General features: G+C 37.8%; 32 protein-coding genes, 1 long non-coding RNA gene, 1 other non-coding gene and 2 pseudogenes across 43 annotated transcripts in view; 10 read left to right on the plus strand and 26 right to left on the minus strand.

Annotated features, from left to right (window-relative positions):
- Positions 1 to 4,252: 4,252 nt before the first annotated feature.
- On the minus strand, positions 4,253 to 4,957 carry LOC141837935 (CASP-like protein 4D1). The gene is made up of 3 exons (XM_074725302.1): positions 4,791 to 4,957; positions 4,552 to 4,684; positions 4,253 to 4,486 (listed from the first exon to the last, which is right to left on the minus strand). The coding sequence occupies exons 1-3, from the start codon at positions 4,955 to 4,957 to the stop codon at positions 4,253 to 4,255; spliced, it is 534 nt and encodes a 177-aa protein (XP_074581403.1).
- Positions 4,958 to 7,033: 2,076 nt separating this feature from the next.
- Positions 7,034 to 8,299, plus strand: LOC141840475 (deoxymugineic acid synthase 1-D-like). The gene is made up of 4 exons (XM_074728469.1): positions 7,034 to 7,350; positions 7,483 to 7,735; positions 7,812 to 7,991; positions 8,075 to 8,299. The coding sequence occupies exons 1-4, from the start codon at positions 7,034 to 7,036 to the stop codon at positions 8,297 to 8,299; spliced, it is 975 nt and encodes a 324-aa protein (XP_074584570.1).
- Positions 8,300 to 9,087: 788 nt separating this feature from the next.
- On the minus strand, positions 9,088 to 10,323 carry LOC141837368 (zinc finger protein GIS2-like). Its single transcript, XM_074724782.1, has one exon. It carries the CDS (start codon positions 9,900 to 9,902, stop codon positions 9,114 to 9,116), a length of 789 nt encoding a protein of 262 aa, XP_074580883.1. The 5' UTR covers positions 9,903 to 10,323; the 3' UTR covers positions 9,088 to 9,113.
- A 7,206-nt stretch (positions 10,324 to 17,529) lies between these two features.
- LOC141838012 (serine/threonine-protein kinase RIPK-like) lies at positions 17,530 to 20,235 on the plus strand. 2 transcript variants are annotated; one of them, XM_074725385.1, is made up of 5 exons: positions 17,530 to 18,023; positions 18,105 to 18,240; positions 18,908 to 19,044; positions 19,223 to 19,346; positions 19,420 to 20,235. In XM_074725385.1, exons 1-5 carry the CDS (start codon positions 17,652 to 17,654, stop codon positions 19,974 to 19,976), a joined length of 1,326 nt encoding a protein of 441 aa, XP_074581486.1. In that variant the 5' UTR covers positions 17,530 to 17,651; the 3' UTR covers positions 19,977 to 20,235. The 2 variants fall into 2 exon arrangements, with proteins under 2 accessions (XP_074581486.1, XP_074581487.1); XM_074725386.1 differs by having other exon boundaries at positions 19,232 to 19,346.
- A 208-nt stretch (positions 20,236 to 20,443) lies between these two features.
- Positions 20,444 to 22,752, minus strand: LOC141837379 (putative flavin-containing monooxygenase 1). The gene is made up of 5 exons (XM_074724792.1): positions 22,306 to 22,752; positions 21,994 to 22,234; positions 21,380 to 21,558; positions 20,930 to 21,279; positions 20,444 to 20,825 (listed from the first exon to the last, which is right to left on the minus strand). The coding sequence occupies exons 1-5, from the start codon at positions 22,750 to 22,752 to the stop codon at positions 20,444 to 20,446; spliced, it is 1,599 nt and encodes a 532-aa protein (XP_074580893.1).
- Positions 22,753 to 28,271: 5,519 nt separating this feature from the next.
- On the plus strand, positions 28,272 to 32,540 carry LOC141836873 (putative glucomannan 4-beta-mannosyltransferase 4). The gene is given in 10 exon segments (XM_074724341.1): positions 28,272 to 28,455; positions 28,458 to 28,726; positions 28,820 to 28,918; positions 30,022 to 30,274; positions 30,825 to 30,935; positions 31,332 to 31,468; positions 31,559 to 31,672; positions 31,760 to 31,959; positions 32,054 to 32,248; positions 32,341 to 32,540. Coding segments are annotated over 10 exon segments (1,725 nt in total). The 3' UTR covers positions 32,504 to 32,540.
- A 333-nt stretch (positions 32,541 to 32,873) lies between these two features.
- On the minus strand, positions 32,874 to 39,737 carry LOC141836876 (uncharacterized). Of its 3 annotated transcripts, none has more exons than XM_074724345.1 (10): positions 39,579 to 39,737; positions 37,691 to 37,747; positions 37,550 to 37,617; positions 35,130 to 35,331; positions 34,952 to 35,052; positions 34,621 to 34,696; positions 34,473 to 34,532; positions 34,357 to 34,407; positions 33,780 to 33,858; positions 32,874 to 33,100 (listed from the first exon to the last, which is right to left on the minus strand). In XM_074724345.1, exons 1-10 carry the CDS (start codon positions 39,657 to 39,659, stop codon positions 33,021 to 33,023), a joined length of 855 nt encoding a protein of 284 aa, XP_074580446.1. In that variant the 5' UTR covers positions 39,660 to 39,737; the 3' UTR covers positions 32,874 to 33,020. The 3 variants fall into 3 exon arrangements, with proteins under 3 accessions (XP_074580446.1, XP_074580445.1, XP_074580447.1); XM_074724344.1 differs by having other exon boundaries at positions 34,952 to 35,058; XM_074724346.1 differs by lacking the exon at positions 39,579 to 39,737 and adding an exon at positions 38,481 to 38,708 and having other exon boundaries at positions 34,952 to 35,058.
- A 1,261-nt stretch (positions 39,738 to 40,998) lies between these two features.
- Positions 40,999 to 42,904, plus strand: LOC141836875 (pirin-like protein). The gene is given in 8 exon segments (XM_074724343.1): positions 40,999 to 41,200; positions 41,203 to 41,452; positions 41,547 to 41,596; positions 41,677 to 41,715; positions 41,803 to 41,831; positions 41,918 to 41,980; positions 42,070 to 42,173; positions 42,307 to 42,904. Coding segments are annotated over 8 exon segments (1,224 nt in total). The 3' UTR covers positions 42,794 to 42,904.
- Positions 42,879 to 44,982, minus strand: LOC141836874 (3-ketoacyl-CoA synthase 10-like). Its single transcript, XM_074724342.1, has 2 exons — positions 43,726 to 44,982; positions 42,879 to 43,616 (listed from the first exon to the last, which is right to left on the minus strand). Exons 1-2 carry the CDS (start codon positions 44,784 to 44,786, stop codon positions 43,064 to 43,066), a joined length of 1,614 nt encoding a protein of 537 aa, XP_074580443.1. The 5' UTR covers positions 44,787 to 44,982; the 3' UTR covers positions 42,879 to 43,063.
- A 480-nt stretch (positions 44,983 to 45,462) lies between these two features.
- On the minus strand, positions 45,463 to 50,989 carry LOC141836872 (beta-galactosidase 15-like). Its single transcript, XM_074724339.1, has 20 exons — positions 50,910 to 50,989; positions 50,638 to 50,832; positions 50,441 to 50,536; positions 50,240 to 50,352; positions 50,097 to 50,163; positions 49,923 to 50,015; positions 49,456 to 49,599; positions 49,053 to 49,141; positions 48,874 to 48,979; positions 48,694 to 48,781; positions 48,219 to 48,337; positions 47,980 to 48,141; positions 47,661 to 47,839; positions 47,402 to 47,505; positions 47,059 to 47,168; positions 46,792 to 46,905; positions 46,593 to 46,700; positions 46,255 to 46,463; positions 45,744 to 46,020; positions 45,463 to 45,666 (listed from the first exon to the last, which is right to left on the minus strand). Exons 2-20 carry the CDS (start codon positions 50,818 to 50,820, stop codon positions 45,559 to 45,561), a joined length of 2,469 nt encoding a protein of 822 aa, XP_074580440.1. The 5' UTR covers positions 50,821 to 50,832; positions 50,910 to 50,989; the 3' UTR covers positions 45,463 to 45,558.
- Positions 50,990 to 51,547: 558 nt separating this feature from the next.
- LOC141838303 (oligouridylate-binding protein 1B-like) lies at positions 51,548 to 57,094 on the minus strand. 2 transcript variants are annotated; one of them, XM_074725746.1, is made up of 12 exons: positions 56,741 to 57,094; positions 55,982 to 56,043; positions 55,408 to 55,510; positions 54,332 to 54,408; positions 54,190 to 54,251; positions 54,000 to 54,087; positions 53,791 to 53,866; positions 53,679 to 53,709; positions 53,311 to 53,430; positions 52,417 to 52,499; positions 52,120 to 52,293; positions 51,548 to 51,960 (listed from the first exon to the last, which is right to left on the minus strand). In XM_074725746.1, exons 1-12 carry the CDS (start codon positions 56,888 to 56,890, stop codon positions 51,679 to 51,681), a joined length of 1,308 nt encoding a protein of 435 aa, XP_074581847.1. In that variant the 5' UTR covers positions 56,891 to 57,094; the 3' UTR covers positions 51,548 to 51,678. The 2 variants fall into 2 exon arrangements, with proteins under 2 accessions (XP_074581847.1, XP_074581845.1); XM_074725744.1 differs by having other exon boundaries at positions 52,417 to 52,502; positions 56,741 to 57,093.
- A 2,094-nt stretch (positions 57,095 to 59,188) lies between these two features.
- Positions 59,189 to 72,340, minus strand: LOC141839721 (AT-rich interactive domain-containing protein 4). Of its 2 annotated transcripts, none has more exons than XM_074727539.1 (17): positions 72,267 to 72,340; positions 71,680 to 72,172; positions 71,288 to 71,507; positions 71,011 to 71,199; positions 69,626 to 69,679; positions 69,379 to 69,467; positions 68,993 to 69,269; positions 68,864 to 68,917; positions 67,568 to 67,599; positions 65,336 to 65,471; positions 65,086 to 65,259; positions 60,845 to 61,465; positions 60,627 to 60,764; positions 60,418 to 60,516; positions 60,041 to 60,141; positions 59,874 to 59,964; positions 59,189 to 59,690 (listed from the first exon to the last, which is right to left on the minus strand). In XM_074727539.1, exons 3-17 carry the CDS (start codon positions 71,423 to 71,425, stop codon positions 59,565 to 59,567), a joined length of 2,319 nt encoding a protein of 772 aa, XP_074583640.1. In that variant the 5' UTR covers positions 71,426 to 71,507; positions 71,680 to 72,172; positions 72,267 to 72,340; the 3' UTR covers positions 59,189 to 59,564. The 2 variants fall into 2 exon arrangements, with proteins under 2 accessions (XP_074583640.1, XP_074583641.1); XM_074727540.1 differs by having other exon boundaries at positions 71,288 to 71,607.
- A 706-nt stretch (positions 72,341 to 73,046) lies between these two features.
- LOC141840748 (uncharacterized) lies at positions 73,047 to 80,545 on the minus strand. Its single transcript, XM_074728811.1, has 11 exons — positions 80,435 to 80,545; positions 79,093 to 79,401; positions 78,862 to 78,939; positions 78,202 to 78,776; positions 76,253 to 76,858; positions 75,983 to 76,137; positions 75,259 to 75,464; positions 75,039 to 75,172; positions 74,611 to 74,951; positions 74,436 to 74,539; positions 73,047 to 73,404 (listed from the first exon to the last, which is right to left on the minus strand). Exons 2-11 carry the CDS (start codon positions 79,382 to 79,384, stop codon positions 73,334 to 73,336), a joined length of 2,562 nt encoding a protein of 853 aa, XP_074584912.1. The 5' UTR covers positions 79,385 to 79,401; positions 80,435 to 80,545; the 3' UTR covers positions 73,047 to 73,333.
- Positions 80,546 to 81,701: 1,156 nt separating this feature from the next.
- LOC141841108 (stem-specific protein TSJT1-like) lies at positions 81,702 to 84,871 on the plus strand. The gene is made up of 4 exons (XM_074729228.1): positions 81,702 to 81,921; positions 82,747 to 82,987; positions 84,185 to 84,305; positions 84,398 to 84,871. The coding sequence occupies exons 1-4, from the start codon at positions 81,728 to 81,730 to the stop codon at positions 84,583 to 84,585; spliced, it is 744 nt and encodes a 247-aa protein (XP_074585329.1). The 5' UTR covers positions 81,702 to 81,727; the 3' UTR covers positions 84,586 to 84,871.
- Positions 84,872 to 85,407: 536 nt separating this feature from the next.
- On the plus strand, positions 85,408 to 88,728 carry LOC141841107 (wax ester synthase/diacylglycerol acyltransferase 11-like). The gene is made up of 7 exons (XM_074729227.1): positions 85,408 to 85,714; positions 86,309 to 86,899; positions 86,972 to 87,038; positions 87,722 to 87,822; positions 87,894 to 88,106; positions 88,190 to 88,327; positions 88,429 to 88,728. Exons 1-7 carry the CDS (start codon positions 85,460 to 85,462, stop codon positions 88,576 to 88,578), a joined length of 1,515 nt encoding a protein of 504 aa, XP_074585328.1. The 5' UTR covers positions 85,408 to 85,459; the 3' UTR covers positions 88,579 to 88,728.
- Positions 88,729 to 88,974: 246 nt separating this feature from the next.
- Positions 88,975 to 103,340, minus strand: LOC141841104 (kinesin-like protein KIN-14P). The gene is made up of 21 exons (XM_074729226.1): positions 103,232 to 103,340; positions 102,809 to 102,975; positions 102,578 to 102,703; positions 102,022 to 102,267; positions 101,872 to 101,943; positions 101,697 to 101,765; positions 101,385 to 101,471; positions 101,232 to 101,312; positions 100,928 to 101,008; positions 100,069 to 100,203; positions 99,907 to 99,988; positions 99,725 to 99,820; positions 99,476 to 99,655; positions 99,291 to 99,397; positions 99,015 to 99,190; positions 98,685 to 98,846; positions 98,335 to 98,588; positions 98,095 to 98,258; positions 97,865 to 98,002; positions 89,486 to 89,814; positions 88,975 to 89,280 (listed from the first exon to the last, which is right to left on the minus strand). The coding sequence occupies exons 1-21, from the start codon at positions 103,338 to 103,340 to the stop codon at positions 89,127 to 89,129; spliced, it is 3,015 nt and encodes a 1,004-aa protein (XP_074585327.1). The 3' UTR covers positions 88,975 to 89,126.
- On the minus strand, positions 89,851 to 92,592 carry LOC141839516 (kinesin-like protein KIN-14P). Its single transcript, XM_074727265.1, has 6 exons — positions 92,587 to 92,592; positions 91,058 to 91,074; positions 90,810 to 90,944; positions 90,458 to 90,711; positions 90,217 to 90,380; positions 89,851 to 90,123 (listed from the first exon to the last, which is right to left on the minus strand). Exons 1-6 carry the CDS (start codon positions 92,590 to 92,592, stop codon positions 89,851 to 89,853), a joined length of 849 nt encoding a protein of 282 aa, XP_074583366.1.
- LOC141841105 (wax ester synthase/diacylglycerol acyltransferase 11-like) lies at positions 92,770 to 96,841 on the plus strand (annotated as a pseudogene).
- A 1,939-nt stretch (positions 103,341 to 105,279) lies between the features above and the next one.
- On the minus strand, positions 105,280 to 106,101 carry LOC141836971 (uncharacterized). The gene has a single exon (XM_074724461.1). It carries the CDS (start codon positions 105,985 to 105,987, stop codon positions 105,376 to 105,378), a length of 612 nt encoding a protein of 203 aa, XP_074580562.1. The 5' UTR covers positions 105,988 to 106,101; the 3' UTR covers positions 105,280 to 105,375.
- A 521-nt stretch (positions 106,102 to 106,622) lies between these two features.
- TRNAP-CGG (transfer RNA proline (anticodon CGG)) lies at positions 106,623 to 106,694 on the minus strand. Its single transcript has one exon. It is a non-coding gene; the product is annotated as a tRNA-Pro (tRNA).
- A 1,196-nt stretch (positions 106,695 to 107,890) lies between these two features.
- On the minus strand, positions 107,891 to 109,595 carry LOC141838786 (pectin acetylesterase 3-like). Its single transcript, XM_074726363.1, has 10 exons — positions 109,523 to 109,595; positions 109,352 to 109,425; positions 109,194 to 109,280; positions 108,996 to 109,120; positions 108,836 to 108,896; positions 108,693 to 108,746; positions 108,554 to 108,631; positions 108,348 to 108,453; positions 108,112 to 108,257; positions 107,891 to 107,992 (listed from the first exon to the last, which is right to left on the minus strand). The coding sequence occupies exons 1-10, from the start codon at positions 109,578 to 109,580 to the stop codon at positions 107,891 to 107,893; spliced, it is 891 nt and encodes a 296-aa protein (XP_074582464.1). The 5' UTR covers positions 109,581 to 109,595.
- Positions 109,596 to 111,334: 1,739 nt separating this feature from the next.
- LOC141842200 (uncharacterized protein At5g01610-like) lies at positions 111,335 to 112,038 on the plus strand. Its single transcript, XM_074730425.1, has one exon. The coding sequence runs from the start codon at positions 111,566 to 111,568 to the stop codon at positions 111,974 to 111,976; it is 411 nt and encodes a 136-aa protein (XP_074586526.1). The 5' UTR covers positions 111,335 to 111,565; the 3' UTR covers positions 111,977 to 112,038.
- A 65-nt stretch (positions 112,039 to 112,103) lies between these two features.
- Positions 112,104 to 115,724, minus strand: LOC141841251 (putative serine/threonine-protein kinase PBL7). Its single transcript, XM_074729399.1, has 6 exons — positions 115,139 to 115,724; positions 114,804 to 115,064; positions 114,546 to 114,715; positions 113,245 to 113,324; positions 112,998 to 113,145; positions 112,104 to 112,542 (listed from the first exon to the last, which is right to left on the minus strand). Exons 1-6 carry the CDS (start codon positions 115,704 to 115,706, stop codon positions 112,198 to 112,200), a joined length of 1,572 nt encoding a protein of 523 aa, XP_074585500.1. The 5' UTR covers positions 115,707 to 115,724; the 3' UTR covers positions 112,104 to 112,197.
- Positions 115,725 to 116,319: 595 nt separating this feature from the next.
- LOC141838401 (lipid phosphate phosphatase 2-like) lies at positions 116,320 to 118,166 on the minus strand. Of its 2 annotated transcripts, none has more exons than XM_074725858.1 (7): positions 117,686 to 118,166; positions 117,507 to 117,594; positions 117,327 to 117,436; positions 117,152 to 117,245; positions 116,892 to 117,080; positions 116,755 to 116,814; positions 116,320 to 116,669 (listed from the first exon to the last, which is right to left on the minus strand). In XM_074725858.1, the coding sequence occupies exons 1-7, from the start codon at positions 117,899 to 117,901 to the stop codon at positions 116,440 to 116,442; spliced, it is 987 nt and encodes a 328-aa protein (XP_074581959.1). In that variant the 5' UTR covers positions 117,902 to 118,166; the 3' UTR covers positions 116,320 to 116,439. The 2 variants fall into 2 exon arrangements, with proteins under 2 accessions (XP_074581959.1, XP_074581958.1); XM_074725857.1 differs by having other exon boundaries at positions 117,701 to 117,942.
- Positions 118,167 to 118,467: 301 nt separating this feature from the next.
- On the minus strand, positions 118,468 to 124,000 carry LOC141840158 (histone-lysine N-methyltransferase ASHR1). The gene is made up of 14 exons (XM_074728064.1): positions 123,901 to 124,000; positions 123,544 to 123,689; positions 122,596 to 122,730; positions 121,734 to 121,788; positions 121,510 to 121,628; positions 121,099 to 121,187; positions 120,921 to 121,002; positions 120,703 to 120,801; positions 120,455 to 120,545; positions 120,230 to 120,349; positions 119,973 to 120,079; positions 119,765 to 119,834; positions 119,313 to 119,376; positions 118,468 to 119,094 (listed from the first exon to the last, which is right to left on the minus strand). The coding sequence occupies exons 1-14, from the start codon at positions 123,998 to 124,000 to the stop codon at positions 118,935 to 118,937; spliced, it is 1,437 nt and encodes a 478-aa protein (XP_074584165.1). The 3' UTR covers positions 118,468 to 118,934.
- A 1,953-nt stretch (positions 124,001 to 125,953) lies between these two features.
- LOC141842187 (uncharacterized) lies at positions 125,954 to 127,146 on the minus strand (annotated as a pseudogene).
- Positions 127,147 to 127,684: 538 nt separating this feature from the next.
- Positions 127,685 to 140,984, minus strand: LOC141838277 (4-alpha-glucanotransferase DPE1, chloroplastic/amyloplastic). 2 transcript variants are annotated; one of them, XM_074725710.1, is made up of 16 exons: positions 140,594 to 140,984; positions 140,067 to 140,129; positions 138,377 to 138,465; positions 138,242 to 138,302; positions 137,156 to 137,234; positions 136,927 to 137,063; positions 136,675 to 136,833; positions 136,507 to 136,583; positions 129,293 to 129,432; positions 129,144 to 129,175; positions 128,993 to 129,067; positions 128,785 to 128,857; positions 128,601 to 128,689; positions 128,394 to 128,438; positions 128,148 to 128,300; positions 127,685 to 128,010 (listed from the first exon to the last, which is right to left on the minus strand). In XM_074725710.1, exons 1-16 carry the CDS (start codon positions 140,972 to 140,974, stop codon positions 127,906 to 127,908), a joined length of 1,758 nt encoding a protein of 585 aa, XP_074581811.1. In that variant the 5' UTR covers positions 140,975 to 140,984; the 3' UTR covers positions 127,685 to 127,905. The 2 variants fall into 2 exon arrangements, with proteins under 2 accessions (XP_074581811.1, XP_074581810.1); XM_074725709.1 differs by having other exon boundaries at positions 129,293 to 129,470; positions 136,491 to 136,583.
- A 987-nt stretch (positions 140,985 to 141,971) lies between these two features.
- On the plus strand, positions 141,972 to 142,768 carry LOC141837380 (protein DOG1-like 3). Its single transcript, XM_074724794.1, is given in 4 exon segments — positions 141,972 to 142,137; positions 142,140 to 142,163; positions 142,166 to 142,422; positions 142,424 to 142,768. Coding segments are annotated over 4 exon segments (741 nt in total). The 5' UTR covers positions 141,972 to 142,022.
- Positions 142,769 to 142,836: 68 nt separating this feature from the next.
- LOC141838507 (cytochrome P450 CYP72A616-like) lies at positions 142,837 to 144,945 on the minus strand. The gene is made up of 5 exons (XM_074726012.1): positions 144,623 to 144,945; positions 144,282 to 144,505; positions 143,945 to 144,189; positions 143,483 to 143,867; positions 142,837 to 143,396 (listed from the first exon to the last, which is right to left on the minus strand). The coding sequence occupies exons 1-5, from the start codon at positions 144,921 to 144,923 to the stop codon at positions 142,971 to 142,973; spliced, it is 1,581 nt and encodes a 526-aa protein (XP_074582113.1). The 5' UTR covers positions 144,924 to 144,945; the 3' UTR covers positions 142,837 to 142,970.
- Positions 144,946 to 147,243: 2,298 nt separating this feature from the next.
- Positions 147,244 to 151,908, minus strand: LOC141840877 (uncharacterized). Of its 2 annotated transcripts, XM_074728966.1 has the most exons (9): positions 151,826 to 151,908; positions 151,539 to 151,754; positions 150,358 to 150,418; positions 150,020 to 150,056; positions 149,725 to 149,802; positions 149,579 to 149,651; positions 148,975 to 149,014; positions 148,121 to 148,199; positions 147,244 to 147,489 (listed from the first exon to the last, which is right to left on the minus strand). In XM_074728966.1, the coding sequence occupies exons 1-8, from the start codon at positions 151,865 to 151,867 to the stop codon at positions 148,150 to 148,152; spliced, it is 597 nt and encodes a 198-aa protein (XP_074585067.1). In that variant the 5' UTR covers positions 151,868 to 151,908; the 3' UTR covers positions 147,244 to 147,489; positions 148,121 to 148,149. The 2 variants fall into 2 exon arrangements, with proteins under 2 accessions (XP_074585067.1, XP_074585066.1); XM_074728965.1 differs by lacking the exons at positions 147,244 to 147,489; positions 148,121 to 148,199 and having other exon boundaries at positions 148,740 to 149,014.
- Positions 151,909 to 153,478: 1,570 nt separating this feature from the next.
- LOC141841751 (transcription factor MUTE) lies at positions 153,479 to 154,286 on the minus strand. Its single transcript, XM_074729949.1, has 3 exons — positions 154,191 to 154,286; positions 153,681 to 154,103; positions 153,479 to 153,559 (listed from the first exon to the last, which is right to left on the minus strand). Exons 1-3 carry the CDS (start codon positions 154,284 to 154,286, stop codon positions 153,479 to 153,481), a joined length of 600 nt encoding a protein of 199 aa, XP_074586050.1.
- A 22,649-nt stretch (positions 154,287 to 176,935) lies between these two features.
- LOC141838004 (uncharacterized) lies at positions 176,936 to 178,124 on the minus strand. Its single transcript, XR_012602610.1, has 3 exons — positions 177,953 to 178,124; positions 177,686 to 177,757; positions 176,936 to 176,987 (listed from the first exon to the last, which is right to left on the minus strand). It is a non-coding gene; the product is annotated as an uncharacterized LOC141838004 (long non-coding RNA).
- A 2,893-nt stretch (positions 178,125 to 181,017) lies between these two features.
- LOC141839173 (uncharacterized) lies at positions 181,018 to 185,856 on the minus strand. Its single transcript, XM_074726865.1, has 7 exons — positions 184,918 to 185,856; positions 183,570 to 183,711; positions 183,437 to 183,490; positions 183,256 to 183,347; positions 182,110 to 182,345; positions 181,723 to 181,896; positions 181,018 to 181,641 (listed from the first exon to the last, which is right to left on the minus strand). The coding sequence occupies exons 1-7, from the start codon at positions 185,820 to 185,822 to the stop codon at positions 181,544 to 181,546; spliced, it is 1,701 nt and encodes a 566-aa protein (XP_074582966.1). The 5' UTR covers positions 185,823 to 185,856; the 3' UTR covers positions 181,018 to 181,543.
- A 4,288-nt stretch (positions 185,857 to 190,144) lies between these two features.
- On the plus strand, positions 190,145 to 191,750 carry LOC141837381 (uncharacterized). The gene is made up of 4 exons (XM_074724795.1): positions 190,145 to 191,353; positions 191,463 to 191,501; positions 191,573 to 191,641; positions 191,688 to 191,750. The coding sequence occupies exons 1-4, from the start codon at positions 190,145 to 190,147 to the stop codon at positions 191,748 to 191,750; spliced, it is 1,380 nt and encodes a 459-aa protein (XP_074580896.1).
- Positions 191,751 to 197,146: 5,396 nt separating this feature from the next.
- On the minus strand, positions 197,147 to 198,996 carry LOC141841742 (WRKY transcription factor 6-like). Of its 2 annotated transcripts, none has more exons than XM_074729936.1 (6): positions 198,740 to 198,996; positions 198,587 to 198,655; positions 198,347 to 198,508; positions 198,027 to 198,239; positions 197,833 to 197,934; positions 197,147 to 197,746 (listed from the first exon to the last, which is right to left on the minus strand). In XM_074729936.1, the coding sequence occupies exons 1-6, from the start codon at positions 198,992 to 198,994 to the stop codon at positions 197,228 to 197,230; spliced, it is 1,320 nt and encodes a 439-aa protein (XP_074586037.1). In that variant the 5' UTR covers positions 198,995 to 198,996; the 3' UTR covers positions 197,147 to 197,227. The 2 variants fall into 2 exon arrangements, with proteins under 2 accessions (XP_074586037.1, XP_074586036.1); XM_074729935.1 differs by having other exon boundaries at positions 197,821 to 197,934.
- Positions 198,997 to 206,664: 7,668 nt separating this feature from the next.
- Positions 206,665 to 209,833, minus strand: part of LOC141837382 (protein MEI2-like 2) — a 14,283-nt gene continuing 11,114 nt past the window's right edge. Inside the window, exons 3-9 of the mRNA XM_074724796.1 lie at positions 209,433 to 209,524; positions 209,281 to 209,338; positions 208,304 to 209,230; positions 208,139 to 208,223; positions 207,988 to 208,056; positions 207,655 to 207,834; positions 206,665 to 207,234 (exon numbers count right to left, since the gene is read on the minus strand). Of these exons, the coding sequence (XP_074580897.1) occupies positions 207,103 to 207,234; positions 207,655 to 207,834; positions 207,988 to 208,056; positions 208,139 to 208,223; positions 208,304 to 209,230; positions 209,281 to 209,338; positions 209,433 to 209,524 (1,543 nt within the window). The 3' untranslated portion in view covers positions 206,665 to 207,102. The remainder of the gene's footprint in view (positions 207,235 to 207,654; positions 207,835 to 207,987; positions 208,057 to 208,138; positions 208,224 to 208,303; positions 209,231 to 209,280; positions 209,339 to 209,432; positions 209,525 to 209,833) is intronic.

Genomic DNA, 209,833 nt, shown 5'->3' on the forward strand with positions numbered 1-209,833 from the left:
AACTCGAACCCTATGATGTGTTCGGAACGGGGTGCATATCTTCCACGGCCATGCAGTATGCCATTGTTGTGCGTTTTTCTTCTTCAATTGGAGTCTCCGTCAGTTACGTCTTCTGAGATCACGATGATAACTACCCATAGTGGGGATCATCCCTTGCATGGATTGCCTCCAAGTCTCTGCTTATGCTGGGCTGGCCCATCCCCACCAGGACGGGCCACTTTGGAGAGTGATCATCATATATTTATTAAAAAATAAATACGAATTATAAACACCTTATTAATTTTTGTCAAAAATAAAATAAAATTTAATAAAAATTTATTTTAGAATAATATTTGAACAAAAATTAAGAAAATGTATTTAAGACAAATTATATATACATTTTTTGAATTATAAAATAAACTTTAGTTCGTATGATTTTTGTCAAAAATTAAAAATAATTTAAAATTGAAATTTGATGTGTAAGCCATCATATGACTCCAACATAATAGAGCTTCAAAATTATCTAAACTAAACATGATAAAATGGAGTAAAGTATACGAAACCAAGGGCGGAGCCAAATGGTTTGCTACCCAAGCTTTAGCTCGGGGGCCCGACGAATTTATTAGTTAAATTTATGGTAGAAAAATTTAAAAATATAAGGGAGAAAAGAAGATAGCCCGAGGAGCTTGGGATTAGCCTGGAGGCTATCCATTTCCTGACTCTGCCATTGTACGAAACAATAGAGAATAATCTTTGATCGTCCTTGTCTTTTACTTGATACAGGGAGAGAAGTCCAAGAAAATAAGTCAAGGGACATATAAGGGCACCATTGTAATTCATGTGTCCTTCATGTAGTAACCGTTTGTGTCCCTTATGTAGGTAATTGTCGTGTTCTTTCATATTGGTAATCATGATATTCTTTCATATTGATAACTAATGTGTCCTTTTGTATGTCAAGATTAGGAAGTTAGAGGTCGTTAGATTGGGAAATTGACGGTCAGACCAATAACAACTTAGTAGGTCGGTAGATCGAGGATCAGATTGGCTCGGTAGATCATATATTGATGATATCCAAGCTGATCAAGTCTTATGTTAACCAAATCTTGGATATTGACTAAGTCATGAACATGCCGTGTGACGCCTATGCCCTATTGTTGTCTCCATATCAATAGAAAAATTCAAAAACCTTAAAATTATCATGTATATATCCAACGTACAATATCCGTTGGAGTATATATATGTTTTTGCATTAATACTGTACTTCAAACATCTAAATTTGATGCTATTCTGTATTAATCACGTATGAAAAAATATATTAATTAAATTATATTGCAACTCAAAAAAATTTAAAGAATCATATATACAGAATTTTACTAAGGTTCTTAACGCACTCAAATGCTTAATTTACTAAAAGTTGTAAGTTGTTAAATTTTATAATTATTAAAAAATGTTTATTTTTTAAAAAATATGTTAGATTTTTATTTTAAAGATTATTATTTTATAAAAAAAATAAGTCATAACAGAATTTAGATCACAATTAATAGATAAATTTATATATTTTTCGCTTAGTAAGAATAAATAATTTAATAATTTTCTTTTAAGTGAAATTTCTCAATTACGATGATTTGATTTTTTTTTTCAATATTTAATCATTTTTAATGTAATAGTTTATTGTGTTCCCTCTTTTTAATATCTGATCAATTTTTAATAACGTAATTAGTTGTTAGTGTTTTAAATGCTATTTTATTTTAATATTATTGTTTTAAATAGGTAAGAATTAATATTTGTTTAATAATATTTAATTGAAGGTGATAATTGATATGGGTGAAATAAAAAAGGAATGAAATAGTCATCCACAAAATAATATTTACTTAGTAATATTTTTATGAAAAAAATAATTTCCCGAAGATAAGTATTTAAAAAAAAACTAAGTCAAAGAAAAATTATATTAAATAGTAAAATTCTGTTCCATTTGCTCCTCTTGATCGTCGACCATGGAGGCCGATCTAATTCCAGGGCTGACGGACTGCATCGCTCTCGAGTGCCTCCTCCGCCTCCCCTTCCACACCATCCCCGCCGCTCGGGCCGTCTGCAGGCGGTGGAAGCACGAGCTCTCCTCGCCGTCCTTCTACCGCATCCGCAGAGCCACCGGGCTCGCCCACCGCGTCGTCACGTTGCTCCTCCGGGGCAAGATTTCGTCCACCGTCGGCAAGTTGCACCTAGCCCTGTACGAGCCCGCCACGGGCGTCTGCATGATGCGGCAGCTGGACGCCGACCGCCCCAACGACAAGAAGGGCTGCAGCAATGCCGCGGTCATCGGGCGAGAGCTGGTGGTGATAGGCGGATGGGACGTGTTGGAAAACCGCCGTACCAACGAGGTCAACATCTACGATCTACTCTCCGGCGCCTGGCGCCTAGGCGCGCCAGATCCGGCCCCGGAGCAGTCTTTCTACAGAAGCGGCTTGAAGGGAGGGATGCTGTTCCTCCTCGGCGGGAGGGACGACGCTGAAGGCAAAAAGATACGATCGGGGCTCATCTACGACGTGGCTTCCGACAGGTGGATTGAGATGCCGGATCTGAACACTTGCATCGACAGTAACAGTAGATTCTGCGATAAGTTTTGGCAAAACAGGAAGGAATACAACGATGCGATTCGATGCTTCTCGGAGTTTTTGCTATTAGACGGCTTGGGCGACCTGAGCCTCCGCACGAACGAGGAAGAGAAAGAGATGACGATATGCGTTCCTGGAGAGAAATCAGGGAGGAAAGTGATGGTGGAGGAGGTTGTGTTGAATGAGAACGCCTTAGGGATGATGCGGCGGCGGTTAGGACTGCGGCCAAATCAGGTCGGCGAATATCTTCAATCCTATTGTTTCGACTGGTTGTGATACTTAACTTATTAAATTTTACATTTAATTTGGGTTTTTATGGGATTTTCATGCATAGTGTTTAAAACAATATTCTTTTAATGAATAAATAAGCTAAGCTAGTTATTAATTATCACGTGAGCACTCTTCTTCTAATTTTTTTTATTAAAAGAGCATTAAACCCCGGCCCTCTCCATCAGCTCCTTTCAAATTAAAACGATATAACTGTTTTCCAATAAATTATTTTCTAAATTAATCGGTCAGCTATATAAACAAGTTAAGTGTATTATAATTAATAGTACTTATAAATCATTATTGTTATAAATGTTATAGTAATTGTAATTTAGTAGTTGGTACCATAATTATAACAATTTTAGTTTCATAACTATTATAATTTAAATATTGTTGAACAAGATAAGACCGTGTTATTATATGAATATTAGATGAATATGTTAAGTTAATATATGAATATGGTTTACGTACAGCAGTTTATAGCAGTTAAGATTTGAAAATTAATTCATCTCATAATTACTATTAAATTTGCTTTTCCCAGAATTTCATATGTTGTGTTCATATAATATATAATACATATGTAGTAAAATAATTAATTTGAAAGCCAAAATTCTAAACAATTTCTTTAATTAATATTTCTAAACTGAACTAGCAAGGAATTAAGCCAGGCATGCACACTATCAAGAAAAAGGGAGTTGACTAAGAATTAATTAATGAACAGATACGCGGTGGATCCTTCCGATTTTATACGTGCAAACAAATACTCGATCGATCGGAGATCGAGCATAAATATTGAATTGAATTAGCTTTAATTCCTCGCCCTCTAATTACATCCATGGCGAACGGCAAGAAGCAGACGCCCATCATATTGCGCCCTTTCGTGAGTAAAAGACGAATGGCGCATCGAACGTCCCCTTCCTCCTCATGAGCCCCTCCTGAACAACAACGAGGTATAGTCCTTCCATTCATATATAGTTCGATCTCACTGTTGGCATATATAGTTTTAATTAATGTCACAATTGATCGATTTAACAGGAACGAAAAGACAGCCAACTGCTAGAGAGAAGATCAAATCTGAACTTGAACTTTCTTAGAGAGCCAACTATCAGACCAAGGGGAAAACCTGAACGTGAACGTCCATTTGTTGGGTTATCGGTGATGGCGACGACGATAGTCTTGATGCTACTTTCGGGACCAACAACTGCTATTGCTTGCTTAGTGATTTGCTTGTATTTGATGACATGGAGGACTAATTAACTGGAAATTATTGTATATTAATTGTGTCGATCGACAAACATACATGATACATGAAATGAATAATTAATTAATTGATGCATATCTGCGTCTTTTTTATTTGAATATTCCACTGTAAAATTTAAAGTCACGTTAAGTTTTTACTTCCTGGCCAAGACGAGAGCTGAGAGGAGAACTATGACGGCCATGCAGACGGTGGCCACGAGCAGGAAGCCCGTGGAAAGATGCGCCAAGTTCAAGGCCTTGTCGATGTTCTTCGCGAATTCCAGGTCCTGCACGCCTGCCGCTCGAAACTCTTTGTCCGCGCGCCTCTTGAGATCCACCGTCAGCCCGAATCCTGCGCCGACGGCCGTGGCGACCAGCAGGCCCGCCACCTACAAGTCGCCCGCTCTGTACGTCACGCTAGAAAATGGAGCGATCGAGAAACAATGAAACATACCACGTCGGTGAAGATGTACCAAGGCAGAATCGTCTTCGTGACCAGACTGTTCCCTTTGATGATGCTCAGAGCTGCGAGAGGAATCTGCATGAGCGAGTACGCGATTCCAAGCATAGCCACAGAGAAGAGGTATCTGCAACGAGGATAATTATATTAATTAGTCGATTAAGAGTCAATGATCCTGGAGAAGTCGATCGATGCATGGTAGATGAAGCTGACATTATCAGCGAATTAACCACCTGTAGGAGATCACGTCCTTGAAGGTTGCTTTTGTTAATTCGCCAGTCTGTGGATCAGGAAACTCGACGGTGTCTGTGGCGATGATGCTGAGGGAAGCCAAGCAGAAGAGGAAAACGAAGACCCTCAAACCCAGGGCAGAGATGCGCAAAGGCTTGCTCGAGGCCATTTTTCTTTCTGTTTTTGTTCTTCAATTCTGGTTGGATTATGTCTGTCTCGTGGCCGTTGTAAATTAAGCTTTTTATACTGCAGTGCATGCCTCGGAATGATCACAATGTGGTGGTGTCTATGGCACTGCATTGGTGTTGATGTTGGCTGCTAGTGTTTGCTTTGGATTTAAGGCAGCTTGATCGAGAGCCTGCAGGTTTGGCATTTGCTATGGTTTTTACTTTGTTTTTTTGGGGGTTAAGTCAGGTATCGAGGTATCCAGTATACTGATTCCAAAAATAGAGTCAAATTTAAAATAAATTAATTTTTAAAAATGTTTTTAAATTTAATTTGATTTATTTTTGATGAGCTTGTGTTTGGTTCAACTTTGATTTGAGTTTGTGTTTGGTTCAACTGTGATTTGAGCTTAATTCGATGTTATTAAGTTTATAATTCAAATTTATTTAATTATTTGAAACTTAATTTTATATTTTAAACTTATTTAATTGATTATTGAGTTTAATAATACAAATTTATTTGTGCATTTTGAAACTTTCTTTCTTTTATTAAGCATGTTGATAAGAGTTTTATTAATAAACATAATTCATAAATATTATTTACGAATATTGTTTGCGAACATTAACGAGCTGAATACATATATGTTCAAGTTTGTTTGTTTAGTTTGACAAAGTATTCAAATTTATTGATTAAATTGATCTTGTGTGTATTGAACGAACATAAATAATCTTTTATCAAACTGAACACCAAACTTATTCACAAATATTCGATTCATTTGTAGGCTTAAAAGTGAGTGGCCTTCTCCTTTTCGTCCATCGGATAGCCTATCCTTGCTCTGGTTGATTTTCGAACCATGATACTTTGTGAATCCATTAAATGCCTTGTGTTACGCGGTGCCGGAGGGGCGGCATTGCTTTTAAGGTACTTGAAGAGACACTTATTATCTCAATTTTGAGTAATTTAGAAAAGTTAATTACTTAGATTGACTAAGCCTATCTAAAACTCTAAATTTACTCCATAAATGAATCAATAATAGTTTTTAATTATTAACTAAAATTAAATGTTGTGCTAGCCTGCTAAGAGACTATTAGTGATGAAATTAAGGATAAAATTAATTCTTTCTAGTCTAATTCATTTATTATTAGACTAAATAATTATATGAAATCAAATTATAATTTAGTTCGCTCAATTATTTTTAAAAAATATGCATAAAGATGAAAATAAGATATGATAATATGGAAGACTTTTCCCCTCATATTTGCTACTCATATCTTCCCAAAAATAAAAGGAAAATATTTTTGTATTTAAAGACTAATATATATGTCCATTTGAATTGCTTTGAAAAAAAAAGTTTTCATCAAGAAACTTTAAAATAACTTAATTACTTCCCAAAATGAACAAAGGGAGTAAAATCTTGAACTCTTATCTTTAATCTATTTCATTTTTTCTCTTTTTTTATTCATTCTCATTATTTAATTCATTTTAAGTTCAAAAAAATTAAAAAAAGCCTAAATGTCAATTCGATTCTAAATCTTTTATCCATATATAGAAAACTTGAATAATATGGAAGGTCCTTAATTACAATTTCATCCTTGCAAATATTAATTAACATATATACTTGCCAAATATATATATTATAATATTATATTATAAAGTTGCCAAATTAATACATTCACTACTTAACAAAATTAATGGTACACACATTAAAAAGCAAGCTCCTTTAAAAAATGATTAAAAACATTTATTTATTTGTTTATGCATGAATTTAAGTTTTCATCATTAATTTTAACTTTCTCCTTTTCTAAATAAATAAAATAAAATAAAATTTTTAACTATTTTTTCCCTTTTTATTTCTTAGTTATATAGCAAACTCAAATAATTGCTATTTTTCATTTAATGCTTTCAAATGTTACAAAACACACTTGCCAAATGTAATTTTTTTTTCTTTAGTTGCCAAATTAATGGAGTCATTACTTAACAAATTGTTGAGGAAAAATATATATATATATATATATATATATATATATATATCATTCCTTCTCCTCCCTGCACAACTATCTCTCACATTGAAACACTGAACATGGCTAATAGAACAGTGCCTCTGAAGTCCATTGGAAGCAAGCCAATGCCGGTGATTGGCATCGGCACGGCAGCGTACCCATGGGGCTCCCACCCTGAAGCAACAAGATCCTCCGTCCTACGAGCTATCGAGCTCGGTTATCGTCACTTCGATACTGCCTCCCTCTACCAGTCTGAGGAGCCACTAGGTCAGGCCATTGCTGAGGCCCTTCACAGCGGACTCATCAAGTCCCGCGACGAGCTCTTCATCACCTCCAAGCTTTGGTTCACTGATGCCCACAAAGACTTAGTCCTTCCCGCCTTGCAGAAGAGTCTACAGTAAGACTTGTTTTTTAATAAGAAAGAACAATCGTTCAATATACGGTTTAATTCGGTGGCTTGATTTGTTTAAAGTTAGATTGTACTTATACAGTTATTACAGTCTACTTAGATTGAAACTTTGTGTTGCAGGAAGCTTCAGTTGGAGTACCTCGATCTCTATCTCGTACACGTTCCCATTGGTGTAAAGAAAAAACAGGAGACGAACGATAACATGGCCCAAGAAACAGTGGAATTGTGCCCTATTGACATTAGCTCAGTGTGGATGGCCATGGAGGAGTGTCATGAACTGGGCTTAACAAAGTCAATAGGCGTTAGTAACTTCTCCTGCAAGAAGTTGGAAACGTTACTGTCTATCGCTAAGGTTCCTCCTGCTGTTAATCAGGTGGATATATAATTATATTACATAACTCCAGACATCATTAATTACTTATATGTTTATGTTTACGATCACTTCTCAGGTGGAGGTGAACCCTGTTTGGCAGCAGAAGAAATTGAGGGAATTTTGCGTGGGCAAGGGGATTCAAGTGTGCGCTTATTCTCCGTTGGGAGGAAAAGGAGCTCTCTGGGGCGAAGACTGGGTAATGGAGAGCCATGTCCTGAAGGAGATTGCAGTGGAGAGAGGAAAGACTATTGCTCAGGTACATACATCACAGTAGCTAGCTGGCTCTCAATGCTTTCTCTTCCCTCTACTCTCTGTTATTGGTGTGTTGCTCGTGCACAGATTTGCCTGAGATGGGTGATCGAGCAGGGAGATTGTGTGGTAGTGAAGAGCTACAATGAGAAAAGGATGCTGGAGAACTTGGACATTTTCGACTGGGAGTTGAGTGAGGAAGACAAGCAAAAGATTAGCCAGATCCCGCAGCGCAAAATTATTACAGGCATGAGGCTTATATCAGACGATGGGCCTTACAAATCCCTGGAAGACTTCTGGGATGGAGAGATCTGATGACTAGAGGAACATGCTGCCATGCATTTCCATGACTCGTGTAGCTTTTCAACGATATCTCATTCGCAAGCAGTTTCTATTGCAAACTACAATAGTTTGCGACCATCACAACTTTAACAGTGGCAGCAAAGTAGCAACAGACATGAGCAAAATATATAATGACTCATTTGAAATCATTAAAGCTATTTAAGAGCCCCAAACTTAAATCTTTTCCAATCAGATGCATCATGCATGATCAACTCTTGTTTTGATAGTGCAAGCTATAGAAGGATGGAAGTATGATCAATAGAATCTAGAGAAAGCTCATGGCACCTCATTGTACACTTGTGAATTAAGTGAATTGATTCAGCTTAAAGAAGTATGTTACTGAGGATCAAAATCGTTTGGTTCTTGGCATGGAGAGTATTTTGTTAGGGGAATCTATATGCAAGATGAATCCATTAATGAACTAGTACCTATGCAGAGAGACAAGTGTACCAAGAATGCAGGACCTTTAACAGCAAGTGTGTACAAAAATGAAAAATTTTATAGTTAAATGTTACTGTTTGCAGTGGATTAATGTATTTAGGAGACCTTGGTCTCTGGATTGACCCATAGATATAAAGATATAGTTCGATCAACAACCAAATGATAGAGAAACTATTCTCTTTCGTAAAAGATGAATGGGGAGCACTGCTGTTTAGGATAACAAGATCTTGAATTTAAAATATAAAATAAATTTTTAGAAAACAAATACACGTAATGAAGATCATAGACGAGAAGAAGATTGTATGATCATTCGTCAGGCCACAACAATATTTATGGTAATTGATCATCAGAGGTGCAAATCCAGACTTACCTTCTCCTTCACACTCGGCATCGTTTGCTGCACAAATTGGTGTGCCGAAGGAGAAGAATTAGCACTAGGAAAAGCACTGTCGTCGTCGCTGCCTCCGCCAACTCCTGTGATTAATTGCTGGTGATCTCCTCTTAGAGTCGGTAAAGTTATCTCCCTGGAGTCGCAATGAATCACCCCTACGGCGGCCGGAACTCTCCATAGGCCCTGCAATTGTTCGCCGCTGGGCTGCGCCACCGACTCGGACACCCTGCGACGGCTGGAGATGCTACTGGCGACCGTATGCCACGAGGGAGTGTAATGCGGCTGAGCGGCGACGGAGGAATCTAGGGCGAAGCGGCGGGTCGGGGAGTTGAAGAAGGCGCCGTAGAGATGCTGGCTGTGGCCGGCGCCGTAGAGAGCTGCGGCCTGGTTCTGGTAGGCGGCAGCCAGAACGGCGGAATGGAGAGTCACGCGCTTTGCGTGCTGGCGCTCCCGCTTGTGGGCATTCTGGTGGCCGCCGAGCGCTTGCGACGTCGGGAATTGGCGGCAGCAGTAGTGGCACTCGAACTTCCTGGCGGCTGTTCCGCCACTACTGCCGCTACTCCCACCTCCACCTTTGCTCGTGGCCGCCTCTGCAGTTGCATCCTTGCTGCCTTCTTCAGGGGAGGGCTGGCGAGGGACTTGGATGCCGAAGAGGCGGATGCCGGAGGAGGCGAGCTTGGGCCCCGGCCGGATGAAAGGTAGTTCCGAAAAGGAGTCCACACCACGCGACTCCTTCTCGCTCATCCTTCCTCACCTTTATTCCTTAGAGCTAGCTAGCTAATTATATTCGAATTATAGGAGCTAGCCAGTAATGAATTGCCGAAATCAGGAGGAATAAGAAAGATTCAGAACTCAAGCAAGTTCCTTTCTTGTCCTTCTCTTCTCGCCTCACTCAGTCTTCTTGTTCCCTAGTCCAGGTTTCTCTCTCTCTCTCATCTGAGTTCGTTGAGGAAGGGAAGAGAGGACACCAGCCATCACCTCCCTTTCCTGAATACTTCAGAAACGAGAATTAAGACAGGGTACGGAAACAATGGCCATCACCTCCTAGCTTGCTTCTTGTTTGATGCACGGAGAGATGATCAGCTAAACATCATCAGGTATAGCCATGGCGAGAAGGATTGAGGACAGTTGGAGCAGACCCCAGGACTGACAGATGCACCAGAAGTTGTTCCTGTTTATTGATGGTGAGTGAAGGAGTGGGTTGTGGCTTGTCAATTTAACAACCAAGTGCCACTCCATATAGATAAATCATCGTTTCTTCTGGTCTTTTTATTTATTTTTTCTTTTTTCTCTTATCTTTGCTGAAATATAGGTGCCACATACGTTTGGCTTTCCATGCATGTGGAAGCAGCAGATGGGTACGTGACCAGCTGCAGTCAGTCATGGTGGGTCTCTTTCTCCCTCTGTGCGTGTCATACTCAATTAGGGTACTGGGGAACTCTTTATAGCTGTTGCTTCTTTGTTTCTTGCGTCTCGATTGCTGGTGCTTGAAGAGAAAGGAGCGGAAAGTGGTCCTAAACGCTACTCTGTACTATTAGCTGGTCAATTACTGTGGATAATTTTCATGCATGGGATTCTTCTTTTAGCTCTTTTAACATCGATCTTTTACTCGTAGACCGCAAGGACAACCACACCTCTCTGTCACATCATACTTTGCCCTCCATAAACACTTGATCAATCACTTCATACGACTTCAACGCTCAACAGTTTGATCCATCGTGACTAATGTTTCAACTTAACAAAAGGAGTTCCATGTCATTTTCAATCAGTTGTCCTTCAATTCAAGGACCCTACATTTCTTCCATCAATCGCAAAGTTACATTGGAAAATAACTTCTCATACAGTGTTTCACCAGGTGACTGGCTAGTAATGAAGAATTTAATTAGGTGCCTTTATGGTTGTGCAATTTGATTAGTCCTTCAAATCATAGTCTCTTAACACTGAAGAGCCTTCCAAAAACATCCACACAAGTAATATAATAATATAAGCCAGCCTCAAACTGTTCAAATTTCCAGCTCTTGTGTGTTGTTCGTTTGTCATAGTGGTCAACATCCATGGAATCTAACTGCACATAGCTGAGCCTCTCGTAGGGTTTTTATAGCAACACTGTACAACCTCTCACCTAATTTATCTTACGAATTTAAATTATAATGTGGGTCTAGTTCTTCTTCTCATCTAGTGCTTAACATACTTTATATTCATATATATACCATTGTGATGATTTATTTATTTTGTCTCATTTTTAATACGTCAAGATATTCTTTCTTCATTTTCATTTGCTTATTTTCATGTGAGGAAAGTATAGATAGTTTGAGAGCCATGACTGACACAGACAAACTTCACAATTATCCTCTTTCATGATATCTTTAATTATCCTCCTCCGAGTCAGCCACTACATGCCTTGAGGTTGTGGAAATAATGGACACAAGCCATAAATTAACCTTAGCTCGCTGCAATATTCAGTTTCTTCAAGGGACCAGTCACTAAAAGAAAAAGTATTTAGATCGATCGATGTCTCTCGAAGGCCCCCCACAACAGTCAAGTTCATGCAAAAGCCTTAGCTTACTTAATTCCCCTCAAATCCATCTGATCATGCATGCATATACTACAAACGTATGCAAGGACTGATGACTACTGAGTTGGGGACCAGGGCATGCATGCATGTTGGTGCACCTGCAGCTTGTCGTGGTCTTTGGTCAGTCAGCTCCATGCTCCTCAGTGAATTTTGGTTGCTTTTGTTGACATGATGAAGAGCTAGCCTTAGCCTGCTCTTGCAGATAAGACACGCACTTCGATCACCATTGCCTTCTTATTTCGGAGGACAAGCTTAGCCATGCATGTGCTTGCTTTGTCTCCCTATGCAAACTTTATATATATATCCTTTTCTTCTCTTCATCTATATAGCTAGCTAGATTCAATAATATCTTTATATATATAATTAATTCTTTTACAGAAATTTCAAGACATGCAATGAGGCCTCTCGATCGGCCGGGTCTACTCTCTGAAGACTCCAGTGGTCTTCTGGAGGCATAAAGTGACAGAGGTGTCGGATGAAGGATTTAATATAATGTTAGGACCAGATCCATGGCTGGCCCAGGACCAGCAGGATGGATACAAGTTTACATAGATGAGGAAATAGCCAAAGTAGGAGAAAAGATGCATGCTAAGGGCCATGCATTTGTCTGTGGGGGTGGCTCTTCATTTTCACATGTGCCATGAGTGCCCATGAGCCTTGTTGTGGGAGCTCGTCAGAGCCTTGAGAACGATGGACTCAATTTTGTGGACTGACGAACAGAAGCTCCCATGCATCATCTTTGATATATAAAGGCTTTAAATTGTTCTTTTGGTTGAAAGATCTAGTACTCGCTCGTGCATGCCTTGAGGAATTACAAACCCTATACGATATCGATCGTTCGAGTCAAATATGTTTTACTCTTTACTGGTCGTCGTCTAAATTATGGAGCTGGGATTATTGAGGAATGTGAAGACAAGCCGTGTGTCTGCTGCTGGTCGGAGGCCATGTTTCTTCCATCCGTGGCCCATCCTTATCCCACAGCGAGCAACATGCATCATGGCAAATATTCCCATGATCTCAGTCCATCCTGCTGTCTTGATCTCCGGCTTCCGTGCGTGCATGTATCTCCAAATATTTATTCTAATTTCATTATCAAATGTTTTAGCTAGCTATAACGTGCTTGTGAAAATGAGCATTAGTAGTGCAGCATGATTGGCGATGTGGACGGACTACCTGCCGGAGCAACTGAGCACCACCATCCACTCTTGAGCAACACTAGCTATTGACTTGGACCAATCAATATAATCAAGCTCTCTGGCCGGCCGGCCCATGCATGAGTGAGATCAGCAATCCCTTAGCTTGTGGATTGACAGGCCAGTTAAGAATTGAGCCATTTGAATCAGCATATTATATTCAGCCATCAACGTTCATGTTCGAGTGAGAGAGAGAGAGAGTAGGGTTTCAAGAACTATATATACTCTTTTTTAGATCTTATATATGACGCAGAATTAGTTGTTCCAAAGCCATTTTAATTGCAAATAATCCTTAATCTTAAACGTTGCTACTAGTCTTACACTCATCATGACATAGAATTAGTTGTTCCAACTTGCCATGTAACTTTATAATCATAGATTTAAATCGCAAAATAACCTATGTGTACTTGTTATTTCCGTCACTAACTTTGTTTTCTCTTTTTTATCTTATTTAAAAGTTTATGAGTACTGTGTAGAATTTTTAATCTAACAATTGTCTAGTCTTAACTTATATATATATATTCTTTACAATTCTTAGTCTCGAGTGGCTTGGCTTATGATCGAGCTCAACTATATATGATTTATTAAAAATATATATGGTTTAAATTAGGTGGTGTGTTTTATGGTTTGTTATATGCATGCGTCAAATTTGTAGGTACTTTGATTGTGCACACCACGATCATAGAGATCATGTGCTCGATAAATGAAGGCTTAGATTGATGAGTGGAGCTGAAATCAAGTTGTGAACGTGACAATCATAAAGAACATGTATATGGTTTGGATTTAATTGGTGCACATGAACTAAGACAAAAAGTTTAGAGCACTGTAGCTTAAAGATGGGCTTGTGGTTGCCATAGGAATATAGGAGGTGGTGAAATTTTTGTTCAATATTGATGCAGCCCGAGTAAATCTGATTAGGTTGTCATTCTATCTGAACCGAGTGCACGACCTCAACCGTCCTGACCACTTGATCATCAGCTTGGCCACTCAGTCTTGATCTTTCAGCCTTAGCAAACCCGAATACCCTAGTCGACTCTAGTTCGGGTTCCACCCCCCTCGGCCACCATTTGGCCATGCTCCCAACTGGCTTGGCCTTACTCGGCCTCGGCCAATCCGATCTCTTCAGTCACTTGGCCTTACTCAGCCTCGGCTAGTCCGACCTCTTCAGTCACTTGGTCTCACTCGGCCTCGGCCAGTCTAATCTCGATCGCTCTTAACCATCTGACCTCCTTGGTCTTTGCATGCCTGGTCGCTCGGCCTCTCTCGGTCGTCTTCTGCACTAAAAGACAACCAATTAAGCATGCAAGTTCTGCCAAAGGATTAGGACGGTTACTGGGTTATCAGGCCTTATCTCCTATATCCTCTTGTGCCTATACCCAGGGCTAAACAACAAGAAAAAAATCGGCACGGCCGAGCCATAGGACGATTATGAGGTTCACAGACTTGGTTCCCTATATGCTATATTATCTGTTCACTTGTCAACAATATACAAAATCTGTCTCTTTAGATACAACAACAGTCTGCCCCCTGTGTCAGCATGAATATTTTCTTGGGTGAGTATATAAGCTCCCTAGCAAGCTAGTATCAAAAGCTCTCTGAACTCTCGCAGTACTATAGATACTTATTATTCCTCTTCTTCATCCATTAGCTGACTTAAGCGTCGGAGTAGCCTGTCGGGAATTCTTGGCACCCAGCTAATCCATTCGTTCAACTTTTTTTTCTCAAGTCCTTGAACCAGTAGGGTATACGACGATTGAGGTGGTATAATCTTAACTGATGACTTAACTATTCACGACATCCAGCCGGAACAGCGACGTTAAACTAACGATCAAACAAAATTAGTGGTACAGATGCTTCTGGGACAAAGGAAGAAGGTACCCCGTATACTAATTGCCAAGTGGCATAACAATTCTACAGTGTGTGTGTGTGCGTATCGAAAAGTAGTCATACACGCGACGTTGAATAAAGATGATGATGATCCCAGTGCTGAGTGTGTGTTACATTCGAAGTCAAAATAAAAAAGATGACTGAGATTCATAGACACTCCCTAAAGACAAATATCGATCCTTTCTCGATTATTCCTGATCTGACTCCTCGTCTATTCCCCCACAATGCTATAGAGCCAGGCATTTCCAGTACTGCCAACGAAGGCCAAGCCAACTTAATTTGACCTCAGCAAAAGCATTTTCTGCATGTACATGCATATATCGCACAAACTAATTAAATCGAATGATTGCCAAAACTCATCGATTTGACCGCACGCATTCGACAAATTAACCTTGTACGCGAACTACTTGTTTGGTTTCGTGTTACACTTGACAACACTCCTAAAAAAAATGATAAATCCCAGTCAGTCTCATGGATTCAATCCCTAGGGGTGATCGGTTCGATCCCACAGAAATTTTCCACCGACTACCAGGATAAATCGGAAAGCGCATACGGCGGTCAATCCAGATACCCAGTATCCTTTGATTGCGTTCTCCATTTGAAAGAAAATTCTTGCAAATACGCCATAGTTGGGGATCGAACCGCGAGTCCCTGGGTCATAACCCGGATGTCCTACCGTTGCACCATTGCCCCGAGGACTTTACTACAAAAATTGTAGTGGGTAAACTTTTTATAGTGACTGGCCCCACCGTCGAAACGACCCCATATCAGAAAACCCCCTAAGGAATTTTTTGGAAGCACGGTACCACTAGGTTGATAAGAGCATACTACAGAAACAGCACCTTAGCCGAGCTAAGACTTGAATCGCACAACACCTCAGTCAACAAATATATATTGCTAGGAGGATTCGGCTAGGAGGATTCGAACTCGAAACTTCAAGTAACAGATATCTCCATGCTTACCATTTGGGATAAGAGACTTCAACTTGACAACACTTCTGAGTCTCTAGACCATGTTGATATATTTTTTATTTTCCCTTTTATTATTAATTTCTGAAATTGTTATATATAGTTTCTTGATGAGTATCTATCTATCTGCCCGTGAAAGATGTTGAGTGCAAGATTATCATCATCAGTTTCACGAGCCACAACTAATTTCTTTTATAAACTTCGATAAGGATGTGTCATATTTGGCTTAGTTGAATTCTAAATGGATACGCCACCTGAAAACCAAGTTTGCTTAGGTCCTCGATCGAGCCCGTTCATTCATCGAGATCCAAACTCGAAAATGAGCAAAAAAACAAAACAAAAACAAAAAAAACAATGCAATAAACATGTTACTTTTAGAACATATCGATGCAGTAAAATGTACAGTGAAAGTTGGTGAGCACAGCGTGGAAAGAAGGTTCCAATGGTGGTAAGCTGTCAATCTTTTCAAGGTCGGTCGGTCGAGGGCACGAAGGAGGTGGGTCGCCATTAAGCCCCTTGGATTGCGGCCATGCTACGGCTCATCGACCATTGTATATATGTCGATTGTCACATTTTTAATTGGGAAAGTTATATATTATCGAACGAATTGATTTGATCGAAGAAGAGGAACTGGAATCGCACCCATTGGCGATGGCAGTAGCGACAGGCAATAACTGCGAGCCCATGTGATGGTTCTAGTGGCTCACAAATAGCCACACCGGAAGCATTGCCTTAGCCCCTTAGTGATGTTGATGTGTTACACATCATCTTAAGCTAGATCGTGACCGAATCTTAATGTGTTACACGTGAGGTTGAATATTCAATTAAAATCGAATCAATCAAATTAATTAGTTTATAAAAATTAATCGTCTGTACCACTTGACTACTAAATTATTATACAATTTATTAGTCTAGTAGTTCACTCTTATCCTAATGTATCAGTGGATTAATCCTAATAAATCATGATTACATGGGTTTAATTTTTAATTTTTTTTTTAAAAAAAGATTAATGACTAATCCTAATATATTAGTCCATCGCTAAGTTAAACCCGATTCAATTTAATGAATTTACATTTTAAAATCGAAACCGAATAGAATAAATTAAAAAATATATAATTTTAAAAATTAAAATTTTAAATTAATTGAACTGAATTAAATTGATTCGGTTGAATATTTTGATTTAATAACGATTTTGCTGACTCCTTTGTACATCGATGGCTGCCAAGGGAAGTAAAAAGGAGGAAGAAGCAAAAAAAGAATGATCGCGATGAGAAAGGAAAACTTCAACTCATCTAAAAAGAATAACAAGGGCGAGATCAAAAGATGTGGGTGTGGAAATGAAGGGACTGAATTGACTTTTCTTATTATTATTATTATTGAAATAAAATGTGTGAGCAAGTACACTTCTTTTTTGATTAAAGAACAAGATAGAGAGGAGAACTAGGCAGATTTTAAAAATCAAGAAAACCGCATTGTGATTCAGAGATTTCACTAAAATAATGCCAAAAAAAGGAAAAAACTTCAATGAAGTTAAAAGTTGTTCGTAGGCTGAACCACCTCGTTCCTCCAAACGTATCGAAAAGAAAAGAACAGAGTTCCTGCCCTGGTTTGGTAGACAGGCCTTGAAAACCAAGCTCCTTTTGCCAAAGTCAAGGGTCAGCTCGGACATTTTGCTCGTCCATGGGAGACTTGCTGGCTGCCTGGCCTTTAAATTTGGTGGAGTAGTTGGTATGCCATCATCCTCCTCCTTCTCCTTCCGCTTCTCTGAGCTTGGGACTCAAAGGTGGAGACGAGGTTCCACAATTCCAAGCTGCTCCAGTTGGCTAGCCACCTCCGTTCTCCTCCTTTGTGCGTTGATTGATGTAGCAGGATGTCGACGGTCCCATGGTGGTCGGCTCTGCTCCCGGGGTGCTGCAGCAGCGAACACAAGCGCCGGGCCTCGAAAGCGACGAAGCCAATCGAGAAGCAGCCGTCTTTCTCCGACATCAGCACCTCGACCGGCATGCTGTCCCCGGAGGACCTCTCCGTCTCGCTCGCGGGCTCAAACCTCCACGTCTTCACGCTGGCCGATCTGAAGCTGGCCACCAAGAGCTTCTCGATGAGTAACTTCCTCGGAGAAGGCGGCTTCGGGCCGGTGTTCAAAGGTTTCATCGACGACAAGGTCAAGCCCGGGCTCAAGGCTCAGGCGGTGGCCGTGAAACTCCTCGACTTGGACGGAGGGCAGGGCCACAAGGAGTGGCTGGTGACGACTCCTCTCCCTCCCTAAAACACGATCATTAACCTCCGATGCACGCACTGTTTGATCAGTTCATGAAATTCACAGGCAGAAGTGCTGGTTCTTGGACGTTTCAGGCATCCTCACCTTGTCAAATTGATCGGTTACTGCTGTGAAGATGAACAGCGATTGCTGGTGTATGAATTCATGCCCAGGGGAAGCCTGGAGAATCACCTTTTTAAAAGTAAGAGATTTTACTTGTTTGTATCTGATTATTTTTTTGTTCTTGTCGCATATCAGGCTAACTGTTCGATTAGGGAGTAAACAGGATGGTTCTGATTAAATTATTTTAGCCTTCAAATTCTGATTTTGATGTGGCTTGGTGGACCTTAATCTGCACAATTCAATTCGTTTCCATGACAGAAGAGTATGATCTTCTGATGCATGTCCAAATACAGAGTTCCTGTTAATTTCCTCCTTTTCTTGATAAAAAGAAAATCTAAAAGATATGCAGAGTACATAACCAATTATGGTCACTACTCTTGTGTTGTCAGAATGCAATAAGATCTCTTGTTTCATCTTAGATTGTTTTCTGTTCTTACACGTTGACTTTTCTTTTCTCTCTGTGTTATATACATTTGTCCATCTTTTTTCCTATGTCTTAGGTAAGTCAGCAGCATACCCATACCCAGAAGATGTAAGATTTTTCTAGTATTTCAAACAAGCACTTAGTCGAATCTCAATTTTCATCCATTCATTTGAGATAATCATATTCCAATGAGTTGACTGATTCAACTCAAAACCTTATTGGATACGGCATGACTCCACCATTGACTTGAAATTTTGACAGAAATCAAATGAATCATAAGTTAAAAGATGAAATAGTTTTGAGGTCATGCATCTGTGTGCAGGGTATTTTGCGTGCTTGCCATGGTTAACGAGGTTAAAGATTTCCATCGGAGCAGCCAAGGGATTAGCTTTCCTCCATGACACAGATAAGCCAGTGATTTACAGAGACTTCAAGGCTTCAAACATCTTACTAGATTCTGTAAGTCGTCTTTGAAACTATTGACTTTTCCCCAAAGTTTCAGAAAACAAATGTTTCATTTCAATAGAACAGATTGATAAAATACTTTGCTCGAAAAATGGGAGGATGAACGTGATATGCTTAATGCTCTGCTTATCTGTTAAAAAAATATGTTGAAAAGTTCGTTCCATGATTGGAGGATTACAAGGCAAAGCTGTCGGACTTCGGGCTGGCCAAGGATGGCCCTGAGGGAGATGAAACGCACATCACCACGCGAGTCATGGGGACGCACGGCTACGCCGCGCCGGAGTACATCATGACCGGTAACTCGCAGCTTTTGGGCTCTCTCGTGCCTTCGTCGCCATCAGAATCTGAAACATTTTGTGGATTCGTCAGGACACCTGACGGCGAAGAGCGACGTGTACAGCTTTGGCGTGGTGATGCTGGAGCTGCTCACCGGCCGGCGGTGCGTCGACAAGGCGCGGCCGTTTCGGGAGCAGAACCTAGCGGAGTGGGCCAGGCCGTGCTTGAAGGACCCCCGGAAGCTGGGCCGCATCATGGACCCCAGCCTCGACGGCCAGTACTCCACCGCCGGCGCGCAGAAGGCGGCCGCCCTGGTGCACCAGTGCTTGAGCCAGAGCCCCAAGCGCCGCCCGCACATGTCGGCCGTCGTCGAGACCCTGGAGCCGCTCCTGGAGCTGGAGGACCTGCCGGTGGCCCCCTTCGTGTACGTCGCGCCGGCGGACGACGACGACGGAGGCGACGAGCTAACAGAGAGCGTGAGGGACAACGGGCGCCGGCGTGGACGCCGGCAGAAGCTGAGGTCGCCGAGTGAAGGGAAACTCTCCGACGCAGCGCTCTGCAGAGAGGTAGGCAATCGACTGCGGAGGAACCTGGCATCGCAACAGAAGCCAATGGAACCGTGTGGCATGCAATTGCAATTACTCGGTTAATCGCCATGAATGAAGTAGCAATCTCTCCATTGAGGACACTCAAATTGAGTGCTCCATAAACGACCTGATTTCGACTGCGTCCAAGAAACATTAATACTTTTATTAAATGTACATGTTTAATTTTATCATTTTGTGTGAGATATAAGTTGAGCATCCATTATTTGTTGATGAACAACTCCTTGGACATGAACAAACTGTTGTTCTAGGGACAAGATCATTGTATTTTGAGATACAATTGTTGTTCAATTGCAAGCAAGCACCGTAGTAATTAAGATAATCTTACTCTGTAATTTATTATAACAACGTGCATAGTTTAGTTTAAATTGAAGTCTTGGAACAAAGATTACAACAAATAAATGGTTATTACATATCTTAAACAATATCCTTCAACTCAAGAAATAATGAACGCTAGTAATTTCATAATTAGTATAAACCTTATTTATATTCTTATTTCTTCGTCTTCAATCTTATTCATTCTTGTAGGAGTCGTCTTCTATTCTTTCTTCCTCCTCCTTCTCTATGTAGTCCTGGTTGCCGTATGCGGCGAAGGTCTCGGCGAACCAATTTGTCTTCCTCCAGGAGGGCCGGCCCATGTCTTGGCACATCCCGTCGCTGTGCGCGATGCTGAAGGTGGAGATGCAGTGCCGGCGGTAGAACCGCGTGGTCCTCTTCATCACCTCCACCTCCTCCCGCGTCCGACGGAACATCTCCTCCACAGTCGGCAGCTCGAACTCCTCCCGCACAAGGCTCCCCAGCCACCTGCACCGCAGCTCCGACGTGTGCAGGTTCGACACGCTCTCGATGTACCCCACGAAGGCCATGTGCGGGATCAGCGGATGGATCGTTCCCCTGTTTCCACACACAGTTATTATAAATATCAGATTTTTTTCCCTCGATTCTCAAAAGGCGTTTAATTTGCTTTCGCATCGTTTTACCGGAGACTAAAAATTTACCGGTAAAGCGGCATGACGCCGGAGGAGTCGACGATCAGTCCACGGTAAGGCTCGGGGAGCACGGAGCTCAGCTTCTTCTTGCCGTCGTAGCCGGTGGCCAGTAGCACAACATCCGCCTCCAACTTGGTGTCGTCATCCAAGACGACGCCGCCTTCCCAGAAACACCACTGGTTTGACTTCTCGAACAGGATCCGTCCCTGATCCGCCTCCGCGAAGAAGTTCTCCGGCAAGATCGCCATCTGACACGAGGCATAATCCTCCACGAAAGGATGCTCTGGTCTCAGCCCGTACTTATCCAGGGGAAGTTTCCATGCAAGGTAAGACTCAATAAACTTGGACACTCCCGTCCTCTGTTACAACACACAATTCGGAATTTTATTAAGATTAACTAACCCAGTATTGTATTTAAGACTAATCGATTTATTAATTAACTGATTAATATATAATTACCAGTGGGGATAGCAGGCGGCAGGCAAGAGATCTCAGGAGTCCTTGATTTGGCCTTTCATGGAGGAACTGGGAGAACCTTGTGGAGAAGAAGAGGAAGAAGGGCAAACCCCAAATGGAGTAGGACGGCACAGTCCAATGGAGGGTCCTTATCACCATCGTGCATGGCTGACCATCTTCCCCTGCAAACAACAACGTAACAAAAAGAATAAGACTTACCCATCAAGTCAACCTTTGACCTACCAAATCTAATTTTAAATTTCGAGAATAATAATAAACAACAAAGTTAAACTGATGCAGAGTCAAGCAGTAACATGACTGGAGTACGTAGCATCCATGGCTGCCTTCAGTTTTGTTTTAAAGTATAGTTTAGGGGATTAGTTTGGCTTTGAAGGTTGACTTGTTACAACTGGACATCTAGCTACTTTTCTGTCCTAGTCAGTTGACTCTGTAGATGGATGTGTGCAGGTTTCAATGATTAGACATCATAAAATACCTCGATTCTGATACTTGAAAAGCTTAAAAAATTCAGGAGAGAGAGAGAGAGAGAGAGTTCTTCAGCGTTGTTTCATGTTCAGTTACCAAATTTGGTTGATTGTGGCATGAAGTGTCTGTACCTTGGTTTGCTTCTGCGCATTCCACGGCCATGTCGATGGCGGATTTCTTGTAGCCGACGATCACCACCTTCTTCCCCTTCATCAGTTCTGTTGTGGCTTCCTCGTCGAGCTTGCAGTAATCCATGGTGTGCAGGACCTTGCCTTTGAAGACCTCCGGGCCCTTCCCGTGGGGAAACCTCGGCATGTTTGCCACATCGCCGTACTTGCCGATGCACATCACCACGAACTCGAACTCCAACCACTGCAAGCAAACATCGATCAGTCGATCCGGCGATGATGATCAAAATGGTTCAGAATTGCAAGATATCGCACCTGAACAGGGCCGGAGTCTCCGGTGACGACTCCGACCTCCCACACAGGCCGGTCAGCGATGGCCCGTCCTTTCTCCCCCCATAGCTCGGTGAACCGCTCGGCCTCGGAGCCTCCGGCGAAGCGGACCTCCACCACCTTGGTCCGCAACCTGATGAGGCTCCACAGGCCGAAGCGGGTGGCGTAGCCGTGGAGGTAGTCCAGAATCTCGGTGTGCGTGGGGAAGCTGGGGTCGCTCCGGTCCTCCCACTGGAAGTCGGTGAACTCGTAGTCCGGCCGCGGCGTCTGAAGCCTGGTCGACCGGAAGCAGCAGTGCTTCCACACGCCTCCGATGGAGTCGGTGGCTTCGAAAACCACCGGCTCCAGATGCCGGAGCTCCTTGGCGGCGGCCAGCCCACTGATGCCGCCACCAATGATGGCCACTCTCGGCTTCCCGTCGCTCTTCACCATTGATTACTTCACAAAGATCGAAGAAGCTGCGATGAGAATTAATATTTATGAGATGATGAAGATGGAACGCTCATGAAGAGCCCCTGCCCGATATATATAGAAAAGGGAGGCACCATTATATTGTACGTTCTTAACTTGCAATTGCACCATAATTTTGTTGTTGTTGTGTATGTGTTTGAACTTAATTTTCAAATGGCTGAAATCAAAGTTCTTGCATTTCCATATGAACAACCTTCAACTGACTCACATGCATGTCGTAGTTTACTAAAGCTCGAACCACTAAATATCAAATTAATTGCAGGACTTGACCTGAAAAACTATAATGCAGTAGTTCTGATCGGTTTGTTGAAACGTGTGATAAATGTTAATTGCACCGTAGCTTCTACTGCTGCGTTCAGCTCGATCGTCGTGCATGTATAGACGTGTTGACTCTCTCGTTTTGAATAATGCCTTCAAGTCCTTAATTAAATTATGCACAAATTTAGGTGAGGTCTGAACTGATGGCTTATTTAGTCCTTACTCCTTTCTTTTATATATATATTTTCCTATCCATTTCTTGAGAATTTCCTGTGGAAACGTTAATAAAAAGAGAATTTCTCGTGGCATGCCGGCCATTTTATTTGTTTAAGAGGAACTTTCCAAGAATATGACTGACTGATAGAATTATATATATTAATTATTCCTTGATTCAAAGTAAGAGCAGCAAAATTCAGAAATGGGACGGGTCTTCCCATTTCATGCATGCGCAATTAACGTTTTGACTTGCTGTCTGTCTTAGATCTCTCCAAAACCTTAAACTTCTTAATTCTCTGCTCCGGTCAATCGTACGTTCTGTTCTGCAAGATAATTCCTCGTTGGGCACAAGGCATGAGAATGCACAAGACCGATGGATCGATCGAGTTGGTAATTAATAAAAGTACCTTGTTCTTTCGTTGCCATTGAATTGAATTAATGTGGTCGGCCCTCGGGACATAACTGAGTTGGTTACGATGCATCAGAGTTGCAAAATAGAGTAAGGGTTCGAATCCTAGCGAAGTCAGGCAATACCCTCTTGCGTAGTGACCAACAGTTTCTCGATTTACCTCCTCACAAATGGTCATGGGGCTGACCGTGTGAAGCCGCTAAGGTGTTTTTACAGAAAAGAATTAATGTGGTCGAGGTTAATTGGGCAATTCGTCGGCATTCATACGTATATACATGCATTCAAAAGCTTAATTTCCTCTCTTTGACCGCCAGTGCAGTCCGTCGTCATTGAATGCGACCGTAGAATAGAATTAAGAACTTGAAGGAATCAAGTGATTATGGTTTCTGTAACTAAAGAAATTAAAATTAATAATTAATTAAGAAGAACTTCAAGGAAGTGAGTCAATTTCAAATCTTTTAATCATATATGTCCTTGATGCTTCAAGGTGCATGCATGCCTTTTCAAGCTTAATTAATTATTCATTAATTTGCCATCCTTTGCTAAATTACCCAATTAAGAATGCGACCGTCTCATATCAAACCACTAATTAATTAAGCCATTGAGCCAAACCAAAACAACAATTAGTCATACCAAATTTAATCATCACAATTTAACCTTATTGAGTCAAATTAAACCTCCACATCCAAATCATGCATTAATTAAATCCTTATAAATTTAATGCAGACAAATTAAATCAACAGCATTATCATACATCAAAACAAATAACATAGTCCAACTCAATCACTCTGAAGAACTATTACACCAATAATATAGACTCAATCACTTTGAAGAACTATTACACCGACACTATATATAACCCAAGCTAATTAATAATTCAATTAAAATTGCTCACTGGAAAGCTTATCTTCATCAACCCCAACTTTAAAGATTTGGATGATCTCAAATGATATATATGGAGGTAAAGTAAGGATTTATGTGGCGGGTCCTTAACTCGGTTAACAAAGAGTTCAGGTGGTATGATCACGACGACTTGATCAATATAGACGATCCACATGGTGTGCCAACTCCAACTGGCCAAGCTAAACCTGCTGAACTGAGCACTCTGACAGTTGAGGTGGAGATGCGGTAGAGAAAAGAAAAGCCTTCTGTCTTATTTGAACGGATAAGAAAAGACACAACAAGTGATTCACAAATGGATTTGTAAATCCTTCAGTCTATTATTTAATAATAAATAAACAGTGGAAAGGAGGAGTAATCCATCTTTCTTCACGAAATAAATAGTAGAAAATTTTTCTTAAAATTTTTTAATTTTTTCAATTCGCTGTTCTAAGTAAATAGAGCTTAGAGGTACCTTACATGTATAAAAGACTAGGTATGTGCTCCTCAAAGGGGGCTCTCTTTGTCACGTTTCGGGAGACTTCCATCCCTATATAGAAGTTAGCATCCTTGCACGGACAATATTCATCTCTGCATCAAAATTCATAAATACCCCAACAAAAGTACACAAGCTCTACGAACATAAATATGCAATACTTTATTCAATGATGTAAACAATATTGGACCTCAAAATCCGACTACCAAACCATGACATGACTGACAATTGACCTCGTGCAGATAATAAAATGAACAATACCGAAACAACCAAAATGTATAAGTAGCCAACTATGCAAATGAATTATTAAACTTAATGGACTATGTAGAAACTGTGTCAATAACTATCGTTGAGTATCTCTGTACAATCGTCCAACTTTATTGACCAAACTTCGAAAATTACCTCAAGTTTGCGAATATGGAGGTCAAAGGAAAATAGAAAGTGAGCACAAAGTGAGATACAAAAGACGTACATGAAAAATATTATTAAAGAGGGTAACACCATCAATTATCATTTATCTTTTCGATATCATTCGTCTTTTATTTTCTTTTTAATTAATATCCTCAATTATTATTATTATCTTATTTTATTCGACCACTCAATTGATTTCTTGAGTGGATAAACGACCGGGCATAGTTGAACTAGTTATGATGAGGCAGCTGAAGTGAGCAAGAGTCGAATCTCGGTGAAGTCGAGGCAATACACTCCTTCGTCGTGACCAATTGCAGCTTTTCGATTTACCTCCTCATAGATAGTCGTGGGGCCGATTGTGTGGGGTCGTTGGGGTGACAGATTTCACCTTTTGCTGAAATTGAGTGGGTAAACGACATACAATCTACTCATCTAGAATGTATTGTTTAGAAAAAAGGAGAACGACCACTTAATACAAACACATCATATGTATAAATAAAAAATATCAAAGTGAGCGACCTACAATCCACTTGAAAAAATGCAACGTATACCTGAGTGAACTACTTGCAACCCATAACGAAATTGTATTGTAAGTATATATCTATACATGCATAGCTCGGATGTGAATGTATATGCAAGGAGTGAACATGACCCGCAATCGACCCAATACGGAATACATTATGTGAATGCATATATACAAATACATATATAGAGTGAACAACCCGTAGTCCACCCGAAAAATACCTCACATAACAAAAATAGGATGAACAACCTGCAATCTATCCTGTGATCGAGAAAATTTTATCTCAATATGGTCGAAATTTATGCATGCGCAGAACTACTCGAAGGATCCTTTCAAGTTACAGAGCAAAGCACTCTATATGTATAGAAAATTACTTCATTCTTTATTAACTTGGTTGAAAAGCTATATATCTTCTTACGAGCATTAAGCCAAAGCTCTCTTGTATGATTATATGGCTTGCTTCAGTTATAAGAATTTCATGAATAAAATTCATTTATGATATTCATCTACTTTTTATTTTCTCATAATAATTTAAGTTATTTTTTTTGTAATTTTTATGATAAAACTTTTGGACAAACAACAATAAATCGTATATGAAAAAGACAAACAAATATGAATAATGAAATCAAACCATAAGGACATATATAAAAACATACAACATATTATTATATTATCTTCTAACGGAATGAAATTTTTGATATTTATTATCAAGAGAAAAAAAACTTAAGTTAATTTATAATAGGAAGTCACATGTGAAATAACATCTTAGATTAAACAAGAATAAAAGAATGATATTTTCATAGGTTGGAATCCGAATAACATCAACAACCGTTTATAGGCTACAGGTAATTGATTTGCATCCTATAATATGAAAGAAAGTAGCAACGCGAAGAGCTAAGGAAATTTAGATTGTTGGTTGAGTTCCGAATCCACAGAGCTATCAAGACAAAATGATTCAATTAAATCGTTTATTCATATACAATAGGAGATCAAAAGAGATCAAGTAAGAAAACTCCACCTCAATAAAATATCTATTCGTGCTTGATGCTGTGAAATGTTGGCAGCGCTGCGACGACGTATGACGGTGATGATGACGATGACAGGGAGCAAGGATGACGATGGCGACGATGATGACTATGATAGGGAGCAAGGACGGCGATGGCGGCGTGAGGAGTCTGAGGGTGGGAAAAAAATTATTTTTTTTGGGAGATTAGAGTTTAGTGTTAGAGAGGTTTTAAAGAAAGGGAAAAAAAAAGAAAACAGTCATGTTCAAGCCCTTTATTTGCTTTTTTTTATATAAAGGTCTAATAAGTTTTAAAATTTATAACTAGGTCTTTTTTTAATTAAGATATAACACTCTTACTCAACCTCTCATCTTACTTTATTTTTTTTTTAAAAAAAAATCAAAATACCATGATGACTTAGGCATCAGAGTAGTTTTGTCGGGTAACTCCCAACGAGTCTTTTGCTATTCATTATTCTCTGCAAATTCGACTTTGCAATGAGAAGACCAGTGAGGAAAAAGCATCGATATCATCACTCTTTCTTACAGGAAGGATTTCTATCGCCGTATCATTGCGGTAAGATTTTTGCACCTCATCAAATTTGACCTCAGATCGGATCATCAAATATCACTTATAATAATAAAAAATACAAGTGCAACACCCCTTAACTTTTTCAGCAAAAAGTAAAATTCGTCACTCTAACGGTCTTATACGGTCGGTCCTATGACCATACGTGAAGAGGTAAATCGGAAAACTGCAATTGACCATGACTGGATAGGACAATGTCTCGGCTTCGCTAAGATTCGACCCTTGTCTATTTCAATAAGTCTGTCCTATCATAACCAACTCAATTATGTCATGAAAGCACAATATCCCTTGCAACGTCAAAACATTCAGTAAAATATCTCAACTAGTATTGCAAAATATTTTCGAGATGAAAAATTCAAAATGTGATGGACTAATTGAGCCCGAGTACCGGCTGGATTATATAAAAAAAATACAAGTTTTTTTTTAAAAACATTTTTCTCATGGCGCAAATAAGGAAAGAATTATTTGGTCTCTCAATGGACAGACGGTACAGACAGACACACAGGCAACAGCAAAGACCCTCCAATCCAATGCCGGATCGTGACCCAGTCCTACCGTGGCCGGCCCCGCATAAGAGACAGCAGACAGCGTCTGGCAAGCAAGCTCAAACGTTGAAGCACAGCTCTACAGAAGCTCCATAAACAAGCACATCTCGATTGATGCTCGAAGGCTGATCGCCGGAGCTGATCTAGATTCATGGAGTCCATGACGATGCTGGTAATGGTCGCTCTTCTGGCCCTCCCCGCCCCCTCCGCCGCCCTCCCCATCCCCCATCTCCACTTCATCTCGGCCATTGACAAAGCACTCAAGTTGGCTCCGTCCATTCGCTCATCCGTCTCCGCGCTCGTTGCATCCTCGTTTGATTCCGTGGGCAGCTTGTGGCGGAGGAGATCTGGGCCGTTTGGGTCGAGTTGCGGGCGAAGGTGATCGCCCCGGTCCTGCGAGCCGCAGTGGCTCTGTGCTTGGTCATGTCGGTGATGCTCATGATGGAGGCAGTGTTCATGAGCGCCGTCAGCCTCTGGGTAAATCTGCTCCGCCGCACGCCAGAGAAACGCTACCGGTGGGAGCCCATTGCCAAAAATGATGAGGAGATGAGCTGCGCAGCTTTCCCCATCGTGCTAGTCCAAATACCCATGTACAATGAGAAAGAGGTAGTAGGGTTTGTCCGAAACTTGCTTGGTAATATCCAGATTCTATCAAATTCAGCTCCTATTTTTTTCTGATCTCTAGAACTGATGTTGAAGGTGTACAAGATGTCAATCGGAGCAGCTTGTGCCCTAACGTGGCCACCAGATAGGATCATAATCCAAGTTCTTGATGACTCCACGGACCCTGAGATTAAGGTAAATAATCCTTTCTAGATCATGATTTAGTTTTATTCGTAAGGTTAGATGAAACTTTATCAAGTTTAGATGAAGAAATCTACCAATCATGCAAAATTTTTGCGATCGGCATCAGAATATACCAAAGATGGGCAAGCCCCAAATCTTTAGACAAGAAGAGTAAGGGATTGTGGGTGATACTTTATGTTTTGTTTCAGAATAGCTTTGGTATTGTCTGGCGAAGCAAGCCACACCAGGACTATGATTAGGATTTCGATCAATTCAAGTAGTGATCTTGGATTGTTTCTCAGCCTTACCAAACATTATATCATGAATCTTAGACACTTTGTTTGTGGGTCCCTAATTTTAGTTTGTCTGGTAGTAAATGGTTTGAGCATATTCCATTGAACAAAGGATGCTACATTGATTTTGCTTGGAGTTGTTTTACTGGAATTTGAAATTTATAAAGTTAAGCTATCTGAACAATTTTCTTTCTGTATAAGCCTTTGAATTTTTAAAGATTTTTGACAACTTTTCATGAGAAAGGCACATCAGATCTAGCTATTTAAAATGAATGGTATATTTTCTTTTCAGACGGAATATAACTATTCTTTTCTTCTGAGAGTTAGCCAAAAGCTTTCTTGCAGGGTTTCTTTAATGCAACAATCCTTTAAAAAAAAATAGCTGCCAGAACTTTTAACGACGCAACTATTATTCTTTAAGTAAGCTGAGTGCTTAATAGCTTCATGAGTTGTTGAAATGTCCATTTTACTTGATGCTTCTTCACTGTATGACATCCATGCCTAATTATTGAAAAACATGAGACACGTCATATAATACCTAATGTTTTTGGATAGTTTTAGGGTTCACGTTAGTTTGACTATTCGGATCCCCTTAAGCAGGTTTGACTATACATATATATGAAAGAGCTAAAACATCTGTACTGTGTATCATTACGTTTTTATCCAATAAAAAAAAAGCAATTTCTATTCCTAAGTGAACAACTTGTTTTGTCTAATTTTTGTGGTAGTCATGAAGAAGTAAAATCTCAATTGACTATAAAATGGAATTACGGAATCAACAAAAAGTAGTGTCTGTCTTATCCTTTGTTGATTTTGCTGTAGAACTTGGTGGAGCTAGAATGCAGGGCTTGGGCAAACAAAGGAGTCAACGTAGCCTATGAGGTTAGAAAAAACAGGAAAGGATATAAAGCTGGAGCCTTGAAAAAAGGCATGGAACATGCATATGTGGAGCAATGTGATTTTGTTGCCATCTTTGACGCTGATTTCCAACCGGCATCAGACTTTCTCATCAAAACAATTCCATTTCTAGTGTACAATGAAAAAATTGCTCTGGTTCAGGCACGCTGGGAATTTGGTAAGTTATTCCCAGCTATATATCTAGGTCTTTTCAGTTAATCTAGCTTTAAAGAGAATTTTTTTTATCTTAAACTTCCTTTTCTCAGGAGACAAATGTAATTTGATCATCAATCATCAAACTGGAACCCTTTTCATTTTATATTTTTGATTTAGAGCAGTCAAAACGAAGTTTATAAGACCTTTAAATTGGCGATCTATATATTCTATCTGCTTAACTACTCTTGCTGTTTTTCTGTGATAATCTTATTTCAAGGTAGGCTTTTCATTGCACTAGAACTCCTGTTAGCCATCTGGTAGCTCAAATCTCTTATGTATCAATTTCCGTGGCACCATTGCAGCAAGTATCCTATATTAACTAAACGCTAGACAATCTCTTAAAAGTGAAGAAGATTGCTCAAAGATATGAACTTCGCAGACATCACTATTGAAATTGTACTGGTCCTCAGATAATTTAGCATAAAGTGGTGCATGCCTTTTTTCATCCTGATTTTTGTAATTGTCGAATTGACAGGAGGTTGCTGACACAGCATTTGCCGGGCATTTTGCAGTGAACTATAACAAGTGCCTGATGACCAGGATACAGAAGATATCACTTGATTACCACTTCAAAGTGGAGCAAGAGTCAGGATCATCTTCGTATGCCTTCTTCGGGTTTAATGGTAAGGGAAAAAACATTAGTTCTACAACTGAGAAACACTGAGGAGCAATATTTGTTGATTATGAGTTGCTTAAAATGTAATTCAGTTACATACATAAAGATTACTAGTTTACTACTACAGTCTGATGCTATCAAATGCATGAAATACGTTTAACTGTTATAAGAGTCACAAAACAATATATTTTAGTGCAAATTACATTTTCCTCTAGAAAAAAAATGAATTTGTGAACGTGATTCTATATCCTTTTACAGCTACATAGTTACATATTATTTTCAATATCATTATGTTTCTAGATGAAATGCATTAAAAGCACAGAGTAAAGTCAAAAAATATATACCAAACAATATATTTAGGGTAGCTACTATTTGTCCTTCATCACAGTTTGAACATTTACAGGGACAGCTGGCGTTTGGCGAATATCTGCCATCAATGAAGCTGGGGGTTGGAACGAGCGAACAACGGTAGAGGACATGGACTTGGCTGTTCGAGCAAGCCTCAGAGGTTGGCAATTTTTGTATGTCGGCAACATCAAGGTAAATCAAGTTTGCTCTAAACCTAGGATAGTACCATTTACATAATGGCACCTACTAAAACTTCATGTTTTTTATTTTGTACAAGCGCAGGTCAGAAGTGAGCTTCCAAGTACATTTAAGGCCTACTGCAATCAGCAGCACCGTTGGACTTGTGGTGCTGCCAACTTATTTAGAAAAATGGCATGGGAAATCTTAATTGCAATGGTATGAAAGAGCTTTATACCAAAAATCCTTTGATAGCATAGTTAGACTGATTTCAGTTTGGTGTATTTACCTCTCCTACTGGAACAGGAGGTATCCATTTGGAAGAAAATTCACTTGATCTACAGCTTCTTCTTTGTTAGAAGGGTTGTGGCCCCAATCGTCACCTTTGCTTTCTATTGCATCGTGATTCCAACAACAGTCTTAGTTCCAGAAGTGAGCATCCCCATTTGGGGGGTGTTCTACATTCCTACAATAATTACCTTTCTCAACGCCATCAGAAATCCCAGGTATTAGATGCACCAAGCTTAAATACCTCAGGGTGGTACCCGGGTTTTTTTTTGTTTCTTTATTCTCAACATCTGGAAAATGTTTTGGTGGCAGCTCGCTCCACATAATGCCATTCTGGATTTTGTTTGAGAATGTAATGTCCATGCACCGAATGAAAGCAGCCATAATTGGTCTTCTTGAGACAGCCAATTTCAACGAGTGGGTTGTTACCGAGAAGTTAGGTGAAACACTCACTGAAAAACTTGAAATCAGTTTCTCAGAGCCAACCAGATCATCTCTCAGAGACAAGTAAAGCACAGCCCGAGTTTATTATTTCTTTTTTCTTTTTTGATTTTTTTAGCCAATGCTAATGATGTCTCTTATTATGTTTTGGAACTCAGGGTGAGTTTCTCGCAGCTTGGGTTTGCAGTCTACCTCCTGTTTTGTGCAACCTACAATGTTGCATTTGGAGAAAACTATTACTATGTATATATCTACCTTCAAGCTTTTGCATTCATTATTATAGGGTTCGGCTATGTTGGGACATTCACCTCCAACTTCTAGCAAGCTAGATTATTGCCCATTCATTTGTATTTGTTAAATGGATCCAAACTAATTCTTTTACTTTTGCAAAATTATGGCATCTACTTGTGTGTCACTTGCTCAAGAACAGTGGCAGGATTGATCTCCTTCAAGTGATAGTGATGATACTCTTGATTGTTGAACTGCTAGGTGGGAGGTTCAGACAAAGGACAATCCATGTGAGTTTCTTTCTTAGGTTGATGGCTACCAAGTACAGTAAAAGAAACCACTTCATTCACATGTCCTAATCCAGAAGATCTAAGAGCAAAGGGCAATGCACACACACAACTAATGAATCCACAAAGTAGTTGAATTATTAGTTATTGTTTCAAGTAGAGTGAGAGAAAACTCGTTGTCTACAACAGAAGTATCTGTCGTACCAACTGACACACACTGCTTTTTAATCATGCTTACTTGTCTTCTCATAAAACAGAAACAGGGAATGAGATGAGCATAGTTAACATCAGAAGTCTGAATTTCAAACATGATTTCTTGATTATCAGATGGACACAAGTTCCTCCATTTTCTTGCGCATTTTGTACTGCAACATGGTGGGAGCACAATCCACAGGTGTTTCGCCTGATAATAAAGAATATGCAGAGTGAGGTATTAGCAGAGTTTCCTTGTGGAAATGCATAATATATCTATTCATTCATGCTCCTTGCTGATGTGCAGCGTTTAAATCAACTTTAAACGTTGGATAATATCATCTACCTTCAAATTTATTTGAAAACAAATAAATGTTATTGGTGCGGAGCATTCAATTCGCACATTATTACACAGCATAACTATTGTCCCTGGTCTGCAAGCTTGAATGAGTTCAATGTGCCGAAACCAAGATAGAGCCAAGAACTACCAAGTAGCTGTGAGAATAGTACTAGGAAACTGGGTCACAAAGAACAGGGATGTTTGGTTTCATTTTGACTTGAGAAATGGAAGCCCCATCTACACCCTTGGGTTTTTTTTTTTCTTTTTCTTTTTGAAGCTATGCTATTCTACAAACATAACTGGCACAGTGGGAGAGGAGAATGTATTGAATGTGACTGGCATTTGGGGACGGATTAATTGGTCAAAACTCACTAGCACCAAAATCTCGTCAGGAAAAAAAAAGAGAGAAGACCAGTATATGCAATGATCTTATTAATAATAAGAAAAGAATGGTTTAAGTATGCTAAGCATTTGCAAGCCATTATAAAAGGAAAACTGAAACTGTATAACTAACCGTTACTATACAAGTAATCATGAAACTAACAATCACCTTGTGCATTTTTGGATTCTGTGCTTGCTCCATGATCCATGAGGATGAAAGCTATTTCAGTCTGGTTAAAAACTGCAGCCTACAATGAAGAAAATATTCCAGCATACATACCTATCTCTTACATTTTTAATCACACACACACGGAGAGAGAGAGAGAGAGAGAGAGAAAAGGATAGCTTTTCTTGACAAATATTACTTGTTTAAGCAAGTTGAATTGACACCTATGGAAGATTACATTAACAAATAAAACAAGATTTTTGTCATCAAGAATGATAGCTAACAACTAATGTATACTGCCATGGCTCTAGGCAAGCCAGCAAGAGAGATTTTCTTTTTATACAGTTGAATATTAGTTGATACATTCTTCAAAGAAGCATAATTTAAAAAACCATGTATCCAGCCAGAACTTTTGAATCATAGTTTACAAATATCAAGCTACAGAAGAATATGCATCAAATTTTAAATTTTAACAAAGATGAGAGTAAGTTTCAAAAGCATAAATGGTAGACAGCGCTAAACTGGTTACCTAAAAAATCAAAATTCAGAAATTTTAAATATGTCGAAGGGAATGACTTACAAGATGTAGCAACGTTAAGCCTTGCTTGTCACAATAATTTGGATCCACACTCTGCTCCAGAAAGGAAAAGTTAGCTGTGGCTAAAGCATTAACATTCTCACAGTCATCTTATATACCTTACTAAGAAGTTCTTTGACAGCGGTAGCATCACTATTCTTAATTGCTTCTCTTAACCCCTGGAATGAAGAAACAACCCCCCATAATCCAGTGATATGAGATCCACGAGCAAGAAACAGGCATTCAGGTTCCATGATAGAGTTTTACCTCTCCACTGACTTCATAATTTGCACAAGCCTTATCTACTGTAAGGTTGCTTGCTTGACTATGGTTAAAAATCGGGCTGCAATATATTCATGCATGTCATAATCTAAAACAGAAGCTTCACGTGTCTAAAATCAAATAAGTTACCCAAAGATAAAAGGTGACTACTGTAAGGAAAATAATCAAACTTAGACAAAGCAAAAATTTATTAGTAGAACTAGACAAAGAAAGCTATCAGGATGAGAAAAACACAATTCTGAATTAAATTTCAAGCTACATTATGCTTCGTGTCTCAAAACTAACAAAGTCTAAGTGGAACTAACAGATAGGCAACCTTGGATTCCTGGAAGAAGTAGAAGCATGCTTCATTGAAATGGATTCTGTAGATTTCTGGCTGCTAGCCTTCTTTGGTTTGGTATTTGAGATAGTAGTATTCTGCATCTATGCATGTGCATGAGCATCTAAAAATCATAGGCAAAAACCTAGCTTAAGCAAAGTCTATCAGCATATACCTGTATAGGAACTGGTTCTGGTGTTGGAGCTACACATATGCACAAAGGCATCCCACACTTGCACTCCAGAACACCTGCTGCAGATTCTTCCGATGTTGTTTTAGCCAATAAAACAGCATTCTCATTAAGTGTTAATCTTGAAAATGAGTTCTCTGCACCATTGGAGGTATTCGGAGAAGCCTGTTTATTATCTTTCTGAAACCTAAAACAAAGAACTCGAATGCATCATTTTAAGGAAATTTACAAGGTTAGTAGGTGAAAGGTAAATTTAATTTACAAGAACTCAAGAACTCATTTGAATGTGATGAAAAATACTAAGAATTGAACGCTTGAAAGTCTTCTTTCTAGATCTTAAGGTGAAAAACAATTGAACGCTTGAAAGTCTTCTTTCTAGAGCTTATTAGTGTTTCTTATGTTAAGGGTATACACATTTGCCACACAAGAACACAGTCAGAACTGAGTCAAGTTTCAAAGATTCACCAACATGAAAAACAAGTCTTTGCCCATAGCTTATAAAATACTCCTATTACCAAGAACAAATTAACAAATCATCCTTCAAATAAGTGAAAGCATCATTGAAACACATTATACAAGTTCCCATTGAAGAGATAAAAGCTAAAAGAACACCAAGTAGCTCTATGGTTATTATCAATACCAAAACAAGAGTTTGCCTATTCAAAAGATGTCGACTAAGCTAATTCTTGGAACACAAAGGTAGCTAGCTTCCAAGATCAAGGTTTGAAATTTCAGAAGGTTTCAGTCGAATAATCAAAACTTAACATTGCAATCATGGACCCAAACTAAAACTAGATTTCATCTGACTCCAACAATTCACACATGCATGAAGGAAACATCGGAAGAGCAATGACAACAATGGTTGAGCAGGATAGGAGTATTCTCTTCTTCCACATTCCACGGCATCAACCAATAGGAAGATCATCCAACAACACTCATTGATGCTCGATCACATACATAATGTGTTTGTTATCTGAGATCTCCCGTTGCCATTGCTTGTCCCCCTTTACAAAGCCAAAATCCAAAATGTTTCAAACTTTAAGTGACTTAAACATAAATATGTAGTGACCTAACTGTAAATTTATATTCTCCATAGTTCTAATTTACATTTCATATCATTATTCATTAACAATCAATTATTTATAACATCACATATTAGAAGAGTACATCATTTAATAATAAATACATATCATATTATTGTATAATAATCAATTATATTTAATTGCTTCCATATATCTAAATGTTTAGCAAACTAAGGTTAAAATTCTCATTGTTATTCAGAAAATTATTCCATTGATTTCTATAGTTTGGATTTTTTTTCCTCCCTGATTCCAATCACACCTATTGTACCGATTCAATATAATAAATTTATCCTACAGTTAATAGATAAGATTTTGGGAGATCTTATATTGATACCAGTACTGTTACTGATAATCATACACAAAAGGGCCACCTCCATTATTTTGGCTAAGCAAGAGTTTAAGACTTGTATTTAAGAGTCTAGATGTTTGAATAGAGAATATAATAAAAGATACTAGTTCAGAAGTTGTTGTCAAGTTAGGCACTTCATCTTCTATATCATGGTTTAAGCTTCGCACCAATAAATTGAACTGGTAATTAGCATAATATTCCTCAGGTAACCAATTTCAGCATCACTTGTTAACCAAGCAAATAGGTAACTTCAGTATAACACCAAGGAAAAAATTCCTTTTTGCTAATGAAGATTTATCCACATCCATAACTAATATGTCATGCATACACATTTCACCTTCATGTGAAAATGATCTGTTTGACTGGATATCCAACAAAATCTTAGCAAACAATCATCTCATCACCATCTTGATTATGAACTCTTAGAATTGGAAAATTGAGATATTTATTTTTAAAGGATATGTGCCAAATCATTATAGTGAAAATGCATGTCAAAGTATATTAGATGAACTTGCATAATGCAAAGGTATTTCATGGATAATGGAAGGAATTCAGGGAAAAAAGAAGAAGACAGCAATCTTTAAGATGGGAACCGAGATAAAGGGAAGTTTTAAATATGGATAAGCTCAATCTGAGACAGCAAAAAAAAAAAAAAAAAACAGCAACCATTGGCACATTAACTATAAGATATAAGCTGAGAACCATGAGAACCGCATAAATCTACGAAATATTCATAACCTTGAATGACATGATAGTAGAAGTCATCACATTTTTGTACAGGATCTGGAACAATTAAACATGCTGAGAAAGTGAGCATGCTCAGGAAAGTGCATATGATGTACACAGAACAACAAACAAATAAGTGAGGGTGCAAAGTAGATGATTACAGTCATATCTCATTAACAGATTAAATTAAACATGATAAATAATTTATGCTAAATGAGAATAATAAAAAGAAAAAGTTGAAGCTTTACCTAGAAGAGTTATTGAAACAGTCAGAGCACACTCTGACATCAGAAGATAAGCCAAATTGTGGTAAGGTCTGAGAATTTGATTAGCATCTTAGCAACTTGATCTTATGTATGATTACAAAGAAAGCAGATAATAGAAAGTACCATGTAGTTTGAAGAATGCTCATGACATAATGTCCTGCCGCAACATCGACAATGATGCTGCCCATAAAAAGAATCAAATGAGTTGCAGTTTAATCTTTGAGACTAACATAACACAGTCAAACTGTATGTAAGAAAATCCAGAGTATGAACAAAGTGTTATAAAGAAACATATTCAATATAACTATAAATCATATGCAAAATACTTATTCTGGGTTAGAGATTCACAAAAGTGTAAAGTGCTTCTAGAATGATTACCATGTGATATAGTGCCATGTAAAGCTCCTACTCTCTTTGAGATCAACAGTAATTTATTACTTTATAGCAACAAGAAGTATCCATATTTGACTGTACCTTTTAGCAAGAAAATCCCAGATTTCCTTTATGATTTCAAACTTATTGAACTGCATGCTTATGGAAGAGCTGTGTTAACAACCCAGGTCATTGTTTTCGTTGTTGATTATCATTCTTCAATCACATATTCCCATATCACTCTTCCTATAAAAAAATCATCAGATAGGGCACTTGGTTGTAGTTTATACCATCAAGTTTGATGACTACCAGCAGAACCTTGTCTGCCATTTCAAATGAGTTGAGAACCAAATTGAGTTCCTATGATCCCAAAGGTTGAGATAAAGGAGTCAACTAGAAGGTAAATGACTCGCAGGTGTATCCAACCTCATACACTAGGGAAGTTAGTCATTGGTGGATCTCAGCAATGATACTGGTTGAGATGTAATGCGAGTGTTAGGCAGCAATGGAGGTCAGCGGAGATCTTAGGTGATATATTTACCTGATTTTGGGCATTTGGTGATAGGCATCTTCAAAGATCAGAGAAAATCATGAGCATAAATGGCTTCTCGGGCTATAATGACAACGGATAGAACCTTGGGTGGTGGATTCTCTTGGTTCAGCTGTTATGTGAGTGGGGATGGGGAAGGATCTCAGGTGGAGGATCCCCTACTTGAGCATCAGGCAAAGATGAATCCTCAGAATAACTCAAGGAAGATGCCAGGTGAGAGAATTCAGGAATAGGAAGAGGTATGAGCGACAATTCCTAGAGGTGGCCCTGATACCATGTCAAATAATGGCAGGTTTAAATTACTTGTTATTACTTAAAGCCATTAATAGTCAACTTGGAATAAAAGGAATATTTCTATAATGAAATAGAAACAATACAGACAAGAACATGAATGATTAACAGTAAGGAAAGATTAAAAATGAAATAAAAATATGAAATAGAATAAGAATCAAGTAATATGGTTCAGCTGAAATGGAAGGGAAAACTTGGATGGTGAATCTTTCCAGCTAACAGTATTTTTTTTTTCAATACAGACTACCTTGTTTTACTCTTTGATCATAAGCACGTAGTCAGAACACAATGGGATAGCTACATGATAGAAACTTGGCGCTATTGTCGTCCATTGATCGATAAAAAGTGATTAAAAACTAATAGTTAAATTAAAAAATAAAAGCTATACTCTGTGAACGTCGCATAAGCAACAAGAAGGATACGAGAACAACTCATTCAGAAGAGAATAATAAAACAACATTAACGCAATCAGGAAAGTTTCCTCCTTAATAAAAGGGAAACTGGATCGCGATGGTTTCGTGAGTCATTATTAAGTTCAAAGACACAGACAAATTCAAGCCTATCAGAAACACAATGACCTCCAAAATTCAAAAGATTCCGAACCGAAAAATCAATGTGTCAGTAACATTCACCGGATTCATAGTACCCACCGTACGAGCTAAACTCCACCACTTAGATCAATTGCTATATTTTGGCATTAGGTAAATAGACAAGTGATCGAAAAACCATATATCAGGTGAAATTTTTCTCCCGATCGTGGGTATGACGAAAGGAGGAGGAGAAGGAAGAAGAAGGTACCCGGCGGCGGAAGGTGTTGAAACTGCAGTTGCAGACGTCGCAGCGGGATGCTTCCTGGAACGGAGGCGGCGTCTCCGCCATGGATCTGACCTTCGCCTCGATCTTGATGCCCTCTCCCCCGATCCTACCAAAGCATAATATGCGCAGGAGATTGGTAAAATATCGACGACGGAGGAGGCAGAAACAGGAAATTATTTTTACTAAATTATGTGCAAAATTATTTTCAAAAAGGACCCCAGACTCTCTAAATTATCAACTACGCAGCAAAAAATATAAAATGCCCAACGACACACCTAAGTTTATCATAAATATTAACTCAATCATCACTCATAAATTTTTGAGATTTTTTTTTTTTTGGTTCCGGGACATAATTGAGTTGGTTACGTAACAGTAAAATAAATAAGGACCGAATATTACATAGCCAATGGTGGGCTAACTAGACTCAGTCCAAGCAACTCAATAATGTTAATACATTAACCTAAAATTTAAAAAATTCAAAAGTCTAGTTCAATTATTAATTACTCCAATGTAATTATTTTGATTATGCCAATATGTTCTCGATTTATCTCACAAATCACGATCGTGTGAAGCCACTGCGGTGGTGGATTCCATCTTTTGCTGAAGAGATTCTTTCTTTCCACCGTAATTTTATCATAAATATTTATTTTCATATCGTATGAGACTGTTAGGATAACGAATTATCTTTTTAATAATTCTTTCTTTTCGAATAACAAATTATTTACAACTAATTATTTTATTGTTCTCACTATTTGTTACTATTATATACTTACATAAATTTTGAATTTATACTTTTGATAATTGATTATTAGGCAAAAATTTAAAAAATACCCCTAATTACTAGAATAGTTCAAAAGACATTTAAAAAAAAATAAATAAAAAAGAGCTCCATCATATTTTTTTAATCCTTATTTCAATGTTGTTGGTATAGTAGTTATGTAAAAAAAAATTAATTTAATTTAATTTTAAAATTTTATATATAAGAGCATTTTTATATAAAAAAAAATCTTTACCAATTTATTAAAATTACACAAATTTTCATTAAAATTGTTTTAATATGATGAAATTCATCCTAAACAATTTATTACAACAATATAATAGCTAATTAATTTTACAAGAAATTCGATTATATTAAAATAATTTTAATTAAATTTGAATAATTTTGATCAAATTGATTAAAAAAATTTAATATAAAAATATTCTATAGAAATTTTTTTATTTGATAAAATTGAATTTATTTATTTTTAAACACTGTTACCAACTACTCCATAAGACCATAACTATTATAACAACGTTGAAATAAAAATATATTCGATATAAAAAAATAAAATGAAGTGTGAAGTGTCTCCCTTAATTATTTATATTAATGAAAAATATATATTAAAATTATCCAATACGATTCATGTCATTCCGAGGTGGCATGAACAGAGGGCTTCCGTCATTCTTCCGTAAGGCTGACGTAATACAAACACGATGCATCATCCTTCACGTATCTGCCGTGTTCAATCTGGTGGAATCTGGAAGGAGAACGAATAAGGCTGCTTGCCGCCGTCAACGCCCGTTCTATAAAATGAATGGTTTACCTGCCAAATGCGTGCGCATTAGATCATGATAAGCTCCTCCTGCGCTGCTATAAATTTCAATCCCCGCTCCAGATCTGCCTCAATCAAGCCATTCGTCGTCGTCCTCATCGTCTTGTGCCTTCTGCCTCCTTGTCTTTTGGTATTCCACGATCTCAATTCCATGGCAGATCACGGCGCCCCAAGCTTCGAGAAGCCCAGGCTGGTGGTGAAGAAGGTCCTCGCCAAGTCGCAAGAAGACGGCGACGGTGCTACCGTCCGGAGAAGCATTGGAAGGTCAGCGATTGATCCCTCATCCGCCTACTTGTCTGCTTCTGCGATTTATGTGTTGTTTTTTTTTTTTTTTTTTTGAAATTTGGTGGATCTCCAGGCCGGAATTGAGGAACTTGGATCCCTTTTTGATGCTGGACGAGTTCACAGGTTTGAAATTTGTGAATGATTCTTTCGATTTTGCCCAGTTTTAGTTCCTTTGCTGGTTCTCAGAGATTCCTCTTTCGCAGTTTCTGCTCCTGCTGGATTCCCGGATCATCCCCACAGAGGTTCGTGAAACTCTGCTCTTGTTCATTGCCAATGAGTTCTCTCCAATCGATACATCTAAATTCTTCTCCTCAATTTCGTTTTGTCAGGTTTTGAGACAGTGACGTACATGCTGAAGGTAGCAATTCACACAAGATTTCCCCCAAATTTGTATATCGTTGATTGCGTCGGTGATTCTGATTTCCTATGGCTTGCATCGTGCAGGGAGCTTTCACTCACCAAGATTTCGCTGGTCACAAAGGCACAATCAGGGCAGGAGATCTGCAGGTGATTACTGAAACAGATTCAAGAATTTAGGGTTTACAGAGTTATTAGGTCATGAGTTCCAACTAATGCTCGTCTTCTCCGAACTCTAGTGGATGACTGCAGGAAGAGGGATCGTGCACTCAGAGATGCCGGCTGCCGACGGCGAAAACCAAGGATTGCAGTTATGGATCAATCTCTCTTCCAAAGACAAAATGTACGTTTCCCACTTTCCCCGAACGGAACCGATCAAAATTGAGCAATAAAAAAAAATGACCTCTTGTTATCTTTCCGATAAAGAATCATAGATCTCAAGGGAATAACTAGGGTTTACCATTCCTGCTACCTAGGATGGAGCCGAGATACCAAGAATTGCAAAGCCAAGAAATAAGCAGGGTGGAGAAGGACGGCGTCGACGTCCACATCATCGCCGGCGAATCCTTCGGTGTACGCTCGCCGGTATACACCCAAACGCCGACGATGTTTCTCGATTTCACTTTGCAGCCCGGCGCGGAAGTCCACCAGCGCATCCCCGAGTCGTGGAACGCCTTCGTCTACATCATCGAGGGCGAGGGCCTCTTCGGCGATCCGCGCGCAGCCCCTGCGGCGAGCCACCACGTGCTGGTGCTCGGCGACGGCGACGGCCTGAGCGTGTGGAACCGATCGGAGCGGCCGCTAAGGTTTGTTCTGATCGGAGGGCAGCCGCTGAAGGAGCCCGTGGTGCAGCACGGCCCGTTCGTGATGAACACGCAGGCAGAGATCCAGCAGGCCTTCCGCGATTACCAGTACGGAAGGAATGGCTTCGAGAGGGCTCGCCAGTGGAAATCTCAGCAATAGATCAAAAGCATCGTTTACCTCTCATCGTTCAATCTGTTCATGTTCTTGCTTTGTAATACGTTTGCTTCCATTCACTTCATATCAATAAAAATAGAAATACAAATCTTAATAGATTTTAATTAATACAACTTTGCCATACAAATGATACAATTCATATATGGTTATTATCTTTCTTTCTATTTTTGTCTCTGTTCTTGCTGGTTTAGAGACGATCGTATATTACTAGAGCATGTCGTATCGTAGTTGGAACTCGACGGCGGAGGTGAATGATTAAGCGCGGAGGACGGCGGGGTAGCGGTGGAGGCAGTCGAGCCAGGGACTGCGGGTGGGGCGGCGGACGCGGCGCAGGGCCTTCCAGACGGCGCTGTTGCACTTGAAGCCGGAGCCGAAGGCGATCTGCCAGACGCGGTCGCCGGCGCGGACGCGGCCCTGGGCCTCCAGGTACGCCAGCTGGTACCAGATGCTGCTGCTGGAGGTGTTGCCGAAACGGTGGAGGGCGGCGCGGGAGGCCTCCATGTGGCGGTCCTCCAGCTCCAGGTTTTTCTGCAGCGCGTCCAGCACCGCCTTGCTCGCCGCGTGCAGGCAGAAGTGCTCGAAAGCCAGCTTGTAGTCGGGGATGTAGGGCTTCGCGAGGGCGGCGGACTTGGGTGACAGGTGGCGGTATATCAGGGCGGCGAAGAAGAGGAGCTGCTCGGAGAAGGGGAGCGAGAGGGGGCCGAGGGTGGTGATGTTGGCCTTCAGCGCCTGTCCGCCCACCTCCATCAGATCACGGCTAATGGCTAAACCCTTCATTCCTTGCTCGTCCTCCTCCTGATACACACTCCTGCAATCGATTAGGAGATGAATTCAGGAATATGCTGAAGTTCAATTAACAATTTGCAGTTCTTGGACGAATTGTGAGATAAATAATGAACAAGAGTATATAGATTGACCTGAAACTGCGATCGTCGGCGCCCTTGTGCGTCCTGACAATGTGCTCGAGCCTGTAGTGGGCTCGGCGGAAATCGCGGCGGCGGTTGGAGAGCAGCACGGCTGAGCAGCCCATTCGGAAGAAGCAGTTGGGGATGAGCATGGAGCGCCGGCGGCCGGGGTACCAAGTGAAGGAGATCGCCTCGGTGCTGACCACCACGGCGTAGGTGCTGGAGCTGGCATGCAGCATGTCGCGGGCGAGGTCGAGCGCGATCACCCCGGCGCTGCACCCCATCCCTCCCAGGTTGTAGCTCTGGATGCTGCCCCGCATCTTGTAGCGGTTCACGATCATGGCCGACAGGGACGGCGTGGGGTTGAACAGGCTGCAGTTCACCACCAGCACGCCCACCTCCTTGGGGCTCACCCCGCACTTGTCGAACAGCTCGTCCAGCGCCGCGAACATCGCCGTGGACGCCTCCGCGCGGCCCTCCTTCATGGTGGCGCAGCTCGTATCCTTGGGGGAAAACACGCACTTGGGCACGTAGCTCTCGTCGCCGATGCCGGAGTTCTTCAGGATCCGGGACTGGAAAGAAAGGCTGTCCTCGTCGAACTTCCCCGACTTCCGCGCCAGCTCGATGAATTCCGCCTTCGACACCTTGAGGTCGTCGGAAGGACGGTAGCAGGCGAAGTCGATGAGGTAGACGGGCCGGGGCTTGGACAAGACGTAGACGGCGGCGGTGAAGGCCAGCACCGCCACGAACGTGAGAACGCTGGCGAGGTCGTAGCCGGTCTCCGCCCACAGCCTCCGCCACAGCTCCGCGGTGGTCAAGCTCACGAACTCGGCGCCGAAGACGACGACGAAGAGCGGGAGGGTGGCCAGGTACAGGGCGTGACTGACAAGGTAGTGGTAGCCCAGCTTCACGTACTTAATGTTCACCGATTGCAGGAAGTCCGGCAAGCGACGCCGCACCCTGACGGAGAACGTCGGCGAGCCCGCGTCGGGCCCCAACGCCTCCACTCCTCGGTTCACGATCTCCGTGGAGAGCAACGCCGGCTCCCCTGTTCCTCTGTTGCTGATCTCCATTATCGTTCTCTTCTAGCTAAGCAATCAGCTTAATTAACAAATTCTCTGTACGATCGAGCTGAGAGCTTCATCTATCTATAGCTGTGTGGCTGAGTGGCGAGGGGACTTGGATATCGATTCAAAAGGAGATTGAGGTGGGTGAAGAACAGTTAATGTGCATGCCAACCCAAAGAGATTGTAGTTGGAAGTTGGAACCACCTTCAATTCTCCAACCATGGAGTTCAATGGGGGAAACCCCATTGATTGCATTAATTAATGAGTTTGATGCATGCTATCGATTGCCCATACATCTGGAGGATTTCTGATCAAATATCAAGGATTTAAACAGTTCGCCAATTCTGTGAAAACTCCCTTTAATTGGATATAAATGTGTTTTTAATGTGATTTGGATACTCCTCCTGCAGAATGCCGAGGGCATTGGGCAGTTCAGCTACCACCTTCTCCATCGACTACCAATAAAGTGCTTTAATTCATATACAGTAAACAAAGTCAACGCGACGGGCCATGAAGGTCGATGATGGTTTCAGAGTTTGGTCAACTGGATTCCTCTGTTTGATAGGAAGTTTTCATGTATATGTTCCAATTGTTTGAATCTGTCATATGATATTTGATTTTTTGACCAGGATGAATAAGATATTTCATTAACAAATTCTGGAGTACATTCAAAGAACAAAGAACAAAGAACAAAGAACATAGATGGTTGTTGTGTGTATCAGGACATTATTTTTGTTGAAAGAAAGGCTGAAGGCTCAGCTAACACAGCATGATCTGATCAACAAACTGCCTGAACTGCCAAACTCTTCCTTGGTTCGCTGCATCCACTCGAACTGAATACGCTTTCGGCCACGTTGATCGAGCATTGAGATTGCCCAATGCATGCCTGAAATAAGAAAAACAAGATAAGCCAAACTACTTGTTAAATTTGATGTGCATTCTTTGTTTTTGAACTTAGTTTACCTTCTTAACCACATCTAATGCACCAGGAGCATCGCAAGAGCCTTTTGTAAATGAACCGCATGATCCTTGAGGGTTTCCGAAGCTCGCGAATTGGATTTCACTGAAGCTTCCTTCTCCTTGGCAAGATAGTTCAAGAGTGCTTCCCTCGAGAACATTAGCACAAACAGTTCCAACAGCCACTGTCTGAAGATTTACTTGAGAAACATCTCCACCAACTTCTTCAAACAAGACCAGCGTATTCGGCCCTTGGGTAGTGTAGGATCTTGGAACATGGTACCTGTTGCAAGACCAGATCAGAGGTTAGTTTTCAGTAACTATGAGAAAGGAAAGTTTATTTCATTACATAATTTGAGCCATTTCTGCTCACACTTTCTTAAAATGACAGAATTGTTCTTGTGTTATTCGATTTTGGTCAATGGCATTGCAATACTAACAGTATCAGACAATAAGTGTATGAGAAACTTTGTGGTCATCATAAAGCACTTCATGATTTAGGGTATGAGAAGCTTACCATCTCTGAGAAGGCTTTCCGCAACCAGTTCTACAATTGTCTGAATTATATTGTTGTCGATGATCGCAAGGTCCACATCCATTATTGCCAGCAATGAAACTTAGCCAGTAACGGCCAATGCTCTTGCCATTCACCCATGCTTCCCCTTTCGACATTCCTTCCAAATCCAACACCAGACCACCATCGCCCGTTGGAACCTCAAATGTAGTCTAAAATGTTTTTTTTTGGTTAAGACAACAAATTGCAATTAGTTATATGTGTTCAATCAAGCTAAAAATATTTGGTAATTTGAATGATAGAAAATTTTCAATGACTCATTGAGTCTCAAACTTCATTACCTTATACCAAGTCATCGGCTGATTGGTTGGAAGTGTATCAGATTTCCACTTAGCACTGTGGTGTGATGACGGCGAGTAAATTTGACTCCTTTCTCCATTTAGTCCCACCTTAAACAAATTGTGCCATCATAAGATCTTCACTAAGATCTGATAACCAAAACATTTTACAGAAATATCTGAACTAAGTACTTAAAGTTACCTTGTATGACCAGGTGTTATTCGATAAGTCTAGGGAATTGTTTCCATTTCCAATGATTTTGACTGGACCACCATCAATTCCTGCCCTTTGCATGTCGTAAAATGCTCCATAGTTCTGAACATTTCCACAGGAATGATATTGTCAGTCAAGATGTTCTAATCTGAAACCCCTTCAAATCTTTATACCTTACACTCAAATTACCAATTATCAAGTCAAGTCTTAGTGTGGCATATAAAGTTTGATAAAAGATTTAAATTGATTACAAACCGCAAGGCCATCAGTAGCACTGAGCAATGTTATGAAATTAACTCCAACTTGGAATTTAGCTGCCTGCTCAAAGACAAACTTGTAATTTCCTTTTGTAGCGAATTGTGATCCTGTTTCGACAAGGTTTGTTAGATAATTTGCAATATATCAAACTCTAAATTGTACATAGTCGAACATAAGTACATAACAAGTCCAAGAACATATGAGAAGACAAAGTCTATAGGAAACTAGTTATATTGGTAGCCTTATTTTTCTTTCACTTCCTTTGTATTTGAACTATTGGAACCAAAACCTAGTTTGTTTTATACAAGTGATAAGGCACTGATAGGGAATGAAAAATTACCTATAAGGTGCTTGTTAACATAAGCATGAAGAATGTGGCCTTTGGTTTGAACTCGCAGGTTCATTGTGTCATTCCACAGGGGATCGGATTGATTGAGAGTTACACTGTAATAACATTAGACGTTGAGGCCTATATTAGATCATTGATCAAAACCATGGTTCGAAAGTACTCGACCTTGTAGCATAACGATAAAATCACAAACAAAATAGACTTAACTAGTAATTACTGTTTTGCAATTCATGAGATTATGCAATAGTACCTAGTCATGTACCACAAGTAGTCGCTCGTATCACCAGTTGTCATTATCTGCTCCAAGAGCGAGTTATTAGAGAATGAGCCCTTCCCTTTAAGGGTGTCTTTGATCTTCTCGGGATGCCACTGCCAACTAAAATTGGAGCTTGCAGGCTTGTTAATCATCAAAGTGGTTTGTGTTGTTACCTGCAAGCATAAGATAATTTGGAAACTTATGGTCGACTTCTCATATTCAAATAATCAAATTTATTTAATTCTACGAAATGATTCTCATGATTATAATGGTTTACTTGTTTCATCCTTCTAAAAGATGTAGAACATTATACCTTGGCAGTGTTGTAAGCTTCCTGTACACAATCAGGGAGGACACTGATGGACCTACCAGGCACGAAATATTCATTGCCATTGTATGTCACATTCACATCATTTGTCCCATTAACATTCACCAAGAAGCAGCCAGAAGTATCTTCTGCTGAGTATTTCATCACCTGAAAAGGCAACAATACATTGTGACTTTCGTATCGTGCACATTGATAGCTAGAAGAAAGGTATCAGTATGACAAACCGCTACTCCATTTCCTATATTTGTAGTATTCAGGTCACCATATGTGAGAGCCTTCTCCATCAGTCTGATGGCACTATGCAGTTTCTTCAAGTGCCCCCATTTGGGTTGCTTTATGTTACCTTCATTTATGAGGAAAAAGTCTTAGTATTTCCTTTGATTAATCTTTGGTGAAACCCCCATGAAAGGATCTTTAAAGCATAAATGTGTTTCATATGAATAGGTTTGTCTTTTTGAAACTTTTAAGGGTGCTTGTTTTGGTGACAAAAAAAAACATCTAAATTTTCCGATATGAATAATTTGAATTTGCAAATATCATATCAAAACTTTTTAAGGGCGCTTGTTTTTAAGACAAATGATTTCTTTAGTAGTTATATCATAAGACATTAGATATGGTAGCTTTTGGTTCAATCTACATTTAAATTCTATAACTGGATACTGAACTATTTTTTCTATCAAGAGTAGGTTCTTGTAGTACCGTATTCATCCAAAGGAGCATCATAATCATATGATGTTACTAGGAAAGGACCTCCTGAAGTTCGACCAAAGTTTGTTCCTCCATGATACTGAAACAAGGAAATAGAATGATTAGAGTAGCACAAGGTATGAGCTACTAGACATCCAAAAAGGTAATCATTTTTAAGATTATTTTCTTCACCATATAATAATTTTGATAAGTGCCTCCAGAAGCAAAGAAGTAAGCCACTGCATAAGCTACATCCTCAGCAGGTCTATGTGGTTGAGCGTCTCCCCAAGCTTGGAACCTAGATATCCAGATAAAAATCGTTGTGGCGTTTGTTAAGTAAATGAAGTAATTAGGTGGAGAATCATACTCACCATCCTGTCCAATTTTCTGTCCACATCTTGGGACTACCTTCGCGATTTGGCACGAACTTGTGACAGTAGAATCCATTGCAAGTATTTATCTGCCAAGAAGAAGAAAAAGATCCCAAAGGAGCTTGGTAAAAATATGTTTAATTTGTTGTGTTGTCTCAATCTTGCTAATTTGGTTGCAACATATTAACATTTATTTTCTATTTCATGTTTATTCAAATCGAAAGGTGATGCATCTAACATATAGTTGGATATGACCACAAGAATGCAAGTTTAGATAACTTCAAGTGATGGTATTTTATGAACTGTTTATGTAATTTGTGATCTTGATTGAATTCGATCTACAAGAACTTGTTAAAAGTAACATGGCCATTAAAATAAATTGATTTAGGTTAGTCGACTTTACCGTAGGAGGTGGAGCATCTGCTTGTTGGCACATGATCCATGGGACACCTACATTGAGTGATACTGCCATATTCACACACCATTGGAGGTATTGTTTACCTGCATCTCCATACTTGTCAATGAAGTTCCCGTACTCGTTCTCAATCTGACAAATAGGAATTTTGATGTGTATTCTATCAATTTAGTTGCAGAGGAAAGCCAAAGGAAACAGATGAACAGAAACTAAACAATGCTCTACTGTTAGTACATGGAATATGATTCCTCAGGACTGACAATTTCTGCACCTTCTACCTTTATGATCTTAAAAACTAAACAATGTGCAACTTTGTGCTACTGCTCGACTTCCGAAACAGGAGGGAGAGGATGCACATATTCATTCTCCTAATTTTGCTTTTATCAACTCGGGTTTTTCTCAATCTCAACTAGTATTTCAGCATTTTCTAGCTTGTTACTGATGATATTAATTACCTGAGTAAGAATGATGGGTCCTCCTTGAGATGCTAATAGATTTTCCTTCTTGACCATGTCGACTATCAGAGTCGTAAACTTTTGCATTTCAGCCTGCAATTATGAAGTTGAAATGCAAACTTTGCTGGTTATGAGTGTTGAATGGATAAGTTGATCAAAAAGCTACGAACGTACCTTGTAGATGTCATTATTAGTTCTTAGTTCAATTCCTGGAATCTGATGTAGCCACACGGGAAAAGCTCTGAAAAAGAAACAGGGAGCAAAGAAATGAATTCCAGAATGGTGAGATACAAAGTGAAAAGATGAATGGTCGTTACCCATAATTCCACTCGGCACAGACATATGGCCCTATCCTGAGAACAACGTAGAGTCCTGCAGCTTGGACAATCTTGATGAACTTGATGAAGTCGAGATCGCCATCGAAATTATACTGCTCAGGAGTTTCATCGAGGGAGGGATTAATGATCAGTCTCGTCAGATTGCGATATTGCAGCGAAAGTAATTGAGAATTAGCAGACCTGTCCTTTGCGTGGCTCATGGACGTCCCAAAAGATGTAGGTGTCGATGGCATCGAGTCCACCTTCTTTGGCTTTCTTCACCAGGTCAGGCCACATCTGGATCATCACCAAAAACAGAGAAAAATCATGACCAACAATGACGACGCAGTCACTGTTCTGCAGGTGTGGAAGAGAGAGAGAGAGAGGGAATGGCCTACTTGAGCAGTGCTGCGCGGATAGTGGATCGAGCCAGAGACGAGAAGCTTCCTTTGGCCGTCGATGATGATTGCTCTTCCATCGTAGGTGACGTTGGCGGCCGCCGCCGATGAGCAGAGGCAGAAGAAGAGCAGAGAAACGAGGAAGCAGAAGGGTACGGAAGAATGTGAGGAGATCTCCATCATCAGAGATGTTGCCTGAATCAAACAACGGACGGAGGGCGGATTTAAAGAAGGCGATGGCCGAGGTGGGGAAGCAGAAATGCGCGGGTTACCGGTCATCGAATTTGCATGACGGGAACCAGTCGCGCGCGTCTCGTCTCGGCAATGCCGCCCGAATCTAACGGAACGCCCGACGAATCGGAACTACGCCGACAAAAATAGCAACAGATTTCCTATAATAGTAAGATCTATTTACTGCATGCATGCTGCATATTCTCCGATAATCTTTACGGCCATTTTTCCATTGCAAACGAATCATCGATCCAACTACAAAATCGCAGGATGAAAAATTACAAAAATATCCATCCATTTTTCCTGAGCTTCTCTCAGGTAAACAACGTGAATGATTGCCCAGCGGACATAACTGAGTTGGTAATCAGTTCAGTGACGATGATTTACTAACTCCTTCATACCAATTTTCAACTATAAACTAATGAAAATAATAATAATAATAATCTGAATGTTCCAGTTTATAATTTAGAATAAAAATATTTTGTGTTATTTCTATGACAATAACCTATTTTATAAATCAGTTTACGATCTAAAAGGTGCGAGCTGACATCACTTTGATCTAAAAGGTACGCGTGTCGAACGTGTTTTTCAAATAGAAAAATACAAGAATAAAATAGCATAAAGTTCCTTGAGAAGTATTAGCAAACCCTAAATAGTTATCAATTACATAAATACAATATTTAAAGGTAGAAGAGCAGCACAACCCAATTAAAACATAGCTGAAAATTAAGTATAAACAAGAGAAGAACAAAACATAAAAGTTGGATGAAGAATTGTTGAGAGTCTGAAACTCTGAATGTGATTGATAGCTTAGAAAAACATGAGCTGCTGAGTTGCATTCACATTTTGGTAGCCACCATCATAAATAGCTTGACTAGCACCGGCACCCATTCCCATGGCAGCTTGCTTGAGAGCATGCTGAGCTTGGGCATGCATCATTGCCTGCTGGCTGGCACCGATCTTGCCCAATGCCAATGAGCGCTCGTAACCTAAGAGATCAGTCGCAGAGATTCCAGGGAATGTCACAGCAGCTGGGGGTGGAAGTGGCGTGGAGGCTGTCCCGGGAGGAGTGGGCTTGCTACCCCAAGAACACTACAACATAGACAAAGAAATTTGATAAGAATAGTCGTCTCTATCTAAAATGATGCAACAAAATATAAACAAGAATGGCCTCCAATGGGCACTGCCATATGTAAGTAATTTTTGACAGACATATCAACAATTACACTGGTCAAAGCCAGTAGTATCAACCTTGATTGGCTTCCCACCAAGCATTCGACCATTTCCTGTTTGGATAGCCATTGCAGCCTCAGAATGGTTACTGTATCTCACAAAACCAAACCCCTTGTCACGTTGTACGCGAACTTCTTCAATCACTCCAGCGCCAAGAGAATGGAACAGGTGATGGAGATCTAGTTGACTAACCTGCCGGTGTTACAACTCAAAAAAGTTTAATTCCGTAAGCATAGCATGGTGTAAATCTGCTAAACAAGACAGAAGATGCTTCATTGATAGAATGCCATAAAACAAAAGCAAAGAGACACTTGCCTCATAAGAAAGATTACCAACATAGACAGTGGTGTACTGTGGATTATTCTCTGGACCATCCTCATTTGTATTATCATGGACTTCTTCTACAAAATAAGAGAATTTTAGCAGTAATAGATGAAAGGGTTAAATATTAAATTTATCACGCATCTTGCATGGATTTTGAAATCTATCACAATGTGAAAAAAAAAAAAAGTTTTCGTAACGATCACAACGTTTACAACAAATCTATCATTCTTAAGGAACAGGTGCATAGAATGTGTTCCTTTCTTTTTCAACTAATCACAACTTTTAAGTTTGCTTTTAATTGGCAGGTGATGTAGATTGTGCGAGTGATCTGGAAGTTGGCCACATCAGCATCAGGCCTACAGCTTAAACCGCTGCCTGGGTGAGAATCCAACGGATGATAGATTTAACACTAAGATCAAAGTGTTGTCATAAATTTGAAATGATCAAAATCATTAGATTTGAAAATCCAAAAAAAGTACATGATAGATCTAACTAAAAAAATGTTAAGCCAGCTAAAATGCTAATGAGCTTTAATCAACTTCAATCAAAAGTAATGACCAATATAACAAATCGCTCACATTCTCAACCCCACTTTCTACTTATTCTCTTTCAATATGACAAGGGAAATATTAAACTATTTGAGGAGCTTATGCATTAAACTCTATGTTACAAACAAATGAATAGCAAACTATGCTGAAGGTTTTAGAAAACTTATACACAAAATTAATTTACTAGATGAGTAATCAAGAATTAAAACAATATAGAGTGCTATTCCATATATTGCACAAGTAAAATTAGAACATCTTTAATGCACAAGTTAAACTATTCCATATACAAAACAAAAATATTTCTCACTACCGCATAACAGTTCAAGGTGCTACTCACCTGCAGATCCTGTAGTTAATTCCACCACACTCTTTGAATCGGAACTTGTTTTATCTTCGCCAGTATTAGCTCCCTTGGTAGCCCAGTTACAACGAATTTGACGGCTGCCAAGCCACTTGCCTGCATAATGTCGGATTAGAATTATTTTTGTCAACTTCAGAACTTTAAAATTACAACTTAAGAAGGCAGAAAAGCATCACAAGTTAGATTATATCACTTTTTTCTTATTTTGATTTTTTTAAAAGACACATTAACAAGATTTTCACATTAATTTCAGTGTATGCAATAAAAACATTGCGCTAGCAGCCTGAGCAAGTTGATTGGTAGTCCATTAAAACAGATAATAAAAATAGGCATAAGTAACTCACCAGTTAAATCATTTATGGCACTTTGAGCATCCTGACAATTTTAGTTGAAGAAAAAGAGGAAGAGTCAGCAAATTATGTAACTCCAAAATAATATATCAATTGATACACTTACCTGTTGATTCCGGAAAGAAACAAAACCAAAACCCCTTGACCGCCCAGTTTTTTGGTCCCACATGACTCTTGCATCTCTACAACAAAAAAACAATTCAATGTAATATAAAAGAAGTAAAAACAACTTTTGTAAACATTCGGGAAATGTATAGTAAGTCATAAAAGAACACAGAATAACAACAAAAATAGGCACCCTTTGTGAATACTTACGAGCAGCTTGGATACACGGAAAAGCATGCATACAAAGTAGCATCTGTAACCTCAGGGCTAAGATCACCAACGAAGATATTGTAGTGCCCTAAACATTGTCAAAATGTAAAATACTCACCAAACAATTTGATATGTGCGAATCTGAATTGCAACACAAATTTAATAAATGAAATAAACAAAAATACTCAACCAGATGTATCCTCCCTTTGCCCACTAGCATATGCCCAATTAACCTTGATAGATTGACCAAATCTGCAAATATAAATGATGCAACTATGAAAACACTGGATAAATACATATACAAGATATCAAAATTGTCTTATCAAACATACAGTTGTCTTCCATTCAGCATTACAATTGCAAGTGCAGCTGATCGGCGATCAAAGTAATCAACAAAACCAAATGACGACTGCAAAGACCAAAAAAGGGGGGAAAAGACAATGAACATATCCAAGTCAAGAATCAATCCAAAGAAACAAGGAATTAAACGTCAGCAACTAGTACCATAATACAATACATAATATAGGGACCACCACTTACTACCAAACATATCATTGTGCCTATTACTGATGGTTGATGCAGATTAAAATTAAACAACATACTTAAAGTTTACCAAAAAATCTTCTAAAAACATTTCTTAATACTTAATTGTATAACATGATGTTTAGAAAATAACTTGGTTCATTCCCCAAGTGTCATATAGGTTAGACCTAGGAATGTGATAGGAATCATCATCAGACATATTAAACTCAATGCCCCTATTTCTGATTGTCAACTTGATCAAAATGCATTTCTTGAATTGTTGGCCTGCCGCCTGCAAGAAAAGTTATGAGTGTAACATGGCTAACAACCAACAAGCATGATTTGCCAAAATGATTTGTGGAATCACTAAGAAAAATTGGCGAAGTACTCAAGTGAACCTAAAACAAATAGAAAAGTATGTTATGACCCATGGAAATAAGACATCCCCAGGAACACTAAAACATATAAGAAGTATGTTATAACCAAAGGAAATCAGGCATCCCCAAGGAAATACCTTTGCTTAAAGATTGCTATGTCTTAGTTTTTTCCCCCTGAATTCCTTCCATTATAAGAACACTAAAACATGGGTGAAATGAGACATCCCCATTCTATTCTATTCCGATCTATACCACGACCCAAGGAAATCAAATATCTAAGAAAAATTGAAAAAGAAGCCTTAAACATGGATCAGTTTTTATATACTTGGACCAGTTAAAGTTAATGTATAATTGGATATCACTATAAATATGCAAGTGCCTCGTTTAAACATGAAACAAGGTGCTGGCTATCTGTAAAAATGAATAGGAATACCAAATTTCCCAACAAAATATAGACAAAATACAATTCTCAAGGAAGAATACATGATGAAATAGAAGGAATAACAAACCTTTTCTTTTCTAATGAGCTTACATCCTTCAACTAGACCAGCACTTTGAAAAACCTCTTGAAGAAGAGCTTCTGTAACTTGAAGATGAACATTACCTACATACCTGTATTATTCATAAAGAAATGAGAGATAAGGAAGAAGAATCAGGTACAGAATCATAAAGAAAAGCCAATATCTTTCTTGTCAACCAACATCCTTAGAATCACAGTTGTCAAGATTCAGGGACTCCATAATTTAACTAAAAAAAGGCATTAAAATAATTATATATTTACAAGGTAAACAAAAATTATTAAGTTCCTTTAACAACTTCATGAAACAAACTCAATGGCAAACCAATCTCAACGTCAACAAGAATACAAGATCAATGTACAGAGAAGGCCAATGCCAAGAGAATTATGTAAATTAGCAAACTGCATAACAACTTGTAGAGACAAAAATAAATAAATAAATAATGAAGAACCAAAAGAGGATACCCCGCTCATGCCCAACCTAGAATATAGGTGTATTATACAAAAAGGTTGCATATGCACTAAAATTATAGAAAAAAGAAAAAAAAAATCCTAACAAGACTCACACACTGCGACATGTGCTTGGATCAAATCCAGGAGGAAGATTTCCACTTAGGATTGGCTCTATCTGCAAAATAGAAAAGTAAATACACAGAAAAAAGGACAAAAATAACACCCCCAAAAATAAAGTGGGAAACAGCCTAAAACTTACAAGCACTAGTCACGTCAAGGATTTGCACAAACCATTACACTCTATAAGCCGATTTTTTTATAAAAAAATGTACATAAGCATATAAAAGAAGAATTCAAGTATAGAAGCTGGTGGACGGTGAAAGAGTAACTAGTATTATTTTCCAACAGATTAGCATCCTGTTGCTAGTGCTGCTATTTTGGCATTGGAACAACATTCCGAATATATAGAGAAAACATATGTTTAAGAAATTACAAGATAAAAATCCCTTAAATTTATGATGACAAATTATCTCGAAGAAATCTAAATGTCAAAGGAAAGCAGAAAATACCAAGCATAGAGGTAGGACGGTACTCAAGAAATCCTAAAGAACAAAAACAAAATGATATATATAACATACGAGCATGCAACAAAGACCCCGTTGAATTGAACTGAAGGAATCCCTAGCTGAAAAAAAATTAACAAAAACCCTAACAGTCAACCCTAGAGAAAACTCGGCAAGTAACAACCACCAGAAAATAGCGAACATACCCAAAAAAGACAGTTCATATAGCAAAGAAGAAATTTTGAAAGTAAAATAATAATAAAGATCGATCGGAGAAAACGATCTGAAGGCAAGAAATGGAATGGAAACCTGAGGGGCAGCCAAGAGACCGGGATGGGGATAGAGCGATTGCTGCTGCTGCTGCTGTGCTGCTGCTGCTGCTGGTGCTTGCTGCTGCTGCAGAAGGAGGGCCTGCTGCATCAGAGCCTGCTGCTGTTTGAGCCTCTGCTGCTGCTGCATCGTTCCTCGCCCTAGCGATGTTCTAAGGCACCCGCCTGACTCGAGACCGAGTGAATCCAGGCAGAGAAGAGGGAGAGCGTGATCAGCAGAGACACAAAAGGAGACGAAGGAGAGAGGCGATGCGAGGTTCGATCGGGAAAGGGAGACGCGATAGGTGAAAAGAACAGGCTGCCTTGGTACCCTATCTGCAAATTTAACCCATCACGTGGTTTGCTGATCATCTGTTTTGTATTTTGGTACATTGAATTTTAAAATTAAAATTACATCTAAAATGTTTGCATATATCGAAAACTTACGCGCGTGAATGAGAGCGGCCATTATTAATTAGATAATTAGGTCTTCGAGGGTATACTTTTACCCGATAATCATAAAATAGATAATTATAACTGATAAAACTTTTCTTTAGGCTTTTTTTTTATTAACTAACAAAAAATTTACATAATATACTTGAAGGTGTAAAAATTTAATTAAATTCTAATAAATTAAATGGTCGGATTTAAAATTTTAATTTAATTATTTTAAAATTTTATTTTTTAAAAAAAATAATTAATTTAGTTTAATTTTGATTTTAAAATTTCTTATTTAATTAAATCAAATTAATTAAAATAAAAAATAATCAATATCCAATAAATTAATAAATCTTTCCATAATATTTAAAAATTTTAATTATTTGATTAATTTAATTTTGATCGAATTAATCGATATTTTATTGGTTCAATTTATTTGATTTTTATTTAAAAATTCAGTCAATTCAATTAGATTGAAAATTCAATTTATTTGAATTTTACAACCCTATTCAATAGGTGACAATTAAATAGATATTCCTACTATTAAAATCCTTTAAAAAATAATAAAAATTAAATAGACATCCTTAAAATGATATTCCATTGTATTTCAATTATTTTTATTTTTGACAGTATTATAATTATAATATAATATTAATCGATTAGAAATAAAATATCTATATTATATTAATTATAATTAATAATTAATATTAATTAAAAATTATGAATTATAATTATTATAATATATTATTATTAATGTTATTAAAAGTAAAATATTCCTATTGTAATAAGTTATAAATCATAATTAATATAATAACGTCAAATAAGAATACTTTTAAGAATAGAAATAAATTTAGATTATTTTGATGATTAATAAAAACATTTCTAATAAAAAATATTTAAAAAAAAAGGATATTCTCCTATTTAAAATAAAAATAGCAAAAGTAAAAAATGCACTTTTTTTTTACTGAATTGTCAATCATGCATCCTAATTCTATATTGATTTTTTATTGAAAAAACGTTCCACCTTTTTATAAAATAATACAATTATTCTTTGATATTTTTCATCTCTGATCTAAATCCTAAATTGATCGGGCATATTATAGTACCTATGAAGTTGTAGTTACTACACAGTTATAATAGCTATGAAATTATAACTACTATACAATTGTACAGCTACGATTTTATAATTACTACATATGAGATATCATATAATTGTAACGACTATAGAACCGTACATGTTACAATATAAAAAAAAATTTGAGCAAAAGTTAAAAAGACACCCCTTTTAATTAAAATTGTTCGGAGCTTCTAAAAAAATTTCAATGATATTTTTTAACTTGAAACCTGATCGTTATCAATTCTATCCCATAATTGATTGTAGATCTTTGAATAAATTTTGATTTGATATATTATGAATCTTATAGTTCAATCTGAATTAAAAGTTATAATTTCTCAAAGTATAAATTTAACATTTACATTGTGATAGTTACAAAATCATAATTGTTATAATTACATGACAAGGGTTGTAACAATCGTATGATACAATATGAATGTTAAATTTTAAATTTTAAAAAGTCATAACTTTTAACTCAAATTAAATTATAAAATACATAATATATCAAATCAAAATATAATTGATTATCAAAATCTATAATTGATTATGAGATAGAACTCATAACAATCAATCATTTAAAAAAATATCATTTAAAATTTTAATTATATATATTTTTATATTGTAACAAGAAACTGACCAATCTAGAATTTTAGACAGGAGATGATCAGTACTGAAAAACATTTGTATCATTTTAATTTAAAAAATCAATACTTTGACAATCCGTAAAAAAAATTTGCCCTTTTAATTTTTGCCCAATAAAAAATTGACTAATTTAATGGATATTTGAGGTCAACTTTAATTTAAATTGAACGACTATAGTAAGTTAGTGCTGCTCTTGCGCAGCACCACCATTGGCAATTGAAACAGTCAAATATCTAGCCTAATAAACAACAGATCTGGAATAGCACAGGAATGTTGAATTATGACAGTGAGTATCCATAATCTCCCTTTAAAATTTAAAACATTAACCATATCTATCTGGTGCATCGATCTTTATCTGAAATAGCAGCTAAATTATTATATAATAAAGAGAAAATCGACAATAGGGATGCAGTTGATAGCTGGGGGGAAGAAGCAAAGAAAGACAAAATTATGTAGATTTTTTAAAATAAACCAAAAAAATAATAATAACTATAGTGTTTGTCCCTCTGCATTCGTCCTAGATGTCTGACCTAAGCCTAGTAAACAACACAAGGAATTAGCACTCTGTGAGGAAGTGTAAGCCCTTGCAAAGCTCCTCTTTGTGCAAAATGCCAAGAGGGAAGAAATGATTTCATGTATGCTCGGAGAGGACAGCAGTGCTGGAGCCTCCATTCACAAGCTTCTGCGATTTCTTCTTAGTGTTTGTCAGACTGCAGTTGGGGCAAATGTACTCCAAGCCATCTGTCTTTGCATAATCCTGTCAAGAAATGTGCAAATTAGACTTGTATTACTGTTCTGTTGGTGACAAATTTTGAGCAGAGGTTTAGAAATGATTGCAATTGATCACAAGAAAAAAAGGGCTTCTAATATTGATGCATAATATCAATGTTAGCCACTAATAGTTGGACTAGTTATGCAAGGATCAAAGCGCAAGAAGAACCTTAAAAGTAGCAAGACCCAGTCGTCTGTCGCAGCCGAAATGTGCCCACTCCCCACATAAGCCACAATTAACCCAGTCACCAGGAGTGCTACTGTAGAAGAATTAGAATACAAATGTCAGTTTTGGAGCATACCATGGAGTTGAGAAAGGAAGCAAGAAAAGCTTACCTGTGACACAACAAGCAACACTCTCCGTCCACATCATCATGTGCTAGCTCATATTCCAAGAGATATGATTCATAATGTCTTTTTAATGTATTTCCGGCGCCCTGGATCATATGAAGCATTTAAACTCAGTTCTTAGTGATTTTTTATTCATGGCATACAGGCCAACCAGTTACATAGGAAATACACACATAAACACAACCAATCTTGATGCAGGAATACGGAACGAGCTATATTTAGGAAATAAAAATTTTCCCTAATAGATAAAGATACTGGAATCTCATGTTAAGATATTTTTTCAGACAAGAACTGTGTTAAAAACACGAGTTCTAATGCATAGAAACAATGACTGGGAAATCATATGAAAAATAAGAACTCACTGTCATTTTATTAGAAATTGTATAGTTTCGCATCTTTGAGAAAACCTGTCCTTTCCAGTTTATGCCATTCCCGACATAAAAGCCTCCCCTTGAAACTACCTACATGGAAACCCATATATGCAGCAAAATTTGAATTCCAGATCAAAAAACATATAATTAGCATCAAAATATTCTACACTTCTTCCAAAAGATATAAAAATATACATAACCTCTTTATACAAGTTGAACAGATCTAGACGTTTTGCATTGAGTACAACATCAGGAAACTCAGAAAGTCCTCCTTGTGGAACAAGTCGACTATGCCCTCTGTGGATTAGAAATTGCATGACATCTTCAAGGAATTCCTCCTAGTTACATGCCCATGGAAACAAGGTTAGTCAAAAAGAAAACTACCTTATTCAAGACCACAGAAGGTGCAGAAGCTCACTTCAGAACAATCTTGAATTGGTGATCTACTACATCCATGTTTCTTCAACGGTAAAGGATTTAGAGGTATATTTTGTTGCTTACGAAAAGAATTTGATACAGATTTTCTGTGCATCAAAGGAGTGCGAATAGTATTATGCTTTGTGGAAGGTACATTTTGCAGGTTAACTTTTGCCTGGCTTCCATCGTTCATATCCTTGTCAACTCCTGAAAAAGGCAACATTTGATGTTGGCGCGAGCGTGGAATGGGCTTCATTGTAGCGATCTTAAATCTTTTATAAGTGCTAGGAATCCCTTCACATGAGCCAACTTTTTTCAAGGCATCGCCATCATGTTTCAGAAAGACTGACCCATCAGTTTCTACAATACGGTTACAAGCATCTGAACCATCCAGTTCAGTTTCTGAAGGTCTGGACCTTTGTTTCCTTGCAGGAGATGAAAGAGCGGGCAGAGGAAGAAAGCCTTCAAAGATGTGGCACTCTCTTCTTTGTTGCCGCCAAAAGAAGAGAAGGCGATCAGCATCTTCTTTTTCAAATGATGCAACTGCAACACCTTGTATACTTGCAATGCCAAGAGTTACCAAGCTACGGTGGGATACATCCGAAGCCAGCTGCTTCAAAACCTGTGTTACATCTTTTTCAGATCTGAATCGTTCGTATATCAAATTATTGCTTCCAGCAAAGATGACAATTAGAAGACGGTAATGTCATTAATAACTATACGATAAACATAAGTTTCCAGCAGAATAGAGATTAGCAGCCAAAGTTACCAAGAGCAGACCTGGTTGCCACTTGCCAGACCCTGCATGCCTTTAGTAGATAAAATAAAGCATATCTAGGTGAAAAAAGGCGCTGCAGTGCATGGCTTTCTTAAAAGGTCAAAGGCACCCAGTGTTCTTGTTTTACCTTGCTATGTATGTCGTTTATCCTTTTGTGTGCATGTTTTTGGTTGACAATTTATATATGTTCATTTCCTTATATATCAATCACAAGACTAGAAAGGATAAAAAGTAGAAGCTATAACATCAAATAATTTGTTTCCATCAGGTAAAATGCTCAAGATAGTTTAGGATTCAAGAGCTGTATGCATAATAGTGTTGATGTTTTTCAGTTAAGATATCTAATATGATATTTTTACCTGGATGTCTATAATAGGATTAGGAGCTGATAATTGGACAAAAGCCCAAGGGCAGACCCAGGCCCATTGCCATTTGGTTTGGACTTGGACAATAATAAAAAGCTTAATTAATAGGTCTGGACAGCATTTAAGATCCACACAATTATTTTGGATGAGCTTGGATATATTAATCAAAATCATGCTAATCCAACTAGATCTCACATTTTAATTAATTATAATTATATATAATTTTAATTTATAACTAAGTTTATTTGAATTAGCATTTTTGTAGATTGACTATGAAACAGAAACTTATCTTATATAGCCAATTGAAAGTATTATCTATACTATGCATTGTTGGAATAAAGACATACTCTTTTCTTCATCCTCTTTTTTCTTTTATAGCCAACTTATTACACCATTAATGTCTTGAAATTTAGGATATTTAGTGGTTGATAAATTCAATGAACAGGTGTGGAGAAATTATGTGATATTAGGATCAGGCTTGGACAAACATTTAGATTTGATTTTGGGCTTGGCTTGGGCCTGGATGAGAAGGGGAAAGTGTAAGTCAATTGTGCCTGGCCCAGGCAAGGCTCAGTCGTCCAATAAGCACCTCTAGTTATAATATAAGACTTTGAATATATAGGTAGTAAAAACTTAGATCGATTTGCTTTCTACTAATGAAGTGTTAATGATGTTTGGAGTTGGTATGTGGTTGCGTCACTACTAGTGCATATGCAATATGTAGTGTATGTGCAGATATATATGCGGTCTTCATAAAAAAAAATATTTAAATTTGATTGTATCATTAATTTATAGTTTAACCAGTTGTTAAGAAATTACTTGATATAAGAAATTCATTTAATGGAAGTTTAAGTCTCCCACTAAAATAATTTAATCAATGAAAAAGGAAATATATCAGTTTTGCATTTGTGATCCTCCAAAAAATATTTTAATTTAATCATATTAACAGAACTATAGTCTAAATAGGTGCACAGAATTTAAATTTAATCAAGCAATAAACATGGTATGTATCTCCCACCTAATTCCAAAAATGTTTCCATGATCTGTCAGTGCACCAAAAACTACAAAACACCATGTGGTGATCTATTCTATGTATCATATAAGTGAACCTATCAAATCAACTTATGCCATTTGCCAAAAATAATTTTCTTTTTTATGCAAATCAATCAATTATTGCGATTAAATGACATAATTTAACATAATTATGGGCATTCAGTAAAGTGTAAAAGTTTAGCCTTGGAGCCAACAGGAAGAAATGAACTAATGATAATGTTGCATGCAATTTAATTCAGTGCAAATTTAGCAGTTATGTTTTCATAGAACTCATCTTTCAAAATTGGAGTGGTACAACATCTATTTATATAATTCTGCACATCACTGATTTAGCAATAATTAAGGTCTGCAAAATTGTTGTTTAAGCCAATACTTCACAAGTTTAACACATAAAAAAATAGTTTTCAGAGGTTTTTTCGTGATCATAACTAATCCTTTGAAAAGGAACAAAACATCATGCTTACCACATAAGCACGGGCAGTGACATATGTCACACCCCAGGCTACTTCTTTAAACATCGATTGTTTTATCAACAATGATTTATTGATTTCTCATAACCCATATCATTCCTCCCCACTTTTCCATTTGAAACAAATTGTACTTGGTTTTGTTTCCTTGAATTAGAAGTATTTGAAATTTCTTAGTCGAAAGCACTATTTTGGCCTCTGCATAAGCCATTTATGTATCCGTATAAGCTTATTTAGGAACATAATAGCATGGAATTATAGCCACATGAGAATTATGCAGGTTAAACCAGTCCCTAGTTAAATTCAAGCTAATAATGTGGCTTGATTAAACAAATTTCTGTAAATAGACAAACATGAAGCATATTCTTCATATTGTTCAAGGCCACTTACAAATTTTCTTTTAGGTTAGCTAACATGCATTTTTATATATATAGTATGTGTAAAAATTTAAATGGAATTAATAACTTTTAGGATGACTAATTAATTGCTAAACGACATGTGCAAATTTCATTATGTTGATTATGCCGATTGTTTAGGTTGTTTAATTCGATATACTATATCGTACCTGAAAACTCATTTCTTTTGACATAAGATGTTTATTACTATCAATATAACTAATGTTAGTTTTTTATTAAAAAAAAATTATGAACCACATATGCATTCTGCATGTTGTATGTGTTGTCCATGCACATACGTTTTAAACCTTGGTTGAAAGAATTAATTACTACAATAGCTCTAGAATTAATTACACATCAAGCAAAGGAATTTTATACCTTCTGCTTTCTTCATTATTCATTTGATGATTAAATAGAACATAAGCTAGAGATTAACTTCTCCACCTGCAATTAATTCCTCAAAATAATATGTTTATTTGCATTTAGTAATTTAGTAGAGAATACATGGCCATATATGACTTTTTCCAGGCATGTGCCTAAGACTCGCACCAAGATCCACAACCTCTTAGTGTCCGGTTGCATCTATCACCTTTAAACACTGCTTAGAGCTAACAACAAACTCACAATTGCATGTTTAGAAGGTTGTAATGTAATGTATTGGATATTTTAAATTTTGCACTATCTGAACAAACTTTAGGGATACTGCATCTATTTTCAATTGCCAGAAAAGTCTGTATATCTTTGAACAAATTAGTTGAATAGTCAAGAAAGGTAAGGGGAAAAAAAGGAAAAGCAATACTTAAGCATGACCATAGATATAGTAGTTTGATTAAAGGTTGCATAATAAGAACAAATTTTTGAAAATAGGTTATCATTTATCTACTACCTTAGTATGAAACACATTCAAAGAAGGAAACTAAACTGATGCCTTAGTTGCCGAATAATTTCCTAAATTGCAATCTATTTTTAATGTGTCATATCCAGGCATAATCTACAAGGAATTTAGGGGTAATATCTGATGATACTATGTCATCCCTTTTATGCTGAAGCACATGTAGTGTGAAGCTAGAAGCATGATAATTATATAAATAATTCCTTCTTCCTCAACTACTTCAAAAGAGATTTTTTAAAAAGTAAAAGTAATAACTTCTCTTGCACTTGTCCTACATCAGAGAGTAATTAACCTGAGCAGCCCACGATGGAATTTTCATCCAAACTTCAAAAACAGAAGCTCCACAAGCAACAGACATAGAAGTCATAGGCTCTGTTGGATACAACTTGCTTTTGTGAAAATCTGGAAGAGAATGAGCTAGCTGATTCTTCTCAATAAGTTCACTTTTAATGTGGCTTTCCAGTAGCTGCAGATAAGTAGAAAACAACTTAAGGACGGTAATTTAACCAAATCACAAAATGTACAGCGATCTAAGGTTTTACCTGATCATCAAAACATGTTTGTGCACTGCCTGACACAAGGAGTGAAATGTGTGCTGAACTACTAGTAACAAGATCGCATCGCATGGTAACAACACCACGAGAGAGTGAGCCAGCTTGCAGAGGAGGAGGTGCAGCACTGTCAGAAACATTAGGACAATCCACCAGTCAGTAGCAATGACAATCATCTTATATATGAAGCATAATTACCAAAAACTTAAACAATGGGGAAAAATCACAAAGCAAGCTCCGTTTTGCACCAGGAACATAACCATTTCTATGCAGAAGAATTTATCTCACATGGGTCGGATGTAAGATCTAAATCTGTAATGATAAGCTAAAAAACAGAGATAGGTTTAAAAGATCAACCACTCAAACAGTCAAAGATCACTGAATGTCTGGTTCATGAAGAGTTTTTTGTTTTTATTTTTTTCAGATTCCATTTTACAGAAAATAAGAATTCAATAATTGAAAAAAAAAGTGAAAAAGGAAAATAAGAATTCCATTAGGATAATTGTCCTTTATCATAGACCGACACAATATCTCCTATCCACAAATTCACATGGTAACAGAGCACACTTTTAGGGCTAGGCTTTTTAGAGTGTTCCCTTTGGGGGGTTGGCCTCCCCCTCTTCTGACAAGTCATGTCCTCTGTGACCTCTGCCTATGTTTCTAGGCCTCATCTCCTGCCACGCACAAGAGGCAATTGTCAATGACACAGGCAACATACCTATGGCATGGCCTCCTAATTCGGCACAAGCTCCTAGCTTCTTCCAATTCCTCATTTCCATCATGCTTCTTATCTTCCTCTCCAACAACTTTTCATCTTATTCTTGTATCATCTTCTCTTTTGTCCAAATCTATAACTGCATATCTCCTCCTATTGTTTTCTCGTCATGCTACAAAAATCAACTCTGTTTCTATTGGTGTATTGAATATGCGCCACTTAGACCATGAAGACCTTAACAATGTGCTCTTCCACTTTCTATTGAAGAAAATATCTTGTTCAGCTTGCAGTATCTTTCAGAGGATCAAGCTATGTAATTCATCTTTCCTTCAAGACGTTCACATCTCTTTCTTCAATCGATTATGTGTTGTTATATACACCACCTCAAAGATAAACCCACAAGAAATTAACTTTTGAAACCTCTCTTCATCCTAGTTTCATTTTGTCTTCTCTTGTTATCCTCTCTTATTATTATGTTCACTAGCCTGAGGCTACAAGGATCATCCTTTGTGTGCTTCACCAATAAACTTTTTGGATGCTCATGCTTAGAGATACTGACGATAATATTGGGGATGGTTTTATGCATTTTGTTTTCATATGATACGGATTATTTCTTTTATGCATTTTACTTTTGCATTTTTTTTTCATCTATAAGTATGAGCCCAGTTATGTCGGCCAACATGAGTCTAGTTAGGCTTATCATTCTGTGTCAAACATTGTGTCCACATATGTTTGAGATATTTAATAAAATTTACATTATTTATTCCTTGTTACAGTCTTGTATATTCTTTTGTGGTATTATAGGTTATGATACAGTGGTGGATATTGCCATGAGAAAGGAGGTTATCCCTTGTATAGGGACAACTCTACAGGCAGTGTCACTTCTCACGAAGATGGCTCTCCTCTTCAAGATGAAGACACCAGTAAAGGGCTTCTCTCACGCAGTCCAGCAGCTTCTCTCATGCAAAATCCAGAAGCTCCAACAAGAATGGCTGAGGAGAAGTCCTTGTAGGCTTGTAATGAACTCGTTAATTCTGGCCTGAGTCAAAGCCCCATTCCTCCATACCAATTTTTCTCCTCCTTGCAGTGAGAATCATTTGGTTGAAATGAGAACAAGAAATCGTTTGAGAAAAATTGTTGATTCATCCAGATTTTTCTCAAACTGTTAATTCTTTAGTGAGATTATTGTGAGTTTGGATCTTATCTTCATTTTTCTAGTAGCTCTTGAAGGGATGACAAGCATATCACTGGAAATTTGATATGCTCTAGCAGATCCAACTCGGACAATCCATATCCAGATCAACCGAGTTTGACAATCATGGATCCTGCAAACCATTCTAATTCACATGCATGACTCTTCAAACTTGAAGTGAATCGCTTGGATTAGTAAAGTTTTTAACAAACAATTGCAAATGGAGAAACCTTAATGCTCATTAAGGTCAGGATTCAGTACCAGCAAAATGCATATAAATTAAATCCAGAGAATTGGAGCAAAGTACAACAAATACCTGATTCGGTTGTGAAGTTTACTCCCGCGAATCTAAGTCAAAAATTAAAAGGAAGTCAGATAAAGTTGTAGTAGTGAACTTATGATTCTAAAATATGATACAAGGCTAGTAGGAATAACACTCAGAACCATTCCAAACTCAATTGTAGTGTTTCAGAAACTACTTTCATGTCTACAAGACAATTCCACTTAAGATCTAGAATTCACATCCATCTGTTCTCTGTACTAACTCAACTCAAAGGAAGGCATCTTGAATATTAAGAATATTTTATTTTAAGGACAGTTATGAATGTAGCTCCAAATATTTGTCGTCAACTATGTTAACTTGAATAAAATGAAACGAAATATTTTTGAAAATGCTAAAATCTTGAAGAACTAGAAAACTTTTCCTCCAAATAGAGTGGAAAATAGATCCTAAAGCCTACTTGTTCTGTAAATGGTCCGGTAAATCACCCTATATATTTTATTGTTGTCATCTCCACTCATCCACAAGCACATGTGTGCTCAATGCTTACTGCCAGAAGCAAAAATAAGCTACTTTTGAGCATTCTGATTACCTACACCTCAAGCTCATAAAGAATCAAACTGACTTGAGTGCTGAACTCCTGAAATGGATACTATAATTCAAGGACCTTATAACTTGGTGATAGCTGATACTATTGTGGTAGATTTCATGTGCCTTCTATGCACGAATTCTTGCACAGAGTTAAAAACACAAGGCAGTTTGACATATAGTTCTTTGGTTGGCTCTCATATCAAACGAAGGAAATAAATATAGAATAAGCTATTATACAAGAGGCTCTGCACCAAACTTCTTCATTATACATGATATGAATTTGGATGCCACATGTGTAGGTCAGATGCAGAAACTACTTCCAACCTTCTTTCTCAATGGCATTTTCCACATTTGACTAGCCCAGACCCTCCCTAATGGTCATCTACTGGATTTTTTTAGTCCTTGTAGGAACCTTTGTTTACTTTTCCATTAACATATAAAACATATGAAATGGATATCAGAGCATTATTGCTTGAATGGATTCACGACATTTAGAAAGAATGAGCAGAAATGTACTTGAGAACTCAACTGAAAAAAAATGGATATCAGGCTATTCATGTTGGCAGCAATGGTATAATATAGTGGGTGATTGTTTAGCTAACAGTCAACTACAATATATAACCATACTCTTACACAAATTCATATAAGCAATACATAGTTATGCTCTCCACCTTCAAAAAATATGAACATATAAATGAGGAAGGCAGAAATAACAGGCAAGCATTAATTCATGACGCTTACTTCAATGTTGAAGAGGGCGTTAAGTCCATCTTCAAAAGCATTCAATAGACATTCCTGAAAAATAGTGTGCTCATGTAAATAGTTGAACAAGCAGCAAGCACTACTTCAAAAGATAAGTTACCAGCTCACCGATGTGCAAGGTGCTCCACAAATTAGAAACCTCACATCCATATCATCATCATAAATTTTTGTCACAGGAAGGGCATCCAGAGATATCTCTTTTCCATCCTCTGGAACACTTTCAGGAATTATAGCATTTATTTTAGGAGCATCACCCAGTAAATGTGGTTCAAATTTATTGTTACAATGTTGATCATTAGCATGCAAAACAAAATTGTTGCTTTCACAATAGAGGCGAAAAGATGCATGGGCAAGTTGAAAAGCATCCCACGCATGGCAACATGAACTGCATAAGAAACACCCAAGCATAAGACTTCAATAAGTTTAGCTCCTTACAGTCAAAAGGACTTTAATCACTCAAAGTGAAATAGAAAGCTGGAAGCACAGAATAGTACCTCTGCACTACTGACAGTAGTGACTGGTGAAAATGAGAAGCTGCATAAGACGAGAACTCATTCTTCCAGTACATCACGTATGGAATCCCCTGACAAACAAGATTGCATGATCAATAATTTATCTGCATGAAGATGCCATGACATCCAATCTTGATGAGTGAAAGTAAAATAACATAAAAACATAAGTTACAGCTTTGCAAATTTCTTAAAATAGGCATGCAATTGTAGAGCTAAGGAATTCCTCCACCTTAGAGTGTAGTGTTTGTGCTATCTTTTCCCCATTAGGAACCTCCAGATAAACCTGTATCCATAATTGCAAATAGAAAACATGAAACATGGAGGATAAATTTAATATATAAAATTAATGACAAGTACATGTGGTGTAAAATAACTATGGTCTCTATTGCAAGGAAAAAGGACTGGAATAAGCAGATCTTATCTTCAACAAAATGAGCATCATGAAGAATAATATAATATATGCTCAGATAATGGATCTCCAAAAACCCAATTTGGTTTCTTTATCTGCATATGATAATCATATATTATGCACCCATAAGACTGTGCAACCTAAACAAAATCAGTGTACATGCGCAGGGTAGAGGCAAAAGAATGGATGCTCAAAGGAATGCCAGATGATGAATAGGATGCATCAGAATATAAGGGGTACTAATCATGATTTAAAGTATCAAGCTGTGCCAGCCAGCACAGTGAAAATTTCTTGTCCTGCTAGAGGACCAAGACACACCTACAATTAGCAATGCCACAAAATCAACAGTCTGTACAATAACACCAAAGTTTAGCAATGAAGATGAAGGATGTCCAGTGATAGAAATTGTACATGATTTCATATTTAATAACATTCACATAACCTTAGAGATTTCTATTTACAGGTAATCAACCTCATCAAGGAGCAGGAGCATACTACATAGGAGACAACAAAACCAATGCTCTCCCAATATGATCCAAGAACTAATGAGAAAATAACTAGTATAATCCCTATGAATTGCACTTATTTTGTTTATGCATCAAGTGCACAAGTATTTAGAAATTTGTAAGAGATGTATAAAAAAAAATTTCAAGTTCAGGTTTGCTAATAGTCGATGATTTAGATCTAGGTATGTATCGCCATATCCAGGCATGTCCCATTCTATGTCCCATTCATAGGCATTGTCAGGATATGGCCCATCCTGATACACCATATGTAATGAGATGCAACCCTATATGCTCCCCAATGTTGCATAATGTTTGATGTGGGATTGAATATGCAACAGATGAAGATCCACTGGCAAAGAGCAGCAGTGACAACGACACAAGGCAGACTGTAGGTTCGCTCCTCCTTTCTGCATTTGACTAGACAGTTATACACAAACAAAGGAAAGGAGGCAGCAAATGAAAGAGAAAATAGAAATGAAGCATAGGAAGAAGGATCAAAAGAAAAAAGATGCAAGAAGTGGAAGACGTAGGAGCACTGGGAGAACTAAACAAGGGATAAAGGGAGGTCTAAGTTAGCAACCTTAAAGGTTAACACTGAAGTCCAGGCAGGAACCTAACAAATGGCTCCTTAAACCCTTGAATTAAATTAAACGTGTAGATAAGATGAGCATAAGTTCTGATGCTATAAGAACTACTTACTATTGTGGGTGGAGGAGCGATGAGAGAAGCGAACATCTCAGGCTCTGAAACATCAAGGTCTTCCCAAACAAGATTCCCAATTTCTTCCTCATTTTCAAGTTGCTGCCCCTGGAAGAACAGGATATTTGGCTCCAATGATTTCTGAGCATCACGAAAACTATCTGGTGTCGGATTAAAAAGTGTATGGACCTGCATTATAGGAGTAAATCACTAACAAAATAATAATAAAAAAAAGGCACTAAAACAAGCTTTCATGAAACTTAACAATAGTACAAACCTCAATTCGCCCTGACGAAAGAAGTTCAGGAAACGGGTAAAGACGCTTACACTTCACCTCCTGCCTGTCGGCGAACTTCCCGCATAAAACCGCAATGAGCCTACAAGATTGCTTCGAGGATCCTCGAGATTGATACATCCTTCCTATGTATGATGAAAGGATTCACGATTCAAGCAAGCTCGTCTTCCTCTCACTACAAACCTCCTTACGCCCAATCCAACTGATGGCAACAAGGAGAAAACACGAATACTAAGCAGTGAAAATTGCAAGTGAAAACCCTAAATCCTTTGTGAATCCACTGGGTACTCCTCTGTATTCTTCTAACAAAAGTAAAAAAAGCGAGACCTTCAATACAAGCCCCAAAATTGAGCAAATCCTTATCAAAATCCTACCTTTGCTAGTTGCAATCTCCGCAAGTCGTCCTCCAACAGAATCTAGATCATAGACTCATCCCAAAGGATTGGCGACTTCAAAAAATTCGGGAAGGGAAAGGAGATCAGCCACGCCCAAATGAAGAGTAAAGTCGAGAAAAATTAAAGATATTGAAACCCTCGCCCCGAATCGGAACCCTAATAAACTCCCTATGTCGGAGTCAAACAAAATCCATGTTTGTTTCGACTTTAGGGGAAAAAAAATAAAGGACCAAAATGGATCGTTGAAAAAAAAAGGTAAATAATGAATTAGAAACAGGTACCGGAGCGAACAAAAAAGGGTAATAAAAGACTCAGAATTAAACAGAATAAATTGTTAAAGAGAAGGTGGGAGTTTCGATGGCTGGATTGCAATCAAGGTCTGGATCTTTCTTTTTCCTTCTCTTCTTTTTTTGGCTTTTCCCAATCCGATTCATGACTGCTGATATTGCAGTATTATTGCGGCTCCCTCCGACTGCACGGAACAAAACAAAACAAAAAAAAATAGAAACTTTTAATTCAATTCAAATTATAATAATGAAGGACTTGGACATCGGAATCCAGCGTACGATGATCAATTTGACGTGGGCTTCGACTTGGATCGCTGGAGTGGATGATGCTCTGGGGAATGTTCTTGGTCTCATTGATGGAGGCTGCGAAGCACGTGTTGCCCCACGGTTTTGGTCTCCTTGATGGAATGCTGCGGAGCACGTGCTCTGGCCTTGGTTTCCATCTTTTTTTTAAAAATAATTTAGATGTCTAAATTTTATCTCGTTAATTTTTATCTGTTAAATAAATTTAAAATATAATTTATATATATTTAAAAATTAATTTTCAAAATATTTATTCTATTTAAAATTTAAATTCTAATTTAACGAGAGATTGAGGAAAGATCCTCCTTTTTTTTTTTTCCCTCTCCTATTCCCCTCCTATTTAATTTGATTCCATTAGTTATTGACATCTTCCACAAGTGATTCTCTTCCTGCAAATTCAAAATAATAATACAAAAATAATAATAATTTTGCAAATTCAAAATCATGTGTGAATTTATATTTTCTAAAAAATAATATTAAATAAAAATTTTTATTTGATGTGAATTTGTTTGAAATTGAAAAAACGGTGTTTTTTTTTCACAGAGCATCACATGAATAATAATGCTGAATGTTTATTACTGTAATACGGAACTCTTTATCCCAATGCATCATAGCACATGGTTATAGAGGGCAGATAGGATCATCAAAAGAGCAGATCATTCTCAAGAAAATTTCAAGTGTGTTAGACAATCATTTACGTGGATTTCAACCAAATAACCTCATTCGCACAGTTAATAACAAAATGAATGGTGCTATAAAAAAAATCCTGAGGTTTCATTTTACAACCTGAATCAAGAAGCAGGTGTTTTTTTTTTGAAGGAGTTTACAACCTGCATGAAACAGAGAGAGAACCTTGACCATTGATCCCAAGAAATGGACTGAAGGCGTCCAATATCATAAATATGCCTTCTGTTTCAGCAGTCAACCCAAAAGTGACGCTTTTGATTAGCCATCAGCCATCTCGTAGTGTACCATGGGGACAAATTGATCCAACACAATGTAAAAATGATGCCACCCATTTCGTGTTTGAAGGTTCAAATGTATTATAAGATGCCAGTTGAAATGCTGGAAGTTGCATGGATCTTTATAGAATGCTCTGGCACAAATGTCAAACCTGCGATATTGGAAAACCACCCACAAAATTTTAATAGCAATATTCAAAATGGATGCTTTTTAGTTAAAAAGCTAACAATAACTGAAAACGATTTCTTTTATACATCTACAAAATTGTTGATGGTGTCAAATTAGCAACGGACATGGGCGCCTGCGGCCCGGACTATCCGAATTGACTCAAGCAAGGCTTGCGCATCGGGTTAAGCACAAATTAGGCTCGGTCTAAGCTAGGCAGTGTCAACATGGGTAGCATGTCGGGCAAGTCTAGCACAGCTACGATTCCAAGCCAAGGTATACAGGCTCAACCTAGTCCAAATTTAGTTTCTTGTGCCTGACATGTTGAGAAGGTCAGCTCAGTCTGATGTATTTTTACATTTAAATACCCAAAATGTACCTCCTTTCTAATCAAAGAAAAAAAATATATACCAGGATATTTTAGTCATTTAATTATTAAAATAAATTTAGAAGAAAAAAAACTAAAGTTCTCCTAAAATTACAAGGATAATTACCAATGTTATTATAATTAAATACTTATTTAATAAGTAATTAGATTGCAACAGCTTGTTGTTCTATCTATATTATTACAATCCCAGTGAAACTCACGATCACTAATTCCACTATTTTTAAGATGGATGTTGATGAATCAACTCTAAAATACTATTACTACAAGGGTCTTCCAATTGAATCATGAAATTGAAAACCAGTTAACCTTTCAAGTATTTATCCTATATCCAGGTTTTAACAACAGAATTACAGAAACATTATCTACGTATTTGTTGAATCAAAATCTTTGCCTGCCTTTCACCATTTTTCCATAAGATATTAAGGAAATATCAGCAAAATGTATTTATTCCTTAACTTGCTGATTTACCCAATTTTAAAGGTATCATCAGAAATTTTCTCATTGTGTCAATTTAGTACTGCTTGCATCCCTGCATGGGAGTCACAAAATATTTTCCTAGAACTTTTACACATGCATCAAAATGATGGAAGTTGTTAGTGAAAGTTAACATGCATTAAGAAGAGTCATACCTTTCTCCTTAACAGCTATCTGCAATGTATCAAGTGATATTATCCCGTCAGTTAAAGGGAGAAGCTCAAGTTTGACTGTAGCACTTGATAGTGCAGGAATACATCTGACATATACAACAAAAAGATTAGTTTCATTTTATGATTTGAATGGAAGCGTGTTTGTTCAAGATTTTACCCAAGTGGAACAGCACTCTGTAACCATAGATGAGTGAAGCCTGAGTTGTTTGAAATGACATCAGAAATTATAGATGTTCGCTCTGGAGAATCTGCTACCTTTCCACCTTCAAATGTATTTGTTTGTGATGTGCTTGAATTATACACTGAACTCAAACTCTGAAGCCCACTTCCACTTTTATCCCCACCCAATTTTCTATCATGAGAAGCAGCATATGACTCCTTTAGGGTTTTTGGTGTAGAAGTTAATGATATAACTGAAGGAGAAATAGCCGATTCTGGAGCAAGAACAGTAAAAGTAAGATCTTTATGTGTTAAATTTGAAGCTTTCAATGTTAACACCTGAAAAAAGTGACAGTTGAATTGTTAAATCACTTGAGAGTGTTGCTAAAATAAAGGACTAAATCATCCATAAAGAGATTTTACTACCTTAACAGGAAGTTGAGGTGCTCCAAAACTTTGGGTACCAGTTCTCTTATGGGTCTCTGAGGCCACTGAAATCATAAGATCTCTTGAAATTCGTGGCTGCCAATTTGTTACCTGTTTGAAGAACAACTTTGACTCTGTAGCAAAAAAGATAATATTGAAGTCAGAAAACTAACCAAAAAATTTTAACAAAGCAAATATGTCATCAAGTGTCCCATAGTACCAGTAAAATTACAACGACAAGATACCAAAATGGCAAACTGATTTGCAGTAGAAGAAACCATCATCCCATCACTAGTACTTGAATTTTTATTTTTTTTTGATCCAGCTGAACCTTTTCTTGAATATGGAATCATCTCCACGTCCTCCTTTTGATCTCTACATGGTATAGTTGCCAATTTGAGAATAAATGAGTGTTGCTCACCTCTCCTGTACGAGGCATCAATTCAAATCAAGCTGTCTCTTGGGGCATCATCATTATAACAAATCATTGATTAATCTGATATTGACTAGAAATGGAAAAAGGAACATCCATGTGCATTTTAGTAAATAAATTATGTAGTAGCTAAGCCAAAAACATTGATTTTTTAAGAGACTTCCATTTTTTTCTCTTGTATTGAATGGATAATAACTTGTATGATTGCAAATCATCATCTAGTAAAATTTGTCCCACATAATCGACTGATAACCTTTGAATATTCATACCATTATAACTTATTTCTTCTCAATTTATCATCTATTAGAACTACACCAAATTTCTCTCATTTCATCATATTGACTTGTATATTTGTGAATAAGGATAAAATAAGGATAGCTACTCTAGTTAACCAAAACTGACCGAAACAATAGCAAGGCATAGGAGACAAGTTTCCAGCTGCATATCAACCATGTTGTACAACAAACACAAGATGGTAAGCAAACAACAAAGTAGGATCAACCAAAGAAACCTGATCGAAAGGTTTGGTAAGTTGTGAGCATTTCCTGTCTCAATACTAGCAATAGGTACAGATATCAGTGAACCTCCTTTTGATGCCTCCTCAGAGACAATACTTATTGCATCCAGGAAGATAATTAAATCTGGTATATGAGCTGGAGAAACATTCTGCAAAAGGAAACATAACCATTAATACTGAATGAATAAAATACCAAGTGATAAAAATTATATGCAAATTAAAGAATGGACAAAAGAAACTATATATTGAGAATGACACTAGTACCTTTATTTGGACACAAAGGAGATCCTCTGTATTGCAATCTGCGGCAAATGAATGTATTTCAACTGGTTGAATAATTTCAAGTTTCCTTCGCCATCTCCTGCCAGGTAAATAAATGCCTTCCAAGCCACAATGTGCAGAAAAACGTTCTGGCTCCAGTGGAACACCTCGAAATGATGAAAGACCCACATTTCCTAAATCCTGACTCTTTATTAGCTTCTCAGTAGAAATGTGGCTAAAATCTTCAAGGTCAATAGAAGGATTTGGATTGGAAAGTGAACCGACAGAAGGAGATCCAGAGAGTTGGGGAAGTGAAGGCATTGAATAGCTTCTGAAGTGACCGAGAGAAAAAATTTGTGACCCACTGGCAGGATTCGTTGGCTTTTTTGATATACTTGAGCTTGAAGGAGGTGATGGTGAATGAGGAGGCAGTGTGGAATCCAGAGGTAGCAACCAATTAAGAAGTTCCCGACAAGGATCATCATGTCTTGCAACCAAGGAATTGCTATGATCCTCAATAGACGTATCAGATCTATATTTTTCAAATTGAATAACCTCAAGGACAGGATCTTTTAAATTCTTAATTCCAACATTTACTTCTAAATAAACCTGCATTCATCAAGCATACACCACACTGCATGATAAATCAGTGTCTACTGGCATACTTGGCAATTAATCGTGAAACAAAGATATTAAGGAAAAAGTAGAAGCAAACTGTAAGAATCTTTGATAGTTGAACATCAACAAAAAGCAAACTTTGAATAAAGAAGTAGAGTTTTTTTATCCATGGGGATTGTAGCCATCCTATATGCTGATAAAAGTACAGTAACATTCAACATTATAGGTCACTGTATATTTAGCACAGAAAAAAATCAGGCAAAAATCATAGGAGAACTCCTATTTTTCTGAGTCATCTGGGGGCACCATTTTTGCTTGAATATCAAAAGATATATTCAAACAAATCAACTTCAAATTGAACTAAATATATTATTAATTATGGATCACTGCAAGAAGTCAAAAAGAAAGTCTGAATCAATCTGGATGTCGAACTATAAAATAAAAATAAAAATAAAAATCAAAGCATTTTGAATAAAAAGTTTGCAGAAATTCAGAACAATTTCAAGTCAATTTAAATTTTGTATAAAAGTTGTTGGACATTGCAGAAATCAAAAATTAAATTTAATTCAAACTGGAGGCAAATTTTAAATATGCACATTTTGAAATATTAACTCCAAATTGCAACAAGAATTATTTCTGAATTATAGTAGTGCCCAACAGCTGTTATACAAAATTTGGTTTGATGTGAGTAAACTACAAACGTAAACTACAAACGATTTTTAAAAAACTGTAAGGTTAGCATTCACAACTTCACAACATAGTTAAGGGATCCTCACCGTGCACAGGCAGCTATTTGAAAGCTTCAAGAAGTGGCCAACAAATAATATGATACCAAGAGTACAAAGAAACACCATTTAAAATTTTTAAAAGTCCATCCAATAAGACAATATAAGATCCATTGAATTATATATAATTTTGTTGACCTTTATAGCATCCCAATCATTGGTGACTTAAAATGGTTCCAAGTGTATATAAAGTTGTTAGATAACATATTTAGAATTTGTTTTCACTGAATGTAAAACCAATGCTATTTGATGCAATTCCATGTTAATATTCTTAAATATCTAGTCCTTTAGCATTACTTGTCAACTTTTGGAACAAAATAAGCTAGTCCCTATCCAGTACTGCTAGGCAATGTCAGATAATTTTCATGTTTGATACCTCTATAGTCAAGACCAAAAATTACAATCCTTCTGGTCGAGCAGAACAAAAGGACAATCTGGAAATTAAAGAATTGTAAATAAGATGAGTTATAGGCAAACATTGTCGAGAATAATGGAACATTTCATGCTTGGATCTTATAACAAAGTTTATTGGATGTATTGTGAACTTACTACTATGTCGCCATTGGATAGAGAGTAGCATTGGGCAGTATCTCTAGCCACTCCTCCAGATGTGTTGCCATCGAACCTACCCTTATCAACAACCACACTGAAAAAATTTGACTTTGGAATGCCTTTTAATCCTCCATCAGGATAGCTTCTCTCCCCTACTAGCTCAGGAATCATTGAAGAAGAGGTATTCTTTCTAGACCATAGTTGTTCATCTGCCTCAGCAATTCTTACCAAGAAATTTGAATTTCTAAAACTTTCAAGTATATCCTCAGTTTGTTGTTTGTGGTACTCCATGCGCAGATTCTCAGCCGCTGAGATATCATCTTTAGGACTAGAGATACCTGAACTATGATCATTATTTTCTGCATTTTGATCAAAAGTTTCTCCAGCAGTGTTACTTACCACCCCATTCAAACTGTTTGAGCTAGATAATTTTTCATTAGTTTCAACAGGTTTCACTTTGTTTGGGCTGGATTTGCCATTTTTAGCCATTACAGCAGCAACTCTAAATGGAGTGATGATTTCTGGCTCCCTTTTATGTGCAGACAGGCAAACAAGTATATGAATATGTTCCCCTGCAAATTAAAGAGCAGTGTAAATCATAGGCAAGGTGCATCTTTATTATTAAAAGGAAACAAACTGCCTAGGAACAATAAGCACCTGGAAAAACAAAAGAACGGTCTAAGGACCGCAGCTGTTGTATATCTGCCGCCTCATGCCAGTTATCCAGAAGCTCCTCTGCAGGTATAGAGGGTAAAAGTAATGAAAATTGATAAAACAATATGATAGCTTTTAATCCAGACATGATATAGCATGTCATGAACAATTGTGTCGAAGATAACCTATATTGAACTTAGAACAAAGAAAACATAGAAAATTTGAAAACTTTACTGTATGGAATTGTAATCCACCCATTATCTTTTGAAACGTCAGTGTAGTCTCCCATAGGAACTTGATTTTTGAAAATTGAACCTTCCATTGAGCTACCCACAAAACCAGATCCAAAATTGTCTGAATTGATGTCATCCCCTACAGAATGACCTGGATATGGTTCTTCTGCTATAAGTCCCTCCAAAGTGGTGGTTCGCTTAACAATAGGTTGCATAACCTTGTTTTGTTCTGGCTCCACAACCTTGGATACCTCTGGAATAATTGGTTGGGCAGTTCGTATAAGAAAATTCATCGTTATGTCCAAAGCACCTGGAAGGTAAGATAGGGTAGATATGACAACATAGTAACATTTACAATTTGTAACCAATTCTCTATAAGGATTCAGTCATTTCCAAAATAAAATATATAATAGTTTCAACATTTGCATAATATATTTATTGGAGTGGTCCTGAATGAAAGTGTAAATGCATAAAAAAAATTAAAAACAAGAAACTATACAAAAAATGTCCTCTGTGAAATTGAAATAGTGAATGTTGCACTCCAGAAAATTATGCTCAGAATACAAACAAACAGAGAAACATTGGTAAAGATAACATCAGTTCCTTGTCCAATTCTAATATTCCATATGAAGAGACTATTTGACTTCAGGAGAAATTTAAACGTTCTACTAAGCCCTAAATTATGTATTAGTCAATACAAAGATACGTGGCTTCTTATAAAGTCATCAGTAAAGTGAATGTTGGGTAGTTCTATCAGCAAGAATCCAAGAGATATACAAGACTGCCTTTTTTAATCACCACCCAATAATTGGATTATTTATCCTGATATTATGAAATAAAATAGTTTCATACTTTCATTTCATTAGTAAGGTTACAATGAACTCATGTTGCATGAACGAGATTAGAAGATTAAGTACAGTGATATCAAGAATAAAGAATGGTGTTTTACTTATCAAACGATTACATGTGATCAAAATGCTCACAAGCAGGAACTCTAATTCCGTTTACCAGTTTTCAGTCAATCAACAACATGAAAGCCATCGACTAACGCAACAAGAATCAACATCGAACCACCAGTTATAACTAATCAATTTAACCACAAAGATTATTCAGCGAGAATCTACTCAGCAAGCAGTTGAACCATATCAAACTTTTGTCTATCTGAAACCACATAGTAACTGAGACTACTAGAAAACGAAAAACAAGCACCGAGATCAAGAAAGGAACACAAAAAAATGTACAAATGAGTCAATTCCTGACTACCGCCCGGAATTCCTACAGATCCATCTAGAGTTCCCATCGAATTGGGAACGAAGATGAGGAATAGAATATGCAATCCGAACCTGGTGCTCTTGGCGAGCGAGGATCTGGGACGAGAACTCCGCGACGGCGAGATCCGAGTGAGGTACGAGAGGGCGGAAGTCGAGGGACGAGGGATCTGTTTTGGGTGCGTAGGTCCGGACGCGAAGACTAAGAAGTAGGCCGATCGAAGACCAGAACTTACTAGCTTTTTTAGAGCATCATTTTATCAACCTTACAACTCGTTTCCCTGTAGGGTCCACTTATTGTCCACTCATAGAGCAGGTTAATAAATTGGTAAGTAAGGCCATTTTTTATTCAACGTAAACTATTTTTCAGAGGTTTTAATTGGAAGCTAATTCTACTTGATTACGTTGATAGTTCATTACTAAGCTCATTGAGCATTTGAGTAATGTAATTTATATTATAAAAATAAACATTCATTAAACATATGGAAGGCTCCATAAATTTAAATTTAAATTTTTCTAAGAACACTTTGTAATTGTCATTTCGATAATTCGGAAAACACGAACTTCCTCCTCATATGGCTGGTCGATATATTTATCATCCGAATAAATTGAGAAATATAAATTATATATCGTTCTATCATTAATATTTTAAGATTTACTTCTTATAAAAATAAAATTAATTCACAATACAGTGTAATTAAAAATTAATTTATAAATATTTAATTAATTATGAAAGTTTTTTATCATTACATTCTAATCTTGGAGGCACATGGATAAGGATTGAATCTTGATGAAATTGAGATAATACTTTAATTCGTTGTGATTAATTGCAGTTTCTGATTTACCTTTCGTAAAAACTCGTGAGATTATATGGGGATCGTTGGGATGACGGATTTCATCTTTTTTTCGGGGACACGGATAAATGAATGCTAGCTGCCAAGGACTTCCAGGCTAAGTAAACAAGGGGGAGCTTTGCCCTGTTTACTTCAACCTATTCATCTGAGTAAACAGATCAAGAAAGCACTGCTCCCCTGTCTCTTTCAATATTTTCATATGGATTTTTTTTCTTTACACGTATTTTGTTATAATCAACTTAGCTATATTAACCTTGGTGAAAGAGTATCGATTAGGCTGGAGGCCCTATTATAAAAACTGTGGGTGACTTCTAAACCTCCATGTCTCATGGTAAACTAACTAGCTCGTCGCCACGTCAGGTCGAAAGAATGGATAAGGACGGAGGACTTTTTAGACAAAAATTAAAGTCAATGCTTGTCGGTGGGCTGCGGTCTATTTAGGGAGCTTTGCCTTGTAGTTCCAACCTTTCTTCTGTGTCACACTGCAACGAAATCAAGAACGGAGGCGGTGAGGATGTTGGCGGTGTTCGATCCGACAGTTGCGAAGAGCCCCGAGGGCCTTAGAGCCCCCTCGGCGGAGGGCGGCGAGGGCGGTAGCCGCCTGGTGAGCTACTTTGCGGAGGCGCAGGCGGGCGCGGTGGTCGTTAGCCTTGGTTCCGGTGGCGCCATGGGTTACTCGAAAGAGAATCAGAGCCCTTTGCTTCCGAGGTGAGAGGGATCAAGATTGAAATCCGATCTCCGTTCCTTTACTAAATGTACCCCCTCTTGTTTCCTTTTCGGTGTCATTCACGAAAAATGATTGAGAAAGTGATAGCGAGTCAGTCGAACCCTTAGGCAGCCTTGTTTGATCCACGACGCAGATATCTCAGATTGTGTTCATCTTTTGATTTATTTGACTTGTGGTTGCTTGGATATGTAAACTTTGAAGATACTTGAACCTGTTATATACGAAAAAAATCAAAGATGATCACCTAGTAGGTTCTTGCTTTGAATAGTTTATAATTTATCAAGTACTCTTTCATAGATTTCATCCTATTAAAAGGGAAAATAAGTTATAAACCATATGGAACTGATGCTCAATTCAAACAGATCTAGACTATTCAGATAGTTTACATTGATTTGTTCAACAGAAAAAATTGATCATTTGATTTGATTCTTTCTTGTCAAGTTGATCAGTTCTGAATTTTAATATTCCCATTTATGCATTTTTCTTGAATTATTCTCCTTGAATTGTTTCTGTTAACAGGAACAACCTCTTTTTGTGATCTTGGACTTTATTTGTTGGGCCTAGAAATAATCAAAGTATAGTTCTTTATGAACCTCAATCAATCTCATTATTCCTTTAGTAATTGGAATGAAACACTGGACTTTTACATCTCCCTATTGGCTCTTGCTTCTGAATAAATAATCTATTTAATGCACCTCAAGAAACAAGATCTTTTATCCTTCTTCAAATCGTCTTATTCATATTAATGGCTTTCTGTTTTGTGTTTTCACCAACAACATAAGCTGATCATTCTCACTTCACTGCAGATTATTTGGTGTTGTGGATAATGTGTTTTGCTTGTTCCAAGGCCATATTGAGAATATAACTTCACTGAAGCAACAGTATGGATTGGGTAAGACTGCCAATGAGGTGATCATTTTAATTGAAGCGTATAAGACCCTAAGGGATAGAGGACCATTCCCTGCTAGCCAAGTTGTTAGAGATATCATTGGGAAATTTTCTTTTATTCTCTATGATAGCTCATCAAACTCCACCTTCTTTGCAGCTGTAAGTATTCTTTTCTTAGCTTGCTTTCCTACTTATTACTTTCATCGTTTCTTTTATATTTCAAGTCATAGTGCTATTTCATAACCAATGTGAAACCTAAAGTTTGAAATATTGTAGTATAGAGGCCATGTGAGTTATGAGACCATGCTTGCATCTAATTTCTCTCGCACTCAAACTGGGTAGGCACAGCTATTCTAGCGTGCTCTGACCATGTGATCTGTATTATTACCTTGATTCAATTTCAATTAATCAACTTCCCCCACAATATGGGTGACCTTTATCTGAACTAGTTAAGTACCACAGTGCTGGCTAAGAAATCTGTGCAGTTTGTCCATTTGTTTCCAGCATCTATGTAATCTGTATAGAACAGATGTAATGTGAAATTTTCATTTTCAATTATACCTTTGAACATTTTATTGAAATATTAAATGTTGATGCTTTATTAAGTGTAGATATCGGTCTATTATGTACCCAATGGAAGTAGTAGTACTTTTCTTCCCTTTTGAATTAGCATAATTGTTATTGGAACAAATTTAAATTTATGAGTTCCTTATGTAAATATCCACCATTGAGTAGTAATATTTTCCACTATCAATGTTATAGCAAGACTAATGATCCTCAAAAGTGGAATATTGATAATCTCAATTTTGATGGTGATAATGAAATCATGCATGTTTAGTGTTTTTGTAATATGTTCTCACTTGCGAGATAAAAAACCATAAATTCTGCCATATTTTCCAGAGGTTATGCTTTATTTAGTAAGGGTAATTTATTCCAACCTTAATATGATAGTCTTTAGTTATGTCTTGTGAGAAAACAATGATAGTCTCGTGTCACGATGATATTGTTTGACATGATTACTGAAAAGGATAACTCTTGTGTAACCATATCCGTCACCCAAAATATATGTTGAACTCTAAATCATAAGTTACTCTTTTATGTTCCTTCAATTCTCAATTCTATGCCTCATTTAGTTTTCTTTCAAGGTTGTTTTACAAGTAAAAAGTGTATAAGATTGTTTTATAAATTGAAATTGAATTTAAATAATTTAGAAAATCAGGATCCAATTGGAAGCAACATTGGAATAAAATGGGCATTGTTTAGAAAGTTTAGCTATCATTAGGAAGTAAGTGAGCATGTGCTTCTTTTCTATTTATCAGAAACATTCTTTTGTTAAATTCTTTCCTCTTCAATTAGGATGCTGATGGTGGTGTACCCTTCTTCTGGGGTGCTGATCCTGAAGGCCATCTCGTACTCTCTGATGATTCTGACATTGTCAAAAAGGGGTGTGGGAAATCATTTGCTCCTTTTCCTAAAGGTATAAAATGGCCAACTTTAGATGCTCTCTGTGCTTTTATGGACGAGTGCCTTCATTATTTATTTCTTTGTTTTTAACAACCGATTTTGCAGGCTGCTTCTTTACTACTTCCAAGGGATTACAGAGTTTTGAGCATCCTCTTAATGAACTCAAAGCGATGCCAAGGGTTGACAGTCAAGGCCAGGTCTGCAGTGCTACCTTTAAGGTTGATGACCAAGCCAAAAAGGAAACCGGGATGCCTCGAGTAGGTAGCGCCGCAAACTGGTCGTCCCATTACTAATCATTCGGATACTACTCGTCGCGTATGCATTTGTACTAAATTTGCAGCATGATTTGAAGCATCTGATTTCCCAAGATTTGATTTGTAGCATGATTTGAAGCATCTGATTTCCCTAGATTTGTAAGTCGCAAGTTTCCCAGGATGCCGAGTGTTATTTGAACCTTTACTGCACTTTTGAGGACTTGAATTGTCTGTGGCATTGCCAGTGTTTCGATGCTACTCCAATCTTTTGTCTACTATTACTGTTCTCCCATGATTGAAGGGAAATAAAAATTTTAAACAACAAGGCTTCCAAAGTCGTGTTATATTTTATGATGAAACAGATTCACCACGTCTCGATCTGCCATGTTTTTTAGAAACTCGTCTATCAAGCGATCGGAACGCACTTTCGGATTGTTTATAATGTCGAAAATAATTAACTTCAGATTAATATTAACAGAATACTATTAGTCAAAGTGTCTGACTATTTGTTTTTTTCTTTGTTACAATAATTTAATTTAAAAAATTGTTGACGAAAAGTCAAACTTTGACGGAATCTGAAAATCCTGCCAAATCTTACAAGTTCAACGAAACGAGTGAGCCGCCGGTCAAAGTAATAAAGATTTTGCGCACTCAGTGTATTACCTGAAAAATTAATGGGGACACCACACCACCATCGTTCAAATCAGCGGGATTCGTCTGTACATAAAAGTTCGGTATGATGTTTGGCAAGCCGTCGTGGATTTGAATATACAATAGCAGAAAACATCAAAGGGTGTTATCGTCCTTTGAAATGGTTGAAAAATGAAGTAAACGTAAACCAAAGAAGCCAGCAATAAACCAGGAAGAGTCTCTCCTCGATCTCTTGCACATCGATCGCCAACTGATATTGGAGATGGAGGGAGAGTGGAAGGCAGAGACGAGGCGACTGTCGATAAGGACGAGGGAGAGGAAGAGATTCGAAGGAGCGGGCGAGGAGATAGAGGAAGAGGAGGAGCCTATGAGTCCAGCTGCTCGGCTGTTCGGCCAAGACGGCTTCAACTGCTTCGTCGTGATGGTGATGGGCGTGGGGAAGCCCCTCGACGTCGGAGTCATCAAGTCCGGCCTCCAGAACACCCTCGCTCGCCACCCGCGATTCTGCAGCATCCCGGTGACCACATCATCATCCACCCTCTCTATTTTCTTCTCTTCTTACCATTTATTTTATTATTATTATTATTATTATTATATATATATATATTAATTGAAATTATTACCTCCTCGCACAGACCACATGGTTTATTTCCACCGCCCTCACAATCACAATCTATATTGTGGTTTCACATGGCCGCGCGTCCACTGGCCATTGATGACAGTTTCTTTCTTTCATTAACAATAGATACGAAAGATTCTTCTCTCACAATAAATTAACTAGCTGAAACGTGAGGGCAGTGAATACATTTCTAGCCACAGCAACTGTCTTTGTGCATGGCTTTCTTTTGCTTGTTCATAGGGACAGCGATCGAAACGTCGTCTCCATTGCTGTCCGTTAACGTCTCATCCTTCCCCTGATTTTTTTTTGTATGAATATTCGGAAATCTCGTGATGGGAAAATTAAACTGCTGGTTCAATTTATCTCTGAAATTTACAATTTTAATTTTAAATAAATTAATATTTTAAAATTTCATAAAAACACTGGATTACTAAAAAAAGAAAAAAAAAGAAAAAATGGTCATTAACTTGGGGGTTTATTTCGAAGCTGCAGGTGTTCGAGGAAAGCAGCAGTAAGAAGCCGCGGTGGGTGGCCGCCGAGGTGTCGGTGGAGGACCACATCGTGGTCCCAAACCTCGACCCTGGCGGCATCTCCAGGTCGCCTGACCAGACGGTGGAGGACTACGTGGCTTCCCTCACCTCCGCCCCGATGGACGCCTCCCGCCCCTTGTGGGAGCTCCACATCCTCAACTTCCCCGTCTCCAATGCCGCCGCCGTCGCCGTCCTCCGCCTCCACCACTCCCTCGGCGACGGCATCTCCCTCATGTCCCTCCTCCTCGCCTGCACTCGCAAGGCCTCTGACCCCGCTTCCCTCCCCGATCTCCCCCGACGGCCCGCCCGCCCTCCTCCGGCCGGGTCTCGCACCGTCGGCATTCTCGCGATCTTCCTCTTGCTGCGGGCCTTCCTCATCCTCGCGTGGAACACTCTCGTCGATGTCCTGTTCTTCGTTGCGACGGCACTTTTCTTCAGGGACACCCCCACGCCGCTCGTCGGATCTGAAGGGGTGGAGAATCGTCCGAAGCGAATCGTGCATCGGACAGTCAGCCTCCGTGACATAAAGGCCATCAAGAACGCCATGCATTGCGTACGCCTTCTTGTGCTCCTCCTCGATCTGCACTTCTATAGATTTCTAACATTCCATACATGCTGATTGCAGACCGTCAATGATGTATTAGTGGGCGTCACATCTGCAGGCTTGTCTCGTTACCTCAACAGGAGATACTGTGAGTAATCAACTAGACATCAAGAATGTTGGACTCCTTCATAAAACCAATCTCATTTATACTTTTTTGGAAGTAGATATAATAAACTCCTTGGTATCTAGTTTTCTTTGGAAGCAAGCCTGATTTAGTTTTCTTGAAAGTATTAATTGTTTACCATTTAATTCTCTTCATGAGAGTATGCCAAACATGTGGTGAAGTAGCAGTAGAAGAGCTCTGTACAGTCTTAAGCACGCACTCAAAGCATGGTACAATCATATAGATTATTATTTTCATAGCCATGGTTTTTCCCATTATCCTTAGGAACTCGCTTCATATGTTGTTGGTATTGGAGTCTCTAGTTCCCAGTTTGATGGGCTTAATGATCTTGGTTTAGGAGGAGGTTGTAGGAAATAAAGAAAATTTACACCTTGATAAACTAAACCTCATTTAGACTTTCTTTGAAAGTACATATGGACTCTACTTCTAGTTCCTTGCAAGTAGTATGATTTGTTGATATCCTGTTTTTTTGGAAGTAAGTCATTTAATGTTTTGCATTTAATTCAGTTCAGGAGTGATTGTCTATAAATAGGAATATAACTTCACCATTGTCAAGCATTAGAAAGATATCTTGATCCTCCAAGAGTCTGCTATTAACTTTCAAAATCTTAAAAGGAATAATTTCACATGCAATTTTTATATATCAGGTCAAACTGCTCATGAGGATGGTAAGAAGGTTCAATTCCCATCAAAAATTCGACTCCGATCAACCCTCCTCGTGAACATTAGACCGGCACCTGGGATTCACGTAAGCATCTCTCTTCTCTATAGTTGTTTGTCTTAGATGAGTTTTTCTTTACATATATTTGAATTGGGCAGGCTCTGTCAGAGCTAATGGAAGGCAGGGATGGTGGCACAAAGTGGGGGAACTTGCTTGGTTACCTCATCATGCCCATTCCAATTGTAAACTATGTCGATCCCTTGGATTATGTCCGGCAAGGGAAAGTGATTGCAGATAGGAAGAAGAATTCCTTGGAAGCTATCTTCACCTATAAAAGTGCAGATCTCATTGTCAAATTGTTTGGAATTAAGGTTTGTGGCTTATCGTGCTTAATAATCAGTTACTCTGCTTCATTGTTCTTTGGAATTTCAGCTTGTGAAATTACATGCGACAGGCTGCCGCATTCCTGTGCCACAGAGTGCTCAAAAACACAACATTTTCCTTGTCTAATATGAATGGGCCAGTTGAAGAAATAGCATTCTTCGATCATCCGCTCGTCTTCTTAGCTCCTACTGTCTATGGGCATCCACAGGTAAGTGCTGCCTCCTTTGAATATCCATAACACATTGTAGTGAGATCGATTATTTACCATTTACCAGAAGGTTGAATGGTTTGTCTGGTTTGATTTAACAGGCCCTCACACTGCACTTCCAAAGTTACATGAACGCAATGGAAATAGTTGTGGCGGTTGATGATACAAAGATAGAGAACCCACACCAGCTCTTGGATGATCTTGTTGAGTCTCTCCAACTCATCAAGGCAGAAATCAAGCATGCAGAGTGAGAATGCAAATCCTGTGGAGCTCCTCCATGTGTCAATGTATTTCAGTTTCTTACACTATATACTACTGAATGAATCTATAGAACAATATCACATATCATCTTTATTCTATAGATATAGATAATAAAAAGAGCATCTTCTTGATCCTTCAAACTCTTGAGACTGGAATGTTTTTAATGTTATCCTGTGGCTTCAACTTGTCAGGTTGAAAGTTTTTGAGCACAGAACCAATAAACAGAAAAATAAGGGGATGAACAAAACCCAGATTTGAAATTGCAAATGTTTGAAGTAATTTGTTTCCGGTACAGAAATTTAGCAAATTTTTTTGATGTGTTTTTTTTTCCCTTTCTCCTCCGGCACCTTCCCTTTTCGTGCACAAAGAGCACTCTTGGAGCAAGATGGAACCGTACAGGCACAAACAGTTGTTTTGTTGCTGCTACTCACAACTATTGAGAGACGAAACTAGCGAAGAGCTATCAATCCCATCCCTCCTTGATGCATTCTTAAGGGGAAAAGCAACAAAATCTCTCGCCATTAATATGAGAGAATGTCTACTTTGAGGCCGCCATCCTACCATTAACATTTTGCTTTCGTTTTCCGTCAGATGCTTGTTGCTTGGTGACCGACTGGCTTTTCACTGTTTGGCTAGATGGTGCAGCTGATGTCTTCCTTGATGGAGATGGCATGTGGGAGCGAGTAGGCGTCCTGAATTTAACACAACCAAAAAACATAACTGAAAAGGTTAGAATCAGTGTTTACTGTTCTTCAATTACCAAAAAAAAATCCCATGGTTTTAGATTCTTGGCATGATCTTTCCTTTGCTGTATGTGATCATTGCTTTTGGAAACAGAAAATGGGCCTCCCAGAGACAGAGATGTTGTATCCAGTAAATTCACAAGGTCGAATTTACCTCAACTCGGGGATTTTAGTTGAACCCGATTGAGGCCTCTTGATTCTTGATCCCCCGTCGTTGACTGCAGCACTGGATTTTGCATTGCTGGACTGCAATATCGCTTCTTGCTCTGAGGAATCACTGGTTGCGAAATCTAAATCATCGTAATCATCAGTCGTGAAAGAATTAGGCCGGCTTGTGCGCCGATCTCTGAAGACTCTCACGTCGGGAATATCTCCCTGGTCAAGGGAGTCGGGAAGATGTACGCTATCTCCAACCCAGTCCGTCAGTGGATCCTCATCGTTGACCGCATCAATGTCTTCCCTCTCCATCGATGCTGAACAGCTCTGCACAAGAAAGGTTACCAAACAATGCACGGAAATCTAATAGATGTCTACAGTGATAACCTTTTGTATAATGGATTGAAGTATTACTGCAGAGAGACCAAGAAAGTCAAACTCTATGCTACTACATTTTACATTAGGATAACTGAAAAAACAAAGAAGAAGAATACCCACCACAATGTTCCCGAAATCCTCCATTGTCTGCCCAGGAGACGTCGGACTAGATTTCATTCTGTAACTGTCAGGACTGGACGTTGTACTTCCGAGTGTCTCTTCCTCTTTCTTAGCTAATGCCGCTCTGAGACTAGCTACCTAAATTGGTGAGAGAAAGAAGGGCGTTGAATGAGACTCATCCAGACCATTAGAGCAAAGTATCCAAACTTCTTAAGTAATATATAGGAAAACCTGTTGCCTGAGTTCTTTCAGTTCCCCAGTATCCTTGTTCATCTTTGCCGCACCAAGCTCAATTGTTGCAACTCGCTCTGCGAACTTGAGAGTGCTTAGAGTCTCACTTAGCGCATCAACCTCAGGGCTTATGTGTACAAACATCAATGTCTTAGCTTGCCCCCCTGACAAAATGAAACAAATATATTGAATTGCGCACTGATCCTCATGCTAAAAACGCAATACAATACTTTGTTCTTACCAAGAGAGTCCTGTAGGAGTTGTGTAAGTTTGCTGTTCCTGTAAGGAACATGTGAATTCTTTTGAGCTAGGGCAGAAATTACATCCCCTAGAGCTGCTAAAGATTTATTTATGTGTTGTGCTTCTTTGAGCCTGTCTCCTTTAACCTCTGATTTATTGACCCTTTCACTGCCTGCTAAATCAACAAGATGCAGGCATCCTCTAAGAACAGTCCCAGATGCCAACTCTTTTCCATGAACATGAATTGTTAGGCAACTGCAAACTAGGATTTATCAGTTAAATGCAACAAGTGTAAAACAATTTTTGGAAGAAAAAAAAAATCTAAAATCAACCTTTCACAAAAGCAACCAAACCTGTGAGAGCGACTGCTACGCTCATTCATGGAAGTTGAACAAGCAGCACGATTCTTCTGACCAAGGTTCATTAGCTCAACTACCTCTTCTGTTGATTGAGGAAGTGATAGCGAGTCAGTCGAACCCTTAGGCAGCCTTGTTTGATCCACGACGCATATAATCTCAGATTGTGTTCATCTTTTGATTTATTTAACTTGTGGTTGTTGATATTCAACTATTTGTATCCTACCCTTTTTGGATATGTAAACTTTGAAGATACTTGAACCTGTTATATACGAAAAAAAATCAAAGATGATTACCTATTAGGTTCTTGCTTTGAATAGTTATATAATTTATCAAGTACTCTTTCATAGATTTCATCATATTAAAAGGGAACATAAGTTATAAACCATATGGAACTGATGCTCAATTCAAACAGATCTAGACTATTCAGATAGTTTACATTGATTTGTTCAACAGAAAAAATTGATCATTTGATTTGATTCTTTCTTGTCAAGTTGATCAGTTCTGAATTTTAATATTCCCATTTATGCATTTTTCTTGAATTATTCTCCTTGAATTGTTTCTGTTAACAGGAACAACCTCTTTTTGTGATCTTGGACTTTATTTGTTGCGCCTAGAAATAATCAAAGTATGATTCTTTATGAACCTCAATCAATCTCATTATTCCTTTAGTAATTGGAATGAAACACTGGACTTTTACATCTCCCTATTGGCTCTTGCTTCTGAATAAATAATCTATTTAATGCACCTCAAGAAACAGATTCTTTTATCCTTCTTCAAATCGTCTTATTCATATTAATGGCTTTCTGTTTTGTGTTTTCACCAACAACATAAGCTGATCATTCTCACTTCACTGCAGATTATTTGGTGTTGTGGATAATGTGTTTTGCTTGTTCCAAGGCCATATTGAGAATATAACTTCACTGAAGCAACAATATGGATTGGGTAAGACTGCCAATGAGGTGATCATTGTAATTGAAGCGTATAAGACCCTAAGGGACAGAGGACCATTCCCTGCTAGCCAAGTTGTTAGAGATATCATTGGGAAATTTTCTTTTATTCTCTATGATAGCTCTTCAAACTCCACCTTCTTTGCAGCTGTAAGTATTCTTTTAGTAGCTTGCTCTCCTGCTTAATACTTTCATCGTTTCTTTTGTATTTCAAGTCATAGTGCTATTTCATAACAATATGAAACCTAAAGTTTGAAATATTGTAGTATAGAGGCCATGTGAGTTATGAGGCCATGCTTGCATCTAATTTCTCTCGCACTCAAACTGGGCAGGCACAGCTATTCTAGCATGCTCTGACAATGTGATCTGTATTATTACTTGGATTCAATTTCAATTAATCAACTTCCCCCACAAGATGGGCGACCTTTATCTGAACTAGTTAAGTACCACAGTGCTGGCTAAGAAATCTGTGCAGTTTGTCCATTTGTTTCCAGCATCTATGTAATCTGTATAGAACAGATGTAATGTGAAGTTTTCATTTTCAATTATACCTTTGAACATTTTATTGAAATATTAAATGTTGATGCTCTATTAAGTGTAGATATCGGTGTATTATGCACCCAAAGGAAGTAGTAGTACGTTTCTTCCCTTTTGAATTAGCATAATTGTTATTGGAACAAACTTTGACGGAATCTGAAATCCTGCATCTCAAATCAGCTATCTGAAATTTTACAAGTTCAACGAAACGAGTGAGCCGCCGGTCAAAGTAATAAAGATTTTGCGCACTCAGTGTTTCACCTGAAAAATTAATGGGGACAGCACACCGCCATCGTTCAAATCAGTGGGATTCGTTTGGAAATCAAAGTTCGGTATGATGTTTGGTAAGCCGGCGTGGATTTGAATAGACAATAGCTGAAAACATCAAAGGGTGTTATCTTCTGCATAAAGGTGGAATCCGGTGTTATCGTACGTCCTTTGAAATGGTTGGCAAATGAAGTGAACGTAAACCGAAGAAGCTAAGCCAGCAATAAACCAGGAGGAGTCTCTCCTCGATCTCTTGCACATCGATTGCCAACTGATCTTGGAGATGGAGGGAGAGCGGAAGGCAGAGACGAGGCGACTGTCGATAAAGACGAGGGAGAGGAAGAGATTCGAAGGAGCGGGCAAGGAGATAGAGGAAGAGGAGGAGCCTATGAGTCCAGCTTGCTCGGCTGTTCGGCCAAGACGGCTTCAACTGCTTCGTCGTGATGGTGATGGGCGTGGGGAAGCCCCTCGACGTCGGAGTCATCAAGTCCGGCCTCCAGAACACCCTCGCTCGCCACCCGCGATTCTGCAGCATCCCGGTGACCACATCATCATCCACCCTCTCTATTTTCTTCTCTTCTTACCATTTATTATTATTATTATTATTATTATTATTATTATTATATTATTATTATATTATTATATATACATTAATTGAAATTATTACCTCCTCACACAGACCACAGGGTTTATTTCCACCACCCTCACAATCACAATTTTTCCGGTTGAAATCCGTTTTTGAATGCACAACTCCTCAGCACCACACTCGAGCGAACTTGGGTTAGGAGGAAGACGCGGAGCTTCGGGAACCTGCGAGCATAAGGAACGTCAGTAGGAAGGTTAGAGGTTGTCCCGGTGCGACCACTCCGATGCTTAAGTTAGCTGGTGGAGGATAAAAGAAAATGAGAGAAACAAATGAGGGTTTTTGAGATTGCATACCTTCCCCTAGTATAGAACTAACTTTTATATGAATCGAATACGGTATGTCATGTCACAGATGTGACTAAAGTTCCATCACCGTTATGAATGTGTCAGAAGGTATGGTATAGTCAGCGCATATGTCCCATCGCTGACTTGTATTAAAGGGGGTCATGTCACCACGCACGTTTGTCAGAGTATTGTCATGATGAGTTACATAGGTGGCAGGAGGACATTCACAATCCGCATCATAGGGGAGTGGTCTTTGGGGAAAGAAAGAGAAAAGCCTGTCTTGGGCCAGGGTAGAATGGCAAAGCCAGCGTGCCTTACGTCCGAATAGATCGACTCAGATCGGGGTCGAGGTGCCAGGGATCCGGCTCGATCAGGGCTCCGTGACCTTCTGAGCCCGACTCGAGGATCCCGATCCGGTTACGGCTCCGTTGAAGAAGTACTGTCATTGAGTCCTGCAAGACTCGCCTCGGGGCTGGGGTGCTGGGGTGCTGGGGATCCGGTTCGATCCGGGCTCTGCGACGCTCCGAGTCCGACTCACTTGAGAAATCTTGTGATGGGAAAATTAAACTGCTGGTTCAATTTATCTCTGAAATTTACAATTTTGATTCATTATTATTTGCCTTCACTTCACAAAAATATAGTATATTAGTAAAAGTACTCAGAGAAAATAATAAGAGGATCAAATTAAGATTTCAATTTTAAATAAATTAATATTTCAAAATTTCATAAATTATATTTTAAATTTACTCAATATGTGAATTAAAAAAATTTAAAAAGAAAAAAAAATATGGTCATTAACTTGGGGTTTATTTGGAAGCTGCAGGTGTTCGAGGAAAGCAGCAGTAAGAAGCCGCGGTGGGTGGCCGCCGAGGTGTCGGTGGAGGACCACATCGTGGTTCCAAACCTCGACCCTGGCGGCATCTCCAGGTCGCCTGACCAGACGGTGGAGGACTACGTGTCTTCCCTCACCTCCACCCCGATGGACGCCTCCCGCCCCTTGTGGGAGCTCCACATCCTCAACTTCCCCGTCTCCAATGCCGCCGCCGTCGCCGTCCTCCGCCTCCACCACTCCCTCGGCGACGGTATCTCCCTCATGTCCCTCCTCCTCGCCTGCACTCGCAAGGCCTCCGACCCCGCTTCCCTCCCCGATCTCCCCCGACGGCCCGCCCGCCCTCCTCCGGCCGGGTCTCGCACCGTCGGCATTCTCGCGATCTTCCTCTTGCTGCGGGCCTTCCTCATCCTCGCGTGGAACACTCTCGTCGATGTCCTGTTCTTCATTGCGACGGCACTTTTCTTCAGGGACACCCCCACACCGCTCGTCGGATCTGAAGGGGTGGAGAATCGTCCGAAGCGAATCGTGCATCGGACAGTCAGCCTCCGTGACATAAAGGCCATCAAGAACGCCATGCATTGCGTACGCCTTCTTGTGCTCCTCCTCGATCTGCACTTCAATAGATTTCTAACATTCCATACATGCTGATTGCAGACCGTCAATGATGTATTAGTGGGCGTCACATCTGCAGGCTTGTCTCGTTACCTCAACAGGAGATACTGTGAGTAATCAACTAGACATCAAGAATCAATCTCATTTATACTTTTTTGGAAGTAGATATGATAAACTCCTTGGTATCTAGTTTTCTTTGGAAGCAAGCCTGATTTAGTTTTCTTGAAAGTATTAATTGTTTACCATTTAATTCTCTTCATGAGAGTATGACAAACATGTGAAGTAGCAGTAGAAAAGCTCTGTACAGTCTTAAGCACGCACCCAAAGCATGGTACAATCATATAGATTCTTATTTTCATAGCCATGGTTTTTCCTATTATCCTTAGGAACTAATGATCTTGGTTTAGGTTTAGGAGGAGGTTGTAGGAAATAAAGAAAATTTACACCTTGATAAACTAAACCTCATTTAGACTTTCTTTGAAAGTACATATGGACTTTTACTTCTAGTTCCTTGCAAGTAGTATGATTTGTTGATATCCTGTTTTTTTGGAAGTAAGTCATTTAATGTTTTACATTTAATTCAGTTCAGGAGTGATTGTCTATAAATAGAAATATAACTTCACCATCGTCAAGCATTAGAAAGATATCTTGATCCTCCAAGAGTCTGCTATTAACTTTCAAAATCTTAAAAGGAATAATTTTCCATGCAATTTTTATATATCAGGTCAAACTGCTCATGAGGATGGTAAGAAGGTTCAATTCCCATCAAAAATTCGACTCCGATCAACCCTCCTCGTGAACATTAGACCGGCACCTGGGATTCACGTAAGCATCTCTCTTCTCTATAGTTGTTCGTCTTAGATGAGTTTTTCTTTACATATATTTGAATTGGACAGGCTCTGGCAGAGCTAATGGAAGGCAGGGATGGTGGCACAAAGTGGGGGAACTTGCTTGGTTACCTCATCATGCCCATTCCAATTGCAAACTATGTCGATCCCTTGGATTATGTCCGGCAAGGGAAAGTGATTGCAGATAGGAAGAAGAATTCCTTGGAAGCTATCTTCACCTATAAAAGTGTAGATCTCATTGTCAAATTGTTTGGAATTAAGGTTTGTGGCTTATCGTGCTTAATAATCAGTCACTCTGCTTCATTGTTCTTTGGAATTTCAGCTTGTGAAATTACATGCGACAGGCTGCCGCATTCCTGTGCCACAGAGTGCTCAAAAACACAACATTTTCCTTGTCTAATATGAATGGGCCAGTTGAAGAGATAAAATTCTTCGATCATCCACTCGTCTTCTTAGCTCCTACTGTCTATGGGAATCCACAGGTCAGTGCTTCCTCTGAATATCCATAACACATTGTAGTGTGATCGATTATTTACCATTTACCAGAAGGTTGAATGGTTTGTCTGGTTTGATTTAACAGGCCCTCACATTGCACTTCCAAAGTTACATGAACGCAATGGAAATAGTTGTGACGGTTGATGATACAATTATAGAGAACCCACACCAGCTCTTGGATGATCTTGTTGAGTCTCTCCAACTCATCAAGGCAGAAATCAAGCATGCAGAGTGAGAATGCAAATCCTGTGGAGCTCCTCCATGTGTCAATGTATTTCAGTTTCTTACACTATATACTACTGAATGAATAAATGTCTATAGAACAATATCACATATCATCTTTATTCTATAGATATAGATAATAAAAAGAGCATCTTCTTGATCCTTCAAACTCTTGAGACTGGAATGTTTTTAATGTTATCCTGTGGCTTCAACTTGTCAGGTTGAAAGTTTTTGAGCACAGAACCAATAAACAGAAAAATAAGGGGATGAACAAAACCCAGATTTGAAATTGCAAATGTTTGAAGTAATTTGTTTCCGGTACAGAAATTTAGCAAATTTTTTTATGTGTTTTTTTTTCCCTTTCTCCTCCGGCACCTTCCCTTTTCGTGCACAAAGAGCACTCTTGGAGCAAGATGGAACCGTACAGGCACAAACAGTTGTTTTGTTGCTGCTACTCACAACTATTGAGAGACGAAACTAGCCAAGAGCTATCAATCCCATCCCTCCTTGATGCATTCTTAAGGGGAAAAGCAACAAAATCTCTCGCCATTAATATGAGAGAATGTCTACTTTGAGGCCGCCATCCTACCATTAACATTTTGCTTTCGTTTTCCGTCAGATGCTTGTTGCTTGGTGACCGACTGGCTTTTCACTGTTTGGCTAGATGGTGCAGTTGATGTCTTCCTTGATGGAGATGGCATGTGGGAGCGAGTAGGCGTCCTGAATTTAACACAACCAAAAAACATAACTGAAAAGGTTAGAATCACTGTTTACTGTTCTTCAATTACCAAAAAAAAAAAAAAAAAAATCCCATGGTTTTAGATTCTTGGCATGATCTTTCCTTTGATGTATGTGATCATTTATCCAGAATTTACCTCAACTCGGGGATTTTAGTTGAACCCGATTGAAGCCGCTTGGTTCTTGATCCCCCGTCGTTGACTGCAGCACTGGATTTTGCATTGCTAGACTGCAATATCGCTTCTTGCTCTGAGGAATCACTGGTTGCGAAATCTAAATCATCGTAATCATCAGTTGTGAAAGAATTAGGCCGGCTTGTGCGCCGATCTCTGAAGACTCTCACGTCGGGAATATCTCCCTGGTCAAGGGAGTCGGGAAGATGTACGCTATCTCCAACCCAGTCCGTCAGTGGATCCTCATCGTTGACCGCATCAATGTCTTCCCTCTCCATCGATGCTGAACAGCTCTGCACAAGAAAGGTTACCAAACAATGCACGGAAATCTAATAGATGTCTACAGTGATAACCTTTTGTTAATGGAGTGAAGTCTTAGAAAGTCAAACTCTATGCTACTACATTTTACATTAGGATAACTGAAAAAACAAACAAGAAGAATACCCACCACAATGTTCCCGAAATCCTCCATTGTCTGCCCAGGAGACGTCGGACTAGATTTCATTCTGTAACTGTCAGGACTGGACGTTGTACTTCCGAGTGTCTCTTCCTCTTTCTTAGCTAATGCCGCTCTGAGACTAGCTACCTAAATTGGTGAGAGAAAGAAGGGCGTTGAATGAGACTCATCCAGACCATTAGAGCAAAGTATCCAAACTTCTTAAGTAATATAAGGAAAACCTGTTGCCTGAGTTCTTTCAGTTCCCCAGTATCCTTGTTCATCTTTGCCGCACCAAGCTCAATTGTTGCAACTCGCTCTGCGAACTTGAGAGTGCTTAAAGTCTCACTTAGCGCATCAACCTCAGGGCTTATGTGTACAAACATCAATGTCTTAGCTTGCCCCCCTGACAAAATGAAACAAATATATCGAATTGCGCAATGATCCTCATGCTAAAACGGAATACAATACTTTGTTCTTACCAAGAGAGTCCTGTAGGAGTTGTGTAAGTTTGCTGTTCCTATAAGGAACATGTGAATTCTTTTGAGCAAGGGCAGAAATTACATCCCCTAGAGCTGCTAAAGATTTATTTATGTGTTGTGCTTCTTTGAGCCTGTCTCCTTTAACCTCTGATTTATTGACCCTTTCACTGCCTGCTAAATCAACAAGATGCAGGCATCCTCTAAGAACAGTCCCAGATGCCAACTCTTTTCCATGAACATGAATTGTTAGGCAACTGCAAACTAGGATTTATCAGTTAAATGCAACAAGTGTAAAACAATTTTTGGAAGGAAAAAAATCTAAAATCAACCTTTCACAAAAGCAACCAAACCTGTGAGAGCGACTGCTACGCTCATTCATGGAAGTTGAACAAGCAGCACGATTCTTCTGACCAAGGTTCATTAGCTCAACTACCTCTTCTGTTGATGAGACAGGAACCAAGTTTGCATCAGGCACTGCCATCCCGTTCTGAGAATTATTACGAATGTCCAATGTTTTAAAAGTTAAGGTACTCAAAATGTTAAACAAGATGCATGTAATATTGAGATAACAATTAATTTGTCCAATAAATTAATTCCAATTTCAGGTACACAGAAACAATATATACATATTAATAGGATATATTTCTTATCAATAAACGGAATCACAATTAGAAGGATATTTTTTGATAGGGCCATCATTAAGGAGATCTCTGACTTGCTCATTGTAGATCTCGATCATCTGAACCGCAATTTCATAGCAAATTGAATCCTTCCTCTGTCTTGAGATCTGAAACAAGTCATTTAGTGCCCTATAGTTTACTCCATAGCCCTCTTCTGTGAGTTCTTTGGGTCCACTCTACATGGAATTCAAGGGGTTATTAAATAATCAATATTTGTGATTGTAAATGAACATTCGTATCAAGACATCAACAAAATTTAGATGTCAATGTCGTTACCATGGTATAAGTTTTTCCAGATCCTGTTTGACCATATGCAAAGATGCAGACATTAAAACCATCAAGAACTGATCGAATCAAAGGTTTTGTGTCTGAAAAAACCTCCTCTGCATTGATTAAGGAAGTTAATTTTATTTCTACAGGTCAGAACATTCTAAAAGTATCTAAGATGAAGCTTTAACAACCTTGAGTAACAGATGGGCTAAAGGTTTTGTTGAAGCTAAACGATTTATGACCTTCTTTTCCATACTTGGCTGGGGTGCTAATTGTAATGTTTCCATCATCAATATGATCAACAGTGGTCAAATTATTACTAGATTTTCCAGGTAAGAAAGGCCTCACTCGGCAGTACACCCTAATGTTTCCTATTAGAGGGCATATGGAATTAGTAAAAGAAAAAAAACAATTAACTTAGAATATAATAATAGGATTACCTTTAAGATCCTGCACATGATTGTACAACTTCCTGTTTTCTTCAAGAACCTTCTGATATCCAGAAGCTGCATGAGTTATAATTTGCATATGCTTTCCTAAAATGACATGAACAAGGGTTTTTTGAGCACATCTAATAGTTGCTGGTATATGACTAGACCAACTTTCCTTTTTATTACCGTACCTAGTTTGCTAACTTCTTCAGAGTACTGTGTCTTAATCAACTCTACACTCTCTCTGGTTGATAGGAGACAATTTTTCAGTTCCTACAGAGGATATGAAAAAATAGTCTGGAGAATACAATATCTCATCCATTTTTCTTTTAAAAAAACAAAGGAAAGCATACATGAATTTCTCTTTTTTGCTTCTCAACAAGTAAACCCTGCTTTAGAAGCTTTTCTTTTGTTTTTTCTTGATCCCTCAAGCTCATGGTAAAATCTTCACCTCTTAAACATGTGTTAGTACTCTCTGATTCTAGCATCTAAACATAGTAAAGATCAAAACATTATTATCACGAAAACCTATTGGACAACAATAAATCATACATAATGATGCTATAAAAATATAACCCAAGTTGCATGTCTTTCGGTGGAACCACATTAAATTGAAAATTATTATTTAGATTCACAAATAGGTTGACTTATTTCTTATGATGCTTTAATAAAAATATAATTAAGATTGGCTTATTTCTTATTTTGCAATTTGATTATATTCCTAGTTTGTTTAAAGGAGGCTTAATTTTTTATATCTATCCTCTTTCAAGTAATTAATTCCTCTTGCTTAATCTTTGCATGAGATCTTTTCTTTTCTATATGAGATAGTTTTCCCTTGCACTGTGCCAATTTCATTCCAATTATTTTGTGTGACTTTGGGGTCATTTTGGGTGTTGAATCAATTTGGTATCAAAGCAACTTCAGGTTACATCAAAAACCTTTTAGTGAAGTCTTCCACTGGAAAGGAAATTCTTTCAACGCGGAGTTTTGAGTAATGAAGTTGTGTAATTATTAGCTAGTTTTATATGATATGATTGCCCCAAGTTTTTTGATTTCTTTCACTGGCTATTTGAGAGGATGTTTTGCTCATGACATCAACTGAGGGAAGTTACCTCCATTGTTGTATAGGGACCAACTAGGACTTGTCAATTTGTCAGTCTTGAGGATCTAACAATGAACAATTCAATATCTATCATTGTCGAAAGGATGCACCTTGTTCTCAGAGCAAGTGTTCTGAATCTGTGACGAATTGCTTGCTTCATAGAGGGAACCACTTTTATCAATCACTTTCACCTACGAAGATTTTCAAATATCAATTTATCATTGCTTCAAGGAACAAATTCTAACAAAATAAAACATGGTACCTTATTCTCAGAGGCAATGGATTGAATCTCTGTCGAATTGCTTGCTTCATAGAGGGAACCAATTTTATCAATCACTTTCACCTACGAAAATTTTCAAATATCAATTTATCATTGCTTCAAGGAACAAATTCTAACAAAATAAAACATGGTACCTTATTCTCAGAGGCAATGGATTGAATCTCTGTCGAATTGCTTGCTTCATAGAGGGAACCCATTTCATCAATCACTTTCATCTATGAAGTTTTGCAGTGTCTATTTATCATTGCTTCAAAGGAACATATAGTACACAATATTAAATATAGTACCTTATTCTCACAGCAAGTGGATTGAAACTCTTTGGAATTGCTTGCTCCATAGAACAAACTGGTTTCAATTGTCTCGTTTTTATCCATCTATCAAGTTTTGTGATATCAATTTATGTCATCTAAGAGGATCTACAGTAATATTGTACTCTAGTGGGGTAGCATAAGAAGGAAGAATTCAAGCTAGGTGCAGATGGGTAATATTATTGATTAATAGTTTCAAGTGCAGAGGACTAAGTTACCATGTAAAAGAAAGGAAGTGGTCATGTTTAGATAATGAAGCAGCATATAAAACACCAAGATAAGATGACCTACCATCTCCTGTTTCCTGGAGAGACGATGCTCAAATTCTTGTATTACTTTGGTTAGCATTGATTCAACTACCTGCAAAGGGCCATTAACAAATTTAACTACTATGTGTTTTGTGCTGATGATTGACAAAGCAAATTGACAAAGTTTTCTCCTAAACTCATAAGCAGCTTTGATATACCAAAGGGACTTCTTCAGCCTTTTTGTCTGATAAAAGGGTGCGCACAAGCATGCTCAGAGAAGGTGATATCATCTGTTAATCGTACAAGTCATTTTAGCCAACACAGGATTACTGGATCTGTCCATGTATCCTAACATTCAGCTTACCAACCATTTCAGAGGATTCTATTGAAAAATCAATGCTCAAGTTCTGCTCCAATGACCCACCATCCTGAATTGTTTGACTTCGAGTGATGGAATTCATGAAAGGTTCTGAGTTTCTCCTCGCAAAGTGTTTTCCAGTGCTTGAAGGTTTCATAATCCCACCAGATTTGGAGGAACCGTTCCTCCATACTTGTTTCTCATCAAAGGATTTAAGAGCAAGGATAGAATTAACAACCCTGGAGCCTTTACCACCCTGTACCGAAAATCTACAAAATTTCAATACCCAAGGACAGACCCAATTCGAGATAATTTTCTTGGAGATAAAGCAGTTTTTTTTTAATTAATAACCAGAAACAAGTGATAAATTTTGTAAAGCGTGTGCTACTAAATACAACTAAGTTCATGAGCATTTGAAAAATGGAGAATATAGTCGATGCATTTGTTAAAGAAAAATAAGCTATTTTGCATCTAAAAACTGTCGAATAGCAGATTTCCTAGAGTAGCTCTAATACAATTACAATGGAGCAAAAACGCGGAAAGTTTAGCAAGACAAACTGGCATGCCTGCTCTAGATCAGATGCCTCAAATGTGGGGAGACCCAATTCTTCTAGGGCATCAAGGAAGTTCCTCAAATTCTCGAAGTACTGAAATGCTGATAGAGCAGCAGCACCATCAGGAGCTTCAATCACCTTAAATGAAAAGGAATAGTTAGATTCCCAATATTAGCAGACACAACATGATCTCAGTTCTGCTAGAAAAAAAAGTCCTGCCAGAATCATTCAACAAGTGCTAACCTTGGGCACTGCTCCAGGCTTAACCTTGTTGAGTGCGTTGCAGAGAGCAATTCCATTCCTCAGTGCTAGCCGGAATTCCTCCTCAGTAGGCTCTTCCGGCAAGTCCCTCGCACCAACAACTCCAACCATTCTCCTAAGCCATGCAGCTGCCTCATACCTTCTCATCGCTGCCATGGCAAGTATAACCAGATAAATTTTATGCACGATGGCATCGATCCAACATTTTATTTGACGAAATAGAAATCAAATCCTGTATTTTGAGAATATTCTATGTATACGGATGTACTGATTCATGAAGATTAATTGCCCTTGTGCATTGTGTCAGCCGACAGAACTTCAAATCAGGCGATTTCAAACAACAGAACTGCAAGGGATATGATGCAGATCGATATAAAAGTAGGTCACCAAGTAAAATCAGATCACCTGCTTGCTCCTCCTTCCTCGAGGCCAAGTCAATGTCGCACCTCCTCGCCCCGTGCTGCTTCAGCACATCCTCCACCACCGGCACCGAAATGGACCCTTCCGACGCCATTTCCCGATGCGAATGGCAAGATGGAACGCTTCCAATTCCCAATCGCAAATTCACCGACCTTGAGCCGATTTCAGATAGGAAATCATCCAACCGAGGGGGGAAACAGCAGAAATTAAAGATCAGGTTGGATTTCGAGGTAGGGGAAAAAGGGGGAAGAGATGATGCAACTGCACATCGCCCGCCTCAAGGTGGTAAGGGGGGGAGGGGGCGAGGAAGGAGAAGGGAAGAGAGGGGGAGGGGGAAAAAGGAAGAGATGGAGAGAGCTTTGCGCGCCGTCTCTCCTTCACCCTCTCTCTCTCTCTCTCTCTATCGCTCGCTCTTTTGCGTTTTCGTTCCAGGCCGCAGGTTTGAAATAGCCCAACGGACTTGGGACTCGCAGTATTTATAGTTCGAGACGGCGGGTACGTACTGCCTCGATTAATATCCTTTTTCCTCATATTATGAGTCGTTGAGATGGCGACGCGTGTAATCAAACGTGCTGACGTGGCGTAATTTGATTGCTCCGAATGCTATAAATTCAATAGTTGTACGGGTTGTGCTGAGTAAGACATGACATGGCCTCGTACTAACCTAAGCTTGTAAGTCTAAAATCATTTTTTTAATAATAAAAAGAAAAAAGAAAAAAAAAACTTGAGGCTTAAGAGTCGAATGCGTGCTAACATTAGAGCTCGAGGTCAAACTCGAGCTCGATCGAGCAAAGGTCGGAGGCATTAGATGCTAAGACTAGAGCTCAAGGTCGGGCTCGAGCTCGAGCAGAGGTCGGAGGCATAAGATGTCGAAACCATATATAACTCAAGGTTGGGCTCAAGCTTGAACAGAGGTCGAAGGCACGAGATGTCAAGACCGAGCTCAAGGTTGAGTTTGAGTATCAAAGTTTTGTTATATTTATCGTACTTGGTGTTGGATTTGGGTTAGAACTTAAAGTCATAAACCTAAGGTATTAAAATTCATTTTCAATTTGTATCAAAATTAAGATTGTTATATTTGATCCTACCATCTTCTCTATGTTTTTCTAAATCTCTCCTTCCTTATATATAAGGCCATGTAAGATCATTTAGAGGCTCCACCATGTCAACCTTATGAAAAGAAACACATAACCTATTGAACACAAACCAAATTATTCTTTTACTTTTTATTATTTTATTTACGGTTATCTTATGCTATATTTTTAAAATATATATGTGCTTTTTTAATTTTTATTTTTAAAATGTTTATGCTAGGCATAACACACACATTGTGTTTAGTCTAACACACGGGTAGAACACCAGTTGCCCAACTTTGATTTGTGATTCAAGACTATAATGACTTCAAAGGTTCATTATTAGATGCCAAAGCTCTCCTTTCTCGGAGTGTGACTATATTTATGTTGCCCTCGGGGTATAATTGAGTTGGTTATGACGCAGCAGACTTGCAGAAGAGGGCAAGAGTTTGAATCATGACAAAGTTGGGTAATACCCTCCTGCGTCGTGACCAACTGAAATTTCTCGATTTACCTCCTCACAGATATATGGTCTGGGGCTGTTAAAGTGATGAATTCCACCTTTTTTGCAGAAGAGACTATATTTATGTTAAGAACTTGAGAAACAAATCAACTTGAATCGAGCACAGGTCATTTTTGCACTTTTTTTTTTTACAAATTTGGCAAATAACTTCAATGTATTAAATAATTCCGGATTCCACCTTTTTTTGCAGAAGAAGAGACTATATTTATGTTAAGAACTTGGGAAACAAATCAACTTGAATCGAGCACAGGTAATTTTTGCTATTTTTTTGCAGATTTGGCAAATAACTCCAATGTATTAAAGAATTCATACGTTAATAATAAAATAAAATAAATAAAAGTTTTTTTTTATTAATGAATGCATACGTACGTTCTCTTTACCTACCACAAATAAAACAAATTAAAGAATGCATATATACTTTAATGAATGTTCTTCTTTGATTTCAAGTTGAGGATCAGAGATTTGAACACATGCAACAATATTTAATTTGTGCTCTCGTTCTTTGATTCAGCACACGCATAGAACGATCATGATCAGATAGTCTTCTCTTCCGGGGCCTCTTCGCCATCATTCGCGGAATTCTGACGCTGAAGATTCATCTGTTGGTAGAACCTCGCGATGAACTCCTCAGCCCACTCGTCGACCACTTTCGGCGCCCCATCGTCGGCGCCGCAGCCGCTGCTGCCTCCCTCCTTCTCCGCCGGATCGCCAAGCGCCTGCAGATCCTCCGCAGACGCGTAGCGGCTGATACAATCTTCGTGCGAGGGGGAAGCGGCGGGCGACGGGGTGCACACGTCGTGGAACGCCTCGTGCCCGGCGGGCGGCGGCGGAGGCAGCAAACTCTGGCTGCGGCGATCAGCCTGGAGACACAGAGGGCGAACCGTCCCGACGAAGCCGAGGCCCTTCAGCACGCCGTCGCCGCCGTTGCTGGGTGTCAGGATGGCAATCTCCTTGCCGATGCGGGGCTTGCTTTTGGAGAAGAAACGACGGATGGCGATGAAGGTGGCGCGGATGATGCTAAACTTCTTCTTCGCCTTCTTCTTGTTCTTCTTCTTCTCTTCAGATTTCGCCGGAGAGATGGTGGTGGCGGAGGCAGCAGCGACCACCATAACATTATCGTCGCCATTAATATCCTTCTTCTCCATATCGATCGATTTATAAATATATAAATAAATATAAATATAAATATAACTAGGTGAAGGGCGAGGAGATCCTCGCCCTCTGTATGAGAGCGTACGCAACCTCGCAAAGGCTTGTTTGTCCTTTCAGCTCTGTGGTTCTGAAGGAGAAAGAGAGGTTTTATACACAGGCGAAGACTTCGCTAATGGCTAGAAAAAGATGGATGCGTCTGTGGTGGGAATGAAAAGCAAAGCTACAGGGAACGTACCTGTCTATTTTTTGCCATTAAAGGAGCTCGATATATCGATCGATCGATTGATCGAGTAATTAAAACTGAACAGGAAACAGAGGCAGGTAAGATTTTGGTGGCTTGAAATAATTGGTGGCGATCTTGTGGGTTAATGTTCGTTCGAAAGTGAGTTATTGAATAGGAGGAGTGATCTTTTTTTCTTTAAACTTTTAAATTTAAATCTTAATCTTCGTTCGCAAAGGAGGAATAATTAATCTCATAATGATTTTTTTTTCTCTTTTTTTTTGGAATTATGGATTGTGTTTCGTTTCTTACTATTTGAAAAAGGAAAAAAAAAACTAATAGGATAATTTCGTTGCCTTTCGGATAAAACTTTCGGAAAGGACCAAAAATTTGATATAATTAAAAATCGGGGTGTTGCGAGAATCGAACTCGCGACCTCTCGCACCCGAAGCGAGAATCATACCACTAGACCAAACACCCACATATGATTCCAATCTCAGGTAGTTTTTCTAAATTAATATTTTCTTGTTAACGAGACCACAGAAAATTATCACCACGACACCCTTCGTAGTTCAAATCTATTGTCCATTATTTTAAGTTGATTCCTAACACAAATTTGACAAAGTTTCTTGCAATTCCACAAGGGTAATCTATTGTTGAAGTAGTGTTGATCCAATAGTCTAGGTTAAGTCAATCAGTTCAAATATGAGTTGATGGTTTGAATTGATAAAGCTCGATATGACAATGTAGATCTTGTCCAATTTGTATTTTTAACATCCCTTTTGATTATCAAACCACCCCTTTAAATAATAAATGTATCATTTTATTGATATACTTTTTTGGACAAGTTTATTCCTGCGAATAAGAAAGTTAAGATTGAGACAAAGACGATGCCATATTGTCCCGTCCAAATAATAAGAATTTGAGATCGAGGTGAAATCGATAGGGCTGGTTTGGTACGGTATACCGAATTTTGTATACGATACCGTATACCGTACCGAAAATTTCGGCATAAAAAAATCTATACCGTTACCATACCGAAAATTCGGTATACCGAAATTTCGGTATTTTCGGTATACCGAAATACCGAAATACCGAATTTTCAGTATATTACACCGAAAATATTGAAAATTTTGGTATACTGATAATTTCGGTACGGTATTATACCGAAAATATTGCTATACCGAAATACCGAACAATAATAATTGCGTACCGTTACCGATACCGAAAATTTCGGTACGGTATAATACCGTACCGAATTTTTCGGTATACCGAAATTTTCGATATGGACGGTAAATATCGGTATGGTATGTGCGGTATACCGAAAATTCGGTATTTTTTCCCACCCCTAGAAATCGATATCATATTGTCCCACCCAAGTAAGTTTATCCCTACAAATAAAAATGTTAAGAGAGTTAAAGACGAGATCATATTGTCCTGCTCAAGTGTTTATAATTTGAAATAGAAATACTTCAGATAGTTTTAAGCTCTACTAAACTTTCAAAGATCTAAAACTCTTAAAAGCTGAGAAGGAGAGCTTGAGAGCTTAAGAGAGAAGCCTTGGTTACTCAAATAATCTCAGAAATTACTTTCTCATTTATTTAAAAAATTGATTTATCCTTAATATATAAACCAATTTCCCAACACAATCTTGTGCCTTTGCCTTTGATCTCCAGTTAAAACATATTATGGCAAGTGTTATCACAAGGGTATGGGCAATCTATGGCCTTCACTTGCGATCTTTCAAAGTACCAGTCGCCAACTGATTTTGCAATTCCCTATGAGCAAAGCAAAGCAAGCAGAGGAATTTCAGTTCTCACAATCACCAATTGTTTGATCTATCTTTTTTTACTTTCTGAAATTCAAGCAAATACAAATTAAACACATATATACTCACCTTAGTTCCGATAGCAGGTGAATTGTCTCCAAACCATCTATCTTGTCTTTCTGATTGACAGTGGTCGAAACATGAATTTATGAACAATCCACTCTGACTTGATGCAGAGAATCCTTGCAGGGCATTAACCATTTCATTCCTGAATCCTATACATACATCACTTTGTTTGTTATTTATTATGTGTGGGAATTTCACATTCAATATTAATTCATCTAACTTAATACGTATATATATACCTTGCAAGAACTGGATTTGGCTTGAATTGCACTTGGAATGGTTGAACTTGCAGTCTTTCCAGTAACCTTCAGGATCTGCATTTTTGGGGGCTAAGCTTTCTTGAATCTGAGTAACAGACAATCAACACTCAGTCCAGGTTTGATATATCAAATGGATTTAAAATTAAAATAATAATAATAATAAAAGATGGTGCATATTCATTCACCTGCCACACATCGTATGCTGCATTCAGAATGAAAGTTGGAGTCTTGATGCCATCCACAATGTTTTGTGGAAAGAAACACTGCAAGAAATGAAAAACTTAACACACACACACTAAATAAGCTGTGAGAAAACAAGCGTACCAAAGAGGCTTCCATTCTCGATGTACAGGAAGCAGGCAAGTTGTTGGCCACCCCCTAATTTGCGTAGACAGAACATATAAATAGGTTAATCATGCAAGATCTTCCCTCAGAATTAAGCTTAATAATTCTTACTAATTTACTACCTGAATAGACACCACTCCTTGGAAGATAGATCTTAGCGAACGACCACCAGATACATCGACACTGATGAATTATATTCCCAAGTAGAAGATATATATATAGTTAGTAAGTTATGCATGAGTTTTTGGTTTCTCTAGCTAGTGCATGATTTTGTTGGCTTACGCGTCAAGGAAGAACCCAGCATCAGAAAGGCACTTGACCACCGTGCCAGATGGAAAAAGTGCTTGGAACTGATCGCAATGTAATAGAGACGATAAGCCTCCAGCTGAACAGCCACTAAGAAGTGCCTATTGGTCGTCGTAATTTAATTATAAGTTAGTATAAATATAAAAGAAACAAATTTAAGAGGATCGGAGGAACCTTCTCAGCAGAACGCATTCCTTTGGACATGAGCTCCTCCATCACAACTGACCAGATCCTTTGACCTCGAAAGTATAGGCCATTTGCCTGTAATTATATATAATTGTTATTATAAGTACAAATGTCTCAAGTAATTGACTAGTTGTAATCCGACTGACCTCATCGTAACCCTCTCCGGCAAACGATCCACTGTCGCAGTAGCGTACGCGAACTCTGTTCCAGTTGTAGAAGTCTGTCGAATTAAAGAACGACGACGATGCCATTAGCGTACAGTATTCTTTGAGAAACTTTGTTTTTTTCATATATAAAATGAGAGAGCGAGCGAGCACCAGGATTTTCTTCAGGTTTATTGCTCAATATGCCAGAAAACTCTATTTGCTTCTCCATGTAGTTTGATGAACCATGATGAGTCTTCTTGCGATAGACGCACGTCCGGACGTTGTTGCACCAAGCTCCACCCTTATTTAATTTTAAAATGCAATCTATTCATTGGCAATCTACACTACAAATATGCATATATATATAATAACAACATGTTTATCGATTCTCACCTCCAAGTCCACAAGCCAACTGTTTGCACCTGATCCAAACCCCGGATCGAGGTGGTATCCAGGAACAGTTCCATCCAAACACACTGCAAATGTACAAAACTAGCTAGATGGTGACATGCATGCTTAGTTGCTTACTAACTCGTTTGGCAATTACTGTAAACTATGATATGATGAAGGAATATAATCGATCAAGTAGCTAGTGCGTAGCCATTAAGAAAAGTTATGTTTAGTTTTTAATTTCCTTCAAGGGTTTGGTAGATCGATATGCATTACCTGCTCCTCGGGCAGCAGCAGAAGGAATGAGAGTCAGATTAACAAGAAGAGGACTGCCTGAGGCAGAAGTCGCTGCTTCTGTCTCAAGATATGAACCGTCCAAAAGCTCGTAACCTCGACTATGGTGGATCATTAATGGAGAGCAAATCACGAGGAGATAAATACAGAGCGCCGGCAGGAGCTTCATGCTGTACCTCTTCTTCGTCTCTCTTGCTGCGCTAGTTCCTAAGTGAAAGGAATTGAAGGGGAATTCAGGAGAGGATGACGAGCTGGAAATTAATAAACGAGAAGGGAGAAGGGGAAAGGAGAAGACAAGCGTACGCGCGTATATGAATACATGCCTTCAAAACTTTTGCAATATTTTAAGGAAACAAAAGATACGTACACGGAATGCATTGCCTTTAGGGTTTGCGTTGGTTGAGGAAGGTAGTTAAATGATTTGATGGCTTTCCAATTTGAGACCGCGTCTCATACCATAAACTACCATGAAATAAACGCAACATCTCTGTAACCAAAATTTACTTTCCCGTTTTGGTCTTCCAAGGAAGGAAAGGATTAAGATTTTTAACAAATAAGATTTATGCGAAAGCTTCAGATTTCATCTAGATTATTTTACACATGAATTTTAAATGCTTTTTTGCCAATAAATTAAATCACCTGCATTATGATTATTTTTTTCCAAAATGAAGACATTTATTGCAAATAATATATATATATAACTTTTTATTCAAATAATATTAAAAAATTACTTCTACTTAATAAAAAAATATTTTTAAATCACAATATATAATAGTTTTAATCAAATTGCTGATCATAGTTTTGAATACAATTATTATAAGTTGTAATATTTTCAAGAAAATAGGATGAGTTATTGTTTTCATATTTTTTAAAATTGAGTTGCCCTTTTAATAAAAATGATAATAAAAACTGATCTTTTAATTTACTCATTTTTTTTTCTCAAAATGAAGGCATTTTTTATAATTAAATTATGTGTCCTCAGACAAACAAAAACATATCATAATTACCTTCTAAAATGATCATGATACCATTAAAATTAATTTTCTTTTAAGTAGTTACTATAAAATTATAATTTGACATATTATCAGAAAGTTATAAAATTAAAAACTAATTATACAATATGAATGAATACTAATATTATAGGAAATATGACAAAAATATATATTTATTTTTAAATGGATCATTAATTGTAAATTATCAATAAATAAATAAATAAATCAGCTATAATTAATAGCCGGCCTCAATCTATATCTCCGCTATGCTAATGCACCATAAGACCAATTAACAGCACAACTCGACAAAATCGGGAAGAAGGAAGAACTGCATGTGATCCAGCGATGGATGATGAATCCGATGCCGGATTCCAAACCCCGGCGATTAATCCGAAGCTTGTTTGCAAATCTACGTCCCTCTATATATCTGCTGTCGTTCGACGTCGATCTTTCAGAATTAATCAACAGCCATCCGCAGATTCCGATGATCAGTTACCTTCACTAGCTAGCTAGCTTGCCTAGCTGCCAATTGCCTGCCATGGCTGAGAAAGAGGGCGGCGTCGTGAGGAAGGGGCACGAGGAGGGGATGAAGCTGTCGGCGTCCCTTCTGGAGGAGTTCGGGCTGCCGGCGGGGCTCCTGCCGCTGAAGGACGTCATCGAGGTGGGCTTCGTCCGAAGCAGCGGCTACATGTGGATCCTGCAGAAGAACAAGGTCGAGCACAACTTCAAGATGATCAGCAAGCTCGTGAGCTACCACGCCGAGATCCACGGCTACGTCGAAAAGGGCCGCATCAAGAAGCTCAAGGGGGTGAAGGCCAAGGAGCTCCTCCTCTGGCCTCCCGTCAACGAGATCACCGTCGACGATCCGCCCACCGGCAAGATCCACTTCAAGAGCCTCGCCGGAGTCACCAAGACCTTCCCTGTCGAGGCCTTCGCCGCCGACAAGTAAGTGATCAATTATCTATGATTCTGATCGCAACGATGCATGTGCTTCGCCCCTTATGAATAACACAGAACGAGGATCTTCGATTAAGTCTCTGAATTCAGTACTGCGCCTGGCTATAAAAGTGATAATGTGCAATCGAAAGAACCAAGACTATCATTAAGCACAAGAAATCATACAACATGTGATACAAGAAAACATACAAAGTGATTATAGGATAGCTAGAATCATCGATCGTACAAGTCTTCTTCCTCATCAGAAACGTCAAGCATGGCCAAAGCTAAATGACTTCTCATTTCATTCATTCCCATCGTTTCGTCCGACTGAACACCATATCCAGCAGCAAGGCAACCGTTCGCCATGAAACTTGACCAATCACTGTGGGCGTCTTCTCCTTGCAGCATTCTTATGACATCGATGATGCTTGGCCTCGCGGTTTCTTGGCTGCTTAAACATGCAGTTGCAGCGAGAAACATCCGGTTCATTTCACTTGGGCGATAAGATCCTGGTTTCAACTTGGGATCGATCAATTTTTCAGCAGCTACGGCTCCTTGCTGCAGAAGAGGGTTTGCCTGCCAAAGTTTGCAGATAATCTCATAAGAACAAGCTAGAAAAGCAGGTTCCTTAGCCCTCAACCAGTTCTTTGACAACTGATAAATCTGAATCCTTATGACAAAACACACAATAGCAGGTTCTGTTGTTGTATCATATCCACAGATAGCTGTTCTGTGTCATAGGGTTATTAGGTCAGTCAAATTCTATATGATCTTGGACCAATTTTGAGGCAGGGGTGTAGGTAAGTGCACTTCACTTTACATACCATCAACAAATCAACTTGGACGTATACATTCAGCAATAAATTAACATGCTCAACCATTGCAACCAAGGTTTCAAACATGGTATAATAGTTCTAGGCATTGTTCTTGATATTCTTATAGTGAATAATTTACATAAAGGTCTAAACCATTTGAATAAAAGTAAAAGTAGAAGCAGTGCACAACATAGATCAATGGATCTCGATGCTTACCAACAAGACCAGGTTTTCCTCTCCTTGTGGCCTAGCCCTATCAATAGCTTTCTGGCCGGTAATTAGTTCCAAGAGTACAACCCCGAATGCATATACATCAGTTTTGTCTGACAGTTTACCATGTTGAAAATATTCAGGTGCCAGATAACTGTAGATGATGCAACCACATGAAAAAACCAAAGAAGTTTAAGATGATCACACCTTATTAGAAAAATAACTCGAGGTTAAATAACTTTCAAACTCTTACCCAAAAGTCCCCTTGACACATTTACAAAGAAAAGGTAGAGAAGGACCATTGGTCCATGTAGCCATTCCGAAATCACAAAGCTGAAGATCACAAAGAAGTAGTGATATTATAACAAAAGTATATATAGCATATATAAAAGATCAAAGTTTGTTCTCTAGAAGGAAAAGTAAGGAACAATTAAGTATATCACAGCAAACCAAAAAGGAAGTTGGTTCTCCGAGGAAGCAATGAAACTATGGTATGGTTTTGAATGTTTCAGTAAGGAAATTTATTATATATTAACACACAAACAATTTTTTTCATTAATTTTCCATTAAAAGCATTGTCATTGTGTCAAATAAAATTGATATTATTTCACAGTGACTTTTCATACAATCCCTTTTCCTTATCATGTAGACTGTTCTTTTGCTTTTGAAACTCTACATCAACCCCCTTATAATCCTGCTAGCAGAAGGGAAGTACCTCATTGTACCATTTATCACCAGTATTCCATACCTCTGGATCACCCCATGAATCTTGGATTGAGGAGTTTCTAAAGCTATTTTTGTTGGATTTTATTTTTATTTGGTGGGCCTAAATGTTGCTTGTAGGCACGTGGATGTATGCAATTAAAAAAATAAATCGTTATGGGGGGTTTGAGTTATTGGATATGGGGTTCATATGTGTAGAATCTGTTATCCCATACCGTTATCATTAATGGATTAATAATGGATGTGTTCATATATATAAAGTATGGTCTTTGTTGGATTAGGAATTTTCTGACCAATCTCTACGCACCTCATCAGTGAAGAGATTACGACGCCATCAACTTACCAACCTTCTTGTTCTTCTTCCTTCTTTAGTCAACATTTACAGAGACGATGACAATGCCGCTGCATTCAGGTTCATCATCTCTATTTTGGCAATTTAATTTGTTGTTCCACTATAGATCTTGATGAAACTAGATCCTTGTGCATCTTCCTTCTCTACTCTCAAGCCACCACAATATCCATCCTACCAGCATCGCAATATCTAATAGGTCTCACTTATTGGTTAAGAATCTTAGTAATATTTTGCTTTCACCCTTGCTTCATTTATCAACTACTACTTAACCTTTGTACTGTATTTCCTCGTAAAAGGGTAGTATCGTGCACGAAGCTCCCGCCAACTATCAATGCACACTAGCTAGAAAGGCACCAGAAAACTAAGTATAAACATCAAGATGACTACATAGGCAGGCATCAGGTTAAATTCAAGATGATAAGAACAATGAAGCAACACAATGAGAACTTTGAATCTGCAGCTGATGAACTAGGGCTTACTTTGGGGGTCTTGTTAGAGGAGAGGAGGATGTTGGAAGGCTTGATGTCTCTGTGGATGATGCACCTATCGGTGCCGAAGTGTAGGTACTCAATTGCTCGTGCAATTTCAATTGCCACCTTGTACCTTGCCTCCCAGGACAGCACCTTCCTCCTGCTTTTCTTGATCTTTCCTGCACTTCCCAGCAATTCAGCAGAGTAGTTTGTGTGAGGGAGAATTGATTCACCTTCCATGGACGACGCAAGGGAAAAGGAGAGCACCTTGGAGATGGAGGTGGTGATCCAGACTTCCTCCAGAGACATATTTGTAGACGAGGAAAAGACCTTCTTGATCAACGCAAAACCCTAGCAAAGGAACAACGAATGGACTGCGAAGAGAAGCAACTATCATCAACTCCCTGCAGAATGCCTTGGCACTGTCCCGATCCCGCCCCTCCACTCGCTTTATCGCCACCGCTCTCCGGCCAGCCCCAATTCTTCCTCTGTACACCCGGCTGAGGCCTCCGCCGCTGATTTCTCTTCCTGTAAACAGCAGTGAAACTTGAATTATCCGCCCAATTCCAGAAAGATAAGCTTCGCCATGAGGGGAATGATACCTTTGGAGAAGCCCCGGGTGGCGGACGAGATCTCCGAGTAGCTGAACCTCAACAGATTTCCGGTAGCAGATGATATGGTCCGCTCTAGAGCCTCCAGCCCTTGCCGCTCCCTGAGTTTTAACGCATGGGCGTTCCCCCTTCCTGATCCCTCCTTCTCATCCTCCAAATTCACCAGCAGCAACACCGGCGTGGCCGCCGGAGTGGCAGCTTTTTCCATTACCTCCTCCGCCTCCGTCTGCGAGCCGAAGCTCAGCCGAAACGAAGAATGCGCGGACTCCGCCTCGGCCGCCGCATCCGCTCGAGCCTCCGCTAGCAACCACGACTTGTTCTCATCCTCCCCGCCCTTCCGCTGGCGCTGCCACCGCCTCCTCCTCACGGCGCTCGCCCTGGAAAGCATGACGCTCGTCCCCCAGGCCATCTTCTCCCAAGAACTTCCCTTTGTGACCTCGTCCGTCGCCGCCACTCCCCGGCCGCCTCTCCCGGTCGCCAAAGTGACATCTTCGGCGTCAATGCAGCTGCCGCCTCCCCTGCCATCGCCGTCGCCGAAGCCGCTGTGGACGCAGCCCATCTGGCAGAACTGATCTATCACCCCTCTCTTCTATTCTTCCACCAAACTCAAAGAATAACCAAAAAACAAATTGAAGAAGGAAAAGAAAAACAAAAGAAGAAATTAAGATCGAAAGCGACTGCTACAATTACTTCAATCGCTCAAAAGTGGTGAATAAAGTGGGATAAGGAAAGACGAACAAGAGGGAAGAACAAGAAATCAGTGGATCAATTGCTTCCAGTCCGGGCAGTCAAGATGCGCTGCCTCCATCTCCTTTTCCTTTTGCAGCATGTTCAACACAAGAATTTGGAATATTTTATTTTCGTTTATTTTTCAAGATACATTCCAGATTTGAGTTAAACTCTTGGTTAAAAGTCAAATCTTGAAAGTTGATCGTTGTCAACGAAGAAGCGGCCATTAATGCTTCAAGCTACATTCTCACCAAATCGTACAACCACCTAAAAGAAAATTCTCCATGCGAAACACCCTCTATAATAAAAATTATCTTAATTTATGATTAAAAATACCACGAACTGTGTAAAAAAAAAGGCAGAAAATAAAAATTATCAAAATAACACCGTGCATAATTTGGCACCTCACAAAACAATACTATCTTTAATAAAAAAAAGATGAATCTAAATTGCTTGAGAAGCTGCTTAGTACAAAATACTTTAAAGCTATTTTGGTATGTAATTTTATTCTTCGTTGTTGTTGTAAGAGACTGTTTTTGCAATTCGAATACGAGACTATAAGATTATACGATAGCAACTTTACTATTACTCCAAACTAGACATGCTGCTTGGCTAAAGTTTGCGACCTTCTTGATCTCCCGCGATAACTCTGAATCTCTGGTGCCAACATCTTGAAGTTCAGAATAGGCTGTATATGCTGGTTCAGAGCCTGCTGAAGGATTTGCAGCATTAGGAACTTGACTCTTACTCTGTGTCTCAGCCAACATCTGGAAATATGCATGAGGCCCCCAACCTAAGTTCCAATACAAACCAAAATTCAAATTCATTAGTGGCTTTCCATTAAGAAAACACCTAGAAAAGTTATGGTTTCAGCATACCATTTGCATCGTATGGTGGTGGAAAGAACTGCAGATAACAAAAAGAAGCAACTACCAATCCTGCAAAATAACAAGTATTTTCTGTTCTGAAATCTGAAGAAGGATTTGTTAGCAACAGCCAGTTTAAACATGCAAACCTATCAAACCACCAACAACCACATCTTGCCAGTGATGCCAGTAGTCGTCTACTCGAGAGATGGCCACGAGGGATGCTGCGAGTAGAGGAAGAAGCACAAGGCAAAGTTTTGCAACATGGCCCCTTCGATCGAAAGCTTGCATTTTTCCTGCAAGGTACCATGAAAGAAATCCTAGTCCTGCAAAACTCCCTGTGTGCAGATGGACTTGACTTGATCAGCAAAGAGTGTATCGCAATGCAAAGAGTTTCTGTAACACTTACCTGAAGCATGTCCACTAGGGAAGCTTTTGTGCCCTTCATTGATATCACTTTTTTCTCCATGGCATATCACACTCGTTGTGAAATTATCATACTCCTACAGTGCATATCGACGATTCAAGTACTAAGCCATGCCTAGTCTGAAGCTCGAGAACAAAGTATGTGATTGATGAGCTACCTCCTTGCCGTCAGGAAAACATCGCCAAAAGAAGTCCGGTCGAGGTCGGCCTACTGCATCTTTGATAGCATCAGTTATCACCGCGGTGATAAGCACAGAGTAGAGAAGACCTGCAAATCCACCTTCTGTTGGAAAACCAAGAAAGAAATTGGACAGAGTGGTAAGACAAGTAAGACGAACCCAGTGTGGCATGATGAAAATCATACACATCCCTCCTCCTCAAGTAGACTGCATAAAATATTATAGTTGGCAAGAGAATGGCAAGAATCTGAAGAACACATAATGTTGATTTCAGTCAGTATTCACTTGAGGATGATGAAAGTTGACCAAATTGAGGGAATAAGATTACATTAACTTACTGGAACTGCCCAAACTGGAACTGTGTTGCTTTTAAGTGGGAATCTCAGATCAGCCATCATGTCCCTCCCCACAAAGCGATGGAATGGCTCTATGACATTCAAGACGACCTCTATCACAACAAGCAGCAGTAGTATTATCCAGTCATGGAGATGGAACGTTGCCACCTTCATTCCATGAGATTTTACGGTGTGAGATCCCAACTGAATATCTGCCATTATCTTGCCCCGGTCAAGCTTCAGAAGAAGAGCATGATAGTATCGAAGAATATTGAGACAGTGGTTGCGAGAACAGAAGAAGAAAAGGGAGGTACTTAATTGGCTTGATGAAAACAAGAGGAGGAATGGAAATTGTGGAGCGAGGAGGAAGATGAAGAAATTAAGGATTGACCGGAATAGATAAAGGAAGAAAGAACAATGAGTGGACGCTGTCAGTTCCTTCTTGCTAACAAAACTTAATCGAAAAGTCCAAACAAGAAATGCTAAGATAGATGGACTAAGTCAACGAGAGAAGCTGAGCAAGTTAATAGATTTTTCCTGTGAGGGTAGCACATCATCTTCCAGCTAGGTTAGTTCTTTTCTGCAACCAAAAAAAAAAAAGAAGGTAAAATCTATCATTCCACACGATCGGTCCTATGACCATCTATAAAGAAGTAAATTGACAATTACATATTAGTAAGAGAACTCGAACCGGAACCTCAGGCATCATATATTTCCAAATTTATCACTTGGGATAAGACATTTCGACGCTAGGTTAGCTCTTGCTTTGTAAATAGAGGTGTCAATGAGTCGTGCCTTGGCTAGCATAGTTCAAGCTTGTTCAACCAAGTTTCGATCTGAGTTATACTCGTGCATGCCCAATTAGCAAAGTATCCGGCAGCTGAATCAACAACTCTAAACACATATCTAATACCCCAAATCTTCAACATAGCAAACTTTACAAGAACTAAAGGGAGATTCTGTCAAAAACATACCATTAAGATTGCATTATCATTAATCTGCATCACATTTCAAAACATACCAAAAGTCTCACTCTGTTGTTAGTTCTTTGATTAGCAACAACCAGACACAATATTGACAGAATAAAGTTGGTGATTGTGAAATTTGGCAGTACATTTTGCAATGCACCGAACCCTCTATATCAAAATTGCATTTGCTAAACCAAACAAAGATTTGAAACAAAGTCCTTGCCTTAGATGACATCTTGCTGGCCCAGACATGGTAGTGGATCTCATTCCAGGAGTCCGTTGTCTCAATCACTGACAGAATGTTTGTGTGAAGCTTCAGCACGGGCTTCCTCTAGCTTGTTTAGTAGCTCTTTCATGAAAGGTGTTCTAGTCCCATGAGTAATTCTTAGTATCTCTATTGCTTTGATGAACGATTTAATAGAATCTTCTGTGAGTTCTAGCAGCCTGAAAAGAACCTTGTCACATGAACAATAAACACTCAAGTACAAAAATAAAACTTGGCATATTTCGTGGACAAAAGAATTCCTACAGATTCGACCTCAAGGATGTCTCGGCCATCTTATATTTCAATGCACAATTCACTAGGAGCTAAGAGCATTTGCAATAATGAAGTCATTTAGAACATTTCATGGAGAAGAAGAAAAAGAAATATAGCCATTTACCACTCGAGCTTCCCACGAGTATAAAATTGTAGGCCAATCATGGGATGAATAGCTGGATAGATCCCTGCAGGAGAAAGAAATGATTGCATAAGCTAAAACTTCCACATTTAATATAATGTCATTCAAAACAATCCACCAATGTTTATATATGTGCATTATATCAATTAGATGTATATTATAGTAGATTTTAGTTGACAAAAGGGTTTTTAATTGGACCACATGAACTAAAATTAGAACAAACTATTCTTTCTAGTTCTAAGTTTATGTGGTCTTGGCCAAAACCAACTTTCTTTCATCATGTCTCAAACATGCATGATTCTTAGTACCATTGCAAGCATAGGGAAGCAAGGCCATAAGGGAACTTACAACATAAATATCATCAACGAGATAAGTGGAAAAAAAAATGTTGCTATTTTTAGGTGATTTTTGAAAAAAAAGATAAAACTCTGTACTTTCATAAATTGGAATTGTCAGACAGCAATATGCTAGGGCACCTTTCCAATCTTTTAATTCCATCAAAACCTGTAAATGAAACAGATATCAATTATGAATGTTCATTCAAATAGGCAAGCATCGCTTAATATAAATGTGGAGGCAGTAGACATTAAAGGTAGATTAAAAAACACATTCTATGATACGTTGCCACAATAGCACTCAGACCTTCAGAAGATTTTCACGGGTTCGCAGCAAATTGAGAGAATAGGGATGACAGAGTTTAAGTTGCAGCTGCTCAACAATCTTGTAGACATTTTTTGCTTCAGAAATATCTAATTTTATTAAGATTCTTTATGTTTATCATAATGAAGAATTATGGCAAAGTGCTAGCAATTATAATATGATATTTAACAACACCAAGCAACTGACTCTGGATTAAAGACAGATCATGCATCGCAAGCAAGCAACCAAAAAAAGGATACAACCAGAGGACATCAAAGATGATGCTTTCCCTTCAGCAAGTGAAATTTCACTAGCAATTTTTTCTATATCTAGCATATCCCTGATGGTACCACACTTCTGGCATGTGAAAGATTGGTTATCTGTATGGAATACCAAAGTGAATGATGTGGTAATCCAAACTAGTGAATGTGGATAAAACAGGGACTTATGATCAACAGATTTAGAGTTAGCAGCGTCTGGCATACCTGAAGCAAGAATGAGGAAGCCATTACACTGCTTGTCCCTACACCTGAAACCTTCGAGAATAGCAGTTTGCTCAAGCTCCTCATGTAAGTTCTTGATAAAATAGTTACAAGATCAGGTGTAGACAATAAAATTAAACATGCCAGATATGAAAAATACTAAACTACATTGCTTCACTGAAAATGACTTATCCATAATTCAAAACAGAAGAAAAGTAACTATGGAACATATAATTGCTGGAAAGAAATACCTTGGTACAACGAGCACATGTGCAAGTAAAAAAATATTGTTTCAGATCTTTCTTCCTTGTACCGGTAGTTGCTGCAGTTTCTATGTAACTAATCAAGATCTGTTAAACAAAAACACAATAGAAGAAATTTCACATATTAATGCCATGTCTCACTGCTGGCAACATAGATGGATAATAGAAAGAAAAAGTTTGCTAAAGTATAGGTGGATATATATTACCTCGGTACCTTTAGTTATAGGCTCTGTAGCACGTACAAAACCCACCCGATTTTCAAACATCAAAACAGAATTAGGAACACAACTGAAAAGATAATGACATGGCAGAAGGTTAGTTCACTAAATACTGAAAAGTATATCACCAAGCAGATGTGTAGAGAAACAAAACTAGGTAGACAACCTGTGGTTAATCATTGAAATTACAGGATACAAACCAGTTCCCAGGGGCCGAAGTTCCTCGTCACAGATTGTATGAGCATTGCATGAGAGCTACATCATGTACATCAGATCAAATATATTATCTTACGTTCTTAAAGCTAAACACCATAAAAGAATAACCCAGATGTATAATGTATGCCACAAACAAGAAAATCAAAAGATAAAGCTGATGAAAAAACAAAATCAGAGATCCAAGATTATTGAAAATAGGAAAAATACAAGTTAAACATTTATTCTATTTCATTTTTTGGTAATCTAAGTGTTCGGACTTCGCTCGACTAGTCTTGGAGGTAGATGGCCTTAGTAGTAAATTTAGTTGATCATATTGAATGGCATAGCATTATGATTGATGGCAGCAATAAATTGTGTTTACCTTAGAAAAATTATGTGTAATCTCCTTTAAATCAACATCTAGGGAAGGAAGTACCAACTTGACGAGGTTCGCCATTTGTGCGTAAAGCACAAGTTGCTCTTCATTGATGTTAGAGATATCTTGGTTCGTGCACTTTATTAATTAAACAGTGACCAAGGGAATATTACACGACAGAAAAAAGGTAGCAATAAATGAATAGTGAATAACTGAATATGTCAGGATACGAGACTCCAAAGTTGCCACCAAATTGTAGCTATCCATTGCAGTTGTCGGAATCACCTAAGCATAAGAATAGATAGTTGGATAAGTCATAACCAAAATATATTAATTAACCAACAACCGTATTCATACATTATCTACTACAATAGAAGTTGGACGTTCATCTCCTAACAGAAAACATAAATTCAACAAGCAAATATAACCATGATTAAAAAAAAGATTAAATGAAATTCATTGCCACTCAAATAATTCTTAAATTTCATCATTTAGAATGGTTGTTGTGCTGATTCCATCTAGGCCAATTGTCACAAATGATAATTTGTAATTGAGATTTGTATAAATCCTTGAAGAAAAATCTAAGTATGAAGGTACTAGTCAATAAATTTCCAATTTTATTTTTCTCACAAAAAGTTTGAGAGATAAATTTTTTGTTGAGGGATAATTCGATATAAATTTCCACATTTTTCTATAAACTATTTTCTAGAATTTGAGAACAAAAGCTGAAAAATAACAATAAAATTTTCCTAAACCAAACACAGCTAGTCTCCTTTACCAACAAAAACAACAATTTGTTAACATTTTACTGAAGAAGAATTGCAGTTATTACTTCTGGAGAAGCATAAGAACCTCTAAAGCGTTTAAATTTGCTGCAGGAACATAAAGTTGTTTGCCAAGAAAAATTCAATAAAAAACTACAAGTTAAAAAATAAAGTCCAATTTATGCAGGGAAAAAAAAAAGATAAGCCACATGCCCATTTCTGCAACAGCTGCAGTTTTCAAATGTGCAACATATTGTAGGAAAATAAGTAATCAAGATTAATTCAACCTACCAGCTAAAATAAGAAATAGAAGGTGCAATGAACCAACCTGTTCATTTTGCAGTTGCTTCTTCAATATAAGTCTAACCATTAGACGTACAGTAGGTGTAAGCAGCTTTCTTCTGTCATCACTAAGGGAAGCAAGAGCTCTACATTCTAGTTGATGTAACTTCCATTCTGATCTCTGAGAATGTAAAACACGGAAAAGCTAATAAATTAGCATACATATTGGACCACTATGGTTATAGCAACTGAGATTTACTATAATTATTTACTGGCAAATCATCTTATTAAACAATCACCTTAAGTAGCATGGCTAGCGTTGGAAGTCGCCAATGCAATGAAGAAAGAAAACCAATAGTTTTATTAGTCATAAGACTCACCTAACTTTCTTGTTTTCTCAACAGCATTCAAGCAATTTTCGGTTTAGAGTAGACCAGAAAAGGTAACTTAATATATGCAACCATAGGTAGTTTAATGTCTCCCTTTTATTTAACTCTATGACATAATCTAGAGCTAGTATATTCAGATCTCTTAAATCACCTTTAATTAGATCAACATTGTATATGAGTTCTATCTTTAGAAACTGATCTTAGAAAATCTTCGTTTATCCTTCAGACGTCTTCATAATTCTCAAGTTTTGTTAAACAACTTAGTTAACCACATTATGGCTTGGTCTCTCAAAACTCTACCAAACTTCAATCACAATATCACCAGAGCTTATACTTTCCTTATACCAATCTCCATATGTACCTATAGTGAAAGGTCAGTATTTCAAGAATTTATATCAACAGAAAAAAAAAACAAAGTCTATCTACTTGTCTAGCTAGTGCAGACAACCCGTCATATGGATGAGATTAAATAGAGCATCCAGTACCTACAACTACATAATTCCCCTGTTGAAATGCTTCCTAAAAACATTAGTACAGAAAGCGAAAAAAGGACCTAAAAGTTAACTCCATGTCGAAACCAATCAGTATTCCAATCCGAAAAATACCTGACAAGTATTTCCACAATACCATGCAACCTTACAGGCCGAGCATTTTCTTAGGTTGTTGGGGGTAAAACATCCATCACAGATCGAACTAGCAGAAACTTTGTTTGGCGCAGACGCATAGGGTTCTTGAAAAACGATCACATCACCTGGAAGATAATCCATCAATTAGCTTGTAAAACCTTACTTTCGCATAACTGGTACAAAGAACCAAAATTCAAATCGGGCAGAGGCTTTTCGTCAAGCGTTTGTGGATCAAATGGGCGACCGAGACTCAAGGGTCCAGTTTAATGCTAACGGAGATAATTGATAAGGAAGAGAGAATCGGGAGGAGAACAGAATCAGGTAACAGGGACACACCAGGAACGAAGTCGCGGGTGGTAACCAAGCCCCGGCCTTTGCCGGGGATCGACGCCACCGCCAAGCCACGAGACGCGAGCGCACGCTGCAAGTTTTCCATCCAACCGAAGCAAGCGCGCACTCCGCTTCTCGCTACGCTTCTTTAGTGCGGAAGATACACGTTTTTAAGAGTAACTTCCAAAGTTTAGGGTTTTTAGAGTAATTCAACCGCCTCCCTTTTCCCTTCTTTCCTTCTTCTAGAGCATTTCACAGTTGTGTCCCGAGAGCAATTTTTTTTTCTATATATATATATATAAATATTTCATCGTATCTTTATTGCAAAAATATCTTTCCATGTTATAGAGCCGCTATAATTATAATTACTATTGCTGTTATAATTATAAATTAGAGTAATTAGGTTCATAATTAGTTGGATACACATATTAATTATAACAACTAATGTCATCAAATTTATGATTGCACATAGGAGTTTATGATTTTATAAGGTCCACTTGATGTTGATTTTATAATAGATAAACAATGAAAAGAACGAGTAGTTCATTTTTTCCCCATGAAATAAATGTTAAAAAAATTAATTTTGTAAAAAACTTTGAACAAAAGTTAAAAGAGCACCTTTAGCATTTTTTGGAATCATCACGGACGCTCTCCTTTTGTTATTTTTGTTTATCCACGAATATTTCCTCTCATTAGTAATTAAAATAATAAATTACTCAATTACCCTCTAATATTTTATTTTATTATTATCTCTCGTTTAAATCTTGAATCAATTGAGTACATTGTAATAACTACGAAATCATAGTTGTTATACATATTATAACAACTATGATTTTATAGTTACTACAAAACATACTGAACTTATTTAAAATTATTCTTATTGTAATAGTTATAATTTCATAGTTGTTATAGCATATACTTATTCAAAAACATTCACATTGTTACAACTATGATTTCGTAGCTGTTATAATATGGATTTAATTATGTTCACCTATCATTCACGTTATAACAATTACGAAATTGTAGCTGCTACAATTGTTGTAGTAGATACGAAACCATATCTGCTATAACTATTGTAGTAATTCTGATTTCGTAACTACTGCAATTTGAATTTTATTTGTTCATCTAATATTTACATTGCAGCAACTACGATTTCATAGTTACTAAATTGCACCTCCAATTCAAAATTTAAATGAGATATAGAAGAAATATAATAATAAGAATAGAATAGTTGAATAATTATATATGGGTTATTGGTGGATGAAGACACATGAATTTTTGAAAAAACTGAAACGCCCTCTTGATTTTTATCCAAAAACTTTTTTTTAATTTTTATTTTGTCCTTTCCAATGGAGTTTAAAGATTAATAATAAAGGATCATATATAAAACTAAAAAATGGAGCATAAGGCAATTAAAGCTTGTTAAATTTGGAGCATAAATTTGTCAATATGAATGGCACAATATCCAAAAGCTTGTTAAATAGATTAATTGTTTAGCAGCTCTATCGTTCTCCCCCCTCCCAGCAGCACTCGCCTGCACTTGCTCCGCGCACGCCCTCGCTTCGCTGCTGCAGGCCCTGCGCCATCGGCGTGGGTCGTCAGCCACCATAAATCCAGATTCCACATCAACTACACAAATCTTATACTTCTTCATCTACGATTCAATGGCAAACTCGAAGTCGGACGCTTTGGGCGATCGTACGCCTTTACGGAGGAAACAAAACTACGCCCCCCTTGAATTGGCCACGCTGCTCCAATCTGCATTCATGCCGACACACCTTTGGGCTTCGGGCGATGCGATCAAGGAAATCGATTGATGCCGCAGCGGAGCTCCAAGGGCGTTAGAGTAGGATCTGCATGTGACTTTGCACGGCTAATTATCGCCTCTTTAATTAAAGCGGAATGATCTGCCGGGCTTTATAGAGAAGTGGAGGGACTCCTATACCCCCAGTAATTATTGCATGCCCGACGTACCATCCCGCTCCCTCTCGATACAGAGATTCGGAATCGCCAGTCCTTGCCTTTTTACTGCATCGCATGTGCAGTTCATCCGCTCGGTATGATTATACTTGATAATTTTTTTAAAGTTCAAAACTATCATGGCATTACAAAGGAGATTTATAGCACGCGATGATGAAGGAAATACAAGAGCTAGCTGAATCAGTAATTGTAGTAGAGTGGCGATCGAAACAGACAGAGATCGAACAGGATCATAGTCTTGCTGATTACCAGTTGGTGAGGGATTGATTATTGTTTGCTGGCAAATTAGCATTCTTCTTCACTCGCTCGACGAGCTTTAGTTGATCGCCTTGATTTCTTGAGAGAGAGATTTTGCCCGGCGCTGCTCTGCATCTTCCTGTGTCGGTTCCTGGAGCCTCTGTGGTCGATTAATTGGCCTCGGATTTACCGTGCTTTTTCGGGGGTGCGGATTTAATGAGGCTGCCAAGGCCGCCTTCTTCCATGGCGTAGTTCGAACGGTCTCCGACCAGGCTCGTCGCAGATTGGAGCAGAGTTTGAGAGACGAAATTTGCAGTCGGAGGGGCAAATTTAGGATTTTGACCATCAAAGATGGGATTAGAGCTACATGAAGAAACAGCGGCGGCGATACCGTTTAGATTGGAAAGAGGAGCGGTTCTAAAGAAGGAAGAAGGAAGAGGAAGAAGGGAAGGGAGGTTTAGGAAGGTACGTGGAGATGGAAGCGGCGCCGGAGTCGTAAAGATGGAGTCGAGGCCGAGAGAAGGACCCTGAAGGAGCAGCGGCAGTGGCGAAGGGCGGCGTCGGGAATCCAGTGAACTGCTGCACCATGGCGCGGAAGTTGGAGGTGTCGGTGGCGAGTACAGTGGTCGGAGCTCGCCTCGAGGCCCTGGACCGCTTCTTGGACCCCCTGGGCACATCGGGTGCAGCGGACGGGGGAGGAGGAGGAGGAGGAGGAGGAGCGGAGGCCGCCGGCAGGGCGGCAGTGGAAGTGGAGTTGGTGGAGAAAGGAGGAGACGAGTGGTGGATAGGCTTGGGCCACAGGGAGTCGAGGCTGAGAGAGTTATGCTCCGGCGGCGGGGGAAAAGGGAAGGAGAAAGGGAAAGAGGCGAGATAAGGGGAGAAAGAATCGAAGACAGTAGTAGGACCCGGTGGCGGCGTTGCGGGTGGGTTTAAGAAGGAAGCCAAGGAGTCGCCGAGAGAGTCATGGTCGTCGTTGTCGCCGCCGCCGCCGCCACTGCTCGAAGACTGGAAGCTGCCGCTGTAGGAGGACGCCATGCTCGTTGAAAATCAAAATTCTCTCTCTCCGATGTTGGCTCCGCTTTCTAAAACGTTCTGCAAAGCAAAGGCTGGGGAAAGGAAGCGAGGAAGGAAAAGGAGGCGATCGATGCGTGAAAAAGAGAGAGCAAAGAGACATAAAAGGTCGAGAGATAGAGGTCAGAGTTCCATTGGAAAGATAGATGAAAGATCCAATTGGTCATTGGGTTTCAGAAGATGTGGACCAATCAAGTTTACGGATTTGTAATTCACAGAGCAGCCAGTCGTCGAGGAACGGGGTGGGAATTGGGATGTGATGGAAGGTAGGGAGGGAGTTGATAGGTCAAGAGCATGGAGACAAAAATTAAAGGCAATACGTCCTGTCCTAGTGATTAACCCCAGAATAATTGAATCCATCCATCCATCCATCCTACAATTGTACTTAATTTTCATACAACAACCGTCGCTAAATGAAAATACCAGAAACCATATGATCATACAGGACATAACAAGCACTAATGGTGACTGATATCATGGAGAGCCCTATCATAAATTTGCCTGAGCCAATATAACTTTGCTATACAAATTAACAATATATATATATATGTGTGTGTGATGTAAAATGTAAATATATGCTCACTCGAAGTCTTATTATTGTGCTTGATTTCCATTCAACTCTCCCTCTAGAGCAAAATGGGAATAAAAAACAAAACTCAAGCAAATGAAAATATAGAAAGCCTGATTTAGATGAACCCACATGTGCACGAGGTTAATTTAGCATCACAGCCGGTTGTACATAGAAATGAGGCCCTTCAGCTTCTCTGCTTCAGGTTTTAGGTTGTTGAACGTCGTCGAACTTGGTATCCTCCACTTCCAGTTCCCCAACTGCAAAAAAATGGTGCAAGATCTCATATTAAAGTCATAGTAACTTGTAACTTCCAAATGGTTGGATAGGAATAATTTCAGAAAGAAGCTTTGGTGACTATGTCTGCAATAAAGAACCGAACTAGAACCCGATTAACCTGTGTTGCGGGTGTATTCATCCTAGCATTACTTCCTAGACAAAGGATGTCTTGCATCATTATGACAGAAGTCAGTGCTACTGAAGAGAGAGCACATTGAATCATAGCCCATGATATATTAGTGCCATCAGCCAATGAAAGATACTTCCTCACCTGCATAATCAACAATCAAGACATCAACAAATAAAGAAACTTAGGAAGGAGTCATGACAATATTTCATCTAGAAAAATAATGCAAGTACTCACAGTATCCTTCTCTGCCTCACCTATGGCCTCCCACCATCCTACGATCTGAAACATGCAAAGAATCAAGTAAGACTAAGGCCTGGAGTTTGCAGCATAGCTTGATATCAAGATTTATTATTTTATATCAAGGTAAACTACAAATTTCTTAAATATTCTATTCTTAGCTTTGATAGATAGTCAAAGAAGAGTAGAACAAAGGAGCCTCACTGTATCATTATCATGTGTGCCTGTATATACAACTTGTTGCTCTTCATGGTTATGAGGCAGGTGGGGGTTATCTGCATTACTTCCGAAGGCTAGACAAGCAATCAAACCAATAAAAATAGTAACTACTTCGCTAATGTCAAGATATAGAGCATCATGATCACAAAATGGTTAACTTATTGTATACCAAACTGGAGAACCGCCATGCCAGGAGCACCGATATCCTTCCTTAGCTGAACCACATCTTGTGTTATTACCCCCTAAAAGGAAAAAATAAAAAATATTATGGCTAAGTTGAAAAAATAATAATAAAAAACATCTTAAAATGACATGAGGTACTCAGACAAATGGCACATAGGGCAGTCTCCAAGAAAAACACAATTGATGAAGCATACCAAGTCCTCTGCAATTATTTCAATGTTCCCAACAGCTTTAAAGACAGCATCAAAGAAAGCTTTCCCTGGTCCAGCCTAATGGAAATCAAGCAACAAAGATATAACTTGTCTTCTAGCATGCAATTGTATGAACAATTCAAATGATGCTTACTTTCCAGCTTCCAAACATTGCGATGCTAGATTCTGCACATTTACAAATTAGACAAACAAACATCAGGCAGTAAATCAACCAAATTTATGCTTAGCAATCCGTATTTTTCTTGATATGATACACAACAGCCACAAGTTAAGTGGATTCACCTGCAGGGACGGCCCAAAAGCCAGCTAACCCTCGAAAGTGGTCTATCCGAAATTCATCATAGAGGTCAAGAGCGCGCTTGATTCTCTGTATCCACCAAGCAAAACCATTCTCCTCCATAGACCTCCAGTCATACAAAGGACTGGTGGTGAAAGACAACCAAGATAATAAATGGATACTCTACACTAGTTGATAATTAATGACAACAAAGTTTCTTTCAAAAGAGAAAAACAAATGAATAAATAAACAAACAAAAGCCTTCCCAGAAGGCCACTAAATTGGTTATAAAATGTTGAACAACCAATTCTCAAAACATGAAGTTAACTACGATAGTTGAGTGAATATGAATGAGGTTTGACCCATGCACACTTAACCAAAATTGAAATAGTAAAAAATATAAAGATAAATAAATAAATAAACCTTGGATTGCTACCTGAAGATAGTGATATGTACAAACAGAGAAGTAAAAGAAACAATGTAATAGAAACTATCAAAATGTTAAAGTACTGGAAATCAGAAAAAAAGGATTGTCATTATCTCTTGAACTGTCAAAACAATGTTACAATCATATAGCATAGAGTTAGCATTGTGAATAACCAAAAAAAAACCTCATTTGGTAACCAAAAAAAAACAAACCTCATATAGCAGTCCAGGATAATAATCAAAAATTGATTTCAATTGCTGATCGCAACCATATTTTCATTGTTTCTATAATGATTGAGATCGTATACATATTTATTATTACCATTTTTATCATAATATTTTTTATATATTAACTTGACAATCTGAAATAGGCTTGTTAGACTACGACAATTAATAATAAAGAAAGCAATTACTTCTCTTTTTTGTTTGCTTCCCTAAGTTTCAACATGGTATCGGAGTCATTAAACCGACGCTGCCACCTCTTCTTCTTCCTCTCATATCAACACCAATGTCCTGTCTCTCTTCTTCCAATAAGCGCCAGCAAGCAACCCTGCTCTCCCCACTTCTTTTCCAGCATCTCCAGAATAGTCGGCCCCTTTTTCCTTTCCTTGTTCTCCTGGTCGCTGCAGCCGCTGCCAGAGCTACCCAGGGGCCACCACCGGAGCCATGCAAGGCCACCAACCAAGAGGGAAAAGTTCTCCTCCCATCCCTTTTCACTGTTTCTAGTGCCCTTTTCCAGCCGCAGGAATTTCTCCCTCTTTTCAGCAAGCAACAACATTAGGCCTTTCCCTTTCGTGAACCAGCAAACGAGCACAAGGTTCAGTTGCTCCTTTCTTTTCTTCTCAAGAGCAGTTTTACTCATCCTAAATTCTAGCCATCAGTAGCAGCCAACCTCAGCCTCTTTTCCCAAATTCCAGCACCAAAATCAGCAAATCCTAAATCAGCTTCAGTAGATTGCAAGCAATCTTTCTCCTCTTCCACCAACAGCAGTAGCTTCCTCCTAATTTTTCCAGCAAGAAGCCAACTTCTTCCTGCCAGTATTTAGTTCTCCTTTTCCCCTTCTCCATCCCAGCAACCTTCCTCCTTTATTTCCAGCAAGCAATAGAGCTTATTGCTGTGAAAAAAATAAAAATAAAAAAATGCCTGAAATTGCTTCCTTACTCCTCCATGTTACTTCATTTCTTTTCTACCGCCACCACAAGGCACACGTCAAAGCTCCTCCTCGCTGCGATTTTCTTTCTTTCTCCTTTCCACGCACCCTGCTCTCCTATCTTCTTTCTTTCCCTTTTTATTCTCCTTCATCCTTACTTCCAGCTTTTTCCATCAGCTGAACCCTCGTCGCCTACAAAAGCCAGCCACCCCATGCTTTTCCTTTTCCCCCAGCAGCACTTCTTCTCTTTTCTTTAAAACTGCAGTAGCGGCACCTTGCTGCCCTTTTCCAGCTGTCGGCAGCCTTCCACAAAGTGTTGCCCTTTTCTAGCAATCACAAGCAGTTTTCCTCAATTACAGTTTCTTCTCAACAACAGCAACTCCCCCTCCTATTTTTCCAGCAAGCAACAGGTTTCTTCCTCTTAATCTTTTTCTCCCTTAATTTTTCCAGCAACAGCATCTTCCCACCAACTTCTTCTTCTCCAAAACCCTTTTTCTCCATTTTTTTTTTCTATTCCTTGCGTGGTTTCTCCCAAATCTGCTGCCGCCACCTCCTCCTTCATCACCCATGCACTGGATTCACCACCCTGATACCTATCCCTACTTTTTCTTCTCCCAGAACCAGCAACAACAGGTTGCTCTACAGCTCCTCCCTCTTCCTGCCTTCTCTTCTTCTCCTTCCTATCTTCTTCTTTCTTCTCTCAAGAAATCCAGCAGTAGCAACATATTTCCTTCTTCTTACCGTCATTAATAGCTGCCATCAAGAACAACCCTTTCTTCTTTCTTTTCCAACAACCGCCGCCTCAGTTTTTCTGGTTTGATTGTGATTTATAGCGCTAAAATTTTTTTTTGAAAAAAACTCTCTTTTGTTTCTTTCATCTCCTCTGTTTCTTTTATGGACTATGTCCTATGCTTAATTCTTCTTCATTTTCTTTCTTTTTCTCTTTTTAATTCCTTCTCTGCTACTCTTCCTTTCACCTGTCTAATTGAGCTTCTCAAATCCACAACATCATCACTCTTCCCTTCTTCCTAAGATCTTCAGTGCCTTCAGCATCGTTCATCTCCCACCAAATCAATTGCGAAGCTATCCTAAACCCTTCTCAATTGCTCAATCCGAATTCAGGAAAAAGCTCTATGTGCCACTACATCTAAGCCAAAGAAGCACCGTCAAAATTTGCTCCTTCACCAACAGAAGCAAGCTTCAATCCCTCCTCTTTATCCTTCTCTACACAGTATCAATTCTTCTTTTCTTTCTACATCTTCTACTCGGTTTCTCCCAAACTCACCGCCGCCACTTCCTCCCTCTTCTTCCAACATCAATTCAGAAATCTTTTCTTCTAAATAGCAGCAGCAAATTCCACCTCTTCTACTTTTTCCTTTTTTTCCCTTTCAAGCGCCTCAAATTCCAGCCACGAATAGCAGCGGCATCCTTGCTGTCCTTTAAGCCCGTCTTCCAGTATTTAACCAACAGCAGCGACATCTTTATTGTCTTCTAGCCATCAGCAGCCCTCCTTCAGCTTCTCCAGCAATCATCAACAACTTCTCTTTCAATTTCAGCCACCAGAATTGCAGCCGTAACTCTTCTTGTTTTTCCCAAACCACCAAGTTCGCTGCCCTCTTCCAGAAATCCTGCAGCAGCAAAACTACAGCCTCCTTTCTCTGCTGCTCTTTTTCCAGTGACAGATCGGAACAGGCAAACAACATCCTCTTTTCAGCAAGCAACAACATCAGGCCTTTCCCTTCTTAAACCAGCAAACGAGCACAAGTTTCAGTAGCTCCTTTCTTTTCTTCTCAAGAGCAGCTTTCCTCATCCTAAATTCTAGCCATCAGTAGCAGCCAACCTCAGCCTCTTTTCCCAAATTCCAGCACCAAAATCAGCAAACCCTATATCAGCTTCAGTAGATTGCAAGCAATCTTTCTCCTCTTCCACCAACAGCAGTAGCTTCCTCCTAATTTTTCCAGCAAGAAGCCAACTTCTTCCTGCCAGTATTTAGTTCTCCTTTTCCCCTTCTCCATCCCAGCAACCTTCCTCCTTTATTTCCAGCAAGCAATAGAGCTTATTGCTGTGAAAAAAATAAAAATAAAAAAATGCCTGAAATTGCTTCCTTACTCCTCCGTGTTTTTATTTCCATTTCTACCGTCACCACAAGGCACACGTCGAAGCTCCTCCTCGTGGTGATTTTCTTTCTTTCTCCTTTCCACACGCCCTGCACTCCTATCTTCTTTCTTTCCCTTTTTATTCTCCTTCTTCATCCTTACTTCCAGATTTTTCCATCAGCTGAACCCTCGTCGCCTACAAAAGCCAGCCACCCCATGCTTTTCCTTTTCCCCCAGCAGCACTTCTTCTCTTTTCTTTAAAACTGCAGTAGCAGCACCTTGCTGCCCTTTTCCAGCCATCGGCAGCCTTCCACAAAGTGTTGCCCTTTTCTAGCAATCACAAGCAGTTTTCCTCAATTACAGTTTCTTCCCAACAACAGCAACTCCCCCTCCTATTTTTCCAGCAAGCAACAAGTTTCTTCCTCTTAATCTTTTTCTCCCTTAATTTTTCCAGCAACAGCATCTTCCCACCAACTTCTTCTTCTCCAAAACCCTTTTTCTCCAATTTTTTTCCTATTCCTTCCGTGGTTTCTCCCAAATCTGCTGCCACCACCTCCTTCTTCATCACCCATGCACTGGATTCACCACCCTGACACCTATCCCTACTTTTTCTTCTCCCAGAACCAGCAACAACAGGTTGCTCTACAGCTCCTCCCTCTTCCTGCCCTCTCTTCTTCTCCTTCCTATCTTCTTCTTTCTTCTCTCAAGAAATCCAGCAGTAGCAACATATTTCCTTCTTCTTCCCGTCATTAATAGCTGCCATCAAGAACTTTCCAACAACCGCCGCCTCAGTTTTTCTGGTTTGATGGTGATTTATAGCGCTAAATTTTTTTTTAAAAAAAACTCTCTTTTGTTTCTTTCATCTCCTCTGTTTCTTTTATGGACTATGTCCTATGCTTAATTCTTGTTCATTTTCTTTCTTTTTCTCTTTTTAATTCCTTCTCTGCTACTCTTCCTTTCCCCTGTCTAATTGAGCTTCTCAAATCCACAACATCATCACTCTTCCCTTCTTCCTAATATCTTCAGTGCCTTCAGCATCGTTCATCTCCCACCAAATCAATTGCGAAGCTATCCTAAACCCTTCTCAATTGCTCAATCCGAATTCAGGAAAAAGCTCTATGTGCCACTACATCTAAGCCAAAGAAGCACCTTCAAAATTTGCTCCTTCACCAATAGAAGCAAGCTTCAATCCCTCCTCTTTATTCTTCTCTACACAGTATCAATTCTTCTTTTCTTTCTACATCTACTCGGTTTCTCCCAAACTCACTGCCGCCACTTCCTCCCTCTTCTTCCAACGTCAATTCAGAAATCTTTGCTTCTAAATAGCAGCAGCAAATTCCACCTCTTCTACTTTTTCCTTTTTTCCCCTTTCAAGCACCTCAAATTCCAGCCACGAATAGCAGCGGCATCCTTGCTGTTCATTAAGCTTGTCTTCCAGTATTTAACCAACAGCAGCGACACCTTTATTGTCTTCTAGCCATCAGCAGCCCTCCTTCAGCTTCTCCAGCTATCACCAACAACTTCTCTTTCAATTTCAGCCACCGGAATTGCAGCCGTAACTCTTCTTCTTTTTCCCAAACCACCAAGTTCGCTGCCCTCTTCCAGAAATCCAGCAGCAGCAAAACTACAGCCTCCTTTCTCTGCTGCTCTTTTTCCAGTGACAGATCGGAACAGGCAAACAACATCCTCTTTTCAGCAAGCAACAACATCAGACCTTTCCCTTCTTAAACCAGTAAACGAGCACAAGGTTCAGTTGCTCCTTTCTTTTCTTCTCAAGAGCAGCTTTCCTCATCCTAAATTCTAGCCATCAGTAGCAGCCAACCTCAGCCTCGTTTCCCAAATTCCAGCACCAAAATCAGCAAACCCTAAATCAGCTTCAGTAGTTTGCAAGCAATCTTTCTCCTCTTCCACCAACAGCAGTAGCTTCCTCCTAATTTTTCCAGCAAGAAGCCAACTTCTTCCTGCCAGTATTTAGTTCTCCTTTTCCCCTTCTCCATCCCAGCAACCTTCCTTCTTTATTTCCAGCAAGCAATAGAGCTTCTTGATGTGAAAAAAATAAAAATAAAAAAATGCCTGAAATTGCTTCCTTACTCTGTGTTTTCTTTTCTACTGCCACCACAAGGCACACGTTGAAGCTCCTCCTCGCTGTGATTTTCTTTCTTTCTCCTTTCCACGCACCCTGCTCTCCTATCTTCTTTCTTTCCCTTTTTATTCTCCTTCATCCTTACTTCCAGCTTTTTCCATCAGCTGAACCCTCGTCGCCTACAAAAGCCAGCCACCCCATGCTTTTCCTTTTCCCCCAGCAGCACTTCTATTTTCTTTAAAACTGCAGTAGCAGCACCTTGCTGCCCTTGTCCAGCCGTCGGCAGCCTTCCACAAAGTGTTGCCCTTTTCTAGCAATCACAAGCAGTTTTCCTCAATTCAGTTTCTTCCCAACAACAGCAACTTTCCCTCCTATTTTTCCAGAAAGCAACAAGTTTCTTCCTCTTAATCCTTTTCTCCCTTAATTTTTCCAGCAACAGCATCTTCCCACCTCAATTCTTCTCTTCACAGCATCAATTCTTTTTTTCTTTCTACATCTTCTACTCAGTTTCTCCCAAACTCACTGCTGCCACTTCCTCTCTCTTCTTCCAACATCAATCCAGAAATCTTCTCTTCTCAATAGCATCAACAAATTCCACCTCTTCTACTTCTTCCTTTTTTCCTTTTCAAGTGCCTCAAATTCCAGCCACGAATAGCAGTGGCATCCTTGCTGTCCTTTAAGCCCGTCTTCCAGTATTTAACCAACAGCAGCGTCATCTTTATTGTCTTCTAGCCACCAGCAGCCCTCCTTCAGCTTCTCCAGCAATCACCAACAACTTCTCTTTCAATTTCAACCACTGGAATTGCAGCCGTAACTCTTGTTCTTTTTCCCAAACCACCAAGTTCGCTGCACTCTTTCAGAAATCCAGCAGCAGCAAACTACAGCCTCCTTTCTCTGCTGCTCTTTTTTCTAGCAACAGATCAGATTCCAACCATCAACAGCAGCTCCTCATCTCCTTCTTCTAGTTGCTGTCCTCTTCCATCAAAAGCAAAGTTTAGCACAATGTAAGATCTGTTGCATCGTTGGTCATACTGGTAGTTATTGCTCCAGAAGATTTAATTGGTCATATAGTCGGAGAAGATGTTTCAATAAATTGGCAACCAAACTCAACATTCGACATCTCCTTGTCGAGTTTGTCAGAGGGTAATGACGATAATTATAACATCAGAAATTGATTTCAATTGCTAATAACTTACCATGCCTGGATTGTTTTCGCAATCATATTATTTCTATAATGATTGAGATCGTCAACACAATATCATTATTGATTGACATCTAGAATGATACATTTTAGTGACCATAGGCACTTAAACGGTGGAACTATCTAAAATTTAGGAGTTGGACTGAGCATCAATAAAACTATAGGATGATGTAATTTGTGGTGGTGGTTGAGAAAGTTGAGTTCCTTTATATAAGCAAATATATATATATATATAAGATGTTATTACATCAAAGGATGTGAACCTGTTCCATAGTTGCCCAGTTTCACTGAAGGCATCAGGTGGGACACCACTTACAAGTCTAGGAAAACCACTTCTATCCTGAACCAGAGAACAAACCAGAACAGAAAAGAAGAATTAATGTATGCAAGAAAGTTTAATTTCAATGGCTTGAAAATGCTAACGTAGTTACCAGTAAAAATGATTTCTTATTAGCCCAAACATCTGCACTATGATGACCTACATAAATAGGCATGTCTCCAATAATTTTAATTCCTAATGTCTGTGCATGCTGACGAACCCTTTGCCATTGTCTTTGAAACAAGAACTGCTGAGCGATAAATATATTTATCTGCATTATCAGGAGCATAGCAAGAATACTTTAAAGAAAAGTATATGAAGATGAAAAAACTGAACTTTGGCTAATTTTGTAAAAGGTTGTTACAAAGTCTTTGTGTTTTTGATACACATCCTCCAAAGCTGCGAGATGACGATTTTTCAACGGTTCAGGCCATTCATTCCAGGAAAATGCATTAACACTGTTATCAATTGCTGCGAATAGAGCTGCATCTTCAAGCCAACCTGAATAGAATGACATGAAAGATGTCTGGGGTCGGTTAGAATGATGGAATTCAATCTATAAGCAGGAGAAACAATGGTGCTGACGGATATACCAGAAATTCCAGGATCCCTTCGAAAATCATAGAATTGACGTTTAAGAATACCTTGACTTAGAAGAAGTCTTTCAGCTGCCTGATAAAAAAATGCATTGATCCAAACTAGTTAAACTATGGCTTTTACCCGTCCATAGTGGTAGCGCAAATATGAAAAATAAGACATCAGTAAATTCTAGGTGTTACTACAAATAACTTTCTATATTAATCAATAACTTAACAAAGGTTCACCGAAGCTAACCAAATCATGGTTTCAATCCCCAGCTGACTCAAGAAGTGTCGAACCTATCAGGTGCCAATGCTGGCGGGTGTGCCGAGTGGGCAGAAGAAAAGAAGGGGGAAAGAGCAGAAGGTGATAACATCGTCTGGGACTTCGCTGAAGCATCATAGACCAAGAGACGAGCCATTGTTGTCGTGGCAAACCACGAGTGAAGCCTTCACCGTCATTGAGGACCATGAGCAAATTGTTGTCTCAGGACATCTTTAATCCTTGGGTTTACCTCTTAATACTTGCTGAACTAGTCTTTGATGTTCCAAATTCTGTTCCGCAAAGTTATGCAGATGGTGGTAACCAAATAATTTATTGTTCTGATGCGTAGAGATGTTAAAGGTGTAATTTGTTGAATCAAAGGATTTCATGGTGAAAAAAGTGATAGGCTCAGAAGAACTATATAGCAGGAAAAAAGAATTTATTTGAGGAAGTACTGGGAATTGTTTCCTCGCATATACTGGTCAAATGAAAGAAGGGTTGCAATGGAGTGATTATCAAGGAGTAATAGTATTTCTAGTATAAAGTTCATCTCTGTATGACTAATAAAAGTGGTACAGGGATAAAGTAATAAAGTGCGCCAACCCATTTAAGGAATTACTTGTACAGCTCCATTCCATTTAGCCTATTGTTGATAAATTGAAAATGCCGTATTAAGCTAAGATATTACACCAAAAGACTAAATTAAGATTATGAAGATAAATACCTGGCATTCTCAACATGTTCTACATATATGACAAGCCAAGAAGATACCAGTTTTTGCTTGGCATAAAGAATAAGTATGTATAAAAGCAACAATATAGGCAAGAATTACCCACTTTTGCGACCAAAGGGTCCTTCAGCATTGCAACTGCTTCAAAGTCAACATGCTCCATATCCCTGCAATTTTAAAATAAATGTGAGAACATCAGTGTACAAAAATATAATCTAAACTAAGAAATTAGTAAGCTCACGTTGGTTCCGGAAGTTCTTCCTTCAACAATAAACCATCCTTGACTAACTCCTCAAGAGAAATCAATAGCGTGTTACCACAATTTGCATCCTGCATTACAAATATTCATGTGACTCAATAACAGCAGAGCACATAAAGATTTGTTCACAAATCATTCCACCATATACAAGGTACAACTCTAGATCATAGCGTTTGATATTATCTTCCCCACCAATTGTGTCAAATCATGCATGATGGAGAAAAGTTAATGATGTTCCTTTTCTAGAATAAATGAATAAAGAAATTGATAATCATTCATGTATTCACCTATGTTAGACATGGGTTAAGTTGCAAAATAAGAGTGAATTGTATAGAGAGTGATTCAGCACCAGGAAGGACACCTCACAAATAATTCGAAGAGAATCACTTAACTTATTTACTTATAAAAATAAAATTAAATAATTACATAATTAATTCAATTAAATTTTGGAGAAGCAAGGTAGCAAATATAAATTATAAGTACAGGGTTGACATAGGCAACACAGAAAAGATTACTCATGCTTGTCAGTTTCGAAACTCACATTCTATTTTTTTGCCAAACAAATTCTTTGGATTATCTAGTCGATTTATATTATAGGGAAACAGTAAAAGTGCACAGGTTACCTCTTGATGCATATCAAATCGAGATCCTATACTTATCTTGGGATTTTTGCAATCTCTAAGGGTGTTGGAGACAAATTGAGGCTTAGCACTATTTTACACCCTTAGACGGATAGTAAAATTGATGAGATCCTTCAAACTCTAGAGGATCCCGATAAAAGTGGGTGTGCTCAAGCTAGTTGTTGGAAGTTCATCCATGATGAATTGATATAGAGTTGATGTTATGTTGTGGGGCGTGATGGTAAAGGTTGTGGTGGGCACTCAAAGGATCGGTCCAATTTGACGATTGATTGTTTCCTAGAAATTACATTGAGCTCTTTATCAATCTTCCTCTCTTTCTCTAAGGCTCTTTCCACCCACCCACCCCTTTTAAACCTCAAAGTGAGTGCTTGTCTAATAACGATGAGCCACGATGCCAAGGAGATCATGTGGATCTATATTGTTCCTACAACAGGTTTGTTTCCTTTTCATGCGACTCTAAAACCCTTTTTATAATCTCAAAGTGAGCCTTCATCAAAATACAGTGTACCACATGGCCAAGTAGCTCATGTAGATTTAGCCTGCCCTGCAACATCTTCGCTGCATTGACTAGGCGGCTGGATTTCCCATCGATCAAATTTGAAGCACTCAAATCAGCTTCTGTTTGTATTATTAACCTTGACAGTGTACACATATCACTCATCTAGCAGCTCCTGGAATTATGGTATTTGTACCTACATCACATACAAAGTAATATAAAGGTATAAAATTCAAGGACAGGTATTCAATTAACGTGCCAAGGGATACTAAACTGATTTATAAAGAATTTCCAGACACTAACCATATAGGATGTGTATGGAAACATGGATATTTGATCAATGACAGAGTAAGAATGAGACCTAGTAAAATTGGCCACTTGACCATGGCTACTTCACCAAGGACAGAGGAAAGTTTATGGCAGATTGTTATCACTTATCATTCAAATGTAGTATGTTCTCTAACAAGGTAGCAGAAGCAAATTAGAGGCAAGTAACCCCTAATTTCCCTGCTTATATTGCCAAAGTTTAATGTACCTGGCCAGAGTAGGGTGATCCATCTTCCCTGGACTTCCTTCCTGGTGGAACAAGTGGTAGAACCTACAAAAAAACAAACCAATATCGTTAGTCACTTATGTTACGGTGTACGGCCAGGGAAAAAACAGTTTTTCATAGTTTGAATTACACGTGTTATGTCATAACACAATGAAAAAAAAATCCAGCCTCTGACACTGACTGAAATTTTATGATTTGATCATAAAACACATTAAGCGTTACAATTAGGGATCAAACCAAGATAATCCCATGTTTTCAGGTCTGGAAATTTCGAGATTTACAAAAAGGAAAAGAAGTAGTTAGTTTGCGGATAATGCAAACAACAAGTATTTACTTCAAAAGAAGTTAACCACCAACTTTGTTGAAGAAAAGAAATTATAAGCTCACTCAAGTTGCGAATGCAGGGCCATTGTAACAAAACCCTTGCATAGCAGGAAAAAGAATTCACCACAACATGCCACAAAAAAATTCTTGGACCATAAAGGAAGAGCGGGAGAGCACTCAAAAACCTGCCACACAGATACGCCGGCGGAATGAAGCCAATCCAAAAAGCGAATAGCCTCGTCGCCGAGATCCCCGATCCCGTGCGGACCTGGCAGGGAAGTCGGATGGAGCAGCACGCCGGCCCTCCGCCGTCGCCTAGGGTCCGCGACCGGCGTCCAAGATTCGTAGTCGTCGGGCAAATCGTCCCCGGCGCGCAGGGGTTCCGCCAGCACTGCGGAAGACGCGAAGAGCCGATCGCAATGTCGGCGGCGAATCCTAGTCCGCGAAGACGCGATTGGAGGGGCTGCGATCTGCGATCTGAGGAAAGTAGGGAGTGCGATCTGGCCGCGGGTGGAGAACGAGGCAGCGGCTGGGAGGACGCTCGGGGAAAGGCAGAGCGCTACCATTCTGGGAGAGAAAGAGAGAGAACGCACGCAGAAAGGGGAGGGAAAGCGTGACTAAAAAGAGAGCTTGGTGACGGAGCGCGTGACACGAAACCGCTACCTGCGTTCTCCATCAATATGAATATATCGGATTCGGAGATATAGAAAGTGGCGTTATATTTGACTACAAAACGTATGACTTCTCTCAACGGTTTACAAATTTTTTTGGAGATTTAGTATTAAAGAAAATACGAGTGATTGATATATGTGAACGGTTCCTTTATTTTGATAAAAACAATATATTATATCATTTATAAATATTTTCTCTCATAATAATTAATTATAATTTTTTAATTTAATAATTATAAAATTGATCGTGTAAAATTATTAAGATGATAAATTCTATTTTTTACTGAAATAAAAAATAAAGTATTTAAAAAATGTCACATATGAATAATTTTAATAGGTTGAAAAATATTATTTATATCATCATTAAAAAAATATTATTGTAATTATAAAACATCTGTTCAAGATATGATTGAATTGGTTAATTAATACTGAATAGATTTATTGAAGTAGATAAAGGTCAAATTTTGACGAAATCAAATAATATTCTTTTCATAATGATCAACTTTAGCTTCTCGATTTACCTCCTCACAGATAATTATGAAATTGATCGTATAAGATTGTTAGGATGGCGAATTTCTATCTTTTATTAAAATAAGAATGAAATAATATCCTTTTTGATAGTGATTAATTGTAATTTTTTAATTTATTTTTTTTTAAATGATCATAAAAATACCGATTCCATTATTGAAAATATTATTTATGTTATCATTAAAAATTATTATTACAATATAAGGCATAATTATATAAATCGAAAACAAACATACGTGTGTGAGTAGAGATTTCACTCATGCACAACACGTGGCGTTCTCTGATAAATGAGCATAATAAATATTTATTATGTGATTTCTAACGGCCATGACCATCTTCTACCGCAGATACACGGCATCGGATACTCCTCGATCCCCATTCTTTGGCCCTGCCTTCGTGCTCAAGTGCCGACAGTATGGAAGGTCGATTCAGGGCTTGCTACAAAGAGTGGATGCGCGTCCAGGTCGACGATCTCAACGAACTCCTGCAAGCCAACGGCTTCCCCGAGGCTGAGCTACTCCGGCGTCGCCAAGAGTACGCCACTACGAGGAGTACTACGACGCAGCCTTGTACCAGATGACGGAGCCTTCTTCTGCCCCTCCTGGTGCAACTCCTTCGAGAACGCTTTCCTCTGGATCGGCGGCTGTCGACCCTCCATGTTCATCCGTCTCCTCTACTCCCTCAGCTGCGACGGTCTCGAAGCCCACCTCTCTTCGCCGACCTCGAACTCCGACTCCGCGCCCGGCCTGATGGCCCTCTCCTCCTCCCAGCTAGGCCTCGTCAATGACCTCCACAAGACGACGCTCAGCGAGGAGGATCGATCGCATCACCTCGCAGATGGCCACGCTGCAGGAGAGCGTGGCGGACCGCCCGCTTTTCCCGATCGTGAACGACCTGAGTCAGAGAAGCCGCAGCGGCAGCGCCACTGCCCCTGCCAACGCGGTGGCGCCGGAGGGGGCCTTGGAGGAGTACGCGGAGGCAGCGGCGAGGATGGTCGGAGAGGCGGACCGGCTGCGGGTGAACACGGCGAGGATGCTTTTGTCGGATATACTGACGCCGAGGCAAGCGGTGGAGCTGCTAACCACGGCGAAGCAGCTCCACCTCTCAGTGCACCAGTGGGGCGATCAGCGTGACGAAAGGCATGGCCAAAACCAATCATGATAAATATAGAGAAATGTAGCAGCTTGAAATAAAACAAAAGAATTTTCAAATCTTGCGATCTCAGAAGATAATAATAACTTAAAGCGTAATTTTATTCGAATTTCATACAAGTACGTAGCAGGAATCATACGTTAACACAGCTCGATCACTAGCTAGTTCCATAACCACAAACCAGAAAACACAAGTGAGCAATCACTCGCACTCAGAGTCTGCGGAACTTGAGCGGAGCGCCATGCTGAGGTTGAAGGGTGAAAACCGCGGTTGGCGCATGAGAATACGACGGGGAGAGCTCGAAGGAAAACCGTTGCAGGATCATTCCCAGTGCCATCTTGGCTTCGAGCAGCGAATAGTTTTGGCCGATGCAGACGCGGGGGCCGCCGCCGAACGGGAAGAACGCGAACTGATCCTTCGACGCCTTGGAGACGCCTTCAGCAAACCGCTCTGGATTGAACTCGCCCGCATCTTTGCCCCAGTACTTTCGATCGTTGTGGAAGAACACAGCAGGAAGTGAGAGCCCTACGCCTGCTGGGATCGATAAGTTCCCAATTTGCACTGGCTTGTTAGTTGTTCTCTCGAGAATAGGCACGGATGGGTACAGCCTGAGAACCTCGTACAGTATCATTGTTACCTGCCACACGAATTGTATGAGTGTATATGAAAGTTTCATGATTTCTGTGCTAAATCCAGAAGTTCAAGGAGAAAAACAATACTTACGATCTTCAAACGACCCAATTCTTCAAATTCAGGTTTGTTTTTGCCAAAGGCTTGCATAACCTCTTCCCTAGCTCTTTCTTGCCAGTCAGGATGCATGCTTAGTGTAATCAGTGCCATGGTTAACAAGATGGAGGTTGTTTCTTGGCCTGCAAAGAAAAAGAGCTTGCATTCTTCGATCATTTCGTCAGTAGTCATCCCTCCCTTTTTGTCTCCTGATTCACGGGAGTGATTTAGAGTGGACTCCAGCAACAGCCCCAAGAGGTCTTGTTTTGGTGGTTCACCCATCTTGATAGCCTCCTCCCTCTTCTTTATTATACCCCTGAGAATCGACTGGACTTCGCGATAGATTGCTTTCCTTCTGTTGTTCTTAGGGGTAGGCAGAAATCTGCAAGACGATCGAGCCATTATTGCACTGTCGAAGAGAGACTGTTTCTTCAACATTTGGACAATTGAGTAACTCACCTGAAACCAGGGATGTATATCGACTGCAAGGATAGGAGTAGAAGTTCAGCTTGCTCAGACTGAAGCAGGAAAATTCTTTTCCCTTCCTTGTAGCTACTACCAAAGGCGGTGTGAGAAATCACATCCGCGCTAAGACCTTGGAAATCCGGCCAAATATCAATTTCAGAAGACCCCTCTGGACCGAGCTTGCTCTCCCATTTCTCAATCATTTCAGAACAACAAGCCAACATAGCAGGCAGCATTCCCTGCAAGGCAATATTAGTGAAATGCAACACACAACCATGCAGATTTGAAGCTAGAAGATTGATGATGGGAGATGTAATGAAGATTCATGCACCTTCAGTTTCTCGAGGTGGAAAGCAGGGTTGAGAATCTTCCTGTGTTTAGCCCACTTTTCGCCATGGTAGCTGAAAACTCCGGTGGTGAGTAAATGTCCATAGGGGCCTAAATCAGGGCGTCCGATTTGATCGAACTTCTTGACTAGCACTTCCTTCACCAACTCTGGTTCCATTAGAGTAACACGGGGAACAGGACCTAGCCAAGTGAAGGATGTTCCGCCGCCTACGCGAATTCGAGACAACAAGATATGTTTGAATGAATGAATGAATAGAGCAAGATCGATGAATCCAGTCTATCTGATACGACGATGGAGGAGTTGAAGGAGGTGAGAGCGCTCACCGAGCTCTTTAGTTTTGCGGGTGAGGAAAGCGGCGACTCGAGGGCCGATGTCGTGCGAAAGAGGGGGCATGGGCTTGGACTCCGCCTCCTCCATGAGGCGCCCCATCTCCTTGAGGTCGCCGAAGAGGAATCGGTAGGGGGTGCCGGCGAGGCCCTGCGCCCGGAGCATCCGCTCCAGCTGCCTCGGTCTCCACCACAGGGCGTTGAGCGCCTTCGCCACCACCCACGCCGCCAGCAGCAGCGGCGGCAACCAGAGCAGGGCCCCGCTCTGGATCATCGCTGCCGACACAACCCAACCCATGAGATCGGCAATTGAGGAAGACACGAAGGGCGGCGTGGACTTATAAAGCCACGAATGGGTGCGGCCGCATAAAAGAAAGATTCCATTTGTGGATAACGCTAAAGGCGCATTCACATACAAAGACACGCTCGAAATCGTATCTAGAATAGAGTTTGATAGTAGATTTTTTCCTTAATGGAAGACTGTTTTAAAGTCAACTATTTAGGTATATCTCCCAATGATATTGTCCAAGAGTGTGAACTCGAAATTATAATCTACACATAATAGAGTTTTGATCGTTCACTGTACTACAATAAGCTAAACTATTCTTTGCTAGATAATATATATTATTGTCCAAGAATGTGAAAAGTCGAAATTACAATCTACACAAACTTTTACGGCTCTTCTTTTTCTTTTGCAAAAGATGAAATTCGTCGCCCCAACAGCCCTACAAAAACTTTTACAACTCTTGATTTCTTAGGATGTCACCATCTATTAGGATTTCACATGCCCAAAGATTAGGTTCTTCCGTGTCTATTTATCTAATTAGATGTCCGTATCAACTTCTCATCTACAATTTTTGTGACTTCCTTTTTATTTGCACACGTTTTTAATTTCTTACGTATCTAAGGATCAAGTCTCAACTTTGATGAATTTATCAAATACTTCTTAAAGCACCCTCGCTAATAATAAAGAATAAATCTAAAATATTAAGACATCGCCTTATGTAATTAGTTTTACTTAATATTATTTCAGAATGTAAACGTTAAAAAAAAATCAGAATTCTAATCTCATTATAAATGAATATTCTAAAGATCGATATTTAAATATGCATAAGCGCATTTCAGATTTATTTGATAAGCTAATCAGAAAGAATGTTTTCTATTTTCAAAATTAATCGGGTTTATAAAAAATATATAGAATCTGAAATTACAATCTTCGTTTTAAGACTTCATCTTATCTAAAACTCTATTTAATAGAGTTTGATGGCACACTACAATTAGAAAGTCCTTCTTTCTTAGTAGAAGAGTTTTTTTAAAAAAATTAAACTAGATATATAGTATCTATCTAATTTTAAACATATAATCCCTTATAACATTGTACAAGAGTGTGGAACTTAAATTTCAAGGCATAGTTGAGTTGGTTACGACGAAACAGATTTATAGAAGAGGATAAAATTCGAATCCTGACCGAGTGAAATCACTAAGATGGCTCAAATAGTATTACGGTTCAAAATTCAATTGAAATAATGATGGACTTTAAATGTCGGTGCTATCAATTATTAATTTAGTTAACCACTTCTCATTATGAACTTCTAGAATTCATCCGAATGGTCGAACAAGCAAAATTCAATAATTGTTTAAATCATAAAAAGTTAGTGGAGGAACATGAGCTGACTTCTAGAAGACTTAAAGGAGCTGACAAGCTCCGCAATAAATTTGTGGTTGCAGGTGCAGTGTCACGGTCAAAGTTCTAGATGACGAGGACCACCGTACCTCGTCGTCTCGCCACAGCCACAGGCTGCCATGGGAGACTTGTTGCAGAGTCGCATGGGCGGCCATGCATATGTCTTAATGTATAGAGTAAAGGAGGACCACCGTATCTCGTCGTCTCGCCACAGCCACAGCCACAGGCTGCCATGGGAGACTTGTTGCATGCTTATGCTTTAGGTCAGTCGTATAGCCGGCCATGCTTTGTGTTAACGTATCGATCCACACATTTTTTTTATTCATTTAATGTAGCAGGTAAGATTCACTTTTAGCAGTCATTGTCTCTTCTGAAATGGTGCCACTGCTTACTTTTCACAAACAAAAAAAGTAAACGCAAAAAGAAAAATTAAACACGCGACACACCGATACGAGAAAGCGAAATGTATTAATTGAGCAAGCATTTCCAATTTTGACACTTGGAAAGGTTGGCTGGCACTCATTGTGTTCATATATTTCTCAAGAGAAAATGCTCCATTTTGTGATGATAAAGTTTGACTATAAACTCAAGGAGATTAATTATCATGCGATAACTATTTTCATAATTATATTTTTATTGCTTATAATTAGTCATAATAATAACTTAATGAAAAACGCTTGTTTCAGATAGACCAAAGTAATGATTGGATTAGATTGTAGATAATGTTTGTTATCTAATGCCACAGGTCACTACAGGTAGCAGCTTATCATGCCAAATATGTCCCCTATTATTCAAAAGAACAAGTTATCATCCACAACTTGAATCAAACATGTTATCGGTTACTATGAGGATCGACCAAGATACATGACTAGCTACATCACTCATGTGATAAACACTGAACAATCTAGTTTAGACTGAGCAGAAGAATATCAACAAAGTCTATCAACTTAGCAACTAAGTTAGCAAGCACAACTTGACGCAAGTAATTAGAATCCATCCATCAAACGCGTTGTAAGAGCTTACACCGAGACGCATAGCCCCACAATGCAACGAGATACCAACATGTACATTATGAGAGTACCACAAAAGAACCTAGCTTAGCATTGCCAGAGGAACTTATTAGCATGGCATTCGTCTTGGAGTTTTTCCTATGGCCATGCGCTCCCTCCTACCTGTGTATCTAGCGGCCACAAGATGACAATGTATAAATTTCATGGTCAAGAATAGTTTGAATTTATTGTCCTAGGCACGTAAATAGAGCATATTCAAGCTAAGTAATCATTTAAGCATTTAAATAATGCTTGCATCAAAATGACAGCTTCATTGTATCTTGTCTCCAAATATGTTACCAGGACAAGGCGTGTTGTGAAGAGTTATGGTTTGGATCATAAAAAACGAAATGATGCAACACAAACTTAAGAGGAATATTACTGAGTGATCATTTGGACAGTGCCAATCGAGTCAAGAAGATGTGAAAGATGCAGGAATGTTTATTAGCAAATAGATAAAAAAGGTGAAACCTGGATTAGATGAACAAGATCAACTGAACAAAATGGGGCCTAAGAGAGGTCATCTACAAATGGTAGTATGATTGCCAATATATGGGAGGAATCAGGTGATCCAGGTTCTGATTTCACTATATTGGATAGTGGGTGAACTAGCATTTGAAAGCATTTGCAATTTTACAATGAAAAAGAACATCAAAGTACAGTAAGTACAATTGCTGCATGCAATTCCTAAATCATGCAAGCAAACAAACTCAGATACAAAATACAGGCATCGATGAAAACATGACATGTGTAAAAGTCTACCTTAACATGGTGAATTACCATCCAGATTGTCACAACAACCGCAATTTTCCAGTTACTGAATCAATATCTGCCTTTCTCCCTATTAGTCAACAACAAATACAGAAAAATGGCACAAATTTCATCGCAGTCATAATATAAAAAGCTACTAAATCATGGGACTTATGCAATATGAAGCATAAATATAGCCGCATGAAAAATGAAGCAAAAATACAGCCATCTTTTTTTTTCAGCCGGATTTCTCAGGTCTCAGATTTTTGTTTCAAGAAACATAGAATCTTGGTCTGTCTAGGGCGCTTCCACATAGAACCCACAAAAGAAATTGGAAGACACATTAAGTTGTATCTCAGCATAAACAAAAGAATAAAATAAAACATAAAAAGGTGAAAAGAAAAACCAGAAAAGATCCACAGTGTTTTAGACTACCAAAAGACATCCAGATCAACTTATCACTACTGGTAATTCGAATTAACTTTGATTTAAAAGTTTCTAGAGTCTAAAAACAAAATCAACATAAACAATTGAAGGGAATAAAAATTTGACTTTGTCAAATCCAACCGGAGATGATTTTTTTAATAAACAAAACCCAAGACTAATTTTATTTGATCTGGCATGGATCAAATGTTTCTCTTTATTATGCATTCATTCTGTATTGAACCAAACATATTTGTATCATATTAAATGTAAGACAGAAACCAATACAACCATGGATAACATAATTTCTAGTCCATTACTTTTGGACCATCCATATTTTAGGTCATAATTTTTCTTTATACTTTTTTTTACTTAGTTCCCTGCAAGGGGAGAGGGTATATAGATACTCATTAGACAATATCCAAGGTCAGTAAGGATTCTACCTGGTCCAATGGCAAGTACTGTCTTTGATCCTGCTAAAACCTGATAAATATAAGCAACAAAAAAGAACCATGAACAAGAATGCAGAAAACCATGAACAGAAATGTATAATGAGAAACCCAAACCAGATAAAATTTGATGATGCAAGATTTATCATGTTTTCTGTGGCCACTATGACAAAGTGAAGGTACAAAGAAAAAGATTCTAGGAGGTGAGATGGTGGATCCGCAATTGCAATGTGTTTTATCACAAAACACACAGACAATACCTTTATTGATTGCATGATTTTTTGAGAAGTGGAAGCCACACACCGTCCACATTGTTAATGATCTTTTATGCTGAGTAAACTTAGTAAACTACCTCTAATCAGAAGCCTGATGATGACACTAAGTTTCACAAATTTAATAAAAGATAAACCAACCCATCTGACTAGGAAAATAGTTCCAACAAATTTCATAATAGATCCAATTATCACATAGCACCTCAACAGGTGTTTATCATATCAACTTTTATATTGTTTACCATAGTTAAGGGGAAATTATTTTTTTACCATAATCATGCTTATTAGTTATTTAGTATCCGTGAGTACAAAAACCAGAAGAAGACCTGCGTACGCCCAGCATCCGCTACAACAAAAGTTGGCAAGCCACATCGGTCTGCTGTTTCCTTCAGCTTATTCCTAGTGAGGTTAATTTGAAAAGGTTAATGCTGATGTTTATTAAACATAGAATAAATTTGATAAAAACTCTCACATCTCTTGCTGATTCCTGCATGATAACACTATTTTAGCTTGCCCACATTGTTCCCACGCTCTCAAAAGAGAACGATGGCTGCAAGAAAGAGGAACAGCAAGCAGTTAGCCTACTGAAATTATAATTAGGTAGATGTCATACACGCTCAAATAATAGGTCAAGGGGAAATAAATTAGATCGGTTAGGGTAAAAATGATGTGGAGTTAGATAAAGTATGTAAAGGAATGGTAAAATATAAATTATTAAATAAAATATACTGATAATTGAGACAAAATATATTAAAGACCATTGGCACCTTTGAAGCAAGTCCACGTACAAGCCAGTGGCTGCATCTGCCATTTCATGATTTGACATGATTAGTTAATAATAAAGGACCCAAAAACATATTTCAAATTGTGTGAACATGTAAATGACATTGTGTTGAGCAGATCAAAGTTAAAAAAAAAATAGGCACCAGCAATATGTTCATTTAATAATTCATTAATTTTCCAGCTGTGCTTGTCTTTTGATGATGATCAGCAGATTCAGCTTACCTCTTAAATCATAATATGAGTACCAAAGTTGGAATTTGTAAGGCATGTCAAAAGATGAAACAGATGATAAAAGTTGTATAGAAGAAAAGATAAAGCTCACGAGAACATTGAGAAGCAATTTTTCCAGCACCCATCTTCAAATCTTGCCGAACAACTAGAACCTGCACATGTATACATGTCCTTCACATATTATGGACTAGAAACTAGTATGCTAAGTTATGACCTGTGATACAACATGATATAATATTCAAAGCATGTCGAAATAAATTCTTTTAATCTGCTTATTTGTGAATCTCAAACTGAAAATAGTATCCTATGCCATCATATGAAAAAAAAAAAACTCAAACTAGATTCAGTTGAGAACAACTGTTAAGATTTTTTTTTTCTAGATTGTCTAGAACTATCAAACGAGGAGTTCCTTTGGTTTGTCATATTGTCTCAGGTGCAATAAATAAGAAAAAGGAACATGAGTTATAATGTCAAATTGCAATGAGAAAACCTAATTTTTCTCTTTGCACAAAAAAGTATGACTTGGCATATTGACTCACAAAGTCATTGAACTAAATAGATATACTTCCATAAGCATTAGAAAACGGGAAAAATACTAATCAACTATCCAAGATTTTGTCACTGAGTTCCTGGGAAGAACTATGGATTTGAGAACATGGCATTCATCTTTGGGGTATTCCCTAAAGTTTAGTGCGTGGCAATTGATCAAATTCATTAGAAATTACTTTGAAATATGGCTCAGATTTTTATACCAGAGACATTATATCATCATATTAGGCACTAATTTGAAAAGTCTCAAATCTTTTATACCAGAGATAGTACATCATCATGTTAAGTAGTAAGAATCAGTACTAATACTATTGTACTCATGCTTGTTGAGTTGTCTCAACTACCTAAATTCGATTTTCATTCTTCTAAAGTTACAAATTTTGGCAAAAAAATGTTTATCACACTCCTCTTGGCTCAAAATCAAGCAAAAAGGCTCATAGCAATTTCTCTTGAATGATAAATTAAATCTCGTGTTTCTTAAACATCCTCGTATGGAAAAAAACATGAGATTAGAGTTCAATAATTTTAACAGAAAATGTCAAATCCGGGCAGACCAAAGCTATCGTTTAATAGGGAAAACCTACCACAAGAAAATGATTGGCACTCTCCCTCTAGGAAGTATCAATCAGTGATGCAAAATAAAATGAGAGTTAAATTAGAGGAAGAAGGCACACAGCGTATCCTAAAAAGTCCACGCGCGTCAAAATCTTCTCTAAAACTTACCATTTTGAGCTCTTCACCTAGTCCAGCAGGAGATGAAGAAACAGCCTCCGCCGCCGGTCGGTGTTTGTTCGTACGGTACGAGGACTTGGGCTTGGGATGATTACTAGCGCGCGATGCTGAAAGATCAAAAAACAATCCCATGAGGAAACCGATCAGTAGTCCAGGGAGAAAATTCTCCGGCTTCAAACTGCGGGCGAGCCATGGCTCCTCCTCCTTCTGCGAAAAGAGCGAGAGATGAAGAGACGGTGAAGAAGAAGAAGAGATGGAGGGAGAGGACGAGCGTGTACGTGCTTGGAAGGCATGGATTGCTTTCGCCCAAATGGTATCATCGACTCCACAATCGCCCGCTGCTGTGTGCTTTTATCCTCCACAGGGACGATGACAAAACGGCCGGGCTAACAGCTTTCTCGATATAGGTCAGCTTTACTGTTTTATGGGCCGACCTGGGCCTGAACCGTTTTCCCGTTTTCACTATAAGATTAAGGCTCAGTTTACTTATTGACGGGCCGACTTGGGCTGAGCGGGTTGTAATACTAATACTCAGTTTACTTATTTATGGGCTGACCTGGGCCTAAACGGATTTATCCATTTTCATTATTAAAATTAAGTATTACTTATTATATTAACATCTCTCTTTCACTAAAGGCATTCCTATTCATTTTAATATTAACCCTAATTATGTATGGATCTCATTACTCACTCATTCATTTTTATTTTTTTATATTAAATAAATAAATAAATTCATCCACGTTAATTGCTTGAACGTGTATTATAATACTTATCCATATTAATTGTAACATCATTTGAATGTTATAATAGTTATACATTAACACTATATCTATGCTTTAATGCTTAGTTATTATTTCAAAGATGGTATTGGGACCGACCAGGTGGGACTGTTAGAGTGACGAATTTCATCTTTTACTGTAATACTTAGTTATTATTTATAGGTCAACCTAGGCCTAAACTCTAAAATTTTACTAAAAATTTATTTTCTCGCTCAACAATCAACGTCCCAGATTTTTCATAAATGTGATATTTGAGGGCCCTTCTAGATCATATCCTTACTCACGAGCTCATTTGATCATTGGTTGGGAGCTCATGGCCTACTACCGAGCATGCTGCCTTAGACCCATTGGTCGTGAACTAGTAGCGTGCTTAACTCATTGGTTGCAAGCTCAAGGCCTACCCAATCTAATTCGAAAAGAAAAATAAGTTTGGAGCTTTTATCATTTAATTCGAGTTTAGGTTTGAAGTTTGATTTTTTTTTTTATATACAATTGATGAAAAAAATTATATCGACGATAAAAAATACTAAAACTCAAACTCTTAATTAATGGACATCAAACTATTTTTAACTGAAATAGCTTGATAATTCTAAAGGGCTTTAAAACTTGAATAAAGAGTATAAACAAATTCAAGGGACAATGGTATCCATTTGTTAAGAATTAGAGTTCTTTTAAATTGGTCGTTAAAGTATTTCGGGCACAATGAGTGAAATACATCATTTTGTAAATATCAAAAATATAATGCGTATTAAAAAAGAGTTAGATGAGCACTTTAAAAAAATGTCACATTACAAATGAATTTTCTCATAAATATTCTAAATCACTCACATGTTAATGAAATTTAAAGAACTTCATAGTAGTCCATATGTGTCTTTAATACTTTGTTTATGCATCAACATATATATACATAACAAATTAGCACATTAATTAAATAGAAATTGAGACTAATAATCAAAGACTCATGCAATATATATATATATATCGTGAAACATACAATTAATTCATTTGCCCACACACACATGATCAACCACAAATACAATGTGGTAATTAAGCTCTCGATCATTAATTATATATATCCTACTAATTAATTGATTATATATAATTCTTAGTATATATATAGGCACTAATTAATTTGCCTTCAGACATGTTTAATTAGTACATAATCTCTTCACAAAAGCTCCTCTGGACTTCATAAGCCAATTCTTCCACACTCAGTTGGCATTCAAGTCCAATCTGCAGTGAAAGTAAATTAATTACCTGATAATTAAACATGATTTGATCTGAATATATTTAATTTAAATAGGTAAGTAATCGATGGAAATTAAAGGATTCCTAGAACATAGACATGAATTACCTTGACGATGAAGGAGTAGAGAACAGTGTCTTCCATGCTGCTGATGTTGAGGTGGAGGATCTCGAAGGCCTGGCTCTCCAGAACGCTTATGATCCTGACCACCTGGCCCGGGATCCTCCTCGACAGCGTCCGCAGCAGCACGTTGGGGCCCGACAGCTTGGCCTCGACGTCCGCCACCGCCGAGTTGCAGCAGGCGCCCAGCTCCTTGACGACGCTGAGGCTGCCGCCGCCGTCCGAGGGGCTGCTGCTCGACGCGGTGCGCGGCGACGGCGTGAGTTGCTGTCCGTGCCGCAGTTGCTGCGGCCGCGGGCTGGGACTGGGGCTCAGGCTCTTGCGCTTCTTCTTCGCCTCCAGCGACTGCACCAGCTGCTGCAGCTCTTTGATGAACTCTATCGCTCCCCCTATGATCGAAGCTTGGTCTCCCTTACCCCAAATTAAACACACACATTTCACAAACAGTAGACGATCGACATACATAAACTATAAACTAAACCCTAATATTATACATACCCTTTTGATGTAGAAGGATGGGGTGAGAGAACGCAGGACCTTGAGGTGCTCGTTCATCTGCCTTCTCCTGTTCCTTTCCACAGCGATGTGCGACATGGCAGCTGGCTGGGAGGTGACTGCTAGCTGGTTCAATTCCTCCGATCGATCAATACTGCAGTGCAGTGGCGATCGATGGAGTATTAATAGACGCAGCAGCGAGCATTAAATGGCGTGGCTGCGGTCTCGTGAGGGCGGGCATGGATGCATGCATGCATGCATGGACGACGGCCTTTTGGTAGCCATAATAAAAACAGGAAAAATTATTGCACTGATCACAAACTTGGGCTGGGGTTTGTTGGTATATATTTAATATTCCACATTGCATGCTCTCACGGGTCTCTCCCGACCTTGATAACTTGGAGTCATGTGCGAGTGCATGGAGACCGGAGCTCCAAGTAGATCGACATGATCCAAAGCGAGGTAGAATATTACTTGCTATATATGCTGGATTTAGTCTTAATTATCTCGATGTGTCTTGTTTGTTTTGCAGAGGGAGTCTGATAACAGCAACTTAGTTAAGTTGATAGGATTTGCAAGTTCTGAGCATAACTTTTTGTTGACGATGACACGAATTCAGGAACTCATCGATCTATCCCTTTTCAACAAGCTTGTTCTTTGTTGTATTGAGTAACACGGAACCTTCCTTTAATTTCCCCCTCAGGCACAAATGGCAGTTATGTCTCTGCAGCAAAGTTCATGATGTTGTTAGGTTTTAAGCTCGTGCCAGATATATGCACTTTCAATTATCTTGCTTAGAACTGTAAGGAGGCCATATGGTTGTACTTATGTGGGCCCACTGTTAATCCTACAGACGAAAGAAATTCTTTATTTATGTTAATCCACACAATTAATTCAAGTTCTAAAACTGTTCCATAGGATTATATATAATACTTTGGTTGTCACTTTAGATGAGCTGAAATATATAATATTTAAGCTTGATAAAATTCACAAGGATCATATGATGATAATTATGTGTATTTCTCTTACAATGACTATAGCCAATACTATATATTACCATAGTATTAGGCCTCAATCAACACTTTCTTACTGGTGTTATAGCCCATCTGTCAATGGACCCGTAGTCGATTCGATGTTTAAGGAAATCAAGTGGCATTTAGTTCTTTATTGACTGGTAGAATAAAAGCAGTACCTCCTGCATTTAAACTTAAAATACATATAACTTTTTAAGAGTTTCCATATTCTCTTATATATATATATATATATATATATAGTGATCGAAGTTAAAAATTAATCTATAAAATAACGATCGAATTGTAATTGGTTACTAAAACAACGACCGAATTGTAATCGATCGCTAAATCCATCTTTATTTGTGGTTATTTTTGTAGTGACAAACTCTCTTTCCTCTCTGTCTCCTGATGGCTCGCGGAAGAAGAAATTGCCGCCGCCGACTAAAAGCCGCTGCTGATGCTGTTATCGTGACCGCGTCCGTTGCTGCCTCCGAGGCGGCAACGTCTGTCGTTGACGCTGTCTTGGTAGTCGTGATTCATGACTCGGCACTTGTGATTTTTGACCCGGCACTCGTCATTCCCGGCTCTCCTACAACATTTGAATTCAACCTACCAGTACCGAGGGGAACTCGAATTATTTTCAATGATGATGATGATTGAATAACTTCTAGAATCACTTGCATTTGTTTTTAGTTGTTTTCTTCACAATTTATTTTCCATGTTGTTTTCTTCACAGTGGATTGACTCTATCGTATATTTCAATCTTCTCTTTCAGATGAGTGGGCGAGCGAAAAGTAAAAAAAAAGGGCAGCCCGGTGCACGAAGCTCCCGCCATGCGGGGTCCGGGGAAAGGATCCATTGTACGCAGCCTTACCTTACCTTTGACAAGAGGCTGTTTCAGGATTTGAACCCGTGACCTCTAGGTCACATGGCAGCAACCTTACCGTTGCGCCAAGGCTCCCCTTCCGAGCGAAAAGTACTTCTTTCCTATTATGCTATGCCCCAACTCCAAATTCGGATTCGGCTGACGTGGATCCCCTTCGACTGATCTTACTGTGATTGGTCAGTCTGATCTCTATCTTGATTCCCGAGTGTCTCTTATCTTTGTCCGAGCTAGTCTGAATAAGGTTATATTTTATTTTGTTTTGTTAAATAAGAACTAATATGACAGAATGGAAGCTATGTTTTTTTTTGAAAATATATATGATTATGTGTCCACCTCTCTCCATGGAAGTTGATATCATTTTTGAATTTTCAATACTAAACAAAACAATGCTATAAAATTCAATCAAATAGTTTTCATAAAATTAAATTAAACTAAGTTTAGTCATCGCCGTTATCAAAAATTAAGTTAAACAATGAGGTAATTACAAAATTATAAAAAGTATGATCATTGATGAACATAAATTATGATAAAATAAATAATATTACCTTTGAAGATGATCTGAAATCCTGAAACTTAGAAATTGTTTCAAGAAATAATTTTCTAGTAGGGGAAGAAAAGTTGAAAAACCATATTAAAGTTTAGCATAGAGAGTTTGATCGGAGGAAGATTGCAATTTCAATTCTCAGTATAGATGAGATTCGCTAAAATTCTCCATGTACCGTCCAACTCTAAAATTAGCGACCCAATATAAATTTGATCGCTATTTTAGCAACCAATATTTGATATCATCGCTAATTAGCGATCGATTTTTAACTTCTGTCACTAAATAGCAACCAATTATAATTCCGTCACTAATATAGCGATCGAATTTATAATCGACTGCTAAATTAGCGACTGATTCTAATTCGATCGCTAAACAACGACCGAAGTTAAAAATTGATCGCTAAAACAGTGATCAAATTGTATTCGGTCGCTAAAATAGCGATCGAATTTATAATCGACCGCTAAATTAGCGACTGATTCTAATTCGGTTGCTAAATAACGACCACAGTTAAAAATTAATCGCTAAAACAGTGATCAAATTGTAATCGGTCGCTAAAATAGCGACCGAATTGTAATCGATCGCTAACTCCATCTCTATTTGTGGTTATTTTTGTAGTGACAAACTCTCTTTCCTCCCCGTCTCCTGATGGCTTGCAGAGGGAAATCACTGCCGTCGACTAAAAGCAGCTGCTGATGCTGTTGCCGCGACCGCGTCCACCGCTGCCATTGTTGCCTCCGAGGCGGCAACGTCTGTCATTGCCGCTATTGACGCCGTCTTGGCAGTCGTGATTCCTGACTCGGCACTTGTGATTTCTGACCAGTCACTCGTCATTACCGGCTCTCCTACGGCATTTGCATTCAACCTACCGGTACTGAGGGGAACTCGAATTATTTTCGATGATGATGATGATCGAATAACTTCTCTAAAATCGCTCGCATTTGTTTTTAGTTGTTTTCTTCACAATGTGTTTTCCATGTTGTTTTCTTCGCGGTGGATTGGATCTACCTTATATTTTGATCTTCTATTTCTGATGAGTGGGCGAGCGAAAAGTACTTCTTTCCTATTATGCTATGCCCCAACTCCAAATTCAGATTCGGCTGACGTGGATCCCCTTCGACTCTTACTGTGATTGGTCGGTCCGATCTCTATCTTGATTCCCGAGTGTCTCTTGTCTTTGTCTGAGCTAGTCTGAATGAGGTTATGTTTTATTTTGTTTTGTTAAATAAGAACTAATATGAAAGAGTGGAAGCTATGTTTTTTTTGAAAATATATATGATTCTGTGTCCACCTCTCTCCATCGAAGTTGATATCATTTTTGAATTTTCAATACTAAACAAAACAATGCAATAAAATTCAATCAAATAGTTTTCATAAAATTAAATTAAACTAAGTTTAGTCATCGCCGTTATCAAAATTAAGTTAAACAATGAGGTAATTACAAAATTATAAAAAGTATGATCATTGATGAACATAAATTATGATAAAATAAATAATATTACTTTTAAAGATGATCTGAAATCTTGAAATTTAGAAATTGTCCCAATAAAATTTCTAGTAGGGAAGAAAAGTCAAAAAATCATATTAAAGTTTAGCATAGAGAGTTTGATCGGAGGGAGATTACAATTTCAATTCTCAATATGGATGATAGTTCGCTAAAATTCTCCATGTGCCGTCCAACTCTAAAATTAGCGACCCAATAAAAATTTGATCGCTATTTTAACGAGCAATATTTGATATCCATCGCTAATTAGCGATCGATCGATTTTTAACTTCCGTCGCTAAATAGCGACCGATTATAATTCCGTCGCTAATATAGCGATCGAATTTATAATCGATCGCTAAATAAGCGACTGATTCTAATTCGATCATTAAATAGCGATCAAAATTAAAAATTGATCGCTAAAACAATGACCGAATTGTAATCGGTCGCTAAATCCAACTCTATTTGTGGAAATGATTTTCATTCTGTTTTTAGGAAACCAATGCTCAGAAAATTTATTTCATGATTTTTGAAAGAGGACCTTTGGCCTTCATCGATGGCACTTATGGAATGTTAAGCAGACTTCACACTGGTGGATCCCCAATCCAGCATCTATCTCATGTTGCTTCTAGTACAATATCTCACAGGATAGCTATTTTATCCAGTCTAAGTCGTTGCCTGGCTAATTTTCTCGCACAAGTTTTCATGCAGTAAATGTTTATTTTATTTCTCTTTGATTTTGCTCCTACGTATGTTAGACATTTTGATTTCATTCATTTTGAATACACACAACGTACTTCATTTTAATTTTTGTAAATTTATGACAATCATGCATGTAAAATGAAAAGTACTTATTAGCTTCTAATATTAAAAAAATAGTATAGGAAGTTGAACTTTGTTAATGGACCTTCTTCTTTAATACTGCAAATGTTTTCTGTTTTAATCTGTCATTTGCTGTTGTAGGTTTATTTGGAAGTTAACAAGTATGGAGGAATTTTCCTGGAGGATGTTGACAAATCATTGCCTTTATTATTGTTGACGATTAATAACCTTTTCTTAAAGTTAGAAGTTTCAATTACTCAAATACATGAAATTTGCAAGGTTATACATTTTTTCCTTCTAATATTTCTTCTTTCTTTTAATTTGTCTATACGAAAAAATATTACATGATTCATGTCACTTTATTTTTTCAAAGATATCATGGTTATTGATAGAGTGAAAGGTTATCATCTGTGGATGAGAATGACTCTTTTGCACTTCAATTTGAGAAAATACCTTATACGGAAGAACAAAAGATTCAATGGACAAATACTGAGATTAGGGATGCTACAGAAGTGATTCACAAAAATCTCCAGAGACTTGAATTGTATTTAGCTGGAATTGTATTTGCAATGAGGTATTTACAAAATTATAAAAAGTATAATCATTGATGAACATAAATTATGATAAAATAAATAATATTACTTTTGAAGATGATCTGAAATCCTGAAATTTAGAAATTGTTTCAAGAAATAGTTTTCTAGTAGGGAAGAAAAGTCGAAAAATCATATTAAAGTTTAGCATAGAGAGTTTGATCGGAGGGAGATTACAATTTTAATTCTCAATATGGATGATAGTTCGCTAAAATTCTCCATGTGCCGTCCAACTCTAAAATTAGCGACCCAATAAAAATTTGATCGCTATTTTAACGAGAAATATTTGATATCCATCGCTAATTAGCGATCGATCGATTTTTAACTTCCGTCGCTAAATAGCGACCGATTATAATTCCATCGCTAATATAGCGATCGAATTTATAATCGATCGCTAAATAAGCGACTGATTTTAATTTGATCATTAAATAGCGATCAAAATTAAAAATTGATCGCTAAAACAATGACCGAATTGTAATCGATCGCTAAATCCAACTCTATTTGTGGAAATGATTTTCATTCTGTTTTTAGGGAACCAATGCTCAGAAAATTTATTTCATGATTTTTGAAAGAGGGTCTTTGTCCTTCATCGATGGCACTTATGGAATGTTAAGCAGACTTCACACTGGTGGATCCCCAATCCAACATCTATCTCATGTTGCTTCCAGTACAATATCTCACAGGATAGCTATTTTATCTAGTCTAAGTCGTTGCTTGGCTAATTTTCTCGCACAAGTTTTCATTCAGTAAATGTTTATTTTATTTTTCTTTGATTTTGCTCCTACGTGTGTTTGACATTTTGATTTCATTCATTTTGAATACACATAACGTACTTCATTTTAATTTTTATAAATTTATGACAATCATGTAAAATGAAAAGTACTTATTAGCTTCTAATATTAAAAAAATAGTATAGGAAGTTGAACTTTGTTAATGGACCTTCTTTTTTAATATTGCAAATGTTTTCTGTTTTAATCTGTCCAGAGGCGGATCCAGAAATAATTTTTGGCGAGGGCTAATAAATTTTTTATTACAATGTACAGTATAGAGGAATCAATAATTTTTTTTTAAAAAGTAAATGTGCGGGAGGAAAAGATCCTGATCCGAAAATCCAAAAATACATATCACTCAAGGGAAATCCTTTTTCTCCCATATGTAAACAGCAAATGTTAACAAGTAGACAAGAAAATCAAGTGGAAGAACTGTTTCCAATATTAAGGATACATGTCATGTCATTTTTAAACTGCCCTAACTGAAAGGTGTCCTTCAACAATTGGAACTCTTCTTCCATCTATAGGCTCCAGAAGATTCAGATTCCAAAAGATGAAAGAAAAAATATACACCAAAAGCATAAGCCACCTTACGCACAACGTTGGAAAAATAAGGAATTGACTGCAAGATAGATGAGTATCCTCACCTCTGCTATTATCCCATGGTGTAATCTGGCAGGTTGAAGTATGTCAAGACTATCTATAGATGCTGCTCCTGATATAACCATACAAGCCAGCCGCTTTACCATCAAGGGATATTTCAATCTCTTCAAGCTACAGCATACAAGGAGACAGAAATAAGATTATAACCTTACATGTACAATCTTCGCAACTCAATAACATCTACATGTATACACTTAACCCAATTTGAAATTCTAAAGTAGGATGGTTCCATATTTGTTTAAAACCATAAACTGACTCTACAGGGACTCTTTAAGCCAGTTTGACCCTAGCCATGGGCTCTGACGAGTTCGTGGACATGATGCTGCACGACAGCTGCTTCGTGGTGGAGTTGTTCCTCAGTCTCACCGAGAGGCAGGAGGGAAGGCGACAGGAGATGGACGACGACGAAGAACACGACCCGATCTTTAGCTCGGCCTGGGCGGAGTACTACCTGAGGCTCGACATGCTGCTGCTGGAGAACCAGCTTCCCCTGTTTCTGCTCAGGGATTTTCTCAGTTTCGTTGACCCTGAGAAAGCGGCGAACTCCCTGAGGCCACTTGCGCTCAATTTCTTCGGCGGCGACTTCCTCCCAGGAAGAACTAAGAAGCTTCCGGAGAAATTGGAAGTCCCGGAGACACTCAGGAGATCGCATCACATCCTTCATCTCTTGCACGCCTACATACAGCAAGCCCCCGACGCCATTAAGGCAGACAAAAGCTCCCATGGCGGGGATAAAGTAATTAGGGGAGGAGCTGAAGGCTTCCGCAGCAGCCCGGAGCGCTACTCTCTGCTGGCGTCGTCTATCGGGCGCAAGTCGGAGAAGAGGCTCGACGACGGGTACGTCTTCACGCCGCTTACCCCGGCGGCACTGGCGATCCTGGCGAGGGCTTCAGCCCCTTCCAGCCCTTGCCTGGATCCGCCCCTGAATCTGTCATTTGGTGTTGTAGGTTTATTTGAAAGTTAACAAGTATGGAGGAATTTTACTGGAGGATGTTGACAATCATTGCCTTTATTATTGTTGACGATTAATAACCTTTTCTTAAAGTTAGAAGTTTCAATTACTAAAATACATGAAATTTGCAAGGTTATACATTTTTTCCTTCTAATATTTCTTCTTTCTTTTAATTTGTCTATACGAAAAAATATTACAAGATTCATGTCACTTTATTTTTTCAAAGATATCATGGTTATTGATAGGGTGAAAGGTTATCATCTGTGGATGAGAATGACTCTTTTGCACTTCAATTTGAGAAAATACCTTATACGGAAGAACAAAAGATTCAATGGACAAATACTGAGATTAGGGATGCTACAGAAGTGATTCACAAAAATCTCCAGAGACTTGAATTGTATTTGCAATGAGGTAATTACAAAATTATAAAAAGTATGATCATTGATGAACATAAATTATGATAAAATAAATAATATTACTTTTGAAGATGATCTGAAATCCTGAAATTTAGAAATTGTCACAAGAAATAGTTTTCTAGTAGGGAAGAAAAGTCGAAAAATCATATTAAAGTTTAGCATAGAGAGTTTGATCGGAGGGAGATTACAATTTCAATTCTCAATATGGATGATAGTTCGCTAAAATTCTCCATGTGCTGTCCAACTCTAAAATTAGCGACCCTATAAAAATTTGATCGCTATTTTAACGAGCAATATTTGATATCCATTGCTAATTAGCGAGCGATCGATTTTTAACTTCCGTCGCTAAATAACGATCGATTATAATTCCGTCGCTAATATAGCGATCGAATTTATAATCAATCGCTAAATAAGCGACTGATTCTAATTCGATCATTAAATAACGATCAAAATTAAAAATTGATCGCTAAAACAATGATCGAATTGTAATCGGTCGCTAAATCCAACTCTATTTGTGGAAATGATTTTCATTCTGTTTTTAGGGCACCAATGCTCAGAAGATTTATTTCATGATTTTTGAAAGAGGACCTTTGGCCTTCATCGATGGCACTTATGGAATGTTAAGCAGACTTCACACTGGTGGATCCCCAATCCAGCATCTATCTCATGTTGCTTCCAGTACAATATCTCACAGGATAGCTATTTTATCCAGTCTAAGTCGTTGCCTGGCTAATTTTGTCGCACAAGTTTTCATGCAGTAAATGTTTATTATATTTCTCTTTGATTTTGCTCTTACGTATGTTAGACATTTTGATTTCATTCATTTTGAATACACACAACGTACTTCATTTTAATTTTTGTAAATTTATGACAATCATGTAAAATGAAAAGTACTTATTAGCTTCTAATATTAAAAAAATAGTATAGGAAGTTGAACTTTGTTAATGGACCTTCTTCTTTAATATTGCAAATGTTTTCTGTTTTAATCTGTCATTTGCTGTTGTAGGTTTATTTGGAAGTTAACAAGTATGGAGGAATTTTACTGGAGGATGTTGACAAATCATTGCCTTTATTATTGTTGACGATTAATAACCATTTCTTAAAGTTAGAAGTTTCAATTACTCAAATACATGAAATTTGCAAGGTTATACATTTTTTCCTTCTAATATTTCTTCTTTCTTTTAATTTGTCTATACGAAAAAATATTACATGATTCATGTCACTTTGTTTTTTCAAAGATATCATGGTTATTGATAGGGTGAAAGGTTATCATCTGTGGATGAGAATGACTCTTTTGCACTTCAATTTGAGAAAATACCTTATACGGAAGAACAAAAGATTCATGGATAAATACTAAGATTAGGGATGCTATATAAGTGATTCACAAAAATCTCCAGAGACTTGAATTGTATTTAGTTGGAATTGTATTTGCAATGAGGTAATTACAAAATTATAAAAAGTATGATCATTGATGAATATAAATTATGATAAAATAAATAATATTACTTTTGAAGATGATCTGAAATCCTGAAATTTAAAAATTGTCCCAAGAAATAGTTTTCTAGTAGGGAAGAAAAGTCGAAAAATCATATTAAAGTTTAGCATAGAGAGTTTGATCGGAGGGAGATTACAATTTCAATTCTCAATATGGATGATAGTTCGCTAAAATTCTCCATGTGCCGTCCAACTCTAAAATTAGCGACCCAATAAAAATTTGATCGCTATTTTAACGAGTAATATTTGATATCCATCGCTAATTAGCGAGCGATCGATTTTTAACTTCCGTCGCTAAATAGCGACCGATTATAATTCCGTCGCTAATATAGCGATCGAATTTATAATCGATCGCTAGATAAGCGACTGATTCTAATTCGATCATTAAATAGCGATCAAAATTAAAAATTGATCGCTAAAACAATGACCGAATTGTAATCGGTCGCTAAATCCAACTCTATTTGTGGAAATGATTTTCATTCTGTTTTTAGGGCACCAATGCTCAGAAGATTTATTTCATGATTTTTGAAAGAGGACCTTTGGCCTTCATCGATGACACTTATGGAATGTTAAGCAGACTTCACACTGGTGGATCCCCAATCCAGCATCTATCTCATGTTGCTTCCAGTACAATATCTCACAGGATAGCTATTTTATCCAGTCTAAGTCGTTGCCTGGCTAATTTTCTCGCACAAGTTTTCATGCAGTAAATGTTTATTTTATTTCTCTTTGATTTTGCTCCTACGTATGTTAGACATTTTGATTTCATTCATTTTGAATACACACAACATACTTCATTTTAATTTTTGTAAATTTATGACAATCATGCATGTAAAATGAAAAGTACTTATTAGCTTCTAATATTAAAAAAATAGTATAGGAAGTTGAACTTTGTTAATGGACCTTCTTATTTAATACTGCAAATGTTTTCTGTTTTAATCTGTCATTTGCTGTTGTAGGTTTATTTGGAAGTTAACAAGTATGGAGGAATTTTACTGGAGGATGTTGACAAATCATTGCCTTTATTATTGTTGACGATTAATAACCTTTTCTTAAAGTTAGAAGTTTCAATTACTCAAATACATGAAATTTGCAAGGTTATACATTTTTTCCTTCTAATATTTCTTCTTTCTTTTAATTTGTCTATACGAAAAAATATTACATGATTCATGTCACTTTGTTTTTTCAAAGATATCATGGTTATTGATAGGGTGAAAGGTTATCATCTGTGGATGAGAATGACTCTTTTGCACTTCAATTTGAGAAAATACCTTATACGGAAGAACAAAAGATTCATGGACAAATACTGAGATTAGGGATGCTATATAAGTGATTCACAAAAATCTCCAGAGACTTGAATTGTATTTAGTTGGAATTGTATTTGCAATGAGGTAATTACAAAATTATAAAAAGTATGATCATTGATGAACATAAATTATGATAAAATAAATAATATTACTTTTGAAGATGATCTGAAATCCTGAAATTTAAAAATTGTCCCAAGAAATAGTTTTCTAGTAGGGAAGAAAAGTCGAAAAATCATATTAAAGTTTAGCATAGAGAGTTTGATCGGAGGGAGATTACAATTTCAATTCTCAATATGGATGATAGTTCGCTAAAATTCTCCATGTGCCGTCCAACTCTAAAATTAGCGACCCAATAAAAATTTGATCGCTATTTTAACGAGCAATATTTGATATCCATCGCTAATTAGCGAGCGATCGATTTTTAACTTCCGTCGCTAAATAGCGACCGATTATAATTTCGTCGCTAATATAGCGATCGAATTTATAATCGATCGCTAGATAAGCGACTGATTCTAATTCGATCATTAAATAGCGATCAAAATTAAAAATTGATCGCTAAAACAATGACCGAATTGTAATCGATCGCTAAATCCAACTCTATTTGTGGAAATGTTTTTCATTCTGTTTTTAGGGAACCAATGCTCAGAAGATTTATTTCATGATTTTTGAAAGAGGACATTTGGCCTTCATCGATGACACTTATGGAATGTTAAGCAGACTTCACACTGGTGGATCCCCAATCCAGCATCTATCTCATGTTGCTTCCAGTACAATATCTCACAGGATAGCTATTTTATCCAGTCTAAGTCGTTGCCTGGCTAATTTTCTCGCACAAGTTTTCATGCAGTAAATGTTTATTTTATTTCTCTTTGATTTTGCTCCTACGTATGTTAGACATTTTGATTTCATTCATTTTGAATACACACAACGTACTTCATTTTAATTTTTGTAAATTTATGACAATCATGTAAAATGAAAAGTACTTATTAGCTTCTAATATTAAAAAAATAGTATAGGAAGTTGAACTTTGTTAATGGACCTTCTTTTTTAATACTGCAAATGTTTTCTGTTTTAATCTGTCATTTGCTGTTGTAGGTTTATTTGGAAGTTAACAAGTATGGAGGAATTTTACTGGAGGATGTTGACAAATCATTGCCTTTATTATTGTTGACGATTAATAACCTTTTCTTAAAGTTAGAAGTTTCAATTACTCAAATACATGAAATTTGCAAGGTTATACATTTTTTCCTTCTAATATTTTTTCTTTCTTTTAATTTGTCTATATGAAAAAATATTACATGATTCATGTCACTTTATTTTTTCAAAGATATCATGGTTATTGATAGGGTGAAAGGTTATCATCTGTGGATGAGAATGACTCTTTTGCACTTCAATTTGAGAAAATACCTTATACGGAAGAACAAAAGATTCAATGGACAAATACTGAGATTAGGGATGCTACAGAAGTGATTCACAAAAATCTCCAGAGACTTGAATTGTATTTAGCTGGAATTGTATTTGCAATGAGGTAATTACAAAATTATAAAAAGTATGATCATTGATGAACATAAATTATGATAAAATAAATAATATTACTTTTGAAGATGATCTGAAATCCTGAAATTTAGAAATTGTCCCAAGAAATAGTTTTCTAGTAGGGAAGAAAAGTCGAAAAATCATATTAAAGTTTAGCATAGAGAGTTTGATCGGAGGGAGATTACAATTTCAATTCTCAATATGGATGATAGTTCGCTAAAATTCTCCATGTGTCGTCCAACTCTAAAATTAGCGACCCAATAAAAATTTGATCGCTATTTTAACGAGCAATATTTGATATCCATCGCTAATTAGCGATCGATCGATTTTTAACTTCCGTCGCTAAATAGCGACCGATTATAATTTCGTCGCTAATATAGCGATCGAATTTATAATCGATCGCTAAATTAGCGACTGATTCTAATTCGATCATTAAATAACGATCAAAATTAAAAATTGATCGCTAAAACAATGACCGAATTGTAATCGGTCGCTAAATCCAACTCTATTTGTGGAAATGGTTTTCATTCTGTTTTTAGGGAACCAATGCTCAGAAGATTTATTTCATGATTTTTGAAAGAGGACCTTTGGCCTTCATCGATGACACTTATGGAATGTTAAGCAGACTTCACACTGGTGGATCCCCAATCCAGCATCTATCTCATGTTGCTTCCAGTACAATATCTCACAGGATAGCTATTTTATCCAGTCTAAGTCGTTGCCTGGCTAATTTTCTCGCACAAGTTTTCATGCAGTAAATGTTTATTTTATTTCTCTTTGATTTTGCTCCTACGTATGTTAGACATTTTGATTTCATTCATTTTGAATACACACAACGTACTTCATTTTAATTTTTGTAAATTTATGACAATCATGTAAAATGAAAAGTACTTATTAGCTTCTAATATTAAAAAAATAGTATAGGAAGTTGAACTTTGTTAATGGACCTTCTTCTTTAATACTGCAAATGTTTTCTGTTTTAATCTGTCATTTGCTGTTGTAGGTTTATTTGGAAGTTAACAAGTATGGAGGAATTTTACTGGAGGATGTTGACAAATCATTGCCTTTATTATTGTTGACGATTAATAACCTTTTCTTAAAGTTAGAAGTTTCAATTACTCAAATACATGAAATTTGCAAGGTTATACATTTTTTCCTTCTAATATTTCTTCTTTCTTTTAATTTGTCTATACGAAAAAATATTACATGATTCATGTCACTTTGTTTTTTCAAAGATATCATGGTTATTGATAGGGTGAAAGGTTATCATCTGTGGATGAGAATGACTCTTTTGCACTTCAATTTGAGAAAATACCTTATACGGAAGAACAAAAGATTCAATGGACAAATACTGAGATTAGGGATGCTACAGAAGTGATTCACAAAAATCTCCAGAGACTTGAATTGTATTTAGCTGGAATTGTATTTGCAATGAGGTAATTACAAAATTATAAAAAGTATGATCATTGATGAACATAAAAAATTGTCCCAAGAAATAGTTTTCTAGTAGGGAAGAAAAGTCAAAAAATCATATTAAAGTTTAGCATAGAGAGTTTGATCAGAGGGAGATTACAATTTCAATTCTCAATATGGATGATAGTTCGCTAAAATTCTCCATGTGTCGTCCAACTCTAAAATTAGCGACCCAATAAAAATTCATGTCACTTTATTTTTTCAAAGATATTATGGTTATTGATAGGGTGAAAGGTTATCTTCTGTGGATGAGAATGACTCTTTTGCACTTCAATTTGAGAAAATACCTTATACAGAAAAACAAAAAATTCAATGAACAAATACTGAGATTAGGGATGCTACAGAAGTGATTCATAAAAATCTCCAGAGACTTGAATTGTATTTAGCTGGAATTGTAAGTTGACTTCCAGATTCAATTCTTTTTCTACCTGTTTCGTAATCTATAGTGTAGAAAGGAATTTCCTGTTTAACTTGAATTTGTGTCTTTAAAAAAAATTATAAACATGGTTTTCTTTGTTTTGTCTACACGTGAGTTTTCTTCAATGCTAATGCATGCTATTACGTGAGTTGATAATAATAACTGCATATATTTTATAAAATAAATATTCAGTTAAAAACTGACTTAGTTTATTATTATATTGTTTCTTTGGATTTATGATTGATAAATGACTTTAATTTATGTTTGCAGTTTTCCACATGTGAAAAGCCAAATAAATTGTCAATATACTGGTTGCATTACACATGTGGTGCAATTGCCTCTCACTATGTTCAATGTGGCCCTTGCGACATATGTTCAATGTGGCCCTTGCGACATAGTAGTTTAATGGGGAGCTCAGACATAGAAATCTAATAGTTTTCATAAAATTAAATTAAACTAAGTTTAGTTATCGCCGTTATCAAAAATTAAGTTAAACAACGAGGTAATTACAAAATTATAAAAAGTATGATCATTGATGAACATAAATTATGAAAAAATAAATAAGATTACTTTTGAAGATGATCTAAAATCCTGAAATTTAGAAATTGTCTCAAGAAATAGTTTTCTAGTAGGGAAGAAAAGTCGAAAAAACATATTAAAGTTTAGCATAGAGAGTTTGATCGGAGGGAGATTACAATTTCAATTCTCAATATGGATGAGAGTTCACTAAAATTCTTCATGTGCCGTCCAACTCTAAAATTATCAACCCAATAAAAATTTGATCGCTATTTTAGCGAGCAATATTTGATATCCATCGCTAATTAGCGATCGATTTTTAACTTCTGTCGCTAAATAGCGATCGATTATAATTTCGTCGCTAATATAGCGATCGAATTTATAATCGATCGCTAAATTAGCGACTAATTCTAATTCGATCATTAAATAACGATCGAAATTAAAAATTGATCGCTAAAACAATGACCGAATTTAATCGATCGCTAAATCTATTTGTGGAAATGGTTTTCATTCTGTTTTTAGGGAAAATCTCAGAAGATTTATTTCATGATTTTTGAAAAAGGACCTTTGTAGTTATTTTTGTAATGACATCCAGCTATCTCATGTTGCTTCCAGTACAATATCTCACAGAATAGCTATTTTATCCAGTCTAAGTCGTTGCCTGGCTAATTTTCTCGCACAAGTTTTCATGCAGTAAATGTTTATTTTATTTTTCTTTGATTTTGCTCCTACGTATGTTAGACATTTTGATTTCATTCATTTTGAATACACACAACGTACTTCATTTTAATTTTTGTAAATTTATGACAATCATGTAAAATAAAAATTACTTATTAGCTTCTAATATTAAGAAAATAGTATAGGAAGTTGAACTTTGTTAATGGACCTTCTTCTTTAATACTGCAAATGTTTTCTGTTTTAATCTGTCATTTGCTGTTGTAGGTTTATTTGGAAGTTAACAAGTATGGAGGAATTTTACTGGAGGATGTTGACAAATCATTGCCTTTATTATTGTTGACGATTAATAACCTTTTCTTAAAGTTAGAAGTTTCAATTACTCAAATACATGAAATTTGCAAGGTTATACATTTTTTCCTTCTAATATTTCTTCTTTCTTTTAATTTGTCTATACGAAAAAATATTACATGATTCATGTCACTTTGTTTTTTCAAAGATATCATGGTTATTGATAGGGTGAAAGGTTATCATCTGTGGATGAGAATGACTCTTTTGCACTTCAATTTGAGAAAATACCTTATACGAAAGAACAAAAGATTCAATGGACAAATACTGAGATTAGGGGCTACAGAAGTGATGAATTGTATTTAGCTGGAATTGTAAGTTGACTTCCAGATTCAATTCTTTTTCTACCTGTTTCGTAATCTAGTGTAGAAAGGAATTTCCTGTTTAACTTGAATTTGTGTCTTTAAAAAAAATTATAAACATGGTTTTCTTTGTTTTGTCCGCACGTGAGTTTTCTTCAATGCTAATGCTATTACATGAGTTGATAATAATAACTGCATATATTTTGTAAAATAAATATTCAGTTAAAAACTGACTTAGTTTATTATTATATTGTTTCTTTGGATTTATGATTGATAAATGGCTTTAATTTATGTTTGCAGTTTTCCAAATGTGAAAAGCCAAATAAATTGTCAATATACTGGTTGCATTACACATGTGGTGCAAGACCTCTCACTATGTTCAATGTGGCCCTTGACATAGTAGTTTAATGGGGAGCTCAGACATAGAAATCTAATAGTTTTCATAAAATTAAATTAAACTAAGTTTAGTTATCGCCGTTATCAAAAATTAAGTTAAACAATGAGGTAATTACAAAATTATAAAAAGTATGATCATTGATGAACATAAATTATGATAAAATAAATAATATTACTTTTGAAGATGATCTGAAATCCTGAAATTTAGAAATTGTCTCAAGAAATAGTTTTCTAGTAGGGAAGAAAAGTCGAAAAATCATATTAAAGTTTAGCATAGAGAGTTTGATCGGAGGGAGATTACAATTTCAATTCTCAATATGGATGATAGTTCACTAAAATTCTTCATGTGCCGTCCAACTCTAAAATTAGCGACCCAATAAAAATTTGATCGCTGTTTTAGCGAGCAATATTTGATATCCATCGCTAATTAGCGATTAATTTTTAACTTCTGTCGCTAAATAGCGATCGATTATAATTCCGTCGCTAATATAGCGATCAAATTTATAATCGGTGGCTAAATTAGCGACTAATTCTAATTCGATCATTAAATAGCGATCGAAATTAAAAATTGATCGCTAAAACAACGATCGAATTGTAATCGGTCGCTAAATCCAACTCTATTTGTAGTTATTTTTGTAATGACAAACTCTAAGTCGTTGCCTAGCTAATTTTCTCGCACAGGTTTTCATGCAGTAAATGTTTATTTTATTTTTCTTTGATTTTGCTCCTACGTATGTTAGACATTTTGATTTCATTCATTTTGATTACACACAACGTACTTCATTTTAATTTTTGTAAATTTATGACAATCATGTAAAATGAAACTTACTTATTAGCTTCTAATATTAAGAAAATAGTATAGGAAGTTGAACTTTGTTAATGGACCTTCTTCTTTAATACTGCAAATGTTTTCTGTTTTAATCTGTCATTTGCTGTTGTAAGTTTATTTGGAAGTTAACAAGTATGAAGGAATTTTACTGGAGGATGTTGACAAATCATTGCCTTTATTATTGTTGACGATTAATAAACTTTTCTTAAAGTTAGAAGTTTCAATTACTCAAATACATGAAATTTGCAAGGTTATAATTTTTTCCTTCTAATATTTCTTCTTTCTTTTAATTTGTCTATACGAAAAAATATTACATGATTCATGTCACTTTGTTTTTTCAAAGATATTATGGTTATTGATAGGGTGAAAGGTTATCTTCTGTGGATGAGAATGACTCTTTTGCACTTCAATTTGAGAAAATATCTTATACGGAAGAACAAAAGATTCAATGGACAAATACTGAGATTAGGGATGCTACAGAAGTGATTCATAAAAATCTCCAGAGACTTGAATTGTATTTAGCTGGAATTGTAAGTTGACTTCCAGATTCAATTCTTTTTCTACCTGTTTCGTAATCTAGTGTAGAAAGGAATTTCCTGTTTAACTTGAATTTGTGTCTTTAAAAAAAATTATAAACATGAGTTTCTTTGTTTTGTCTGCACGTGAGTTTTCTTCAATGCTAATGCTATTACGTGAGTTGATAATAATAACTGCATATATTTTGTAAAATAAATATTCAGTTAAAAACTGACTTAGTTTATTATTATATTGTTTCTTTGGATTTATGATTGATAAATGACTTTAATTTATGTTTGCAGTTTTCCACATGTGAAAAGCCAAATAAATTATCAATATACTGGTTGCATTACACATGTGGTGCAATTGGCCTCTCACTATGTTCAATGTGGCCCTTACGACATAGTAGTTTAATGGGGAGCTCAGACATAGAAATCTAATAGTTTTCATAAAATTAAATTAAACTAAGTTTAGTTATCGCCGTTATCAAAAATTAAGTTAAACAACGAGGTAATTACAAAATTATAAAAAGTATGATCATTGATGAACATAAATTATGAAAAAATAAATAAGATTACTTTTGAAGAGGATCTAAAATCCTGAAATTTAGAAATTGTCTCAAGAAATAGTTTTCTAGTAGGGAAGAAAAGTCGAAAAATCATATTAAAGTTTAGCATAGAGAGTTTGATCGGAGGGAGATTACAATTTCAATTCTCAATATGGATGAGAGTTTACTAAAATTCTTCATGTGCCGTCCAACTCTAAAATTAGCGACCCAATAAAAATTTGATCGCTGTTTTAGCGAGCAATATTTGATATCCATCGCTAATTAGCGATCAATTTTTAACTTCCATCGCTAAATAGTGATCGATTATAATTCCGTCGCTAATATAGCGATCAAATTTATAATCGGTGGCTAAATTAGCGATTAATTCTAATTCGATCATTAAATAGCGATCGAAATTAAAAATTGATCGCTAAAACAACGACCGAATTATAATCGGTCGCTAAATCCAACTCTATTTGTAGTTATTTTTGTAATGACAAACTCTAAGTCATTGCCTGACTAATTTTCTCGCACAAGTTTTTATGCAGTAAATGCTTATTTTATTTTTCTTTGATTTTGCTACTACGTATGTTAGACATTTTGATTTCATTCATTTTGATTACACACAACGTACTTAATTTTAATTTTTGTAAATTTATGACAATCATGTAAAATGAAAATTACTTATTAGCTTCTAATATTAAGAAAATAGTATAGGAAGTTGAACTTTGTTAATGGATCTTCTTTTTTAATACTGCAAATATTTTCTGTTTAATCCGTCATTTGCTGTTGTAGGTTTATTTGGAAGTTAACAAGTATGGAGGAATTTTATTGGAAGATATTGACAAGTCTTTGCCTTTATTATTGTTGACGATTAATAACCTTTTCTTAAAGTTAGAAGTTTCAATTATTCAAATACATGAAATTTGTAAGGTTATACATTTTTTCCTTTTAATCTTTCTTCTTTCTTTTAATTTGTCTATACGAAAAAAATATTACATGATTCATGTCACTTTGTTTTTTCAAAGATATCATGGTTATTGATAAGGTGAAAGGTTATCTTCTGTGGATGAGAACAACTCTTTTGCACTTCAATTTGAGAAAATACCTTATACGGAAGAACAAAAGATTCAATGGACAAATACTGAGATTAGGGATGCTACAGAAGTGATTCATAAAAATCTCCAGAGACTTGAATTGTATTTAGCTGGAATTGTAAGTTGACTTCCAGATTCAATTCTTTTTCTACCTGTTTCGTAATCTAGTATAGAAAGGAATTTCCTGTTTAACTTGAATTTGTGTCTTTAAAAAAAATTATAAACATGGTTTTCTTTGTTTTGTTTGCACGTGAGTTTTCTTCAATGCTAATGCTATTACGTGAGTTGATAATAATAACTGCATGTATTTTGTAAAATAAATATTCAGTTAAAAACTGACTTAGTTTATTATTATATTGTTTCTTTGGATTTATGATTGATAAATGGCTTTAATTTATGTTTGCACTTTTCCACATGTGAAAAGCCAAATAAATTGTCAATATACTGGTTGTATTACACATGTGGTGCAATTGGCCTCTCACTATGTTCAATGTGGCCCTTGCGACATAGTAATTTAATGGGGAGCTCAGACATAGAAAATTGGATCAATGAAGCAAAAGAATCTGCTGTAGGATTTCTGAAGGATCATGTCGCTAAAGCGACATAGTAGTTATGGAATGTACCTTATTCTATTTGCATGGTGTTCAAAAAAGTTTGCACTTTTGGCAGACTAGAGCTGAGGTGGCTTTTGAGTTTTGTTCTCATTCTTTCTAATTTAGAGGTGACTAACTCCCTTTCTTTCCTATTATGCTATGCCCTATTATAGCGATTGAATTTATAATCGATTGTTAAATTAACGACTGATTTTAATTCAATCGTTAAATAGCGATCGAAATTAAAAATTGATAGCTAAAACAACGACCGAATTGTAATCGATCGCTAAAATAGCGACCGAATTGTAATCGGTCGCTAAATCCAACTCTATTTGTAGTTTTTTTTGTGACAAACTCTCTTTCCTCCCAGTCTCCTGATGGCTCGTAGAGGAAGAAATCGCCGCCGCCGACTAAAAGAGGCTGCTGATGCTGTTGCCGCGACTGCGTCCGCCGCCGACTAAAAGCCGCTGCTGATGTTGTTGCCGCGATCGCGTTCGCTGCTGCTGTTGCTGCCTCCGTGGCGGCAGCGTCTGTTGTTGCCGCTGTTGACGCTGTCTTGGCAGTCGTGATTCCTAACTCGGCACTTGTGATTTCTGACCTGACACTCGTCATTCCCGGCTGTCCTACAGCATTTGAATTCAACCTACCGGTACTGAGGGGAACTCAAATTATTTTCAATGATGATGATGATTGAATAACTTCTAGAATCACTCGCATTTGTTTTTAGTTGTTTTCTTCACAATTTATTTTCCATGTTGTTTTTTCTTCGTAGTGGATTGACTCTGTCGTATATTTCAATCTTCTCTTTCAGATGAGTGGGCGAGTGAAAAGTGTTTTCTTTCCTATTATGCTATGCCCCAACTCCAGATTCGGATTTGGCTGACGCGGAGCCCCTCCGACTCTTACTGTGATTGGTTGATCTGATCTCTATCTTGATTCCCGAGTGTCTCTTTTCTTTGTTCGAGCTAGTCTGAATGAGGTTATGTTTTTGTTTTGTTTTGTTAAATAAAACTAATATAAAAGAATGGACGCTATGTTTTCTTTTGAAAATATATATATGATACTTTGACCACCTCTCCATAGAAGTTGATATTATTTTTTTTGAATTTTTTATACGTTATTTTTTTAATGACCAATTCTCTTTCCTCCCTGTTTCCTGATGGCTCTCAAAGGAAGAAATCGCCGCCGCTAACTAAAAGCCGCCGCTGATGCTGTTGCCGCGATCGCGTCCGCGGCTGCCGTTGCTGCCTCCGAGGCGACAGCGTCTGTCGTTGCCGCTGTTGATGCCGTCTGGGCAGTCGTGATTCCTGACTCTACACTTGTGATTTCTGACCCAACACTCGTCATTCCCGGCTCTCCTATGACATTTGAATTCAACCTACCAGTACCGAGGGGAATTAGAAATATTTTCGATGATGATGATGATTGAATAATTTCTAGAATCACTCGCATTTGTTTTTAGTTGTTTTCTTCGCAATTTATTTTCCATATTGTTTTCTTCGTGGTGGATTGGATCTATCTTATATTTTGATCTTCTATTTCTGACGAGTGAGTGAGTGAAAAGTGCTTTCTTTCCTATTATGCTATGCCCTATTATAGCGATTGAATTTATAATCGATCGCTAAATTAGTGACTAATTTTAATTCAATTGTTAAATAGCGATCGAAATTAAAAATTGATTGCTAAAACAACGACCGAATTGTAATCGATCGCTAAAATAGCGACCGAATTGTCGCTAAATCCAACTCTATTTGTAGTTATTTTTTTAGTGACAAACTCTCTTTCCTTCCCGTCTCCTGATGGCTCGTAGAGGAAGAAATCACCGCCGACAACTAAAAGATGCTGCTGATGCTGTTGCCGCGACTGCGTCCGCCGCCGACTAAAAGCCGCTGCTGATGCTGTTGCCGCGACCTCGTCCACTGCTGTTGTTGCTGCCTCCGAGGCGGCAACGTATGTCGGTGCCGCTGTTGACACCGTCTTGGCGGTCGTGATTCCTGACTCGACACTTGTGATTTCTGACCCGACACTCGTCATTCTCGACTCTCCTACAACATTTGAATTCAACCTATCGGTACCCACGGGAACTCGAATTATTTTCGATGATGATGATCGAATAACTTCTAGAATCACTTGCATTTGTTTTTAGTTGTTTTCTTCACAATTTGTTTTCCATGTTGTTTTCTTCGCGGTGGATAATTGGCTCTATCTTATATTTCGATCTTCTATTTCTGATGAGTGGGCGAGAGAAAAGTGCTTTCTTTCCTATTATGCTATGCCCTAATTCCAGATTCGGATTCGGCTGACGTGTAGCCCCTCCAACTCTTACTGTAAATTTCAACTTTTCCCTTTAATTCTGAAGTGCAAGTGCCTATCCATATCAAGGTTTCAAAATATATGTGCTTTTAATGCTCGACATCAAACTGAATATAAGTAATCTAAGAGTGATCTTCAAGTTACAGCATGGACTAGATTTAAGCTAATAGAACCAAATAGATCAAATGTGAACTGTTCGAGTCAGAATTAAAACAGTAAATATTTGCTTATTCCCTCCAAAAGTCAGCATACCTTGAGGAAAAAGGTATCCTTTGCTAAGTGCTGGCCGTTCATAAGGAGCAACCTACATAATTTACAAAGACCCATCAGTAATAGATCTACTGCTTCCCCAGAAAATTTAAGAAAATGATCTGAGAACTAATGCAAGTGCAGATTTTTGCCTCATTAGAGGTAATAAAGGATCTGACTTAACCAATATTGCTATAAATTGGGAGGAAACAAGAAAATGATGCAGGTCCGAATTTTTGCCAAATTATATGTTATTACGGATCTGAATTAACCAATGTTGCTACAAGTTGTGAGGAGACAAAAAAATTAAAGCGCGTGTGTATTTTACCTCACTAGAAGGAAATAAAGATCTGAATTAACCAACATTGCTAAAATTGGGAGACAAGAAAATCTTACGACTAAGAATTTTTGCGTCATTAGAAGTAATTAAGGATCATAAATAACCAATGTTGCTAAAAGTTGCAAGGAGACAAGAAAATGATGCGAGTGTCAATTTTTGTCTCATTATATGCGATTAAAGATCTGCAATTTTCCTATAAGTTTGGAAAAGACAAGAAAATTATGCAAGCGTGAACTTTGGCAATAATTTAGGACCTAAAATCACCAACTTTGCTATAAATTTGGAAGAGACAAGAAAATGACGCAAGTGTGAATTGGTGTGCATTTTGCGTCATTAGAAGTAATTAAAAAATTGAGTTAACCGGTGCTGCTATAGATTGGAAGGAGGCAGAAAATGCTGATAGAAAACCATACCGACTCTTTCGAGACGATTGCAAGCTCCCCTGGGCTAAGACCGAGTTTAGCGAATTCCCGAGCCGCATATCCCTAACGATAGAGAAAAATCGGAAGATTAATAGAAACGAGATGACGATCAAACACATTTGACCGAACTAATCTATCAAATCTTCGTATTGAAAAACACAAGCGTTTCTTGATCAATGTTTCAAAAAGATTTATAAACAGAAGCACGAGATAGAGAGCTCAGATCGAGAGGGGAAAAAAAATAAACAAAATGCTCACCGCCGAGACACCGCCACCGAGGATGACGTACTTGAAGTGCCTCTCCGCCGCGGATCCGACCGAGGAAATCGATCGCGAAGAGGAGGAAAAAGAAGGATAGCAGGATGCGAAGGAATTAGAGAAGGGAGGAGGAAGGAGTCGAGATGGGCGGCGAAGAAGAGAAGCCAACATATTTAGATGGAAAGAGGGAGGTGTGACGCCGGCACGCCGCTGCGTGCTCGTTTTATTGTTGGGCCGATGGGCCGCATCGCTTCTTTGCGCCCGAGTCACGACGGCTGATGTGGCGAGCATCCGACGGCAAGAGTAGAAGGGGTGTGCCTTTTAGGACGCTAATAGTTCGACACGTGTCGAAATAACAAATCATCACCGATCACTTTATGTCACACGTGTCGAAAGAAGCTTCTAAAGATACTTCTGAAACAAAAATATATAAATAAATACTTATTTGTAGCTCATGTTAACGAGTGGTAGTTTAATGCACTCATGCTAAGTGCCTACACTTTATGTCACACGTTTGTAGAGTCCTGCTATGCTGCGCGCATGTTTCCTACGCATCCGTGTGTGATGTCAAATTCATCATTCATCACACGATTGTGCACCGACCGTCCAAATCTGGGAATGTACAAGGATCTAGCCCCGACCCCCCGCCGTTGCTGCCGCCGTCGTCATCCGACCACCGTCGACCGTCGGCTCAGGCGCGATCGACGCGCTGCTCGCCGGTGCATCGGCCGGCATCGGATTCCAATTGGATAGTGATTAGAATCCGACGAATTCAGTCAGAAATCGTCGAATCTGACACGCGGCCACTAGCGGCCAAATCGTGATCGATTTTCGACCAAATCGTGACCAGAGACCGACCGAGGAAGGACCACCATGCACGGTTCTTTCCTCGGCTGGTCTAATCAGCCAATCTAATCGCAGTCGATTTTCGGCCACTGGCCGGTCTAATCGCAACCCCCTGCCTAGTGTGCGATGTCGCGCACGGTTCGCGTATTTCCCTGTCGCGCAGCATAGCATTTCTGCGCGTTTGTAATAACAGTTAGTTTAAGACATCTAGTATGATCACTCATCACTGATCACTTTGAGAATCATAAACTTTCATATAAATTTTCGTCACTTACATAAAGTTTCCTCGTTTATGTACATTTTTTTTAGATCTTTTCCTTTATATACCTTATCCATCCAAATAATCAGACCCATAAACCATTACATAAATGAGTCCTATGATCTTCGTGTTAGAGTCTTCATGTGCCATGCGCCTACCTGAATTGCAAAATCATAATTTATCACTAGAATGCAATGTCATCATTTCTATTTTACTGTTTCTTTCCTCTCTTGTATCTAAATTTCCATATAAATATTTAAAAAATTTATTCTTAATTTTATTCATTATTTTCTTAGCTACTATATATATTTTTAAAAATTTTTATATAATATACCTTAGAAGTTCTTTATTTTTCTTTCACTTTCTCTTGTATTTTCTCATTCGGCCATTAAAATTCTTTACTTGGTGATACATATTCCTTTAACTCATCGAGTATACTTTTGATTACTATTTCAATTTTGATACCACCTTATCTCAATCGTTGTATATTTCTCCTAATACTTATACTTCTATCCTCTCTTTAAATATATTTACCTTCTCTCTTTAACTTTCATTATTTAATTCTAGAAGTTATATATATGTTTTTCTTCTATTGATATTATACTTGAGACGTATATTCAACACTACTAACCTATATTGGATAGTTAAGTTTTCTCCAAAGATAACCTTGTAATCTTTATAAATCTTTGTATTTTTCTTCCTAATCATGAAAATTAATTTATGATTTATAATTCTCACTTTTAAATATTAGTATATTCTTTTATTTTTAAAAAAACATATGACCATATGTTATTGTAAAGTTTAATATAATTTTCTCTTCTTCATTTCTTGTTCCAAACTCATAACTCATATACACTCTATCGTATTTTTCATTTTTAACTCTTATATGTTCATATAGATCTTCTTCTATTAAATTTATTTTGATTGACAAAATATTTTATAATACCTCACGTAGCTTATCTCAAAATATAAATTTGATATATTAATCTAATCCTACTTAAAAGTATATATATATCAATTACATTAATAGTCTATTTCATTACCACTATCTTAAGAACTATAATTCTATCCTTTTTAAAATCACTCTTACTACTTCATGGTTTAGAATTATCAACAATAATATTTATTCTATTTTTTATTTTACTCTTTCCTATATTTATCACAACTTAAAATTTAAATTATTTATCCTCTTTATCTTCTCTTTTATCCATTTTATCTCTGGTACATATAAAATATTAATTCTTCTTCTAATTATCATATCTATTATTTTTATTATTTTACCAATAAGTGCTCTTAGACTTCATATTTCAAATGCTAGACAATTAAATTTTTTATCATATTTATTCTTATCCTATCAATAGTTTAAGAACTCTTACATATTTAATACTACAGCCAAATTCTCATAAAGATATAACACTCCTTATCAAAACATTACAATTAGATTCTACAATGCATTCTTTACCGAGAACATTCTAACATTAACACGATCGTTTAATAAATTCATTCATTAAATATTTACTTATAAATTCACATTCACTGACAATCTAATATGGAACTTTTATTCTTTTTCAATCGGACTTTAACCAACTTTGACAGGTTTACCTTAGAGCAAATAGAGTATTCAAAAGGTTAGAGAATATATCCGGAGATAAAAAACATCAATAAACCATTAAAGTTAAGTGTGGCACGAGTGAATATTTTTTTAAAAAGATCATTTTCTTTCTAAAATGACCAAAGATAACAGTTTAATATGCAATTACACATTTTCTCCTATTTACTGCTAATGTTAGTCTTAACATCACAAACAGCTATCCTTTTTATAAATAATACAAAAAAAAATCAAATGTTAACCGTGTAACATGAAATTGCACACTTTCTCCTATTCAGGGTCATTGTCTAATATTAGTCTTGTACACTACAACCAACTATCCTTCTACAAAATACCACACACATGAAGTCTTTACATTTCAAATAACTATCCTTTTACAAATAACACACAAAAAGCCAAGAATTAACAGTTTAATATACAATTGCACATTACAAACATTTATCCTTTTACAATTAACACTGGCATACTCGCACATAATTTTCCTTTGATAACGAGAAGCAATCAAACATAAGCAATTTCATAAAAATTGTTCATTCTCACTGTAAATCCATGATACACGATGAAAACTTGGCAATGAAGAGGACCTCGAGGACTTTGATACGGCTTGACAGCATGGAAAAATTTTGAGGGGTAGGCTGAGATTGGACGAAAAATGGATGTCCTTGGGGAGGATCGACTAAAATGAACAAGGCATCATGTTCATTGTGCTCGGATGAAAAATTATTTAAAATTCAATTGCAGCAGACCCATGCAAATACATATATGCACAACGAATAGTAGCCATAGATGATACCAGCATCTATACTCGCAAAAGGCCTTGTATGCATGCAGCTCTAAAAAATATTTCAGTTCATTACCTTGGGGAGGCAATACATTATCAGTTGATCCTCCCTGATTGGTCGATCAGTATACCTACTTGGTCTCCACAAAATGCCTTTGACAGATTGCCTGGCTCTAATAAACTAAAGAGAATTACTGCAAATGTATCCATAATGGAAGCTAAGTTGCATAGTTATGCCAAAAGAAAATGAGAAAAATGGCATGCAATCCACTAACCAGGAATGTTGTTCTCTTCGCAAAAATTTAGTGCAGCTATGTCCACTGCAGTAAACCCTCTTGACACGAATTCTCTGTAGGAAATGTGCTCAAATGAACTGCCACTGCTGTTTCTTGAATGGAGATTGTAGAAGTCATCTGTAGGAATGCCTTTGAGGACAGCATCTGCATGAACTGTAGTATATTACAAGTTTCAGATTCCTAGTAAGATGTCCCAGACAAAGAACATAATATTGGAAAGAAAACATGAGAATTTAATGATTATATGGTCACAACCAAAAAGCAAATGGTCAATCTACGTGGTTCTATATCAGTCAAGGAACAAATAGAAATTCCTTTTGGGTAAGAATGGTAATTAATATCGAGATTGTGATTATGCAAACATACTCTCAGAGGCCTTCAAGACAGCTGCAGTATCAGTGCTAATAAATGGATTTCCTGTCTCAGCACCAGCTCCTCCAAATATAACAACTTTGCCTTTTTCAAGATGACGGATAGCTCGTCGTCGTATATATGGTTCGGCAATATCTTGCATCATTAATGTAGAATGTATACGTGCCTCAATACCAATCTTCTCTAGAGAAGCTTGGAGCATTATAGAATTCATCATTGATGCCATCATTCTGCCATAACACAATATATTCAGCAAAACAGAATGACAAAGGGATAGATAACCAGACAACTTCATGTATATAGGAGACATGAGGACATTGAAAATGAATCTCAAGTGAGGGATCAGGAAGACAATCCTCCCTAGAACAATACTTTAATCGAACTTTAAATGAATCACATCAAAATCTAGTGAGATAATAGTTGATAGTTGGGACTAATATAGCTTGACGTTGGTAGAGAGATTGTCCAAGTGAACCTTAAAGTAGATGCATGAATAACTGAACATCAGAACATGGAAATAACTTAGATTCGACAATTGATTCTTAGAAGACCTATAAATCGAGTAATGAACAATGACAGATCAAACAAAAGGGATTCTCTAAAAGAAAACTCACAATCTTAGGTATAAAGGGTTTTATGAAATCGATTAACACTAGTGAAATAGACAGACATTCACCACAAGAAATTGTATAGATATAACAGTTGTGACTATGCAACCAGCTCAACCATTGACCAATCTTCTTAAGGTGAACTTGAACTCTAAAGAGAAAAACTAACAAGGAACACTAAACCAGGTCCATCTTCATCTTCTAGTAAAATATCAGCCTTTGTTTTTCTTATCAAAAGATGATGTAATTAGTAGAGAAAACTCTAAACAAAATGGCTTGTATTATTGCATTGATTAAATGAAATACAAAATTTCATATCAGTAGGTAGGCCTCCAATATTTGAGTTATCCTTGGATTGGTTTCCAGGAGTTTACTCATTCAGACATATTTCCACCGAGTGGAACTTCAGAATGATGTCAAACTTTTTAATCGCACAACCTTTCAATACCAATCACCCCTTCCAATCTTATTCTGTAATGTAATTCTGTTAAAAGAGAAAACTGAAAAAACTCTTTCACAAACAAAGGGGTACCTTATCTGAAAAGTTGTGGCCCTATCAACTCCAGTCGCAGCCATCCAAGTATCACCACAAAAGAAATTTCGACCTCCAACAACTATGGCCACCTGATAAGTGCCACAAGTGAGCACCCCTATTACTGGTGATAGAAGATAGACTCAATTTCCAAGAAGATCGAATATGAAATAATTAATACCTCCAAGCCAGCACCATTAGCAATTGCGATTTCCTTAGCAATTAGCATCACTACCTGAAAAATGCATATGCAGTACACTGACAACATTAGGATACATTGTATGCCATGCAATATTCCTTACAATAAAGTCTACCTTAGGGTCGACATTCTGAGTACCTCCAGATAATGCCATGCCACTAATCTTTAAGATAACTCTCTTCCACCGTGGGCTTGGCAATGCTTTCATCTTTGAATGGTTATTTATGCTCACAGGTCCAGTTACAGTAACAGGACATCTGGAAATGTGATTATCATCTTCAATAAGCATCAAAATTTACAAACATCCAAAAATCTCCTGCTGCTATAGATTATCAATCAGTAAGAATCCATGACAATTAAATTATAGCAAGATTTAAATAATACGCTGTGATCTTAACAGAAGTGAAGCTGGTGCAATATATCAATAAAATGATAAAGATAATACCAATTTATGGTGAGCAAGAATGGTTACTAGAAGTTAGAAGTACAAAATAGGAGTAAGAAACAAGATAACACAAATGTTGATAAGTATAAAAATAAAGGCATATTTATTAGTATTGAGAAAAAAAATATTGAAGTTCATGCTCATCATTAAAACAAAAAGAAAGCTTAGAACATTAAAGCAAGATTAATTATAATGCCACTCCAATAATAAATAATGTTGTTCGGAAAGTGACTATCTAATCAGCCAACAACATTCTTTTGGCTCTGAACACCAACATTAAGGGCATCGATATCACCATTTTATATACAATTTGAAACATAAAAGGTATATTGAGACCATGACTCCACACCAAGTAGCTATTGTACATCTTTTGCAGAGTGAGACAGGTTTGTAAATTCTCAAAGGTATTGACTAGAAGAATTTTCAAACTGACCCAATTCTAATAGTATCAGCATATAGTGATGATGGTTGAATTTACTTTCTGTGGATCTTATTGACAAAGTTACAGGAAAAAGTATAGGGTCGATGGCAGGCAAGACTTGGCAACCATACCTTGCATTCATTACATTTGCTAAACTCCAGTAATGATGAGCAACATAAGTTAAGCTGATAGGAAAAGGCCCACACCATCATAAATCAAGAACAACAAGATTCACTTGCTTATCTTCTTCATTGCTATACCATATTTTTAATTCAACTCTCCATGGTTATTTTACTCCAAAGATCCATCAGAACCTTAACCAAGTTTACATCTAATACAGACAATATATCTGAAAAAAAAAGCTTTAACAAATATTAAACGGGTTGAAGAACCTACATCCCTTTTGGAATTAGACATCAGTCACTCAAGCTAAGAACTACACCTGAGCATTTCATAGAACAATTTAAGAAATCCCCAAAATCATGATGCCTAACTACTAGAAGCAAGTTCAAACAATGAGAAATGGTTCAGTCCTTGACCAACTCTTTGACAAAGGCATTTATGAAGGATGAAGTTCGTGCAAGAAAAAAAATTGACCTTTTCATGGGTTTCGAGACTGTTGCAGGACCACAGAGAGAAACGGATTTATCATCGTCCATAACAGCCTTTGACAAGGATGATGAGCCAACGAGCTGCTCCATCTTTTTAAACCATGTCCAGTGGCTACCAGGGAGGCCACTGCTGCTGAGCCGCTGACACTCGACCTTGTATCGCTTCTTGAGGTTGTCAATTTTGTTCTTGCATTGCTCCACGCTCTTTGCTGCCTTCTGCCTGTTGCAACGCTCACTAACAATAGTGGCCACGTCTTCCCAGTCCCTTCCCCGCAGGTTACCCCGGCTGAGCTGCACGAACTTCTCCGCGTAGGCGTCGAGGAGGGAACCGATGGCCGTGTCGCTCCACTCCTCTCGGTCCTTCCGGTAGTCTCCGGACGATGGCATTGACTTCGACTTCTTATTCGCAGCCGCGTCGATATTATGGCAGTAAGGCGATTCGCCGTCGCTCAAGGCATCGCGGTCCTTACGCTTGGGCGGGATATGATGTGGCATCTGCTGCTGATGTTGTAGATTGCGGTAGGAAGCAGAGATCGCAGCCCCCTTGTTTTCCGGGTTATTCTCGGCTCCTCCATCCTCGTCGCCATCGACTTCCTCCGCGGTAGGATGTTGCTGAGGGGCGAACGGGTCGGCGGCGTTGTCGGGGAAGCAGTGGTGAGAGACGTCCGTCTGGGTGAAGGCCTCGCCGTATCCCTCATGTTCGTCGACGCTAGCGCCGTCGACGACCGCCGGCTTGTCTATGGGGATCGGGATGGCAGCGAGATGGTGGTGGTGGTGGTGGGTGATAGCCGGGGGCTTGGAGGAGACGTAGCGGTGGGTGGCGAACGGCGGCTGTGGCTGCGATTGGGCTTCGTCACTGAGGAGGGCGAAGTCGTCGTCGCAATATGCCATCGAGGAGGCGGCAGCGGCGTTAGGGTTAGGGTGTTCAGATCCGAACGGGACGGGAGGTAAACGTCGTTAGGGAGGGACAACTTAAGCGATTAACGTTGGGGGCCATCCCGCGACGTGTTTCCAACGGAACAATGACGGCTTGTCACGGCGACGTCAACTGAGTGGGTCGGACCAGGCCGCTAGAACATTATTATAATAATAATTATTATTACCGTGACACGTAACCAATTGAATTGACTAATAATTATTTTAATTAATTAAAAAGATGGAAAGCATTTCGACAATTTACTTAACAAAAGTTTCGAAATAATTAAATTATATAGATAATTTTTGAAATTATCAAATCATAAATCCTATATCCATTTTATCCTTTTAAAAAAAAATTAATTGATTACTATCTTATAATAATCAATTAAATAGATTTTTTAACCATAAAGAATAATTTTAATCAAAGTACTACAATGAAGCACTCGATTTTTTTTTCTTTTTTATAAATCGATTAAAAAGTGGCCTATGATCAAAAATTTATTGCTCTCAAAATAATTGATATGGTGGAAATCTATTACCTTCATGTGTCACGCGAGGATTAAAATCATGATGAGCTGTCAGCCAAAGGGGTTCAAAGCAAAGCCTAGAGCTAAGGAGCTGAGTTTAAACCTGCTATGAACTCGACCTATTCAAATTAGATTACAGGTATGTCTTGGCCTAATTGGGCATCGACCTCTGCTCCATCTTGGTCTTAGACATAGGCCTCGGATACGCCTTGGTCTCGGGAGTCGATCTCTTTTTTGATCTCGAGTCTCGACCTTAAGCTCTCCTTAGTCTCATGCATCGACTTCATCTCAACCTTCGGATCCTAATCTCAACCTTCGCTCGATCTCGGGTCCCCACCTCGACCTTCACGTAGTTTCATGCGTCAACCTTATCTCAGCCTCAGGTTTCTCTTCGTTCACTTCTAGGTTGAGCCCATAAAGTTGATTCGTCCATAAGATCATGAAACTCTAAAACTGTTTCTTCTGAAAAATAAAAAAATCTAAGAAGACATGTACAATTGGAATGCGTATATTGGAGTACATCATAAACGATAACACATATTTTGAAACATATATTAAATGGATACTGATATTTCGGAGATTGGATACATTGATGAATGAAAAAGGTACATATTGTATAAATATACTTTGAGAGTTAAATACTCTCAAAGTAGAATCAAAGCATACAAGTCTTTCTTGGACTTGGACCTCTACATTTGAGGTAAGTCCTCCTACGCACATCAACAACAAAATACATCATTTGAGCACATGTCGCCCAATGTGACACATTCAATCACTTACATACTTTCAACACTGAACTCTTCAAGACATCAACACCCAACAAGTAACGTATTCAATAAAATCATAAAAATTGGAACACGTGTATTTGAATCTTCCGAAGCATCATCTCCTCGTTTGATGTCTGAGATTGGATACATTGATACTTTTATAAAAGGTTGTTCATACCCATGGGCACAGGTATGCACACACAAAATTCTAATTTCTCTAAGTCCTTAATCTCATTTCTCTCACGGAACTCTAACTTGAGCGTATTATATATATTTGAGAGGTGGTCTAAGACAATCGTCTTATGGTTGTATTATTTATTAGATAAATAAAAATTTACTATTTGAGTGCACATTCTTTATGTGTTTGATTGGATCTTAAACTCATTTACTAAATATCCATAATACGATTTATAGCATAAGAGAATTTATGATTAGATCACAACTAGTGAGAATATCTATATATGTAATTATGAATGTATTGAAATTATCCCTAGTCGATGAATTGATGAACACGGACGTCATAGATTCTGTTAAGACTAGCACATTTTAAACTGCTTGGTTTACCAAGCAACTGTTTCCATTGATTAGATACATTGGATGTTGAGAGTTAAACGTAGATGCTAGTTAAAGGTAACTAGTTCATTAGAGTGACTTGCCATGAGACTTCATATGATTCTATGTATATAGAGATATGTCAATGAAGATCTCAGTGTAGCTTAAGTGCTAGTTTTCTTTGACTTGTGGCATTCAAGTCATCTTGGTCATGGAGGCTTATACTTTGACATCTTAAGTAAACATCTCCAAAGAGGTGTGGACCCGGGATGATTGGGTGTAAGTCGAAGTGTCCGAAGGTATTTTGATAGCCAACAGAGAATTCATCGCTCCTTGAAAAAGGAGATGTATATTTTACGACCGCTTGTCAGGATTGTTACTTGAAGTCTTTGATCAAAACATTGCATGTCAAGAGTATGATACTCTTGAACACATGTATAAGCAACTTGAATCAATAGGACAAGAAAATAAGTTTGGGTTAGGAGTGACGTAGTCAGTCTAGTGGGGATTGACACAAAAAAATCATGTCTTGAACTAAGTGGGTATGAAATGGTGAACGAATTGAGGCACATCTCATTATAATTGCTGAAGGGTTCAGAGATGGTTCTAGAATCAATCGTTGATTTTTCGATTAATTGGGGGGTCATGATGTACTACTAGGTACCACTGATGATTTTTCAGAGTTGGGAACCTATTCGGTCACACGCACTATAAGTTTTTTCAAATGACTTAAAACGAATTTGAGAATTGGATTCTCAAAATGAGAGACTTGATGAAATCATTGAGATTGAATATCTTACTTTACCCATAAAAAAATATGTGTTATTCAAATATTCATGATATGATCTGACTCCAAGAAGTTAATGCATTCCAACTACAATTCAGTTGAAGTTAATGCAAATAAAAAATTTAATAATTTTGAACCTTTCATTTTCACGGTACAAACTAGTTAAGGTTTCTATATTGAATATCTGACAAACAGAAGAAGATCTAATGAATAGTTAGTAGTTTTTCGAATAAAACCTCGCTTGATTATAGAAATGTTGAACTCTATCACGACCCAAAATCATGATCCATTTCAAAATGAGAAAATAGAGATACATTCAATGGATTCACAAATTCAATCCATATCTCAATTACTTGTAGATGTAAATGTCACTTATGAGAAAATAGATGACGAAGAGATGTCCAACAGTAAGGAGCTTGATGTACTAATAGAGTCTAGTGATGAAGACTTAAAAACTGTTAATGTTAATGATTTCAGTTATGGATATGCTTGCTTTTTACATGTAAATATCACTAGTTCTATCATATAAGATATTATTATTATCATTTGATTATTAGTTGGAACGTGTGTATGTCATAATATTATTTTACAGATATAATCATTTAAGATCACTAAGACACGATGACCAGATTATGTTGAGAATTATTGTGGATTAGTAAATATTGATGTTATTAGTAATTCAAATTCATCTTTTATATATTATTTTAAAAAAATTAAATTTTTTCATGTAGTTTTATTCCTAATGGTCATAGTGTATTTGTGTACATCATCAAAAAAAATTTAAAACGTCAGTGCACTTCTGTTATACATGGAGGTAGGGGCGGAGCTACAGGGGGGGTGCCTGGGGGCGCGCGGTCGCCCCCCCTGCCCTTTGAAAAAATGTGCAAGTTTTATTAAGAAAAAAATTATTATCTCATGGGCTTGTTTTATGTACTGGGCTGGAAAGACTGGGTCTATTCTTATTCTAGGGCTTCTACCATTAACCATAGGAATAAATACAAAATTGATTATTTTTCTTCTCCATTCTCTCTTATCCACCGAACTTCCTCCCCCACCAAAAGTTGTGGATACTGACAGGTTTTCTCTTCTCTTTGCACTTCTCTTAAAGTTAAATCAATCCATCCTCTCCCTTTCATCAATTATATATTATATATTTTGATTCCAAGTTAGGTTGGATATTTTGTTAAATTTTGAAGGATTCAGTATTCTTTTCTTGTGGCAATTATCTGGATTATTTCAATTTCTGGGCTTTCCGATTATTTCAATTTAGTCTATTATTGTTTTGTAGGGAAAATCACTTTGTTTCAATTTGGGCAGTCCGAACCGAAGAGAAGACAAAAAACATCTGCTAGTTTTTATATTTTCTTCTCTCCTCACTCACGAGTTGCCAAATTATTTTGGATAATTTATTTAGTTTTAATTTATTATTTTAAACTTTAGTAGTGTTACTTGTGTTACTATGATCTATGTATTCAGTTTTATTTTTGATAAATTATAAAAATTTGTTGATATTTTTACTCTAATATTTTATTGAACTTTTATTGTTTTTTAATTTATAGGGACGTGATGAGCAATAGAAAGATTGATTCTTATTTCAAAAAAAGAAATCTTGATGGGGAGACAAATATTAATTCTTCTACACATGTTGATGGTAATCCGGTGATGGCTGATAAAGGTGGTGAACTGTTGAATAATCAAGATGGTCAAGTTAATCAATCTGATTCTCCTCCAAAGAAGTGTCCGAGGGTAGATAATGCATCACTTGATGATTCTCAAATTGAAAGAGATCCTGGTAAACGTCAAATGATATGGAAATATCCAATGGAAAAAAGAGATGAAATTCGACGATTATATTTGAGAGCTGGTCCTTATCAAGTTGCTCCTCCTGTATTCAAGGGTAAAGGTAGAAAGTTTTTAACTTCTTGGTATGAATCATTTAAGGATTGGCTAGAATATTCTCCTACAGAAAATGCAGCATTTTGTCTTCCGTGCTTCCTTTTTTCCAACCCAGATTCGACAAGTACATTTGTTGTCGGTGGATTCAAGTCTTGGAAAAAAGTAAATGCTGGAAATGATTGTGCTTTTTTGTCTCATGTGGGAAAGACACCTAACTCTTTGCACAGGGTGGCTGTTGGCAAATGTCATGATTTGATGAATTCATTGCAGCATATAGACATGAATATGGATCGGCAGTCTCAAGAGTTAGTTGTGAAGAATCGATTAAGGCTTAAAGTTTCAATTGAAGTTGCCAAATTATGTGCATTTCAAGGTATTGCATTCAGAGGTCATGATGAGAGTATTGATTCATATAATAGAGGTAACTTTTTGGAGATTATAAAGCATACGGCTGCCTTTAATGATGATGTTGCTTCTGTTGTTCTTGAAAATGCTCCTCAAAATGCAACTTATACTTCTCCTGCAATTCAGAAAGAGATATTGTCCCTCTATGAAAGCAAAATTCAAAGATTTATACGTTCTGAGATTGGTGATGAAAAATACTGTCTCATTGTGGATGAATCTCGAGATGAATCTGCTAGGGAACAAATGTGCATTATTTTGAGATTTGTTGACAGAGAGGGTTTTGTTCGGGAAAGATTTTTTGACATTGTTCATGTAAAGGATACTAAAGCTTTGACATTGAAGAAAGAAATATGCAAGGTTCTCGCTCATCATAATCTTAGTACACAGAATATTCGAGGACAAGGATATGATGGTGCTAGTAACATGCGTGGGGAGTGGAATGGTTTGCAAGCTTTGTTTTTGGAGGAATGTCATTATGCATATTATATTCATTGTTTTGCTCATAGGCTGCAATTAGTTTTGGTGGCAACAGCTAAAAGTCTCATACCTGTTGAGAACTTCTTTTCCTATGTAACTTTGATTATTAATTTAGTTTCTTCTTCGAAACGTCATGATCAATTGCAAGTTGCTAGAGCATTTCAAATTGAGGAATTGATTGTTAGTGGTGAGCTTGAAACAGGAAGGGGAAAGAATCAGATTGGAAGTATTCAACGTCCAGGTGACACACGTTGGAGTTCTCATTTAAAATCTCTACACAGTCTATTTGAAATGTTTGATCCAGTTCTTCAGGTGTTGGAAGACATAGGAGAAGAAAAATGTTATGTATCATCAAGATCATCAGCTAGAGGAGCTTGTGAGGTAATGATGTCTTTTGAGTTTATATTCATCTTGCATTTTATGATAGAATTATTGGGAAGAGCAGACGAGCTATGCAGATTGCTACAGCAGAAATCTCAAGATATCTTGAATGCTACTGAGTTAGTAGCAAATACCAAAGAAAACCTTGAAAATTTTCGAGAAAAAGGTTGGAATGAGTTGTTAGAAAATGTGAAGAAATTCTGTGAGAAGCATGATGTGAATGTCCCTGACATGAATGATCGACGATTGTCGAGTAAAGGTCGTCCACGAAAGGCTGATTCAGTTACATCAGAGCATTATTATCGGGTTGAAATTTTTATTGGCACAATAGACTGTATATTACAAGAGATGAAGATCCGATTCAATGAAGAGATGATGGAATTACTCAAGCTCAGTTCAGCACTTCATCCGAAAAATGGCTATGAATCATTCGATATTCATGAAATTTGCCGATTAGCTGAAAAGTTCTATCCAGAAGATTTTACAAATCAAGAAAGAACGCGTTTGAGATATCAATTGGAGCTTTTTGAAATAGAAATTCAGAAAAATGTGAACTTTAAGGATATCTCAACTATTTCTGAATTATGCCAGGTATATTTTTTTATATAAAAAATAATATTTTTTTATTGAAGGTTAGTCATTGCTAACTAATATGCACATAATTTTGTATCAGGTCTTATCGAAGACAGGAAAATCAGAAAGTTATTCTCTTCTTGACAAATTGATTCGACTTATTTTGACTCTACCAGTTTCTACTGCAACATCAGAGCGTGCATTTTCTGCAATGAAAATTGTGAAGAATAGGTTGTGGAACAAAATGGAAGATGATTTCTTATCAAGTTCTTTGATAATGTATATTGAGAAGGATATTGCTCGCAGTTTTGATGTCAATTCTGTCATAGATGAATTTGAGTCTATGAAAAAGCGAAGAGCGCAACTTAGATTGCGTTGAATGTAACTTATTTCTTAGTTAATTCAAAATTTATTTTATTAGTGTGACAATGCGATGTTAAAAAATGGCCCCCCCTCGGATTTTTATTAAAAATCCTGGCTCCGCCCCTGATATTATTATAGAAAAAATATTACTAAGGTCATTGGCTCAAACACGAGATCCACAAAGTATACGACTAGATCACGATCTATTGTAAAGCATGCAATAGACTTAGTAGTTTACAATAAAATTATATAAGAATTTTATAATTATTAATTGATTTATTTTAATTTATAAAAAAATTATGTACGCGGGTAAATACTTTACATAGGCCTGACAATTGTTAGGAGGTATTTCGCAATATGCACAAAAAAAGGATGACACATTTATCGATGCTCGATCAAAGATCATAGACGTAAGAATATAAACTTTATTACCACTCACATTTAACAATGACTAGCTTTATTAATTTGTATATTAGATAATAATAATTTTTTTCATAAGACAATATGACTGATTGAGTTGCACAAGCATCTCAGTCTGATATAAAGGGAGAGGATTTATAGACTCTATCAAACGATGTTATAAATGATATATATTATAAGGTTAGCAGAAGGAAAAAGAATTCCCTCTATGATCTTGATTCCTAAGCACGAATTGTATATGATCATGTGATAGCTCTTAGGGCTAGAGGTCGTCTCAATTTTTCATCTATTAAAGTGCAAGTGTTAAGACAAGAAATCATGAAATGAGGAATCAAGTCATGACATTAGAGTAGTCGATGGAAGATCGGGTCAAACGACAGTAGAGTGACAAATATAAGAATTCATATCTCAGTATTCATTAATGAGTGCTTCTATTTTTTTCAACACCACATGATTTTAATTCACAGTAGATTCAAGACTTGAACGCTACTAATAAATAACGTTCTTCTAAGGTGTATTGATCTTTAACTTTATTCTTTTTGTTTATGTAATGTTCTTCTGAGATGGGTTGACCTCCAACTTTATTCTTTTTATTTATTACCCATAAAACATATAAAATGATTTTGTTAATTTTGATATTACATCTTTTCATGAACAATGTAGATAAAAAGTCAGTACTTGAAAAATTAAATTTGATATTATATTCTATCATCAAGATATATATATTTTTATCAGTTTGTGCATTCTTTTGATAAATAATTTTAATTTTAGATTCATATATGAGCAAGATCTGAAACTATCAATACATGAACCATTAAAATGGTATCAAGTAGTACTAGGATGGCATTCATTATTACCTTCTTTTAGATTTGATTATGGTGATCGGAGACCTACGATTTAGAGAAGAATAATGTGTGGATCAAAAATTGTTTAGACAATTACCATTGGTCGATCACTACCTTGTTCATTGCCAATCACAATGCCTATTTGCTCCACTAAGCATATCCTTGCTAGAATGGCAGTGTCTTTTGCTGCATTAAGTATTCTCAAGGATGTTAAGTGTCAACTTATGATAATAATTTTAGTCTGTTCTGGCAAATCAGAATATCGATCGTAGCCAAAAGAATGAGTAAGGAATTAAAGAGTACACCATAATGCAATAGAATATTGTTACTAAACTATTTGAGCATGTTCTAAAATTAAAATGTTGAAATACACAAGCAATGCAGATAATGCTTTAATTATTGGTTACTATCTTTGATTGACTAGATTTATTAAACTGGCTTGGAGAAGAAATACATAATGATTTATTTACAATTTTTTGATTAATTGAATTAATATATCAACCTAAGTTATTAACATTATATTTTTATATATTTCAATTTATAGTATCAATCAAGAATCAGTATTACAATCAATCTCAATATGATGAAGTAAGATGTAAATAGAGCAAATTCGTCTACTCCTACATGGGCATTTAAGGGTCGTGTACGTTGTGATATAAATTTTTACATTTATATTTAGATATTTATGGATACATTTTTAGGTGAAGTTGGTCAAACATGTCTAACTACAATAAATTTGACTTTCTGCAGCGCATATCGCATGCTGCATAACCCTAAGCTGTTAAAACTTATAATACATCTACAGCACGCGGGACGCGCGCTGTGGAAAATTGCATCTGCAATATGCGGATGACGTGCTGTGGAAAGTCAAATTTGTTGTAGTGTCACAAGATTAAACATTTCTCACGTTTGTACTTGTAAATTTCATTTGTTTGTTTTAACACTTTATTAGGTCAATGTAAGTTGGATTTCATTTTCAATTTTATAGATATTTGTGATATATTTGTTTAATTTTGGTAAAGTGAAAAATATTTTTTTTACTTCAATCAAGCCAAATTGTGGAGAAGTAAAAATAAATATTTACTACACCACAATATAAAAAATTATGAAGTCATATAAATAACTTATTTCATCAATTAATGTAACTTGTGAAGTCATATATGATTAACTACTTCAGCACTTTTACTAAATCGATGAAGTAAAAGAGTCTTTTTACTTTAAAATAAATCCAATTTAGAATTAGTTATAAATCGGACAAAGACTTCGATACTTTTATGACGAAGTAATAAAATGACTCTTTTACTTCACGTGTGTCTATGTTGATAATTATCTACTTATTACTTCGTTGAATCTCATAAATCTATTTCTCAAATTCGTAAGGTGTGATTTAGGCCGCTAAGGTGGCGGATTCCACCTTTTTTTTTTGTAGAAGATGATGAATGTACTTGTTTTTTTAGCAAGATGGGATATGATGGACTTAAACCATATATGTACTTGTCAATGGCGTGGATCTGTAACTGTCCTCGGCTAAATTATATATAAAAAAATAATGCATACATGTATAAAAGAATTTTTTTCATCAAATCATGTAAATAGAATTTTTATTAAATGGACTGTATTAGCTTTAATTGTTAGGTTGGATTGGGTTGTTATACTAGGCTAGATTGATTCCATATATTTAGATTCTAATTATTAGATATATTAATTACTGGATATATTGGCTCTTTGTGGAGTTGCACTGGGCTGGAGCCCAATAAAGCCCAGCCCTGCCTACGCCACTGGTACTTGTTTTGTGATGGAAATGATGATTGTTTATTTTTGAAACATGTACTTGTTATTAAATATTGCTTTATTGTTATTAAACATATACTTTGATTTTGAATGTTACTTTGTTACGTTGATAAATGAGGTTTTATTATTGAATGATGAAACTTTGTTGTTATTGTAGATGAGTTTGTAATTGTTTTGTTTTTGAGCATGATGGATGTTAAATTAAATTTTGATGTAAATAGGATTTAAATTAGAAAATGAAAGACTTTGCTATTAAAATCTTAGGAAAATTTAGTGATAGAATTTTGTTTTCCGTCGCTAATCGTTGTATCCCTTACAGTGATGTATTTATCAGTTATAAGTCAATTTAAATAATATCTTATATTTTTAGTTAGAATTTATAGTGTAGACAATAGGTATAGGTCAGTTTAACTAATGAACTTGATTAGTTAATAAACAATTCAGCTAATTAACTGATCAGTCTGAACCCTAAATAAATGATCTAGAATTCATCCTACTTCTTAGAATTGACTACGTATTTGATTTTTATAACCACAGTGGATGATGATGACAATTAATGATGTTGAAATATATTTTGCTTAGATAGATACTAAAGTGGATTAATTTCGATCCTGAGGTGGTAGCAAAGTGGATTCCGATCCAACCTAGCCATGTGAATATTGTGGTGGAGACATGAGACGACTTGTGTGATGAGGTTTGCGGCTCAAGTGGTGGCGTAGTCCAACCTAGTTCAATTTTGCATCAACTTGAGGGAGTTCAAAATGGAAAGCTCGAGGAACTCAAACTAAAGAAATCGGAAATATAGAGAGCTCAACACGGAGATCCACTTGAAGACTCAGGAACTCAGGGAGCTCAAACCAAAGAACTCAAAGATTCAAGAACTTAGCTAGGAAGTTCAGCTTGAAAATCCCGGACTAATAACTCTATAGATCTCTACAAGTGTTGATACATTGACCTAATTTAAGGAGTAGGAGTCAACATAAGCATGGCACGTTGACCTAGAGTGAGATCAATCCTATGAATATCAACAACTTTGATGACCATCTAGTTCCTCTATATGTAATTCCCGTGAATGGCAGGGGCCCAAGCCCAATTCAATTTTTTTATAAAATAAAATAAAAAATTAAATCTTTCAAATAATTTTTTACTAAATTTTATTAAAAAATATTTGTATCAGTAGATAACAATAAAGTTTTCATATACAAATAACAGCCTAAATCTCGATCCACAGGCTGTACCAAACAAGATACAACTGTCAAATCACGCTACTTTTAACCGCCAGGAATATTCCATTTTTAGTCGGCACATCGAATTTTTAAAAGTAATATCTTCCTCCACGTTTATCACGTGCGCCGACGCAATCTTTGACCCACAGCGCCGTGTCGAACCGAAAATTTTGAAAAAAGGAATTAAATTGACCAAAAAAACCTTTAATTTTCAAACAGAGAAAAAAATAAAGAAGAGAAAATCATTATTTCCATATTTTTTTCATTCATAATTTTAGTTTACGGATCAGTCGACGATTCGACGTGTACAAAAATCAAAACAAAAAATGGAAAAAAAAAACAAAGTAATTAACACGTAATTGTAGTGATTAATGATCGTCGTCGGTGATCTTGGTACCGCCGGTGATGATGGACTTGATGGCAGCGTTCAGCACGGCGGCGAAGTTAGGGTCCGCAGTGATCGCCGCGGTGGCCGCCGTCACCGCCTCCGGCGACATTTGGAGCCCCGAAAACATTGTCCGGTTACCGAGCGCCGACGGTGGAGGCTGAGGCAGAGCGGCCGCGTAGGCCGCCGAAGGGAACTGGACGGGCGGGAAATTCACCACCCCCGGCGGCCGATGAGGATTCTTCGGAGGCTGAGTGAGGTCCAACGTGATGGTGGGGAACGGGGCCGAGGCCGAGATGGTGGCCAGCCTCGATGTGCAGTTAAGCATCGTCGAGGGGCCACCATCAACGGAGGCGGTAGACGTCGTCGGCCCGGAGAGGAGCATGGAGGCGGCGGCGGAGGTGGTCGACGCCATGGCGGACGCCGCCGCCGGTAGAGGGTGGTTGTGGATGCCTTCATAGGTGGTTATCAAGATCGAACGATCCTCAGCGCACCTTTGCACCTATATAGTTAACACATCAAACAAGTTAATCAAACAAATTAATCGATTAATTATCATGATTAGTAGTTAATTACTTGTTTGCGGACCGGGCAGCCGGCTGCCATGGTGCACCGGTAGTAAGCTCGAGGGCAAGGGTTCCCCTTCGCCATCTTCTGACCGTACTTCCTCCATTGGCATCCATCGGCGATCTTAATTAAAAAAGATAAACAATGTGATAATCATATGCAATTAATGAGTTTCTTCATGGCAGAAGGTCATCGGCCAACTTAATGAAACTCACCATGGGGGCTTCTGACCGAGCTCGTACCGAAACCCTAGTTTTCCTCATCGTGGCTTCTGACCGCTCACTGATCGTCGTCGCCTTCAAAGCAAGCTCTTTGTCGTCCTTGTCGTCCTTGTCGTCATCGTCGCTCCTTTGTAGACGGTAACCCGTCCACCCAACTTCAACATTCTCCGATGGCCGTTCAAGGCTCCCCGTCGACGTTGAGTTTGACTGTGTCTCGAAAGTAATTACGTGAGTTAATTAATCTATTTAATTGCATCAAACTAGTTAATTAATTGTTTTTTCTTCTAATTAATCGATTTGAGTTAATTAATTACCTGCCGATCAGCTGCTTGTGGGGAAGAATGGGTGTTTCTTTGCGTGAGGGTGGCGATATGAAGCTGGAGGGCTTCGTAGTCTCTTTCCACTTGGCTTATGAAGCCTCTTAATCTCGCGTTATCATCCTTCATTTCCGCCAACTCCATTTGGATCGCCACCAGCTGATTAATAAATTAAAAACAAATAAATAAAAATAAAACTAATCGCTAGATCGATCACAGATGATCTGAAATTCTGACCTCGTTATTTCCTCTGCCATCGTCGACCACCGATAGATCACTGCCCGTTTTCCCAAGATTCAACTCAGTCTATTTTTGTAAGAAAAAGAAAAAAAATTATAAAAAATAAATCACAAATAAATATATATTCAGTATTAATTGATGAATAATAACCTGAATTATAAGATCTTCTTCCTTCTTCAGCTTTGGAGAATATGTGGCCGTAGTCATCGCCATCGCCGTGTTCTTTTTCTCGTTGGCGAAGAAATCGAGCTCGGTCACTGTCGAGAACTCGACCGCCGGCGGTAGTTTGCGCTTCAAAACCCCCCGGGCTTGGCCAGGAGGAGGAGGAGGAGGAAGAACAGCGAGGACGAGAGGGGCCGAGGTGTCGAGAGTGAGAATTCCGGCGCTGCTGCTTGCTTGGTCCATAAATCACCAAACCACCGCGCTCGGCTCGCCGGAGAGAACGACGAAGTCTTCAAAACTGTGGGGGTGAAATGGAGCGGGAGAATAAATAGAAGAAATCGATGGTGACGTCAGAAGCTGCGTCAGCGGGGGAAGGTTGGGAGAACGGAGAGGAAGAAAGAACGGGGTCGTTGACGTCGTTTGTGAGAAGCCGACCTTTCAATTTCGGTACTCAATCGATACCCGGTTTCCCATTGGAGGAAGGTGAATTTGGGGGGGGACTCTGACCGCATTTTGATTGGGTCGTGGGTTCCACGTGCGAGAGAGAAAGATCTCACTTGCCGCCGTCAACTCTTTGACTTTTGACTCGCATATATATCTCCCGATTCTGTGTCAAGGTCGAGACAGGGAACACTTTTTCACACCATTTATAGAGTCGCGGAACACGTGTTCACTAACTTTCGCATTATTTATCAACAGCAAAATATTTATGTTATCTTTAAAATAAATTAAAAGTATTAATTTTTGCTTTCTGAATTTATTTATTTTTTGGTCATTATTGTTGACCAAATAATGCCATGGAACAAAAAGTCAACCTTTATACTTCATCTTCTAATTTTCTAATCCTTTATTTTTTTATTTATAATAATAGTACTGTCATATCATGTTTATCAATAACAAATTAATTACAAATCTCAAATATTAAAAGGTCTTATTAATTAAGCAATTAAGCCGAAATTTAAATATATGTAAATCAGCAATTTCTATTTTACATTTTATTTGATATTTTTTACAAAAAAAAAACAAAATACACTCAATATATAGTTGCATTGACCTACAAGATAGAACGACATGGAGAAGTAACGTGGAGGATTGAGGATGAGTAATAAATAAATGATATCCATATGTTATAATTATTTATATTATCACCTTCATTAATGATACAAATCAGTATTAAATAAATATATACCTTAAGAATTCTTTTTTTGGGAAGAAGTCTAGAGACGATGCAAAATTCAATTTCTTTTCCTTGAAGCTAGCTAGCAAAGCATCAAAAGTCAACTTTGAATTAAAATTGAGTTGACTACCATTTCCTTGACACCTTATTTTCTTTTGCTTTCTGTACACTTTCTCCCATGTTTTCAAACTCCCCCCTTCTCAATTCAATTAAAGTTGGGTTTCTCCACATCCACTTGAAACACTTTTCATACTTGGATTCAATGTACCAAAACTTGATTATTAATTATATATAATAATTCATTTCACTTTAAGATTATTCTTTTTTGAGAGTACCTTTCAAGGTTTGAAACCATCAAAATTCCTTCATATATAATCTTCAAATTCTTATAATCTCATTCTCTAATCACTAATACCACTACTTTTTAAAAAGAGTGTCTAGAGGATGTTAAACCTTCGAAAGCTTTAATTAGGTACTTTGATGGCTTCATTTTTATATTTTTTTAATTTTTATTTGTATTTTTAATGTTTTAATTTAGACATTTTATGACTTATACTTCTTTAGGACTCTTTGTTTAAATTGATCGAGACTAGATATAAATGTAGTAGGTGCCTTCTTCTAATGGTTTTTGACTAAGCAAATGGTATCAACTCATATCCTTTGAACCTAGATTATATATCAAGCTTCTTCACACAAAATTCAATCCATTTTTCTTTGTTCCATATTTCTTTTCTCGCTTCAATAGTCAATTGTGCATAACAAAGTCATCCTAAGAGGCGAGGCGAGGCGAGGAGATGAATCTTGTTAAGCTCTCTTTCAATAATAAGATACTACTACTAATGATAATGTCTTATGCTAATTGAAAAACTAAGCTAAATTTTCTATTTAAATTACCCATAACCATTCTCCTTGGTCAGCTTAACTAATTATTATCTTCCTCATTTCTAGACTATATATATATATATATATATATATATATATATATATATATATATATATATATATATATATATATAATTATCATTTTATCAACCTAAGAATCATTGATTATTTAACATGTATATATTGGTCAACCTCATCCAAAGATTGATTTTTTGAGATTGTTCTTGTTCAAACAAAACAGATAAGGATAGAATTATATCAATCTCGGAAATTTCCTTATGAATCTTCCTCACAATTTTAAGTATTTAAGCACAAATTGAATTTTTTTTAATTGATAAAATTAGGCAGCTTGCATGTATTAAGTTATTCGAACTCAACCCAACGATTCATGAATCATATTGATTGACTCGACCAACGTAACTTAAGTTAAACTTGGATCTATCGATTTATAGATAGATGATATGATACATGATTTGACCAGGCTCGAGTTGGATTTCGATGTTTGACAAATACATTAGTTAGACGTCAAGTAAGTTAAGATTGATCGAATACTTAATGGTGAAGAAAAATTTAAATAGGTCAAGGTTAATCGGGCACTTGGTAATCAGAAGTCCAATGGAAAATTAGTAAGAGAAAAGTCCAAGTAGGTAAGATTAATCGGACACTTGGTGATCAGAAAATTAATGAAAAGTTGGCAAGAGAAAAATCAAAATGGGTTATAATTGACCGGACACTCGGCGGTCAGAAGTCCAATAGGAAGTTGGCATGAGAAAGGGAAGTCCAAGTAGATCATGAAAGATCGGACACTTGGTAATGATGGAAGTCCTGGAAGGTCAAAGTTGATCAAATGTCGGACAACGATGAAGTCCCGATAGGTCAAGGTTGACTGGATGATAGGTGACGAGAAGTCTCTGTAAAAGTTGTTAGGATCGGTTGGTTCGCTAGAGGGGGGTGAATAGCGTTTTTCGAGTGATCTTCTTCGATTGTTTCTCTGCAAGAGTGTTAGCGGAAGCAAAATATAATAGAGAAAACAATAGATCAACGCTAACCCGGTTTGTTTACTTGGTATCCACCTCCGCAGAGGTGACTAATCCAAGGATCCACACGCACGCACACACCCGCTGCACTATGAATCGTCTCCTTCTCGAAAACCTCGAAGGTGGAGAAACCTTTACAACCTTTTCGTTCTCCTCAAAATGATATGAAATAATGTTTAGGAGGAGAGGAAGAAAGCAAAGAATCAGAGAACAACAAGTTCTCAAAAGAAGCACTGAAAAATAAAAGAATGACAGAATTCTTGAGTTGATCTCGAGCAGGCTTCTTTTATAATTCTTCGACATCAGTCGACTGCTGGCAGGGCCAGTCGACTGATGGCTTCAATCGGCAATAAAATCTTGCATTAAAGCGCATTAAATGCTTGCCATCTTTCTCCAACGTTCAAATAGCAGTCGACTGATCCAAGACCAGTCGACTGGCATCAGTCGACTGCTGGCAGGGCCAGTCGACTGCCCAGTCGACTCCTGTCTTCCTCTGGCTCGACTGATTTTTCTGTGTGCGTCTGATTTATGAGCAGTCGACTGCTGGCAGGGCCAGTCGACTGGTGAAGCTGAAAAATCTCATTTCAGCTTCTCTTGACCTAGACCTCGGCCTTCAAACACCTCCTATAGCCTCGTGCCTCCCCTGGATGCTCCATCATCCTCGCACTAGCTTGAGATGCTTCCATCAGCTTCGTCATGTCAAGTCCTTGCCAAGACCAACCTTGGACTTTTCCTTGCCAAGACTACCCACTTGGACTTTTCCTTGCCAAGACTATCCACTTGGACTTTTCCTTGCCAAGACTACCCACTTGGACTTTTCCTTTGCCAAGACTTCCCACTTGGACTTTTCCTTTGCCAAGACTTCCCACTTGGACTTTTCTTTTGCCAAGACCAACCTTGGACTTTCCTTTGCCAAGACTTCCCACTTGGACTTTCCTTTGCCAAGACTTCCCACTTGGACTTTTCTTTTGCCAAGACCACGCTTGGACTTTTCTTTTGCCAAGTCTTCAACCTGGACTTTCTTGCAAACTTGCATCACACATGTTAGATCACAAGTATTGCCTAACTTTAAACATGGTTTAGCCAAACATTGAAACTCAATGCACTTGGGGCAAAGATTGCACCAAGGATGGACCGAGGGGTAAAAAGTCCTGGTGGGTCGACGATTCAGACATCAAACGGAGGCTTTCCGTTTGAGGGGGGCATGTGGTCCTTTGTTTGAGGGGAGGGATTGTTGGGTTGCAAGGGTGCAAACATAGTCCCATATCTAAAACACATGGAAAAGATCATGAGTTTAAAAGGATGAAAGATATCTCCATTGGTATAAGGCCTTTTGGGGAGAGCCCAAGAACAAGTCATGAGGGCTTAGGCCCAAAGTGGACAATATCATACTATTGTGGAGATATTTTGATTCCATTGGTTCTTACAATTGGTATCAGAGCGAAACCGCTCTTTACCGGACTAACCACCGGAAGAGCTGTGATCTAGATCTAACCATGTGGGTTGAACATTAAAAATAAAGGAAATGGGTGCTCCCGTATCTGAATCAAGAGAACCAGACACCAGGTGAAAAATCCTAGGCCGGGTGGACCGAGGGACAAAAAGTCCTAGTTGCGGCTAGGTGGGAAGTCCTAGTAGGTCGAGTGGACCGAGGGGCAAAAGTCCTAGTTGCGGCTAGGTGAGAAGTCCTAGTAGGTCGGATGGACCAAGGGGTAAAAACTTCTAGTTGCGGCTAGGTGTCCTAGTAGGTCGGATGGACCAAGGGGCAAAAAGTTTTAGTTGCGGCTATGTGAGAAGTCCTAGTAGGTCGAATGCAAAAAGTCCTGGTGGGTCGACGATTCAGACATCAAACGGAGGTTTTTCGTTTGAGGGGGGCATGTGGTCCTTTGTTTGAGGGGGGATTGTTGGGTTACAAGGGTGCAAACATAGTCCCACATCTAAAACACATGGAAAAGATCATGGGTTTAAAAGGATGAAAAATATCTCCATTGATATAAGGCCTTTTGGGGAGAGTCCAAGAACAAAGTCATGAGGGCTTAGGTCCAAAGTGGACAATATCATACTATTGTGGAGATATTTTGATTCCATTGGTTCTTACAGTCTCCACAAGTCAAGGTTGACTGGATGTTAAGCAAAAAAATCTTGGTAAGTTCGAGGTCAATCGAATGTTGGGCAAGATGAGAATTCAACCTTGGTAATGTGGAAATATAAGTATTAGTCGATTGATTGGGTATATCGATCTACTGATGGACTCTAAACCTCAAAATTGAGATTTAAAGTTATTAATTAGAATTTGCTACAATAGCTAGGTTTCATTGCGAGCCACAAACCTTAAAACCTTAAAAATAGACGGTTTGCTACAATAATCGAGTTTGTTATAGTAACTTCAGAGTTGCTACAGTAATTAGGGTTGCTGCTATAGTATTTACTATAGTACCAATCAATTAGTGACTTCTAGCAATCGATTCGTGACACTATAGCAATGAACAGAATGCTTCTGAATCGATTGATCGGTTCGACTGATAGCTAGCAATATAGTCTTACCGATTGGTAAGATAAAAAATAGTCATTATATAGGTTTAAATAGTCATATTTGAATGACAATCGATTGGTAATAATTATCAATCAATTGTCAAGTGAAAATCAACCCAAAAGCACCAGTCTAGAAAAGGAGGTTTGAGGCAAATAAGCACTGGCCGATTCGTGAAGATTTCAAGGCAAAGTGATGATGCATTTCCAAATCAACAAGAGGTTATTCTAAACAATAAGAAAGTATTCAAAATAAGGTTTCATTGTAAAGTCGATTTTCGATTTATTTTGTCTTTGTATTTTGTTCTTATTGTTGTGTTTTTATAAGAACATGTTATAAGAAGTTTCTCCGCCTCTGAAAGGTATCCGAAAAGGAGTTCATAGTGAAGGGAGATCACCAAAAGTAGAGTCTTGGATTAGTCACATTAAGGAAGTGGATACAAAATAAATATCGAAATTGTGCATGTAACATCAAATTTAATTCAAGAATTTTATTGCACATTCAAATGACAAGCACAATATCAAGACGGGAAGCGATCGAAGCTATTTACCCCACAGTTAGCAATCAGAAGTCCAATAGGAAGTCGACATGAGAAGAAAAGTCCGAGTGGGTCATGGAGAACCAGACATTTGATGATAATATAAGTCCTGACAGGTCAAGGTTAATCAAATGTCATGCGACGATGAAGTCCCGACAGATCAAGATTGACTGGATGATAAGTAACGAGAAGTCTCTACAGGTCAAGGTTGATCGGATGTTGAGCAAAAAAAATCTTGGTAGGTTGAGATCAATCGGATACTAGGAAAGATGAGCATTCAACCTTAGTAAGATGGAAACATGAGTATTAGTTGATTGATTGGGTGTATCGATCTATCGATAGACTCTAAATCTCAAAATTGAGATTTAAGGTGTTAATTAGGGCTGCTACAGTAGCTAGGGTTTGTTACAGACCCTAAACCTTAAAAAATAGGAGAATTTGCTACCATAATTTTAGAGTTTGTTATAATAATTGAGTTTTAGGGTTTTCTACTACAGTACTTTTGTTACTGTAGTCATTCACCAATCGATTGGAACACTGTAGCAGGAAACAGAATGCTTCTGAATCAATTGAGCAATTGATTGACAGCTAGCAGTACAATCGATTGGTGAAGTAAAATAGTCGTTCTGCAGATTTAAATGGTCGTATTTGATGTGACAATCAATTGGTAAGTAAGGTCGATTGATTGGTTGGTGAAAATAAGCCTGAAGACCAACCTTTAAAAGAGGGTTTCAAGGCAAATAGGCTTGGCTGATTCTTGGAGGTTTTGAAGCAAAGGGCTGCTATATTTCCTAACCAACAAAAAGCATTTTCAAACAATAAGAAAGTGTTCAAAGTAAGATCCTTATTGTAAAGTCATTTTCGATTTCATTTGTCTTTGTTTCTTATTTTCATTTTATTTTTTAAGAAGCTTAGTGTAAGAGGATTCTCCGCATCCAGAAAGTATCTGAAAATGAGGAGTTCGTAATGGAGATAATGAGCTTGAAGTAGATTCTTAAATTAGTCGCTTTAAGGAGACAGATACTAAGTAAAATCTTAAAATTTTGCATATAGAATTACGTTTGAATCAAAATTTTTGTTGCGCATTTAAATGATGAGCACAATATCAAAATGAGAAACGATCGAAGTTATTCACTCTCCTATAATTCGCACATGTCCTAATAGATATTATGAAAATAAATCCAGTTATCCATTGTCACCCTAGCCCTTGTCGTTACATTAGTATTATCAAAAGGGAAAAACATATTAAAAGCAAAGTGCCTTGTCGTGGTAAACCATCTTGTCAATAATTAAGTAGTTGGAAGAATATGATTATGTGTACGGATGAGTGTTGGTGTGCACTTTAGTTTAGTTATCAACTCACACCAATATATTATGAGTCAACAAAAGGACAAGAAATAGTTGCTCATTTAAATGACAGCACAGCACTTTGGAAGCCAATCCTTGTGAATATATTTATGTTTATAAATTATTCTAAAATTTTATATTCTAATGTTAGAAATTTTGATGTGGCATCCATTTGGTGCTAGGTTAACTTAGCAAAGTGCATAGTAGATATCTAAAGCATAACCTTCTAAAACACTTTGGTTAACTTAACCATGAAAAATGATTGCTAATGGTTCGCTATTTCCACATCATTTCCTACAAATTTTGCTTGGTCCAAGAGCTAAACTTTATTGACTTATAAATCATTGAATACTTACAAAAAAAAAAAAAAAAAAAACTCATTCAGATTGCGCACATCTACCATCCACCTTACAAAAGTACATTGGAAGTTCAATAAATTCAAGTCCATACTGCACAATTTGTTTAGTAGTTTCAGAACATATCCCTTTCCCCTTACATTTTACCTTGACACTACAATAATTTAGAGTCTCACAAAAGGTTGAGGGGAAAAAGATCAATACCATGCCCTAGAGGTAGCAATGTGCCTTTCTCAAGATTGGCCTTCAACTAGCATGTACAGTTCATCATTATTTATGTACATCACATTAACAACTAGTATATGTACAAGGGATCCAGTCCCTCTGTTTCACTTGATAGGAAGATGATGGATGTGGCTTCAAAAGTGTGCCACACCATTTGATGCAAATTGCATTGGCAGCTTTCGGCCTCGGAGGAATTTACAATTATAAACGGATGGATATGTTAGTAGTACTCATAGATGCATGGTTGAGGTGAAGAATACTAGCTTTCTGAGCCAGTAATGCTAATAGGTAAAGTGTTTTTCTCTGACTTCTCGTTTGAACTGCTACCCGGTGGACTTCCAGAGTCGCGCATTGGAATAGTCCCATCTTGTATGTTCATGATAAAGAGTTCCTGTGAAAACCATCTAACATGTTAGCAATCATCAACACAATAGAAAAAGTGACCAGCTTGAAACATTCTTTGTGAAATCCAAAGGAAGCGTGTGACTAGCAATGAGGGTATGAAGTGAGAGAAATCAGCACCTATATATCCAAAACATGACCAGTATAATGAGAATTTTGCCATTTGGAATCATTTAAAGCACTGTTGATAGGGTAAATTAGCAACTAAACAAATGTGGTTAGGTGGAAAATAAAATAGAATAAGAAACCACAAAAGGGAGAAAATAGGTTAAAACATGAAGTCAAAATTGAAAGACTAACTGTCCCATTTGAATGGTCATAATCAGACATTTCATCATTGGTTTTAACAATATAAAAGAGAAAACCATAGTGAAACTACTCTTCCAAATAACTGAGGAAAGGCCTTTACCTGATCACCAGCCTCAGCTCCCTCAGAATCAAAAAGAATGGGCCGACATCTCTTATCTTCGTTCATCAAGCTCGAGTTCTGGAAGTGGGCGACAAGGGCTGGTCTACCCTGGATTCTTGCATAAGCCAGAGAAGCAACTTTCTCGCTATTAAACTTCTCCCACCTCTTTCCATTGAATGCCTGTGCATGCCAAAAGTAGTTGATTGAAGTTTCCCAACTTAAAAGATTTTGTTGGTCAGCAAGCTGAGTTATACTTCCATAATCTCATTGATTAATAATCACTTCAAAAAGTAGCCACAACTAGAAAGTAGTCAAATAGGGAGCAAAACAAACCTCATAAAAGGAGACGATGTGCGAAGGGGATGCCATGTTTATAAATGCATAACCCACATTGCATTTATTCTGCATGAACCAACTGCTATTTTAGCTAAAGAAGGTATTCTTACAATCAATTAGCTATAAAAAGAATTCCGGGCTGAATTACCTTAAAATCAATTGGCAAGTAGAGAAAGTCATAAGTGCCTTTATGAGTTTCATCAATTGCAGCTAAAAGCATCTTTGAGGTGTACCTAAAGAGCAAGTAAATATCAAACTTAGATTTCAAGTTGTTGGTTGATAAAGAGCATAAGATTGATAACTTCAAATTTACTTGTTTGGAATGTTTTTTATCATTATTGTTGTTCGTGTGTCTTCGCCCATGATAATCTTTTCCAAATCAAGCTGATACAGCTTCTTGTTATCTGCCTGGCTCCCTTGATTGTCAACTCGACGACTGCGGCTCCTATCAACTAGACCATCAATGCCCATGGAATTTAATCCAGAAAATGGAGCATTACTGAAAACCATAGGCCCGAATCTCTGAGCAGGCATCATTCTCACATTTGGTTCTACTATGTTTCCAGATATGATACCTTGACTCATCATGGCTTGAGGATTCATACCCATAAGTGAAGTCCCACCATTACGCTTAATCAAATTGTTTCTATACTCAAACTGACTCATGAAGGATGTCTCTGGAGACTCAGAGACATATCCATACTGTCTTTCGAAAGGAACAACAGATGGAGCTGATCCGACATGATGGAGATGTTGGCCTAGCGATGAACCAAGGAAGGAGCCATGAGGATTTGAATAGAGAAAGCTTTGCCCTTGCCCCGCTTGCCCTTGCCCATTTGACATTATTGAACCTCCAGTACCACGAGGTTGCCAAGAAGACTTATTCTCCGTGTGTGTAGTCGAATTACCCCATAGGAACTGTGGGCCACTTAGTGTTCCAACATCAGATGCATTTGGAATTGAACTGAGAGAAGTAGAGTTTCCTGGAGAGGGGATTACTACTCCTTGACTATGATCAGGAAATGAGTGAGAAAGCTGATATCCACTTCCATGTAAAGCGCTGCTATTAGAGATTACTTGGTCGGCATGACTGCCCCTATTCTGGTCCTTGCCAATTGGTGCAATCTTAACAGAATTTGACATCATTGAAGGAAATGCAGAACTTAATCCAGGCAAATGGTTACTCCCAATAGGGGAACTTAATCCAGGCAAATGGTTACTCCCAATAGGCGAGCTTAATCTAGGCAAATGGTTGCTCCAATAGGGCTTATTGGTCCCCCATTAGGAGACCTACTGAGAAATTGTAAGGAATTCTTATCATTTGGGCTACCAAATTGTGTCCATGGACCTGTCATTCAAATGAAACTCATTAAGTATTGAGACAGAGTTTGTAAAAATTTAAACAGCCATATCTACAGTCAGGACTGCATTAGCAACCATACCTGGAGGTGAATTCCCAATTGGGGAGCCTCCATGATGCCGAAAAACTCTAGATTCATCTTGTTCCAATTCATTAGTCAGTTGTTGTATCATGCTGTTAGGCAGATTGAGATTTTAGCATCTCAAGAGAGAAAAAAAAGCAATTGCTTGCCAACATTTACTATCACAATGTGCAAATAGAAATTATGAAAAAAAAAGTCATTCAGAGGGAAACAATCATGAAGAAGTTAAATTGATTGATCTAGTCTAGCCAATAGGTTTACAAGTTGAACACACTGGTATGTAAACTATTTGCATCTGAATTATTGAACTCTGGAATCATAGACACCCCTACACTTCCTGGTTCAACTAATAAAATTTTCACTTGCCATAGACTCCACGAATTGACACTTAGTGTAGGAGA

This window comes from Curcuma longa, chromosome 11, assembly GCF_044706935.1.
Source record: "Curcuma longa cultivar G26 ecotype Majalengka, Jawa Barat chromosome 11, ITB_CL_G26_1.1, whole genome shotgun sequence".
Taxonomy (NCBI): Eukaryota; Viridiplantae; Streptophyta; class Magnoliopsida; order Zingiberales; family Zingiberaceae; genus Curcuma; species Curcuma longa.

Coding starts and splice junctions, on each gene's coding strand:
- LOC141838012 (XM_074725385.1), top strand. CDS start 17,652: ATGTCGACGGTCCCATGGTGGTCGGCTCTGCTCCCGGGGTGCTGCAGC. Junction 18,024..18,104: donor AGGGCCACAAGGAGTGGCTG/GTGACGACTCCT, acceptor TGAAATTCACAG/GCAGAAGTGCTGGTTCTTGG. Junction 18,241..18,907: donor GGAGAATCACCTTTTTAAAA/GTAAGAGATTTT, acceptor ATCTGTGTGCAG/GGTATTTTGCGTGCTTGCCA.
- LOC141836872 (XM_074724339.1), bottom strand. CDS start 50,820: ATGATGGAGATCTCCTCACATTCTTCCGTACCCTTCTGCTTCCTCGTT. Junction 47,840..47,979: donor AAGCTTACAACACTGCCAAG/GTATAATGTTCT, acceptor TTATGCTTGCAG/GTAACAACACAAACCACTTT. Junction 47,169..47,401: donor TGTTAACAAGCACCTTATAG/GTAATTTTTCAT, acceptor TTGTCGAAACAG/GATCACAATTCGCTACAAAA.
- LOC141839516 (XM_074727265.1), bottom strand. Junction 90,381..90,457: donor ACTCCTACAGGACTCTCTTG/GTAAGAACAAAG, acceptor TCATTTTGTCAG/GGGGGCAAGCTAAGACATTG. Junction 90,124..90,216: donor TGAAAGAACTCAGGCAACAG/GTTTTCCTATAT, acceptor TCACCAATTTAG/GTAGCTAGTCTCAGAGCGGC.
- LOC141842200 (XM_074730425.1), top strand. CDS start 111,566: ATGGCTGAGAAAGAGGGCGGCGTCGTGAGGAAGGGGCACGAGGAGGGG.
- LOC141837368 (XM_074724782.1), bottom strand. CDS start 9,902: ATGAGCGAGAAGGAGTCGCGTGGTGTGGACTCCTTTTCGGAACTACCT.
- LOC141836971 (XM_074724461.1), bottom strand. CDS start 105,987: ATGGAGAAGAAGGATATTAATGGCGACGATAATGTTATGGTGGTCGCT.
- LOC141840877 (XM_074728965.1), bottom strand. CDS start 151,867: ATGATACCATTTGGGCGAAAGCAATCCATGCCTTCCAAGCAC. Junction 151,755..151,825: donor AATCCATGCCTTCCAAGCAC/GTACACGCTCGT, acceptor CTCTTTTCGCAG/AAGGAGGAGGAGCCATGGCT. Junction 149,015..149,578: donor CGGATGCTGGGCGTACGCAG/GTCTTCTTCTGG, acceptor TATATTTATCAG/GTTTTAGCAGGATCAAAGAC.
- LOC141839173 (XM_074726865.1), bottom strand. CDS start 185,822: ATGGCATATTGCGACGACGACTTCGCCCTCCTCAGTGACGAAGCCCAA. Junction 183,348..183,436: donor CTAATGGTGCTGGCTTGGAG/GTATTAATTATT, acceptor GGCACTTATCAG/GTGGCCATAGTTGTTGGAGG. Junction 182,346..183,255: donor GCCACAACTTTTCAGATAAG/GTACCCCTTTGT, acceptor GTGTTATGGCAG/AATGATGGCATCAATGATGA.
- LOC141838401 (XM_074725858.1), bottom strand. CDS start 117,901: ATGGCAGATATTCAGTTGGGATCTCACACCGTAAAATCTCATGGAATG. Junction 117,595..117,685: donor TTCCAGTTTGGGCAGTTCCA/GTAAGTTAATGT, acceptor TGTGTTCTTCAG/ATTCTTGCCATTCTCTTGCC. Junction 116,815..116,891: donor GGTTGTTGGTGGTTTGATAG/GTTTGCATGTTT, acceptor GTTATTTTGCAG/GATTGGTAGTTGCTTCTTTT.
- LOC141841742 (XM_074729935.1), bottom strand. CDS start 198,994: ATGGACCAAGCAAGCAGCAGCGCCGGAATTCTCACTCTCGACACCTCG. Junction 198,240..198,346: donor CACAAGCAGCTGATCGGCAG/GTAATTAATTAA, acceptor TTCGAGACACAG/TCAAACTCAACGTCGACGGG. Junction 197,935..198,026: donor CTCGGTCAGAAGCCCCCATG/GTGAGTTTCATT, acceptor TTTTTAATTAAG/ATCGCCGATGGATGCCAATG.
- LOC141840158 (XM_074728064.1), bottom strand. CDS start 124,000: ATGGAAAACTTGCAGCGTGCGCTCGCGTCTCGTGGCTTGGCGGTGGCG. Junction 123,690..123,900: donor CACCCGCGACTTCGTTCCTG/GTGTGTCCCTGT, acceptor ATTATCTTCCAG/GTGATGTGATCGTTTTTCAA. Junction 120,080..120,229: donor ATCTTTGATGTCCTCTGGTT/GTATCCTTTTTT, acceptor TAATAAAATTAG/ATATTTCTGAAGCAAAAAAT.
- LOC141836876 (XM_074724344.1), bottom strand. CDS start 39,659: ATGGCGGAGACGCCGCCTCCGTTCCAGGAAGCATCCCGCTGCGACGTC. Junction 35,332..37,549: donor TGTTTCAATAACTCTTCTAG/GTAAAGCTTCAA, acceptor TCTTTGTTTTAG/GTTTCAGAAAGATAATAAAC. Junction 33,859..34,356: donor GCTTAACGTTGCTACATCTT/GTAAGTCATTCC, acceptor TCTTCATTGTAG/GCTGCAGTTTTTAACCAGAC.
- LOC141841107 (XM_074729227.1), top strand. CDS start 85,460: ATGGAGGGAGAGTGGAAGGCAGAGACGAGGCGACTGTCGATAAGGACG. Junction 87,823..87,893: donor GACCGGCACCTGGGATTCAC/GTAAGCATCTCT, acceptor TGAATTGGGCAG/GCTCTGTCAGAGCTAATGGA. Junction 88,107..88,189: donor TCAAATTGTTTGGAATTAAG/GTTTGTGGCTTA, acceptor TACATGCGACAG/GCTGCCGCATTCCTGTGCCA.
- LOC141837379 (XM_074724792.1), bottom strand. CDS start 22,752: ATGGTGAAGAGCGACGGGAAGCCGAGAGTGGCCATCATTGGTGGCGGC. Junction 22,235..22,305: donor GAGACTCCGGCCCTGTTCAG/GTGCGATATCTT, acceptor GTTTGCTTGCAG/TGGTTGGAGTTCGAGTTCGT. Junction 21,559..21,993: donor ATGCGCAGAAGCAAACCAAG/GTACAGACACTT, acceptor TGTTGTTTGCAG/GGGAAGATGGTCAGCCATGC.
- LOC141836874 (XM_074724342.1), bottom strand. CDS start 44,786: ATGGAGATCAGCAACAGAGGAACAGGGGAGCCGGCGTTGCTCTCCACG. Junction 43,617..43,725: donor GCCGACGATCGCAGTTTCAG/GTCAATCTATAT, acceptor AATCGATTGCAG/GAGTGTGTATCAGGAGGAGG.
- LOC141838277 (XM_074725709.1), bottom strand. CDS start 140,974: ATGGTAGCGCTCTGCCTTTCCCCGAGCGTCCTCCCAGCCGCTGCCTCG. Junction 137,235..138,241: donor AGGACCCTTTGGTCGCAAAA/GTGGGTAATTCT, acceptor TTTTTTTATCAG/GCAGCTGAAAGACTTCTTCT. Junction 128,301..128,393: donor GTGAGGCAGAGAAGGATACT/GTGAGTACTTGC, acceptor TTGATTATGCAG/GTGAGGAAGTATCTTTCATT.
- LOC141838303 (XM_074725744.1), bottom strand. CDS start 56,890: ATGCAGCAGCAGCAGAGGCTCAAACAGCAGCAGGCTCTGATGCAGCAG. Junction 54,409..55,407: donor AGCTCATTAGAAAAGAAAAG/GTTTGTTATTCC, acceptor TGGTCTTTGCAG/TCGTCATTTGGTTTTGTTGA. Junction 52,503..53,310: donor ATTAACTACAGGATCTGCAG/GTGAGTAGCACC, acceptor CTTATTTTGTAG/AAGAAGTCCATGATAATACA.
- LOC141839721 (XM_074727539.1), bottom strand. CDS start 71,425: ATGTATCAATCTCGAGGATCCTCGAAGCAATCTTGTAGGCTCATTGCG. Junction 61,466..65,085: donor TTCCATCGTGGGCTGCTCAG/GTTAATTACTCT, acceptor GATGTAACACAG/GTTTTGAAGCAGCTGGCTTC. Junction 60,765..60,844: donor CAATTCAAGATTGTTCTGAA/GTGAGCTTCTGC, acceptor GCATGTAACTAG/GAGGAATTCCTTGAAGATGT.
- LOC141837935 (XM_074725302.1), bottom strand. CDS start 4,957: ATGGCCTCGAGCAAGCCTTTGCGCATCTCTGCCCTGGGTTTGAGGGTC. Junction 4,685..4,790: donor AAGGACGTGATCTCCTACAG/GTGGTTAATTCG, acceptor TCCTCGTTGCAG/ATACCTCTTCTCTGTGGCTA. Junction 4,487..4,551: donor GGTACATCTTCACCGACGTG/GTATGTTTCATT, acceptor GGCGACTTGTAG/GTGGCGGGCCTGCTGGTCGC.
- LOC141841251 (XM_074729399.1), bottom strand. CDS start 115,706: ATGGGCTGCGTCCACAGCGGCTTCGGCGACGGCGATGGCAGGGGAGGC. Junction 115,065..115,138: donor CACCCGGGGCTTCTCCAAAG/GTATCATTCCCC, acceptor TGCTGTTTACAG/GAAGAGAAATCAGCGGCGGA. Junction 113,146..113,244: donor TGTGTCAAGGGGACTTTTGG/GTAAGAGTTTGA, acceptor CATCATCTACAG/TTATCTGGCACCTGAATATT.
- LOC141840475 (XM_074728469.1), top strand. CDS start 7,034: ATGGCTAATAGAACAGTGCCTCTGAAGTCCATTGGAAGCAAGCCAATG. Junction 7,736..7,811: donor TTCCTCCTGCTGTTAATCAG/GTGGATATATAA, acceptor ATCACTTCTCAG/GTGGAGGTGAACCCTGTTTG. Junction 7,992..8,074: donor GAGGAAAGACTATTGCTCAG/GTACATACATCA, acceptor GCTCGTGCACAG/ATTTGCCTGAGATGGGTGAT.
- LOC141841751 (XM_074729949.1), bottom strand. CDS start 154,286: ATGTCGCACATCGCTGTGGAAAGGAACAGGAGAAGGCAGATGAACGAG. Junction 154,104..154,190: donor CATCCTTCTACATCAAAAGG/GTATGTATAATA, acceptor ATTTGGGGTAAG/GGAGACCAAGCTTCGATCAT. Junction 153,560..153,680: donor TCTACTCCTTCATCGTCAAG/GTAATTCATGTC, acceptor CTTTCACTGCAG/ATTGGACTTGAATGCCAACT.
- LOC141837381 (XM_074724795.1), top strand. CDS start 190,145: ATGGCTGATAAAGGTGGTGAACTGTTGAATAATCAAGATGGTCAAGTT. Junction 191,502..191,572: donor TGGAAGTATTCAACGTCCAG/GTGACACACGTT, acceptor CCAGTTCTTCAG/GTGTTGGAAGACATAGGAGA. Junction 191,642..191,687: donor CAGCTAGAGGAGCTTGTGAG/GTAATGATGTCT, acceptor ATTTTATGATAG/AATTATTGGGAAGAGCAGAC.
- LOC141838507 (XM_074726012.1), bottom strand. CDS start 144,923: ATGGGTTGGGTTGTGTCGGCAGCGATGATCCAGAGCGGGGCCCTGCTC. Junction 144,506..144,622: donor CCGCAAAACTAAAGAGCTCG/GTGAGCGCTCTC, acceptor GAATTCGCGTAG/GCGGCGGAACATCCTTCACT. Junction 143,397..143,482: donor AATTGGGTCGTTTGAAGATC/GTAAGTATTGTT, acceptor TTCGTGTGGCAG/GTAACAATGATACTGTACGA.
- LOC141841104 (XM_074729226.1), bottom strand. CDS start 103,340: ATGGCGTCGGAAGGGTCCATTTCGGTGCCGGTGGTGGAGGATGTGCTG. Junction 102,704..102,808: donor AGCCTGGAGCAGTGCCCAAG/GTTAGCACTTGT, acceptor TTTTCATTTAAG/GTGATTGAAGCTCCTGATGG. Junction 98,259..98,334: donor ACTCCTACAGGACTCTCTTG/GTAAGAACAAAG, acceptor TCATTTTGTCAG/GGGGGCAAGCTAAGACATTG.
- LOC141840748 (XM_074728811.1), bottom strand. CDS start 79,384: ATGAATTTTCTTATACGAACTGCCCAACCAATTATTCCAGAGGTATCC. Junction 76,859..78,201: donor TATCCAATGGCGACATAGTA/GTAAGTTCACAA, acceptor TGATGAATGCAG/GTTTATTTAGAAGTAAATGT. Junction 76,138..76,252: donor TCCTTTGTGTCCAAATAAAG/GTACTAGTGTCA, acceptor TTCCTTTTGCAG/AATGTTTCTCCAGCTCATAT.
- LOC141838786 (XM_074726363.1), bottom strand. CDS start 109,580: ATGGAGAAGCAAATAGAGTTTTCTGGCATATTGAGCAATAAACCTGAA. Junction 108,897..108,995: donor GCTGGGTTCTTCCTTGACGC/GTAAGCCAACAA, acceptor ATAATTCATCAG/TGTCGATGTATCTGGTGGTC. Junction 108,747..108,835: donor AAGGAGTGGTGTCTATTCAG/GTAGTAAATTAG, acceptor TACGCAAATTAG/GGGGTGGCCAACAACTTGCC.
- LOC141841108 (XM_074729228.1), top strand. CDS start 81,728: ATGTTGGCGGTGTTCGATCCGACAGTTGCGAAGAGCCCCGAGGGCCTT. Junction 81,922..82,746: donor CAGAGCCCTTTGCTTCCGAG/GTGAGAGGGATC, acceptor ACTTCACTGCAG/ATTATTTGGTGTTGTGGATA. Junction 82,988..84,184: donor ACTCCACCTTCTTTGCAGCT/GTAAGTATTCTT, acceptor CTCTTCAATTAG/GATGCTGATGGTGGTGTACC.